Source organism: Tamandua tetradactyla, chromosome 5 (assembly GCF_023851605.1).
Source record: "Tamandua tetradactyla isolate mTamTet1 chromosome 5, mTamTet1.pri, whole genome shotgun sequence".
Lineage (NCBI taxonomy): Eukaryota > Metazoa > Chordata > Mammalia > Pilosa > Myrmecophagidae > Tamandua > Tamandua tetradactyla.
In genome coordinates this window covers 135,823,990-136,038,722 of record NC_135331.1, presented here as the reverse complement: position 1 = coordinate 136,038,722, position 214,733 = coordinate 135,823,990, and the positions used below count along the sequence as shown (strand labels likewise).

At 36.2% G+C, this 214,733-nt stretch overlaps 1 protein-coding gene, 1 long non-coding RNA gene and 1 pseudogene across 7 annotated transcripts; 1 reads left to right on the top strand and 2 right to left on the bottom strand.

Annotated features, from left to right (window-relative positions):
- Window positions 1–29,465: 29,465 nt before the first annotated feature.
- LOC143684887 (uncharacterized) lies at window positions 29,466–96,513 on the bottom strand. Of its 2 annotated transcripts, none has more exons than XR_013176236.1 (4): window positions 96,365–96,513; window positions 96,093–96,251; window positions 60,163–60,378; window positions 29,466–29,780 (listed from the first exon to the last, which is right to left on the bottom strand). It is a non-coding gene; the product is annotated as an uncharacterized LOC143684887 (long non-coding RNA). The 2 variants fall into 2 exon arrangements; XR_013176237.1 differs by having other exon boundaries at window positions 96,110–96,251.
- Window positions 96,514–96,590: 77 nt separating this feature from the next.
- LCA5 (lebercilin LCA5) lies at window positions 96,591–178,372 on the top strand. Of its 5 annotated transcripts, XM_077162297.1 has the most exons (9): window positions 96,591–96,772; window positions 116,707–116,871; window positions 125,619–125,990; window positions 130,358–130,887; window positions 164,303–164,440; window positions 165,218–165,311; window positions 166,024–166,166; window positions 168,308–168,440; window positions 170,643–178,372. In XM_077162297.1, exons 3-9 carry the CDS (start codon window positions 125,795–125,797, stop codon window positions 171,503–171,505), a joined length of 2,097 nt encoding a protein of 698 aa, XP_077018412.1. In that variant the 5' UTR covers window positions 96,591–96,772; window positions 116,707–116,871; window positions 125,619–125,794; the 3' UTR covers window positions 171,506–178,372. The 5 variants fall into 5 exon arrangements, with proteins under 5 accessions (XP_077018412.1, XP_077018411.1, XP_077018410.1 ...); XM_077162296.1 differs by lacking the exon at window positions 116,707–116,871; XM_077162295.1 differs by lacking the exon at window positions 116,707–116,871 and having other exon boundaries at window positions 96,591–96,816.
- LOC143684886 (acireductone dioxygenase pseudogene) lies at window positions 116,716–117,353 on the bottom strand (annotated as a pseudogene).
- Window positions 178,373–214,733: the final 36,361 nt, after the last annotated feature.

The window sequence follows — 214,733 nt, the reverse complement described above, 5'->3', positions numbered from 1 at the left end:
ACTAGACAGCCCCTTAATTTTTATTAATGAAGGAACTTGAGTCAGCCCAGAACTAATCTAAACTTTCTTACTAGACAAAGCTAGATAGATCTAACCAAACTTGGTCTGCCTGACATATGCAGAACCTTAAACTTTAACCTTTAAATGATCCATACCTCATTATAATATCAAAAAGCATGCTGTGGTAGTTAGATTCAGTTGTCAACTGGCCAGATGAAGGTACCTAGTTCTGTTGCTGTGGACATGAGCCAATGGCATGTGAACCTTATCTGTTGTTGATTACATCTGCAGTTAACTAGGAGGCATGCCTGCTGCAATGAATGATGTTTGATTTAATTGGCTGGTGCTTAAATGAGAAACTCCACAAGCACAGCCCAAGCAGCTCAGCATACCTCATCTTAACACTTGCAGCTCAGCCCAGGACTTTGGAGATGCAGAAAGAAATCACCCTGGGGAAAGTTGTTGGAACGCGCCTTCCCACATAAGAAACTCAGTTGCAAGTTAGCTACCTTTCCTCTGAAGAACTAACAAAATAAATCTCCTTTTATTAAAAGCCAATCCATCTCTGGTGTGTTGCATTCTAGCACCTAGCAAACTAGAACACATGCCCATCATCATTTTAAGGCCACTATTTTCTTAAATACATTCTGTGACTAGGCATGTAATCAGTCATGCATGCTCAATAGCTAGATCATCTCTGACTTCACCATCTTGAGCCATTATACTTATCCTAAAACCTGCCCATCTTCTGAAACTCAGAGTTACTACAGTTCAGGGAGACAAATTTTAGGTTCAAAGGCCATCTGTTCTCTTTGCTTCACATGACAATAAACTCTTTCTCCCTTTGTAACCTCAATGCCATGAACACCCCATGTTTAATCAGTAACACCCTTAGAGAGGAAGTTTGTTGCTGAAACATCCCAAGCTTTATTTCAAAGTCAAATTAAAATGATTTATGTATTACTCACTGGCATGGATGGCTTAGATGTTCCACTCATGTATTTCAGCAGCACTATAACAGGGAGCAGACTGTAGTAACTATCCTTATCAATGGAACAGTTCAAATTTTCTCACCCACTTATTACCAGATTCCTGATAATATTCTGGAAATTCCCCCAAGAAGGTTGGGGATAGAGGGAATAAAACCATCATGGGGAATAGTCAGAAATAATTGCAGGTTGCAGTTGGGAGAATCAAATTTAATAGACTACACGTCCCTGCTCTTTTCCATAGATAGTGAAGTCATAAAACCCAGTGGATTTGCTGATTATTGCTGCTATTTATTCAATCCTTCCTATGCCTGGCTCTTTACATAGAATTAATCCTCACAGAAAACAAGCAAGAGAGGCAGAATGAGCCATATTTTACAGATGAGGAGACTGGGGCTCTGGGTAGCTATGTGAGCTGTCCAAGGTTGCATAGCTAGTAAGTTGTTGAGCTATTACTGGAATCTGGATTTGCCCAACACTGGAGTATGTTACTGAATATTCTCTAGCTAGAGACCCAAATTATATACTATTGGTTAATTCAGGTCAACCAATTTAGCAACACTGTTAGTTATTGGAAGAGAGGAAAAGCTAACATTTAATAATGTCATGTTTTCATTTAATAAAGAAAACAGCAGCAACTTTCAATCCTTGAATGCCTTCTGTGTCAGGACCAGTGGTAGGCATCTCACATCCTTTATTTCATTTAAATCACAAAACAGTCCACTGAATTAATGTCCTCCTTTATGGCTGAGGACAGTAAGACTCAGAAAGGTTACCTACACTGTTTAACAGAGTTATTCAGAGATATGAGGTCCCACACAGGAAGATTGGGCTGTGGATAAAAGTCAAGGGCAAATGTAGAATCTAAAATCATTAAATCATAGACTATTTGAGCTGTAAGTGAAGTCAGGTGACCAAATCTAACTCCCCAACTGTTACATATGGGGAAACTTTGGGCCTTCCCCAAAATATCACACATTATCTAGTTAGTTATAAATCCAAGACTATAGGCTCAATTCAATGATTCAACTTTTATTTGATGTGCCAAGCATGGCTATATATCCTAACTCCCAGACACAGGCCATTTTCTGCCAGCACTTGTACGGAAGGCAAGACATACATAGTGATCATGGGCCAGAACATGATATTTAAATCATGGGAATGAACATAAGTAATGAGAAAAATTTTTTCAGCCTACCCTGAAGCCAGAGGAGGAGGAGCATCAGGTATAATTTGAACCTAAATGTGAATGTCAGAAATACCACACATTTGGAATGCCTTGTTTTGCAAGAAATGAAGTCCAAGCCTTTGAATTAGGTCCTCAATGAACCATACAATGATTTATTTTAATGCTGTAATAATAAGAATAATGAGAAGCATCTGTGTCTATAACCAAGGGCCACATTCATCAAGTTCATGACTGTTGAACTGCTGTGAGCATTCAGGAATATAAGAGCAGGCTCTACTGGGTACAAGGCAGGTGCAGGATGCAACTACCCTGCTGGCTTCAAGGGCACAGGACCTTCTCTGACTCTCAGCTGAAAACATGAATCCCCAAACACTTTATTGTGAGACTCTTTTGGCTTTAAACATTTGAACACAGTCAATAAACGCATGAATAAATATTTGAGAAAAGTGAGCCCTGATGAGTTAAGTTACTATCCAAGGTTATATAACTAATTAGTAGCAATCTTGAATTTGAAGCCTCCATTTAATATTCATTTTATACTCCCAATATGCCTCCTTGGAATCTTTCACCATGATAAAAAAGGGTAGTTGTAGTTTGCCTTCCTTTATTCCTGATTAAGAATGTCAGAAAAATGCATTGCAATAAAAGACTCACTACCCTCCCCTTCTATGTGGGACATGGCTCCCAGGAGTGTAAATCTCCCTGGCAACATGGGACATGATTCCCACAGATGAGCCTGGCCCTGGTATTGAGGGATTTAGAAAGCCTTCTTGACCAAAAGGGGGAACAGAAATGAAACAAAATAAAAATTCAGTGGCTGAGGGATTTCAAATAGAGTCAAGATGCCATTCTGGAGGTTATTCATATACCTTATATAGATATCCCTTTTTAATTTCTAGTATATTAGAATATCTAGAAGGAAATACCTGAAACTGTTGACCTGTAATCCAGTAGCCTTGTTTCTTAATGGTGGTTACATAACCACATAGCTTATATGGTGTGTCCATGTGATTGTAAAAGCCTTGTGACTGATACTCCCTTTATCCAGGATATAGGCAGATGAGTAAGAAAATAAAGATAAATAATAATAATAATAATAATGGGGAAAGTAAGGGGTATGGGATGTTTTGGGTATTCTTTTTTAATTTTAATTTTTTTGGAGTAATGAAAATATTCTAAAATTGATTCTGATAATGAATATACAACTGTATAGTAATACTGTGAGCCATTTATTGTATTCTTTGGATGATAATATGGTAAGTGAATAGATCTCAATAAAATTGCATTTAAAAATACTTTGTAATCCTTGAAGAAGCATATTTAAAGTTAGTGTATGGAAAAGCAGACACTATCTCAGGTACCATATCTCCAAAACTATAACTAGTTTACATAATATTTCTAAATTAAAATAAAATTCTCAAATTTGACTTTGAAATTGTGCTTTCCATGTACACAAGTGCAGTAATAATTCTGTTTGGTGGGATACAAGAGAAATGGGTCTTGAATGGCTTGCCTTCTTTGGTTAGATAAATGGATGATGAGCTTCTGGCCAGGCTCTGCTACCTCTGTGTCCACAAGTACATTTGCTGCATTAGTGGAAAGCAAGACTGTCTTTATAAAAAATAGGAGTCCAAGCTGAGACATGCCTGATTCAGTGTTTTGGAATTCTGAGTGCTAATGGGAGTATAGCCATATGACTGCTTGGATCAATATGACTATTGGATCAGCTGTGTATGAATGAGCCATAAATAATGGTCATAGAAATAAAGATCACATTAACTCAGAAGGTTCTGTTGACTTAGCTATGCTGCAGGGCTGGGAATAGATGAGCCTGACACACGAGAGAGCAGAACAATGAAGGAATCCCTTCTAATTGGGAGGGTCACCTGTCAGCAGAGAAAGGGCAGGGCTGGTGCAGGTCAGGACCGTGGGCCCAAAAAAGGCAGGGCACATTCTTGAATCAAAGCCAGGATCAGATACGGCCATTCCTCCTCTTCCTGTCAAACTTGTCTGGATGTGTCTAAACAATGTCCTTGGTGGGCAAACAGAGACTTTTCAAATAATATATGCATTCTGTGCTTTACGCATATTTTTCCTCTCATAAAATTTTCACTTTGGAGCCACTGTTATCTGATTACACTGCCTACTAGCACACCGCCCAGGGCGGGCCACAGTGGCTCAGCAGGCAGTCTCCCCTGTCCATGCTGGAGACCCAGATTTGATTCCCGGTGCCTGCCCATGCCAAATATATATATATATATATATATATATATATATATATATATATATATATATATATATCTCAAAGTCCAGTATCATTAATTGAAAAAGAATTTATCAGACTAGGGAAAATTCTGTTGCTTACCAATGAGGAGGGCCCTTTAGCAACAGCAGTACATGTACGTTTAGAGTAAATGATCAACTTGAATCTCCACCCTCCTTTTTTCCAGCCCTGATAGTAGGCAAATCGCTCAGATCACAGAGTTTTGTACCCTTACCCTCTCTAGCAATTTTGCAGGGTGTGGAAAAATTAGTCTCACCACCTTCTTTGCACAGGATTCTGCATTTCAGTGTTGTTTGGGGATAGTGTGCTCAAACCTTGCCAGGTATGAGATAATCACCTGGGTAACCTAAAATGAATGCGTGCTTCCAATGGTATCCTATATTTAATGAATCAATATTTGTGGTGAGGAAGTAGGGGAGGGGACCAGACAGCTGTAGTTTCAACAAGTATTCCAAATGGTTTGGGTCTACATCCTGGATGGGAAGCCAGCTTCCTAGGTTGAATTCTGACCCAAAAGGAAAGATTTTGTAGGATATAAGACAGATCTTTTTAAATTTTTTTTTTACTTTTTAACTCAGTTTTTTAAAAAGTAAAAACAGAATGATTCACAAACTGAATGGTCCATCCAGACTGGACAGTGTTTCACAGTAGCATGACATAGTTGTGTGTTCATCACCACAATTCATTTTAGCACATTTTCATTCTCTAATAAAATTCACATCCAAAAACAAAACATCCCATACCAGTGCCACCCGCCAACGTACCCCGCCTCATCATTGCCCTTTAACATTGTTGTGGTCCATTTGCCACTGTTGATGAAAGAATATTACTGTTAATATGGTCCGTAGTCTGCAGTCGCTGCATTTTCCCCTATACAAACTCTATTATTGACTCCTTGTAATTATGAACATATGTTTGTTCTAGTTCTGAAAGAACATTTTAATATTTGTACTATTATTCACAGTCATTGTCCACCACGGGGTTCACTGTGATATAGTCTCATGTTTCAGCCTCTGGCATTCCTTCTAGTGGCATACAGAACTCTAAATTTCCTCTTACAACCCCATTCACACCCATAATTCAGTGTCATTCATTATACTCACCATAATGTGTTACCATCACCTCTATCCATTTCTAAACATTTAAATTCAATCGAGTTAAAAATTCTGCACACATTAAGCATCTGTTCCATATTGTCTACCTCTTCTTTATGCAATTTTATTAAGATATACTCACATGCCATAAAATCATTGAAAATATTTAATAATTAATTCACAATATCATTATATAGTGGTATATTCATCACCATAATCAATTTTAGAACATTTTCATCACTCCAAAAAAAAATGAAAATAAAAATAAAAAAGAACACCCCAAACATCCCATATGCCTTATTTTTTAAATAATATTTATTTATTTACTTGTCTTTATTTTCATACTCTTCTGTCCATACACTAGATAAAGGGAGTGTCTAGCACAAGGTTTTTACAATACATGGATGAGACAGACTTTTGCCACTGAAGGATAATTGCTGTGGCAGGCACTCCAGAAAGTTTTATAAAACCGTTGCCATAATGCCCCAGTTGAGTGTACTCAGTTTGAATTTTCGTCCTTTTTGGCATAAGATCCTTTCATGCCACAGTCATGAAGACCTACCATGTGTCAAGCTCTTTGGGCAACACTGTGGGTTAAACAGGTTAAAATGTTACAGGAAGCCTAACATTTTGAATCTAGACTATGGAAAATGAGAGTCAAATATGGAATAAACAGATAATACTCTAGAGACTGAAAGAGCCAGGGGTATGATCCTCGATGAAGGTACTGTTGGTAACTATCCTCCTGGGAGGGTTGTTTAAGGGTCTGCTGGGGTTTCTTTTTCTCATGATTGATGAAAACCCCCAGGCTGTTGGGTATAGCATTTCCAATATACATGTCCACTCTGGAATAGGGCTAGAATTGGGCCGCATGGAAACATCTCCAGTCTCTGAGGGAAGAACTGAGAAAAGGTTGAATATCCAACAAGGCCATAGATTTGTAGCCCTCAAAAAGACCGTGGGTTTAGAGACTGGAAGGAGATGGTGATAATGAAGATAGAAAAAGAACTAACAAGAGCCAGGTATTCTGCCTTCTGCCTGGTGCACTGGGACACTGGCTTGTGCGGTTTTGCCAGTTGTGAATTTTGGGGCTAATATTCAGTCAGTGTTCTGCTTTCCATCCTCAGATCTGTCCATCACCTGCTGGGGTTTTTATACAAGCTCTAATGGAAAGCAAAGTTCCAGTGTTGTGGGTCTGAAGCTACAGAGAATTGGTAGAGGATAGGAAGCTCCAAGCTGCAGAAAAATTTAAGACTAGCTGAAACCAAGGGCACTGACCGAGACCACAATGAGTCTGGGATGAAACAAGGCCTGTGATTAAAAGGGCTTATTGTGAAACAGTTATTTACATTCTCATAAAACCAGTGATGGGAGGAGATGGTGAATAGGGTTCTAGTAGTACAGGAGACAGCAGAGTTCCTTTTAAAGGGCTGAAGAATTCTAAATATGTTCTGTAGAGGAGTGATTGTTTCTGTCTATTCTAATAAAGACAACCAGGGGAAAGAATGTTTATGTTTATCTCAAAACTGGAGCCCACAGTTTAATTTTGAAAACAATGGATGCCCAGACTGAAATAGTTTCCTTTGAAAAAGAATGCTGTGGTGGGGAACAGCATTACTTATACAATGTTACTATTAGCAGAACTTTCCAGTCTTATTTTAGTGTGTAAATAGATGACAAAAGTTGTTAATTTATGTAAACTAATCTGAAAAAGAAAATTGTTCTGAGCTTAAATGACAAAGAAATATGGTAGTAAAAAGAAGGAAGAATGTAGGTTTCTGATTTCTAAAAGGCCGGAGATCAAATTTCCTTGACACAGTAACCTGTGGCTTCTAAAGGGTCTCTTAGGCAGCCAGGCTGTTTTTCTGAGGTACCAGAGTCAATCGCAGTTATAGGTACCTGACAGCATTCAGAGTGATAAAAGAAATGTAGTGTAAGCGCAATAGTGACAACAGAAAGGTCTGAATTCTTCTAACAAATCTATCTAACTCCCAACATGAAGAAAATGGGTTTTCCAGACAACTGAGAATACAAAAGAAGGTAGTTAGAGGTCTAAGAAGATTTAGAAAAAGCAAACTGTATGCCTCATCATCCAAATTTAAAAATGTAATGTAGGAATAGTCCTGAGACTTCAGGTATACCCAGAGATCTAAGCAGAGCAGTCTTATCCTTTCCTTCAGCAGAAAAGGATACTTTGCAAACCTCACTTCAGATCAATAGCATGCTAGATGTTTTGTGAATGCCTTCTCAGCCAACCACTCGACTTGACCATCTCCCACTCTGGAAAAGCCCTTTTCCTTTGTAGTATCAGTCCCCCCAACCCGCAAAATCAGGCTTCGGAGTCCAAGCTAATAAAACTATAAAATTGCATTATATTATTGTTTATTATAAATTCAAAACCTCTGGATTCTTTCTACTGGGTATTTATATAATTAAGTAGATAATCCAATGTCCGGAGAGAAATAACGAAATAAAAATTTCCAGCCGGGTCATACTTGCAGATGAAATTTGCCTCCCTGTTTCTGTCATTTTGCCCTCAGACACTTGTTTTCACTTCCTGATTCACATAGTAAGAAAAAATTCTCTTTTTAATATGTTTAATTAAACAGACTATAATAACCACAAAATTTTCTTTGCAAAACTCGTGCTTTGACTCTCACACGTTGAACAACACAATACAGTTGCAAAGAGCAGTCAGTGGATAATAATGCTTGTTCAGCTGCTTAAATTCAATGACACAGGTTTCATATTAGTGCTTAAAATCAGAGTCTGGGTATTCAGTGGGTTAATTCCTACATTTTAAAATATGCTATGACTATTACAGATTAGCCACAACTTTGAGAATTCAGTGTAGTTTGGGGTAATATTCTGAAGAAATTTATGGTCTTCTTGATAGTTGCCCTAACAGTTCCTGATGTTGTCTCAAGGGCAGGGTGTAGGAAATTAAGCTAGAATGGAAGATTGGGACCAGATTATGGAGATATTCATAATAAAGAATCTAACAATTATTTTCTCTCACAATTCTGTGGGTTGCATAGGTGACTCTTCTGCTGCTCTCTGCTGGTGTCCCTCATGTGTCTTCATCCATGGTGGAGACTGGTTGGAGGCTGGGCTCAGCCGGGGCTGCAGCCATGGCACATTGCCTTTCCATCATGGGGCCTCTCCATGTGGCTAGCTTGGGCTTTGTTATACATGGTGGTCTCAAGACAGTGGTCTTAGAAAGAGCGCTTCAAGTTTCTGAAAACTTCTTAAAAGTTTTCAGCTTTTAAACTTATAAAAGCTTATAAAAACTATAAGCACTTTTAAACAGAAGTCATAAGACCTGGGTCACTTTTGCAACATTTTATTGGTAAAGCAAGTTACAAGTCCAGTTCAGATTCTAGAGGTGGAAAATAGACTCCACCTCTGGAACAAGAGGTTGCAAAGTGGTGTTATAAAAGGTGTGTGGGATGGATGATATTGGTACAGCCATCTTTGGAAACAATCTATCACACTCCACCCCCTGACTGAACAATTCACATTCCTCCCACATGCCAAGAACACTAATCACCACCTTCCTCCCTGACTCATCCTATTATAGCCTCTCCCCAAAGCTCAGAGCTACTCATCTCAACCACATGCAGATGCTGAGGATGAAGCTTCTTGCCTGCCTTGGGGTAGCTGCTCAGGTGTACCTTTTCTTGCTCTGGATGCCTGTGAACTGAAAAGGCAAGGTATCTGTCCCCCACACACCCAACACGCAGTGTTTAAACAAGGACAGGAAAACTGCAACAGACAAAATGATTACATACTGCGTGTAATGGACACCCTGAAGGAAACAGAAAGAGTCTAGTCAGTTTGGACCACAGATAGAGTGGTGAGTTACTGCCCTCAGGAAGATGGGTTTGGAGCCTGTGCAGTCACCTGGGGAGGGAGAATCATGAAATCACCACCATTTCCCGAGCACTAACTAGCGCCAAGCACTGTTTTGAGGACTCTCTACATATTTTCTCATCTAACCTTTACCACAAACCTGAGAAAAAAGAGAAAAACCTATTTGGCAGTTGAGGAAAACCCAGCCTAAGTCATGACAATTGACTCACCTAAAATGCTACATGGCTAAAAGTGATTGGAGGTGGGAAAGATAAAGACATCTTTGGACTTTCTAACTTGAATAGTAACCAGGATTGGTGTTTTAGTTTCTTAATGCTGCTGGAAATGCAATGTACCAGAAAGGGGTTGGCTTTTATAGAAGGAATTTATTAAATTACAAGTTTATGGTTCAAAAGGCCATAAAAATGTCCAAACTAGGGCATCCAGGTAAAGATACCTTGACTCAAGAAAGGCCCATCCAGGAAGGCATGTGGCTGGCATCTGTTGGTCCTTTGGCTTCTGGTTTCAAACAGCTTCCCCAGGGGCATTTTCTTTCTGCATCTCCAAACATCTCTTTCTGTATCAGCTCTGAAGCTTTTTCTAAGATGGTTCCTCTTAAAGGACTCCACTAAGCAGATTAAGACCCACATTGAATGGGTGGAGACACATTTCTAGGGAAACCACCTAATCAGAAGGTCCCACTGACAATTGTGTGGGTCACATCTTCATGGAAACAACTTAATCAAAAAGATCCCACCTAACAATGTTGAATCAGGATTAAAGAACATGGCTTTTCTGGGGACACAAAAGTTTCAAACTGACACAATAGGTAAAGCAGCACAAATAGGAGGTGGAAAACTTGAATCGATCATTCACAATGCGGATTTTGAAGATTCTGCAGGATATCCACAGTGAATTTCTTAGAGCTTAAGTACAGACTTGGAATGATTGATATTTGCGGGGCCATAACAGTAGTGTATCCAAGGACAGTGAGAAGATATCTGGGGATGAAATTCTGGCAGAACCCAGCATCCATCCAATTCTAATCATGATTGAAAGTCACTTATTTAAGGCCTGGTATTTATAATATAGCATGTTTGGGCCATGGGTAGGTGGGATGGTTCAGGACTGTTTTTTTTCTGCCAGTTATACAGCGATTCTTATCATAGTGCCTGTGAATGTTGTTCCTGTGCTAGGGAATGTGTATTCTTTGTGTGCTTCCACATTTGAGGAAACTTGGATTTATTTGTGGTCAATGGAGAGTCTCATTTCCTTGTAGAAAGTTATTCTTGCGTTTTAATCTATGTTTGGCTTAAGGTTGTAAATGTGGCTTTATATTTATAAATCATATGTAGCTATGGAAATGCACTGTATATGCAACTGAAAACATATAAATGTATTAACTGCTGTGACATTGCCTAATTATAAATGAAAGAAGAACAATAGCTTCTCCAGGACTGAAAATCAGGGCAGTACTTCAGATATTCTTCGATGCTCTCAATGAGGAATTGTATTTGAATCCTAGAGTGCTTCATGTGGAGGTAGATATAAAAGGCAGTTGTTTAGTGTCTCATTTTGATTTAGAGTCATCCTTTTTAAAGATAACAAAAACAACTGGTTTCATTGTTCAGTCCATTTTAATATTTAGCTGGTTATAGAACCCTTTGGGGTCACAGTACGTGAAAACACAGATGGTACAGTGCATTTCCATAGCAACAGCACTTAGCTTTGTTTTCTGCCTGTCAGCTTTTGTCAATATCATACTCCTTTTAAAGATTGTCTTACCCATCCTTCCTCCTTCCTTCCACCCTCCTTTCTCCCTCTCCCTCTCACTTCTTTCCCTTTTTTCCCATACCCTCTCACTTTTCCCTCTAACCCAAAAAAGAATAAAGACATCTGTATCCTATCATTTCCTCCTAGTTTTTCTATCTCTAATTTTTCAAACCTTAAATATGAGTCTGATTTATGATTTTTCCATCATAAACTACAGTTCCTACTTTCCTGTCTTTTAGGAAATCAAGAAGGTATGTGGGAAAAGCAATCATAAGGCTGAAAGTTAACAAAATGAGACTATTTTTTAAATCTTTTGTGCTCAGATATAATCACATTACAAAAAAAAAACCCAGTTGTTTTGTTATCTTTAATAAGGGTGACTCTAAATCAAAATGAGACACTAAACAACTGCCTTTTATATCTACCTCCTCATGAAGCACTCTAGGATTCAAATACAATTCCCCATTGAGAGCACTGAAGAATATCTGAAGTACCCTTAAGGTCTTGGGGAAGCAAATTCTGCTACTTCTTTAAGTAAATCTAATTTCCAGCCACCCTCAACATCAAAAGACTTTCTTGACTCTCTATGCCAAGGGTTTCATGCTTAGGCCTTGTTTCGTTTTGCTAAAGCTTCCAGAATGCAATTTACCAGAAATGGATTGGCTTTTACAAAGGGGATTTTTTTAGCTTACAAATTCAAAGTTCTAAGGCCATGGATATGTTCAAGTCAAGGTATCCAGAGGGAGAGACCTTCTCTGAGGAAAATATGCTGGTATCCAGGGTTTCTCTGTCACATGGGGAGTCACATGGTCATGTGTGTTGGTCCTTCTCTCCAAAATGTCTCTGGGCTTCTGTGGGTCCTTGCTTGTTTCTCCTGGGGTGTTTCTATCTCTGAGCACTCTCCAAAATGTCTCTGCCTTTTATCTTCTCATAAAAGACTCCAGCAAGGGGACTAAGGCCGATTCTGAGTGGGCTGGGTCACATCTGCATGGAAACAACCTAAGCAGAAGGTCCCACCCACAACAGGTCTGCACCCACAGGGATGGATTAAAAGAACGTGGGCTTTTCTAGGGTACATAACTGATTCAAACCAGCACACTCCTGTTTATTTAAAATATGGAGCCTGTGTTTCAATGTGCCCTTCTGTAACATGCTCAGCAGGAGCTCACACTTTGAGTATCTGTACCTTGTAACTGGGTCTTTCAAAGGAATACTCCAGGGCCCTATTCTCCCTTGAATCTTATCTCTGGGGAGAAACTCAAATTAATCTTCACTTTTTTATTTAAATGTCGCCATCTCAGGGAGGTCTTCTTGGCCCTTTATTTTAAAGTTGGTCTCCTTGGTTATTCTCTTAGTTTCCTGTACACTCCTCCAATTGTTATTTTATCCTTATTTGTTGGATTACTTTGTTTGTTATCTGATTGTCCCAATAGACTCTAAGCTTTATGAGAGAAGAGGTTGTTTTTGAAATGTTTGATATTTCCCAGTGTCTTATACAGGATTTGGCTCATTTTAGGTAATCAATAATTACTTTACATATGAATGAATAGTTCATTTTTTTGATAAATTCCTTTTAGAATTTGGTTGCAAAAAAACCTGTTTCTCTAACTTGAATTGTTGGTTTGCTTTTTGTTTTCCTTTTTACTTCTGCAGGTAGGGAGCTCAGAGCTTAAGTTAGTGCTCAGTGAGGGTGGCTGTATTTGCTACTGAGCAAAGCATATTCGTTTCTCTTCTTTTGAATAGTTTTTATTTCCATTTACAATTGTAGCTACCTTATTCTTTCATGTTTTAAATTTTAAACCACCTCAAATACTTATTGAAAGCAAGCAGCATACATAATAAGCAATGTAAATAAAAGCTCCTTCAAAGTAAAATGATTTTTCAGAAATCTCCCAGAGATAATCATGGGTATTTTGAAAGGTCACCTCTATTAAATATTGACATGAACAGTGACCAAAGCAATGTTAAACGGTAGAAAATTGAAAGGGCTTTCTTACTCTTTAACTATGTTACAAGATAGCAAGTGAGAATAAGTAAGCATTATATATAAAATTAAGTACATTAATTGGTAATATAGTTTAACTTTATTTTAACGGGTAAAATACACTTGACTTGCCAAAGGATTATTTTACTACTTAAAAATATATATATTTCTCTTGCAGACCCACTTACAATTCCTCCTCTCTGTGGCCTGTAGTGTTCCCTGCTGCTTTACGAGAGGGAAGAGAAACCTAAATAACAATCATGATACATGGATTTTATCACCTTGGATAAATAGTGTTGCCAGATGATCCTGGCTTGCAGATTCAAGACATGAAATCCTTCAATTGTCCCTGAGATTTGTTTGCAGCTGATGGAGGAGGAGGAGAGGGAGCTTTAGGAGGGACTCCTGAGACAGTTTTAAATATCTGTGGCCAGAAAAGAAAGCTGTGGTTAGGGAGCAAATCAATGACATCAGTGTCACCTGGAAAGATGGTACGACAAGTGAGGATTTATTAATAGAAAGGACAACTGGGAAAATGTCACACTTAGAAGCTAAATGATTAGTGACAAAAGAAACTGTGAATTCACCACAAATGAAAATAGGAAGTACTTTCCCCCAGCAGTGAGGCAGCCAGACGGCATCTACTTTCTGGGCTTATGAGGACAGGAATGGAAATAAGGAGGATCCATTTGGTTTCCTCCCCAGACGCTGGATTAGTGGGTGGAGAATGTGGAGGGTGGTTAGTGCAACTCAAGGATGGAGGGTCCAGTGGCCTCCTCTGTCCCTGTTCCTGATTCCCTGGAGCAGGGGGATACAGCAGGGGACAAACTGAAACTAATCTGGCTTCTGCCTACTGTTACTTTCTCTCCAGAGAGGGACAGAGTATCCTTCATTCCACACAGTCCCAGCCTGCACCCTAGGAAACAGACCAAGCCCCCATTTTGTCCACACTCATACTCTTTCCTCCCAAGAATCTGGACTCACAACTGGACTAATAATAGTGTGCACTGCTTTCTAGGAGCTTGAGGGAGTCAGATATTCACACTCATTCTCTGTGGGTTCTGTATATTCTAGATATAAGATAAATCATATAAGATACATGATTTGCAAACATTTTCTCCTATTCTGTGGGTTGTCTTTTCACTTTCTTGATGGTGTCCTTTGATGCACAAAAGTTTTCTATTTTGATGATGTCTAATTTATCTATTATTTATTTTGTCGCTTGTATTTTGGGTATCATATCTAAGAAACCATTGCCTAATCCAAGGTCACAAAGATTTCTGCCTATGTTTTTTTCTAAGAGGTTTATAGTTTTAGCTCATACATTAAAAACTCTGATCCATTTTTTTCAGCAAGTTTTATTCAGATATATTCACATACCATATAATCCAGAATATACAGTCAGTGTTTCAGTATCATCACCTAGTTGTACATTCATAATCACATTAAATTTTAAACCATTTCCATAGCCCCAAAAAGAAAAATAACAAATAGACATGAAAAAAGAAAACCCAAAACACCCCATACTTCTTCTGCTGCTTATTATTGACCCTTACTATTACTGTGGGACACTTGTCACTGCTGATGAAAGGATATTAAAATATTACTGTTAACTATAGTCCATAGCTTGCATAGCTACTTTTCCCCTCATACCAATCTATTATTAATTCCTTGAACAAGTGCCATACCTTTGTACTTAGTTCATGTAGGAACTTATTTATATTTATAGTGTTAATCTTAATCAACATCTATCTCAAGGTTCACCATGTTATACAATCCATACTTAAACCTCTAGCTCTTCTTCGGGTGACAAGCATGACTCTAAACAACCCTTTTCAGGCAAATTCACCTATAATCAGCACTATTACTTATAATCCCAATAAAGAGCTACCCTCACCTCTGTCCCTTTCTAAACATTTACGTTCACTCTTGTTAATTCTATACATAATAGGCAAATGTTCCCTGTTCTCTAGCTTTAATCTATCTCTTGGCAACTGTTTTAGTTTGCAAAGGCTGCTGGAATGCACTACACCAGAGATGGACTGGCTTTTATAAAGGGGATTTATTTAGTTACAAATTTACAGTTCTTTGGAGGAAAGGCAGCTAGCTTTCATTTGGATTTCTCTGTACATGGGAAGGCACACGGTGACGTCTACTGGCCCTCTCTCTTGCCTTCTGGGTTCAAACAGCTTTACCTGAAGCATTTCCTCTCTGCATCTTCAAATGTCTGGGTCTATGTCAGCTCTGAGCACTGAGCTGAGGTGTGACAAGCTGCTGAGCAGCCTCTCTCTCTACTGATCCTCTTTTTAAACCTCAAGCTAATTAAATTAAATGTCACTTATTGAGGAGGGCATTCCCCTTAGCCAGCCACAGATGTAATCAGCCATAGATGAAATTCACATGCTGATGATTTAAGTCCACAGCAACAGAACTGGGTACCATCACCTGGCCAAGTTGACACCTGAATCTAACTACTACCTATATCTATGTTTTATGAATATGAGTTTACATATTCTGGTTAGTTCATATTAGTGAAATCATATAATATCTGTCCCTTTGTGTCTGACTTCTTTCACTCAGCCTTATGTCCTCAAGATTCATTCATGTCTTTGCATACTTCAGGACATCAGTCTTTATTACTGTTGAGTAATATTTCATTGTATGTATATATCCATTCATCTGTTTATGGACACTTGGATTGTTTCCATTTTTTGGCAATTATGAATAATGCTGCTATGAACATCAGTGTTTAAATGTCTGTTCCTGTTCCCACTTTCAGATCTTCTGAGAATATACTAAGTAGTAGAATTCCCAGGTCATAAGGCAACTCAATATTTAGTTTTCTGATGAACTGCCAGATTGTCTTCCATAACAATTGTATCATCAGACATTCCCACCAGTGTAAATGTGTTCCTAATTCTCCGTATCCTTTCCAACACTTGTAGTTTCCCATTTATTTTATAGTGGCCAGTCTTATAGGTGTGAGATGATATCTCGTGGTTTTGATTTGCATTCCCTAATAGCTAATGAAGATGAACATCTTTTCATGTGCTTTTTAATAATTTGTATTTCTTTTTTGGAGAAATGTCTATTCATATCTTTTGCCCAACTTATATTTGGATTGTTTGTCTTTTTAATGTTGAGTTATAGGGTTTCTTTATATATTCTGGATATCAAAACATCATCAGATATGTGACTACCAAATATTTTCTCCCATTGAGATGGTTGCCTTTTCAGCCTTTTGACAAAGTTTTTTGAAGCACAGAAGTATTCAGTCTTGTGGAGTTCCCATTTATCTATTTTTTCTTTCATTGCCTGTGTTTTGAGTATAAGGTCTAAGAAGCTCCCTCCTATCACTATGTCTTGAAGATGTTTCCTTATATTTTCTTCTAGGAGTTTTATGGTACTGGCTCTTTTATTTACTTAGATTGATTGTGAGTTAATTTTTGCAAATGGTGTGAGGTAGTGATCCAACTTGATTATTTTACACATGGATATACAGTTGTTCCTGTACATTTGTTAAAGAGACTATTCTTTCTTTATTAAATTGTCTTATTGAAAGAAAATTGATCCAAAATTTGAGGATTATTTTTGGACTTTCAACTCTATTCTACTGATTTATTTATCTACCCTTATGCCAGTCCCATGCTGTCTTGATTGGTGTAGGCTGTGTAGTAAGTTTTGAAATCGAGAAGTGTAACTCTTCCAATTTCGTTCTTTTTACAAATTGTTTGGCTATTCTGGGTTCTTTGGATTTCCATATGAATTTTAGGATGAGCTTGTCAGTTCCTGCAAAAGTGCCAACTAGGATTTTGATAGGGATTGCATTGACTCTGTAGATCAATTTGGGGATTATTGTCATCTTAACAATGTTACGTCTTTTGATCCATGGACATGGAATGTATTTTCATTTATTTAGATCTCTACTTTCTTTCAACAAGCGTTCATAGTTTTCAGAATGTAGGCATTATGCATTTTTTGGTTAAATTTATTCTTAAGTATTTTATTCTTTTTGATGCTATCATACATGTAATTGTATTCTTAATCCCATTTTTGGCTTATTCATTGGTACTGCAGATATTCACAATTGATTTTTGTTAAGTGATCTTGTTTTCTGAAATTTCACGGAAGTTTTTGTTAGTATTTATTGTTTTTTATGTGACTCCTAAGGATTCTCTATATGATCAAGTCATCTGTAGATAGAAATAGTTTTACTTTTTTTCAACCAGGATACCTTTTATTTCATTTTCTTGCCTAATTGCCCTACCTCCAGTACAATGTTCAATAAAAGTGAGAAAAACAGACATCCTTACCTTCCTTGCTCCTGATCTTAAGGAAAAAACATCCAGTCTTTCACCATATATTTCACCAACTAACGGTCTGATGTTGGCTGGAGATTTTTCATAGGTACTCCTTATCAAGTTGAGGGAGTTACCTTCCATCTGTAATTTGTTGAGTGTTTTTGTCATGCCCTTCTCCATCACTTTTGCTGAATTTTGTCAAATGCTTTGCTGCATCTATGGAGAGGATCATGTGGCTTTAGTCCTTTATTCTATTGATAAGTTGTATTACATGAATAGATTTCCATATGTCAAGTCTGAGCATTATTAAACATTATTAAACATCATATAAACATATGAATATAAGCCATTTGTGTTTGCCCTTCTATGAATTACAATTCCTATCATTTGCCCTTTTCTACTAGGTTATTTTTCCTTTTACTTACTGATCTGTAAAAATTCTTGATATAGGTGGAATATCAAGTGTTGCAAATGTTTTCTCCCGGTTTGTGGTTTGTTTTTCCCTCTCTTCATGAGCTCTTTTAATGAATGGTAGCTTCTATACCTTAATGTTATAAAATTTCAAAATTTTTACTTTATGGTTTGTATTTTTGGAGACCTGTTTAAGAAATTTTTCTTTTCTAGAGATATTAAATATATTCTCCTAAATTGTCCTGTAAAATTTTTCCACTGACAGTTAGATATCTAATCCACTTGTATTCAAGTTTTATTTAAGGTGTGAGGTAGGACCAGAAGTCATATTTTTCCATATGGAAAAATTGTTTTGGACATAATTAAAGCAGCTCCTCAGATTGGCTCAGACATACTTTCTCCAGGGGACTGAGCTGATGGCGCTTGGTGAACTCTTTTTTTTTTTTTAACATGGGCAGGCACCGGGAATCAAACCCGGGTCCTCTGGCATGGCAGGCAAGCGTCCTTGCCTGCTGAGCCACCGTGGCCCACCCTTTTGGTGAATTCTTGATGCCACCACAGCTGCTAAAGCTACTACCTCATCTACCAGCACTGCCAGCTTTCTTGACCTTCCCAAAAGAGCATGTTCTAGCATTACCTCTACCTGTTGCTGTGGGAACATAAGTGGTTCTGGCACTCAGGCCCAACCCAAATGGACTCACAGAGTCTCCAGCTCCTGCTGCTGCCCACTCTGGAAGAAATCCAACACTACAAAAAGCATAAGATCATGGTAATGAATGACCAAGGGATGATCCAAAGAGTTCAAGTGGTACAGCCTGGGATTGTGGAGTGGTTAATGTCCTGTGAAGCACACTTTGACCTATGACGAACAGAAGTGACAGAGAACCAGCACATCAATTCTCCCATTCTCTCCCTAATAGACTGTTGTGAAGCATGATGCTTCTCAACAGCCTGTCTAGAAATCCAGCATGACTGAGCAGTTAGCAACCAGCTATATCTCTTTGTGAAGCTCAGCTAGTTCAGAAATCTATTGCTGTTTCTACTTCCCCTACCTTCCTTCCTTACTTCCCTTTATTACTTTTGCTGCCTTGAGATTAGACCTCCCAATAAAACATTAGCCTTTAAACTTGGCCTTAGGCTCTGTTTTCTCTGTGACCAGGTTTATTTTAGTCTGTCCTTCACTCACTGATTTGCAATGCCTACTGTATCATAAATCAAGTTTCTCTAAATGTACTGTTTCAGAACTGTAAATTTTGTTTCGTTGATCTGTCTTTCTTTCTCAATGACATCCTTTCTTCATTATTATAGCTTATCATAAATTCCGAAAATTTATTCATCTTCAGTTAATTGGGAGTCATAATATATTATAAATTTGATACTCACTTGCATTGAGTTCATTAATACTTTCCCCAGGATTTTTGCAGCTATATTCATAAGTGGAAGAGTTTGTGTGAGGTTGGAATTATATGTTCTTTAAATGTTTGATAGACTCCACCTATAATTTTTATGGGGGTTGGTATTTTTTTCAGGGAAAAACTTAAAATTCCTGACTGGATTTCTTTAATGGTTGTAGATTATTTCTTATTTGATTATACTTGAAGAAGTTTTGATGAGTTATATTTTTCAGTTTGAATAAGTCGTATTTTTCAAGTTTATTAGCACTAAGTTCACATTTTCCTTTTATTTTCCATTTAATCTATAAAGAATTTGTAGCTGTTTCTTTTCATTTTTAATTGTGCTTATTTGGAATGTTCTCTCTTTTTTTCCTTGTCTAGACTTTCTTGAAGTTTGCCAATTAGCATTTTCAAAGAACCAACTTTTAATGTTCTCAATCTTATCTAATGTATATTTTTCTATTTATTAATATCTTTTCTTATAATTATTATTTCCTTTTCTATTTTTTTGAGTTCATTCTATTCATATTTTTAACATCTTAAAATGGAGTCTTAGCTTATTAAGTTTCAACTTTTCTATTTGTAAGTATTTAAGGTTATAAATGTTCCTCTAAGAAATGTTGTTACATTTCACGATTTTGGTTATATATATATATTGGGGGGGGGCAGAGGGGGGTCTGTTCTAGTTTGCTAGCTGCTGGAATGTAATATACCAGAAACAGAATGGCTTTTAAAAAGAGGAATTTAATGAGTTGCTAGTTTACAGTTCTAAGGCCGAGAAAATGTCCCAGTTAAACAAGTCTATAGAAATGTCCAATCTAAGGCATCCAGGGAAAGATACCTTGATTCAAGAAGGCCGCTGAAGTTTAGGGTTTCTCTCTCATCTGAGAAGGCACATGGTGAACACAGTCATGGTTTCTCCCTCAGCTGGAAGGGTACATGGCAAGCACAGCATCCTGTGCTAGCTTTCTCTCCTGGCTTCCTATTTCATGAAGCTCCCTGGGAGGCATTTTCCTTATTCATCTTCGAAGTGCTGGCTGATAGACTCTCTGCTTTGTGGTGCTGCACCATTCTCTGCTCTCTCCGAATTTCCTTCCTTCTCCAAAATGTTTCCTTGTTTATAGGACTCCAGAAACTAATCAAGATCCACCCAAATGGGTAGAGACATATCTCCCCTAATCCAGCTTAACAACCACTCTTGATTGGGTTACGTCTCCACAGAGATGATCTAATTACAGTTTCAAACATGTAGTATTGAATAAGGATTATTCTGCCTTTCCAAAATGGGATTTTGATTAAAACATGGCTTTTCTAGGGGACATACATCCTTTCAAACCAGCACGGGGTAGGTACATGGTCCTGGAATTGAACCTGGCTCTCCTGCATGAAAGGTGAGCATTCTACCACTGAACAACCCATGCACCCAGTTTTGGTAATATTTTCTTTAATTATATAAGTCCAAATATTTTCTAAACTCTATTAAAATATTTTGATGAGCCAAAATTGCTTAGAAATGTTTTTATACATTTTATTGATATTTAATTTAATTGCATCAGAAGATGGTGGTTGTATAATACCAAGCCTTTGAAGTTCATGGAGGCAAGCCTTACAACCTAAAATATAGGCAATCATCAGAAATATTTTCTGTGTGTTTGAAAAGAATATGCATAGTTTAACTACTAAACTAGCCAATGTTCTCCATATGTTCATTAACTCAGGTTTCTAAATTTTGTTGCCCAGATTTTCTGTATCTTCACTGATTTCTTTTTTGTTTTCTATATAATAAGTTTAAAATAGTAACATCTTCCTGGTAAATTGAATCCTCTATGTTCATGTAGTGCTTTAGTTTGCTAAAGTTGCTGGAATGCAATATACTAGAAATGGGTTGGCTTTTACAATGGGGATTTATTAGTTTACAAATTTATAGTTTGAAGGCCATGAAAATGTCCCAATTAAGGCATCAACAGGATAATACCATCTCTGAAAAAAGACTGCTGGCATTCAGGGTTCCTATGTCAGATGGCAATGCCCATGGCAGGTGTATATGCTGGCCCTTTGCTCCTAGGTTTCATTGCTTTCAGCTCCTGGTTCCAGTGGTTTTCTCTCTGAGCTTCTGTGGGTCTCTCTTAGCATCTCTGGGGTTTTTCCCTCTAAGCTCCTGTAGTAGGTTGTCAACTGCCAGAATGCAACACACCAGAGACAGATTGGCTTTTAATAAAAGGGGATTTATTTCATTAGTTCTTCAGAGGAAAGGCAGCTAACTTTCATCTGAGGTTCTTTCTTACGTAGGAAGGCACAGGATGGTGTCTGCTGGCCTTCTCTCCTGGTCTCTGGGTTCCAACAACTTTCCCTGGGGTGATTTCTCTCTGCATCTCCAAAGGTCTGGGCTGAGCTGCGAGTGCTGAGATGAGGTATACTGAGCTGCTTAGGCTGTGCTATGTTGTGCTTTCTCATTTAAGCACCAGCCAATGAAGTCAAATGTCATTCATTGCAGCAGATACGTCTCCTACCCGACTGCAGATGCAAATCAGCAACAGATGAGGTTCATGTGCCATTGGCTCATGTCCACAGCAACAGAACTAGGCACCTTCACCTGGCCAAGTTGACTACTGAATCTAACTACCACAGCTCCCTTGGGGGCTTTTTCTGTAAGATCCCTCTGTGTCTTTCTCTCTGAGCTCTGGGCTTTTTCTCTGTGTCCTTTACCCTCTCATAAAGGCCTCTACCTTGAATTGGGGTGGGTCACATCTTCACAGAAACAACCTAATCAAAACATCCCACCTGTGATAGGTGTCTCACGGGAATGTGTCAAAAGAACATGGCCTTTTCTGAGGTGCCTAATAGCTTCAAACACATGGGACTCGATGCCCTGGAGTATTTTTCCTTAAAGTGTATTTTATCTGATATTACTATTACTATAATCTTTTTTTCCTAGGCTTTGTCTGGTGTATATTTTTTACATTTTGACACTCAATTTTTCTGTGTTCTAATGTTTTATATGTATCTTTTATAAATAGCAATTAACTGGATTCTTAAAAAATATCTGCTCTGTTTTCTAACTGGAGACATTATACTTTTTTTTTTTTTTTTAACATGGGCAGGCACTGGGAATCAAACCCGGGTCCTTGGGCATGGCAGGCAAGCACTCTTACCTGCTGAGCCACCATAGCCTGCCCTATACTTTTTAATATATATGTGTTTATACAACTAATGTATATTTGTTTTTATTGTGAAATATGACATACAAAAAAAGCAATAAATTTCAAAGTACATTTTAATAAGTAGTTATAGAACATATTTCAAAGTATGGTATGGTTACAGTTCTACAATTTCAGGTTTTCCCTTCTAGCTGCTCCAAGACTAAAAAGAAATATCAATAAAAGGATTCAGTAGTCATACTTATTTGTTAAATTCTAACTTCTCTGTTATTCCTCCTCCTCTCCTTTGATCCTTTTCCCACTCTTTAGGGAAATTGGGTTATGTGCACTCTAACTTTTTTCATCTTAAAAAGGGGCATTGACAATATGGAATAAGGAGATGGAATTGGTTGATATTCTTGGAGATACTTGTACCTCTGGGTTTCAGGACTTACTTCTTCTAGAAACCATCTGAAGGTTTTAGGTTACTGAAAAGTAAACTTGATGCGTGCAACTTTGGTATGATCTCAGATAGAGCCCTGGGTGTTGTTTAGAGTTAAGAGAAATGATGTTGGTTGGGATTTGGCAAACTGTGGCAATTAGCAATATCTAGCTGAAGCTTGTATAAAAATAGCCTCTGAATAGCCTCTCAATTCTATTTGAACTCTCTTAGACACTGATACCTTATTTCGTTACAATTCTTTTCCCCTTTTTGGTCAGGAAGGTATTATTGATCCTGCAGTGCCAGGGCCAGTCTCATCCCTGGGAGTCATGTCCCATGTTGCCAGGGAGACTCACAGACCTGGATGTCATGTCCCATGTAGGGGAGAAGGTAGTGCTTTTACTTGTAGAGTTGGGCTTAGAGAGACAGAGGCCACATCTGAGCAACAAAAGATGTCCTTTGGAAGTAACTTTTAAGTGTAATTATAGGTAGGGTTAGCATCTCCATCATAGAAATAAGTTTCATAAGAGCAAGCCTCAAGGTCAGGGGCTTGCAGAGAACCTCCTTTGATGCTCAGATGGGGCTTCTCTATCTAAGCCAACTCAGCAGATGAATTCACTGTCCTCTCCCACTACAAGGGACGTGACTCCCAGAGGTGTAAACTTCCTTGGCAATGTAGGACAGAAATCGTGGGAAGAGTTGGGACCCAGCTTCAAGGGATTGAGAAAGCCTTCTTGAGCAAAAGAGAGAAGAGAGAAATGAAACAAAGTAAAGTTTCTGTGGCTTAGAAATTTCAAAGTTGAGAGGCTATCCTGGAGGTTATTTTTATGCATTACATGCATATCCCTTTTTAGCTTATGGCGTATTGGAGTGGCTAGAGGGAAGTACCTGAAACTGTTGAGCTGTGTTCCAGTAGCCTTGATTTTTTAAGATGATCTCTTTTTCCATTTATTTAACAGTAGTTGTATGTTGCAGTGCTGACTTTCAGAGCTGCAAAACTCCAACTCTGAGTCTTAGGTGTCACACAGGTACCCCAAGTTCCAGGGGCATGCCATGTTATACACATATAGCACAACATCTCAGAATCTATAAATAATACTTAAAGCCCAGGAATAAATGTGGCTGCTGAAAAAACTTACAATCTAGGCTCCAATTTTCTTATAGTAGTCTCTAAAAGAGACCATACCATATTTGTCCTTTTGTTTATGGCTTATTTTGCACAACATAATGTCCTCAAGGTTCATTCATCTCGTTGCATGCCTCACAACTTTGTTCCTTTCTGTAGCTGCACAATATATTTGGTTTATTTTTACCATCTTGTTTTGTGTTTACTATTTTTCCTGGAATTTTATTCTCTTCTCTTTCCTACTATCCTTTTTTCATATTCCATTTCTCTCCCTCTACTTCTTGAAATGTTATACATTCAACATCTATTTTTCAGTGACTACCTTAGCCACTTTAACGTGCATTCTTAAAGTCTAAAACGATCAATCTTGTTCGAACCCAGCTCTTGAAGAGCTCAGATTGGCTTGGTCCCAAGGCCAAATAACATGCCAGGTAGAGAGTTAGGCATGGATTTTATTGGGATTTATGACTAGGAGAAGATCTTTCCTGGTGGCAGCCATCTGGAAAATGGAAGTCAGTTTTCTGCAAAAGGGCAGGGAGTGCAAGGTATAACTTATAAGGGTTTAAAACAAAGACATTCCATAGTGTGTGAGAACATTTTTGGCATGACATAGAAGTCTGGAGGTTGTTATCAGCAGTGATCATGGGAGGGAGTTTTAATGCTTTGTTTATGATATCATCTGTACATTCTTCTCCCCACCGCCACCCCGCCAGGAGGTCTTATGACCTTTAAATTCTGTCCTGGCCATTGTAGGTGACTATGTGCAGTAACTTATTCTCGTTATGAGGAAGGAGGCAATTAGCCCTGGACATTAGATATGCCCATTAATGTCCAGGGCTTTTCATGACTGCTGATATATTTGGTTTATTTTTACCATCTTGTTTTATGTTAACTATTTTTCTCTTTTCTTTCTTACTTTCCTTTTCCATATTCTATTTCTCTCCCTCTACTTTTTGAAATGCTATACATTAATATCTATTTCTAAGTGACTACCTTAGCCACTTTAACATGCATTCTTCAAGTCTTAAAACAATCAATATCTTTACTCTTCTACCTAACAATGAATGTTAGAAGTTTTATGGTCTGATTCTACTGTCTATTGTCTCTGCTGGCCCATCTTGATTTTGTTTGTGTAATGGTATAAAATAAATTATATCTTGTGCCTCATCATTTTGTCTAGCCATAAATTCTCTTTTGAGTGACCACCCCAGTCAGCCCTGCCCTGGGTGTAACCACACTGAGTAAGGCATACATCTCCATATGGTTTGGATGATAAGAGCCACCAACCTTGGTGTCTCCAAACCACCCTTGCTGCTTTTTCTCCCAACAGCCTCTTGCTACTTCTGCTTTTTGCACCCAATAGTTTGAAATTGTCCATTCCCAGTACTGGAGGAAAGCCCTGCCCCTCCTCTGGATCACAATAAAGGCAAGAGTCCAGCATCCACATGTTCTCCTTTCCCCATACACCCCCACCTCCCCTCCTCCTTTTATCTAATAATTGGCTTGGTCCCAAGGCCAAATAACATGCCAGGTAGAGCGTTAGGCATGGATTTTATTGGGATTTATGAATAGGAGAAGATCTTTCCTGGTGGCAGCCATCTGGAAAATGGAAGTCAGTTTTCTGCAAAAGGGCAGGGAGTGCAAGGTATAACTTATAAGGATTTAAAAAGGACATTAAAATGAATGTCTTTCCATTCATTCTTGGCTGGCTGGCTATCTGTGTTTAGGCCTCATCACTTGAAGAAATTCCACATCAACATCCAAAACAATTTGTATTTGGGATTATTGATTGTGATATGATTCATCTGTGCTGAATTCTTCGCGACTTCTGTTAAATGATTTGTGTTCGCTTCTGCCAGATACCTGGGGCACTATAAATTAGCACTATTTCAAATGAAATTTTCCAGTTGAGTTTCCTTAGGACAGTTTTCACTAATTATGATTGTAGGCCTACTTAAATATTATCTTAAAGTTTCTAATAATTAATAAACCTCTGGTCCCCCAACACCAAAATGGAAATTGACGGTGACTCCCTGCTCATCACTGGCTTGACTGCTGATTCATTCTTTCACTGAAGGATAATCCTTATGGGTTGCAGAGTTACGCAGGTGTCACCTTTTAGACTCCCCACCTGGAAAGGGTCCTAGGATTTATATTTTGCTGTCTTTCACCCTGCCTGCTGAAACTGTCAAACTAGAAGCTCAAGTTCTCCAGAGTTTGATAGAATCTCACTGGGCAAAATTTAACCTTGGTTATCTCCCCAGGGTTTCTGTTTTTACTTCATTTTCAGCCTCTGTGAGATCCTTTTTCCTTCACAAGAATAGCAATGCACTTTAAAAGACCAGTCTCATATTTTACCCAGCATTTTAATTATTTTAACTATGGAGTCATTTAGTGTATCTAATCTGATGTATTGCCTTGATGGAAGATACCATTTTCTTCTAAGTATGCATTAGTTACCAACATTTAAAAATAAGAGAATTTCCAAGACAAAATGGATTGTTCAGCATCTTTTGAAAAATCAAAATGTCCAGCAATACTGGACTCTCAATCCCCCATGGAGCTGAAGCTGAGTGGAGACTGATTTCCATTGACAGGGTTTATACTCTCCAATTTGTCACAGTACCAAACACTCTATTCTCTTACACCCAGCAGGTTTTGCTCATTTATCTGTCTGCAGGCATTTGTGTTTGTGATCCACACAATTGAGAGAGCAGTCTGGATCCTGACAACCTAGACTTAATTCTCAGCTCTGCCACTTACTAACTATTTAAACTCAAGGTAACTTCTTAACTCTTGGAATCTCAGTGTCGTTATCTCTAAAATGAAAATAGTAACAGTACCTATCTCAAAAGGTGGTAGTAAATTTTAAATGAGATTGTGCATGGCTTTCAATTCTAAGTTCCAACTTCCCCAGCCTCATTTCTACCCTCTCCCTTTCCTTTCATGCCCCAGAAAATTGGAAAAAAATCTTCCCATTTTTATCTTGATGTTTTATATTTATATATAGTGTCATCTCTGCCTGGAATACTGTCTCCCACTCTAGGCTAACATGTATTCACACCTCAAGCCTCAATTAATTCCTAGGGATACCTTTTATTTCTAAGATGAGGGTAAATTCTCTATAAGCTAGCATATTAACCTTATAATACTTATCACACTTGTAATTTCTTGTTTTGTATCTATTTCTCCTGCTAAGCTGAGAGCTTTTGGACAATAGGAATCCTAGCTTCCCTGTTCATTTTTATATTACTGAGACCTATCCTGGTCTGGCACAAAGTAGGCCCTCAATAAATATTTGTGAAATCGAGTCAGATAAATGGAAGCTGATATTCTCATGCTACTTTGCCACTACTGCTGTTCAAGTAGAACATCGGAATAAAACATCAGAATGGAACATCGTAATAAAGATACGGCCTCCTGGCATAAAAGGCCTCTTAAGGTGCGCGTTTTAGTGGCTATTTGAAGATCATTGAAGCCCAAGATTATGTTAGCTTTCTAGCATTTATAAGTTTTATCTTTCCTGTTAGAGAGACAGCTAAAGAAATGAAGTTGAACGAGTGGTGTTATCTTCTTCTCTGAAAGGCGGCACTTACAATGGCTGTGCATAAAAATATTTAGATGTAAAAATCCTATGATATGGGTAATGAATTTTATTCTTCTTAAATGTACATTTGAAAATCCTTTCATTATCATATAATAGTATCAGTTCAAGGATTAAACGCTGTTTTATTAGCAAAGTTTTTAGTTGTGCTGCTATTATGGATTTTGGTGACTGAGCTGTAACTCTGAGCAGTAGCTTTGCTGAAGTAAAGTTTACATACATTTACGTAAATAAGTTAATTATCCAGTCTTAACCAGCTCCTTTGGTGGGAAAAAGCTCAGAAGACAATTTGACTTAAAAGAAAGGCGCTTATAAAGAGAAAGTTATGGCAAGTATTTTGGCCATTTAAAAAGATATGAGAAATAACTTCACATTTTTGAAAATGAAAATTAACTGACATTACTGATGCATTGATAAATGAAGAAATATTTTGATTTTCATAAAATATTTCTTAATATGCTTGTTTTTTCTAGAATGTAGTTTAGTTCAGAATACACACAAGAAATACAAGCTGTCATGAGGTTCAAAAAGCATACCTGAGACTAAAATCTAAAACTAACTCTAGAATTCAATTAAATTAGAACACTGGGTTCTAATTCTAGTTTTAATATTGGCTTAATAATCATTAATATTAATATTCATTAAAATTAAACTATAAGGAAAAATAAAGCTAAAACTGATATTCAAACATTATAATTAGAAATACTGAGCTAATACTTAGAAATATTTTTTGAGGTATAAAACAAAAATTTTAAAGTTTACATAAAAACATTTGCATTAGATATCTCTGTATTAGAGTTTAAGTGCTTATATCTAAAAATTCTAAAGTATGCAAATGTTTCTTTCACACCATGAAAAAATAGTATTACATAGAGTTTCTTTCTTATTCTTTTGCACATATAATTCTGCTTTCCATAGTAAAACCACCAAATAGTATTGAACACAGCATGGCCATTTTAAGTTCTCTGAGGCCCCAAACACTTTCTCTGCAGAGTCAAATTAGCAAACATATCAAATGCATCCATTACACCCATTAACCATAATAAATTATTTTTTCTCTAAATTTTAAAAGGATAATGTTCTAGTTTGTTAGCTGCCAGAATGCAACACACCAAAGACATTAGCTTTCAATAAAAGGGGATTTATTTAGTTAATGTATAGTTAGTTCTCCAGAGGAAAGGCAGCTAACTTTCAACAGAGGTTCTTTCTTACATGGAAAGGCACAGGGTGATCTCTGCTGGTCTCTCTCCAGGCCTCTGGGTTCCAACATCTTTCCCTGGGGTGATTCCTTTCTGCATTTCCAAAGGCCTGGGCTGAGCTGCAAGTGCTGAGATGAGGTATGCTGAGCTGCTTGGGCTGTGCTACGTTGAGCTCTCTCATTTAAGCACAAACGAATTAAATCAAACATCACTCATTGCAGCAAGCATGCCTCCTAGCCGACTGCAGATGTAACCAGCAACAGATGAGGTTCACCTGCCATTGGCTCATGTCCACAGCAATAGAACTAGCAACCTTCACCTGGCCAAGTCGACAACTGAATCTAACTACCACAATCCACTTTGAATTAATTTTTGTGTAGAGTATAAGATAGGGGTTCTCTTTCATTCTCTTGGCTATTGATATCCAGTTCTTCCATACTTACTTATTGAAGAGTCTATTTGTTCCAGTTCAGAGGATTTGGGGGCCTTGTCAAAAATACGTTGACCATAGATTTGGTGGTCTATTTTTGCACTCTCCATTTAACATTTAGACACCGAGTCTAACTACCACAGATAGTAATAATTTTGCCTTTTAAATGATTTGTCTACAATCAGTACTATAGAATAAATGATTTCTTAGCCATCACTTGGGATTTCTTGCCAAGTGATAAAACATAGCCTCTGAATCTTATTTAAATATGATAAAACTCTTATGAATATTAAATTGATAAAATTGGCATACTGTTACATTTTGTAAGCATTTAACTAATCTTACATTAGTTTCTCTTTTGCAGTTTTTTTTTTTCCATTTTAGAATCAAGTGATGCTTTTTGAAGTTCTCAAACATTTCTGAACACCATGAGAAGTTCATTAGCCCTGGACACAGTATTATGTGACCCTAGAAACAAAGACTGGTAGCCAAGTATTTCAGTTTCCAAGAAATTCTGGTCCTGGTTCCATCCCAGTCATGATCCTGGGAAGTTCCTAGGTCCAATGTCACACTGTGGATGACAGGAAGGATGAATATAGTTACTTTATTAATTATTGTTCATAATACCTGCATGGAAGTAAAGCATAAGGACTTATCACTAGTAATTTTACATATTTTAAATTATTAATAAATGAAAATGTATAATTACTGCCCATTTATTTTCTATTTTGGGGTATTTTATTTTTTATAAAATAACTCTTTTTTTATTGGCAAATTTCAGGACCTCTTTCCTACAAAATGTGTTAAATTTGTTTTACTTTGTTGAGGTTAATGCATCTAGTAAAAATATATCATTTTTACAACTGACCCTCGTGAAATCATGATATGGTTTCTTGAACCCCAAGGGTGAGGTCCCAGGAGCACCATGAACTTTCATTAACATCTTCTGGAGTGACAGCTACAGGAGAGTAATTCTAGAACCTACCGTCACTTTACACCTTCAGGTCCTCTACTTCATTTCAGATATTCTCTACCTACTATTCCTATATTCTCTTTTTCTAAATATTTTTAAAGAATGTAACTCCTTTTATACTCAAAATTCTTGAGGTTTCAGAAAACATATAAAAAGAAATTTCTATTAATTGTAATTGTCCAGTAAACTCACATCACAGGAGGCTAACAAAAGAAACCCATGTTCAGATGGAGAACAAAGACTGATCAGAATGAAGAAAAAATGTCCAGATAAACAGTGATCCCCATCTCCAATTTTAATTTCAATTCCATTTAGGTAATTTACAAGTAATTTACCCAAGTTTTAGAGATATAATGTAAATGAATAAGACTATTTAGAAAGACAATATTTTTCTGACTTTCTAACAAGTTTGTCATTTGTCTTGAAAGTTATAACAGATTTTTACAATTTAAAACTCAGTTTACTATTAAAAACATGAAGAGTATAGTAGTATGCAAAATGTAAGGAATAGATATTAGGCTTTATGATTGAAAAATTAAATGCTCCCCAAAATTTAAGACATAATTGAGGGATTAATTCATGGAGACATTCATAGGCAAGTTGTCAGTCCAGTCACTACAGAGCCATTACAATGGAAAAAGGGATGAAAGAGTAGTGGCTGGGGAATCTAAACAGAGAAGAAACCAAAGTCAACCTGATTCTGCATCCCTTTTAAGGAGAGAGATCACATTAACTGGGCCACCAGGTGGATGCAGTCACATAACAAGGAAGTGTGGGTCAGCATTCTTTAAGAGCAATCAACAACTTTATTCAGGTTGTGCCCACCAATCAATCATCTGATCTAAACTTGTCTTCTCAAATAAGAACTTGACCTTCACTGCAATCTCCATTTGGTTAGAGAGGTTGGACAGCCAAAACTATCTCTCAGAGAATCCTTTTCACTTATGGTTCTGTATGCAAGTTAGGATTAAATCAAATGAGATTAACTCCTGCAAGATTTAAAGGGTAACGTGAATGACAGTTTTCTTCAGTGATGTCCCAGTGGACATTCTCTAGTTTCCTCAATATTGTGAGATTGTTGAGGAGACAACTTCTTGCTTTAGGCATTTCAGACATGATTCCTACAGACGTAGGAGCAACTCTCCTAATTGTCAGTTCTGAATATGTTCTGGGAGTCATTCAAGAAAACAGCCTAGAATCTGCTCCTTCAGCATGCCAGCAGTTTTTAACCAATCCATTTGTTTTGGTTATTGAAATTCCTTTCTCATTAGGTAAATGCATATAAAAACTACAATGAAATACCACTTCATGTGCTCTAGGATGGTTATAATTTTTAAAAGACAATAGCAAGTGTTAGCAAGGATACAGAGAATTTAGAATTGCAGACATTGCTGGTAGGATTGTGGGAATTATAAAACTGTGGAAGTTTCTCAAACTGTCAAACATAAAGTTATCATGTGTTCCAACAATTCCAGTCCTGGGTTATTAATACCCCAAAATAGAAAATATATGTCCACATAGAAATCTATGCATGAATGTTGATAGCAGTTTTATTTATAATAGCCCAAAAGTGGAAAAACCCGTGTTCATCAATTGATGAATGTATAAGCAAAATGTGTTATATCCATACACATTGGAATATCATTCAACCATAAAAATGAATGAAGTATTGATATGCCACAATAGGGATGAGACTGGAAATATGTCTTGAGATATAACTTGAGATATGTGAAGTGAAAATAACATGTTTCAAAAGGCCAACTTCTAAAAATTCCATTTATGTGAAATGTCCAGATGATAAATCCATAGCAACAGAAAGCAGGTGAATAGTTGTCAGGGCCTGCAGGGGAGGAAGAATAGAGAGTTGCTGCTAATGGATATGGGGTTTCTTTTTGCAATGATGAAAATATTCTGAAATTAGATGGTGGTGATATTTGCACAACTCCATGAATATACAAAAAATTACAGAACTGTATACTTTAAGTGGGTGAATTTATGTTATATAAATTATATTTTAACAAAACTCTATTAAAAATTATTTTCTTTTTAAAATATGTTGTGGTATGTTTCTGCACTGAACCTTGGCTGGAGATAAATGTTTCAAGGGACTTGACAGTGGATTTTCTCAATGTAAATAAACAAATCATCACTGATTTATATAGAAGTTGCTTATGAATTTAGTTTACATGAATAAGCCCCTCAGAGTCTGATCTCCTTTATAAATGGACTAAAATAATGTTCTATAATTGTAAAAGGCAAAGATCATAATATGGTTTCCCACAAAGGTGCTGCCAATCTGTAGTGTCCAATTGAAACACAACCCTATCCTTTACTATATGTTGAAAATGAATTACAGAGTTCTGAATTCAGCAATATGGTGGATAAAACAGTTTGAAAAACCTCCAGATATAACATCTAGAAATGTAGGATGAAATATAATTATCTTCCCCTAAATGTATATCTAATTTCAAAGGAAAATAAAGACAATCTCTAGAAGAAAGAAGACACTGAAAAGTAGTGCTCTAAGAGGGTGCTGATGCATTTTTTTGTTGCTGTGGGAGCATTTGTGAATTGACAGTTTTTCATGAGGCATGGACTATTAAATTGCTAAATCCTCTGTAAGAAGTTAGACTAGCAAAAAAATCTACTTTCAAACAAAGGGAGAAGAAATGAAAGAATAGTTCTCTGAGTGGGTTCTTGGTAGAAAAATAGGGTTCCCCAAGGTCCTCACATCATTGGCCTGCATTCATATGGGATCTAATTTATACTAACAGTTATACTACTTGAGAGGTACTAGAAATCCTAAGATCAAAATTAGTGTAAAATGTGACCATGGGTTAATAATTCCTCTAGGATGATTGGAAATGGGAAATGCAAAACATCCCTAGAGGCATATACCCTCAATTTAGACCCACAAAATTCCTTTTGAAAAAGCAATAGTAAATATAACTTCACAGAAAACAAGATGTGAGAGATCCTCAAGATATTCCTATATAATGGAAACTATAGAACATGGACTACTAAAAAGTTTATTCCAAATAATTAAATAAATGAAAATTGAATGAAAAAACATAAATAAGAACGAGAACATTCTTTTTAATAAAAAAAGAACCAAACAGGGAGTGTGAGGGTAGTTCAGTGGTAGAATTCTCACCTGCCACATGGGAGATCTGGGTTTAATTCCTAGCCCATGCACTTTTCAAACAAACAAACAAAGAAACCAACAAAAACAAACAAACAAAAATTCAGCAAATGGTGCTGCAATAATGGGATACTCACATGGAAAAAGAATGAAATGTGACCCACCATACAGCATACAAAAAACAAAAAAAAGGGTGGGCCACGGTGGCTCAGCAGGCAAGAATGCTTGTCTGCCATGCCAGAGGACCTGGGTTAGATTCCTGGTGCCTGTCCAGGTAAAAACAAAAAGGAAAAGAAAAAGAATGAGACAGCATTTCTAGATATGTGTATTATAGTCTTTAAAATTAAGAACTACTGTGGATAAATCACATTAAAAGATCAGTGAATGTCTAATGCAAAAATACTAACAATGTATATTTGAGGTTTATAACAAACACAAAATTTCAAAAATGACAGTAGAAAGGATGAGAGGGAGGAAATGGAAGCATATTCTTATAGGATTCTTATACTGTAAGTAAGTTGGTAAATTATCTGAAGGTAAGGTATATAAGTCAAAGATGTATACTGTAAATTTTAGGGCAGTCACTAAAAATTGAAAAAGAGGTAAAATTGAAAAGTCAAAAGAGTGCTGATAAAATGGTATCATAGTCATAATCAATTCAAAACAGAACAATTGATTATTCTGTTTTTCTCCCAGAAAAAGAAAACTAGGAACAGATGAGATAAATAGATAACAACTGTCAGGATGATAGATTTAACTAAAAACATTCAGTATTACATTAAATATAAATGAGCTAAATACACAATTAAAGCAGAAATTGTCAGATTAGGTAAAAGTAAGATCCAACTACTTGCTATCTAAAAAAAGAACATCACATTAGTTATAAAGACATAAATAAGTTAAAAGTACAATTATTTTTAAAAGATATAATATACATATTATAATCAAAGGATGATGGAGTATTTATTTAACATAAAAATAGACCTCAAGAATAAGGAATATTACCAAAGATGAAGAGGAATATACATAATAACAAAGGGGTCAATTAATCAAGAAGACATAACAATTTTAAATATGTATGTACCTAATAATAGATCTTTAAAATACGTTAAACCGATAGAACTGAAAGAGAGACAAATCTGCAATTACAGTTGTAGATTTTAGTATTTCTCTCTCAGAAATTGATAGCACAAGTACACAGAAAATCAGTAAAGATAAAGAAGACTTAAACAACACAATAAACCAACTTGACCCAATTAATATTTATTGCATAGTCCACCCAATAATGGAATAACACACAATCTTATCAAATGCACATAGAATATTTCCAAATATGGACCATATTTTGAGTCACAAAACAATCTAAAAAACTTAAAATGATTGAAATAGCCAAAGTATATTTGCTGACTACAATGGAATTGAACTAGAAATAGATAACAAAAAGATGTGAAAAAACTTCCAAAATTTATCAGTAAAATTCTAAATAACCTATGGATCAAAGGAGAAATCACAGAGAAAGCAGAAAACACTTTCAAATTGAAAAGAAAGGAAAGCCTGGCATGTCAAAAACTGTGGAATAGTGCTAAAATTGTGCTTAGAACAAATGTATAACATTAAATGATTCAAATGGAAAAAGAGAAATAAGTCAATAACCCAAGTTTCTCTCTTTAAAAACTAGAGAAGAGAAAACTAAAGCTAATGTAAGCAGAAGGAAGGAGTTTATATAGATAAGTGCAGAAATTAATGAAGTAGAAAAGAGAAAAGATAGAGAAAAGTCTAAAAAAAATCTAAAGATGGTTCTTTGATAACATTTTATAGAATTGTTAAATAACCAAATTAATCAAGATAAAAATGAATACGCAAATGAATAATTTCACAAATGTGAGAGGAGATAGCACTACAAATCTACAGACTTTAAAAGGATAACAAAGTAACACTTTGAAAATTTTATGCTGATAATTTTAATGACAGATGAAATGAATAAATCACTTGAAAGTTGCAAACTATCGAAGAGAAATAAGTGGCTGAATAGCCCTTTATATATTAAAGAAATAGAATTTGTAGTTTAAAATATGCCCCCTGCCATACACACACACAAATTTCCCGGGCCAGATGGTTTCACTGGTGAATTCCACCACACATTTAAGAAGAAAATAAAATAATACCAGTTCTACATAAACTCTTCCAGAAAATAGAAAAAGAGAGTGTAATTTCCCAATTCACTTTATAAAGCAATATTACCTGGACAGCAAAATCAAGCAAAGATTTTACTAGAAAATTAAAATACAAACCAATATCCCTTATGAACACAGTTGCAAAAATCCTTAAGAAAATATCAGCAAACTAAATCTAGCAATATATAAAGAGCATAATATATCATGAACAAGTAGAGTTTATGTCAGGAATGCAAAGTTGATTCAACATTTGAAGAGCACATACCTATATGATCAACTAATAGGCACAGAGAAAATGTTTAACAAAATTCAACATACAGTTATGATTTTTTTAAAAATCTCAGCAAACTAGGGACAAAAGGAAACTGGCCATTGCAATAAAGGGAATGAAAGGAAGTACAAGGCACACAGAACAGAAGAAAAAAATGAAGCTATCTTTGTTTATAGACAAGTTGAACATTTATATAAAAAATACCAAGGAATTTACAAAAAGCCTACAAGAATAAAAAAATGTTTAGTGAGGTCATAGGATACAAGGTTAACATAGGGAAATCAATTATATTTTTGTATACTACCTATGGAAATTGGAAATTAAAATTAAACATACAATAGTGTTTATAATTGCATCAGATAACATAAAATACTTAGGGAGATGTCTAACGAAATATGTGTAAGATGTATACTAAAGTCCCAAAATACTGAAGAGAGAAATTGAAGAAGAAATTAAACTGAGTGGAGAGAATTCTCATGTTTATAATGTCAACTCTTTCCAACAGGTTTTTAGGATTAAGCAATGGCAATCAAAATATCAGCAGGTGTATTTATTTATTTATTTATTTTTGGTAGAGACTGACAAGCTGATTCTGATATTTGTATTAAAATGTGAAAGACCTAGAAGAGTCATAACTATTTGGAGAAGGAAAAAAAAGTTTGGAGGATTATGCTACCTAATGTGAAAACTTGATGCAAAGCTACAATGAAGAAGTCAGTGTGATATCAGCAAAAGGATAAGTATCTAAATCAATGGAACAAAATATAAAGTCCAGAAACAAAACGTACACATAAACTGTCAGTTAATTCCAAGGCAATTCACAGGGACAGTACAATTTTTTCAACCAATAGGAAGGTAACTGGTAACAAACTGTGAAAAAAGGAAAGAAAAGAAAAAGAGAAAAATAAAGAAAAAAGAACCTCCACTCATATGCAAAAATTAACTCCAAAATGGATCAAATTCCTAAATGCATAAATCAAAATAATAGAACTAATGGGAAAACAGACTCTGATATATGCAATAACATTGATGAGTCTCAAAAGCATCATGCTAAGCAGTAGAAGCCAGAAAGAAACAAGAGACTGTGTACTGTTTGAGTTCTTTTATAGGAAATTCTAGAAAAGAAAATTCTAATCTACAGTGACAGAAAGCAGAAGCAAGGTTTAAGTGAGGAATGCTTGAGAAAGGGCACAAAGAAACCTTTGGGGGATTATAAAGATGTTCTGTGTCTTTCATTGTGTTGACTGGCTGCAAGGCAGATCTGCTACCTGGTTACTGGGAGATAAGAAAACTTAGGCCCAGATAAGTGAAGCAACTAGTCCAAAGACAACATGTGGACGATTAATCAGATGAGACTTGAGCATATCTTTTAAAAACTTATTTTACTCAGGTGAAATTCATGTGATTCAAATTAACCATTTTAAAGTGATCAATTCAGTGGCATTTTTTATATTCCCAATTTTGTGTAACTATTGCCTCTATCTAATTCAAAAATATGTTCATCACCCCAAAAGGAAACCTTGTAGCATTAAGCAGTTTCTCTCCCATACCCTCTTCCTCCCACATCTGGAAACTACTTAGATGCCTTCTGTCTGAATTTACCTATTCTGGATATTACATATAAATGGAATCATACAATATGAGACCTTTTGTGTCTTTTTTTTTTTCGCTTACAACATTTTTGACTTTCATCCACATTGTGTGTATGAATAGTTAATTCTTTTTTATAGCTGAAGAGTAGTCCATGTATGAGTCCAACACTGTTTGTTTGCCCACTCACCTGTTGATGGATATTTGGGTTGTTTATACCTTTGGCTGTTGTAAATGATGCTGCTATGAACACACATGTCTATGTATTCGTGTGGGTAACTCTTCAGTTCTTTCAGGTGTACACATAGGGGTAGAATCATTAGATCACAGAGTAATTCTTCGGCTTTTTTGGGGAGCTGCCCAAACTGTTTTCCAATTTTGTATTCCTACCAGTGGTATATGACGGTTTTGATTTCTTCATAACCTTGCCCAAACTGGTTGTTTTCCTTTTGTGTGTGTGTGTGTGTGAATACAGATCTTTGTCTTTCAGATTCAGTTCTCTTATCCTGGCAAGTTATAGAATGTTTCTTTTCTTTGTCAGTTGTTTGATTTTCATGATTATCTATTGTACCTAGCATATCCATGTTCATTAGATACTTTACTGATGTATTTTCTCTTGAAAGTGTGAATTTTCACAACAAAATATTGTTAAAAAATATTCTGGACTTTAATTGTGCTGGTGGTTTCATGGACATACACATTTTTCAAAACTTATGTCCACTTAAAAAGGGTACATTTTACTGTAAGTAAATTATACCTTAATAAAGTTGATTTAACAAAAAAAATGGAAAGCTTGAACTTATACACATAACAATATAAGCAGAATATAGAAGAACAAAAGTTCTTAAGATCATGCAGTGAAAGTAGAATATTGATTAGCCCAAGCGCTGACTTTTCAAGAACAAGAGAAGACAGAAGACAATCAGAGTGCTAAGAGGAAATGACTGCTAGCCTACCCTTGTATATCTGGCTAAATTACCGTATGAGGTTAATGGGGAAATGCAGACAATTTCAAACTAACAAAATCAAAGAGCTCTTATGGCCAACAATTACTCTTACCGATGCACTTCTGAAAAATAAACTGCAGGAAGAAGGAAATAGAGTTCACAGAATACAGTGAGAGGCAAAACGGAATGGTATTAGAAGAAAGCATTAAAATACAGTGTTCTAGTTTGCTAGCTGCCGGAATGCAATATACCAGAAATGGAATGGCTTTTAAAAGGGGGAATTTAATGCGTTGCTAGTTTACAAATCTAAGGCTGAGAAAATGTCCCAGTTAAAGCAAGTCTATAGAAATGTCCAATCTAAGGCATCCATCCAGGGAAAGATACCTTGGTTCAAGAAGGCCGATGAAGTTCAGGGTTTCTCTCTCAAGTGAGAAGGCACGTGGCGAACACAGTCAGGGCTTCTCTCTCAGCTGGAAGGACACATGGTGAACATGGCATTATCCGCTAGCTTTCTCTCCTGGCTTCCTGTTTCATGAAGTTCCCCGGGAGGCGTTTTCATTCTTCATCTCCAAATGTCACTGGCTCGTGGACTCTCTGCTTCGTGGTGCTGCAGCATTCTCTGCTGTCTCTGAATCTCTCATTCTCCAAAATCTTTCCTCTTTTATAGGACTCCACAAATTTATCAAGACCCACCCAAATGGGTGGAGACATGGCATCACTTAATCCAGTTTAACAAGCACTCTTGATTAAATCACATCTCCAGGGAGATGATCTGATTACAGTTTCAAACATACACTATTGAATAGGGATTATTCTGCCTTTATGAAATGGGATTTAGATTAAAACATGACTTTTCCAGGGGACATACATCCTTTCAAACCAGCATATATAGTTAAGCCTAAACAAAAAGTGACTGCATGAAGCAAGACTATTTTAAATGACCAAAGTGAGAAGGTTTTCTAAAAATATGTAATCACAATGAAGAACAAAAATAACATATATGATGATAGGCAGTTGGAGTCAACATATTCTAAGATCTTTCTAACATTTAGGCTTTAGGTTGTCATAGTGATTAACTGGCTTTGTTAGTAACCAGCAATGTTAAAAAAAAAAATAGAGGTAACTCTTAAAAAGGCAGAGCTATAATTTATAATTTACCTTGGACAAAAGGAACTTATAAATTCTTGACACATAAAAAAACAAACAAAAAATAAGCAGAGCAAATGCACAAAAGAAGATGGTGCAAACACATCCAAACATAGCAGTAATCACAGTGAATGTAAATGTACTAAACTCACCAGTTATTGACAGATATTTTTCAGATATTATAGAACAAAATATTAAATAAAAATCCAGCTATTTGAGAATTTCTGAAATAAAATGTAAAGGAACAGTAAAAAATGGAAGATGGAAAAAGATGTAACAAAAGAAAGCTGCTGTATTTATATTGACATCTAAAAAAGATCATTTTAATTTAAAAAGGCCTTGTTTATAGAGACACCATATAAGTTCTTATCCAAGGGGCATATGTAAAAGTGAAAGGGTACCATTAATTATTTTCCAAGACATCTAGTAAAAATCAGGTTTGTACTTGGTAAACCATAATTATTGGGAATAATTAGGCTCATTACATGACATGAGAAAGTATAATTCACAGGAAAATTTAAAGTTTCTAAATGAGTATGAACCTTTTTTTTGGTTTACAGAAAGAAAAATCTTGATAAAATCATGAGATGTTAACAAACTCGCTGATACAATATGGGAAATTTTAATATCACTCTTAGAAACTAATAAATAAGTCAGATGAACATTAATAAGACCTTCAAAGATTTCTAACTAACAAGATGATTAAAAAAACTGTATCTAATAGACATTGTAGTTGATTTAAGATGTCTGCAGTTCTTTGATGCTTTTCCTGCAGGGAACGGGGCTCTTTTTCCTTCCCTTTGAATACTTAGACCAATAGAGTACATTGAAGTAATAAGATGTGGATAGTTTGTTACATAATAATAGATAACCTAAGCACATATATATATATATATATATATATATATGTACAGAATCTTGTGTCTAATAGAGAATTAAAAATGAAATATTTGAATAAAATATCCAAGAATTGGGAAGGGAGAACAAAAAGCAGTGTTATTTGCAAATAATGATTTTCTACAAAGAAAACCCCAGAAAAATTAGAATTATCATTAGGAAAAATGAGTTGGTGATTTTCTTTTTTTTTTTTGCTTGGGCAGGCACCATGAATCAAACCCAGGTCTCTAGCATGGCAGGTGAGAACTCTGCCTACTGAGTCACTGTGGCACAGGCAAATCGGTGAATTTTAATGCACAAAAATTAATTGCACTCCTCTACTTCAATGACAATTTATTATACAATGTTTTTTGTTTGTTTGTTTTTTAATACTTTAGCCCATTCTTTACGTTCTTTATTTTTTGCATGGGGAGGCACGGGGTATATCTCCAGCATGGCAGGAGAGAATTTTGCCACCGAGCCACAAAATTAACATTTAGAATAAAAACAAGAATATATAAGGTGCTGAAAATTAACCAATAATTGTCCAGATTTTATGAAGAAAATTATAAATCTTTAATATTATACTTTAAAGAAGATCTAATAATAAACCATGTAGGTGGATATGAAGATTCAGAACAATTTTCCCCCAAATTTAGCACAATTACAATCAAAATGCCAATAAAGTTTTTCATCTCCTCCCTCGTTCTCTCCTTTTTTTGTCTCTTTGTGTGGAGGGTGGGGGAGGGGGCTTAACAAGCTGATCCTGTGAAGTAAAATGGAAGAGCAAAGGGCAAATGATTGCTAAGACATTGCTGGAAATTAAAAAATAGGGGCTCTTTCACACATTAAAGCATTATAAAGGTATTATGATTAAGGCAATGTGGTATTAGCAAAAGAAAAAGAGGTGACTATGGAAAGAGCATAGAACCCAGAAGCACAGCCGAGCACATATGGAATGGTGATATTTAATATCAGCGATGTTGCAGGTGAGTAATGAAAGGTAAACCAATCAATAGATGCTGCTGGGACAATGGGTAGCCATAGGGAGGAAAAGAAATTGAATTCCTACCTTATACTATACACAAAAAGCTAGATCAAGTGGAGCAAAGAACAAAATGACAAAACAAAACTTTCAAACTTTTAGAATAAAATTCAGACGTATATTTTTTACGACTTCAGGATTGGGAAAGATTTTTTAAAAGAAAATAGAAATTCAGCCCTTTCAGGCACAGACTGTGAATCAATTAGACTGAATTAAAACATAAAACTTCTGTTCACTAAAAACACTGTTTATTCACCAACTAGAGAAGATATTTGCAATGCATACTGCCAACAGAGATGTAGCACACAAAATATGTGTGTGTGTATATGTGTGTGTGTATATATATTTATACATAAATTGTACAAATCACTGTAAAAATCAAATAGCAATGGATATGAACAATCAATTTACAAAATAGGAAACGTGAAAAAATGGTCTCACTACTAATAAAGGAAATGTAAATGAAAACAAAAATGGCTGCTATATACCTGTGCCAGTTTGAAACTACTACATACCCCAGAAACGCCATGTCCTTTAATCCTCGTTCAATATTACTAGGTGGGATATATTTTATTGTTTCCATGGAGATGTGACCTACCCCATTGTGGATGGTAACTTTTGATCAAATGGTTTCCATGGAGATATGTCTCCACCCATTCAAGGTGGGGTTGCTTACTAGAGCCTTTTAAAAGGAATCATTTTGGAAAAAGCTCTCGATCAACCAGAGCCAACAGATTCCACATAGCCAGGGACCTTTGGAGATAAGGAAAAAAAAAAAACCCATGGGGGAGCTTCATGAAACTAGAAACCAAGAAAGAAACAAGGCAAACATTGCCATGTGTCCTCCCAGCTGACAGAGAAACCCCAAAATTCATCAACCTTTCTTGAGTGAAGGTAAACTCTTGTTGGTGTCTTAATTTGGACATTTTCATGACCTTAGAACTGTAAACTTGCAACTTAATAAATTCCCCTTTTTAAAAGCCATTCCATTTCTGGTATATCACATTCCACAAGCTTATTAACTAGAACAAAACCCATGAAACTGGCAAAAAAATGTATTCTGATGATACCAAGAAGTTGGAGCAGTAATGGTTGAAGCCATTGACCAATACAGATTTCAAGACGTAAAATATTTTACATTCCAATGTAAAATTATATGTTAGATAGCCTATCAAGTATTACAGAAGAACAATAATATAAATACGTAATAGCAATATTTGCTTCCACATTTGCACATTTCACTCAAGTTAAGAACCAGACTGCTTCTGGTTTCCCATGTCAACAAAGGAAATGCAACTGCACATTTTTCTGATCATAGCTTGTCTAAATTCAACAAGTATTACTTTGCCTTTTAATAGCACAACGAACACTTCCCATTATTTTCTCTGTTACCCTCCATATCCTTGTAAGGTAAGTGAAGGGAGGGAGTAAGGATGTCCTTCTATATTGCAGATGAGAAAATTTAAGGTGAATTTTGGATCTGTAGTTCTCAACATTTGCAACATATTGAAATCACATAGAAAGTTTTTTTAAAAATCCTGATGCCCAGGTCATATCCCAGACAAACACCAGCATTTTAGGGTATAGGACCCAACTTCTTTCATATATATGTGAGAGTGTATATTGATTCAACTACTTTGAAGAACACAAATTTACATATGTGCATGAGGCTGTCATCAGGTGTACTAATGAAAAACTGGGAATAAACTATGTGTTTATCAACACAAGAATGGAGAAATACATTTTAGTACAGTCATACAGTAGAAAAATGAATAACTACCAAATGCAATATGGTATCCTGGTTTGCATCCTGGAACAGAAAAAGGATATTAGAGGAAAAACTGGTGAAATCTGAATATAATCTATAGTTTAGTTAACTGGAACCTACTAACATTACTTTGTCAGTTTGTACCATGGTTGTGTGGGATGTTAATATTGGGACACAATGGGGAAAGAGTGAATGGGAGTTCACTTTACTATCTTTGCAACTTTTCTATATGTCTAAATATTCCAAAATAGAAAATTAGGAGTGAATAGAGCTACTTGTATCACTATTGATAGAGTTCACAATGTTGAGAAAATAGCACATTACAGAAGACACACTTGTTACCAAGTATATATATATATATAGAAACATTCAATATTAGGTCTTATTTAATGATACATACTTTAACACAATTATAAACATATATGCATGAATGATAAGCAGTAAATTCTGAATATTAATTACGTGTTGAAGGTAAGGGGATTGGCCTATGATTAGAATGGCTACTGACAGAGTTTAAATGCTATTTGCAATGTTTTCTTAAGTTGCGTGTTGGGTACTGTGCTGGTCTGAATCTGTGGTGGACCCCCGAAAAGCCATGCCCTTTGATCCTCATTCAATATTGCTGGGTGGGAGCATTTTGATTGTTTCTATGAAAATGTGACCCACCCAATTGTGGGTGATAACTTTTGATTAGATGATTTCTATGGAGGTGTGTCTCCACCCACTGAAAGTGGAGTAGCTTGCTGGAATCCTTTAAAAGAGGAAACATTTTGGAGAGAGCCCTTTTTGGTAGAGCCACAAGAAAGCCAGCAGACGCTGCCATGTTCACATTGTGCCCTTCCAGCTGAGAGAGAAATACTGAACATCGTCGGCCTTCTTGAACCAAAGTATCTTTCCCTGGATGCCTTAAATTGGACATTTCTATAGACTTGTTTTAATTGGGACATTTTCTCAGCCTTAGAATGGTAAACTAGCAACCTATTAAATTCTCCCTTTTAAAAGCCCTTCCATTTCTGGTATATTGCATTCTAGCAACTAGCAAATTAGAACAGGTACATATACAGATTTTCTAATGACATTCTCTCTTTTAATCATCTCAAACACTTGATAAGAAAATAGTTTGAAAGAAAGAAAGGAAGGAAGGGAGAGAGGGAGGAAGGAAGAAAGAAAGAGGAAAGCATTACTAAATACAAAAGAGTTAAAAATCCTTTTTCTAAATAGTTTGGAAGTCTCACTGAGAAATATTTTTGGCAATTCTGTAGTAATCTTAAGCATTGGGTTTTGAGGCACATTTAAGAAAACAGCCATCTGAATCAGAATCTCAGAAGAACTCACATAAAAGCTTTATTCCTGGGCCCGATGCCCCAAAATATTTCCATTCAGATAAGGACCCATGAATCTGTACTTTCGCTAGTTTGTCTGTATGTGTCTGATACCACAGAGTTAGGGTATACCTATTTATGCAAACTGATTTGGTTTATTTCAGCCACAAGTTGATTTCAAAAACTTCTTATTTATTTACATACAAATATACCTTATGTGTAAGTAAAATTACATGTGTATACAGATATGTATATATGTATGAATGTATTTAGGTGGCTGGAATTATTGTGTGGTCCCCACTGAGAGGTAAACTGATGAAGAGATTAGTTAGCTAGGTATCTATCCTATACAAGGTGTTAAACCTTTTTTGTAATGTGGACCTTTGTGGCAGTTTGGTGAAGCTTTGTATATCTTTTCAAAATAATGTATTTAAATGAATAAATAAATTGCATAGGACTTCAAAATGAAATATAGTTATAAATAATTTTAAAAATAAAGTTGTGATATAATGATATGCATTATTAAAGCAAGTTCTATTGCAAGTATAATATCTGCCGTAAGTTGAAAATGGTGATGAATGCAAATGATATTTGGAAATATTTGCAACAATTGTAATATCATATGAAAACATCTGTAATTTCTATTGGCAAGAAAATCACAGATACTACCTTATACCATTATGATTTGTTCACTACACTTATAGGTAAAGAGAATGCTAAATTTCAGTTAGAGGCTAGTGAAAATAACAGTTTATAGATCAGGGCTGGAACTAGGGTAAAACAAGTTTAAAGCAATCATTTTAGAAGCAAAATTGAAGAAGGCACCAAAAAGTACAGTAATAAAAAATATTTTAATGCTAAATTTTTTTTTAAATCCATGATGAACAAAATATCAAAATTTTAAACAAAAAGTAGATCAGTGTAGATATCCTGAATTCTAATCAGAGACCTAAAGGATGGTCCTCCCCAGATTAAGCAGCCCTGCATTATAGACAGGCATTCTCACTTGTCAATGGCGACAAATACCAGAAAAGGGGGGAGAGAGAGAGAGAGAAGAAAGAAAAGGAAAACAGAAAAAAAGTAATTTTGACTTCTTAAGGTTTCTGTGTATATAATCTAATAAAGATATCATTAAAAAAAAATGCTGGGGCGGGCATCGGTGGCTCAGCAGGCAGAGTTCTAGCCTGCCATGCTGAGATGCGGGTTCGATTCCCGGTGTCTGTCCATGCAAAAAAAGCTGGATATCTCTCTGACAATATGAGACATTTTTACCATGTGATAGAGTAAACAAGTGGTAGTTGCTTATAAGGAAGAAAGAGAGATGTTTAGAAAAGCGTGCTAACAGCTTAGGGACAGTTTTCTCTCACACACTTAGAAACCCTGCTGGAAACAAGAATACCTGCATTAATGGGCTCTCATTCTCTATTATGGAATTTGCCCTTAGGAGGGTGATTCTTAACACATATAACATATAATTTTATATTCAGCTGGATCTACAACAGTTTATCTTATAATACGCTGTGATTCCTCATGGAATTTTAGGAGGACTTGGATTTACTTTCAACTTGCTCTTCCACTTGTCCCCACCAATACTGAGGCTCCACCTAGGGCCCTTTTCTATAATTACATTCATACACATTAAAGCTAATAATCTCCTTTATGAGGAAATATGTAAAACAGTTATGCAAATAAAGGAGAGTGGTAGAATCTTTGTTCCCTCCACTTCCGTCCACTATCATGTGTCTAACATATAAAAAATACATTTGGTCACTCTCAGGAACTTCCAGTTAAAACAATAAGCCACCAGGCAATGAAGTGGTTAAAATCTTATCTCTGGCCTTGGAACACTGCCCTGCAGGAATGCAGCCAGGTAACCTGTGTAACAGGTGGTCCCAGCTCAGACTGGGGCTGTAAAGTGGAGAAACAATTACTTCCTTGTGCACCAAGAGAGGTGGGAGAGGTGTAAATCAGATAAGGACAGAGAAGGACCAAAGGGCAAGCCCAAAGAATTTGGTTGAGAAATTTAAAGCACAACGTTTAAGACCTAGATTGTTTCCTCTGCCTTTTATATTTCTGTCTATCTGGGTTTTTAGATCTTTTACTCATAATCCAACAGGCCATTTGCTTTTGACTCCCAATCTCTCCAGCAGTGAGTAATATAGAATAATTCGAGCTAGTGTCTCAGAGTGTTTTGACTCACACCTGCCATCTGTCTGTTTAGTCACCATGCAACCATCCTTCCCCTCAGTGCTGATTCCTATTTGATATAAGAATTGGCAGGCAACAGTTGTTGTGTTAGAAGATTGCTGGATTCCCAGTTTTCTTTTTTCTTGTGATGACTGCAGCTTTGGTGCATTAATATTTCAGATATTCACTTGGCTTTTTCTTGGAACTACCATATGCTCCTCAAGATAGTACAGGGAGAGTTGTAAAAAAGGAGGGGGCAAGGGGATGATATTTTAAAATGTTAGTTTAAAATTGTAGCCATGTGGACCATTACCACCAACACAAAGCAAAGTGGAAATCTCCCAATGTATTTATGTACAGAGCTAATATAAGTCATTCTAGCCCTTAATTTCAGCAAAACTACCATCCCTACCTTTTTCTGCGTATCCCCTTTGATTTTCCCATCTACAGGGTTTAGGTATAAATTCTCTATGAAGGAAGATAGAGCAGTGAGGAGTGAATTCTTTTTATAAACAGTCACTGGAACCATGTATACAAAGCAGACAGTGGGCTGAAGTGACGATTGTAGGTACTTAACCAGACAATTTAGGCAAATAAATATACTTTAGAATCTGGATACATACCAGAAGCACAGTCATTTAGCTAAATATCTATAGCATATGGTAACAAAAAATCATTTTGAATGATTTCATATATATAAAGAATATATAAAATGTATAAGAACAGTACAAATTTATAGAAGAAATAAAATGAACATGCTTGTATGATGGAAACCCAGGGCCTGGGCTCCCGGCTCCATATAGAGAGTAAATTGCTGCACGTATCTGCCTATGTGACCAGGACGGAAGTCAAAGATCAACTGACCTCCTCAGGGAGGAAAAAAAAATGTACAAATGGTATCGCAAACCACTTATCTTGTAAAGTATTAAAAGTCTTCTCCCCTGCTGTGTATGTTGATAACAAATCTCCTACCCCTGTGTCATGAGACCCTGCTGAAACTCTGTCCTCACACCCTATGGAATATCCTATGAAGTATCCTTGTCCTAACACTTACCTGCTGCCCCTTGCACTCCCACCTTTGTGGAGCACTTCCATTCTCCAGGCTGCTGCCACCAGAGACTCTCTCCTGTTTGTAAGTCCTAATAAAATTCATGTCTGACTGTGCCTGGCATGTCCTTTGGTCTTGTGGTTGCCCCAACCCAATCCCTCCAAGAGCTGGGTTGGAATATGTACCCACAACTTGCTTAAGAATGAAAACCCTAACATATATATTTTTTTCATTTTTTTTTATTTTTTATTTTTATTAATTAAAAAAAAATTTACTAACACAACATTTAGAAATCATTCCATTCTACATATGCAATCAGCAATTCTTAATATCATCACATAGATGTATGATCATCATTTCTTAGTACATTTGCATCAATTTAGAAAAAGAAATAGCAAGACAACAGAAAAAGAAATAAAATGATAATATAGAGAAAAAAATAAAAATAAAAAATAAAAAATATATATATAAAAAACCCAAACAAACAAACAAACAAAAAACTATAGCTCAGATGCAGCTTCACTCAGTGTTTTAACATAATTACATTACAATTAGGTGGTATTGTGCTGTCCATTTTTGAGTTTTTGTATCTAGTCCTGTTGCACAGTCTGTATCCCTTCAGCTCCAATTACCCATTATCTTACCCTATGTTCTAGTTTGCTAGCTGCTGGAATGCAACACACCAGAGACGGATTGGCTTTTAATAAAAGGGGATTTATTTTGTTGGTTCTTCAGAGGAAAGGCAGCTAACTTTCCACTGAGGCTCTTTTCTTACGTGGAAGGCACAGGATGGTCTCTGCTGGTCTTCTCTCCAGGCCCCTGGGTTCCAACAACTTTCCCCGGGCTGACTTCTTTCTGCATCTCCAAGGGCCTGGGCTGAGCTGCGAGTGCTGAGATGAGGAATGCTGAGCTGCTTAGACTGTGCTACATTGCGTTCTCTCATTTAAGCACAAGCCAATTAAGTTAAACGTCACTCATTGCAGCAGACACGCCTCCTAGCCGACTGCAGATGTAATTAGCAACAGATGAGATTCACCTACCATTGGCTCATGTCCACAGCAACAGAACTAGGTGCTTTCACCTGGCCAAGTTGACAACTAAATCTAACTACCACACCCTATTTCTCACTCCTGATGGTCTCTGTTACCAATGACATATTCCAAGTTTATTCTCTAATACCCTAACATATTTTGATGCCCCCTATGTGTACCCAACCCTATCATCACTAATCTTTTCACCTTACCCAACTCCTTGTTCCCTATTCTGAAAAAGATATTATTTTATTTATTTATTTTTTAAGATTCATGAATTAGTAAGCAAACTGCACATAGAAAGGAGCTCTATTGAGGGGAAGAAAAGGCAGGGCAAATATGGAAGTAAATGAGGAAATATCATGACTGGCAGATGTTAAGTTCCCATTTTACATGGGAGGGCGGTTCTTACAAAATGGGGAGTAGATATACATTGATTAGTACGGTATGATTGTCCATTCTGATAAGCTATTGCTGCTGGATCCAAACTTGGTTTATCATCAATGTTGCTTATCTGCAATTTTGTAGGGTATATTCCATTTTTCCATTTTGTCAGAAAGCTCTTACAGGTCAATTGTTTTTATTTTCTGGAAAATCATTTTCTCCCAGTAACACCGCAGTGCAAGTGACCATTTTATTTTACTTAAAGCTCGGTAAACTTTATCTTGATTTATGGATTTGCCATTCCTTTATTTTTCTTTGTAGTGCTTTTAAAAATATGTGTATCTGTAAATAATATGATGCTGGGGGTTTTCATGTGTTTGAATTTTATATAAATGAAACTGGAATCTATGTATTCTTCTATCATGTTCTTCTTCATTAACAAGATATTTGAGAGAGTCACTCAAGTGGATGCATGAAGCCATAGTCTGTTCATTTTCACTGCTGTATCTTAAGTATTGTATTATATGAATATACTACTATTTAGTCAGTCTCCTGTCAATGGTCCTTTGGGTTGTTTCCAGTTTTTTTCTATTAAAAACAGTGCTGAGATGAATATTTTAGTAGCCTGTGTCCTGTTGCACATATATGAGAGTTTCTCTAGTCAAGGTAAATAAATATCCAAGAGTGGAATTGCTGGGAATTAAGTGGGTATATTCAACGTTGCTAGAAAATGCCAAATAGTTCTCTAAAGGGCTGGACAGATTTACCCTCTCATTAGCAGTTTGCAAAGTTTCCTGCTGTTTCTCATACTCACTAATATGTCAATCTCAGACTTCAGAAATTTTGCCAATCTTATGGGTGTAAAGTGTTATTTCAGCCTTTTCCTGATTACTAGTAAAGTTGCACATCTTTTTATGTTTACTATTCATTAGTTTCTCTTCTTCAGTGAAATGCATACCCATGGTTTTTTTTTGCCTATTTTTCTCTTGGTTTACTTGTCTTTTATCTGGAATTCTTTGTGGGTTTTTTTTTTTTTTGTTTGTTTGTTTTGGCTTGTGTGTTTATGGAATGTTTGTAGGCTTCTTGATGTCAGGAATTTTGTCTTATCTCTTAACCCCAGGACCTAACACAGAGTCTGACCCATTATGGGTATCCTACTGATGCTAATTGGATGAGTGAATACATGAATATAGGAGCTCAATAGATATGCATTAATATTAAAGACCTCATAAGTCATATAGTTTCACCCCCTCATTTCTAAGAGTAAATTCTTTTTTCTTTTTCTTTTTGCAAACATTCCATCTTTCTGCTTCCCCAATTGACTTTAATCTCTAATCTGCTTTCTATTTCTGAGAATTTGCTAATTTCTAGTCATCTCATGTAAGTTATATCATACAATATTTTATCCTTATATGTGTTGCTTGTTTCATTGAGCATAAAGTTTTAAAGATTCTTCCATGTTGCAGCGTGTATCAACTTCATTTTTCCTTATGGCCAAATAATATTCCATTGAGTATATGCACCACAATTTGTTTATTCATTCATTTGTTGATGGACCTTTGGGTGATTTCCAGCTTTTGGCTATTGTGAATAATGCTGCTATAAACATTGGTGTATAAGTGTCTGTTTGCAACCCTGTTTTTACTCTCTCTGGTTGTGTTTTAGTCTTCTAGGCTGCTTAAAATAGATACCATGAAATGGGTTGGCTATTAACAACAGAAATTTATTAGCTAACAGTTTCCAAGCTGAGAAAAATATCCAAATTGAGTCTCAATGTTTTCTTCCCAAAGATCAGCTGCCAGCAATCCTTGGCTCCTCTGGCACACGGGAAGGCGTAAAGGTGGCACCTGCTGCTCTCTCCCTTCTCTTCCAGGTGTTGACACTTTCAGCTTCTTGCTTCTGTGGCTTTCTCTCTCTCTGCATTCATCCCGTTTATAAAGGAATCTAGTAAGAGGATTAAGACTCACCCCTGGGCCTCACCCTAACCAAAGTAATCTCATCAATAGTGGTCTGCTTACAATAAGTTTATACCCATAGGAATGGATTAGCTAAGAACACAATTTTCTGGGGTATATACAGTTCCACACCTCCGCAGAGGTGTATACCTAGAAATCGGATCACTGGGTCAAATGGTTAGTGTACATTTATCTTTTTGAAGAATCACCATATTGCTGTCAACATGGCTGCACCAGTTTACATCCCCATAAACACTAGAGTTCCAATATCTCTGCATTCTAACACTTATTATATTCCATCCTTTTAATAATAGTCATCCTTGTTGATGTGATGTAGTATCTCATTGTAGTTTTAATTTCCCTAATGACTAATAATGTTTAGCATATTTTCATGTGTTTGAGCTCTTTATATAGACATCATAACAAGCTTTTGTTCCTGTTCATACATTGGAGTACATCCTTCTGGTTTGTTGCTTGCTATGTCAGTTTTTATGCTGTCTTTCAATAAACAGCTGTTCTTGATTTTAATAGTGTTATTTATCTGTGTTTTATGAATTCTGCCTCATTTTTTTGTCCTATGTAGGATTTCTTAAGACAAAGGCTGAGAGGACAGTCTCCTATAATTTCTTAAGGAAAAGGTGTGAAGATAGTTTCCTATAGGTTGCAAAAATATGGGTCCATATAAAAATGAGTTGTCTAGGAATTCTTTCTTTCTTTATTTTTGGGTGCATGGTCGGGGAATCGAACCTAGGTCTCCTGCATGAAAGGTGAGCATTCTACCACTGAACCACCCGTGCACCCTTGTGTTGTTTCTTAAATTGCCCATTGCTTTTAAATGACTCTAGAATTCTGACTTCTGTTGGGCTTTGATATATGTGAGAGTCTCTCTCTGAGATCTCTATTTTCACTTCATTTGTCTATCCCTGCACCAATAACATACTGTCAAACTAGTGAAACTTCAAGTAATCTTGAAATTCTGGTGGATAAATTTTTTCCACCTCTGTATACACATTTCCTTTTTTTTTTTTTTTTTTTTTTGGCATGGGCAGGCTCCGGGAATCGGACCCGGGTCTCTGGCATGACAGGTGAGAACTCTGCCACTGAGCCACTGCTGCCCACCCCACATTTCTTTTTAAAGAATGTATTGGCTATTCTTTTTTCTTCTTGGCTATTCTTGGCCTTTTCACCTTTCATACATATTTTAGAATTAGCTTATCTAATTCCACAAAAGCAATTTTACAAACTTTTTACATGGATTTATTTTCTTTCATTATGATTTTTTTATAGCATAGACAGTCTACAGAAATAAATGCTATATCATCTTAAAGGATTGCTGAGAGGTTGAGAAAAAATTAACTCTAAAAAAGTTAATGAGATATCCTTTTGTTTAGAAATCATGAAATATCACAGCCTGTAAGAAAGCAGCCAAGATCAATTCATGGATATTCTATATATTCTATCCCAGCTAGGTCATTTAAAAGAAAATCAGGTCTGTCTTATGGAAATATAAGCTTTTCAATAAAATCAACGAATAAATATTTATTCATAAGCAATTATTATGTACAAGCCCTGTTACAGATACTGTAGAAAATATATAAATGGAGTAAGAAATTATTTCAATCTTCTAAGGATTTATAATTTTGTGGAGATAATTGATAAATTACAAACTTTACAGTTTTGACTATTGTAGAGTAACTTACTAAGTTCAGATAAAGGAGATAGTGTGGAATGAAAAAGAACTTCATAATATATATAGGTAGAAATTTTAAATGTGTAATAATAACAATGAGAAGAAGAAAGAGAAACAGAAGTCAAAGAAAAGGAAGAATGAGGTATAATACATAACAGACATTAAATAGATATTTATAAAATGAGCCACATCACTGGCTGGTTGGCAAAATAGAGACAGAAGGTGTATATGGTGGTCTTATGGAAAATTCATTTGGATAAATTAGATGGAGAGCAAAATGAATCATGGAGAAACTGATCCACAAGGTAGGTGATTGATCTAGTTTTTTGGCAGTGAAAGCCTGATAAAAATGTAATGACAACATGAAGACAGTATAATTTAAAAAAAAATATATATATATATATATATATTTATAAAGGAATCAGTGTAATTAGTGACAGATTAGGTCACTAAAAAGGAATTATTAATATCTAATAATTCATATCTTAAAATGAAATAAGAAAGGGAAGAGTCAAAGATTATTTCAAATTACTTCAAATGTTCTCACCTAGTTTATATAAAAAATGATTATGTTACTGATTCCTCAACCTGCTCCCACAAATAAAGAAGTTTAAAAGACTTTCTAGCAGATTTGAGGAGAATGCTAATACTTCTGTTCTGGACATGTTATGTTTGAAACAGTAGAAGAATATAAGCAATTGGAAGCATGAGATGAGAATATAGTTGAGATGACACCTAAGTTTTGAAAAGCTGACATTATAGTGGGATCTCTGCTTGAGAATTTAAGTATGGCTGCACTTGGATTGGGAGCATTTTCAATGTACCCAGAGGTCCAGCAGGGGCTGATGCTCAATTCAAGAGGTTTAATGGTTGAATTTCAGTTTCGTTCTAAGCCACAATTATTTGAGTGCCCACACATTCTGCCTCAGTGGTCCCTGTTCTCATGGAATCCAGAATCTGTAGGAACTGAGACGCTTGTGGGGAGTAAATCATTCTACGAAAGGAGAGTGTTGAACACAGGCTCTGTGATAAGTGGAGGGCATGCTATTCTTTCTTTTCCATCTATCCTCCTCCTGCATAAGAATTTCTTATATAATGGTCAGATCCCTAAACAGTGACTGGGCCATGTCTCCTAGAGATTGAAGTACTATGTAAAAATCTATAAATCTAGTGTTTCTCTTTCTTAGTGTTTTCTGGTGTGCTCTTTTTCCTTTTTTCTCACTCATGCTGTAGAATGGGAGGAAGCCCCGTTATCTTACTCTGTCGTCTTCCTATTTTCAGTTCATATTTCATGGAGCCAGCCAAGAGATGTTTAAGAACCTTATATTTATGGCTTGGACTTAAGGAAAGTTTCTCTCAGTGCTCCCAACCCTCCAATCCTTTTATATTTTGGACCTTCAACCATGTGCCCAAGACCATTTTATGTTAAGTTCTGTATTAAGAGTTTCAGGAACAACTCCAGTTAATGATAAAGTGATTCTTTACTCATTCTTAGCTTTGTCTCTGTCTCCCTTGGAAACATAGGGAGAAAAAAAATGCATGTAAATTGGAATAGAATACAGTCATTCTTGGATCTCCCCGCCAAATACCTTCCAAAAATATCTCAAACCCCTGATAATGATATGTATCAATATAGCCCAACAAAATGGGCTGTGGTCAGAAAGGGTATAAGTTCAAGAAAACATCATAGCTGCCATGTATGTTTTCTCCTTACAAACTCCAATAGCCTCCTTCTGGAGTACATGTGTATATATGAACATGTATGCACATGAGTGTGTGTGTATGTGTGTTGGGGAATAAAGGAATTTCAAAAGTAAATAAAGAACTTTTTTACCCAAATCTCTGTGAGACATTGTAAGTACAAGATGGCACGATGAAACTAAGGACAACATAGCACTCACCTCACTTAATACTAACTATAGGAAGGAGGAGGGAACAGGTAGGTGCTGAGCAGCAAGTTATACCAATCTGTATGGTTTAAATTGTGTCCCCTTCAAAAGATATGTTGAAGTCCTAGCCCACAGTATCTCAGAATATGACTTTTTTGGGGAGGTAGGGCCATTTCAATGGAATTAAACTAAAGTGCGGTCATAGTGGAGTGGGGTGGTCCCTTAATTATAAATGACTAGTGTCCTTATAAGAGCAAGAGGAGACATGAACACAAAGATGATCACGTGAACTTGTTGGCAGAGTTTGGCGTTAGGCTGCCTCAAGCCAAGAAACAGCAGGGATTATCCATAACCTCCAGAAGTTAGGAAGAGGCAAGGAAAGCTTCTCCTCTAAAGGGGGAGCATGGCTTTGCTGACACCTTGATTTCAGACTTTCAGCCTCCAAAACTGTAAGACAACAAACTTCTGTTGTTTTAAGCCCTGCAGTTGATGGTACTTTGTAGGAGCCTTAAGAAACTAAATCTAGATCTGGAAACAGATGCAGCAGGAAAAAGCACCAGCAGTGATAAATTGGACATCATTGCTGAAAATTAAAGCAATGAGATGGACATTAGCTATTGCCAGGTGGGAGTTGAGAGGACTATTTCATGAGTATAAGTGAGATGTTCCCTAGAGACTCTATAACTAGTTGGGAGAAATTTAGCGGGGGGGAAAGAATTTTGGGTCAGCCAAATTTGCACTATACCAGTGAATCTCAACTGGACGCAATACCAGACCCCCCAAGGATATGCGTAAATGTGTGCAGGCATTTTTACTTATCACAGTCACGGTGGGGCTCTACAGGCATTAAGTGGTTTGGGAACAGGGTAATAAGCTAATGCAGTTTTCAGAACAATCCCACACAAAGGAATTATTTTCCTGCCTAAAATGCTAATAATGCATCTATTGAGAGACCCTGCACTATAATATAGTAAATAATATGATTCATCATATTTCACTATGAGGTTGTGCTCTAATTCTTTAACTTTTCCAGCAATATTTAAGATACTTGATTAATTTTCTAGTAAAATATTATGATGAAAGTATTAAAAGATAAGGAATTTGCAAACTCAAGGAAATTGCAAACTAATATTGAATTTTTAAACATCTAGAAACTGAAGAAAATACATTACAGTTTTATCTCTATAAAGTTTCTTTTTCCAGGAATAAAGGTCACTGTACTCCTAATTATTACTGAATTCATGTTTTAAAGAGATATTTTCTCTTTTCCAAATCACAAGAGAATGGAGTTTACTGTGGAAATTTGGAGAACAAAGACCTTAAAAAGAAATTCTCTGATTTCTGGGAAGTTAACATATAAATAATTCCAAGAATAATGTTCCTTTCCTTTGTTTGAGGAAAAAGCAGCAATGAAAAACAAACAAAAAACCTTAGCAATTATCTTAACTAAATATATCCCTCCATTCATAAACAGACTTAATATTATATCTTCCCATTATTGGAAATTAATTTTTTCCTTGTTCTTTTGCCAGGGAAAAATTCCATTTCATTAATCTAAATGGAAATTCTCAGAATGAAGAGAGCAGAAAATCTTATCCAGAAAAAGAGGAAGACACTAAACCAGACACAGCAAGAGATGTACCAGGACAGAATTATGGATCAGATATCAAAGAGAGAGAGCCCACCTTCAACGGCAGATATTTCTGAGTCACCACAAAAGTGGAAAGCATATCCTAGCCCTTCATAAATAATGTATCATCCTATCTTGAGTATTAAAAGAATTCAGTCCTGTGAGACTCTTGTGTCTTTTTTGAAAATCATTATGAATGAAAATAAATATTTTCATATAAGTTATAAAAGTGATTGTAAATTGGAAGTCTCTCCTCATTGAAAGAATTTGGAGAACAGGAAAGAAAGAAAGGCAGTTTGGAAAGAATACTAGCTTTGAAACCAGATAGCTCAGGATCAAATCCTGGCTCTACTACTTGCAATGCAATTGGGCAAATTTCTTAGCTTTGGTTACTCATCTGTAATCTCAGAGCTGATGAGATAAGACATAATATATAGGAAGCACTTATAATTCTTGGCCCATTGTAGTAATTTAATAAATGGTAAAGATGATAAACACCTTATAAATTTTTAATGCACAGAAAACATCTTAGCTTCACTGAGAAATGCTTAGGTTCACTGAACTTGTGCTTCACTGAGAAATGCTTCCATGTGGGAAATTTAAGACCAGCAGGAAAAGAATTTATGGCAGCCAATGTGTAAATAACCTGCCACAGTCTGACCTCTGGCCATAATAATTCACATCTCTCTGACATGCAAAATACACTCACCTCTTGCCCCTAAAAGTCTCATCCCATTATGGCATCTGATTCACAAACCACGATCTGGTCATATAAATTAGGTCCAGGTGTCAATATTTGGAAAAAGCTACTTCTGTGTGATTCTTTGGGTGAGGCTTCTTTTGAACCAGAAACCAGTAAACTAAAAAATAATGAGCTATCTGTCTTCAACATACTCAGCATACAAAGGCACGATAGAGACAGGATAACCACAAAACACATTCCTACCTAAAAAAGGGAAGAATTGCAAGTATATGGAGTCATTGGTCCATAACGATTCTTAAATCCAGCTGAACAAACATTACCAGATGCCTCTACTCTGAAAGAAAAGACTATTTCTTGATCAGGACCTAGTTCTGCTCCCAGGAAGTGGCTCCCTGGTTCATTTTCTCTATGGCTCCATGGCCGGTTCTTGGTTCCACCAACTATAATGGTTCTCCTTTTTCATAGGAAATGAATGAACCATAATTCCTGCTAAGGGACTTTCTCAGTCTATTTCTTACTGATAAAAACTCGAGGTCCAGAGATCTTTTCTCAACTGGAGCAATCTCGGTCTCTTTTAATACAAGTTAGTACAAAGGACCTTAAAAATTTCATAGGTTTTCTGTGTATGGGATTATAGTCCTCTCCATTAGTCAAAACACACCCCCACATTCTTTTCAATAAAGTCTTCTCTCTACTTTAGATTTCTTATCAAGTTGCTCTGAAACAGTGCTGTTAAGAGAGTTGGAAATCATTTCACCTAGCTGACAGAATATGGTAGGCACCAACTTAAATTTTTCACATCCTTGATTTAACTTTCAAATTCAGGTCTCCTTTTATTTTGAGAAACATACATCCTGGGGAGAATGGAGATGAAAAACTGTTTCATTTTTCAACCCCATTCTCCTGGTACCAAAACCAGTTTCCTGGGCTGCTTAAGCAACTATCATGAAATGAGTTGGGTTAATCAATGGGAATTTATTAGCTCACGATATTGACGTTAGGAAAAATGTCCACATCAAGGCATTATCAAGGCAATATTTTCTCCCCCAAAGGCTGTGGCATTTGGGTTCTGGAGGCCAGTATCCTTGTCACATGGCAAGGCACATGGCAGTGTCTCCTGGTCTCCCCCTTCTCTTTCATTGATGTTCAATTTCTGGCTGATGCCTCTGTGGCTTTCTCCCTCTGTTTGAATTTCATTCCACTTGAAAAGGAATCCATTGGTAGGATTAAGACCCATTCTGATTGATGTAGACCACTGCTTAAATAACCTCATCAAAAGGTCCTACTTGCAATGGGCTCACACCCACAGGAATTAGTTAAGAGCATATTTTTCAGGAATACATACAGCTCCAAACCACCATTTTCCCCACCTTTGTTAATAGTTTTCTGGCTTCTGTTCCAATGCTTGCTAACAGCCTTTGTCCACTGATTATCCAGCTTCCATTTGCTGAGTGGTCCTAAAGCCACTGACACATACTTTGTTTTTTATTTTTTAAACATAACAACATACAAACACAAACATTCTTACCATATGATCATTCATTCTTGGTATATAATCAATAACTCACAATATCATCATATAGTTGTATATTCATCACCATGATCATTTCTTAGAACATTTGCAATTGTTCAATTTTTCAATTCAGAAAAAGCAATAAATAGAAAAAAGAAAAAAACTTGTACATACCATACCCCTTACCCCTCCCTCTCATTGACTGCTAGTATTTCCATCTATCCAATATATTTTAGCCTTTGTTTCCCCTATTTTGTTTCTATACCCCTTACCACTTCCTTTCATTGATCACTAGCATTTCAACCTACTAATTTAACATTTAATAATGTTTGTTCCTCTTATTATTTGTTTTTTATTGATTTTTAAATTTTTTTAAATATAAAAAAACATCAAATGCAAACATTCATAATTTTTTATCATTCCGTTCTACATATATAATCAGTAATTCACAATATCATCACATACTTGCATATTCATCATCATGACTATTTCTTGGAACATTTGCATCTATTCAGAAAAAGAAATAAAAAGAAAACAGAAAAAAATTCATACATACCATACCCCCCACACTTCCCCCTCACTGATCACCAGCATTTCATTCTGAATTTATTTTAACATTTGCTCCCCCTATTATTCATCTTTATTCCATATGTTTTACTCATCTGTTGATAAGTAGCTAAAAGGAGCAATTTCTTTATTTTTAATCCTAACGTTTTACTCATCTGTCCATACCATAGATAAAAGGAGCATCAGAAACAAAGTTTTCACAATCACACAGTCAGATTGTGAAAGCTGTATCATTATACAATCATCTTCAAGAAACATGGCTACTGGAACACAGCTCCACATTTTCGTGCACTTCCCTCCAGCCTCTCCAATATACCTTAACTAAAAAGGTGATATCTATATAATGTGTAAGAATAACCTCAAGGATAACCTCTAGACTCTGTTTGGAATCTCTCAGCCATTGACACTTTATTTTATCTCATTTCTCTCTTCCCTCTTTTGGTTGAGAAGGTTTTCTCAATCCCTTGATGCTGAGTCCCAGTTCATTCTAGGATTTCTGTCCCACTTTGCCAGGAAGGTTTGCACCCCCTAGAAGTCATGTCCCAAGTAGAGAGGGGGAGGGCAGTGAGTTTACTTGTCATATTGACTGAGAGAGACAGGCCACATCTGAGCAACAAAAGAGGTTCTCTGGGAGTGATTCTTAGGCCTAATTTTAAGTAGGCTTAGCCTATGCTTTGCAGGGATAGGTTTCATATGAACAAACCCCAAGATTGAGGACTCAGCCTATTGCTTTGGATGTCCCCACTGCTTGTCAGAATATCAGGAATTCTCCACATGGGAAGTTGAATTTTCCCCCTTTCTCACCATTCCCCCAAGGGAACTTTGCAATTACTTTTTTATTCACTGTTCAAATCTCTCTGAGATTTATTGGGGCATCACTCTGGACAAACCCACAAAATCTCATGCCCTACTCAAGGTTCCATGTACTTATGGTGTTCAGTTAAACTGTCCACCTAAGTTATATTAGGAAATGACACATGCTTTAGATATTTCTTATGGCAACAAACACCCAACTTATAGACACAAATATCTATATCAGTTCATTTTTCTTATAACAAACCACTCCAAAACATAGTGCCTTAAAAGCAAAATCATGTATTACCTCAAGTTTCTGTAGAATGGCAATTTTGGCTTGGCACATCTGGTAGTTTTTTCCTGAACTCACTCACATGGCCATAATACAGCTGGTGATTCACTTGGGTCTGGTTGGTTATGAACAGCATCATTCACATAGATGGGGATAGCTGGAGTGATAGAGGAAACTGGTTCATGTATCTCCAAGACGTTGCAAGCTGGCCTGGGATTCTTTACATGGTGGCTGAGTTCCAAAAGCAGTAAGAGAGAGTAAGACTCGATGTGTAACCACTTTTAAAGTCCATGCTTGTTATTATATTTGTTATTTTCTGATTGACAAAACAAGTCACTTGGCCAAGCCAAGGGGCAATATGGTGGTTGACTATCTGAGGGCAGTGAGGCAAATTCTGTAAACAATTCTGTAACAGGCATTCACACCTGCACTTGGTTTTAAAGGATACAAAGGAATTTTACAGAGAAACAAGTGGGAAGGAAGTTCATGCAAGAAGAGGGAGCATATTTAAAGCCACAGAGGAGTAACATCATAGCTTTTTTAATTTTTACGCTTCCTTTGACATTGTTGCCTTTCAACCCTGTTTATCTTAAATGTCAAATTTGAATTCCAATTAATTTACAACAGAAGAAATCTTTTAAAAATCACAGAAAATAGTTTAAAACCACAAATGTGTTGACCTAATTGACTTTCAGATTTCAAATTTTTCCCAATCTCTAAGTACAGGCATACCTCAGAGATACTATGGGTTCGGTTCCAGACTACTACAACAAAGCAAATATACAATAAAATGAGTCATACAATTTTTTTATATATAAATGTTATATTTATACTTTACTGCAGTAAAATATGCAATAGCATTATGTCTGGAAAAAATAATGTACAGACCTTAATTAAAATGTGACACAGAGACACAGCACATGCTGTTAGAACAATGGTGCTGATAAACTTGCTTGACACAAGGTTACCACAAATCTGTAACCAAGGAGTTAGGATTTAATGAATGATTATGACTGCTGAAACATTATATAAGTATTCTTTTTTCTTTCTGGTATATTAGAGTAGACAAAGGAAATACATGAAATCTCTGAACTGTAATCCAGCTACCTGATATCTGAGAATGATTGTAAAAGCTCTTATCTTATGCATGTCTGTTTTTTCAGTTTGGAAAAAATTTAAGGGCAAATACCCTAATGCTAGGGGAAGGAACTTGAGTTAGCAATTAATTGGTTCCAGCCCAGTTTCACTTCTTTCTATTTGTAAACTGTTTCTGCTGACACTTGCTATTGAAATGATAACTCACCCTTACTTTCTACTTACTCTTGCTATTGAAATTTTAATGACTTTATCTCCCTTTGTTAGAATCCATAAAAACCTTGTACCCCCTAGATTCAAAGACAGATTCTGGGGGCCAATAGGCCATTTGCTCTCCTGTTTCATGCCTAGCAATAAACTCTTTCTTTCTTTGAAACGCAGTGTCTCAGAAATTGGTTATTGAGTGCATCAGACAGAGAATTCATCACCTTTGTCCGGCATCAAAACTTCTATTTGAAAAATATGCAATATTTGCAAAACTCAATAAAGCAAAGCACAATGAAATATGCCTTTATAAAACAATTTCACAAGTTGACTCACTGCCATCTAAGAATAAAATGAATCATTGCTATTATTTCCATTCATTGACAACTCAGATTGGAGGGAAGATGGGAAGTACATGGAAAAAATGACTCTGTTGGCTATTCATTGGTTTTATAGTCATACCTTAGTACAAGGGGAACTCAAAACTAAGTAAAGTTTATCACAATGGTCAGTTTTATGCAGAAAACGGTTTAGACAGCAGTAGAACTATTATGGCACACACAACATTGTCATTTCAGTGACATCACACAATCCTTCATATCCTAATGTTCTCAGATTGAGCATATTGTCCAAATATGCTTCACATTTAGCTGCAGGGGCCACAAAAATTTGCTACAGATTTATTTTATGCCACTGCCAATGTGTCTCTTTTTTCAACATTTTATCTTTGTGACCTAGTTGATAAAAACTGTTGCTTAGACCAGTCATAACTCAACTTTGTGGCTTGGCTCTCTCATGACCTATGTGATATAATGAGGTTTTCAGAAGATTGACATACATTTCAAAATCAATGAATTACTAAGTATGCTCTTATACCTGGAATCTTGCAAAATTATTATTATTTTTGGCAAGGGCATGGGGAAATTAACCTTAGAGTATTAGAATTGAATTGGAGATTGGAAATACAGTTCAACCTTTCATTTTAGAGTTACCCAGAGAGCTAAAAGGACCTATTCTAAGTTGCTAAGTGAGTTAGTTGCATGGCTGACACCCAAGCCCAGTTGTATGAGTAAAATTAAGTTTAGCTTTCACACAAGATGGTGCAAGATGAGAAAAACTGAATTAACTAAACAAAGGGCTGCAAAATAACTCAAACTTGTCTTGCAGGTAGGGGAAGGAGAGGGCCTCTGAAGCAAGCCTAGAATTGGCACCTAATACTTATATAGGCAAAAACAAGTTTAAAACAAGTAATGGCCAGGGTAAGTGATGTAAAGCATAATTAAAAGCGAGAAACTTCAGCAGAAAATTTAAATTAGTTAGGTTATTCAGATAGGCTATAATCTCTGGGGAATCCAATCAATGGAGAAACAAGGTTGGGACCTGCATGCTAAACTCAGGGTATAAAATTTGCGGCATTCTATTGCTCGGCGTGCCAGCCACCACATTTTGTTTGTTTGCCATTTTTGCAAGATCATGAATAAATTATTTTCTTCTTCACAATCGGGTGAGCATTTATTCTCTTTCAGGTACAGCTTTCTTTCTAACACCAGCTGTTCTAGTTTGCTAGCTGCTTGAATGCAATATACCAGAATCAGAGTGGCTCTTAAAAAGGGGAATTTAATAAGTTGCTAGTTTATAGTTCTACACCTGAGAAAATGTCCAATTAAAGCAAGTCTGTAGAAATGTCCAATCAAAGGCATCCAGGGAAAGATACCTTGATTCAAGAAGGCCAGTAAAGTTCAGGGTTTCTTTCTCGGCTGGAAGGTCACATGTCGGACACAGGGTTTCTACCTCCTCTGGAAAGGCACATGGTGAACACGGTCAAGGTTCCTCTCTCATCTGAAAGGGCACGTGGTGAACATAACATCATCTGCTAGCTTCTTCTCTCCTGGCTTCCAGTTTCATGAAGCTCCCCGGGTGGCATTTTCCTTCTTCATCTCCGAAGGTTGCTGGCTTGTGGAATCTCTGCTTCATGGTGCTGCAGCATTATCTGCTCTCTCCAAATCTCTTTATCCAAAATGTTTCCTCTTTTATAAGACTCCAATAAACCAATCAAGACCCACCTATAGGGGTGGAAACATGTTGTCATCTAATCCAGATTAACAACCACTCTTGACTAAATCACATCATCCAGGGAGATGATCTGATCACAGTTTCAAACATACAGTATTGAATAGGGATTATTCTACCTTTATGAAATGGGATTTTGATGAAAATATGGCTTTTCTAGGGGGCATACCTCCTTTCAAACTAGCCCACCAGCCCACCTATCTTAGTGTGGTGCTCTTTCTACCACATCATGCTGCCTCTGATCAAAATAAAGTTTATGGTACAAATCATTCACCACTTCAAAACTATTTTAAAAAGCTATTTAAACATTGATACAGACCCAAGTTCTAGGTTCTAGAGAAAAGACAGTGAACAAGATATAGTGCCTCCTTAAGGCATTTAGCTCATATGCAGTTAAAATAATCACATAACTGATGATTTTGACATCATGTAAATTTTTGCCCATGTATTCACTCAGTCAACAAATATTTAATGAGCACCTAATATCAGCATTTTTCTAGGCACTAGGGAAATGTCAGTGGATCAGAAAATAATTCCTGCCTCCATGGAGCTTATATTATAGCACTTATTTTAAAATGCTTGTTTTTCTTTATAAATAAATAGATAAATATTACACACACATATGATATGGTATAATGCACAGGGCATTTTTTATAATCAGGAGATGTGAATTTAATCTTGATCTTGCCTCTAAGGAACTATATAATCCTAGAAAAGTTACATGACTTTTCTGGGCCTCAATTTATGACCATTAAAATAGAGGGCTGAACTAATCTTCACTGTTCAATATAGTAGCCACTAAGCCACATTAAAGTAAAGTTCCTTCATTAAAGTAAAAGCTAAAAAAAATAAAAACAAAACAAAAATAAAAGCTATTTTACAGGACTAATTATCTGGCGATATAATAATTTTGGCTAAAACTCTTTAGTCTTTTATTTTCCTTTCCATGTAAACTGAAGCTCTCCTCCAAGAATTTGCCTTCCAGGCAAAAGCAACAAAAAGACAACAAAGTGAGTGTAAAATACAGCTATTTTTTTAAAAAGGAAAATAAGTTATTGGAGAGGATTGCAGAGAAATAGGAACATTCACTCATTGCTGGTCACAGTATAAAATGGTGCAGACACTTTGGAAAACAGTTTGACTTCCTTAGAAAGCTAAGTACAGAACTGCCATATGATTCAATAGGGACTCGAATAGATATTTTCACACCAATGTTCATAGCGGCATTATTACCATTGCCAAAAGATGGAAGCAATCCAAGTGTCCATCAACTGATGAATGGGTAAACAAAATGTGGAATATACATACAACATGTTATTCAGCCATAAACAGGAATGAAGTTCTGATACATGTGACAACTTGGATGAACCTTGAAGACATCATGTTAGTTGAAATAAGCCAGACACAAAAGGACAAATATTGTATGATCTCACTGATTTGAAACAATTAGAATAAGCAAACTTATAGAGTCAGAATTTAGAGTATAGGTTACCAGGGGATGAGGTGGGACGTTGTGGTAGTTAGATTCAGTTGTCAACTTGGCCAGGTGAAGGCACCTAGTTCTGTTGCTGCAGACATGGGCCAATGGTACGTGAACCTCATCTGTTGCTGATTACATCTGCAGTTGGCTAAGAGGCGTGCCTGCTGCAATGAATGACGTTTGACTTAATAGGCTGGTGCTTAAATGAGAGAGCTCAACGTAGGACAGCCCAAGTAGCTCAGCATACCTCATCTCAGCACTCACAGCTCAGCTCAGGCCTTTAGAGATGCAGAAAGAAGTCACCCTGGGGAAAGCTGTTGGAACCCAGAGGCCTGGAGAGAAGGCCAGCAGAGATTACCCTGAGCCTTCCCACATAAGAAAGAACCTCAGATGAAAGTTAGCTGCCTTTCCTCTGAAGAACAAAATAAATCCCCTTTTATTAAAAGCCAATCCATCTCTGGTGTGTTGCATTCCAGCAGCTAGCAAACTAGAACAGACCTTTAGGCTTAAAATGTACAGAGTTTCTATTTGGAATGATGGAAATGTTTTAGTGACGGATGGAGGTGATGGTAGCTCAACATTATGAATGCAATCGACAGAACGGAAAAATCTATCTGAGGGTTAAAAGGGGGAATGTTAGATTGTATATATGGTAACAGAAGAAAAAAATTTTCTAATATGTTTAATTCTAAGGGGGAAAAAGAGGGATTGTTTGACATATAGGACACAAAGCAATACAGAAAGCAATCCCAAGAAGTAATCAGGCCTGGCAAATGAGAGTTGTCAAGCCAGGTTCTCTTTTATCTCTAATCCTCTCCCTAAATTTCTTAGTTTTTCCTTCCCAAAAGCTTCTACTTGTAGATTACTTTGACTTGTCATGGATTTGACCCTGGCCCCCTACTCAGAGCTTGAGAGCCCTGAACCATCTGTCTTTTAGTTTAAATTCTCTATTAGAGAGAATCTGATTAGCACAGCTTGGATCAAATATCCACACATGATCCAATTCAGATGAATAGTCAGGGTCATCCAGGCACACATGTGACTGCCTAGGCCCATTCCCTTGGGGTAATCTGGTGAGGGGAAATCTTATGGCAGGACATGAGGATGGGGAGGCTGTGGCAGCTACCTTTAGTAAACTACATTTTGCTTGATCCAACTCTGAAGTAGTAAAATCTTTATTGTAGTTTTTTTAGATGCACACTTGCTTTCAAGAATATAGCGTGACTTGAAACAATAGCTTCAAGCAATTCCAAATGTTGTTTGTAGTATTATAATTAGTAATACACCTTTTAATTATATAGCATGTTCACAAGCCTTTTTGTAATTTAAAAGCTTATGCTAGTCAATTGAGAACATGTGGTTGGTGATTATAATTTTTCCTATCTAACCAAATCTAACATGCATACAAAAAAGAGACACCCATCAAATGTTAGCCTGTCTGCATGTTCATGGCATGCTGAAATACAAATATTTTGGATATAGGGGCTAAATAAAATGTATTATTAAAATTTATGTGGCTACTTGAAAATTTTAAATTACACTTGTGGCTTGCATTATATTTCCGTTGGACAACACTGGCTTAGGCATTGTGAGTTGGGTTATTGTTCCTTGCAGTTTTAAAAATATGTTAACAGATAGACTCTCTGAACTAAAACATTTCAAATTCTCTTTTCCTCAGCAGTACCTGTCTTCTGCTTATTTCACACATCCCTAGCTACTTCTGATTTCTTCATCCAATTTGCCCATACATCCTCCTCCTTTTCTTGCATCTGCTATATGCTAATGTATTCTATTGATCAACCCTCATTTCTGATTTGCCCTTCCTTTACAGATCCAAAATACTTCTCTGCTATTTTTCAGAAAGTTGGTACCTGCTGAGTTGTTTTATTTCTACTTTCATTCTGGACCTTGGAAGGTAGAGTAACCTTTTATGTTCTTATTTTTATTTTTTGCAGGCGAGTGGTTAGATTTTGATTTGTTCTGTTTCATACTCCCCTTTCATCAGTTCTTAAACCAAATTGGTCTACCACTTAGAGTGTAATATTCCAGCAGCCTTAGTCTGTTACATTTTTCTGGACTAAATCCTTTTATTTTCTTTTAATCTGAAGTGATAATAAGTAATTTATTCATCAAATATATTTTTGGCACTTTGATGTGTCAAGACTGTGCTAGGTGTGCCAGATAACATGGTGACAGAGACAGACAAACCCTGCAGTGACAGCTCTAATAATATTCAATGCTACCAAATTAATAATTATTTCCATGGTGTGATAGATACATGGAGAGTCATCTTTGAAAAACCCCCATGAAAAAAGTTAAATTAAAAATTCCCAAAGTGTAATTAATATTTTAAAATGTCACCTTCTGTGTGAGACTAAAGCAAAAAATGTTTATTAGTTACAAAATTTATATTTTGACTAGTGCATTTCCTAATATAACTTATGTAGACAGTTTGAACGCCATAAGTACTTGGAATCTCAGGTAGGACACGAGATTTTGCTGGTTTGTTCAGAGTGATGCCCCGATGAATCCCAGAGTGACTCGATCAGTGAGTGGAAAAGTATCTGCAAAGCCCCCTTTGGGGAGTGGTGAGAACGGGGAGAATTTCAACTTCCCCAAGTTGAATTCTTGATATTCTCACAAGCAGTGTGGACAACCAAAGCTATAGGCAGAGCCCCCAGTCTTGGGGTTTGTTCATATGAAACTTACCCCCGCAAAGGATAGGTCAAGTCTACTTAAAATTAGGCCTAAGAGTCACCCCCAAGAGAGCCTCTTTTGTTGCTCAGATGTGGCCTCTCTCTCCAGCCAACTCAACGAGCAGTCTCACCACCCTACCCCTCTCTATGTGGGGCATGACTCCCAGGGGTGTGGACCTTCCTGGCAACGTGGGACAGAGATCTTGGAATGAATGGAGACTCAGCATCAAGGGATTGAGAAAAACCCTAGAATGAGCTGAGACTTAGCATCAAGGGATTGAGAAAACCTTCTCGACCAAAAGGGGGAAGAGTAAAATGAGACAAAGTGTCAATGGCTGAGAGATTCCAAACAGAGTCAAGAGGTTATCCTGGAGGTTATTCTTATGCATCAAGTAGATATCATCTTGTTATTCAAGAAGAGGCTGGAGGGAACTACCTGAAAATGTAGAGCTGTGTTCCAGTAGCCATGTTTCTTGAGGATGACTGAATAATGATACAGCTGTCACAATGTGACTGTGTGATTGTGAAACATTTGTGTCTGATGCTCCTTTTATCTACCTTGTCAACAAAGGAGTAGAACATATGGAATAAAAATAAATAATAGGGGGAACAAATGCTAAAATAAATTTAGTTTAAATGCTAGTGATCAATGAAAGCAAGGAGTAAGGGGTATGGTAGGTATAATCTTTTTTTCTTTCCTGTGTTCATTTTATTTCTTTTTCTATTGTCTTTTTATTTCTTTTTCTGAATTAATGCAAATGTTCTAAGAAATGATGAATATGCAACTAAGTGATGATACTGTGAATTACTGATTATGTATGTTGTTTTATTTTCTTTGTTTTTTTAATTAATAAATAAATTTTTTAAAAAATTCCCAAAGTGCCAAGAATACATCCTTTAAGTTCATCTCAATTTACCATCAGAATGTTTTGCTGAGTAACAGCTGTCTCACCCATTGGTCTGAAAGTCAATTTGGGATGCTCTCCTGGTACATTTTCTCTATTTCACAGAGAACAAATGTAGCATTCTATTTGTCCTAGGCCAACATCTGACTATGCTTACTTAAAGGATTCTTTGGTTTATAGACCCTCTAATAAACTGGGCACCCCCTTTTGAAAAATATTTTTAAAAATCACATTTGTATCATGTGTTTTATACAACCATAGAAAGCTGGGCTTGTGCCAGGATCTAGCTCTGTCTTTGTGTGTGCAACACCCTTAACAATCACCTACTTTATTCTGCAGCAGTTGACCCTAGTGCATTCAGAGAACCTGAGCCCAGGCTGTGCTCTCTTGGGATTCTATCCATCTCTGGAGCCCAGCTATCTGCAGCAGTTACAGCAGCAGACCCTGCACACGTCCCTTCACGTCCCTTCTAAAAAAATAGATTACAGATAGGTATAATTTTAATAAGAATTAAAATGTGACCAATGATAACAATTCTGTATTACTACAACTTTTCCCAAGTTTATTTATTCCTCACCTCCTTGCCAGCATGTGTCACTTATTCAAGCAAAACTGATTTAATTCTCATAGCAAAACACAGGAGATTCTTGTTTATGATGTTAATTTGCATTACATTTTCTTCCTTGATGGTTCAAAGGAAAACAATAGCCCGCTCAGATCTGACTGATCACAAGTCTTAAATCACTGAGATTCAAAATAGTAAACTGTAATGTACGTAATTGTCTCTCCATTCCAGCCTGATTGATTCCAAACTCACTGCAATCAGGGTAACTTTTCTCCTGTAAGCATTCTGGAGAAAGTTCTCCATGCCAAGTGAGACATACAAGTGAATAATTATCTCATAAAAAATTAAAATTTACTTAGGAAAAAGACATTCTGCGGACAGTTAATGTTTGCTGGCGGAAGCAAAGTTGTGTCCTAGCAAGCTAATCCACTACTAATTACAAAGTACTTTCCTCTAGTGCTCATTTAGTCCAAATGTAAATATTCCAAACATAATCACCCTTGGAAGGCTTTTGCTCAGTAATAGTTGCTATACTCTGAGAGCATTCCCAGTGGATTAGCTCCAGTTTTCTCATTTCTCTATTACTAATTCCTCATGATTTTTCTTCATGTTACAGCTGTTCTTTGACAACCTATGCTGAATGCTCTTTGTAGCTTAATAAGAATTTAAATCTTTATATTTTAAGAACAACTTAGAAAATTCAACATTTTCCTCACAATAACAAATTTCAATTTTTCTTGAAACAAACCACTCAAATTATAATGAATTACAAAGGCAAAAAAAAATAGATTACAGATAGGTATAATTTTAGTAAGACTTAAAATGTGACCAGTGATAACAATTCTGTATTACTACAACTTTTCCCAATCCTTTTATTTATCATCACTTACTTTTTGAATGGTCTATAAAAAATAAGCTGCAGATACTCTTCTAACATGATGACTAAAACAAAAAATTTTCATTTTTTTTTAATAAAAGCTTTTTGAAATATATATATTACCATTCTACTTGGGTAATGAATTTATAATTATGTATGTGGTTCAGGGCAGAAATGCAAATCAACAATTTTTATCATGTATGTTTTTCACAGAGGCAGAAAAATGTGACTTGTTATAAAAGTAAATATATTATTTTGGCATTTTCTAAAGTATTTTGAATTTTTTTTTAGTATAAAATTTAAACATGTACATGTAGAACACATATTTTAAAAGGAAATTTACCCCATATTCCATCATCCAAAGACAAAGAGTTAATGTTTTTGCACATATATTTACTTTTATACCCATCTTTTACAAAAATTATGATATGTTTATTTTCCCTCATAATTATGTGTTACAAACCTTTTAAACATGAACCAACATTTAATCATATGCCATAATACATTTAATTGCATTATCATTCATGATATCTTTAATTTTATTTTATAAACAATTTTTTGATAGCTGTATTTTTGAATATTAAGACTTTCATATTTAAGAATTTCTTCAAAGAAAATAATCCTAAAAGTGGAATTACTGAATTAAGGAATACAACAATTTAAGACTCTTGATATATTTATATATATCAAGGTGTAAACCAGGTTATACTCCCAGAGGGTCACAGGCCTGTTTTATAACAACTTTACCAGCATTCAGTATTTTCATTCTTCAAATATGAAATAATTGGAAAGATGAAAATAGAACCTAGAAAATAGAATCTAATGGTTTGGCTTTGAAATTTTTTAAAGATTTCTAATGGCAGACTTTTTCCACCTTTGTTAAAAACCTGTCTTACTTTCTCTTTGGGCAATTGTTCATAACGTTTGTTCTGTTTAATGGAGATTATGTATTTTCATTGGTCAAATTGTTATGATCTGTTAATAGTAAACTTTTGCTATATTTAATGTGTCTATTTTCTTCTATTATTTTGCTTGCCTTTTAAATGTGGTTCTCAAAAATTTTGGTGACTCCTTTCACTACATTTAATTTTAGAAAGTTTTTCTCCTTGTAGAGGTTTAATATTTACTCTAATTTTATTCTTACTTTTCATATTTAAAATTTTTACACTTAATTCTTAAATTCCCTGGATATGAGCTTGATAAAATGGTTTGAGGTACAGATTATAAACAAAGATGCCCACATCCATAACTTACCCCAGAATCAATTATTGAATAGTTCTATCTTTATTCTTTGATTTGGGAAGTTTTCTTTATCATATATATTTTTTATTTTTGCATTAGAACAAACTTTTTTTTTTAATTTTGGAGCACTATAATATTTTAACATTTGGCCTAGTAAGTCTTTCCTCATAATTATTATTTTTCTGTTTATTTAGCCTGTTTATTCTACTAACTATATTTTAAATTAAAATATGTTTTTTAGGATGTCAAATGAACCTACAAATCAGTTTGGGGTGACTTGCCTTTAAATTAGTCAGTTTTCCTTTCCAGGGACCGGTGTATTTATGGTTTTTCTTTATGTAATGGTCGCAGAAAGTGATTATTGTGAATGAAATATCTTGCCTTTTACATTTCCTATCTAGTGATTACCAGATACATAATAATATTGGTGATAATATTTATCTATAAGTGATGCTTATCTCTTATATTGTCTAGCTAGATATTGCTAGGTATATAATAATAAAACCTATAGTCATTGGCTTTTGGGTTTAACTAAGCAGTTATCTAATTTAATCTTCAAAACAACCTGGGGAGGTGGACATGGTTTCTATTTTATAAATAAGGAAACTAAGGCTTAGAGAGTTTGAACACCTTGCCCTGAATTCCACCTCCTGCATGAGGGAGCCAAGTTTCTCTGACCTTTTACTTCAAAGTCTCTGCTCTTAACCACACTACTCTGCAATATGAAAGCTATTGAATTTTATATTTTTACTTATATTCAGATTGAATTTTAGGATTTAGAGAAGAGTATATTTGAATTACAAATTTTAAATTAGCATTCTTTATTCCCTGTTGCAGATCACTCAGTAAATCCTCTATTGAATTTCAAAGGATACTACAGAAACAAGAACTCTCAAATGACTATCAGAAGAATTTTCCAAAAGAAGATTAGAAAAGCCCTATTAATATTTTTACATACATTATATCATTTTGCCCAATCTCTATGATTTAAAAGTTATGCTTCCTCTCCCCACCCCTCACTACTTTTAGAATATCTTATATAAAAAGTCTTCAAAAAACCTTTAGAAATCTTTTTTTATACATTAGAAAATCAAAACAATGATATAGTATCAATATACCTACTGGGATCAAGACAGAAAAAAGGAGAGGGAAAGACGTGTCATTTGCCTCTTCCAAGACCACTGAGAATTGTACTCATGAGTTGAGTTTCTCAACAACCCAGCCCAGGCGACTACATAATGACAAATGATCATTACAAAATGGAGGGTGACATATCAAATAAAAGCTTATGAATAATACTGTAGCATTTCTTCAGGATGAAGAAGAGTTCTTAAAAAATGGGACCAGACCATATAATTGCCTCAGCAAACTGTAGGTTATCAGAGATATGTAAAGGGAAAGGAAGGAAAATCGTTCTATCTTACAAAGATATGTCCTAAATATTGTTTGTTTTTATAAGATCAAATGATTATCTAACTAGGCAACAATGGTCATTCAGTTAGTTTTATCCACACGCGAATAGATTGTCAACCCTAGGATCTTTGGTATTAAGCTATTTTCTGTCCATGATAGTTGCAAGAGTTGCTCTCCTTGTTTTGCTGTATCGTGTTTGGATGCTTGTGCAAGTGATAAAAAAAACATACAAACCACTGACAAAACACAGGAAGAATGTTTGAATCCCTGCTGTTCACAGGGACCATAAACATGTTTTATTTTAATTAGGATTATGAGCTCTTTCTTTCACACTCAGCTCAACTGGAAATGCGTATATCTGATCTCAAGCTGAGGTTTTGTTGTGATTTTGAAAAGCTTTGTCAGAATTCAATCTTGCAAAGAATTTCTATGTGTAACAAAACATATAAACAACATCTTCCTTAATATTCTGCGTTTTTAAAAAATAAGAGTAAACATTGGGATCACGTACGATGTGGCAAACGACAGAGTGAAGCTGGAACTTTCTTCCTTGGCTTGCATTGGTGCCTTCTCCTGGTAATGATGCAACATAGAACTTTGTTGTTTCTTTCTGCATTTGGCTATACAAATTACATATATATGCTTCTCATAGGAAAAGTCCAGTAATAACTGGCAAAGCAATTTCCATACTAAAAATTGAATATTCTTTGGGAGATGGAATCTTTCCTGGTCCACCCCAATCACAATTAAATTCCTAAGGCAATAAAAGGGCTGATTCTAAACCATAGAGCATAGCATCCCATGCTTAGACTACCTGGAATCTGCACAACTGTTATCATTATGAAAAGCGTCTAACCTAGCTTGAGCATCAAATAACCAGTATAGCACACCCAGAGGTTTGTAGTGAAATAAAAAAGATAATGAAAGAGATGCTCCTGTGTTGACAGGTAGGGAAGTGTCCCAAACTGACCTTGGATTTTTCTAAGATTGTACTTTTCAAACTTGACTGTGTATATGAATGAAGATTTTCATTCAGTAGGTCTGAAGTGGGACCTAAGATTTTGAGTGATTTGAAGTGATGCTGATGTTGCTTCTTCAGGGACCCCATTTTGAGAAGCAAAACCTTGGCCAAAGCACCCAGTTGACTCTTAGATGGCCCACTGCAAAGGCTTCCTTAATATTGCAATAGCTACTCCTGCTCCATTATATATGAAAGAATTGGGGGGATGAGGCTTTGTAATTTTTCCATAGAACTTATACACAATTAAAAACGTCTTTACACCCTGCAATGGAAAAAGTCCATAAGAAGGACCAGTAAAAAAAACGTCCCTTAAAAAAACACTTCTTCAAATCTTGTAAGTCATTGCACAAAGATTCTCAAAATGACCTACATCTGGGTTTCCTGAAATGGTGGATATTTCTGAAGTAGCTCTTTCCCCATGAAAGGTTGGCATACTACCCTTTTGATGTTCAATTAGCACTACATCCTTACCCAGTGACTTTTGTAGAACTCCTTTGCTGGGTTTTGCATGAACATATTTGCTCTTCTGGGGCATTGGCAGAAATTGTATAAAAAAGAAGGCACAGAGACAGTTGTCATGGTTATGACACCAAAGTAAAACTAAGGCAGGTTTGCTGAACTCTAATAGTTGTGCCAGCACTGAGGCTGTTGTGCAGAGGTACCTCCTACAATAACCAGTTACTTTCTGTTAATATTCTGTACTAAACACACTATGTATGTGAGCACAATAGGCACCTCTCCAATGGCGACCATTCCACAGAAGAACTCAACAGCGTGCATGGCCCCTACTTCTTGAACAAATAAGAACAGCAGTCAGGTGAGATCGTGAAAGTTAATTCTATTGGCTCATGTCTGGATTGTGGTGGGCATGATTGTGGGTTCAGAACAAGGAAGATGTACCTCCAGGCAGCAGTATGTCCTAAGGGGGAGAGTATAATTTGTGATCTCTGCGGTGATTAGGTTTTCATGTGGTTGTGATAAACACAGAGGAAAAAAATGTATCTGAAGGTCATATAGAAAAATCCACAGATAAACTGGATTTTATTGGGGTGGGATGGGATAGGGGAATCCAGGAACATCTCAATGATCTCTAGTGGCTCTCCATGAAGGCCAAACTTTCCATTCCAGTGTACGGTCAGAATTTATTTCTTTATAGAGTCCTGCCTTCAGTTCTATCTTCTGCCCCCTCCTGTTAGCAGTAGCAACAAAGTCCAGCCTTTCTCTATAGCCTCTTGAATGCTCTCCTCTTCTGCTAACTATCTTTTTATGTTCCTTATTTTCATTTATAATGTTTTATAGCAAACGTGTTTGTATAATATTTTCTTCTCCTCCTCCCAAACTAAGGCTCACTTTTCAGTGATAACCTTTTTCATCAGTAGCCCACTTAATGTTTTTAAAGGATGTTTGTTTTTTCATTCGTTTAGGTCTTAGGTGACCCAGTTATCTCAACACTTCTTTAATTAATTACCCTGATGATTACCCCATCCTGAACTGACTTTTGCAAATATTACTGAAAGGTTTAGGAGGCGAAAGGGTGAGAAAGAAGGATCATAGACAAGAAAATTTAAAGTGTGTGTGTGTGGGGGTATTTCTGTGCTCCCGGGCAGAGACCACAGAATCCAAAATGGAAGGAGGTCAGTCAGCGCCTGGGTGATGGCATGGGCGGTTTTTAAACAAGGGGGTCAGATGACGTCTGGAAGGGGCGGGTCATCAGTTCCAGAAGTCAGGTGTCCGGAAGGGGTGGTTCCAGGAGCCATGTTGGAAGGGGTGACAGAGCCTCCGCTGCTCCAGTTGCAGTGCCCTCCGTTCCCCCGACCTAACAGTTACCTCTGAAGTTGGAATTGTTCTAGGCCTCCTTTATGATTGAGGATTCTTCTTATGTAGTTTTGGGCTGTAGTTTATCACCCCTCAGTTTCTTCCTTTTTTTTGGTCCTATCTAGTTTCTTCCAAAATTTTCTCAAACTTTTGTTCAACTGCTGTCTCTCCATTCCCTGCCCCTCTCCCTTAATTTTATGATTTTAATCTTTAAATAAAAATGTTTTCTATTTATTTAATGACTGCTCTGTTACTTCACTGAGACTTTGGGAGGCAAGGATTGAATACGTGTTTTCAATCTACCACTTGGCATCACTGAAACTAATTTCCCCCATATGGTCATTGTTTGGTTTCAGCCATATTGTTGTGAGCCTGATATCATACTAATTGGAATAATTAACTTAGCTCTTAATAAGAACAAAGGCGTGTGGTCACATTGATATTTGTTCAGATGTAAGAGACCTGAAGCTCCCTCTTCCCCTGTGTCTCTGTCTTCCGCTTTAGGCACTGCCTTCTTTCAGTGTTTCTCCTATTAGATCTATTCTTGCCCTAACCAGGTTCCTCTATAGTTCCCTTATCTGCAGTCTGCAAAAGGGAAGTTGTGCTGGTTTGAAACTGTTATGTACCCCAGAAAAGCCATGTTCTTCGAATTCATTCTTGTGGTGGCAAAACTGTTGTGAATGGGACTTTTTGACTAGGTTGTTTTCATGGAGATATAACCCACCTAATTCAAGGTGGGTCTTAATCCTTTACAGGAGTCCTTTATGAGAGCTCACAGAGAGGGAGAGAGATCAGAGACAGAGATGCCCTGGGAGGAACAAGAAAGGACACAGAACCCCAGAGACATTTTGGAGAGAAAAGCCAATAGACACCGCCATCTCATGTCACATGCCTTCTCATGTGACAGAGGAATCCCAAATGCCATTGGTCCTCCTTCAAAGTCAAGGTATCTTTCTCTGGATGCCTTAATTTGAACATTTTCATGGCCTTGTAGTTGTAAATCTGTAATCTAATAAATTCCCATTGTAAAAGCCAATCCATTTCTGATATATGGCATTCCAGCAGCTTTAGCAAACCAAAACAGAAGTTGAGGATCAATTGTATCCCATCCCTACTTAAAAAAAATATGAAAAATAAGTTACTTAATGCCTACCCTGTTTTGGGGCCCTGTTCTAAGTGCACGGCATATACCAGAGGATGAAGCAAAGCCAAAAAACCTCACCCTTGTAGTACTTATATTCGAAAAGGCAAGGACATGTTATATCCTGAAAGACTACAGGCGTCAGCAGTACACAAATTAACCAACAGTGAAAGGATCAAAACTTGTATAATGCTCTTACTGTAGTAAACACATTATCAAAACTCCTGTTTGCTTCCATTCCCAGAGTCTGCACATGCCTAAGAAGAAAACCTCCTGGCTGACCTACCAATACCGCAAATTGTCTTCTAATGAAATGTAGATAGTGAAACTTTCTTGTCCATAGGCTGGTAGATATTTAATAATGATCATAATAATCATTTGAAGGAACAATCATTTAAACATTTAAAGGAACAAATAGATAATATAATTCACGTCCTAAAATTTAACATAACACAACGTGTACAATTGAGTAATGGTTAAGTAGATTATGCCACATCTGTAAAATGGAAATATGAAACTATTATAAAATTAATTTATGAAGATTTTTTAAGCTGATGATAAAATTGTTATTATTAAGTGAAAAACCATGATTTAAAATTATGTATATATTTGATTCTACAGGTTAATCGAGTGGTAGCTAACAAAATATCCTTTTTTCCCAATCATTTCACCTGTGCTCTATTGAATTTGAGGTTCCTATCATTATAACATCTTGGACAGATTCCATAACATTCTAGAAAGTTTCAGTTTTTGAAATAATACAATTTTAAAACTTCAGTCTTGTTTCTGATTCTCTTTTCTTTCCCGCATGTGGTATGGATCATAGCTGTGAACATGATTGTTTAAAGTAGTTGGAATACTAGGATTGGCAGTACACCCATCTCTGGTGGAGGGAGAGGGAAGCCATCTAGCTTCTTACACGAATGGTCCACGGGTCAGAGGTGAGAGATGTCACTGGCCATGTTTTGGTTTGGCATGTTTGGGTCTGATGCCTGTGCTCTAGTAGATGAGATGGTTTTCAAGCAGGTTAAGTGTGGTTCCCTTGGACAATGCTCAGCTTTACCTAGGTTAGCAGCCCACCCTCTCACTTTCTTCTCTGGGTTGTACATATAACATGCAGTAGCCTCCTGGGCAGCTCTACAGCTCCTGCCTCTCTTCCAACTTCCTGCTTCTTCTTACAGAGCCATGAAACCTCTGAGATCCTATGCACGTCCTTTAAGGGTGTGGAAAATGAGGCTGGGGGCAGGTATCCTCATCTTACTTTCAGGCAACCTATATTTCCAAGACATACTGGCAGTGGTTTTCCTGGTGGACCTCACACCTTCAGAAATTTTTGGACTAGAAATGGAAATTGGTCTCTATGGATACCCCCAGGGAAATATGGAAAAGTCTTCCAAGAATTGTCTCAAATGCTTTATTCCAATGGCAGCACAAAGTTATAAAGGGGCTGCCAGTTAGGCAAGCCAGTCTCCTTTCTTCAAAGTACTTTGTGAATCCCTATAAATAATTATCTTGGATTTCCTCCCCTGTGAGCCACACCCATCCACTTGGTCTTGGGACAGTTAAACTTTTCACAAGAAAGTTTCTTTGCTCCTTTCCTGTACACAGATATCTCCTTTTGTGAAGTGACTGTGAAGAGGGGAGTTTGCTAGGATGGCTGTTGATAGTTGTAAGGTTGATTCTGCCACTTTTTTTTTTTTGTAAGGGCATGTACCAGGAATTGAAACTGGGTCTCCAACATGGCAGGCAAGAACGCTGCCTGCTGAGTCACCATGGCCCACCCGATTCTGCCACTTTTTAATAAGCTCTGGTAGAAGGTTTGGACCCTAATTAGTAATGGCTTTTAGCAAATGATCTAAACTGTGGCAATAGTCACAGTTCTGGGGCAGCAGGAAACACCCCCCACCCCCAACATTCCATTCAGTGCAAATCAGGAACAGGAAGGCTGGAATAATAATTTTTACTCCACTATTTGTATTGTTTAATTTGTATTACCTGAAAGAATCCTTCTTCTTAATCATCCAACTGTCATGTTTTCCCTAAATATCTTGGGTAATGTCAAAATATTAGGATTTATTGGCTTCTTTTTCCAATTACTAATTTCCAAGTAATTGGAAATTAGTAATTTCATGACAAAGGCATGAAATTGCTACCCTGTTCTCCCTACTCTGCTACCTGATCCTGATACCATGCTCTTGACCACATGCCTGTCCTGAACAGGCACTAAGAGCAGGAACTGGCCACCATGTCCTTGATAAAAAGATATTGTTCTAGTTTGCTAGCTGCCAGAATGCAATATATCAGAAACAGAACAGCTTTTAAAAAGGGAAATTTAATAAGTTGCTAGTTTACAGTTCTAAGGCCAAGATAATGTCCCAATTAAAGCAAGTCTATAGAAATGTCTAAACAAAGGTATCCAGGGAATGATACCTTGGTTTAAGAAGGCTGACGAAGTTCAGGGTTTCTCTCTCAAGTGAGAAGGCACATGGCAAACACAGTAATAGTTTCTCTCTCAGCTGGAAGGACACATGGTGAACCAGCGTCATCTGCTAGCTTTCTCTCCTGGATTCCTATTTCACGAAGCTCCCTGGGAGGCGTTTTCCTTCTTCATCTCCAAAGGTCACTGGCTTGTGGACTCTGCTTCTCATGGCTATGTCATTCTTCTCTGCTCTCTCCGAATCTCTTATTCTCCAAAATGTTTCTTCTTTTATAGGACTTCAGAAACTAATCAAGACCCACCCGAATGGGTGGAGACATGTTGGCACCTAATCCAGTTTAACAACCACTCTCGATTACATCACATCTCCAGGGAGATGATCTAATTACAGTTTCAAACAAAGAATGTTGAATAGGGATTAGAAGAAATGGCTGCCTTTACAAAATGGAATTAGGATTAAAACATGGCTTTTCTAGGGGACACACATCCTTTCAAACCAGCACAGACATAGAGTTCAGTGAGGTCACATACAGAGAGACATACTGTTTCTTGCTATCTCATATCTTACCTAAGCCTATAAAGTCAGATCCCTCATTTCTGGGTCAGGAATCTAACATGATGAACCTCACCTTTCCTGATACTCATCTACAATTTAGACTTGCCACAGATTCTGCTTTACATCTGAATTTTCAAACAGGGGATCCTGTGTATGTCAGCTTTACTAAACTCTGATGCCAGATTGTGGCACATCACTAGCTTTTGACTATGCTAATCCATTAAAACTTCTTTCACCAAGTATAACAACAGACTGTATATTTATTTATTTTTTCTTCATCTAGCTAAAGGAAATATTAAGGTGCCCATAACTGCCGAATTGTCAAATCAAATAGGTAATCTTTTTGTTGTTGTTGTTATTTTATTGGATTTCTTTATGGCCTTGAACACAGTTGACTATTCTTTTTCTCCATCATCTCTCTCTTTTTCCTTATTTTAAATGTTTTCATCAGGTTTTCTTCTCCCTGTCTTCAAGGACCAACAATCTCTCCTACTGCTCTGGATATATCTTCCTGGCCTATTTCATCAACCCATCTTCTTTCTTTCACCTTCACTAGTAATTAAGATTCTCTTTTGCTCAGTTTTCAGTTATTTGATATTTTCATATCAGTAGTAGTCTATCAGTAGTCTTGAAAGTGAAAACAACTGCCCTAGATGACCTCATCTAGGACAGACTACATAATTTGCGAGGCTCAATAAAAATGAAAATTTGGGACCTCTGTTCAAAAATTAAGAAAGATTTGAGGAAAGTGTTACTTCATACCATATCTCTAGACCACTCAAATAATTTCAAGTACCATTAGTGGTAAATGGCCAACATTTTGGGATAGCACTGCTTTGTAAATGTTTTACAGTTTTTGTCATATTTTCCCTTGCATTGTGCAGGTCCTCCGTGCTTTACTTGGTCCAAGAAAAGTTACTTATATTTATGTAATGAGAAGGAACTTTAAATAATATCTTTTATCATTTCCTTCTTTTTGAAATTTTATTTCTGAAATTATTTTCCTATTGATTTAATAATAAACAAAATTTAGGAGCTGAGATCAAAGAAATTTATTTGAATTTAACCAGACAAATACAGGGTTAAAAAAGAAATAGAAAAGTAAGCATTTAAATTTCTTTAGTAATCCAAGATTTCATGATCTGAAAGTATTGGGGAAAAACCACCTGAGTAATAAAGCATTCACTATTTGAATGGATTAAATTTTAAATCACTGCAAAGCAGCTTAGTTTGCATCCATCACCATGGATACAAAAGGACAGCTGAAGTGCAGGCATGTGATATGAGAGGCAAGCCCGAACAGGTCCACAGGAAAGCCGCAGCGTATACCATAAAGGACAAGAAAGGCAGCTAAGGGAGGCGAGGAATAGGCAGAGGGAAGTGGGTCACTGTTAAGATGATGAGTCAGAAGTTCAGTTGGGAGGAGTAAATACGGGGAGACAGGAGACCATTGGAGAAGCTTTAGGACTTCAGCAGTTGCTTACGCCGACCTTTTAATACCTTCTTAGCCAGAAATAGAACCCAGAGGGCAGCTGAGAGAGAGTGTTTCAGATCATTCCGTATTCAAACAGCAGTTTCCATAGCTTCTACTTTCTCTCTATTCTATGCTCAGGCTTTATTTTTAATAATGTCCAAAGGCTCACCTAATATTAAAAATCGATCTCCACAGTAGCTGAAGACTCCAAAAAACAGCTTGAAAGAGATCAAAAGAACCACTACCCTCTAAACAATAGGATATCATAATTGTAGAGAAAAACAAATGATATTTTAGCTATTAATTTTTTATGCATTAACAGATAGTTTCTAATTTCTAATTATGCTTATTATTTTTTAATCAAAAAACATTTTTATTAGAGAAGCTGAGGGTTTAGAAAAATCCTGCCTAAAATACAGGATTCTCATATACCACCCCTCCACCAACACTTGCATTTGTTGGAGATTTTGTTATAGTTGATGATAGCATTTTTCTTATAATTCTGTTTTTTTTTTAACAGGAGTTACATTTGTTACAGTTGATGAAATATTATTAAAGTAGTATTACAACTATTGCCCATAGTTTACACAGGGGTATTTTCCCCATATTCCTGAAAATTTCTAATTACGTTTATTTTTTTGAGGGGTGGCGGTGCATGGTCCTGGAATCAAACCTGAGTCTGCTGCGTGGAAGGTGAGCATTCTACCACTGAGCTACCTGTGCACCCTAGGTTTAATTTTAATTTGTTCGTAAATTAAACTTTTGTTTCCTATCAAAAGGCAGTGTATCTGGTGTCCAGTTGCTGTGTGGTATATAAAGACCAGAGTTCAGAAACCCTGGGTTCAGAGGTGTGCTGGTAAAGTTTTAACAAGCAGCTCTTCCAGGAAAGTCCAGATTTGTAACACTTGTTGATGTCCATGGTGTAAATATTCTCAGCTTGGCTGCTTTTAAGCTATTAGACAGCGGCATGTGAATGGGCTTGCAAAATTTCTGAAAATGTAAGAATCACTGTCGTGAGCCAGTAGGAGAGGACTCCAGCACATCACTGATGGGGCTTTATCTTAGTTGCGACACAAACTTGCAGTGAGCCATTGAATACTTCACTGGGCCTGTTTTCTCATTTGCTGAAGGACGGGAACTGGACTCAATCTTTGAGCGTTGAAATAAGGCATCAGGTTGCCTTAGGCATTTGAGAGAGGAATCTTGGAAGGAATTAATGGAACAGTATATGTGGGAGGTCCCAACTCCTTGCATCCACTTCAACTTTGCAGAGAAGTTCTGATTTTAATGATCATAGAATATTTTGGTACTATATGAAGAGACGGGTGTATTACTAAGGAAAAAAAATTTGGGAAAACTACTTGAACAACTGAACTAAAAGGCCCCCTTCCAATGATAATTACCGATGGTTCTACCAAATTAAAAATGGGAGTCAAACACCAGCATCCCAAAGCCTGTTGTCAGTACGATCATACTTTCTCTTTCTTAAATCTTAAACTAAATCCTGGTTGAAGGAGGCAATCGTGCTGGAGTGAAATTGTATCCAAAGAATCAAAAACTTTTTTAAAATGAGGATTTTAAAGATGATTTACTCCTAGGGTTTCAATTATGCCCGAAGAGTATTATAAAGGCCCCTCAGAGGATGCCTCAGAAAATGTATGTGTGTGCATGTGTGTAGCTTAAAGAGGCTGTGTCCAGTTGTGCTTCGTGCCCTGCCCACTGTGACGCTCCCTTCAACAAAGAAGCAGTCCTGCTTCCCATGTTTTAAATATGAAATTCTTCAGGTTTTCATCTGAAGAAAAGGTGCTGCTGTGGGGGTAGGTAGGGAGTAAAAAGAACTAACTGATCTATGCCATGTGCTTCATTTAACAAACCCAGACACCAAGTTTTAAAGAAGAGGAATACCTTGTCCACTATTCCACAGCTATATGTGGCAGAGTCATTTCTGGAATCAAAGTCTCCAGATTTCCAGACCAATGTTACTTTCCTTTTCAGAAGCTGGCTAACTGGAGTCGCTACTTCCTTATGTTTCTCTGGGTACATAATGTAACCCTGTGCTTTTCAGTTAGGTAGGCACAAGCTACATGTGACTACAGAACACTTGAAAGGTGACTGGTCTAAATTGAAATGTGTTCTAAGTGTAAAATATTCACTGGTTGCTTTTTTTAAATTAATTTTTAATTTTTTTTTAAATACCAAAAAATACCAAACAAACGCAACCATTCTTAACTTTTGATCATTCCGTTCTACATGTATAATCAGTAATTCATCACATAGTTGCATATTCGTCATCCTGGTCATTTCTTGGAACATTCACTGGGTTTTGAAGTCTTATTACAAAATAAAGAATATGAAATATCTACCTCATTCGTAATTTTAAAATTATATGTTATATGTTCAGATGACAAAAATTTGCTATATTGTACTAAATAAAATGTATTATAAAATTAATTTCACCTATTCTATTTTTACTTATTTTAATATGAATACTAGAAAGTTTAAAATTAAATATGTGCCACAGGAGGCTAAGTACAAGGTTGCCATATGATCCTGCAACCCCGTTATTAGATATATACTTGGAAGGACTGAAAGCAGGGACATGAATAGACTATTGCATACTGCTGTTCACGGCAGCAGGATTCACAATTTGCAATGGATGGAAGGGGCCAGAAGGTACATCATCTGAAGAATGGTAAGATACCTGTGGGGTGTGTATATATATATATATAAAATGGAATATTGAGCAGCTGCAAGAACAAATTAAGTTGTCAGGCATGCAACTAGATGCATGGACATTGGGGACAGTATATTGAGTGAAATAAGCCAGAAATGAAAAGATAGACATTATAATGCCTCACTAATATGGACTAACTATAATATGCAAACTCTGGGAATTAAATCTGAGAACATAGGTTATCAAGGGAAAACTTATTACAAAGATACTTAAATTGTAAGCTCTTACAGAAGTCATATCTATTTCTGAGATGTAACAGTTATTTTTAAATTCTGAGATATTGAGCTTTTTGTGTATAACCTAGTCATTCCCTAGAACACTGGGTATCTGTGTGACACCTGGGACTCAGAGCTAGAGTTCTGCAGCTATGAAAGTCAGTATTACCCTATACAGCAACTGTTTAAAAAGCTGAAAAAGAGATCAGACTTCAATAAGAGATATGAATGAAGCAGATCTAGTTAGGACTAAAGCAAATCAGATTATAGGGTAAAGGATGATATTAACTGTATTTTAAAACTTCAACTTCTGTTTGAGAACAAAGGAAGAGATATTTATTGGTGAAAAATTTATATTTTTGATGGCTCAATATCTAATTTAACTTGTATGGTCAAGTTTATTCGAACACCATGATTATATGGAAACTTGAATAGGGAGTGAGATCTTGTTGGTTTGTACAGGTTAGTGTAGCTCCCCAATGCATCCCAGGGTAATTGGGACAGAGAATAAAAATGTATTTGTGAAGCCACCTTGAGGCACTGGGGATGATATGGAAATATTAAACAATTCCCAGTATTCTTGCAAGCATTGGGGACTACCAATTTAATAGGTCAAACCCTCTGATCTTGGGCCCTGCCTTCATGAAACTTATTCCTGTAAAGGATAAGCAAGACTACTTATAAATATGTCCTAGAGTTACCTCCAGAGAACCTCTTTTGTTGCTCAGATGTGGCCTCTCTCACTAAGCCAACTCAGCAGGTGAATTCACTGCCTTTGACCCTACATAGGCCATGACTCCCAAGGGTATAAAGCTCCCTGGTAACATGGGACATGACTCCTGGGGATGAGCCTAGTTTGAGAAAGTCTTCTGGACCAAAAGGGGAATAGAATTAAGCAAAGTTTCAGTGGTCATTCTGGAGGTTATTCTTAGGCATTATACAGATATCCCTTTTTAGTTTTTAGTGTATTTGAATAGGTAGAAGGAAATACCTGAAACTGTTGGACTGTAATCCAGTAACCTTGATTTTTGAAGATTATTGTATAACCATATAGCTTTTACAATGTGAAAGTGTGATTGTGAAAACTTCTTGGCCGACATTTCCTTTATCCAGTGTATGGACAGATGAGTAAAAGAATAAAACAATAAAACAATAAATAAATAATAGGGGATATGCTGGTTTGAAACTGGTATGTACCCCAGAAAAGGCATGTTCTTCTACTCCAATCTTGTGGGTACAGACCTGTTGGGGGTGCCACCTTTTGATTAGGTTGTTTTCATGGAGATGTGACCCACCCAATTCAAGTTGGGTCTTAATCATTTTACTGGAGTCCTCTATGAAGTAAATAAAAGGCAGAAAACAAAGATCTCAGAGCTGACACAGAGAGCAGAGAGATGAAACCAAGTGAAGAATGCTTGATGGACCCACAGGAGCTGAGAGAGCCATTCTGAAACCAACCCAGGTGAGAACGGCCAGCAGACATCGCCATGTGCCTTCCCATGTGACAGAGAAACACCAGAAACAATCGACTTTTCTCGAGTGAAGTAATCCTCTTTTTGATGCCTTAATATGGACCTTTTCATGGGCCTAGAAGTTTAAATTTGTAACCTAATAAATCCCCTTTGTAAAAGCCAATCCATTTCTGGGTATATTGCATTCCAGCAGCATTAGCAAACAGAAACAGGGAGGTTAAGGGTTACAGGATGTTTTGAGTGTTCTTTTGTTTTTTTTTTTTGGAGTAGTGAAAATGTTCAAAAATTGATTGTGGCAATGAATGCACAGTTATATGATGATAACATGAACCACTGATTTTTACTTTGGATGATTTTATGGTATGTGAATATATCTCAATAAAATTGCATTAAAAAACAAAAGCAAACAAAAAATTACATATGTGGTTAACATTATATTTGTATTAGACAGCTCTGACCTAACCTCAACATCAGTTTTCTTGTGCACTAAAATCAAATGAGGTAGTCTTTGTGAAAGTGCTCTGCAGAATGCTAAACAACTATTAAACTATATTCCAAGACTATTTTGAAGACTGTTTGGTCACCAACTGAATTAGCTGCCCCTAGCTAAAAGTGGAAGAGTTCTGTGAAAGTTTTTCTTATGCTACTGTCTATATAATTTTTGGTAGTTAAGGTAATAGTGTAGGCTAAAAATACTGTAAAAGATGTCTTTATTCAGTTTCCTCATTTTTATTCTGTGGTGCTCTGACTCCATTAACTCACTAACTTCAGCACTGGGCCTTATAGATTAAAGATGCTATTTACATGCAGTAAGGACCTGTTTGAGGTGTAGACCTGAGAAAATTCCTGGGAAAGAACTCTTCTAGGGGAAGAGGAGCCAAGCCCAGAAAGAGCTGTCAGAGAAGGCAGTGTCTCTGACTATAGCACACTCACTGTTCCATCCCAAGTTTGCATGCATCATAGGGCAAGAGAAATGAAAGTGCTCCCATCATAAACATCTAGGCATAACAAGTAGCACTTATTGTGACCCAGATAGCAGAGAGTAACACTTCAGGGCATTCCACCTTCACCCCCTAAACTTGGCTCTAAACCACTACACCAGTCAGGATCCTGTCAGGAAAACAGAAACCACACTCAGTACGAACAGAGGTCATTTAATACAGGGAATTGGTCACAGGTACTGAAAGACTACGGCAAAAAGGGAACACTGAGGCAGCCAACATATTTGTAAGCTGCTATTACCTGTATGGCTAAGGGAACAAAAGAGAAGTATGGGTCACCAGAACCCAAGACCTCAGAGAAAGGACCCCACAGGGCTGGTACCTGGACCTGTAGAGGGAAGCTATAGGAATCTAGTACTGGGAGTAGCAAAAGACCTGTTAGGCTACAGCCAGCTAATGCTAGTGGAGTAACACTGATAGGAACAGAAACATTAAGGAAGAAGACTCTCACCAATTCTGACCTCCACCTGATAATGACCCAACTAGCAAGGGAATTTGAGAAATGTAGTTTGCAGAGACATAGCCACAACATGAAAGAACAGAATATAGAAGGATAGGCTGGATTCTGAGGAGCAATAGGCATTTAACTGGCACAACTCCCATTCAACCTTGGAGCACTGTCTTAACTGATGGGACTCAGAGAATCAGTGACAACCACCAGTGAGAACTGCTGTGCTCTGGATACCAGTGGTTAGATTGTTACCCAACAAAGCATTGGTCCTGCCTAGCAGAAACTTCCAGTGGAGGCACATATGTTTGTGAATAAGTCTCAGACACTCTCTGAGAAGTGCCATAAATTTTTTGTGGGGAAGTCTTTTGGGGATGGAAGAACTATAAAGTAGAGGGGGTCAAATGAAAGCAAAATTTGGTTGATTTTATCTGTATCTAGAAATGTGTGAAGGCTGAGGAAATAAGAATTGCAAGGGTTTTGCTTAAATGAAATTAAAAAAAAATAAGCACATCAGACTGGTCTATCAGCCTGGTTGAATAAAATTATCATTATCACTGTTGTGGACTTCTATTAGTCTTACCCAGTATTATTTCTTGAGTAACCGCATTCCAGTTTTCCTTTGAAGAACTACCTCTTCTAGATCCTGGCCCATGATATTCAAGTGACTTGATTATACCCCTTCCTACTCTCCCACCCCAAGCAACCACCTGTCCACAGTAACTGGTTCACGTTCAGGTATGGGTGGTCAGAGTCAAAGCCAGAATTTCTGTGAGACCACTCAGAAAGAGATATTCTCTTTTCAATGGGGTTGCTAGGTAAGTAGAATTGATGTATAGAGCTTTGGTGGCCATAGCTGGCAGGGAAAGTCTGCCTGAAATAAGTCCAACACAGAGTAAAGTACAACCAATTGATCAAGAGATGGCAAAATTTTAATGACATCAAGCACTGGGACTTAATTTTTGGAGCTAGATCTACTTCTAGATTTTTCAGTCATATAAGGCAAGATATTATCTTTTTTTCCTAAACCATTTTTCAAATCTGGGTAAAGTTTACATACAGCGAAAAGCTCTTAAGTGAATATTTTGATTCATCTTGATAAAGGAAACAACTTTTAAACTACCATCTCAGTCAAGATATAGAATATTTCCATCATACCAAAAATCCTTTATATTCATTTCCAGTCAATCCCCTTCCCCATCCTCAAGTCAATAACAGTTCTGATAGTTACCACTATAGGATAGTCTTGCCTGTTTTTTAACTATTTATCAATAGAACTATACAGAATATATCCTTTCGTGTCTAGCTTCTTTAGCTCGACACCATGTCTTTGAAATTCATTCATATAGATCTGTGTATCAGTAGTAAATTCTATTGTTGACTAGCATCATGTTGTAAGGCATACTCTTCTCTTTCATGTGTTCTCATGTTGACAGATATTTGGGTTGTTTCTTATTTTGCCTAATATGAATACACATGCTAGAAATATTTTTATTATGTTTTATTTCTCCTGTGTAAATATCTAGGAGTGAAATTACTGGGTCATATGAGAAATGCATGTTAACTTCATAAGAAACTGTCAGCAGCATATTCATCTGGATGCCCCATAGATAATTCAACCATAGTCCCAAAACTACTTACAACTGTTTTTACTTCACACTTGTACTTCTATATTGGTGACGGGTGGTAGGTGTCTTAGCTAGGAATTTGGGAATCAATCTAGGCTCCTTCCTCTCTCATCACTCTTCTACATACAGTGACCCACTTTTGTAAATGCCATTTATGCTGGTTTGAAATTGCTGTGTACCCCAGAAAAGCCTTGTTCTTCTAATCCTAATTCAGTATTTTAAGGTAGAAACTTTGATTGGATTGTTTCCATGGAGATGTGACACAACCAGTTGTGGGTGTGACCTTTTGAGTAGATGGAGATTAGAGTGCATGGAGATGGAGATTGGACTTTACCCATTCAAAGTGGGTCTTGACTAGTTTATGGGAGTCCTTTAACAGGGGAAACAGTAATAATTTCAGAGCTGGCACAGACAGAGATGCTTAGAGATGTAGAAAGAAAATGCTCCTGGGGAAGCCATTCAAAACTAGAAGCCAAAGGACCAGCAAATGCCAGCCATGTGTCTTCCTGGTTGATAGATGTGTTCCAGACCCATCAGCCTTTCTTGAATTAAGGTATCTTTCCTTAGGTGCCTTAGTTTGGATATTTTTATAGCCTTAGAACTGTAAACTTGAAACTTAATACGCTCCATTTCTGATATATTGCATTCCAGCAGCATTTCGCACACCATACAGATTTTGGTATCAGAGAAATGGGGTGCAGCAGCTGGACCACATTAGAACAGCTTTTAAATGGGTAAGGGGAAGATTTTGGAAGAATTGTGAGGAATTTGATAGAGAAGGTCTAAATTCCTTGAACAGATTGTTGGTAGAAATGTTAACTCTATATATACCTCTGATGATGTTTTAGACAGAAATGATGAACGTGTTGTTGCAAACTGGAAGGAAGGTGACTGTTTTGTCAAGTGTTTTCAAGTGACAGAAAATCTGGCAAAAGTAAGTGCTGTGTACTGGATGGAAGGCAGAATTTGAGAGTGATGAACTTGGATATTCAGCAGAAGAGATTTCCAAACTAAATGTGGAAACTGCAGCCTGGCTTCTTCTTGCAACTCATAGTGAAATGCAACAGGAAAGGGATAAGTTGAGAACTAAACTCTTGCATACAAAGAAATAAAAAATTGATGGTCTGGGAAATTCTGGGCTTCCAGAAAATGAGACCCCAGAGAATAGTGCTCCTCATGAGGATTTAACAAAACATAGAACCAGTCTGCCATTTCAGGAAAAGTGAGGATTGGAAATGGAGAAATCTAGTGTTTTGTGGAAAGTCATATTGTCTGATAGTTTTGATCCCTGTGAGCTACATGGAAAATCAACAAATTTTTGGTGAGATCTATATATTTGGACCCACTGCAGGGACAGAAATGGAACAGACTGAAGGAAGAATGACTTCAAAGGCAGAATCATGGAAGCTAAGGTCAAAGCCAAGAAATCTCAGGCCAGGAGACAGAAAGGACAGCTGACTTACCCATCCATGTGGAAGGGGTGAATTTGCCTGGAAGGGAGTGTTTGCTGCCTCAGGTCTTGGAGAGGGTAAAGCAAATTCCTCAGGGATTGGGGGTGGCCTGGCAATTATCCCACTGTTCTGAGGGGGTTGAGCATGTGCCCCCAAATGGCAGAAAGCCGAGTTGCTGCCCCGATGTTTGGAGAGGGTGGAGCTGGGAATAAGGTGGGCTTCCCAATGAACGTCACTGTTGCAATCCTCACCCCAGCATTTGTAGAGAACAGGGCCACATCAGAAGCCCTTAGAGAGGATGGGATTACCATGCTCTGGAATCCAGAGGATGAAAACACAATTCTATAAATGATTCTCAGAATTTGAAATCCAAAGGAGTTTGCCCTGCAGGTTTTCAGAACTGTTTTGGTCCAGTGACTCCTGTTTACCTTTCAATTTCTCCCTATGGCAATGGGAACATGTATCCTATGACTGTCACTCCTTTGATAATTGGAAGCAGATAACTTTTTTTGAATTTCACAGGACTACAGCCAGAAGGTAATACTGCCTGAGGACAGACCATACTGTAACTGACTTTGAAAAGATTTTGTACCATTTCTAATTTTGTATTGCATTTGCATTGTTACTGAAATGGTGGGGGCTTTTGAGAAATTGTGATGGAATGAATATATTTTATATATGGGAAGAACATGTCTTTTGGGTGTACAAAGGGTGGAATGTGCTAGTTTGAAATTGTTATGTACATTAGAAGAAGCTTGTTCTTCTAATTCTGATTTAGTATTTTAGGGTGGAAACTTTGATTAGATTGCTCCCATGGAGATGTGACACACCCAGTTGTGGGTGCAACCTTTTGAGTAGACTGAGGTGGACTCCGTCCATTCCAGGTAGGTCTTGACTAGTTTACTGGAGTCCAATGAAAGGGTAAACATTTTGGAGACGCTCAGACACTTGAAGAACAGTAGTTGCTTCACAGCATGCAGTAAGAAAACACCTCTGGGAAACTGTTTGAAACCAGAAGACAAAGGATTAGCAGACACCAGTCATGTGTCTTCTCAGTTGACAGAGGTGTTCCAGATCCATCAGCTTTTCTTCAGGAGAGGTATCTTTCCCTGGATGCCTTAGAACTGTAAACTTGTAACTTAACAAATTCCCTTTTTAAAAGCCATTCCATTTCTGGTATATTGCATTCTAGCAACATTTAGCAAACCAATATAACATCTCATATAGATAACACCTATCCATTTTCTTTCTCTTCTATGATTCTTTCTATGACATAGTGCAGTCATTTTCAAACTTTAAACATTTTGAGCCATATAAAAATCAGATTATGACAAGTATAAAAATAACTGAAACAAAATTTCATAAAATAACACTTATTCCTACTGTACACAATACACTCTGATATTTTCTATTTTACTCAACATATAATTTTAAAAAGGTGGTTATATACCATGAGTTGATTTCATGATTCATAAATGAGTCAAAACCAGAGTTTGAAAAGTACATGGTTAAAAGCTCAGTTCCAGGAATCAGACAACAGTTTAAATTCCTAGTCTTTTATATCCTGATTATAACCATGGGCAAAGTACTCAGCCTATTTAAGCCCAGTCTTCTCCTGTAATAAACAAATAATAATAATAATAATACTATATTATAGAGTTATAGTTAGGATTAAAATGGGTTATAGTAAGGATTAAAATGAGTAATGTAAAACTCTGAGTTCAGGGCCAGGAATAGAAGTTACTCAGGACTTTCTTATTTTTTTGGCTATTATTGGTCTCTTTCAGTTTTAAATTTCTAGCTGATCCTTCTATTTCAAGTCTTACCCTGCATGGTGCCACTACTGTAATCTTTGTAAAATGAAGAGCGCAGATGAAATCATGTCAGTCCTACATTCTAAAATTCATTTGTCACTCCTTATTGCTTTGGGGATTAAATGTAAATTTTTTAAAAAGATAGTTAAGCATTTGGCCTTGTGTCCTTCCCAGCCACATCTCTGTCCACTACTTCTCCCAGAGAACTCCTCACCATGTCTTCCTTTATCTCATCTTATCAAATTTGTCCAACATCTCCAGTGCCTGCGTATATACTGATATTTTCTATTTTCTATATATTTCCCACTTCTCTTCTGTTTAGTGCTTATGTAACATAAACTCCAACTCAAATGTTACTTTCTGGGCCACCAGGCTGGAAAAGCATGCCTGAGCCCTCAGGCTGAGTTAAAATCTCCTAAGTCCTCTTAGCACCCTATATATACCTTTATAATCATCCTCACTACACAGTCCGTGGAATCAGGGTTTGACTAATCTTTTAAGTCACTGAGCTGCTGGAGGACAGGGACTCTTTTTTCATCTCTGTATTCCTCAAGGGTAACTAATAAAGTACTTGATATGTATTTACTGAATGAATGCAGCTTTCTAACTGAGACATTTCCATTTCCAGTGTTTGAATCTGGAAATTCACCCCAGAAAAGACTATGTTCTTTTAATACATTCTTGTGGTCGCAAACTTATTGTGGGTAGGAACTTTCGGTTAGGCTATTTCAATTGAGGTGTGACCCAGACCATTGAAAATGGGTCTTAATTCTTTCCTGGAGTCCTTGTGTAAAAAAAAAAAAAAAAAAAAGACAGTAAAAGCAAGAGAGCTTAAAGAGAAATGTCCTGGGAATAACAAGCAAGGACCCACAGGAGCTGAGAGAGAAAGCCACTGAAACCAAAATCCAGGAGAGAAGGATCAGCAGACATCGCCATGTGTCTTCATGTGTGACAGAGGAACCCTGCATGCCAGCAGCCTTTCCTCAGAGAAGGAATCTTCCTCTTGATACATTAATTTGAAAATTTTCATGGCCTTAAACTAAATTTTAAGTTAATAAATCCCAATCTATTTCTGGTATACTGCATTCTGGCAGCTTTAGCAAATGGAGATACTGGGAATTCTGCTATACCATTTCCCATTTGCACTAGAAAATGAACTATTTTAATATGCTAAAACACCAAACTAATAAAAACACTTTTATTCTTTACCTAGCATATTTATTGTCAACTAAAAATGTTGTTACTGATTTTAACAGAACCTCCTATAGATTATTTCCAGTGGAAAATAGGCAACTGTCCAAAAAAAAAGTTACACTGACCTATTCCCTTTCAAATCTAACAATGTAACTGCAAACAAAACTACTATGGTTTCTATCACTGAAATTTGATCTTTGGGTCAATATACTTAAAGATGTAATTGCGGAGTAACAAAATCTGAAAACGTGCATTAAAAACTAGCTTAAACAAACTTTTCATTTTGTTCTTTTTATGTAAAATAAAAATAAAACTTCCCCAATTCAAATAAGCTCCGTGAAACACACACCAATTATGAAACAAGAAAAATACCAGTAAACATCACAATTGTTTCATTCCTTTCTCCAACATAATTATTAATTTGTAAATTTCATCAAGTGATCAAAATAGATATACTCTCTAGCTAAAGAGAGCACTAATCAAAGGTTGCCAGATTTCTGGTCTGCAAAGGCAAACAACACCACAATCAGATTAGGCTAAATTTGCTTTCATAAGAGTAGAATATTTTTGTGTTTTCAATTTTACTGCTGTTTACACCCAGCTCAAGTTTTCCTAATACATTTAATTTCTTTTAGACATCAGGCCTATTCGACACTGTTTAAAATTTAATGTTGGGGATGCAAGGGTAGTTCAGTGGTAGAATTCTTGCCTGCCATGCGGGAGACCCGGGTTCAATTTCTGGCCTATACACTTCCCCAAAAACAAACAAGCAAGCAAAACAAACAAATAAAAATTCAACAAATGGTGCTGCAATAATGAGATATTTACATGAAAAAATAATGAAATGTAACCCTGCCATACAGCATACGAAAAAACATAATGTTATATCCTGGCAACCAATTATTTACCAGGAATCTATTAACACATTTAAAAGTTTCTAGCAATATGCATACCAAGAAGTTATACTACAATTGTTAGTTTTTTTGTTATTTATCACATTCCTAGAAAAGATATAAAATTGCGACAGTGCTGTTTTTGAGGGGATGGGATTAAAAGGACAACTGAGCTAAGGATGATCATACTTGTGCCGCCCAAGATATCATTACTTGTAGTATGCATTTCCCTTTTAAATTATGGCAATTGTAATTTCTGAACTGTCTGCAGGTGTGAAGTTTAACTATTCTATTAATTTTTATGAAACGTCTAGCAAATCATGCAAACTCTTTGCTCTAATCTCCTCTTTAGAGGGGAAACATTTGTAGGAAGATTTTAGTTAATTATTGCCTGCACCACCACTAGATACTATTAAATAAGGAAACCAAATCTTGCAGAATATGGATATTTAGTTAGCAAGATAACAAATCTGGAGATTAGAGTATAGGAATATTAAAAATGAAACTCTGAAGTGCCAAATAATCATTAGTGGAATGTATTTCATAAATATAATCTTTAAAAACAAGAAGCATATTTCTTGTTAAATATAATTTAACATAATTTAATTTAACATAATTATAATTTAACAAATATAATTTAAGTGGCAGAAAGATAAAAAAGTGGTTTTGTTAGTTTTGTTTCCTTTTTCTTGAAAAAAGATTTCACAAAATATATAGTACCTAGTGAAATGAAATGGCAAATGCTATAAAATCTTAGAAAATGCTAGTCCTATCAAAAATGATTCTAACAAAACCATGTAAAACTATATAAACACTTGAAATTGTGACCTCATATTTTGGGCTAATCCTTTAAAAATTATTCAGTAAACTAGTTTTTACTTCTGGTTTTATTTTCAAGGTCAAATAAATTGATAATCACTGCTCTTAATATGATAGGGTGAATACAATTACACACTGCAAGAATCTTGAAAATACATTAGATACGATTAGAAAGTGTTTTGGAGACTCTTGACCTTTTAATTAGTTTCTTGCATATCAACAAGGGTATTAATCTGAAAGTGAAACACATTAAAGCCATTAAATCTGAAATGGTGAAATTTGGAAATTAGCAGACCTAGGCTTGAATCTTGCATTACTACTTACTACTTTAGCATCTTGCGATAAATATTTTAACCTCTCTGAATCTGTTTCCTCAAGTATAAACAACGGATAACAATAGCTGGCACATTTTGAGTGCTAAATAAACATTAATTTCATCTTCAACTGTCCTTGAGTGCCAGCAATCCCAATTTGACTCTGGAGAAATGCTTGTTTTTCCTCATATATACACGTTTCTTGACTCTTTCTATCATCTTCCTCTAAAAAGTAATCTACCGATGTGTTTATTAAACTACATAGTGCTTTCTCTAATGGAGTTAACCAGTGAGCACATTTTTCATTAAATGGGATTTTAATGAAAAATCTTACGTGCAGAGACAGATGAACAAATTGGTGAAAAATTATTTCAGTGCAGTTCTAGGGGTTACTCATCTTAATTTATTTTCACTAACACGAAAACATTGTGCATACAGAAAATTCCATTTAATTACAATATTGTTTAGTGGATGAATTTGTAACTTGAAGTAAAATATACTGACAGGACAAAATGAAAATATTAGCAACAGTGCAAAGTTGGGGAAAAAAGGTCAAACAGGAACTTCATATTTCATGTTCAGAAGATTGGTTGGAATGCATTTGTCTGTAAAAATCTGATTCTTTGCAGAATGGATGTAAAACTCTGTTCTTGAGAAATTGGCAATAATGAGAACAGCGGAGAACGGTGTTAAATCATTTTGGTGATGAGAAGGTTCAGAGACTCTTGAAATAACCCTCATCAGTGAGAGGATTTTTCTTTTTACCTTCTCGCCTCCCTGCAATTAATGTCAATTAATGCAGATCAGTTTTTAAATGTATCTTATTTTTTTACAATGGATCTCAATTCGTTTCGTACTGGCATGTACCACGGAATGCTTCCTTAAAAAAAACAGCGTACAAATGCGTTCCAACTATACCATTCCATCCAAACACTGGCCATTCAACACCCGTTCCAAAACCTAAAAATCACCTTTAAGCCAAACTCACGTCGCAGTCGTGATTCATGAAGGCCAGGGCTGCGAGGTAAGAGCGTTAGCGCCTCGAACCCAGAAGTTTCAGCGATGAGAACGAGAAGCAACGAGTTATTTGTATTTTATAATATGAAACCAAGTTATTTCCAAAAGGGATCCTAAACAAAAAAAAAAAAGAGAGCTTTGTTTCAATTAAGGAACGGCGAAATTCTACAGTTCATCTCATGAGCCCCCTTTCCCCACCGCCCGTGTCCTTCTCCCTCCTCCGCACAAAGACCGAATTTCTCCGCTACCGCGCAGCGTTCGGCACAGCTAGAAGGAGCCCGGAACGCTCGGGCGACTCCCCTACTCCAGGCCGTCGCTACAGCTAGAGCGGGCGACCAATGGCCGCGTCCACCCTCACTCGTTGTCCCGCCTCCTTGTTCTACAGAAGCCAATAGAAAGAGCCATCTGGTGACTGGGGCCAATCGGAGCCGGAGGTGAGGCGTCACTGGCTGCGGTCCCCCGCAGTGCAGTCTGGACCTCCGCCTCTGTTACCTTGGAGCTGAAGCCGCCGCCCCCGCCTCTGCTCTAGCTCTGCGCTCAAACTTCCCGCACCCGGCACCCTAGGCCCCGGCTCGGCAGCCTCCGCTGGAGTCAATCACTCTCACTTTGACTGTCAGACATCAAGACCCTGGCTGTGAGTTCCGCCTGGGAAGGGACTGGAAGGAGGCGGGACGTCGGGTAGGCTCTGGTAAGGGGCCGGGTCGGGTTCGGGGTGGGATTTGGAGTGGGCGTGGAGACCGTAGGGAAGTTGAGGGTTCGAGGGGAGGCTGGGACTGGAGCGTGGGGAAGATGGCTATAGGATGTTCGTGGATGGTGGGCCGTGCAAATTGGGTATTAAAGCTGGGAGGATGAGGAGGATCAAAGGATTAGGATTGGGGTGGGGTGGATCTGGGGTCGGGGTCTAGAAGAAGGAGCAGAGGGAGAAGAGAGTCTTAGGAAAGTAAGTCAAGATCCCGGAAACAGTGGGAGGGCCCACGGGAGGGGAGGCTGACCGACAGGTGGAGGATTGGGAAGTTAGGAGGAACCAGGAAAGGGTTGGTGGTTTCTTGGACCCGCGAAGTGAAATAAGGGAACGCAGGGCAGGTGGATTATAGAAGGGATTCGAAATTATTAGAATTATTAGTAGAGGACTTTGGCTACTGGAGTTGGGAGAAGAGGGACAGGGCTAAGAAGGGGAAGGGGGCTGAGGTTTTTAGCTCTGGAATAATAGCAGGCAATTAAGATTGTGATTAGAGTGGAAAGGCACATGTGTCCAGGCTGAGAATTTTTTACAGACCATTAGGGTTAGGATGAGAAGAAGAAAGATGATCTGCAAAAAAAATGAGTCTCCTTGGCATAGGTGAGTTGGAGTTGGTGCTTGAATACTTGGTGTTTTACCTTGGGAGGGCCAAAGGACAGTGTTTAATATAGTGAAGAATCTACCTTAGTTTAAATTCCCCCACCCCCTCCCCCATTTTTTTTTCCTAGTCCGGATCACCTTACTTTAAATTTCTCCTTTGTTCACTTTATGGTCTTGGACAGATTACTCATTACTTAACCTAGCGTCGTTTTTCTTTCCTTTCGGGAACTGGAATAGTAAATTTATTGTTATGGGGATTAGTTTCGAGATGTTCATATATGTACTAGGGGAGATAAATGGGGGGAAAAGGATGGTTTTGTTAAAGTGAATTTGTTTTTAGGATTTGGATTGTGTGAGGTAGGCATTTGGCTGCGTTTAAGTGTTCTGAATGGAGATAAAATTAAATTAACTGGTGTTTTCTTTTTAAATTTTTGGAGTCTTGGACCTCTGAAAATCTGTAGAAAGTTTTGGCTTCTCTCTCTAGGGAGGTCTGTTTAGACACATGCATATGCTTGTGCCATCGTTTATCTTCAGAATAAGAACTCTGGCTCGAATATCTCTCTGAGATCAAAAGTTATCACTTAAGTGGGTTTTTTTTTAAGATAAGAGGTCTCTACATGCAGTCTGGAAAAACGTAAAACTGAAAAACATTTTTCTCCTTTCTTAAGGAAACATGGTTATCATTGTAATCTATAATTCTCCCAGTTGTAGTTTCACATTTGAATTTTATATTACTAGTTTAAATATTTCTCTTTGGGATTTGACTACTTGTTGACATGTATGTTTACCCAAACATGTAATAGGAAATAAGAGTTTATTTTGATTCTCTAAGTTGATAAAGTATTTCAAATATCAAAAAGTAATTGGTGACTGTTTTAGTTTTCTAGTTGCTAAAATAAATACCATAACCTTGGGTTGACTTAACAACAGGAATTTATTGGTTCATGATTTCTGAAACTAGAAGGCTTACTTCCTTCAGAGGTCCTTATCTTCTGGTTTTAGGCAGTCTTTGGGGTTCCTGCACATGGTTGCATCTTCTCCTTTCTCTGTTGGGTTCTGTTGACTTCCAGTTTCTTGCTTCTTCCCTTGGCTTCCCTTTTTCCTTTCCAATTACCTTTCTTATAAGGATGTTATAAGCACAGTTTGGGCACACCTTAACTAATAACATGTTCAGATGTCCTGTTTACAAATGGGTTCATACCTACAGGACCAGGGATTGGGACCTGAACATGCCATTTGTGAGAGACATGACTCAGTTCCCAACAGTGACCTTGGAAAAGAGATTTTTATTTTTGTCTTGTGGGACCATAATTCCATAAGACACAGTATAAGCCCATTGCAATACAGATGCTACCCTCTTGGTTATTCTCCTACTCTCCTGCCAGTCATTCTTTTTTTTTTTTTTTTAACATATAATCATAGGCCTTTATTTCTGTGCATGTATGTGCATATATACATGTTTTAAAGCAGTTTAATTCACACACCATATAATCCATCCAAAGTGCACAATCAGTGGTTCTCAGTATAGTCATAGAGTTGTCGTTTATCACCATAAAAGTCCTTTGAAGCACAAAAGTATCCAATTTTGAAATACCATTTATCTTTTTTCTGTCATTGCTTATGCTTTGGGTGTAAAGTCTAAGAAACCATTGCCTACTGCAAGATCTTGAAGATGCTTCCCTACATTTTCTTCTTGGAGTTTTATGATCCTAGCACTTATATTTAGGTCTTTGATCCATTTGGAATGATTTTTTGTATAAGGTGTGAGATAGGGGTCCTCTTTCATTCTTTTAGATATAGATATCCAGTGCTCCCAGCACCATTTGTTGAAGAGACTGTTCTGTCCCAACTGACAGATTTATCAAAAATCAATTGATTATAGATGTGAGGGTCTATTTCTAAACTTTTAGTTTAGTTCCATTCATCAATATGTTCATCTTTTTGCCATTAGTATGTTTTGACCACAATAGCTTTGTAATATGCCATAAAGTTGGTGTGAGTTCTCCAACTTCATTCTTCTTTTTCAAGATGTTTTTGACAATTTAGGACCCCTTACTCTTCCAGATAAATTTGATAATTGGCTTTTCCATTACTGCAAAGTAGGTTGTTGGAATTTTGATTGGGATTGCTTTGAACCTATAAATCAATTTGGGTAGAATTGACATCTTAATGTTTAGTCTTCCAATCCATGAAGATGGAATGTCCTTCCATTTATTTAGGTCTAATTTGATTTAGCAATATTTTGTAGATTTCTATGTACAAATAGTTTATTTCCTTGGTTAAATTTATCCTTAGATATTTGATTAGTTTAGTTGCTATTGTAAATTGAATTTTTTTCTTAATTTCCTCCTTAGATTGCTCATTACTAGTGTATAGAAACTCTTAATTTTTACATTGATCTTGTTTTTCTGATCTTGTATTTCACCGCTTTGCTGAAATGTTTATCAGCTCTAGAAGTATTGTTGTAGTTTTTTTTGGACTCTAAATATAGGATCCTGTCGTCTGCAAATAATAAAAGTTTTATTTCTTCTTTTCCAATTTGGATGCCTAACTGCTCTAGCTAGAACTTCATAGACATGTTGGATAACAGTGGTGACAGTGGGTGTCCTTGTCTCGTCCCTGATCTTAGAGGAAAACTTTCAGTCTTTCACCATTGATATGATGTTAGCTCTGGGTTTTTCATATATGACTTTTATCATGTTGAGGAAATTTCCTTCTATTTCTGTCTTTTGAAGTGTTGTTATCAAGAAACAATGCTGGTGTCAAATGGCTCTTCTGTGTCAAGATGATGAGTTGTTTTTTTCCCTTCAATTTGTTAATGTGGTGTATTTTATCAATTGATTTTCTTGTTGAACCACCCTTGAATTCCTGGGATAAAACCTGCTTGAGAATAGTGTATAATTCTTTCAATGTACTGTTGCATTCAATTTTCTACTCTTTGGTTGGGAATTTTCTCTATATTCATCAGAGAGATTGGTCTGCAATTTTCTTTTCTTGTGTTATCTTTATTTGGCTTTGGTGTGAGGGTGATGCTGGTCTCATAGAATGCATTAGGGAGTGTTCCCTCCTCTTCAGTTTGGAAGGATTTGAACAGAATTGGAATTAAGTCTTGTAATGTTTGGTAGAATTCCCCTGTGAAGCCATCTGGTCCTGGGCATTTCTTTGTTGGTAGGCTTTTGATGGTTGATTCAATCTCTTTACTTGTGATTGGTTTGTTGAGGTCTTCTATTTCTTTCAGAGTAAGTGTAGGTTGCTCAAGGGTTTCTAGGAAATTGTCTATTTCATCTAAGTTGTCTAATTTGTTGGCATATAGTTGTTCATAGTATCCCCTGATGATCTTTTTAATTGTGTGGATCAGTAGTAATGTTTCCCCTCTCTTTTTATTTTATTTGTTTAAATCTTCTCTGTTTTTTTCATTGTCAGTCTAGTTAATGATTTGTCAATTTTATTGATTTTCCCAAAGAACCAACTTTTGGTTTTGTTGATTCACGCTGTTATTAATTTTTTTTTTTGTTCTCAATTTCATGTATTTCTGCTCTAATTTTTGTTATTTCCTTCTGCTTGCTTTGAGACTAGTTTGCTGTTCTTTTCCTGGTTCCCCTAGGTGTGCAGTTAGGTCTTGATTTTAGCTCTTCTTTTTTTAAGGTAGATGTTTAGGGCTATCATATTTCCCACTCAGCATTGCCTTCACTGTATCCCATAAGTTTTGATATGTTGTGTTCTTGTTTTCATTCATTTTGAGATATTTACTGATTTTTCTTGCAGTTTATTCTTTTACCCACTGATTGTTTACAAGTGTTTTTATGCTCCATATATTTGTGAATTTTCCAATTCTCTATCTGTTGAGTTCTAGCTTCATCCCATTATGATCAGAGAAAGTGCTTTGTAGAATTTCAGTCTTTTTAGATTTATTCTGTGACCAAACAAATGATCTTTTCTGGAGAATGATCCATGCACCCTTAAGAAGAATGGATATCTGCTATTTTAGGATACAACGTTCTGTATATGTCTGTTAAGTCTAGTTTATTTATTATGTTATTCAAGTTATCTTTTCCCTTAATGATCCTCTCTCTAGATGTTCTGTCTGTTGATGGGTATAGTGATTGAAGTCTCCACTTATTGTTGTAGAGATATCTGTTTCTCCCTTTATTTTTGTGAGTATTTGCCTCATTTATTTTGTGGCCCCATGGTTTGGCACATCAATATTTATGATTGCTATTTTCTCCTTGGTGGATTGCCCCTTTTTTTAAAAAAAATAAATGATGTTATTCTTTGACTTTTATAACAGTTTTGCAATAAAATTCTATCTTGTCTGATACCTATATAGGTATCCCAGGTCATTTTTTTTTGTTGTTGGGGAGAGGGTTACTGTTTGCCTGGAGTATCTTTTTCCAGCCTTTTACTTTCAACCTATATGTGTCCTTGAGTCTAAAGTTAATCTCTTGAAGAAAGCATATAGATGGATCAATTTTTTTAATCCATTTTGCCAATCTATATCTTTTGATTGGGGTGTTTAATTCATTAACATTCCTTGTTATTAGTAAAGAGGCAGTAGTTCAACCATTTTGTCCTTTGGATTTCATGTCATATTGTATTTTTTGTCTCTCCACTTCCCTTTTAATTACCTTTACTAATACTCTTTATTTCTATACTCTCCTCCAAGCCTCTTTCTCCTGTGTTTTCTTTTCAGCCTGTAGAACTCCTCTTAGTATTTCTTGTGGAGCAGGTCTCTTGTTAATGAATTTTTTCAGTTTTAGTTTATCTGTGAATATTCTAAACTGTCCCTCATTTTTGAAGGTTAGTTTTGCTGTATAAATAATTCTTGCTGACAGTTTTTCTCTTTTAGTATCTTAAATATGTAATAACACTGCCTCCATGGTTTCTGGTGAAAAATTAGTACTTAGTCTTATTGAGCTTCCCTTGAATGTGAGGGATCACTTTGGCTGCTTTCAGAATTCTCTCTTGATCTTTGGCATTTGACATTCTGATTAGTATCTCTCTTGGAGTAGGTCTATTTAGATTTATTCTGTTTGGAGTATCTTGTGCTTCTTGGACATATATATTTATGACTTTCATAAGAGTTGAGAAATTTTCTACCATTATTTGCTCAAATATTCTCTCTTCCCTTTTCCCTTCTCTTGTTCTTCTGGGATATCCATGACACACATGGTTGTGTGCATTGTCTCAAATCCCTGAGACTCTGCTCAATGTTTTCCATTATCTTCTCTCTCTGTTATTCTGACTGTAAAGCTTTGGTGCCCTACCATCTAGCTTGCTGGTATTTCCTTTGCCTGTTCAAATCTGCTGGTGTATGCCTCTATTTTTAATCTCATGTCTATTATACCTTCATTCCCATAAATTCTGTTATTTTTTCTTTGCCTGCTTTCAAATTTTTCTTTATGCTCACCCAGTGTTTCCTTAATATCCTTTATCTCTTTAACTGTATTTTCTTCTATCTCCTTGAATTGGGTTAGGAGATTTGTTTGAATATCTTTGATTAGGTTTTCTAAAATCTGTGCTCCTCTGACTTTTTAATTCTTTAGTGTGGGCCCTGTTTCTTAGTATGGCTTGTAATTTGTTGCTGATGTTTAGGCATCTGATTACCTTGATATGTTTACTCTGAAAGTCAATTTCTGACTGTTGCTTAGGGTTTTATTGTAGGTTGGCTCAGCATTAAAGGCTCTTCTTCATCATTTGGCTCAACTTATTCTAGATGTTGAGAATAGTTCAGTACAGGGCCAGGGATCCATGGAGAGCAGTTCCAAAAAGCCTTGGCAAGAGAGTCAGGAAAGACACCAAAAAAGCCTTTTTTTCCTCCCCCTCCCTGAAGCTGCGCTTTCCTAGTGTGCCCAGCAATTGGTGCTTTTTGACAAACCTTTCCCTGGTACCCTAAGGAGGAGTGCAGTTTTTCAGCCTCCACCAGGTAATATTGAAATGATGGCTGTGCGGATCCCTCTTCTGTGTAGGTTAAAACTGCAATGCAGAGCTGGTATCCAGCAGTCAAAACTCACTGATTAGAAGCCACAGTCAGCACTTGAACATGTCCCTGCCCTGTTCCCAGGAGGGAGACTTTCATGCCTCTCCCCTTCCATAGCAGCCAGCTACTGACTGTATCTGGGGGCTGGGTGCCAGCCATCACTGCAGGAGTGATTCACTCACTGTTTTTGCTGCATCTTCTTAGTCTTCCTGTCCTTCTCTTTCCTGGATGCTGTATAATGCTCCCTGGTTTCTGGAGCCCCAGAACCATTAATTCACAGTTTCTCCCTGTCCGCTAGCTGTTTTTAGGAGCAGTGTGTCCTATAGCTCCATATTCCACCATCTTCCCTGGAAGCCATTCCTAATATCCTTTGTAAGATCCTCTTTCTCTGCTCATCATTTAAATATTTTTTTTTTTTCTTATAATTCAGTCTTCAGCCTTCTCTTTTCAGTCTGTGTTCTTTGCTTGGCTGAGTTTATCCTCTCCCTTTGCTTCTATTATCTATATTTTATTAACGCGTTCCCAATTTTTAAATCTCTGTCCTAGAGTTCTTGAGTTAGCTCAAAATTTATCTTGCTAATGTTTGGTATTTCCATACAGATTTTATACAAGCATACAAAACTCTGTCTAATATTGAACCTATCAGCTTTCCCCACCAAAACTATCCTGTTGAATTGTACCAAGTCACCCATTTGTACCACCCCAAACTTTGGAATTCATCCAGGTTCTTTTTTTCCTATTACATCCCACACATACTCTGTCACCAAGTCCAGTTTATTTTACTTGACAAACATTTCTGGAATCAATTCTACATTTTATATCTCTAATTACACTACCTTAGTTTAAATATGTCACCTTTCATCTGGTACTAAGACAAACTGATCCTACTCTGGCCTTATTGCTCTCCAATTCTTGTATAGGAGATGAACCTTTATAAATGTAAGATCTGATTATTTTAATCTTGCTGAAGGCCCTGTTTGTTTCCGACGATCTTTTTTTTTATTTTTTAACTTTTTAAATTGTATATTATAGTATATATGTAAAGCAAAGAAAGAAAAGAAGTGATGATTTTCAGAGCACTCTTCAACAGATCCCAGAGTCTGTTGGTGGGCTACCATACCATCCTCTCAGATTTTTCCTTCTAGTTGCTCTGAAACATAGGAGGCTAGAAAGAATAAATATTTTTTTTATCATCATAATCGACTGTTTTCTTTTCTCTGAAAAATAACACATATACAAAAAAGCAATAAATTTCAAAGCACAATACAACAATTAGTTGTAGAACAGATTTTAGAGTTTAGTTCAGGTTACGGTTCCACAATTTTAGGTTTTTACTTCTAGCTGCTGTAAGATACTGGAGACAAAAAGAAACCTCAATCCAGTGATTCAGCAGTCATATTAGTTTGTTAAACCCTACCTTCTCTGTATAACTCCACCATCACCCTTTATCTTTCTGTCCCACTCTTTAGTAGTATTTGGAATATGGCCGTTCTAACTTTTTCACATTGGAAGAGCATCTCAATAATATGAGGTAGGGAGATAGAACTAGCTGATGTTCTGGAGAGGCTGACCTCTCTAGGTTTCAGAGCTTACCTGGTCCATGGACCCATCTGGAGGTTGTAGGTTTCTGGAAAGTTACCCTAGTGCATAAAACCTTTGAAGAATCTTATATATTGTCCTAGGTGTTCTTTAGGGCACCTAGAATAGTTTTGGTTGGGGTTTGGCAAGTTATGATACGTAGCAATGTCTAACTGAAGTTTGCATGAGAGTGACCTCCAGAGTATCCTCTTGACCCTATTTGAACTCTCTCAGCCACTGATACTTTATTAGTTACACTTTTTTTCTCCCTTTTGGTCAGGATGAAATTGTTGATCCCACGGTGCCAGGGCCGGATTCATACCCTGGGAGTCATATCTCATGACTCACCAGGGAAACCTTCACCCTGGATGTCATGTTCCATGTAGGGGGTGGGCAATGATTTCACTTACAGAGTTGGGCTTATAAAGAGGGAGGCCACATCTGAGCAACAAAAGAGGTCCTCCAGAAGTAACTCTTAGGCATACCTGTAGGTAAGCTAAGCGTCTCCACTACCTACATAAGTTCATAAGAGCAAGCTCAAGATCAAGGGCTTGACTTGTTGATTTGGGTGTCCCTGATGGTTGACTCAGTATTAGGGGATTCCCTGATGCCATTGACCTTTTCACTGTGCCATAAAGATGCTTCTTTTATTGGTCTCTTCCAGCTGACACAATCTCACATTTCATTGTGTTATTGCTACTTCCAACCACTGCAATCATTATAAACCAAAGTTGTCCAATTGAAACATAATGTGAGTCATATACATAATTAAAAATTTTCCAGTAGTCACATAAAAAAAAAGGTGAAACTAATTTTATAATCTATTTTATTTTACCCAGTATAACCTGTTTTATTTCAACAAGTAATCAATATGAAAAAGGTTATTAAAAAGATAATTTTATGTTCTTTGTATATGTACTGTTTTTAAAATCCCGCATGTATTTTACACTTATAGTATCTCTCGTTTCTAACTAGCTTCATTTCAAGTGCTTGATAGCCACTGTACTAAACAACACAGTTATAAACTATTTGCAGTTTGACAATATGCCATTTCATACCTTTTACCTTTGCTGCTGCTTCTTACTGAAAGACTTTTTCCTCAACAGCTACTCTCATTTACTAATCTTACCTACTACTTCTCCGAAAATAAACAAGCATATCAAACCTTAGACCCTCAAAAGCACAAGCAAATACTTGTGCTTAATTTCTGCTAATTCTCTAACAACCAATTTAGGCATTATCTCCTCTGGAAGCTTTCTCAAACTCCCTTTCATCCACTTCTGATCTTATTTAGCTTCTTCTACTTAGTTTTATCAATATTAATCATATTTTGTTGCATAATCTGTCCATTCTTGTCTGGGAGCTTCTTTTTCTTTTTCTTTTTTTGCCTTTTTGTTTCCGGTTTATTTTACTCAATATGTTTTCATATGTATCAGGACTTCATTCCTTTTTTTAAAAAAGCTTCATTGTAAAATGTAACATTATTACAAAGCAAAGAAAGAAAATAGCAATAATTTTCAAAGCATACTTCAAGTAGTTATAGAACAGATCTCAGAGTTTGTCATGGATACTGGAAGAAATATTAATATAGTGATTCAGCAGTCATACTCATTTTTCAAATTCTGTTTTCTCTATTATGCCTCCTCCTTTTCCTCTGATCCCTCTTCCAATCTATAGGAATCTTTGGGCAATGCCCTTCTGACTTTTTCATGTTGAGAAGGCGTGTCAACACTAAAGATTAGGGGGATGTAATCAATCGTTAATCTTAAAGAGGCTGGTACTTCTGGGTTTCAGAATTTATTTGACCTTGGAACCTTCCAGGAATTATAGAACAAGAAAGCAAACTTAGTGCATGAAACCTTTATAAAATCTCAGTTCGAGCCCTAGGTGTTCTTAAGAGTCAACAGGAGTGATATTGGTTGGGGTTTAGCAAACCCTGGCAATTAGTACCAGCTAACTGAAAGTTACATAAGAATAGTTCCAGAATACTCTCTTGACTCTATTTGATCTGTCCTAGCCACTGTTGCCTTATTTTATTACATTTCTTTTCCCACTTTTAGTCCGGAAGGCATTGTCGATCTCATGGTGCCAGGACAATACTCATCCCTGGGAGTCACACCCCACGTTCTCAGGGAGATTTTCACCCTTGAATGTTACATCCCATGTAGTGGAGAGGGTAATGATTTTCCTTGCTGAGTTAAACTTAAAGAGAGGTCACATCTGAACAACAAAGAGTCTTCCTGGAAGCAACCCTTAGACCTCGTTATCGGTACTCTTAGCTTGTCTGCTGCAGAAGTAAATTTGGTAAGGACAAGCCTCAAAACCGAGGGCTTGGCCTGTTTTCTTGGGAGGACTTCATTCCTTTTTATGGTTAAATAATATCCATTGTGCGTATATTTGTTTATGTGCTCATCTGTTGATGGACATTTGTGTTGCTTCCTCTTTTGGCTGTTGTGAATAATGCTCCCATGAACATTAGAGTTCAAATATCTGTCCATGTCTCTGCTTTCAGTTCTTTTGAATATATATCAGGAAGTAGGATTGTCAGGTCGTATGGTTATTCTATGTTCAACTTTCTGAGCAACCACCAAGTGGATTTTCACAGTGGCTGTACCATTTTACAATCCCACCAACAGTGTTTAAGTATTCCTATTTCTCTGCATCCTCGCTGAGGTTGTTGTTTTCTTTTTTTTTTTTAATAGCCATCTATATTATCTAGGGTTCTCTAGAGAAACAGAATCAGCAGGAGATATCTGTAAATATAAATTTATAAAAGAGTCTCATGCAACCATGGGGATGTAAGAGTCCAAGATATGTAGGGCAGGCTGTTAGCTGGCAGCTTTAGTGAAGGTTCTCAACAAAAGGAAGAGGGACTGTCTCTCCTGAATCCTCCTTAAAAGCCTTCCAGTGATTGGATTAAGCATCATTCATTGCAGAAGGGACACCCCTTAGCTAATTGCAAATGCAATCAGCTGTGGATGCAGCCAACATTGGTCATGATTTAAGTCCATGAAATGTCCTCAGAGCAACAGATAGTCCAGCACTTGCCTGACCAACCAGGCACCATCATCTGGCCAAGTTGATACATGAACCTGACCATCACACCATCCTAGTGAATGTGAAATGGTATCTCAGTGTGATTTAAAAATTTTTTTTTATTGTATAATGTAACATATATACAAACCAAAGAATGAAAAAAAGCAATGATTTCAAAGCACTCTTCAACAATTAGTTACAAAACAGACCTCAGAGTTTGCCAGTTGATCATCTCAGATTTTTCCTTCTTTCTGCTCCTTCTGTATATAGGAGGCTAGAAGGAATATATATATATTTTATCATCACAATCGACTTTTTTTTCTGAAAAATAACATATATACAAAAAAGCAATAAATTTCAAAGCATAGCACCACAATTAGTTGTAGAAAGATTTCAGAGTTTGGTATGGGTTACATGTCTACAATTTTAGGTTTTTATTTCTAGCTGCTCTAAAAATACTGAAGACTAAAAGAAATATCAATGTAATGATTCAACAATCATACTCATTTGTTAAATCCTTCCTTCTCTGTATAACTCCACTTTCACCTTTGATCTTTCTCCCAGTCTTTAGGAATATTTGGGCTATGCCCATTCTAACTTTTTCAGGTTGAAAGGGGCTGTTGATAACATGGGATAGGGGGCTGGAACTAGCTGATGTCCTGGAGAGGCTAACCCCTCTAGGTTTCAGGACTTATATGGTCCAGGGACCCATCTGGAGGTTGTAGGTTTCTGGAAAATTACCCTAGTACATGGAACCTTTGTAGAATCTTATATATCACACTACCTGTTCTTTAGGATTGGATTGGCTGGAATGGCTTTGGTTGGGGTTGGGGGTTGACAAGTTATGGTAGATAGCAATGTCTATCAATGTGATTTTTTTTTTTTGTATGCTGTATGGAGGGAGTCACATTTCATTCTTTTTCCATGTGAGTATCCCATTAGTGCAGCACCATATGTTGAATTTTTGTTGTTTGTTTGTTTGTTTTTTCCTTTGTTTTGCTTGTTTGTTTTTGGGAAGTCCATGGGCCAGGAATCGAACCCATGTCTCCCACATGGCAGGTGAAAATTCTATTGCTGAACTACCCTTGCATTCCCTATCACTTCCAGTTTTTTTAAAAAATATTTTTATTTAGAAATCTTCATACACATACAGTCCATACATCTTATACAATCAGTGGCTCACAATATCATCACATGGTTGTGTATTTATTACCATGATCATTTTTAGAATATTTGCATCCTCCAGAAAAAGAAATAAAAAGAAAAAGGTAAAAACGTATATATTCCATACCCCTTGCCCCCTCCCTCATTGACCACTAGTATTTCAATCTACCCAATTTATTTTACCCCTTATTCCTCCTAATATATATATATATATATTTATATATATAAAAGAAATATCAATGTAATGATTCAACAGTCATACTCATTTGTTAAACCCTACCTTCTCTGTATAATTCCATCACCTTTGATCTTTCTCCCAGTCTTTAGGAATAATATCCTACATGGACAGGCTCCTGGAATCGAACCCTGGTCTCCGGCATGGCAGGTGTAAATTCTGCCACTGAGCCACCATTGTACTGCTGTATTTATATATTTTTTATCCATATTTGTTTACTCATCTGTCCATACCTTGGATATAAGGAGCATCAGGCACAAGGTTTTCACAATCACACAGTCACATTGTAAAAGCTATATTGTTACATAGTCATCTTCAAGAATCAAGGCTACTGAAACACAGCTCAACAGTTTCAGGTGCATCCGTCCATCCACTCCAATACACTATAAACTGAAAAGGGATACCTATATAATGCATAAGAGAAACCTCCAGGTTAACCTCTCCACTCTGTTTGAAATCTCTCAGCCACTGAAACTTTATTTTGGGCTGGGAGCTTCTTAAAAGTAGGGGATCAGTTGAGTATTATTCTTTTTCTGTCTCCAGCTCTATCCATAGTCCATTTAAAAGGTATTCAATAAATGGCTTATAAATGAATGAATGGTGAATGAACATCCTGTGATGTTATTTGACTGACATCAAAATAAACCCTAGGGATATATACTGTAGTTGTTAAGATGCTTTAATTTAACCTAGTACTTTAAAATACTGTGTTAAAAAAGCTGATTTATGTGATTTGATTGAGGGTCTAGGAAACTGTATTAGTTAGGGTTCTCCAGATAAACAGAATCAACAGGAAATATTTGTAAATATAAAATTTATGGAAGTGTCCCACGTAACCATGGGAATGTAGAGCCCAAAATCTGTTGGACAGGCTGTGAAGCTGACGATTCCAATGGGCGGTCTGAACGAACACCACAGAAGAGGCTCGCCAGCCAAAGCAGGAAGAGAGACTGTCTCCTCTGAATCCTCCTTAAAAGGCTTCCAGTGATTAGATTAAGCATCACTCATTGCAAAAGACACTCTCCTTAGCTGATCACAAATGGAATCAGTTGTGAATGCAGCCGACGTGATCATGATTTTAATTCTATGAAATGTCCTCATAGCAACAGACAGGCCAGCACTTGCCCAACCAAACAGGTTCAAGTTTACACATGAACCTGACCATGACAGAAACCATACTTTAAAAATCTAAACATGGTTTGATTTTTAAACAAAAGTAGGTGTTGTACAAAAAAATATAGTAGTATAAGGAAATGTTGAGGGATATCCTGGAACACTTAAATTGAGAAGTGGAAAAACTACTTTGTTCTATTTGTTTCTTAAGTTTTTCCTTTATTGGAAGGAAGTACTTGCAGTTCTAATGCAGCTGTATGTTTTTTACCTTTATCTCATCTGTAGTTATTTATCATCCTTTTGGGAGGGAAAGATCTTATTCGTATTTTTCTCTTTTAGTTTATTTTCATTTTACTTGCCTACTTGCCTAGTATTTGGGCTCTTTCCCAACAGCAGTGATAATCAGGGAGCAAAGTTTTATACAAAAAACCTGAGCAGTGGGAAACATTAAGAAGTTAATAGTTCCTTGATTTTAGATGTTTTTCTCTTAAAACTAAGAGCTTTTCTTAAATTCACATGAATTGAAGATGATCATTATATCTACACTGAACTAATAATCTCTATTTACTTTCTGATTCATTTGAAACTGGACTTATACAGAAACTATTCTGGTACTGAAAAATCTTTTAGCTAATCATTTTTCTGATCTGTTATGTGCATCTTATACAGCTTGAGACTTTTTTTTTAAGGGACGTAATTTTACATGACAAATGGCAAGCATTAGATTTGAAAGTTTTCTGACATCTCCATAGTAGCATTCTTTGTCATTTTTAGAAAATAAGCAGTTCTTAGAAATTTAAATAGGACTAAACTTAAAATTTTTCTTCTTTGCTTTTAACTAGCTAATTCTTTATCATTGAGGGACCTAATTTATAGCCAGGAAAATTTAACTGATTCATCCTCAGTCACAAAGAATTTGTTTAAATTAGTTGGAGAAGTTCAGTAAGGTTGATTTGTAAAGATTTGGAAACAGATAACATAATACTGTGTGATGGTAGTGCAATATTCTAAGTGTAATTAACAAAGCTAAAGGTGAGTATGGTTGAAAGAGGAAAGCTAGAGTTGTGTGCTTCACCAGAGGGAATGCTAGAGGATAAAAACTGGAACTGTGTAACTTAGTGAAACCTAGAGTGAACAATGAAGGTGGTTAATTGTATAAATATAAGAAAGTTCTCACATGTACTAGAACAAACGTATGTCACTATTACAAGGTGTTAATAATAGGATGGTATATGGGAAAAATGCAGTTAATGTAAATTAAGGTTTATAATTAATGGTAACCTTGTAATATTCTTGCATTAATTGTAACAAAGACACTATACCAAAGCTAAATGTCAATAAGGGGGATACAAGAAGTATGGAATTTTTTTCTTTGGATGAAATGAGAATGTTCTCATGTTGAGTGTAGTAGTGAATGCATTACTATGATTATATCAGGAGCCATTGATTGTACACTTAGGATGGATTGTATGGTGTGTGAATAAAACAGTTTAAAAATAATAGGGGGCAATCAGGGTATGATATGTTTTGAGTTTTCTGTTTTCTTTTTATTTCTATTTTTTGGAGTAATGAAAATGTTCTAAAATTGATTGTGGTGATGAATGTACAGAGTATGTGATGATACTCTGAGCCATGTACTTTGGATGGATTCTATGGTATGTGGCTATATCTCAGTAAAATTATGTTAAAAATAAATTAGTTGGAGAACAAATATGGATTATAGATCTTCAGTGTTCCATCCGATAATCTAGATAACATTTTTCTTTTAAGAAAGACAGTAATTTTACTTACTACTTATTAATACTACGAATAGTTTATAGTAGTCAAATAGAAATTATTGATCCAACTGCAGGTGAAACTTTTTTCATTTGAAGACCCATTAGATAATTTAAGTTGTAGAGTTAACTCAGAAAACATTCCAGCTTATGATATAATGATCCTGAGCATAACTTTTAGATTTGCTCACTTTCCCTACTCTTAGGAATTTTAGAGATTTAATTAAGTCTTAAGCAATTATTTTGAAAGAGGAAAGATTTAACATTGCCTTCTAAATGGAAGTTTAAAGAGTGAAATTATTCTATTTGGAATAGTATAATAGAATAATCGTTTGCTCCACCAGTATTTAATGAAAGGTGTTGCAATTAGTGTGGTAAAATAGACAGACAGGTCTCTGTTCTTAGAAGTCTTATATTCTAGTAGGAGGAGAAAGACAATAAATGTAAGATTATTTTCAATAGTAACAAGATCTGTGGTGAAAATAAAACAACAATAGAGAATGGGCTCTTTTTTAACTTTTTAAAATTGTATTATATATATATACAAAGCAAAGAAAGAAAAAGAGCAATAATTTTCAAAGCATTCTTCAATAGGTAGTTATAGAACAGATCCCAGAGTTTGTCATGGGCTACCATACCATCATCTCAGATTTTTCCTTCTAGCTACTCCAGAACTTTTGAGGCTAGAAGGAATATATATTATTTTATCATCACAATTGACTTTTTTGTGAAAAATAACATATATGTTAAAAAAAAAGCAATAAACTTCAAAGCACAGCACAACAGTTGTAGAGTAGATTTCAAAGTTTGGTATGGATTACAGGTCCACAATTTTAGGTTTTTACTTCTAGCTGTTCTAAGATACTGAAAATTAAAAGAAATATCAATATAATGATGCAGCAACCCTACTCTTTTGCTAAACCCTGCCTTCTCTCTATAACTCCACCATCTCCTTTGATCCCTCTCCCACCTTTTAGCGGTATTTGGGCTATGCCCTGAGAATGGGCTTATTTTAATAGGATTGTTGAGGGGGCATCTTTGAGAAACTCACTTTTGTGCTGTGAATGGGATGAAGAGAAGGGGCAACCTTTGTGAAGTTCTAGGGGAAGGGCCTTTTAGATAGAGAGTGCAGCAAGTATAAAGACTGTGAGTTGGAAGTGCGCTTGGCATGTTGGAGACACGAAAGAAGGCCATTTTGACCAAACCAGCATATATGGGAAAGAGTTGCATGAGATAAAGATGGAGAGGTAGGCAGAGGAATTATTTCCTTTCAGAATTTGCAGACCTAGTTAAGGATACTTATGTGTGTGGGAAGCCATTGAAGGGTGTTCTCTGATCTCTGCTTTAAGTAACTCTCTCTGGCTGCTGTGTGAAGAACCAACTGTAGAGAAGGAAGAATGAAAGCAGAGATTATCAGGAGGCTGTTCCATAAATCCAAGTGATAGCTTTAAGTAAGGTGGTAGCAGTGGAAATGGTAAGAAATATTCATATTTGGGATATATTTTGGAGCTAAAACTACCTAGTTTTACAGCTGGTTTAGAGGTGAAATTGGGGGAAAGAAGGAATCTAAGATGGTTCCTAGATTTGGGGCATGAGTAATTTAGTAGAAAGAGGTACCATTTATTGAGATCAGGTAGAAGGGAAAGAGTAGAGGTGACAAGGTGGTGGATCATGATTTCAGTTTTGGATATAAGTGTGAGATGATTTTTTGGTGTTAAAATGGAGTTGTCAACTAGTAAGGTAGATATATGAATCTGATATTCAGATTAAATGAAGACTAAATGAGATCACCTGTGGAGGGAGTGTAGATGAAAAAGAGTTGGCCAAGGTGTGGTGCCTTGTGTCTCCCAACATTTAGAGATCAGGTAGAGGAGGCAGATTCAACAAAGTTGAAGTAGATGGATATGGAATCTAAGTAAGAAAGAGGATGTTTTAGGATAGAGGAAATGGTTGGTTCTGTCAAATGATGCTGTGATGTCAAGTATGAATAGTACTGAGAATTGACTGTTGGCAAGATGAAGGCCTTTGTTAATCTTGACAAAAATTATTTGAGTGGAATGGGAGAATCAAAGTCTGGCTGTTGTGGGTTAAAAATGATATGGTTGGAAGGGAAGTGGAGATAGCATTCCAGGTTATTCTTCAAAAAACGTTTATTGGAAAAGTGGAGTAGAGAAACTGTGTTCTATATGCAATAGGAGATGGAGTAAAAAAAAAAAAGCTTTAGGGAAGTCTTTGTGTATATTAATAGGAATAAACCTGTAGAGAGGGCACAGTTGCAGGAGCACAGTCTTTTGAGTTGGAAAGAGGGTATGGGAAATGTTCTCGTTTGCAGGCTGCTGGAATGTGATATACCAGAAATGGAACAGCTTTTAAAAAAGAGAATTTATTAAGTTGCAAGTTTATATGTTCTAAGGCTATGAAAATGTCCAAATTAAAGCAAGACTATAGAAATGTCCAATGTAAGGCATCCAGGGAAAGATGCCTTGGTTTAAGAAGGCTGATGCTGTTCAGGGTTTCTCTTGCAACTGGAAAGGCACATGGTGAGCATGGTGTCATCTGCTAGCTTTCTCTTCAGGCTTCTTGTTTTCTGAAGCTCCCCTGGGGGCTTTTTCCTTTTTCATCTCCAGAGATTTCTGGCAGTGTGGGCTCCCTTGGCTCTGGTGCCGGTAAAGCTTTTTCCAAAATGGTTCTTTCTTAAAGGACTCCTGTAAGCAACCCCACATTGAATGGGTGGAGGCACATCTCATGGAAACCATCTAATCAAAAGTTACCTCCCACAATTGATGTGGGCCACATCTCCATGGAAACAATAAAAATGCTCCCGCCCAGTAATATTGAATGAGGATTAAAGAACATGGCTTTTCTGGGGTGCACAACAGATTCAAGCTGGCACAGGAAAGAAGACAAGAAGAAATACTTCCATTTTAGCAGGAGAGAGCCAGAGATCATGGGATAGATGTAGATGGAGGTGGCTTCAAAGATGAGGCAGTGTTCATCTGATTAGAAAGAAGTTGAACTACTAGATGATTCCCTAGATCCCTTCCAGTGTTAAATTGTTGTGAGTTTATAAAGCTATAGAACTTTATTTTTTATTTTTTAAAATTTTTATAAAGAGAAATAATAGTTATAAGAAAAAGTTATTGTTTAATAGTTGATTTAACTCATCTATATCTGTCTCTTTTTTCTACCTCTTTTTAATTAATTCTTAGAAATGAACAAGTTTCATTTATAATAACCATTTATAAATGAAGCTATTTTTAAAAAACCAAAAATTAGTAGATATACTCTTAATCAAATTATTGAGATAAATAGTATTTGACAGAAGAAAGTCCTGGGATATTAATGTAATTATCATGCTGCCTGCGTACATTTTATTTCTAAAATTCAGAAAGAGGTTACTTCAATGTCTAAAACTTGAGTTTTCTCTGTTCAATGGGAAGATTAATGTGGAGGTGATGAAAGATTAATTTTTAAATGAAGATTTGTGGGTTTTTTCCTATGATGATAACGAAGTAAGCATAATTGTATCACAGAACTGTTAAGTAGAAAAACAATGCACTAGTTTTCTTGTTACAATTCAAAGGTTTGATTGTGAAAGAGATATATAGTAAAGCACATTTAACCTAGAAATCCTAAATTGGAAAAATACTAATATTTGTATGCATTAAAAATGTTATATATACATTTATATTATGTATGTCATACATGTAACATGTATTGTATAAATTGTATAATTAAATTATATAATTACATTATCATAAGAAGAAGCTAAACAAGAGTGATTTTTAACAAACCAGGCAAAAATACCATATACACCTGAATATTAAATAAATGCAAGCCAAAAGCATTCAGTTGAGTCAATTGTTTTTTTCTGAATAGGAAAGTGGTGTAAACTACACTCTACTAAGAGTGTAGCCATAATAGGAGGGGCTTTCCCCAATTCCATTGCCTGACCCAAGTATAAAATTTAGGGGAAATTTTATAAATTTTATAAATTTATAAAGCAGGCGTAGCACTGACTGATATCTGGTTTAAAGTCTTAAGAATCATATCCAGGTAAAATATGCTAAGTAGTTACATTTTGAGAGATTAAACTTTCATTTGGGTTAAGGTTGAATGCATGGACTAATGCAGGGCTAGAGAACCACTGTTTTTTTTAATTAGTACAAGAAAATGAAAGCAAAAATTAGTTTTATTGTTATTTTCATTAAAAAATACTCTGACCAAGTAATCTTACATAGGAAAAGACAGTCTAGCCTCGATTCTACAAGATAAAGGCAAAAAGAAAGTGACTTATTTTCTGCTCAGTTATCATGTTTAGAACTGTCACAAGTAATGTATTAGTTTCCAGGGAGCATCACTATGCTGTCTGAGTCAAAAACTTCACATATTGTACTCGAGCATCAAGATGTTCAACTGGCCGGTTGTATGCTGTCCACACTGGATCTCCAGAAAACAGCCACATCGCCTACACATAGTTCTTTTCATCCAGGTGAAGCGGTGATAAATTCCAGCAGTAAGTGTTACCATGTTTCCCTTTTCCATAAAAATCTGGATCCACTTGTCCTCTTTATCCTTTACATTTAAATAACCACTTCCTTCCAAAATGTATCGAACTTCATCATCCAAATGTATATGTTCTTCAGAAAATATTTTAATCTTTCCTTCATAATTTGGTAATTTATCTTTGCTTATGGTTATTATGTCCATCCACAAGTAGTTTCTGTCTTTTTGGGTCTTTTCTAATTCTGGATGATTCTCATATTTGTTGGCATCCAGCTTCCAGTAAATGACCCTGAGTTGACGTAGCTGCTTCGGGTCAGCCAGGTGGCTGGGCCCTAGTTGGTAGGGCTTCCTCTGGTCCTTGGAGGACTCGTCCATATACCACGCCTCCACCATCCTTACAGCGGGTCTGCGGGAGGCAGTGGGTCTCAGTGAAGTATGAGGTGTGTCCGCTGTCTGGCAGGAGCAGCTCTTCATTTCTTTTGGGTCTCATTTTTCATATCTTTTCTTTAACTTGCTTGATTATTGTTTGAGGTATTTTTCTGACAGCAGTGTCAGCCAAGCAGCAGTGCTTCTACAGGGATTGAGGACTAATATTTTTAAGTGAACTTTCCTACGTGTCTATGTTCCCATTCGCAAAGAAAGTTTAGAATTTGGATTACTCATTTCCTAAGGAATACTTATTCATTAAATGTCATTAAGAATTGTAACATGAGATATTTTAGTATATTTAGGTTACAAATATTTCTTGTCTTCAGAAAAGAGCCTGAATAATCAGAACTTTGGTAAAGATGACAAGAAAATATTCTCTAGATTAACACACAAAAAACAGTAGTTATTCCATTTACCAGCAATGAGCAGTTCAGAAAGGTAATCAGGGGAACAGTTCCATTTACATTAGCAAATAAAATAATAGAATATCTAGGAATAAATTCCCAAGGATGTAAAGGAATAGTACATGGAAAACTACAGAGTACTGCTGTAAATAATTAAAGAAGACCTAAATAAATGTAAAGACATACCTTGTTCATGGATTGGAAGACATAGTATCGGTAAGATGTCAATAATACCCAAAGCAATTTACAGATTTAATACTATCTCCATCAAAATTCCAATGGTTTTCTGTGCAGAAACAGGAAAGTTAATCATCAAATTCACATGAAAAAGCAAGAGGCAGTGAATAGCCAAATTATCTTGAAAACAACAAGTTGGAAGACTCACACTTCCTGATTTCAAACTTACTAAAAACTTATTACCAAACAGTGTGGTATAGGCACAAGGACAAACATATAGACCACTGGAATTGAATAGAATTAATAAATAAACCTACACATTGATGGCCAGTTGATTTTTATAAGAGTTCTCAGTCCATTCAGTGGTTAAAGAATAGGCTCTTGAACAAATAGTGCTGAGAAAACTGGATATCCACATGCAAAAGAATGAAGGTAGACCTCTACCTCACACTGTATAAAAAAATCCACTCGACCCTGGCAGCATGGGACATGACTCCCAGGGATGAGCCTGGCCCTGGCACCATGGAATCAACAATGCCTTCCTGACCAAAAGAACCTCAGTCAAAAGTTAGCTGCCTTTCCTCTGAAGAACTAATGAAATAATTCCCCTTTAATTAAAAGCCGGTCTGTCTCTGGTGTGTTGCATACCAGCAGCTAGCAAACTAGAACAATAGCTATTTTACCAGCAGCACTAAGTATTAGAAGACAGTGAAGTTCTGAGGGAAAATGACTTAACCTAGTGTGCCAATTTGAAATGGTGTGTACCCCAGAAAAGTCGTATTCTTTAACCCTGTTTCAATACTGCTGGGTGGGATCTTTTTGATTAAGTTGTTTACATGGAAATGCGTTGTCACCCATTCATGGTGGGTCACTTACTAAAGTCCTGTAAGGGAACCATTTTGAAAAAAGCCACAGAACTGACAGCCAGAAACGTTCAGAGATTAAGAAAGAAAATGTCCTTGGGGAAGCTTTTGAAACAAGAAAGCAAAGACCCCAGCAGATGCCAGCCATGTGCCTACCCAGCTGACAGAGGTATTCTGAACCCATTGGCTTTCCTTGAGTCATGGTATCTGTGCTGGTTTGAAAGGATGTATGTCCCCTACAAAAGCCATGTTTTAATCAAAATCCCATTTCATAAAGGCAGAATAATCCCTGTTCAATACTGTATGTTTGAAACTGTAATCAGATCATCTCCTTGGAGATGTGATTTAATCAAGAGGGGTTGTTAAGCTGGATTAGGTGACAACACGTCTCTACCTATTTGGGTGGTCTTGATAAGTTTCTGAAGTCCTATAAAAGAGGAAACATTTTGGAGAATGAAAGAGATTCAGAGAGAGCAGAGAATGCTGCAGCACCATGGAGCAGAGTCCATCAGCCAGTGCTTTGGAGATGAAGAAGGAAAATGCCTCCGGGGAGCTTCATGAAACAGAAAGCCAGGAGATAAAGCTAGCACATGATACTGTGCTTGCCATATGCCCTTCCAGCCGAGAGAGAAGACTTGACTGTTTTCGCCATGTACCTTCTCACTTGAGAGAGAAACCCTGAACTTCATCGGCCTTCTTGAACCAGGGTGTCTTTCCCTGAATGCCTTTGATTGGACATATCCATAGACTCGTTTTAATTGGGACATTTTTTTGGCCTTAGAACTGTAAATTAGAAACTTATTAAATTCCCCTTTTTAAAAGCCATTCTGTTTCTGTTATATTGCATTCTGGCAGCTAGCAAACTATAACAGTATCTTTCCCTGGATGCCTTAGTTTCAACATTTTGTAGCCTTAGAACTGTAAACTTGCAGCTTAATAAATTCCCTTTAAAAAAATCATTCCATTTTTGGTACATTGCATTCCAGCAGTTTAGCAATCCAGCACAGATTTTTGGTACCAGAGAAGCGGGGTGCTGCTACAGTTTGCAAATACCAAACATGTTGGAATGGATTTTTAAATGGTTAAGGGGAAAATTCTGAAAGAGTTTTGCAGAGCTTTGTAGAGAAGGCCTAAAAAGCTTTGAAGAGGCTGTTGGTAGATATGTGGGCTCTGAAGGTATTTCTGATGAGGTTTTAGACAGAAATGATGCATGTGTTATTGAAAACTGAAAGGAAGGTGATCCTTGTTTTAAAGTGGCAGAGAATTTAGCCAAATTGTGTCCTGATTTTGCATGCAAATTAGAATTTAAAAGTTGTGAGCTGTGGTACTTAGCTGAAGTTTCCAAACTATATGTGGAAAATGCAGCCTGTCTTCTCCTTGCAGGTCATAGTGAAATGTGATAGGAGAGATATAAGCTGAGGACTGAGCTCTTGGGTCCAACGAAACCAGAAATTGTTGGCCTTTGGGCTTCCAGAAAGAGATACCCAGTGAATTGGGCCCCATGTGGGGATTTAACCAAACATGGAAGCAGTCAGACATTACAGGACAAGCAAGAATTGGAGATGGACTTACCCAGAAATCATTTGTGGGAAATCCTATTGTCTGATGGTTATGATCCCTGCATACTACATAGAAAACCAACAAGTGTTGTGGGATCTGTAAAAATGGAACCACTGCCAGTCTGGACTAACAGGCACAGAAAAGGAACAGATTGAAGGAAAAATAACTTCAAAGGCATGGGTGTTAAGGTCTGAAGCCAGGAAACCTTAGGCCAGGTGAGCAGACCCATCCCTGCACTTGAAGGGGGAGAGTTTGTCCCAGAAGCAGAGACTGGGCCTTCCACCACTATGCTCAGGAAGAATTTTACCACCTCAGGCCTTGGAGAGGGTGAAGTGCATAAACCGGGAATCGGGGGAAGCCTGGCTGCCATCTTGTTGTTCTAGAGGGGTTGAGCATGTGCCCCAGAGATGGCAGAAGTCCCAGATGCTGCCCTGAAGCTTGGAGAGGTTAGGGCAGAGAGAAGGTGGTCCTCCCAATGCATCCCAGTGTTACAACTCTCATCCCAGCCTTTGGGAGAGAACTGGGTCACTATATGGGCCCTTGGAAAGGGTGGGACTGCCACTTTCTAAAGCCCTGAGGATAAATGACTCTCAGACCTTGAAATTCAGTGGAATTTGCCCTGCAGGTTTTTTGCAACTGTTTGGGTCTGGTGACCCGTGTTCCTTCCAGTTTCTTCCCGTGGAAATGGAAACATTTTTACTATCACTGTCCCTCATTTGTTTGTTGGCAGTAAGTTAACCTCTTCTGAGTTTCATAGGTCAACAGCCAGAGGAGAATTTTATCTTAGGATAGACCATGCCTTAGCTGACTTTGATGAGATTTTGTACTGTTTTTGACTTGTATTTGTGCTGTACTGAAATGATTAAGGCTTTGTGGTATTTTAATGGAATGAATGTATTTTGCTTTTGGAAAGAACATGCCTTTGGAGGCCCAGAGGGTGGAATGTGCCAGTTTGAGATGATTGTGTACCCCAGAAAAGTCATGTTTTTTTATCCCATTTCAATATTGCTGGGTGGGATCTTTTTGATTAAGTTGTTTCTATGTAGATGTGACCCACCCATTTGTGGGTGGGACCTTTTGATTAAGTGGTTTCCATGGAGATGTGTCTCTGTGCATTCAAGATGGGTCACTTACTAAATTTCTTTATGAGGAAACCATTTTGGATAAAGCCACAGAGCTGATACAGCTGAAGACATTTGGAGATGAAAGAATGAAAATGTCCCGGAGAAGCTGTTTGAAATGAGAAGCCAAAGACCCTAGCAGATGCCAGCCCTGTGCCTTTCTACCTGACAGAGGTGTTCCAGACCCATTACCTTCCTTGAGTCAAGGTATCTGTCCCAGGATGCCTTAGTTTGGACATTTTTATAGCCTTAAAACTTTAAACCTGCAACTTAATAAATTCCCTTTGTATACACCATTCCATTTCTGGTATATTGTATTCTGGCAGATTTAGCAAACCAACACAGCTAGAATTTAGAACCTTTGAAAACTATCAAGTGTGAAGACAAATTAAAGACCTCTCAGGCATGCAAGGACCCTAGAGTATTTACCTCCCAACCTATATACTCTTTCTGAAGACTTTGTGTAAGGATATGGACCAGCAAAATTATGGTAGAAACCAGTAATTATCATGATATGTGCTACAAGAAAGGGTGACACTAAGGAGTCCAATAAAAGCAATTCCAGAATGATAGTGGTGCAACAGGTCCAGAAAGCAGTTGGTTTAAATTGAAATAGAAAATCATTGATTTCCAAGAAAAGTGTCTTTAAGAGGAAGAATAAAATGAATTGCAGGATATAGCTAGAACAAGTAAAAAGCCTGTATATATTAGTGATAGAAGAAACATGTTTTTCCCTCTCAATAAAAAGAAATTAGAAATTTTAAGGGAAAAAAAAAACCCTGCACAAGTAGCATGCAGTAGAATGTTACAACCATCTAAAATGAAGTATGAGTTAAATCCTAATGCTTCATAGTCTAATTCAGTTAGCAATTCAATTAGTAATATAAGCATAAAAGTAAAAGACAATTAAAAAATGTTTGTTTCCAGGGAGCATGAGTTGGAAGATGAGTTAGAGGATATTTCCTTTTTTTCTTTTTCACTATGTGAATATGTTATTTTGTTGACGTGCGGGCAGGGATTAGTGTGTGTTTGTGTGGTTGGCCATATGCAGTTAGTGACAAGTGAATTTGTTTTTGTGAATTCTTCCTCTTTGCCACGAAAATTGACAGTTGTGAATGGAATATGTCATAGGAAGTTAATTCTAATACATGCATGTTAGTTAACAAATTATCTTTGTTTATACCATATAATGAACTGAATTTTTTTTTTAATTTTAATTTTTGTATTGTATTGTTCTATGGCTCCCCCCACCCCCCACCCACCTGGTAACTTATATATAACATAGAATTTCCCATTTTACCCACTTTCAAATATACAATTCAGAGATATTTATTACATTCACAAAGTTGTGCCTCCATCATTTTCTTCATCCATTGTCAAAAGTTTTCCATCATCCAAGCAGAAACTCAATATCCTCCTCACTGGCTGATTAAACATTAACTCCCCATTCCCCACTCTCATGTGGACCCTGGTAACCTGTATTCTGGTTTTTGATTTTATGAATTTGCATATTCTGTTCATTTCATATTAGTGAGATCATAAAAGTTATGTCCTTTTATATTTTACTCAGCATGATGTCTGTAAGGTTCATCCATATTGTAGCATGTAGCAATACTTCGTTATTTTTATGGTTGATTAATATTACATTGTATTTATATACCACATTTTGCTCATCTGTTCATCTTTTGATGGGCACTTGTGTTGTATCCACCTGTTTGCAATTGTGAATGCTACTGTGAACATCAGTATGCGAATATCTGTTTGAGCCTCCGCTTTCATTTATTTTGAGTATATACCTAGAAATGGAATTACTGAGCCGTATGGTAATTCTGCACTTATCTGGAGAACAGCCAAACTTTTCCACAGCGACTTTTCCATTTTCCATTCCCATCAACAATGTACAAGGGTTTGCATTTCTCCACATCCTCTCCAACACTTGTTATTTTCTGTTTTTTAAGTAATAGCCATTCTAGATGGTGTGAAATATTCTCATTGTGGTTTTTATTTGCATTTTCCTGATGGCTAATGCTGTTGGTCCTCTTTTCATGGGAGTATTAGCCATTTGTATATCTTCTTTGGAGAATGTCTATTCAAGTCTTTTACCCATTTAAAAAAATATTTTTATTGAGATATCTTCACATGCATACAGTCCATCCAAAGTATGTAACCAGCGGCACACAATATCATCACGTAATTGTGAATTCATCACCTTGATCATTTTTAGGACATTTCCATCACTCCAGAAAAAGAAATAAAAAGAAAAAAACAAACTCATACATCCCATACCCCTTACTCTTCCCTCTCTTGACCACTAATATTGCAATCTACTCAATTTTTTTTTTTACCCCTTATCTCCCCACCCTTATTTATTTATTTTTGTCCTTATTCTTTTACCCATCTGTCCATATCCTGGATAAAAGGAGCATCAGATGCAAGGTTTTCACAATCACACAATCACATTGTAAAATATCTAGTTACACAGTTGTCTTCAGGAATCAAGACTACTGGAACACAGCTCAGCAGTTTCAGATACTTCCCTCTAGCCATTCCAGTACCTCATAAACTAAAAAGGGATATTTATGTGATGCATGAGAATAACCTCCAGGATAACCTCTCAACTCTGAAATCTGTCAACCATCAAAAATTTATTTTTTCTAATTTCTTTTTTCCCCATTTTGATAAGAAGACTTTCTCAATCTCATGATACCAGGTCCAAGCTCATCCTAGAAGTCAAGTCCCATGTTGCCAGGGAAATTTACACCTGGGAGTCATGTCCCACATAGGGGATTTTACCCATTTTTAAGTTGAGTTGTTTCTCTTTTGTTGTTTTCTTTATATGTGCTGGATGTTAAACCCTTATCAAATATATGGTTTCCAAATATTTTCTCCTCTTCTGTAGGTTTGTCTTTTTTGCTTTCTTGATAAAGTCCTTTGATACGCAAAAGTTTTCAAATTGCTCCATATTGGAGAGTACAAATTATAAAGCATTTGCATCCTCAGTGAGAGTCTATTAGACAGCCTATCCTTAGCAACATTTTTTTTTAAGGTCACTCTAGCCTGCAGAGCAATAGATAGAGGCAGTTCTTGTTTAACAGCTTCAAAGTACTTTGTGTGGATCTTTATAGTTTATGCAGCCAGTTCCTTATTGATGGGCACTTTGATTGTTTCTCATCTTTTACTACCATAGTAGTGCTGCAATGAATAGATTTATGGGTATGTCTTTTCATTATCATAGGCATTTTTCCTTGTTAACACCAACTTTTTGTAAATATCTCCAGTGGCTGCATGATACTATGCTGTATGGACTTAAAATACTATTGTTAATTGTTTCTCAATAACTCAATGTTTAAGGTGCTTCCACTGTTCTGTTTTTTATTTGCAGTGCATTAAACATAGTTGTGCCTAACTTTTCCCCTTTTTTGTGTTATTTTCTTGGTCGCTAGGATGCTAATTATTGGATCAAAGGCTAAAAGCATAAAACATTCATATATTTTACAACTTTTCTCCAAAAAGATTTTATGAATCTGTTTCTGAAAGCACCTTTTGCAGCATTTTGTGCTATTTTGAAAAATCTGATGATATATGATAGGTTCAAAAAAGTATCTGAGGTTGAATGTTTTTGTGTACCTATCATTTGAATCACCTGCTTTGGTTGGATCTCATCATGCATTTGTCCAGTTAACTTGTGACCCTTCATTTTTCTTATGGGTGTGGTATGAGTGATGTATTTGCATGTTAAGTATGATAGCCATTTTTCAGTCATGTTTGCCAGGAGTTTTTGTCAAATACTTTTAATTTGATTGATTTTTAACATGCTTTAGTTTGACATTTTTATCAGTCAATTTTAGTTATTTTTCTTTATTCTTATTAATGGGTTTGTCCTTTATTATCCCTCCAATTAAAAAAAAAGCAACTAGAGTTTTGATCATTATTGACCTGGTGAAAATCAGCATTATTATAAATCTTAAGATTCAAAGAAGTCAAATTCAATTAATATTTATCATTTATTGAGAAACATTTATATGTCAGGCACTTTACATGGTATTTTATTTAACAACACTATGATAAAATCTGTCATTTCTCCATTACTGTAAATAACTATGTAAAAATACATATATATTAAAGTGCAGCCTCTCTTTTAAAATGAAAGCAATATATGATTTTGCTATATGGTGAGTCTTCTTCCCCCTTCCTTAATTGTAGGAGAAGAAGTATATCTTGTGGTTGCCAAAGTGAATGTTGGACTGCTGGATATGTGGAGAAAACAAATTGCAAATCACCAGAATCTGAAGACTATAAAAATATGCTTCAGTGTTGTCATGGACTCTTCTGGAGAAAAAAATGTGAAATTATGTGAATAGAGACATTTTTTCAGAACGATGGGGGAAAGAGCAATAAGTCCAGATACTGATGAAGAAAAAAATTCAGGCAAACACCATTATTATGAGTCATCTGATTTTAGAACTACACCACAATCTTCTGGCCGGTCTTCATTGGCCAATCCCTCTTCACCTACAACTGTTAAGGGAAAAAATCCTAAAGGACAGATTTTAGATAGCCAAGTACATCATCAAGGTAAGTATTCTTTTGAAGAGTATCATGGTCTTAGAAGACTCATTTTGAGGGCTTAAGAAAAGCTTGTATGAATGAAATTCTATTAATAAACTGTTACATACTTGGAAATGAATCGGGTGTATTGTTTATAAATTTATTTAAATACTGTTTATGGTGCTATGTTATAGCCTGTATTATATTTGAAGTCATAGTGTATACATAAGAAAGCAACACTGTTAAAGCTTCTCATTTTGTTTTCTCTCTTTCTAAATAATGCTTGTCCTGGGATTTCTGAGATACTGTAAAGACAAAGTCACAAAACATTTGTACCTTTCTGTATCTTCATTTTAAAAAAAGGGTGACGTGATTGATATGAAGTGGTTAAGGGACATTTTTATGACTGAGTAAAATTACTTTCCCTAGGTAATATAGTACTTATTGTAAAATGCAAAAGCCCAAATTAAACATAGGAGTGGAATTTGAGACTTGGGATATCTAATCTAATTTATTTCCTACCAAGCCCTGTTATGATGGAAGCGTTTAATCATTGGAAATAATTTTTATCATTAATATGTTCCTGGTCTGGAATTAGGTATTAATACACATTTGACTGTGTGGTGTTCTATAAATCTCTTCCTCACTGGTCAAGGAAACCCCAATAATGACAGTGTTTCATACCAAGACAAAGTGTTAATAATAGGGTGGGATATGGAAATCCTGTATTTTATGCATGATTGTTTTGTAAATCTACAATTTCTCTAATACAGAAAAAAAGAAATGGCAAGAAAACTCCCATGTTCTTAGTAAATAAACATGTAAGGGCCACAAAAAATAGCCATAGAAAAATAAGGTAATTGAGGTTATTATAGTATGCATTAATAAATGCAGCATAGTTATAATGGCAGGGGCTTAAGAATGATGGGAATTTAAATTGCAAGTAGGGAGGAGGTAAAATTGGGGGCTGAAAAGGAAAGCAGGGCTAGGCCATGAAATACCTTGCATCCCATGCTAGTATACTGACTACTGTCTTTCATGGGGAGTAGTTAGCCATTGAAAAGATTTAAGCAAAAACATAATTAGATTTGTCTTTATAATTTTTTTACCTTGAAAAGTAATACTTGCTCATTAAAAACCTACAATGAATATGTATACATTTTCATGCCTCTCTATCCCCATCTATCTCCCCAGGTATGTGTCCATATACCTAATTAACAAGTAGGTGCCTTTTCTTTTAAAAGTACAATGCTACAGGTTTTTTGGTCTCTTGCTCAAAATCTCTCTTAGTGAATGCCTCCTTTTCTAATTTTGTTGTTGAGAACATGATCTGATATTAAAATTTGCTCTACAATTGAAAATAGACAGACAGACTTTAAGGGTTGAACCTTAGAAAATCCCTATTTATTCCCAAGAAATAATTTATATACCTAGGGTATTATTCGTAGGAATATTTTAATTTTCCCTCTTTTCCCAGAAGCAATTTAGGAGACTATCCAATTAGAGTCAGAACTTCTTAAGCCTTACCTTAGTTCATAAGATAATTGAGAATAATCTGTGAAAAATAATTGTAGCATCACCCAGAAAGATTTCTTTTATTGTCTTCAGTCTTATTTGTACTGTTTCCTGAATTAAAATTTGTGGTAATTTGCCTTCAACCAAGTGACAGGACCAAATTGGTACCTTTCCTTAAATAGTAAATTTCTCTAGGTTTAAGTTGTAGTCACAGTGTAGATTAAACTAGGGAAAGAACAAGTGTGATTAAAACTGTATCTTGAATGCTTGAATTTGCATACTGATATGTTCAATAGTATAAGCTTCTTTCCCCCTCCTTTCTAATTTTATGCATATTTTATTTATTGATAAAATTAATAAAATCTATAGAATATGTATAAAATATAATGATAATTTGATTATATATTTGCATATTACACATTTAATCCATTCCATTTTGAAAGTAAAAGAAATATATCTTGATTTTGTGGTAGATGCAGTTTTTTACTATACATTTTTAAAATAAGTTAAATTTTACTTTTAACTTTTAACACCTGAAGGAAGGAAAGCAGTATTTTCCACCTACTCTTGGGGGAGAGGAAGATGCATGACAGTCAGTCATCTTTCTTTTTCTCAATTCTGTTAGCACCATATTTTATCTTGATAATTTTTTAAATGAAAATTAATCAAAAGATGGGAAATATTTTTGAGTTTTGGGTAAGTGCACTATTTTTGGGGGGTACTTGGGCTTGGAATCGAACCTGGGTCTCCCACATGGCAGGCGAAAATTCTACCACTGAACTACCCATGCACCCCTAAGTGTATTATTAATGATCAGTTTTTAGTCATACTAATAGAATATGCTAAAAATAAAAGTTCAGATTTTTAAAATATTAAAAAATTGGTTGTGGAAGCCCTTTTGCATCTGATTAAATTGTTGAACTAAAATAGTAATGGAAAATTGTGATCTTGAGTCTTATGTAGGCTTTAACTTTTTGAAATAAAATTAGTTGCTATTTATATGGAATTTTATTTTCTGAGCAGTGCAATCTTATACATAAAAATCGGAGATTTGAAACAATTAACATTCTTCTTTATGAATAATCACTTTTATGTGTAGAGTTTAAGTCAGTCCAAGAGCTGAATAAATATTCCAAAACAGTATGTATATATGTGTGTGTGTATACCAAAACTTTGTTAACTCAGAATGTCAGGAAAGAAAATTGGAATGATGGACTCTCCAGATTTTAAGATTACAATCTACAATCATTGCTATCCGATGGAAATATAATGCAAGTCACAAATGCAAGCCACACATATAATTTCAGTTTTCTAATAATGACATTTTAAGAAAAAATAGGTGAAATTAATTTTAATAATAAATTTAACTCAACATATTCAAAATATTATCATTTCTATAATAGTCAATATAAAACTTTGTGAGCTATTTTATCTTCTCTGCATTCTTTTTTTTTTATACTAAATGTTTGAATTCCAGTGTGTATTTTATACTTGCAGCACATCTCAATTTGGAGTAGCTACTTTTCAAATTTCTTAATAGCCACATGTGGCTAGTGGCTGTTGTCTTGGACCATGTAGTTTCAAAGTTGTGATTAGGTATTCTCTAATTTCTTTTTATTACCAGTTCCTTTTATGTATTCAAGCATGGAATCTTAACTGAATGCACATTCAAAACAGCTTTTGTAAAGTCTTCCATCCTTTAAAGGGACTTTATAATATGAAATTGTAAATTTTTTTTAATGCATGTTTTACATAATGGAATCAGAATATCCATAGCTGGGAAAATTTTATCCCCTACTTTTTCTTCATATTCTTTATTCTGGAATGCATTTCCTCCTTGAAAAAAGGCACTCACCTTGAAGATTTTTCTAGTTGTGGTAGACTTCCAGATGCCTCTTTTAAAGGGCAGGTGCTCTATATATAGAAATTTAAAATTAATGAACTTTTAGTAAAAATAATATTGTTCATAATTTTAGAAATGTGATTTAACATATATATTTTAAAGATTTATATTCTTATATTATTAGGTTGTGATTTTTTTTCTATCTGTCTTGTTCTCCACTTATGTCAAACACTTTTAATTTGAATGAATAGTCACAAAAGCAATCTCCTGAGAAGGCATTTAGAATTTTATCTATACCACTAAAGTCCATTTTCATTCACTGATAAATGGATGTAAGCTATTATTACTAACAGAAAATGTTTTTCCAGCACTTCCTGTTTTTACATACATACTTTACTTAACCCTCACGATGACCTAGTTATGTAGGTGCTGTTTTCCCCATTTTGGAGGCAGGGAAAACAGCCATAGAAAGACTTACTTGATTTGCCCAAAAAGTTATTAAGTGGCAAATCTGAGTGCTAAACTCATATCGTCTCACTATATAGTATGTTGTCATCTTGTTAACCCAAATACAGAATGAGTTGCAATGAACAAAAAACACATTTCCACATTTCAAATAATCATCCTAAATATCTTAGCCAAATACCTTAAATTGAATTCATTAAATTCAGTTTAATTAAGTTTTTATTAATGCCCCCATGTTTGAATTCTGGCTAGCCATCTTCTATATAAAGTTAAAAATGGTTAAACCTAATTGCTTCTTTAAAGCAATGTATAATAATTCCATATAAACTATTTGGTTATCATTTTTGTTGGAGTGGAACTCTTGACCTTCTTTAAAAGGTAGCAAACCTTTCTTAATAGAAACATTATAAAAAAGAACTTTGAATAAAAGCTGTTATTTGACTAAATACTGTAAAATTCTTTCCTGAGGAGGAAAATGACTAAAGAATGCTAAGAATCCACTTGTGTTATGATGAATAAATACTACATTTGGTACAGATTTCTCTTTGCGTTATTACTGTTTCTTTTTTAGCCCCTAGGAAACCAAGCCCTAAAGGTCTACCAAACAGAAGGAGAATCCAAGTGGGATATCGTTCCCAGAGCCTCAATAGGGAGCCACTTCGGAAAGACACTGATCTTGTTACAAAACCGGTTCTTTCTGCAAGACTGCTAAAAATCAATGAGTTGCAGAATGAAGTCACTGAACTCCAGGTCAAGTTAGTTGAGCTGCTAAAAGAAAATAAAACTTTGAAAAGGCTTCAGTACAGACAGGAGAAAGCCTTGAATAAGTTTGAAGATACAGAAAATGAAATCTCACAACTTATTGCTCGACATAATAATGAGATTACAGCACTCAAAGAACGCTTAAGAAAATCTCAAGAGAAAGAACGGGCAACTGAGAAAAGGGTGAAAGATACAGAAGGTGAACTATTTAGGACAAAATTTTCCTTACAGAAACTGAAAAAGATCTCTGAAGCTAGACACCTACCTGAACGAGATGATTTGGCAAAGAAACTAGTCTCAGCAGAGTTAAAATTAGATGACACTGAGAAAAGAATTAAGGTAATAGTTCTACAACTTGTAATTGCACTGTCATCTATTGTTTCTTATTGGGCATTTAATGTGCTCTGTTTAAGCTCCTTATTGCAGTTGGCATTTGCTTGGAAATTAAGGTTATTTTTAGTATTATCTCTGTAACTGAGAAATTTAAGGTGTATATTTAAGAGTAAGATGCAAGGGTTTGTGTATATTAATGGGCCACGTGTTGATGTATGAATGCTTAACTTAATGGATCTTAGGCATTTTTGGAAAATATTCTATTTGATTATTTGATTTTTTTCTCTAAAATTGAATGAAAATGATACTATAATTGCCATAGTGTCTATTTGGGGGCCATTCTGTGAAAAACGCCACATGATGTTGTTTTTTTTCTTTCTTTTTTTTATTTCTTTGCATGATTGTGAATGACTAAATTAGTTATGATGTATTTGGGGGGCGGAGTGTGTCCCAGTCCCCAAAATAAGAACCCTTATGAGGAATGGGTGAATGACTAGTTTGAAAATATAATAGGTTTTTTAAAAATATATGTAGTTTTTGAGATGGAGAAAGGTAAAGACCACTACCCCGACTGTTTCATAGAGAATTCATAGTAGATGCCACCTGCTATGTATGTCAAACAGAATCCCTAATCAGCTTCTAATGCTTAGAATTGACAAGTAGTTTTGAAAACAAAAGTAGAGAAAAAAGTATAGGAATAATGCCTGCTGTGAGAGCTCTCTGAACAAGGGAAGCTCAGAACTATAAATAAATCTCGGTTTTCTGCAGTGTATTAATCGTTTTTCTTTTTTAACTTTTTTATTGTATAGTATAACATATATATAAAGCAAAGAAATAAAAAAGCAATAGTTTTCAAAGTACTCTTCGACAAATAGTTACAGGACAGATCCCAGAATTTGTCGTGGGCTACCATATAATCCCCTCATATTTTTCCTTCTAGCTGCTCCAGAATATAGGCGGCTAGAGGGCTTAAATATTTTTTAATACTTTAATTTGTGATGACAATTGACCTTTTTCCTTCTTTTTTTTTTTTTGTGAAAATACCTTATGTACAAAAAAGCTATAAATTTCAAAGCACAGCACCACAATTAGTTGTAGAACATATTTCTGAGTTTGACATGGGTTATAATTTCACAATATTAGGTTTTTACTCTTAGCTGCTCTAAAATACTGGAGACTAAAAGAGATATCAATTTAATGATTCAGCATTCGTATTCATTTGTTAAATCCTATCTTCTCAGTATAACTCCACCATCACCTTTGATCTTTCCATCCTTCTCTTTAGGGGTGTTTGGGCTATGGCGATTCTAAATTTTTCATATTGGAAGAGTCTGTCACTAGTATGGGGTAGGAAGATGGAACTATCTGACGCTCTGGAGAGGCTGGGCTAGGTTTCAGAACTTACCTGGACCAGGGACCCATTTGGAGGTTGTAGGTTTCTGGAAAGTTAACTCTAGTGCATGGAACCTATGTGGAATCTTACATATTGCCCTAGGTTTTCTTTAGAATTGCCTGAAATGGTCCCTTTTGGGGGTTGGCAGGTTATGATAGGCAGCAAAGTCTACCTGAAGCTTGCATGAGAACAACCCCCAGAGTAACCTCTCGACTCTAGCTGGGCTTAGAGAGAGGCCACATCTTAGCAACAAAGAGGTCCTCCGAAAGTAACTCTTAGGCATGTCTATAGGTAGTCTAAGCTTCTCCGTAATTAAATTGTCTTAAGACATGGTATGTTATAGCACTTCTTAATCTGTATGGTATCCCATGCCCAAAATATCAATGCCAGGCCCAGGACTGTTGCTTATTAAATACAGTGCCCGTCAGTGGCCACAAAAAGTGCATAATTTGTTCTCCAGAGTTTGCAATCTTCAGTTCATTGCATGGAAGATATCCTATGACCTCAGTAATGATCAACTCAAGCTTGAAAACAAACATTTTTGGAGGCATTTTTTTAAGGACCGTGTATCCGAGTGGAACTGGGGTGGGAATTGGAAGCAGTAATCATCATGAACAACAAATAAGTGACATTTTCATTATTTTTAAAGAGCAGTTTATAATGTGCCATACAATATCTTTTAAAATTAGAAACAGAGAACTAGATGCTAATTAATAATTATGGTAAATATATGTCTATGTGTGTGTGTAATGTGGAACTGTAACACATATACACAAATATTTTCACACATATTCTGCAGTTGTCTGTTACAGCCCATTAGGAGGAGGATTGGTGGAGTAGGGAGCAGGTAGAAAGAAAGGGAGGGAAAAAGGAATAAATCTGTGTAGATTCTGAGTTGTAGGTGGAAGTAAATTATACAGCTGCTTTGTTGGGAACATAATAATCAGTTATAAGCCTATGAAATACTTGTTAATGACAGTTTGGCATTTGTTTGGAAGTTGACAGTTTGGCATTTGTTTGGAAGTTAAAGTGTTTTCAAGTCTTTTTATTTTCACATTTCATTAAAAATATTTTTTTAACTTTTTGTTTTAAGATAATTGTCAATTCACATGTGATTCTAAGAAAATAATAGGGAAAGATCCCATATACCTTTCACTCAGTTTTCCCCAATGGTAATATATTGCATAACTATAATACAGTGTCACAACCAGGAAATTGATATTAACAGTCTGTCAGTCTTACTCAGATTTTACCAGTTTTCCTTGCACTCACTTGTGTGTGTATGTGTATTTAATTCTATGCAGTTTTACACCTGTGTGATTCATGTGACCACCACCCAAGATACAGAACAGTTCCATCACAAGGATCCCTTGTGTTAAACCTTATATTATCACAGCTATGTCCCTGCTTTTCCCTTCTCTAGCCCCTATTAACCACTAATATGTTCTCTAGCTCTATAATTTTGTCATTTTAAAAATGTCATATAAATGGAATCATAGAGTATTTAACCTTTTGAGATTGGCAAATTAAAACTCCTTTCCTTGAGCTCCTTTATGAACCAGTAGTTTGTTCGTTTTTATTCCTGAGTAGTACTGCATGGTATGGATGTACCACAGTTTGTTATGATCCATCTTGTTGAAGGACATTTGGTTGATTTTGTTCACTAGTGAAGCTTCTGTGACCAATCATGTACAGATTTTTGTGTGAATATAAATTTTCATTTGTCTGGGATGTATGCCTAAGAGTGGAATTGCTGGGTAGTATTTAAGCGTGTTTGGTTTTGTAGGAAACTGCCATTTTTTTTTCCAGAGTAGATGTACCATTTTGTATTCCCACCAGAAATATACGGATAATCAGTTTCTTCTCATCCTTGATATTTGGTATTATCACTAGTTTTTGTTTTAGCCATTTGATTGGTGTGTAGCACTATCTTATTGTGGTTTTAATTTGCATTTTAATAATAGCTAGTGATGTTGAGCACCTTGTCATGTTCTTATTTTCCGTCTGTAGAACAGACAGATTAGTCTGTTCATGTCTTTTGCCCGTTTTATAATTGGATTGCTTGTGCTTTTACTGTGGTTTTTTAGTTAGTTTATATTTTAAAGACAAGCCCATTGAAATATGTCACAGAGTCTTTCACAGAGAAAACATTTTTAATTTTGATATCATCCAATTTATTAAGTTTCCCTTTTATGGATTGTGGTTTGGTGCTAAATTCTTTGCTTACCGCTAGGCTACAGAGATTTTCTCCAATGTGTTTTTTTTCCTCCCAGAAGTTTTATGTTTTCATTTAAGTCCATGATTCATTTTGAGTTAACTTTTAACTTTCATAAAAAATATGAGGTTTAGGTAAAGATTCTTCTTTTTTTTTTTAACCTATGGATGTCCAGTTTCTCCAGCTATCCTTCCTCCATTGAATTCCCTTTGCATCTTATGAAAAATCACATACATTTTCGTGAGTCTTTTTCTGGATTCTCTTTCTTTGTTCCATTGTTTATGTGTCTATCACTTTGCTAAGGTGATCCTCTCTTCATAAAAGCCTTTATAATAAGCCTTAACATCCGGTGGTATGATTCCTCCCATTGTATTCTTTGTTTCCAAAATTTTAGCTGATTTTGAACTCTAGGTCCTATGCCTTTCCATATAGATTTTAGAATAAGATTGTCTGTGTCTACAAAAACCTTGCTGGGATTTTGATAGGAAGTCCATCAAATCAATTTATAGAGAATTGGCATCTTTATATGGGGAATCTTTCAAATCTTGAATACAGTAAATCTCTCCATTTATTTAGGTCATCTTTGGTTTCTTTTATCATCATTTTGTATATAGAAAATTTTGTAAATTTTGGAATATAGATCTGTACGTGTTTTGTTAGATTGATACCTAAGTATTTCATTTTCTTTGGAGCAATTGTAAACAGTCTAAATTCTATCTGGCTTAGAAATTGCTTTCAAACTTTTATTTTCTAATTTCCAAGCTTATCTTTCTTGTAACGATTATTTTAAAAAGGGGTTATGAATGTTTTATGCATATGAAGGTGTGACTTGGTTTTAGAAATATATTCTCATCGGTAGGACTGTTGGTATTGACAACACTATGGCTCAAAGTTTGGTAGGAGATCCAAGCTGCTTCATTTCTGCTGTGATTGAAATTATGTTGGAGTCACCATTTAATATGTTATGAACCTTTTCCTCTCAAATCAATAATCTCACTTCAGCTGTCACACCATACTAGTTCTTTTCTGAATGGAATAGCCTCTGCAACCCACCTGAGAATAATTGTTCTCTACTTTTTCAGTTTACCTTTTCATATTTCTAAAAGCCTTTGACTTTTTTTTATTAATTAAAAAAATAACAACAAACAAAACAATAAGATATCATTTACATATATAATCAGTAATTCTTAATATCATCACATAGTTGCATATTCATCATTTCTTAGAACATTTGCATCGATTTAGAAAAAGAAATAAAAAGACAGAAGAAAAAGAAATAAAACGATAATAGAGAAAAAAAGTTATACATACCATACCCCTTACCCCTTGCTTTCATTTACCACTAGCATTTCAAACTAAATTTATTTTAACATTTATTCCCCCTATTATTTATTTTTATTCCATATGTTCTACTCCTTTGTTGATATGGTAGATAAAAGGAGCATCACACACGAGGTTTTCACATTCACAGAGTCACATTGTGAAAGCTATATCATTGTTCAATCATCATCAAGAAACATGGCTACTGGAACACAGCTCTGCATTTTCAGGCAGTTCCCTCCAGCCTCTCCACTACATCTTGAACAACAAGGTGATATCTACTTAATGTGTAAGAATAACCTCCAGGGTAACCTCTCGACTCTGTTTGGAATCTCTCAGCCATTGACACTTAGTCTCATTTCACTCTTCCCCCTTTTGGTCGAGAAGGTTCTCTCACTTGATGTTAATTTTAATTCTCAGCTCATTCTAGGGTAAAAGCCTTTGACTTTTGACCCATTATAATAATTATATCTTTCATAATCTTGATAACCAAACCAGAATTTGAGATATTTACTATTGAAATTCTTATTTAGTGTGAAATTAAGCATTTGCTTTTTCCCTCATTCAGAGATCAAATTTTACTTCATCCAATATTATGTTCTTCTTTTTTCTTCTATCTCAGTAGATTATAATCACCACCACTGATTGGTTAAGGGAGTGATCTAGGAACTTGATTGTGCTTTTGTAAATTAACCATTTTTCAAATTAACTAAAACTCAGGAAAATCATGGATATCACTCGAAATTTGCAGTGGAATCCAAGTGGTGCTGTGTTCTAGTTCTGTGCTATTTTTTCCTGAGGATGGCTATTTGAATGGTGCTGGTGTATTTTCTTTTGAAGCAGCTTTTTGTTTTGTTTTAAGAGCCTGTTCTTAAGATGGAACTTGTGCTAGGCAGATTTGTTTATAGCTTGTCACATTTCAGAAAAGATTTCAGGCCACAACACTTATTTCCTTTGTTATTTACATTTCTTTCTTATGAAGAAGAAAATCCTTCAAGGCTACCTATAACTAGTTGAGCTGTGAAAACTTCCTCCCAGTTGTCTTAACATCAGTCTGTAAATTGGGTGGGGGCTCATTTTGCTAGTTGATGAAAGAGACAGAATACACAGAATCTCACTAATTTAGGATTGCTGTAGGTTAGAAAAGAATACGTAGTTAGGGAAACAACAACCAAATGTGTAAGTGGAGACAACCACCTGTGACAGTTGTCTTTCCCCTTTTAGAAATCAACCTACTTTGTGCAATATGGTCTCCTCTGGTCCCGGGCCTTATAATGGTAATTGAGAACTACTTGATATGGTTAAGTGCTCTGCACAAAGAGGCAGTCATCTAAATCAGACCACATATTTACTTCCTTATTTGGGGGGGGGCGGTGGTTATACCTTTAGTTTGGCTTTTACTTCAATAAATTTATTGAATACAGTCCTATAAAAATAGCAGCTCCATTTAAATATATTTATTTAATATTTATAATTATGCATATTATTAAGAATTAATATTTAACTAAATTGCAACATATGAACAAACCAGCTTTTACAGCAAAAGAACATTCTGAGTTATATAATGTAGCAGTTTTCAAACTTTTAAATCTTAAGGCATCTTAATAATCTTAGGAATTCTTGAGGATCCCCCGCCCCTCCAACAGATTCTGTTTCTGTGGATATATCTATTGGTATTCCCCACATTGTAAATTAAATTTGAGAATCTTAAAAAATACTTATTAATATATTAGAAGCCAAAAGTCACTATACCTTATCATAAATAAAATCTTTTTATGAAAATAACTGTATTTTCCAAAGCAAAAAAAAAAAAACAATCAGAACAGAAGTGACATTGTTTTATATATTCAGAAATTTCTTTTAATGTCTGGCTTAATAGAAAACGTGTTTCCATGTTCAATCTGTTTCAGTATATTGTTTTGGTTAATAAATATGAACAAAATTCAGCCTCGCACTATTGTGTACAGTAGTTAGAAAATGGGAGAAAATTTTAATATTCTTTTCAGCTAACTGTATATTCTTCTTTGATACACCAAGATTTAAGTGGTATTTCTTAAAGGTTAATTCCAATGCGGAATCTGAAACCATATCAATGAACTTTTTGTTCTCTAGTGAAATAAAATCCACTGGTCTTTTTTGTCCTTTGAAATATATGTTACCCATGCATGGTTTTGTAACATCATGCATTGGTCATTTGGAAAGTATTGGCTTATCAAGTTTTGTAGATTTTTCATATGTTGACACATTTCCTTATACAATATATTATAGAACCTTCAGAAAACTCCACTCTACACTCATGAGACAATAAGAGTGAAAACGACAAATAATATGTCTTATTGTATTATTGTAAAATATTGCAGATCCCCAAAGTGTCTCAGGGTCCTTTTTGGATCCCCATGCCACTCTTTGAAAATCACTGATTTAATATAACCAGTTCCTTAGTTAGCAATTTCATTAGCGATTCCCCAGTATGCAGTTTCTTATAGTGACTAGCAAATTGCACTATTGCTTGCTGAGCCTGGGACTGGCCTCTAAGGGACTGAAGATTAGATACCAGTTTTATCCCAAACTCTCATAAAAAAAGACTTGAAAGACTTATAGTTAGGGTTGCTGTCCTGCCAAGGATGCAGTAGCAGGTTAATCATATCAATCAACAGTATGCCATAAAGCAAATACGAATTGTTATCATTATTAGAATCTGTAATCATTAAATGGAAAATTATCTCCTAAGTTTTATGGAAAGGCAATAAATGTAATAGCATACACAGATTATTAAAAGAACTCCAGTAAACTGTAATATATATATATATGCAGTGCATAAAAAATCCAACTCTTATTTTAATATTGAATTGGCACAGAGAGAATTACCTTATCTGAAAAACAATGAAAATATTAACAAAAGTTTCTCTTGCCACTTTAGAAATTCTCAAGATTTGGGGAAATGATTTGAGTAGCCTCAGTATCTTGGAGCTGTCAGAGGAAGTTTGGATAGACTTCTTTTTCTCTTGACAGATTTTCCTGTAAGAAATTGGCATTCCAATTCCCTTGATTATAGAGCTGCCCTCAAGTAGGTATTTAAGTGTTTCTCATTGATAAATATGATATTGACCCCCCACCCCACTGTAAGCCATTTTCAAAAGTAAGCATTAATTCAGCATTATCTTCCCTTTAGCCTTAGTTTATTCAGAACTAGAATTAAGCTTTCTCATATTGGACCGAGTAATGTGACTGGAAATTAATTAGTGGTGATAAGTCCCCTTTACTTGAACTTTTCCAATACCTTACTTTTAGTGGCTAAAAGGTACCTGCTCTAAAAGGTTTTCTGCCTTTTCACCCTTCAGAAGCACATATCCAGAAGCCCTGCCTTTGCCTCACCTACGTAATCTGTTTTATTTCTAACAAATAGGACAGAATAATAATCTCAAACTAGGAGATCAGCTCTGAGCAGCTCTCTTAACTCTGTGCAGCTCTCTTACCTACCAGGTTTCAGTTGCTTCACCTGAGAAATTCAATTGAAAAACTTTTGAGGCCCCTTTCAGTTCTGAATCTGGTGAATCTTAATTCATACTTTTAAGCCTTTTATGTACCCAAAGTGTTCTTAGCACAGTAGACCATATTTGTTTCCCAAAATGTTAAGTCCTCTCTCAGGCCTATTATTCAATATTGGAGAGATGAAAGAGTCCTAGTGTTGACAAAGGGAACTGCTTATAAAGTAAAATCTCATTCATTTAGATCCTACTAATTTTTAATGTATAATTAAAAATTATACATTAAAATTAATGTATAAATTAAATTTATAATTAAATTTTAATTTAAAATTTAAATTTATAATTAAATTTTAATGAAATTTATAATTAAATTTTATGAGTAAAATTTTATAATGTGTAAATTAAAATTATACATTATAATTAATGTATAATCCAAACAGTTGGCTAGATTTTATTTATTTTACACACACACATTACCATTTCTTGAGGGAAAAGATTCACAGTGAAATTTAGGAGATCTGTGATTGAAGGATAAAATTTAAAACCATTTCAGAAAATAAATTTTGCAAGGTCCTTAGAAACTGCCCATTTAGATAGAATAATCATTAAAGTGAGTTTTAATACTTAAAATAATAATTTTTCTATTAAAAAGTTGGGGTACACAGGTAGTTCTCGCCTGCCATGCCAGAGACCTGGGTTGATTGTTGGCCCATGCACCCCCACCAAAAAAAAAAACTGTTGTGAACAAACTTCCTTATCTTATACATATCGCATATCTGCCTCTCTGTGTATATATAAATGCATATATGTAGGGGGACACAAAAAAATTAAAAGAAAAAAGTAATACAAGCACCGAAAAATTAAAGTAATACACTTGCCCTTCTATGTTATACTCATAGACCCCTTCCAGGAAGCTACCACTGTTAAGAAATTTTCGGAGCATGCATACACACACACATGTGTGTGTGTATATATATATATGTGTGTGTGTGTGTGTGTGTCCTCTTTTTTTTAACCCTCTAACCACAAAAGAGGTGCTTGGTATCTTTCTTACCCCATTGAGAAGCATATTTTGGCACTCTACATATCATTGTATAGGTGTATTAATGAGTATATTTCTATGTATGTATATATGTATATTCTCACACATAAAATCTGCCTTCTTTTTAAAGGCTGCACATTATTCCAGTTTGTAGATATAATATATTGACCTCTTCCCTTACTAATATTGGTTTCTTGTTTTGGGGTAGTATAAAAGATGCATGGCATTGAGCTTTGCATATATACACAGGTATCCCTAGAAGTAGAAGTCCCTGGCTCAGTAAAATATTTTTTAAAAGTCATTTTTTGGCTATTCGTTAATATGAAGTTTCTAAAGAATGCTGCTGAATAATAGTTTTCTTTGGAGTAACTAAAGTTAAATTCTATTTTTAATGAGAAGTGTACCATCCTCTTCATTTTTTTTGGAAGAGTTTGAGCAGGACTGGTGTTACTTCTTGGAACGGTTAGTAAAATTCACCAGCAAAGTCATCTAGTCTTGGGCTTTTATTTGTAAGGAGGTTTTTAGTTGCTGATTCAATCTCTTGCTATTGATCTGTTGAGATCTTTTATTTCTTCTTGAGTCAGTGTAGGTAGTTTGTGTGCTTTAAGAAATTTGTCCGCTTCGTCTAGGTTATCTAATTTGTTGGCATATAGTTGTTTATATTTTAATCCATTTTATTTTTGTGCGGTTAATAGTAATCTCTCCACCTTTCATTTCTGATTTTAGTTATATGTTTCCTCTTTTTTCTTTGTCAGTCTAGGTAGGGTTTGTTGATTTTTTTGTTCTTTTCAAAGAACCAACTTTTATTTTTGTTGATTCTCTGTGTTTTTTTTCCTTAATTCTTGATTTCATTTTTCTCCGCTCTAATCTTTGTTATTTCCTTCCTTCTGCTTGCTTTGGTTTTCATTTACTCTTCCCTATCTAGATCCTCCAGTTTTGAGGTTAGATGTCTGATTTGAGATCTTTTATTTTAATTAGTATAAAGATTTAGAGCTCTATATTTCCCTCTCTACACTGCCTTTGCTGCATCCCATAACTTTGGGATTTTTTTTTTTTCTCATTTTCATTTACCTCAAGATGTTTCCTAATTTTCCTTGTGATTTCTTCTTTGACCCATTGGTTATTTAAGAGTGCATTGTTTAATTTCTGAATTTTCCATTTTTCCCTCTGTTATGATTAGTAACTTCATTCCATTGTGGCTGGAGAAGACCCATTGTATGATTTCAATATTTTTAAATTTGTTGAGACTTGTTTGTAACTTTACATATGATCTATCCTGTAGAATGATTCATGTGCACTAGAGAAAGATGTTTATTCTGTTGCTTTTGTGTGAAGTGTTCTGTGTATGTCTGTGTTAGTTTGAAAGTGTTTTGTACCCCATGTTCTTTAATCCTGATTCAACATTGTAGAGTGGAAACCTTTGATTAGATTTTTTTCATAGAAATTCACCCACTTAATTGTGGGTGTGTCCTTTGATTAGATTACTCCATGGAGATGTGGCACACCCAATTGTGGGTATGGCCTTTTGATTAGCTGAGATGTGGCTCTGCCTATTCAAGTTGGGTCTTGATTAGTTTACTCTAGTCCTTTATAAGGGGAGACATTTTGGAGAAAACACAGTTGCTTCAGAGCCAACAGAGATGCAGACATTTGGAGATGCTTGAAATGCTGATAGAGAGTCCAGATGCCTAGACATGAAGGTTTGGAGATGCAGAAACCTGAAGACATTGCCATGTGCCTTTCTGTGAGATGCTAAGCAAGCCAGAACCCAGAGTTGAGTCCTGGAGCAGCTAAGTGAAGGCTCACAGATACTTAGAGAAGAAACCACTGGCATCAGAAGCTAGAAGCAGTAGAACCGGAACAAGGACCAGCAGATAACAGCCACATGCCTCCCCATGTCACATACATTGGCATTTCCTGAGTCAAGGTATCTTTTTCTGGATGCCTTAGTTTGTACATTTTTATGCCCTTAGAATGTGAACTTGTAACTTAATAAATTCGTTTTTTAAAAGCCATTCCATTTCTGGTATATTGCATTCCAGCAGTTTTAGCAAACCAAAACATGGTTATTTGGTCTAGTTGGTTTAGAGTATCAATCAAATCTTCTATTTCCTTGTTGATATTCTGTCTAGATGTTCTATCCATTATTAAACATCCCCTACTATTAATGTAGAATCATCTATTTTTCCCTTCAAATCTGTCAATATTTGCTTCCTATATTTAGGGACTCTGCCATTAGGTGCATATATATTTATAACTGTTAAGATTTCTTGTTGAATTGACCCCTTTAGCAGTGTATGTTGACCTTTTTGTCCCTCTTGTTTTGTCTTAAAGTCCATATTATCTGATAATATTTTAGTTACCCCAGCTCTTTAGTTACTACTTGCTCGGTAAATTTTTTTTCATCTTTTCACTTTCATTCTAACTGTGTCTTTGAGCTTTTGGTAAGTCTTTTGTATGCAGCTTATATTTGGGCTATATTTTTTAATGCATTCTGCCAATCTCTGCCTTTTGACTGGGGAGTTTAATCCATTTACATTTAAAGTATCTACTGAATAGTACAGGACTTTCTTCTGCCATTTTGCTACATCATATTTGTAGGTCTCAAATCTTTTTTGTCCCTTGATTATTTTGTTAATGCCTACTTTCATATTAACTTTTTTTTTTTAGTATTGTGCCATTTTGGGTCCCCTCTTATTTCTTTCCATATATGTTTTTCTTATTTTTTTCGTGATTACCATAGGGATACAATTAAACACCCTAAATCTATAACATTCATGTTTGATTTGATAACAACTTAAGAAGCATACACTTACCATGTTCCTGTACCCCTCTACCCTCCCACTTATTTCTTGTTCTTGTTATAAATTGTCTTTATACATTGTATTTTCCAAATTATGGATTTATCATTACTATTTATGCATTTGCATTTTTGAACCAGTAAGAAGTAAAAAGTGGAGTTACCTACCAAAAAATACAATATAGTAGTACTGGCATTTACAGTTACACATTTGATTACCTTTACTTGAGGTCTTTATTTCTTTCTGTTGCTTTGATTCACCAAATAATGTCCCTTCCTTTCAGTCTGAAGTACTTCCTTTAGCATTGCCTGTAGGGCAGGTCTAGTGGTGATCAAACTCCCTCAGCATTTGTTTATCTGGAAATGTTCTAATTACTCCCTCATTTTTGAAAGATAGTATTACTGGATTTAAAATTCTTGATTGGAAATTGTTTTTTCTCATCCACTTGCCTTCTTGTCTATATGGTTTCTGATGAGAAATCAGTACTTAATCTTATTGAGATTCCCTTGCTTTTCTCATGAAGTTTTTAGAACTTTCTCCTAGTACTTTGTATTTGGCAATTTGACTACTGTGTGTCTGGGCATACTTTTCTTAACATTTGTCCTGTTTGGTATTTGGTGGGCTTCTTGGATGTGCATATTCACATCTTTTGCTAAGTTCAGAAAGTTTTCTTTGATTATTTCTTCTGCCCTGTTCTCTCTTCTCTTTGGTAATTCCTTCTGCCACATTCTTTCTTCTTCTTCTGGAATTCCCATCAGTTGCACTTGATGGTGTCCCATTGTTCTGGTCTTTTAGGCTATTTTCTACTTTTTCTAATTTTTTTGTTTGTTTACTTTCTGTTCCTTAACCTAACTCATTTCAGTGGTCTTGTCTTGACTTTGTTGATTCTTCCTTCTGCCAGCACCAGTTTACTACTGAAACCTGTGCTGGTTTGAAAGGATTTATGTACCCTAGAAAAGCCATGTTTTAATCCTAATCCCATTTTGTAAAGGCAGCCATTTCTTCTAATCCCTATTCAGTACTGTATGTTGGAGACTTTAATTAGATTATCTCCATGGAAATGTAACTCCATCAAGTGTGGGTATTAAGCTAGATTAGGTGGAGATGTGTCTTTACCCATTCCAGGTATATTTCTCTGGATGCCTTAGATTGAACATTTCTATAGACTTGCTTTAATTGGGACATTTTCTTAGCCTTAGAACTGTAAACTAGCAATTTATTTAATTCCCCTTTTTAAAGCTATTCCATTTCTGGTATCGTACATTCTGGCAGCTAGCAAACTAGAACAAAACCCTATAGAGAATTATTCATTTCAGTTATTGTAGTCTTCAGTAGTTCTCTGTGGTGGTTTGAATCTGTATGTACCCCAGAAAAACATCTTCTTAAATCTAATCCATTCTGAAGGTATGAGCCCATTGTAAGTAGGACATTTTGATGAGGTTATTTCAGTTAAGGTATGGCTAAACTCAATCAGCATGGGTCTTAAGCCTAATACTGTAGTCCTTTATAAGCGGAATGACATTCATACAGGGTGAGAGAAAGCCACAGGAAGCGAGAAGCTGAATAACAATGGAACCTGAAAGAGACGGGAGAGACTAGAAGAGGCTGCCATGTGCTTTGCCATGTTGCAAGCTAAGTACAGAGAATCACCAGCAGCCAGCCCATAACGCCACAGTTTTCAGGAAGAAAGCATCACCTTGTTGACACCTTAGGTTGGACTTTTTCTCAGCTTCAGACCATGAGCGAATAAACCTGACCCATTTTGTGGTATTTTGCCTGAACAGCCTAGGAAACTAAAATATTCTCATTGGTTCCTTTTAAAATTTTCTTTCTCCTTATCGAGATTCTCATATTCTTCATTCATTGTTTTCCTGATATCATGTAGTTCTTTCTCTGTATTTTCCTTCTCGTTCTTGAACATGTTTTTTTTTTATTCAATATAACAACAAACACAAACATTCTTACCATATGATCATTCCATTCTTGATGTATAATCAATAACTCACAATGTCTCATAGTTGTATATTCATCATCATAATCATTTCTTAGAACATTTTCATCAATTCAAAAAAATAAACAGGAAAAAATTCATACATGCCATACCATACCCCTTACCCTCCCTTTCATTGATCACTAGCATTTCAATCTACTAAATTTATTTTAACATTTGTTCCCCCTATTATTTATTTATTTTTAATCCATATGTTTTACTTGTCTGCTTGAACATATTTTTAAAGTCTTTGGTATATCCAGTCTGGTCTTCTTCATTGATGTTTTCTGGATTTTTATCCTCTTTCTTTGATGGGCCCTCATCTGTTGTTTTGTTGTCTTGTAATCTTTTGTTGCACACTGTACATTTTAATGCTTTAACATGTTAACTCTAGGATTTAGTCCCATCGCTGTTTTTTTCACTTTATATACAGCTGGTATATTGATAGAGATTTCCTTGAGTGCCAGGCACCAACAAAAACAACAAACAAATGCAGAACCACCTTTCACAGTCTTTACAAATTGGCTTTGCACTGGCCTTTGCTTTCCTTCAGAGTTCAGTCCTGTTCTAGTTTGCTAGCTGCCAGAATGCAATATATCAGAAACAGAATGGCTTTTAAAATGAGGAATTTAATAAGTTGCTAGAAATGTCCCAATTAAAACAAGTCTATAGAAATGGCCAATCTAAGGCATCCAGGGAAGGATACTTTGGTTTAAGAAGGCTGATGAAGTTCATGGTTTCTCTCTCAAGTGGAAAGGCACATGGCAAACATGGTCAGGGTTTCTCTCTTGGCTGGAAGGGTACATGGTGAACACGGTGTCGTCTGCTAGCTGGAGCTCCCCAGGAGGCATTTTCCTTCTTCATCTCCAAAACTTGCTAGCTGGTGGACTCTCTGCTTCGTAGTGCTGTAGTGTTCTCTGCTCTCTCTGAATCTCCCCCATTCTCCAAAATGTTTCCTCTTTTATGGGATTCCAATAAATTAATCAAGACCCACCCAAATGGGTAGAGACACGTCTCCACCTAATCCACTTTAACAACCACTCTTGAGTCTTATCTTCAGGGAGATAATCTTATTAAAGTTTAAGACATACAGTAGTGAATAGGGATTAGAAGAAACAGCTGCCTTTACAAAATGGGATTAGGATTAAAACATGGCTTTTCTAGGGTACACACATCCTTTCAAACCACCAGGAGCCCTCTTATCAAAAAGGTCAGCCTGAGATGAATGAGAAGTGCAGAGTCCTTCCTCTCTTTTCTGAACTGTATCTTATCCCAGACTTGAGACTCTTAGTGGCCTTAGAATCCCCCACCCCACCCCCAGATTTACAGGAATTTGAATGTCCCCCTCTACTCTCTATGAAATAGATTTTCTCCTACTATTGTAAACTTAAAGCAGGTAAGCCTTTGCCCTAGGTTGTTGTTCTAATAGTTTCTTATGTTTTTTAGTGGTCTCAAGCTGCTTTTGCCTGTAATGCAAATTACAGGAGAGAGGAGGTGACTGGAGAAGAGTTTCCTAGTTCAGGGTTTCCCAGGCAGAAGAAGGCTAGAGAACCCAATGAAAGTGCAGGCCAACTCCACACTGCACTGGGAAGGTTGTGAGAGAAGGGCCAGAAAGTGTGTCAGGCTTTTGATGCTGTGTTTCCTTGCTTTGGCACTTGCCCAGTTAATGCAGCCCTTTTCATAGTTTTGAGGAAACGTGTTATCTTAAAGTCTCTTCTGCTGCTTTGGCCTGAGTTGCCTTGGAACAGTATCTGTCCACAGAGAAGGGCCAAGCCCCTCAGCTAACTAAAGTAGCTGATCAAAATCAGTGAGCAAATCCCAGATCTTGGGGAAGTTGGTCTTTTATATCCCACCCTGGCACCAGCAAGCTATAGCAGGAGCCACGGTTGAGGAACCTATTGCTGCCTGCTACAAGACTGGGGGATGGGCTATGGTTGCTGCTGCCAGGAGAGTACAGTTCACCAGTATTTATCATAATTTACCAGTCTGTTTCTCCCCACTTGCCCCTGGAAGTTGCATAGTGTTCCACTAGACTCCAGATTTTCAAAATAGTTCGTTCAGATGGTTCCTGATTGTTTTAAAGCTGTTTTGGTAGAGAGACTGATTTCTGAAATTCCTACTCTGCTATCTTTCCACAATCTTCTCCTCTGTCCATGTTTCCTTAGCCTTTTTAAATCTTGAGCATTTTCATATTTTCATTGCCTTTTGGATTCACAGTTTTGAAGAATACATTTTCATTTAATAAAACATTATTAATTTTGCATATTTCTGATGTTTCATTGTGATTGATTCATCCTTGGCCAGAGTACTGAATAGAAAATATTTTCTTCTCCACATATTGAATTTGGAGATAATTTTATGTTCATTTAACCTTCATTAGTGATGTTGATTCTTTTTTTTTCATCATGGAGTTACGTATTCTTCACCATGATCATTTTTAGAACATATGGATCATCCCAGAAAAAGAAATGAAAAGAAAAAAACAAAACAAAACTATGAATCCCATACCTCTTACCCCTCCCTCTCATTGACCCACAATATTTCAATCTACCCAATATTTACCCATTATCTCCCCCTATTGTTTATTTTTTATCCATATTTTTTTTAACCTAACTGTCCATACGCTGGATAAAAGGAATATGAGACATAAGGTTTTCACAATCAGAGTCACATTATAAAAGCTGTATAGTTATGCAGTCTTCTTCAAGAATCAAGGCTTTTGGAACACAGTTCTACAGTTTCAGGTACTTCCCTGTAGCCACTCTAATGCACCATAAACTAAAAAGTGATGTCTATACAATATGTAAGAATAACCTCTCGACTCTGTTTGAAATCTCTCAGCCACTGAGACTTGATTTGTCTCATTTCTCTCCTTCCCTTTTTTGTCAAGAAGGCTTTCTTATTCCCATGATGTCAGGTTCTGACTCATCCCTAGGAGTCAGGTCCCACGTTGCCAGAGAGATTTATACCCCTGGGAGTCATGCCCCATGTAGTAGGGGAGGGCAGTGAGTTCCCTGCCAAGTTCGCTTAGAGAAAGAGGCCACATCTGAGCAACAAAAGAAGTTCTCTGGGGGTGACTCTTAGGCATAATTATCAGTAGGCTTAGTTTCTCTTTTGCAGGAATAAGCTGCATAGGGGCAGATCCCAAGACTGGAGGCTCAGACTGTTGAATTGTTTGTCCTACCTGCTTGCAAGAATATAGGAATTCCCCAGATGGGGAATTTGAATATTTCCTTCTTTCTCCCCAGTCCCCCAAGGGGAATTTGCAAACATATTTTTATTTTCTGCCCAAATTACTCTGGAATATATCAGGGTATCACATTAGCCTGTACAAAAGATCTCTTACCCTATTCAACATTCCATGTAGTTGTGGTGTTCAAGTAAACTGATCCTACAAGTTAAATTAGATAATGTGCTAACCAAAATATAAATGTAGCACCAAATAAACATCTCTTCCTTTAGTCATGCCCAGAAGTTTGAAAATAAGGGCCATATCATCCTTTACCCATTTTTCTAATTTATGTTAGTCTAACCAAGTCAGCTTCATTAATATCCCTAGATGAAGTCTGATCACTTTTTCAGCTTTTTTACTTTTGCTGAATGGGGTAATGCTGATTTTCATAGTTTCAATACTCTTAATTCTGAGTTTCAGGTGACTTATAAATACCTGAAGTTTCAGGGAATGAACAGGTTATAAACAAATAACTCAGTACTTCTGAATTTAGAAATATCAGTTACAGCTCCCAAATATATGTGACTGCTGTAAGAGCTTACAATTTAGGAAACTTTACAATAGGCCCAAACCTAATAACCCATGCTCTTGACTTCAATTCTCTGAGTTTGTATTATTATAGTTAGTCTTATGAGTGAGGCATGATAACATTTGTCTTTTTGTTTCTGACATTTCATTCAATCTACTGTCCTTAAAATTCATTCATCTAGTTGTATGCTTCATAACTTCATTCTTTCTTGCAACTGCTCAGTTGTCTATTGTATGTAAACACTGTAGTTCCCCCTTCCATTCCTCAGGCCATGTGCTGGTTTGAAAGGATGTACGTCCCCTAGAAAAGCCATGTTTTAATCTAAATTACATTTCATAAAGACAGAATAATCCCTATTCAATACTGGATGTTTGAAACTGTAATCAGATCATCTCCCTGGAGATGTGATTTAATCAAGAGGGGTTGTTAAACTGGATTAGGTGATGACATGGCTCCACCCATTTGGGTGGATCTTGATAAGTTTCTGGAGTCTTATAAAAGAAGAAACATTTTGGAGAATGAAGGAGATTCAGAGAGAGCAGAGCAGAATCACAGCCACGAGAAGCAGAGTCTACCAGCCAGTGACCTCTGGAAATGAAGAAGGAAAATGCCTTCTGGGGAGCTTCGTGAAGGGAAACCAGGAGAGAAAGCGAGCAGATGACACAGTGTTCACCACATGCTTTTCCAGGTGAGAGAGAAACCCTGACCTTGTTTGCCATGTGCCTTCTCACCTGAGAGAGAAATCCTGAACTTCATTGGCCTTCTTAAACTGAGGTATCTTTCCCTGGATGCCTTTGATTGGACATTTCTATAGACTTGTTTTAATTGGGACATTTTCTTGGCCTTAGAACTGTAAAGTAGCACCTTATTAAATTCCCCTTTTTAACAGCCATTCCGTTTCTGATATATTACATTCTGGCAGCTAGGCCACTTCCTTCCATTGCGAATCATGAGCACTGCTGCCATAAACACCAGTGTGCAAATGTTCGTTCATGTCCCCACTCTCAGTTCCTCCAGATATATACCTAACAATGGGGTTGCAAGATCATACGGCAACTCACCCCTAGCCTCCTTTGGAACCACTACACTGCCCTCCAGAGGTGCTGCACCTCTCAGCTTCCCTACCAACAGTAAATAGGTACATTTCTTTTTCCACATTTTTCTCTAGCACTTGTTTCTCTGGTGATGTTAATTTTTATCCCTTGGCCAAAGTGTTACTTGATTTCTCCTTGGGGATTTCAGTAGTAATAGATCAGTTTTTTAGTTAATTTCCTCATTCCACATTGGTAATATAAATTTAGATGTCATGCCTGTAAATGACATAGAGCTGGAGTTTTTATTGCTCACAGGAACTTTTTCTTATACCTAGAACTCAGGAAAGAAGGCAGTCCTCTTTTCTAGTCCTTGACATATCATAGCTGGAGTGTTTTAGTCCTCTTCTCTCAGATAAGAATTGTTTTAGTTTAATACTGTCAGAAATGCAATATACCAGAAATGTGTTGGTTTTTATAAAGGGAATTTATTGAGTTACAAGTTTACAGTTCTAAGGCCATAAAAATGTCCAAGCTAGGGCATCCAGAGAGAGATACCTTGGATTCAAGAAAAGTTTCTCTGGGAGGGCATGTGGCTGGCAACTGCTGGTCCTTCGGCTTCTGGTTTCAAAATCTTCCCTGGGGATGTTTTCTTTCTGCATCTCTAAATGTCTCTGTGTCAGCTCTAAGCTTTTTCCAAAATGTTTACCTCTTAAAGGACTCTAAGGATTTAATTACCCACTGTGATTTCACCTAAGCCCAAGACATATCACAGTTCCCTGGTAGGGCTAGACCCCTAGCTTTCAGCCTCTGGAGTTTAATTTATATTTAGGTCATGTTCTTGTGGGCTGTTATTGGTCCACAGCGATTTGCATTTCTCACTTCCATTTCTAGCACAAGAATCTCTGCCTTTCTTTTAGAATTGGTTATTTCTGTTCCTGTTATCACTTTATTTTATCTAACATTTCTATTTTTGTATGACCCAGTATACCTTAGCTCAGTTCCACATGATGCATAAATGTTGATGCTCTCTTTTTTTTTTTAATACTTGTGTTGGCTTCATAATCATAATTTTGAGATAATGCTGTAAAGAATGTATTTATAACATTTCCCTCATTAATTAGGAAATGGAATTATTAGGCCAAGTGTAAGGATGTTAAAATTGAATTTGTATTTTATAAACTGTACATTTGAAACAAAGTGTTGTATTTGTAGGTATTTTATTTGCCTACTTGCTGTTCATAGAATTAAAAAATACCTTGCAATAACTGCCTATTACACGCTTACCATTGATAAGTTATCAGGGTATAAATCCTTTTTAAGTCTCTTGATGTATGCCATCAAATTGCTTTCGAAACAGGTGAGTAATGATAGATAGATAGACAGGTTTTTTGTGTTTTTTTTTTTTTACCTAGTTATTTGTCCATGATTGCCAGTACTTGGTATTATTTATTTTTAACATTTGCTAACTTGGTAGATAATGTTTATTTTCTAATTGTTATTTTAATTTTCATTTATATTCTTAATGGTATGCATTAAGAATCTCATGGTCTGAAGTCAGAGGCCATTCTAAAAATTTCATGTTGGAAAGGGCTGTCAATAATTTGGGGTAGGGAGATGGAACTAACTGATCTTCGGGAGAGGCTGAACTCTCTAGGTTTCAAGACTTATCTGGTCCAGGGACCTATTTGGAGGTTGTAGGTTTCTGAAAAGTTAAGGGGTACTAGACTTTCTTATTTTTTATTATTTTTTTAAACTTACTTTATTGTATAGTGTAACATATATACAAAGCAAAGAAATAAACAAGCAATAGTTTTCAAAGCACTCTTCACCAAGTAGTTACAGGACAGATCCCAGAGTTTGTCATGGGCTACCATATGATCCTCTCATATTTTTATTTCCAACTGCTCCAGAATATAGGAAGCTAGAGGTTTTAAATATTTTTTTATCATCACAATCGACTTTTTTCCTTCTTTTTTTGTAAAAAAATAACATATATACAAAAAAGCTACAAATTTCAAAGCATAAGTTGTAGAACATATTTCAGAGATTGACATGGGCTACAATTTCACAATTTTAGGTTTTTACTTCTAGCTGCTCTGAAATATTGAAGACTAGAAGAGATATCAATTTAATGATTCAGCATTCATATTCATTTGTTAAATCCTGTCTTTGTATAACTCCACCATCATCTTTGATTTTTCCATCCCTCTCTTTAGGGGTATTTGGGCTATGGCAATTCTAAATTTTTCATATTGGAAGCATCTGTCACTAGTATAGGGTAGGGCGATGAAACTATCTGATGCTCTGTAGAGGCTGAGCTGGGTTTCAGAACATGTCTGGACCAGAGACCCATCTGGAGGTTGTAGGTCTCTGGAAAGTTACTCTAGTGCGTGGAACCTATGTGGAATCTTTTATATTTGCCCTAAGTGTTTTTTAGGATTGGCTGGAATGGTCCTGGTTCAGGGTTGGCAGGTTTTGATAGTTAGCAGGGTCTACTGAAGCTTCTCTGCTGCCTACATAAGCCTCATAAGAATAAGCCTAATAATGATCAACTTCATGGCCTATTGATTTGGGTGTCCCTAAAGTTTGACACAGTATCAGGGGATTCCCTGATGGCAAGGTTTAATCATTCTGGATTTTTCTCCCCTCCCTCAGGGGACCTTTGCCAGTACTTTTTGATTATCTGCTTAATATACTGTAGGATGTATCCAGGCATTATAATCTATACAGAATTAAGAAACGACTTTCTTATTCAGGGCTCCCTGTATTTCAGTTGTTCAAATGAGCTATACAGATAGGCTGAATTAGATTATGTACTGCATAAAATTTCAGTTCCAGACAAAATAAACCTTTCTTCTAATGGTTTCTAAGGGTATATATGGTTCTAAAATATAGACACTGTCTTCTTTACCCCTATGTTCTGAATTACTTTAACCCCAACCTGTTCGGCTTCATTCTTATCTCTAAATATCAGATTATATATAAAAACAGCCTCTCAAAATCCAGAAATAATAATCACCACTCCAGACTTAATGTATCTGCTCTAAAAGCTTGCAATATAGTCCCCTGTTTTCTTAGAAGCATTTGCTATAGATGACCATACCATTTTTGTTCTTTTGTTTCTGTCTTATTTTATCTCACCAAATGTCCCACATATTCATTTACATCATTGCATGCCTCATTACTTTGTTCCTTTTTGTAGCAGCACAATCTTCATTCATAAGTATACACCATTGTTTGCCAATCTACTTCTCCATCAGTGCATCATTCAGCCACGTGCATTCATTGTTCATCATGGACCCAAAGTCCACAGTCCATCATCCTTCTTAATTTTAGATAATTTCATCCTTCCCAAGAGAAGGAAAACCAATAAACACACCTTCACCAAGTAGGAAATCTAAACTTCCTCTTAACTCTTGTCCCTCCCACCATTATTTAGCTTGGCTGTTTCTGTGGTAGTGCTGGTAGTTTCCTTTTGAACACAGCTCATAGCAGGCAATAACAGTTTTCCCCCTGTACCCGGGACTTAAGCACTCTTTATACATGAGTGATGTCTTTTAAGTAATTCTTGCAAGAATTCATATTTCTTGTGTTAATCAGTGGGACACATAGGTCTATACAACCCCTTTCAATCTTGTTCATCTTCAATATGGTAATATTGCTTGCAGAACCACTAGAGAACCACCTTCAATCCTATCTATTCCCTTACAGTGGAGTTCAACCTCATTAGCTAAAGGTTCACCCATCTCTAGCTGCTGTGTATCTGTAAGTCCCCTATATTTTTATTTTAAGCCTCTGATTATACCTTTATGCTCATCATAAAAGTGGAATCATACGGTATCTATCCTTTTGTGTCTGGTTAACTTCACTCAGCAATGTGTCCTCAAGGCTCATCCATCTTTTCCTGTGCTTCAGGACATCATTTTGTCTTACTGCTGCATAATAATCCATCACATGTGTTCTAGTTTGCTAGCTGCCGGAATGCAACACACCAGAGATGGATTGGCTTTTAATAAAAGGGGATTTATTTTGTTAGTTCTTCAGAGGAAAGGTAGCTAACTTTCAACTGAGGTTCTTTCTTACATGGGAAGGCGCAGGATGGTCTCTGCTGGCCTTCTCTTCAGGCCCCTGGGTTCCAACAGCTTTCCCCAGGGTGACTTCTTTCTGCATCTCCAAAGGCCTGGGCTGAGCTGCGAGTACTGAGATGAGGAATGCCGAGCTGCTTGGGCTGTGCTATGTTGCGCTCTCTCGTTTAAGCACCAGCCAATGAAGTTAAACGTCATTCATTGCAGCAGGCACGCCTCCTAATCGACTGCAGATCTAGCAACAGATAAGGTTCATGTACCATTGGCTCATGTCCACAGCAACAGAACTATGTGCCTTCACCTGGCCAAGTTGACAACTGAATCTAGCTACCACAGCATGTATATACCACATTTTGTTGATCCACTCGTTTGTTGATGGGCATTTGGTTTGTTTCCATCTTTTGGCAATTGTCAATAATGGTTCTCTGAACATCGGTATGCAAATGTCTGTTTGTGTTGTTGCTTTCAGCTCTTCTGGGTATATACCAAGTAGGGCTATTGTTAGGTCATAGGGCAACTCAATATTTAGTTTCCTAAGGAACCGCCAAACAGTCTTCCATAGTGGCTGCACCATGATACATTCCCACTAGCAGTGCATAAGTGTCCCAGTTTCTCCACATCCTCTCCAACATTTATAGTTTCCTATTTGTTTAATAATAGCCATTCTGTAGGTGTGAGGTGATATCTCATTGTTGTCTTCATCTGCATTTCCCTTATAGCCAGTGAAAATGAACACATCTTCATGTGCTTTTGAGCCATCTGTATTTGCTCTTCAGAAAAATGCCTATTCATATCTTTAGCCCATTTTATAATTGGGTTGCTTGGTCTTTTGTTGTTGAGTTATATGATTTCTTTGTATATACAGTATATCAAACCTTTATCTGATATGTGATTTCCAAATTTTTTTCCCATTGGGTTGGCTGCCTCTTCACCTTTTGACAAAGTCTTTTGAAGTGCACAGGATTTGATTTTGAGGAGTTCCCATTTATCTATTTTTTCTTTTGTTGCTTGTGCTCTGGGTGTAAAGTCTAGGAAGGTACCTCCTATTACTGCTTCTTGAAGATGTTTCCCTACATTTTATTCTAGAAAATTTATGGTGCTATTTCATCTATTTAGGTGTTTGACCCACTATGAGTTAATTTTTGCATAGGGTTTAAGATAGGGGTCCTCTTTCGTTCTTTTGGCTATTGTTATCCAGTTCTTCCATGCCCAATTATTGAAAAGACTATTTTGTTGCTGTTCAGAGGATTTGGGGGCCTTGTCAAAAATCAGTTGACCATAGATTTGGTGGTTTATTTCTGCACTCTCAATTCAATTCCATTGATCAATGCTTCTATCTTTGTGGCAGTTACCATGCTGTTTTGACCACTATGGCTTTATAATAAGTTTTAAAGTTAGGGAGTATGAATCTTTCTACTTTGTTCTTCTTTTCTAGGATGCTTTTAGCTATTTGGGATCTATTTGGTAATTAACGCTTCCGAATCTTCAAAGTAGGTTGTTGAAATTTTGATTTGTACTGTGTTGAATCTGTATATCAATTTGGGGAGAATTGACATCTTAACTATATTTAGATTTCCTGTCCATGAGCAGGGAACATCTTTCCACTTATTTAAAATTTCCTTTGATTTCTTTTAACAATGTCATGTCATTTTCTATGTGCAAGTCCTTTATATCCCTTGTTAAATTCATTCCTAAGCACCTGATTCTTTTAGTTGCTATTTTGTATGGAATTTATTCCTTAACTGACTCCTCAGTTAGGTCATTGCTTGTGTATAGAAATGTTACTGTTTTTTTTTTTTAGAATAGCCTGTAGAATGAACTCTCAGCTCTGAAATCCCTCAGCCATTGAAGCTTTATTTTGTTTCATTTCTCTTCCCCCTTTTGGTCAAGAATCTTTCTAAATCCCATGATGCTAGAGCCAGGCTCATCTCTAGGAGTCATGTCCCACATTTCCAGGGAGATTAAACTGCTGGGAGTGTCACCTTCAGAGTTGGCTTAGAGAAAGAAGCCACAACGGTGCAAAAAAAGAGGTTCTCTTAGGCAAAAGAGGTGACTCTTAGGCATAATCATAAGTAGGCTTAAATTTATCTTTGCAGGAATAAGTTTCATGAGGGCAAGCCCCAAGATCAAAGTCCTGTCCCATCAACTTGGCAGTCCCCAATGCTTGTAGAAGTTTCATATCTTCCCCAGGTGGGGAAGTTGCATATTGCCACTTTTTTTTTCAGTTCTTTAAGGGAACTTTGCAAATACTTTTTTGTCTTCTGTCCAGATTACTCTGGGGTATATTGGGGCATCACACTAACCTAAACAAACTAACAAACTCACTCCCTATTCAAGAGTCTATGTGATTATGGTAATTTGAATAAGCTGATTATACAAGTTAAATTAGATATTGTGCTACCAAAAATATAAATTTTTCATCAAATACACATATCTTTCTTTGGCCTCACACAGAAGTTGAAGTTTTAATATTTATTCAATATTACTCCTTACCCTTTATTCTGCTTTGCCTTAGTCCTAACAAGATCATCTTCATTCGTATCTCTAATTGAAGTCTGATCACTTTTTCAGTGCTTTTAACAGGTGCTGTACGATCTCCCTCACTTTTGAAAGACACTTTTGCTGGATATATTATTCTCGGTTGGCATTTTCTCTTCCATTGTCTTTATTATATCATAGCTCTGTCTCTTACCTCCATGGTTTCTGCTGTGAAATCAGCACTTAATCTTATTGATCTTCATTTGTATGCAATCAGTCGCTTTTCTCTTGCTGGTTTCAAAATTCTCTCTTTGTCTTTGGCATTTGATAATTTGGTTAGTATGTGTTTTGGAGTAGCCTACTTGGATCTGTTTTGTTTGGAGTACAATGTGCTTCTTGTAGCTCTAAGTCTATGTCTTTCATAAGGATTGAGAAATTTCCTGTGATTATTTCCTCCATGATTCTTTCTGTTCCCTTTTTCCCCTTTTCCCTTCTCTTCTACTTCTGGGACAACCATAACAACATATATTTGTGCACTTCATGTTGTTATTCAATTCCCTGAGGACCTGCTCATATTTTTCCCATTCTTTTCCCTATTTGTTATTTTATGTGTAGGATTTCAGATATCCTGTCCTCTAGTTCACTAATCCTTTCTTCTGCCTTTTAAAATCTGCTCTTGTATGCCCCCATTGTGTTTTCCATATCTTTTATTGTGCCTTTCATTCTTACAAAATCTGCCTCTTTTTATTTTTTGCTATTTGTTTTTGTAAGCTTTTGAGTTCTTCTGTATGGTCACCCAGTGTCTTTTTTATATCCTTCATCTCTTTTGCCACATTTCCCTTCAACTCACTGAACTGATTTAGAAGATTTATTTGAACATTTTTTAACTAGTTGTTTCAACTCCTGTGCTCATTTACAGTGTTGGTTTCTTCCTTTGAGCCATATCTTCATGTTTCCTAGACTCATGACTTTTTTGCTGGTGTCTAGGCATCTGTTTTTCGTGCTTAATTTATTCTAGAGGTTGTTTTCTCTCTTTTGTGTAGGGTTTTCTTGTTGTTTAGCTTTGTTTTCTTTCTGTTCTTTGATATTCTCTTTAGTTTATTCTAGACCTCTAGCATAGAGTCTGTTTAATTGATTGGTATTCTTCAGCTCTTATTTTTCTGGTTTTTGCCCTGCCTTATATAGAAGTGTTGGGTTTTTTTTTTATTTTTTTTTGTTTTTTAGATTTCCCTTTTTGTCTGTGTGCGACAGTTTCACCCCCAGAATAAAGCTCTCTCTTCCCTCTTCCTCCTTATGGAATGTTCATTTTTCTTCCCTCTTCCTCCTTATGCAATGCTTATTTTACTTTGCTTTTTTTTTTTTTTTTTTTTTGCCTCTATATGTTTTGAACACTCCTTTCTTTACCTCTAGCAACTTTTACCTGGAGGTCTGGCTCTGGGATGAAGATCTCCCCAAATAGGATCAAATCCCAATCAGATTTTCCCAGACCAGGAAGGCCCAGGACTCATAAAGAGGGTACAATCAGTATGAAGTTTCCCTGTGGATGATACCTAGTAGGGTGTCAGTCTTTCCATGATGCTTAATTTTGTGCTTTTCCTGTTCTGTCCCAGAAATGGCACTTGTCAGCCTGCTGCTCCCCAGTGGTGGAAATTGGTAGTGAACCTTTATTCTCAGCAGATCCCTGTCCCTGCCAGGGGCATGGTTGAGACAGAGGCTGGGACTGAAAGCAGGCTTAAACTGTTTCTGTCCTCCAGCTCCTAGGGTCTGAATTATCTAAATAACATTCACAGCGTGTGTTAGGCCTTGCCCTACCCCCCTCTTTTTCTGAGGAGGGCAGCCAGTCTTTAGCCTTCTGTTCTCTGCTGGAAAAGTTACAGTTCTGTCCAGCAGCCCCCCTTTGCCCCCTGCTGGAAAGATGTTTGAGATAGCGCAGGTCTCTACTTTTGGTAGGTTGAAATTGATGATGATATTCAGCCCCAGGGGTCTAAATTCTCTGAGTGAGAGTCTCTACTTGTGCTAGGCTCTGCCTCCCTTTTCTTGGGGAAGATATGCTCTTTAGGGAACTATCTTGTTCACCTGATTAGCTTCTTTGTCTCTATCAATCCTTAATTCTTCCCTTTCCTGGGGCAGTACTGAAAACACAGAATGCCTACTGCTTTTCTTTAATAGATCCTCCCACCCCCACCCCCATAAAAAAGAAAAGAAAGAAAGAAAAGGGAAAAAAATCCTTTTCAGAGCTGGTCCCCAATCCTCCCAGTTCACCAATTGTGAGTCAGAGTTGGTACCCAGCTCTATGGGCCACTTTTCTTAGGGCATAGCCCTTTTCCTAAGCTCAGCCAACTCTGAAAGCCTCTGCTCTTTTTTCACCAGCTCCATCTCCTTGCTGCTGGGGAGAGACCTCCCAGTTTCTTCTGTGTTTGCCTTGTAATTTTATCTGTACTCAGAGCTTGTATTCAGCAGTTCAAATTTGTTAATCAAATTAGCAGTTAGAAGTTGGATAAGCTCTCCTTCCCTTATTCCTAGTAGAGAGGGTTTGTGTTACCACCAGTGGGGAGACTCACAGCATGGAAGAATTTACTTACATGCAGAAATGTTACTGATTTCTGCACATTAATTTTATATCCTGCTACCTTGCTGAATTGTTGTTAGCTCAAGTAACTTTGCTGTAGATTTCTCAGGGTCTTCCAAGTATAGTATCATATCATCTGCAAATAAAGAGAGTTTTACTTCTTCCTTTCCAATTTGGATGCCTTTTATTTCTTTGTCCTGCCTGGTTGCTCTGGCTATAACATCTAGCACCACGTTGAATAATAGAGGTGACAAAGCTTTCAGTCTCTCTCCATTGAATACGATGCTGGCTATTGGTTTTTCATATATTCCCTTTATCATATCTGAGGTAGTTACCTATGATTCCTATCTTTTGGAATGTTTTTATGTGAAAAGGATACTGAATTTTGTCGAATGCTTTTTTGGCATCAGTCGAGATGATCATGTGATTTTTCCCTTTCGATTTGTTCATGTGCTGTATTACATTAATTGATTTTCTTGTGTCGAACCACACTTGCATTCCTGGTATAAACTCCACTTGGTCTTGGTGTATAATTCTTTTAACGTGCTGTTGGATTCGATTTGCTAATATTTTACTGAGGATTTTTGCATCTATGTTCATTAGGGAGATTGGTCTGTAGTTTTCCTTTCCTATAGCATCTTTACCTGGTTTTGGCATTAAAATGACATTAGCTTCTTAAAATTAGTTAGGTAGAGTTCTTTTTTCCTCAATTTTGTGGAAAAGTTTAAGCAGGGTTGGTGTTAGTTCTTTATGGAATGTTTCATAAAATTCCCCTGTGAAGCCATCTGGCCCTGGGCTCTTCTTTGAAGGAAGGTTTTTGATGACTGAGTGAATGTCTATACTTGTGATTGGTTTGTTGAGGTCTTCTATTTCTTCTTAAGTCAGTGTAGCTTGTTTTTGCACCTCCAGGAATTTGTCCATTTCATCTAAGTTCTCTAGTTTGTTGGTGTATAGTTGTTCATAGTATCCTCTTATGATTTCTTTTATTTCTTCAGGGTCTGTGGTAATGCACCCCTTCTCATTTCTGATTTTGTTTATTTGTATTCTCTCTCTTTTTTTGTTTGTTAGTCTTGGTAATGGCCCATCAATTTTATTGATTTTCTCAAAGAACCAACTTTTGATTTTATTGATTCTTTCTATTGTTCTTTTGTTCTCCCATTCATTTATCTCTGCTTTAGTCTTTGTTATTTCTCTTGTTCTGTTTGCTTTGGGGTTAGTTTGCTGTTCTTTCTCAAGTTCCTCCAGGTATGCTGTTAAGTCCTTGATTTTTGCTCTTTCTTGTTTTTTGATATAGGAATTTAGGGTAATAAATTTCCTTCTCAGCACAGCCTTTGCTGCGTCCCATAAGTTCTTATGAGTTTGTATTCTCATTTTCATTCATCACCAGATACCTACTGATTTCTCTAGCAGTTTCTTCTTGACCCACTGGTTGTTTAAGAGGTGTTATTTAATCACCATATATTTGTTAATGTTCTTGTTCTCTGGTGTATTGACATCTAGCTTCATCCCATTGTGATCAGAGAAAGTGCTTTGAATAATTTCAGTATTTTTAAATTCATAAAGACCTCTTTTGTGCCCCAGAACATGATCTATCCTGGAAAATGTTCCATGAGCACTAGAGAAGAATGTATATCCTTGAGCTTTGGGGTACAATGACCTATATATGTCTGTTAGGTCTAATTCATTCATCAAGTCATTTAACATCTCTATTTCCTTGTTGATCTCCTGTCTGTTTGTTCTGTCTATAGAGGAGAGTGGTGTATTGAAGTATCCTGCAATTATTTTTGAAACATCTGTCGCATCGTTCAGTTTTGCCAATGTCTGTCTCATGTACTTTGGAGCTCCTTGATTGGGAGCATAAACATTTATGATTGTTGTATCTTCTTGGCGAATTGATGCTTTAATTAGCATATAGTGTCTTTATTTTTCTCTTACGATATTTTTACATTTTAAGTATTTTGTCCGATATTAGTATAGCTTACTCTACTCCTGCTTTCTTTTGGTTACAACTTGCGTGGGAAATTTATTTCCATCCTTTTACTTTCAGGCTATTTGTATCCTTGTGTATAAGATGAGTCTCTTGTAAGCAATATATAGCTGGATTATGTTTCTTAATCCATTCTGCAAATCTGTATGTTTTAATTCGTAAATTTAGTCCATTAACATTCAGAGTTGTTACTGAAAAGACGTTTCTTGATTCCATCATCTTATCTTTTTAATTTTATTTTTCAGATCTATGTATTCTTTTCCCTCTTTCTCTTTGTATTCTTTAAATTACCCTTAGTGGTACTCTTCAATTCTGTGCCCTCCTCCAGACCTCCCTCTCCTGTCTTTTTTTTTTCAGCTGACAGAATTCCTTTTAGTATTTCTTGTAGGGCTGGTCTCTTATTGAAAAATTCTTTCAGGACTTCTTTGTCAGTGAAAACTTTAATCCCTCCCTCAATTTTGAAGGACACTTTGGCTAGGTACAGAATTCTTGGTTGGAAGTCTTTCTATTTCAGGATCTGCTAGTTGTGTAGTCTGAACCCAGTCTTATTTGGTTTCCCTTGTATGTGGTAGATTGTTTCTTTCTTTCCACTTTCATGATTTTCTGCTTCTCTTCAACATTTGACAGACTGATTAGTATGTGCCTTGGGGCAGGCCTATTTGGATTTATTCTGTTTATAGTTCATTGGGCTTCTTTGATTTGTATGTTTATGTCCTTTATGAGGGTTGGAAAGTTTTCCCCCATTATATTCTCAGCTACTCTTCCTAGCCCTTTATTCCTCTCTTCTCCTTCTGGGCCACCAATGATTCTTATATTTGTACACTTTGTTTTGTTTATCATATCTGGGAGTTCCAATTCCATTTTTTCCATCTTTTCTGCCATTTGCTGTTTTGAATCTTTGATGTCAATTAATCCTGTCCTCTATATCACTTAGTCTTTCTTCTGTGTCTTCAAATCCAGCGTTGTGTGCCTCTAGTATGTTTTTTATTTGGTCAACAGAATCTTTAATCTCTAATGTCTGTTATTTTTCTATTTATTCTTTCAAATTCCTCTTTATACTCTTCTACTGTTTTCTTGATCTCCTTTATGTCATTTGCTTCCCCACTTTTTTAATTAAGTACAGTTGTATGAACATCTTTGATTAGTTCTTCCACTGTCTGTATCTCCTCTGGTGTTTTAATTTGGTCATTAGGCAGGGCTATATCTGTCTGCTTTGTGATATGCTTCGTGACCTTCTTTTGTCTTCATGGCATGTAAATATCTTGATTGGTTTACTTTAGGAATTGATTTCTTTCAGTAATCTAAGGCCTTTTGTTCACGGAATGGTTGTACAACACGGAGTAGGACACATACGGTGATTTGTTTCAGGGCAGGTATAGGTGCAGGTTGGGGATGTTACACTGATGCTTGTTAACGTGGGTGCTCAGCGGCCAGGGAGGATGTAGCTGTGGAGGTGTACTGGTCTGGGGGGCCTTAACCCATGTGCGCACTGTTCTAAGGTACACGGCGCTTTGTGCACATGCATAGAGCTGTGGCAGCAGGTTGGCATTATGCCTTCGTGGTGTGGGGGCAGAAGTGACCCAGATGCTCAGGTCAGCACTCTCTCAGACTTAGGAAGTGAGGCTGAGGGGTGTGCACATGCGTGGTTACAGGATGGTGTAAAGTGTAGTTCCCAGAGCTGAATGACATAATTGGGGGCCCATACGCATGCACAGGCCTGGGAGTGCCATAAACAGTTGGGCTGAGCTCAGGGAGGGTGGGGTGAGGCTGTGGGACACTATGGGTGGGGGTGGGGGTAGCCTAGGTATGGAGGTTAGTGCCCACAGTGTTTATGCACTGGCAACAGCCTGGTGGAAACAGAGAGGGGATGGCAGTGCTCAGTAGGGTTGCAGAGGATGTGGGTTGGGCTGCACTTGGGTTGGGAGTGTGCGGCAGGTTCATGCACTGAGGGCTGGTGGGGTGGGGGCGCCTGGAGCACCGGGAAAGGAAGCAGGTGACGGGATTCAGGTGCATGGGGTTTGGGTTGAGTCACCGGTCACGGGGCTATACTGATAAGGGTAGTGCGCCCAACAAATGTGGCCTGGCTTTCTTCCTAATCCCTCGCTCCCATCTGTGCACTCCTGTGGACTTTTGTGGGGCTCAGGCTTTCTGCCTCTTAGTTCCTTGGCTTCGGCAACCAGGGCTGCCACATGTGGTGCAGAAGGCTCTCCCTGGTCAGCTGCATTCCCGAATCACCGCTTCAGTTGCCCTCCTGTTCCTTTTCTAACTTTTCCCAGGATTTTAGACTTTTGAAGAGAATGAAAATTGTTTCAAGCTTTCCAGAGGCATTTTTGGAATGCCTTTGAAAAGCCTTAAAATTTTGCAGATATTCTAAACATTTACCCTGTTCAGAAATAAAAGGTACACTCAAGGTCGTGTAGACTACAGTGTTGTTGACCATAGGAAAATCTGGAATCACCGTAATGTTTAATAGCAAAATTTGCTTAAATAAATTATTTTACATATACAAAATAGAGTATAATCTCATTTAAAAATTGTGGTGTTAAAGTATAAATATATAAACGTTTCAAACTATATATACCAAAATATTGGTAGTGATTGTCACAAGATAAGGGGATTATAACTGCTTTTTATTTGTTATTTTTATTTATTTTCATTTTGTCGTACTTTATTACATTTGTAATAACATTTTTTTCTATATAAAGTTTTTTTATCCAGAAATTAGGAATGGTATATTGAAATTTAAGTTATTTCAAAAGAAAATATGTTAATTTATATTCTTTCATAAATGTCCTGGAACTTTTTGAAGATAAGGAAAATGGCTATTGTTTTTATCTAGAAAGACTTTAAGAGGTACTCTTTGTGCCTTGAATAATGCTGTGTAATTTTAGTTGACTTAGTATCTAATTACTTGCCCAAGCACAGATTTCCTAAAGACTTGTTTCTCTTTGTGTCCTTTGGCTGTCTTTTTTCTCAATTTAAATCACTATCCATTTATGCTTCAGGGAAATGCTTACGAATGTATTTACAAATCATTGTGAAAAACAAGGAAAGGAATAATAGATTAGGTACCTTATTAAATTGGTGGTAAATCAATTCCCCAGCTTATTTTATGTTCACAAACATTAAGTTCAGCCTGATTTGCATGCCTTGTATAGTATCACTACAAACATCATTTTGACACTGCTAATTGCAGTGTTTTACTACTGTATTATTTCTAAGTACTGTTTTAAAAATCTGTTTATAAATACGTCATAGGAGCTATCAAAAAACCTTGAATTGAGTACAAACAGTTTCCAACGACAGTTGCTTGCTGAGAGGAAGAGGGCATGTGAAGCTCATGATGAAAATAAAGTCCTTCAAAAGGAGCTACAACAACTATATCACAAATTAAAGGTAAGTGCTTTTATTAAATTATTTTATTTTTCCCAGTATTTTAAAGCAGTAACTGTTACTGTTCATACTTGTAAGTTGGTATGCTATAATTTACAAAATTCTAATATTATCTTTGGCATTTAGAAGGAAAAAGTTTGTTATAGACCACTATAACATATGCCAAAAGTGAAATATTCTTGGTAATATTAGGAATGAAGTAAATGAAATAAAGGTTTAAATCCGGAAGAAAATTAGGGCAAATAGAATTTTTCTGCTTTGTGTGGTTAACAATCTAATATTCTTTCCCAGATGACCCCATGGTAGTTTATTTTTAACGTTATTTCAAATAACGTCCTCTGTGTTTAGGGAAGGCATTCAAATTATTTATGTTAGAGCAGGTGTTCTTAACTCTGTGTAGAGATCATTCATGGGTTGAAATTTTGCATAAAATTGAATGTTTAAGAGATGCCACCTAAATTCTTTGTCCCTGTGGCTAAGCCTGAAAGACAGTCAAGACAATACCATCTCTATCAAGTAAGAGTGGATAGAAAATGGACTTTGCCTTATTTGCTTTTATTTTCTACCAGGACATATTGAACATTTCAGGGAGACTTATTGCTTTATCCCAACCTAAGTGTATGAGAGGAATTCCTTTTGTAGTTTGGTAGTTATGAAGGGAATCTGAGCCAGGTATATTTCAATTTGGGAAGGAAAGTACAAGTTGACCTGGTGAGGGTTTTGTTTTATTTTAAACTGAGAACCTTCATCCTTAGTTAATTGTATTGGGTTTATTTTCAGGAAAAGGAGAGAGAACTTGATATAAAAAACATATATTCTAATCGTTTGCCAAAGTCTTCAAAGAAAGAAAAAGACCTTACACCAAAAAAAAATGGTAAGTAGCTACTATTGAAGGTAAAGAATTGTAGTTATTTATAATAATTGACTCTGAAGTAGAAGGAAAGAAAAAGAACCTTATTGAACTAAATGTAAATTAAATATATTTTTGTACCATGTAAATTTACTTATAGTTGATTTTCAGAAATCCTTTCATACTTTATCAGTTTTTTCTCCTGAGGACAGGTCATTAAAATTATGTCATGTATATCTTTGATGTTTTCTTATTTAAATTTTTTTTAACTTTTGTGAAAAATTGTAAACATACCCCAAAATAGAATAGTATAATTAACCTTTATGTATGTATAATGAAGCTTTAACAATTTTACATTTTTCCAATTTATTTTATCTATTTTGCCTACTTTAAAAAAATGTTTTAAAGCAAATCCCACATATTTCATTTCACTCATAAATACTTTGATAATGTTATTCATGTCTTTATTTTTAGCAAAAATATAACTTCCCTCTCGTGTGAATTGTAAAGATTTTAAAGCAGCCTTGTAGTTTAATAGAATTTACAGTCAGAATTATCCCCAAATCACAAAATTGTCAATAAATCCTAGAAATTAAAGTAGTAATAGTGAGCATTCATTGAACAGAGCACAATATGCATTATCTCCTTTAGATGCTAAATATCTACCAGTTGAATTCCATATTTCTTAGCATTATTCAAAGTAATTAGATAAGTTCTTTTATAATTTTCATGGTAGCTGCATGCCAGAGTGATTTTATAGACCAGTGTACGAAAGGAGTACAAACCAGTGAAGACTTCGAGCTGGGAGGATTTCCTATAATGCCACAAACTGTTATGTGTTATGAAAACAAACGGAAAGAACCTGAACAACTTACTTTGGTGAGTTTAGCATTATGATTAGGTACCAAATTCTAGGTTTGAAGTTAAAAAACTTGACATTAACCTTTTTGAGATTTCAGCTATGCAGCTAGTACTACATCTGTGTGAATGTATAACTAGCCTTTTAAAGTAAAAGAAATATCTTCTATGAGTTTTATTAAATTTCTTTGAATTGAGTCTTTTAGTTCATATTTCAGAAACTTTGATTATACCTTTGGAGTTGGAGGTAAGAGAGGAGCAGAATTTACCTTCTAAGTTTCTTATCTTTTATGTTCACAGATAGTCCTGAAAAATCTTCATAGCTTTTATGTTTAATAGCAAATTATAGTAGTTTTCAAATGATTTGTTAGAATTTGACTACACCTAACTTCTTTAGCCTCCTGTGTAGAAGAATTTTACAATTTAGCTGAATCTGAGTATACTGTTCAAATTAGAGTGGATTTTAGGAGATCCATGTTGGTCCTTTATTTAAAAGGGCTTACGTACTAAATCATGTGTTCCTTTTCTCTAAGTGGATTTTATCTTTAGAGTTTAAGTTTAAACTCCGAAGACAATAAAATGCAAGGGTTCTAGCATATTTCATAATATGTCTTATTTTTTGTGCCTTGTGTTTCCTAGTGATGCTAAAATCTCTTCTTGTGCTGTAAAACAGAAAAGATTTTGTTCCTCTCTGTACTCTAGTTTTTTATTTGTTTATTTTGTTTTTATTTTACAATTAAGACAGGTTAGCTGAGTCTGCTAAATGTTTCTCCCTATATTTGTGCTATCAAGACTGGATCATTTCAATTTGTCTCTTGGAACATGGTAAAGTGCGGGATAAAAATTGAAAAGTCAGTCTTAACTTTAAAAGGATGAAAAGTTTTCATCCTAATATTATATGACTTAGCTGGAAGAGCAACAATTTGATATAGTGAAGAGTTGCACCTTGGAGTCATACCGCCTTTTAATTAGATTAAATAAACCAGAAATGCTGGTTCTAGCATTTTAGTTTTGTGACTTCTTGGAGCCTCAATTTCCTCATCTATAAAATGGGGGGTAGGGGAGTGGGTTACCTTTTAGGATGTGGTAAGGGATTAATCGGGTTTATAAAGTTTGAGATTGAACCTGCTACTTAAAGGACCTCAGAAAATGGTGACTATTTGAATTAAGGTACAGGCTAAATTGCTATTGCAAAGAGACTCAGAATACAATGGCTCAAGCAAGGTACAAGTTTCTTTCTCTCAAACTAGACTGAAGGTCAGTAGGAAGTCCAGGATAGGTAGACAGCTTTGTTCCATGGTAGTCACCCTCTGTCTTATTGCTCTGTAGTCCTGCTCTGTATGGTTAAGAGTGATTCACCACTTTTGTGGAAAGGGGGAATAAGGAAAGGGAAGGCAAGTAGCTTTCATTTTTGTAAATGTAGTTAGGAATTACATACGTACTTCCATTCACATCCCATTGGTCCTGTTTGGCTGCAAGGGAATTAGCAAATGTAGTATCCAGCTGAGCAGTCCTATGCTTTCCTTCAGGGGACTCTATTACTTAAAGGAAGAAGGGGAAAATGGATACTAGAGTACAATCACATCTTTCCTAATAATAGCTTACTATTATTTTACTTTTATTAAGAAAAATTAAACATACATGTGTGTGCACACACATATTTACATCAATAACACTTTTATTTGATTTAAATATTGTAAAATTTATCAGTTGGAGGCTTTGGGCCTAATACAAACTTGAAAGATTCATGGCTGTTGTTACCGTTCAACCCATCTAACTTGGCCACCATAGTTGGCTAATAGCCTTTCCTGGTTAATGGAATTAAACAGATTTTGTTAAAAAAATGTACAAAGGAATGATACTTTTTAAATTTGTCTTTTCAGGATTTTATGACAGGCATTAACTTTACTTTCATTATATTTGTTCTGATCTGTCTTACAAATACTTCTTTAAAATTTTAGTTAAAGTAAGAAATCATCCTATGTGTTTTTGAAGCGTCTTTCAAAGGATGATGACTTGTGATTTACTGACTTACTAGACTGAAAATTTGCTTTAATTTCTAACTTAGTTGGTAATGATACATCGGAAAATAAGTTTATGATATTTAAATAGCTTTTTCCCCTTTCCTACATGTGAATTTGCATTTTAAAAATGTATAATAGAATCTGAAATCCCAAGAGAGAGATGATCATGAAGAAGCAGAAATTCTAAACCCAATTTTGGAAAGAGAAGAAAAATTCATAAAAGATCAAGGATTCCGTCTTGTAAAACAGGAGGTTGAGAATCTGGAGAATGGTAAGAAAAAGTTTGTTTAAGCAAGTGATGAGTTGGCATCCCTGGAAAAGGGTTGGCTTTTCCTCATATTTTCTTTGACCTTATTAACTGGTTATACAAAAGAAGAAAAGATTGATAGAGTGATAGGGGATAGTATAATAGGAATCACAAAAATTTGAATGAAATTATTAAGGAAAGAGAAAATTAAAGATTGTAAGTTAGTTGCTATAGGGGGTTAAGGAATAAGAATATTTAGAAAATTTAGATAGAGTGGAATTCAGGTGAAGGGGGATAAAACATTCTTTTATGTTAAATAAAAGCTTGATGAAGAAATTTCTGGAAGATAACTGTCTTTATTGACTTGGCCAACAAAGAACTTATGTAGTTCTGAATATATTCCTAAGATTTTTCTTTAGCTGTAGTATGTACAGTTAATTTTGTAACATGTTCAACCATTACTTTGCAAGTTTGGTGAACCAAGTCACTTAGTTTGAGATACTGGAAATAAATTCAGGAATAAATTCATTTCCAACAGGATAAAATGTCTTGAAGGTATAAGGGAAGATGATCCCAGTCTTAAATCTATTGAATTTGTCCTATTAATTCTAAGTAGCTGTTTTTTTTTTTCTTGAGCTGGTGTTAATGGAACATAAAATCATGATCTAATTGTTGCTTAAATTAGTATGTATATATTTTAACAATATAACTGTTGAAATTGAAGTTATGTTTATATCACTGTTAACTAATGCCTAATGTGATATGCTTTCACATGATAAACTGTAGAATAGAAAATTAGGCATTATGGTTAATTCCAAGTAATTGGAAAAGGAGCAATAAACAGAGGACTACCATGTTTTGTTTTGTTTTTCTTTCATTCGACTGGTTTTTTTTTTCCTGGAATCTAGATGGGATGATCTTTCATATCAATGGGAATATATATCCTTTATTAAAGTTACCAAATTTGTAGTATTCTTGCTTATATTAATATTTAAAATTTCTCATAAGGAAATAATTTTAAAATTATAGAAAAATGTCAAGAATAGCCCAAAACTATTTAAGAATAAGTTGTGGATGAACCTTGAAGACATTATATTGAATGAAATAAGCAAGACACAAAGGGACAAATATTGTATGCTCTTACTGATTTGAAATAATTAGAATAAGCAAACTCATACAGTCAGAATACAGAATATAGTTTACCAGGGAATGGGGTGGGGATAGGGAATGGGAAATTAAGGCTTAAATGTCCAAGGTTCCTATTTGGAATGATGGAACTGTTTTGGTAATAGATGGTAACACAACATTGTGAATGTAATTAACTGCACTGAAATATATACCTAAATGTAATTAAAAGGGGAAATGTTAGATTGTATATATAGTAACGAATGAAAAAAAAAATTTAAGTCCATGGGGCTATACTACATAAGCAGTGAACCCTAAGTTAAACCATGGACCTTAGTTACTAGTACAATTATAAAAATATGCTATCATCAATTGTACCAAATATTCCACACCCATTCAAGGTATTAATAATTGAGTGATATATGGAAATCCTGTATTTTGTCATGATTGTTTTGTAAACCCACAAAAAATTGGTCTAATAAAGGGGGAAGAAAGAGTAAGTTATACCTCTCATACCCCATATTCTTAAATATTTTCATATATATTTCCCTAAAACAAGGTACTCTGTTCTGTAACTCCAATATAGTTATCAACTTTAACAAATTTAACTTTGATGCACGTTTATCTAGTGTACTGTCCATATTACAGTGAATGTTCCTCATTTGAGAATCATCTGAAGTTTTCTCTTAATTAGGTTCAGGTTATACATTTTCTATCAGAATAATACATAAGTGATATTGTTTCCTTCTCAGGACATGATATCCAGAAATTTAATTTATTTTTTAAGGGTCCATCTACCCTACCACCCACCACTCAGTGTACAGCTCTATTTTAGGTATTAAAATAGAGAACTTTCTTCCTTGATCCTATCTTGAAGAACAATTTTTTAAATAAATGTAGAAATATAGATGTAATATACATTAAATATGTCCTATTATAATCCCAGAATAACAGGAATAAAAATGAAATTTGTGGTGTTCAACCCCATAGTACTTACAATGTCCAAACTAGATAAAATCTGTTTATAAAAGTAGTTCGACTTTTCCTATTTAAAAACATTGACTGCTATAAAATCCCATTTTAATATTTGATTTTGTACAGAATGGGAAAAAGAAGACCTTGTTAAAAAGCAAAAAGAAAATACATTTTTACTGGAAAGACAAGAAAAACCAGAGTTGGAAACTGGAAGATACCAAATGGAAATGTACCAAACTCAAAATATTGATAAATTGGAAGAAGAGGAAGAAGAAAGACTGAAGAGAGAAATGCTACTTGCCAAACTGAATGAAATCAATAGAGAATTCCAAGATTCTCAGAATCTCAGATGCCCTCCTCTTCCATTGCTACCTGATTTGCCATTAAAACTGGGCTCCCCAGAGAAAAGCCTTAAAACATACATGTTCTCTGAATCCACAGAGAGATTATTTAATGGGCATCAATTGCAAGACATCGGTTTTTTAACTACAAAAGGAGAGGGTCAGAATCCAAGAGATATTAGAAGCCCAGCCTCTCCAAGTGAGTTTGCATTTGGTAGCTATGTGCCTTCATTTGCAAAAACATCTGGGAAATCAAATCCCTTTACCCAAAAAAGTGGCCTTTTGGATTTCCAAAGAAATAATTTGGAGAAACTTAGTAAAGACAATGTAGATTCAATTATAAGAAAAGAGAAAAAAGCTAATCTGATGGAACAGCTATTTGGTACCAGTGGCAGCAGCACCATTTCCTCTAAAAGCAGTGACCCAAATTCACTGGCTGCCAGCAGAGGAGACTTTGACCCTCTAAATTTTTTCCCTGGAGATAAAAACAGCAGGGGTAAAGAACAAGGTGAAGATGAGGACTTTTTCCTTAGTGAAGGAAGAAGTTTTAATTCAAATAAACATCGATTAAAATCTGCAAACAATAGACAAGCAGTAAAAGCAGTTGATTCTGTGGAAGATGAAATTGAAGAAGTAGCACTCAGATGACTGACAAGATTATATATTTTTTTCAATTGTAAATATTAAAGTATTTTAATACAGTATTTATTATAAACATTTAAACTTTTTAATGTTACTATATCCTTATTAAGGAATGATTTTTACTAGCTGACTACAGTGCAGATTTAAAAAGGCAGATCATATCCATACCACATAGCTAGTTTGCCAAGAATTAATAAGGAGGCTTCTTTGAATGAAACCAGAAATAGAATGGTATGTTAGTTGGATTTAACTTTTGCTTTCAAATATGTTTTTACCTCTTAAGCCATCTCTGTGGGAAGCTTTACTCCATTAGAGGTCATATTCATTTCCTAGTTTTATCCTTATTTATATTTTGGGGACATATCCTTACTGAGCTAAGTAAAGACTTAACAGAAATTAAGGGTGGTAGACTGTCTTGGGAAGTGCAGCTCCCAAGTGGTAGAGAACTAGTGCTACTTAGAAGCCCTATTCTTTGTGGCTAGGTATGTAGGAGTCCCTGTCTTGTCTGGTAAGTCAGGGTACTCTTAAGTAGGAGCAGTGACAACATTGAAATTTCCTGTAACTTTGAAGGTACTCACATTTAAATTCTACTTATTTCTTAATCACAAGTCTCATTAAATCAGTGACCTACAACTGTGGTAGCTTATTTGGTTGAATTCAGAAGACATTTGTCTGTTTGCATGGACAATTCCTGAGTTATGGCTCCAGGAGGCTTGGGTACAGTGTAATTAGTAATTTTCTTCTTGTTCTCCTACACTATATCTAAATGAGTAGGTATGAAATTTTATGCGAAGTATAAGAAATAGACAAAATTTCATCCCAGTATAGAAAGATTTTCAACTCAATTATGTTTCCAGAGTAATATAATTTGGAAGTTTAAATATGTATGTTTTAAGATTCAAACTTTCTCTCAAACCAAGGGGACAATAGTGTAATACTGTTGGACTAAAGGACTAATTTTAAAGCAATCTTGGATAAAAGTTGTTTACAGATAGGGGTTTCTGCTTTGCTAGTAGGTTGGATGGTTTTTTATCATAATACATTGATCTTTTTTTGGCTCTTTGTAGTTCACTTCAGCTATAAAAGGGTTGATGACTTTGGATTATGTTGTGTATTATTAGTCTTTGAAAAGCAGTAACACACCACCGAAAAAAGCACAGGTAAAATGAAGAGAGGTGTAAATAGTATGTCAGGGGAAGAATGAAAAATTTAGATGGGCACTTATTTTAAAGTGAGCTTCTATTTTCAGGATTTTTTTTTTTTTACTGCATATTTGCTTATAGTTTGGTTTCTGATGCCAAGCATATGTTCTGATAAGGAGACTGGAGTTCTGTTTTATCTTAAATTTTTATAAATGCTTATTATTGAACACCATTTCATAACTATTTGGTAAGACTTACCTGGTAGGGTCTCTAATTAAAAAATGTTATAACCTATCTTCTAAAATTGTGTTCCTGTCATTTATTGAGAACAGAATCCTTCCAAAGTGCTGAACTATATTAAATAAGTTTTCTTAATAAAGAAATTTTTATGTCTGATATCAATAAGCATTTAGTAATTTACAAATCATTCTAATGTATGTAAAACATGATATTGATTGTAATGCAGTTATTGATAAAAATGTAATTATTATGTACTATTAATTTTGTTCATAGTTGCTAATTTTTCTGCCAAAAGTATTCTGATTTTTAGCTTATTCTGTTTTAAAGGATTTTTTTTTAAACTTTTTAAAAAGTGAAGGTTTATAGTCAGGTCATTTAAAATAATCCCTTGCTTTTTTCAACCTGATGATTTCTGATCTCTTTAATTAGAAGCAATAAGACAAAATTATTAAAATTAAACCTAAAATTAAGTTATAGACTTAGAAGCATTATGGTGTTAAGCATTAAAATTAGAGATTAATATGTATAGTTTTTTTTTTATAAACAAAACCTTAGAGAATGAATCACTGTTTTCCTAAACATCACGTTAAATTTATATGTACTCAGAATTCTTATTAATAAAAATTTAAAATATATTATGGCTCTTTATTTGAATGACACCTTAGGTTACTTGAAAAATGGTTAATGGAAACAGGAATCACAGGGTTAAATTTCTGTTTTGTTTTGTTTATTTTATTTAATTTCATTATTTACCTTTTTTTTTTTTTTTGCCTGTCCAGTATTTTTAGTTGAAGTAGAATTTTGGTTTAATTTGCCCTAAAGAAGGTCAGAAAGTATGCTAGTCACATCAGATAATTACAGTTTTTATTAATCCTGTCATCCTTGTGGCATACATTTCTCATAATAATAATCAATAAAAAGATGGAGGTAAGGAGGATTAAGTTGAATTATGAAATAAAAACAAACTTATTTCATGGCTGACTTGCTATTTTCTTTTTTTATTTAATGCTTCTCCCCATCTCATTTTCAGACATATTAAACTTCTGTATCCCTATTTGGGTGTTAGTTGGGAAAAACATGGAAATCTCACCATTGAAGGAGTGGCATATATAGTGGCAATATAGAATTTTAGGATTAAAGAAGATAAATAAATTGTCAAAGGACCTGCCTTTTATAGCTTTTTACCTAACACACATTAAATGCCTGTTTTATATTATTTGAAAGGGCACTCATTTTATTAAAGCATGTTTATTTATTCCTTAAGTATTGAGTGCTTCCTGGGTGTGGGATGCCTTGCATTGCAGTGGGTGCCAGGAGAGCGGGTGAGGAAGACAGAGCTGGCCACTGTCCGTATGGAGGTGGCATCAAAAGGTTGATGAAATGCATAGTAGAGGTGAACTTCACGTGGTCCCATACCAGTCTTTCCACCCACTCCCTATGTATCCTTGGACTACAGCTTCAAAGTTGTTACTGGGTCTTATAATATTTCTTAAGGTTGTTATAAGAAATAAATCACATAGTTAGGGTTAATGCTCAGCAGAGTATCTGGCATATTATAAGTACCCAGTAAACATGGGCAGTTATCATCATAGCAAATTATGACTTTCTTTCAGGGAATAAAAAAAATTTAGAGTATAGGTACATCTATATAGTACACTGACACTATACTTTGCACGAGATACAAGTAGAAAAACTTTCTAAAACTAATTAGCTATCACAAAACATCTGTTCTAAATACATTATACCTCTTAAGTCTGTACTTAGAACTTTCCTTACTTTATTCAGCATTAAATATGCAGTAAGCTTGATGAGCTTATTTCCTAATCCACAGAAGAGTACAAAAACTAAACTTTGGAAAGCTCTTCTGAAGACAGGTTCAGTACTATCAGGAGAGGAGAGAGTTGAGGGTTTCAGAGCAAAGAGAAAACAAATCCAGAAAGTATATGATTTCATGATTGTGTAATGTAACGGTTTGTATTCCAGTTTTCCCACAATATCCATGTATATCCTTGGATATATTGCAAAACCTCTCTTACCTCTGTTTCCTTCTCTATGAGACAGGGCTAATATAATACATGAAAAATGATCAGAACTGTAAGCGCTCATTTTAGCTGCTGTTGTTTAAAAAAGATAATTAGAATAGGAGAAAAGTGATATTTGTTGAATGCCAACCATGGTACTTGGTAATTGTAATGTACTTTAGCTTATTTTATTCTTCACAAAGCTTTTTCCAAGTAGATTTTTTTTTGCTACCATTTTACAGTTGAAATTACAATATATTGTAATATATAGGTGACATTATGACTAGGTAATAGATTGCATTCAATAATCTCAATTCAAGAAGTTCAGACAAAATATTTTAGAAAGTATTTATATGAGCACTCTAAATTGTAACAGAAACTTGAATAGAGCTAGCTTAAGCAAAATAAAGAAATTATTTTTGGCACAAATCTGGAAAGCTCCAGGAAGAATGATTGGCTCTGGTGGTTCAAATGATATCATTAGAACTTATTCTGTTGGATTCTTAGCCCTGCCAGGCCTTATTTTCAGATGAACCTTACATTTGGTAACAATATTGCAATGGCAGCCTTAAATCCACAATATCCCATCAGCTGGCAATCTCAAAGAAAAAGAAAGTCTTTCCTATGGTACTGGGGGAAGTCCAACTGGCCCAGTATGTGTTATGTGCCCACCTATAGTGCTGGTGGCATTATGCAAGAGAAGGATGGACTCCCTACTCTCTCCATGGAATAAACAGGATTTCTGTGGAATTGGAAAAGTGTGGTCCTCTGATGAAGAAATTTGGGGCATTCAAAAAGACACTTTTACTGTATTTTCCAATCACTAAAATTTAGTTTTAAGAGACTCTTCATGGAATAAGTAAGGGTTAGTTACTTAATCAACAACCCTATTGTCTGTAACAAATAAAATATGATTACAGTCCTCTAGGTTGCACTATGAAATCATTGGTTATGGAAGGGTGAGCTATTTTAGTAGGTAAAATGAGTATGAAAGATGTTTAGACTAAACTTTAGAATCCATAGAAAAGGCTGAGATCTAGATACGTATTTTCCCATACTAAATGTACATTTGTGAATATATATCCACCTATATAAGTGAACACATTCTATCTCAATCTAAAAACAAAACAAAAATTAGAAATGGGCAGTCAGGGTGGACTGCAACGAACACTGGCAATGTGATGGATTGGAGTTTGCCACTTAAAAATTACAACCTTGGTCAAATAATTTAACTTTCTTAAGACTCCTCAGAAGTAAAATGGGGCTGATCATGTAAGTTTGTTGTGGTTAAATGACAGGATGTATTTTTGAGAGAATAGAGTAATAGGAGAGAAGCCATAGAGCATTACCTATTCAGCATTTTTTTTTTAATTTGTGTATTAACACCCTAAGCATTTTTTTACAACAGAAGCTTGTCAGTATAGAATTTTAAAAGCTAAATGTGTATTAGCTTATCCCATAATTTGCCATGTTTGATTGAGGTGGACTTTGCTTTTTATAGACCCAGGCAAAGATTACAATCTTTTCCATAGAAAGTGCTTTAAGGGCTGCTGTTGTGAATGAGTAGCCTGTGAGAGAAGCAGTCACTTTTACAAACTTTTACACAAAGTTTTGCTTCACTGGCCACTTTCATGAAGGAGTAATAGATACAAATCAGGAACCCACACTGTGGGTTTGAGGCAGTTCATTAGAATTCAGGATGAAGCCTCTGGGCCAGTAGAGCTGCAGGGGAAGGGGGTTCCCTGAATAGCAAGGCCAAAGGGACAGCCTTTCTTCTCTCTTTAACTGACCTGAATATCAAATTTCAAAATTCCTGTCCCAGTTGATCTTGACCCTGGTTAGGATACTTTTCACATAATTTGTAATAGTATATTATGGATTTCAGATTTCCTATTAACCCAAGAGTTACCATACCCAGGCAGCAATCGTGGATACTGAAAACTTCAGAATACACCTAGCAAAAAAGGTTTATTGAAGTTTTTTTTTTCTTGCATTAGGACTTCACTCCAAATCTTAAATTTAACTTCAATATTTGTACTAATCTGTGTGACATCTGTAAGATTTACTCTCCTTAAGCACTTAACAGAGGCACCCCTTCAAATAACCAATGCAAATGTGCATGCTCTTTGTCTGAAATACTTTTCAGCAGAGAACAGAATCAATTGAACCAAAGAATGTAGGTCAGGAAAATCTGTTAATGTTATTGCTTCAAACATTATCAATGGTATCCACAACATAGAATAATGGGCACCATGACTCTGAAGTCTAGTTTTGTAATAAATGTCATGTACTTACTAGTCCTAGACAGGAAATGGTAGCTTTTCCCTGGACAATACCCGTTTTCCTCTTGAAGAACAGATCCAGCATTATTTAAATAGACAATTTTGCTTTAGACTCCAGGCAGCAATTCTCAAAGTGAACCCCCACTCCCAAAGCTGTAACTGTAGCGTCTCTTGGAAACTTGTTAGAAATGCAATTTTTCAGGCACCACCCCAAACCTATTTCTGGGAAGTTGGCCCAGGAATCTGTACATTAACAAGCCCTGGCTTGTTAAATTCACTTATATAATGTGGATAAATATATATTCTGAGGCAGATTAAGTTTGAGAACCACTACTATAAAGTAACACTAGTGAGGAGGTGGGGGTGTACCTTTATACACAGAAATGCATACCTGTAGGGTGTGCATATTCAAATCAGTCATTTAGGATTTGAGGTCACAGTGTGCAGGTATAGTTTTGGGTTCACCTTTGCCTCCTCACACTGCACACTGGAGCAGAAAGGTCTTTTTTTTTTTTAATAGCTACCATTAGTTATGGTTTGTGGCTGTCAGTACTCTATGGTTAATAAGTCAGAGGATTAGAACTGTTCAAGAAAGGGGAATGCTAATGGAACAACCATCCCCCAAAAGATTGGGTAATTCATATGTCATCACTCCATCAGAGCCTGTAATCCCCAAGCTTTCAGAAAAACTTTCAAAACATTATCCTTAAAGCATTTGCTCAAGAAAAACTATTCAATGTGGTGCAAATTTCATGTCCTTTGTGAGCAGCATTTTGTTGTAACAGTTTCTTAAAATTGCTTAAATGAGGAGTAAATTAGAAATTTCAACCTTTCGAAAGTCTGAGAAAATGTGTGTGTATATGTGTACATGTATTTAATAGTTCAGGAGGTTGTTTTGTGCTTAAGATTTAAGAAATATTAAAATTATGTAAAGGAAATTAACCTATATATATAGGAAATAGTTTTTAAAAAAGACAGCTATTCACCTCTGTTAATTTCTACTGTGTCCACTCCTTAGCAGTTTTAAATATATATATACAAGGATTCCTTTATACATCCAAAGGAGTAGGTAATGTTTTCATGAGTCTGGATTTTGCTTGCTATGCAAAATCTTCTTATGTCTTTCTCTAGCTTCCTTAATTTATGTCTATTTCGGAAAAAAAAATTAACCTAGGGCAGACCTGTTTCTGTTTAATCTGTTTATATGGTACCAAGTATTAGGCCATGTAAAAGAGTGGTAGGGATGATGGGATGGAGAATGGATGGCTGGAAGAGGTGGTGGTGATGAAAATAGGAATCTCCAAATGTGGACTAAAGAAAACATATTTTTCCAGGGCTCAGATCCCATCAAATGCATCACCACTAGCAAATGTACTTTGGGAAGAGCCAATAAAAATGTCATGGGGCTACAAGTATGAATATATCTGTAAAGCTGCTATTAGCCTAATGTAATTTTGGCTTTGGGACTAACAATATCTTAGAGTAATTAATATATTGGTTCTGACACCCCCTTGGAATCATAATATACCAATTTTCATGCTTTTCTGCTCATAAATAAACATGTTCCGGAGTGGAGAGTTCTCATTTTAGTAATGAAATTCTTCCCTTACTCCCATTCACCAACTGAACTCTTTCAGCTGTGGTTTAATTTCTGTTTCTGTTTTTAAGTATCTTTTTGATTAACTGAGAAGTTTGATCGAGACCAGCAGCATCATTAAATCAGTGTACATTGTCATTTGGGTCTTTCCTTAGCTAGTGAGGGGTTGCTAGGATACTCTTTTAAAGCTACAATTCTCTTGATTAATTGCAAAAACCTGATTGCTCAAGTTACATTTTTATTAATTCATAAAAATACAAGTCAGGATTACATTTAAATTTATAGCAGGATGAGTGCTGTATATCTTTGAAGCCTTGTAGAAATATGTTTAGGTATACTTACAAAGAATGTGCTTTGAATAACAATTTAATGGATGAATATTAGTCATTTTTATTTTAGGAATAGCATACCTTTGTGCTGCTCAATGTATATGAATTTAAAGCTGAAAAAATTCTGAATTTTAAATCGCCACTAGAAAATAACATCTCCATTGTGCCTGTGGTCTCCAAGAAATCCTGTTGTGATTGTTATGATTTGCTATTTATTGGTGTATTTAATTCCAAAATTTCATATACAATGCGATCATTTTCCCTGATCTTGAAATGCAAGTCTGAAACTTGGTCATTGCTATTTTCTATATAAAAAATATGCCCAACAGATATATTACAAGGTTTCTAGAGTTATAGGTTCAGTATATGCTACCGCTTGAATTTGTTGTTTGTAAATAGTGTTTTATCTTAGAGAACAAAATTAAGAAATTATATAATTTTGGCATCAGATTTTGTTTTATATGTTATCTTAACAAGGGTTCTTAGAGGAAACTTAGCATTATTTTGAAAAAATTAATCCAGAAGCTTAAAGGAAGAACAGAACTCATCCTTAATACTTTGATGTGATACGGACAGTTGTTTCAGAGGTTAGTGAACTGCTAAATGGCTTCAACCAGATGGCATTCGTCTAACACTTGTTTTATGGCTACTAATAGTCTGAAATAACTGTCTGGATCTACTCAGTGTCCATCATACAGTCATCTATTCATTTATCCATTGAACAAGTGTTTATTAAGCTTCTATTATATATGATAAAATTTACTAGATGTTATAAAAAGATGGTAACATGACATAAGATTTTGATGGCAAAATGATATAAGATTTTCATTTTAGAAATCACTGCTGTGCTAATGCGGCAGATTAATTGAACAATTCAGGAATTACAAATAAGAAATAATGAAAGAGTCAGTGGGTATATACTGTGGATGAATTATAGAGTTATTTATGAGAAAGAATTGATAGCACTTGGTAATCAAATGGATGTGGAAAGGGGAGAAAGAGGCCCTCAGCAGCTGAGGTGGGTGACAGTCATGCTAACTGAGATAGTGATTCTGAGAAAAGCAATTTGGGAAGGTGGGGGATGGAATGAGTACTTCTATTTTAAACATGTTGAATTTGCTGTGGAATGACCATAATGACATATCCAGCAGACAGAATGAAGATCTCCATCAGTGATACCAATTTGGTATTCAGTCACACATGTAAAATTTGTAACCATGGGTCTGCACAATGTCACTCAGTGTGTAAAAACTGTGAACAGGAACAAGTCAGTAAGAGCAAAGAAATGGTCATGTCAAACAGCTTCCCCTTTGGAAAACTGGAGTTACCCTAAATATCATTTCTCACTTTTAATTCTGACTGTTATGAACACCTGAACTGTACAATTAATGAAGTCTTCAGGTGTTTCTCTGTGCTTTCCTCTCTTCAAATTCTTTGAGGTAAGAAATAAATCCTTTTTTTTTTTTAAAAAAAAAAAGGAGAGATTATCAGTTCTTGAATATTTTTAGAAAGAAGAGGAATTCTCTCATTTTCAAAAGACTTTAATCCTCAATTGTTTGTCTCGGCTAAAGTTTCCGAAAGTATTAAAGACATTTTCAATTGTTTATTGCTACAGAAGAAAAAGTTCATTGAGGAAATAGACAATACAGATAGGCGAAAGAACATAAAATTCATCTCTAGGTCTACCACTTGTTTATATGCCACTTTCATTATATTATGTTTGTTTCTGGACTGTGTATTCTATTAAGCTGATGTCTTTTTCTGCATCTGTACTGTGTCTTTTTGTTGTATCATTTAAAAAAAATTTTATTAATAAAGCTAATCAACATACAACATGAACATTCTTAATGTATGAACATTCCATACTTGGTGTGCAATCAGTGGCTCACAATATCATCACATAGTTGTATATTCATCACCATGATAATTTCTTAGAACACTTACATCATTCCAGAAAAAGAAATAAAAAGAAAAAAGAGCAAACTCATACCTACCATCCCCCTTACCCTCCCTCTCAATGACCACTAGTGTTTCCCTCTGCCCAATTTAACATTTGTTCCCCCATTATTTGTTTATTTTTAATCCATACTTTTTACTCATCTGTCCATACTGTAGATAAAAGGAGCATCAGAACAAGGTTTTCACAATCACACAGTCACTTTGTGAAAGCTTTATCATTATACAATCATTTTAAAGAAACATGGCTACTGGTACACAGCTCTACAGTTTTAGGCACTTCCTTCTAGCCGCTCTAATACGCCTTAAACTAAAAAGGTGTTACCTATATAACGCATAAGAATAGCCTCCAGAATAACCTCTCAACTCTATTTAGAATTTCTCAGTCAGTGACACTTTATTTTGTCTCATTTCTCTCTCTCCCCCTTTCACTTGAGAAGGTTTTCTCAATCTCTTGATGCTGAGTCCCAGCTCATTCTAGGATTTCTGCCCCACGTTGCCAGGGAGGTTTTACACCCCTGGGAGTCATGTCCCATGTAGAGACAGGGAGGGCAGTGAATTTGCTTGCCATGTTGGCTGAGACAGAGGCCACAGCTGAGCAACAAAAGAGGGTCTCTGGGTTGACTCTGAGGCCTAATTGTAAGTAAGCTTAGCCTATCCTTTGCAGGGATAAGTTTCATGTGAACAAACCCCAAGATTAAGGGTTCAGCCTATTGATTTTGTTGTCCTCACTGCTTGTGAGAATATCAGGCCTTCTTCAAATAGGGAAGTTGAATTTTCCCTCTTTCCTCCCCGCACACATATGAAACTGCATGTACAAAGTCATTCAATAAAGGCTTGCTTGCAATAGCATAAGACTGAAGCATCCCAAATGCCCATCAACTGGAAAATTAACTCTGATATATCTGTAATAGAATACCATGAAGTTATAAAAAAAAAAATTCCCCCAAGGGGACTTGGCAAATACTTCTTTATTCACTGTTCAAATCACTCTGGGATTTATCGGGGCATCACTCTGGACAAACCTACAAAATCTCATGCCCTACTCAAGGTTCCATGTACTTACAGTGTTCAATTAAACTGTCCATATAAGTTATATTAGGAGATGTTGCATCATTTTTAAAATGAAATATTTTGTTTTGTTTTGTTTTACATGGGCAGGCACTGGGAACCGAACTTGGGTCTCCAGCATGGCAGGTGAAAACTCTGCCACTGAACCACTGTTGCCTGCCCAAAATTAAATATTTTGGCTAAGTATATATTCCATGGTTCAAAAATCAGTGTTATAAAATATGTATACAGTGAATTCTTGCTCCCATCCCTGTCCCTAATTGAATCAGTTACACATGCATGCATGCGTATAATTTACCTCTTTATTGGCTGTATATTGGTTTCTGGAGAACCTTCCAGAATTTGTACAAACACAAGCAATATAAATTTCATTCTTCCCATTTTGTATGCAAAAGTTAGCATATGCTATACACTGTTGTTTACCTTGATTTTTTTCCTTAATATATTTCTCAATGATTTTATATCATTACATAAAAGTCTCTTCCATTTTTTTTATAACTTCATGGTATTCTATTACAGATATATCAGAGTTAATTTACCAGTTGATGGGCATTTGGGATGCTTCAGTCTTTTGCTATTGCAAGCAAGCCTTCATTAAATGACTTTGTACATGCAGTTTCATATATGTGTGGGTATATCTGTAAGACAAGTTCCAAGAAGTGGAATTGATAGATCAAAGGTGTATCACTTGTTATTTTAACAAATACTACCAAATTGTTGTCAATGGTTTTAACTAGTTGATACAATAATCAACAGTGTAAGTACTGGTTTTGCCCATCTAATAGACATCTCAATGTAGTTTTCATTTGCATTTCCCTTATTAAGATTGAGTTTAAGAGCCTGTGATAGGTTGAATTGTGTACCCCCCCCCCCCAAAAAATGTTCTTAATTCCATTCCTGAGGCTATAAACCCACTATAAATAGGTCCTTTTGAAGGTGTTATTTTTAGTTAAGGGTGATCAGTTGAATCAGGATGAGTATTAATTCTATTACTGAAGGACTTATAGAGAAAGAATTGCAGGGAGAAGCCAGAAGTCAGTGGGAATCTGGAATAGAAAAGAGAGGACATTGCTATGTGACAGGAAAGTCAAAGAATTCCAAGAATTGCCAGCAGCCAGCCACAGCGCACCAATTCCTGGAAGAAGCAAATCTTCCAGCCTCTGAAACTGTGAGTCAATGAATTTCCCTTGTTTGTGCCAACTCATTGTGTGGTATTTGTCATAGTAGCCAGGAAACTAATACAGAGCCATTTGTACCTCTGAACATCTGTTCATATACTTTCTCCCTTTTTCTATTGTTATTTATTGACTTTATTTCTAGGATTGATTTATATATTAGAGAAATTAACCCTTTATCTGTGACATGACTTGGAAATTTTTTCCCCAATGTAATTGTCCCTTGCTTTTTGATTTTGTTTATTGTGAGGTTTGTTTTTCACCATGTATTCTGTACTTTTATGTAAAATTTATTAGTCATTTCTTTTGAATCATGATTAGAAAGACCTCTCTCACTCTAGGGTTATAAAATGATTAACCCTTATTTTCATATAACAATTTTTGTAGTTTCCTTTTCTATGATAGTTATTCTCATATATGCTGTGAGATATGGTTCCAACTTTATTTTTTTCCAAATGCCTATCCTATTGTCCTAATGCTGATTGTTAAACAAAGTCCATCTTTGACTTTGATTTGAAATTACGCCTTTGTTACATACTAAGTTAATAAATGTATCTGTTTCTTGAATTTCTAGTTTATGAGTTTGTTGATTCATGTGCCAATATCACACTGTTTTACCATTTTTTTTTATTTTTGCATTGGCAGGCACCGGGAATTAAACCCGGGTCTCTGGCATGGCAGGTGAAAATTCTGCTGAGCCACTGTTGCACCACCCTAATATCACACTGTTTTAAAAACTATAAAATATATTTTACTAGCTAGAGGCATTAGACCCTTCACCTCATTTACTCATTTCATGTTTTTCAGAGTTTTCCATGTATGTGTTTGGGTTTTTTGCCTTTATAAACTTTAAAATAATTTAGTTTAGTTATAAAATTTATTTTTGGTATTTTTATTAAAATTAAATTGATATTAAATTGATGCTTTATTGTGTTTGGTCTACTTATCTAAAAATAGAGTGTGTCATTTTATTTGTTTGATGTTTCTATATCCTCCAGTAATGATTTAAAAGTTTTTTCTGTTGATTTTCGTTATTTTTGGTATATCCTACACATTTCTTTTTTTTTAATATTATTCCCAGATTTTTTATCTTTTGTTGTAAACGTGGCCTTTTCTTTTATCATATGTTTTTTTCTGATTACGATTTGTATATCTAAAGCTGTTCTTTTGAGTTTTCCAAGTATATAATCATATTGATAATGATACTTTTATCTCGTTTTTCTCCTGGCTAATTACAGTGGCTCCTACCTTACCAGAGTTTTCTATTTGGCGGGGGGGGGGGGGGGGGGGGGGAGGGGGAGGGGGCTGCATGGTCCAAGAACTGAATTTAGCAGCGTTTTATATAATAATGCGATAGTGGACAAATTGTCTGTACAAAATTTTAGTGGGGATGCTTCTATTGTTTCCCCTTAAGAATGAGTCTAATTTGGGAGCTGAGATAGATTTATTTTATCATGTTTAGTAAATATAAATCTAAAAAATCTTTTCCCATTTTACTTCAATATTTTTATCAATGGTTGTTCACCTTTTTTTTTCAAATGCTTTCTTTGTGGCTATAGGTTGGATTTTATGATTGTTTAGGTCTACTAATCTGACTGATTATATTAGTAGAGTGTGTGTCTGCCCATTTCTCCCTCTAAGTTCTATGTAATTTCTACTTTATAAAATTTACAGGAGTGTTATTGGTGCATAAAAGAAATTCATAGTCATACCCTCCCTGTGAATTGTGCTTTTTAGCTTTAAGAAGTCCTTATTTGTATCTGTGTTTTAATGCTTTTTTGGTCTGAATTCTATCTTTTCTAAGATTAAGATCCTGATCCTTTTTACCTTGGGGTTGGGGGAAAGGAGGCATTTGCCTGGTATTTTTTTTAACCTTTCAGGTTCACTTTGTTGTAGATGTGTCTGTTACGTAAAGCACAGAGTTGGGAACTGTTTTTTGATCCCATCTGAAAATCTGTCTTTTAATGTGTAAAATAAATAACTTTACATTTGTTGATATTCAGATAAATTTGGTGTTTGTTCCTTAGTCCTCTATTTGAATAGTATCTATCCAACAACTAAAAAGTAGCGTGATTCTTTTCCTAATCAGTTTTCCTCCAACAAAACTTTTTGTTTGATAATGTTATCTTTCTTATTCCTTACCTTTATATTGTTAAATACGATCATATTTCTACTGCTTGGTTTGTCAGCTTTGAATCATATCCATTAATCTAAACTACCACAGATGAGGTAATGTTCTTCCTGTAGCTTCTAATCTTTTCCCCCTCTTTTCCAAGTTTTATTAGTTTGCTCATTTCTATAGTATCAGAATTTAAACATTTACATTCTGTGCTGATACTTAACCAGTATTTACTTCAGTCTTAATTTTATAGTTAAATGTATTAAGTGTTCCTATAAGCAGTCCTTTGGCAATAATGTTCCCAGTCATCTTTCAATTACCTGAAGTTTGTCCCACTACACTGGGGTTCTTGCCAACTAAATTGTGAATTGGGCTCCAGATCCCACCCTTAGTATCTGCTCTCTAGGAGCACTCCTGAATTACCTTATGCTTCTGGGAAGGGGAAAGGTTAGCCTGAGATGAAAGCTTGTGTACAGGTAGTTTATTTGGGAAGTGATCCCTGGAAGCAAGAGTGAGGAACCAGCAAACGTAAAAAAAGAGAAAGGAGAGAAATCCAGCACGTGTATGCACTATTAAGTTGATCAACATTGTTGGCAAATTGTCCTTGACCCCACAGGGACATTCTGAGAATTATACAGCATGTGTCTTAAAATTGTATCCACACAGGACAAAGGGGAGAAGTGTTTCTCCCTTGGCTTCCATCCCTCTTTGGTTGAAGGACTTAACTTCCCTGTACTTCCTGGTTGAGAACCCATGAGTGTTGAGATGGCTCAGCAGGAACAGAGGTGTTCCATTCTGCCCGCCACAGACTGTGACTGATGACCAAGGCTCTGAAGGCAGACTGCTTCTGACACTAAATTGTACTGAGAGTATGTTCTTGCTCTTGATCCAGAAGCCACTGTCAACAGCAAAGTACACTGAGAGCCATTTTTCCTGAATTCGGAAAATGCTGGGAGAAGGCTGTGCGTTTCCCACCATACACTGGAGTCAGGGCAGCCAGACAAATGAGCTCTAGAATTCCTGCCCAGCATGTACCATGCTGTGAAGGTGATAGACTCCTTTAAAGTATGTCTTTGGCACATTCTTTAAAATAGCTTTTTAGGTAGAAAGAATGAATTGTAGGAAGGAGGTCTTTTGTATAATCTCCTGCTCTAGAAATTTAAAGCAATCTATACTTTCTGGGATCTGTATTTGCTAAGAGTCATTTGGAATGATCATCTAAATAAACATTTAAAGGTCCTTTTAACTCTAGGCTATGAAGTTCAAAATGTATCCTGGAAAGCCTGTGAATCGACATCGTAGTAGACTGAGTCAACAGCTTCCAGAAGCTACTCTTGAAATCCTACTGCTGTGATGGCACACCTTTTAGTTTTGGTCTTATTTTGAGGAACCTATTAAAAATGCCTCTGCCATAATTTTCAGAATTTTTTCAGAATAATGTGTCACATCTCATTAAGATGGTGCAATGCTATCACCTTGCTCTGCTAACCACAGTTATCTCTGCTGAAATGTGCTATTTAACCCTAATTGTCCCAGAAGCTGGGGAACAGCTTTGCTGACTGCAGCAGAATCATCATAACAAATTTTAAATTTCCATTAATATTTTAACCTAATATATCTTCAAGTATTTCAACATTCCAATCAATAAGTAGAAAAATGGGTATTCGAAAATTAATTTTCCCACATAATGCTACTCATTCTCCATGAGATTTTTTTCCTTGCTCTGCTACTATAATAGTAGCTTTGCCTCCCTTTCAAGGTTATTGTGAGGCTTGGGTAAAGTAATATATTTGCACGTGCAGTGAAAGCTGTTGAGCACGCTGCAGGTGTTATGGGCCAAGTGCCAACCCATGATCTTTTTTGATAAAACTGAATCTGAACTCTGAAGAGAAAGTCTTAAAAATGAACTCAGTGCTCTGTAATATAGTTTTGGTAATAGAAGAAATGAAATATTTTAACTTCATTTTCAGCCATCTCATTATGACAATAATAAAACTGCTGCAGCAATCCACATTTGGGATTAATGACCATCTATACTTATTGACCTTTTATGTCTCTAAGGCAGATATTAATCTTCAAGACTTTTCCTGCTTCTAATCAATAATAGCAATATAAGGTTTTCCCCAACATTTCTTGTAATGTTATCAGGCAATTGGTGGTTATGTCTCTGCACATCATACAAAATAGATAGAGGGGAAAATGTAAGACTAAGCCATGGAATTAGATGGACAAATAAAAATCCATAAATGTGTCATACCAGTTTTCCTTTTAATTCTCATGTCTTTCAGCCAGACTACACTGCCCATCATTTTCTAATCTGACTGATTTGGCTGTCTTCCCAAGATACAGGTTTTCAGAGTTGGTTCTGGACAAATAGTTGTTTCCTTCATTCCTTTTCTTTCTTAGTATTTAATTCTACACATTTTTTTTTCAATATAGTAACTTTCCTAGACACTTACTTGGACCTATCTCTGAGCTTCCTGCCTCTCAGAATCCAGGATGTCCAACCCCCTACCCAGGAACCATTGTCTCTGCCCTTTCTAGGAACTTTCCACAAAGATGGTGTCAGAAGTTCACAGTGAGCAGAAGCAATGAGGGCTGAAGAATGGTGTTTTTGCTCCTCAAGCCAGCCCAGAATTGGTGCTGGCAGCTACTCATGACACTTATGACTAGTGCTGGCCTGAATTCTTTTTATAACTTTGAATTCAATCCATATTATGAATCACAATTAAGTGGAATTTTGGCAGAATAAATACTGAATTAAACTTGGATATTTAATGTACCTCACATGGATTTCCTTTAGAGGGCACTATTGATTCTCTGAAACCATGGAAACCTTTCTTTGTATTTCCTTGGTAAAGTTGGCCAATTTTGAAATCATATTGGGTTTCAAATCTACTCATATAGTAGAAAGCTAATACTCATTACCAGTCCTTACTTTGAGGAAATTGTCCATGTACAGAAAAATTCAGAGGGTAAGCCAGAATGCTGTTTTTTTATGACAAGTCATGAATACAACATGTATGTTCTATATTTGGAAACTGGTTTATTTGCTTTTGAAAATCCTCCAAATGGGAATTTCCTTTATTAAATTGGTGCAAATTTTAAATTAAACTATTCAGTCTTTTTTGTTTTGGAAAAAAATTAGTTCTTCTTTGGAAACTAGTGTCTCATTCTAGAAATAGATCATTATTAACACATTTGTGTTAAACATGTATAACACAATACATGTTTATGGTATTTTCCTTCAGACATTCATAAAGGTCTGGAAATATTTTACTAAACTTTGTTCATCAGTTTTCTTGTGTTTCATAGACTGTCAATTCATAGAATTTTGATAAACACCACAGGAAAAATATTCTTTCTTTTTTCATCTAAAATTAACAGAAGTAGAAATTTGTGACTTGTTCATTTCAGGCTTTATCTAATTCCAAAATAATGGAAACTATTACGGAACTCAGAAACATAATTTTTCAGATGTACGTATATCCAAACCACCATTTACCAGGGTTTGCTTAGTTTTCCTATCATAAGGTACTCTTCCAGTACATGTGCCTTACAATTTCTTACTAAATTTCCAATATTTAGGTTATTAGTGAGTAGTAGTCTCATGAGTGTTTTATAAATAAACAAGCTACAAATAAAAAGGTCATCAACCAAGGATGGGTAATAAAAGAATATATTTTTGTTGTCTAATATTTAAATATTAGACAATGAAGTGTAATATTAGATAGTTATCTAATTTAAATATAAATTCTCAGACCAGCTTTCAAGACTCTTCACAGAATAGCTCCAGACTGCCAACCTAGTCTCAATTTCCTCTACAAGTAATCTAAGACCCAAGCAAACGGCGCCACAAGCTATCATCTGGACTTTTGTGCTCTCTCATAATTCCTTCCACCTGGCATGCATTCTTCTCCCCAACTGTCCTTCCCAAACACAAACATAAAAGTCCAGCCCATCCTTCAAGCAGCATTTTGAATACCACTAACTCAGCTGAATCCCTTTAGAAGTGATCTTCCCATCCTGTAAATTTACATAGCTCACTGAATACAATTTCTTTTATCAATTTTATCTTGTATTCCAGTGTGGTTTGACTGTTTATTCCATCACTCTTTCTTTCTTTTCTTTTCTTTTTTTTTTTTAACAAACTTTGGAACTGTAATGCTTTTATTACCAGAATGTACAAAAACTGATCCTTTTATAATTCTGCGATAACTCCCACAGAGTTTCTAAACAACTCATCTTTCGGATTTCTATAACATACTTTTCAGAATATATGTGATTTTTTCAATCTTTCTGTTTATTTTTTAAATTTTTTAAATTGTATAACATAACATATATACAAAGCAAAGAATTAAAAAAGCAATAGTTTTCAAAGCATTCTTCGACAAGTAATTACAGGACAGATCCCAGAGTTTGTCATGGGCTACCATACCATCATCTCAGATTTTTCCTTCTAGTTGCTCCGTAACATTGGAGGCTAGAAGAAATAAGTTTTTTGTTTTTTTTTTATCGCAGTCGATTTTTTTCTTTTTCGTTAAAAATAACATATATACAAAAAGGCAATAAATTTCAAAACATAGCACAATTAGTTGTGTAACAGATTTCAGAGTTTGGTATGGGTTTCAATTTTCCTATGGTAGGTTTTTATTTCTAGCTGCTCTAAGATACTGGAGACTGAAAGAAATATCAATATATTGATTCAGCAATCATACTCATTTCTTAAACCCTACCTTCTCTGTGTAACTCCACCATAATCTTTGATCTTTCTCCTACTTTTAGGGGTATTAGGGCTATGTCCATTCTAACTTCTTCATGTTGGAAGGGGCTGTCAATAAGATGGGGTCGTTGGATGGAACTAGCTGATGTTCTGTAGAGGCTGGCCTTTCTAGGTTTCAGGACTTATTTGGTCCATGGACCTATCTGAAGGTTATAGGTTTCTGGAAAGTTATCCTAGTGCCATAGAACCTTTGTAGAATCTTATATATTGCCCTAGGTGTTCTTTAGGATGGGTTGGAATGGTTTTGGTTGGGGGTTGGTAAGTTATAATAGGTAGCAATGTCTAACTGAAGCTGGTGTAAGAGTGACCTCCAAAGTAGCCTCTCGACTCTACTTGAACTCTCTTAGCCACTGATACCTTATTTCTTACACATCTTTTCCCCCTTTCGGTCAAGATGGCATTGTTGATCTCACACTGCCAGGGAGACTTTCACCCCTGGATATCATGTCCTACATAGGGGGGCAGGCAGTGATTTTACTTGCAGAGTTGGGCTTAGAGAGAGTAAGGCCACATCTGAGCAATGAAAGAGGTCCTCCAGAAGTAACTCTTACACGTACCTATAGGTAGGCTAAGCTTCTCTGCTACACACATAAGCTTTACAATAGCAAGTCTCAAGATCAAGGGCTTGCCCTATTGATTTGGGTGTACCTAATGTTTGACATAGTATCAGGAGTTTCCCCAGTGGTAAAGTTTAATAGTTCCATATTTTTTCTCCCATCCCTCAAGGGACTTTGCCAATACTTTTTGATTGTCTTTTTTTTTTTTTTTTTTAATATATTCTAGGATGTATCCAGGCATTACATTAACCTATACAGGATTATAGGCCCTCATTCTTATCCTGGCTCCCTGTGTTTCAGTTGTTTAAGTGAGCTATCCAGACAGGTTGAGTTAGATTATGTGCTACAGATAATTTAGGTTCCAGACAAAATAAACCTTTCTTCCCTTGGCCTCAAAAAGTAGGTGAGTTTCTACAATATAGACAATGTCTTCCTTACCCCTGTGTTCTGAATTACCTCAATCCCGACCTGATTGGCTTCATTCTTATCTCTAAATACCAGGTTTTACATATATAAAACATCCTCTCAAACTCCAAAAATAATAATTACCACTCCAAACTAAATGTGACTGCTGTAAGAGTTTACAATCTAGGTCCCTGTTTAGAAAAAATGTGATTTTGTTGTTGTTTTTCTTAATACAATGAAGTCTTTAGCTTTATCATTCAGACCTAATAAAAAGGAATGATTACGTTCAACAGCAGATAAACAAAAGAGCACTGAACTCTACCAATGCACTGAAACCATATTCTGTTAGAATAGTCATAGGACCTCATTAAACACACCCTTGAATAAGTAATTAAGCCTCCAATTTCTAAATAATAGGAATTTTTAAATGTTTTTATAACTCCCATCACTTTTTCTGAATTACCAGCTTTTTAGAGTTTGCTTTGGAATTTGTCTCAAGTCCTAGTGCCCAACATATGGTAAAGGCTCAATATGTTTTTTGGGTTTTTTTTAAATGAATCATGTTAAACTGAGGCATTATTGTCACTTGTCAAATGAGGGGTATTGAAAACTGAAACTTTGATAGTGGTGGAAATACAGGGGTGAGGATAAATGCCACAGACATTAAAAGAGGAATGAAAGAACTTATCAATTGATTGGATGTAGAAAGCAAGCACTCTGCCACTTTTATACTCCCTATCCTGTTTTATTTTTAATCATTGCACCTTATTTATCTGATATAATACAATACGTAGTCCTTCACTAAGGTGAAGCTTTGTACAGGCAAGAAATTTATTTAGGCCATCACTATGTTCCTGGCGCATAGAATTGATGAAGGCAGATGTTAGGTGCTCAATAGGTATTTGGTTAGTAAATGAATGAATTGATAAAAATTCAAAGGGGACAACAAAGTGCCCTGTGAGAAGGACAACATCATCATCAACAGTTTACTAAACATAGGAGAAAGAATAAGTTTAGGGAAAGGATGATTTCTTTTAGTTAGAGATACATAGATGAACATCCAATTAGAGATGCTGAAGAAGCAATTTAGAGTGGCATTATAACTTGAAGAAAAAAGTAAAATATGTAGATCAAGGGTTCATGACTTAAGCTGTGATTTCTGAAGTCTTGAGATTAGATGGCATTTTTAAGGGGAGAGTGTAGGGAAGTCTGCCCCAGCTACATCACTGGGGAGCACCTCTGTTGAGGATCAGGACCAGGAGTCCAAGAATGAGTAGGAACTTGCCAGAGAAGTAAGAAGAGAACTAGAAAAATTCTGTGCCCTTTTCTTGATTGACCTCTCTGCTCTATTTGATAATATTAAGCCACCTTGAATTTCTCTTCTCTTTTGGTTTTAACATTTTTTACTGGCCCTTCCTCTCATTCCACACTAAATACTGTAGATTTGTATTTCTTAAAAATCTCTTGCATTTATTCTATCATTGTTTTAGTTTGCTAATGCTGCTGGAATGCAAAATACCAGAAATGGGTTGGCTTTTATAAAGGAAATTTATTAACTTACAAGTTTACTGTTTTAAGGCCATTAAAATGTCCTAACTAAGACATCCAGATAAAGGACCTTGGCTGATGGCATTTGGAACACCTCTGTGAACTGGGAGGACACATGGCGACATCTGCTGGCTTTCTCTCCCTGCTTCTGGTTTCAAACTGCATTCCCAGGGGTGTTTTATTTCTGCATCTCCAAATATGTCTCTATCTGTGTCAGCTCTGAGCTTTTTCCAAAATGGTTCCCTCTTAAAGGACTCCAGCAAATGGATTAAGAGCCACCTTAAATGTGTGGAGATACATCTCCATAGAAGCCACCTAATCAAAAGGCCCCACCCTAAACAATAATTCGGCCCCCACAAGATTGGATTAGGAAAAGGAACATGGCTTTCTGGAGTACATAACAGTTTCAAACCAGCACATCATCTTCACACCCATCATCATAGTTGTAGTTCAGAAATTGTATCATATTTACTGAGCTATTTAGCATACTCCTTACTGGGCCTGTAGCTTCTGGTCAACTGCCTACCTAGTTTATCTTCACCACTTCACCAGAGTGATCTTTCCAAAATTTAAATCTATTCATGTCACTCCTTGGCTCAGAATTCTACAGTGGTTGCCCATGATCCACATTGCATTGTCCAAACCTTGGATTGAGCTGGCCTCAATCTTTTTGAACACCTTTGTCTCATGCTCCTCCTCCCAGACTCTGCACACCCACAACCATATCAAGCCACTTGTAGTTCCTTGATTGCACTATGCTGTTACCTGTTCCTTTGTCACTTTCCAATGGACAAATCCTTACTTTTCATTGAAAGTAAACCAAGGGCAGTGCAATGGTGGCTCAGTGGCAGAATTCTCACCTGCCATGCTGGAGACCTTTACAATTCCCAGAGCCTGCCCATAAAAAAAAAAAAAAAAAAGTAAACCAAGCATTGCCTTGTTGTGAAGCTTTCCTGATTCTCAACAGATTTAGATGCTTCCTTCTCTCACATGACTTCTTATGGCTCTCACCTGCTATTCCACTGGCTCCCTCCCACTAGCCTATATACTCCTCAAGGGCAAGAGGTGAATTTTTTTAATATTTGCATTCTCAGCATCTATCCTAGTGCTTGCTGTGAAATACGTTTTCAGTAAATATTAGTTGAATAAATGCATACAAACGGAGGTGAGAGGTTCACGGAGGAGGATATGGTGATGATCAAAGCAGTTGAAACTGGCCAATGATATTTGTACCAGTCTGTTGAGAAATGCCTCTTCAAGGGAGCAGATTCAGTAGAATGGTTGAAGTAGAAGCAAGAACCAAAAGTCATGGCATGTAGGTAGGCTATGCTTTCAATAATTGTAGTAAGGGAAGCTAATATAGCTTAATGGTGTAGCAAGTTTGGGGAGACTGATTTTTATTTTATCTTTGTTTTTTCTTTTGAGTGGGGAAGAATGAGCATAAGCAAGAGGATCCAATAAAAGGGAGCTTTTAGCACAGAAAAGTCCCATAGTAAGGAGGAGATGGACTCAAAGGCACGTGGTGAAGTGGACCTTGTGATGATCTAACCAATATCCAGTTCCCATCTCATGATAACTGTCCTAAATTTCAAGTATTTGTACCTACTAAGCCAGGGCCACCAGCTAAGAATAACTTCAGGAAGCATGGCTCCTATTGCATTTTACGTGAAAGACATAAAGTGCAGTCCCAGAATTGAAATCCATGTTAATGGTGCCTTCTGGAACTGTGCAATTGGGCAGTGCTACCAATATGTACCAGGGAAAGTTGATTCCATCCTGTTTCTAGAAATAGATATGGAGCTCTGGGGTGCAAGCCTAAAAAAGGTAGTATGAATCTATCACCTAACCATAGTTATTTGGCCATCTAATTAAGATATATGAGGCTTTTGAAAAAGCAACTCTTTTGCTCTTCTTTGAGAAGTTCTGATGTAACCTTGGTTTTCTTCTTAAATGTGAACAAGAAAGCATGTGGCCCTGGAGGTGCTACAGCCATCTTGTAATCATAAGCGGCTTTAGCTGAAAGCAGAAATTGATATCAACAGGGGAAGAGAAGAGAATACAATTAAATTCCTCATGGCATCGTTAAGCTGCTGAAGCCTGCTCTTCCTCTGGTCAGACACATGAACCTATAATCTGTATTTATTGTTTAAGCCAGTAACTGATACAAATGGAGCTGGAATAGCCTCAGAAAAAGAATATATACTCTTCTTTTGTGACAGAATGTGAAGATGCAGAGATAGTTAAAAATAGAAAAAGATTAGGAAATTTTTTTTAAATTTTGCTAACATCTATTTGCGTATTTTCAATGTATCGATGTCTCTAATACTTTATACTTTATTTCACATATCCTAACAACAGTCCTATGAGAGTTATCACTCCCATTTTATATATGAATAAACTGAGGTTCTAAGAAATTAAGCGATGGACTGGGTCACCTGGTAGTAAGTAGTAAAACTCGTAAATGGGTAGAATGTGAATCTATGCCCAAGAGACTTTGCCATTTCTGTTTTTAGCCATCAGCTTAGACTATAGTGGTCTTCCCAGGACAGTAGGGTGCATGCTCTGCTGCAGAATGTGTGTGGAGTGGGGAATAAGGAAATCCGTCAGGAGAGTGGAGAAAGCAGGGATTCAATTTTGAGATAAATGAAAGGATTGCTGAGCAAGAGAGAGATTCTGGAAATAGTAAATCTGTGTTCCATGTATTTTTTTGAAAAGTATAACAAGGAAAATTTGTAAACTGCCCCATGACAATATACCAACTTATCATCATATCAAGACTATTGAACTGAGGAAGACCTGAAAGGTTGAGTTAAACTCCCTCACCTTGTAAATGTGGAAACTGAGCTCCAGGGAGGACACTCACAACAGCTGGAACCTCTGACGTCCACAGCCTCGCCAGTTCTCCCAAGAGCTTGGCTCTCCATTCTGAATTTTTTTGGGAGCCATGTTCTAAGTAAATAGGTTAGAAATGGATGACATCTGCAGGGGTGACTGTAACAGGCAGCCATCCAACCTGGTACTGTGTTTATAGACTCCCACCTAGTTTGTCAATGGTATGTAAATACTAATACCAGGCACTTCATACTTTTACTATACCTTCTTTCTCCCAGAAGAATCTCTTTAGCTTTTGCCTTTATAGACTTTTTAATGTGCTGGTGGTAAGAATATCACTGAACTCAAATACAGGAAATTCAGGGCCAAGTTCCTCCCTAGCCACTAACTATGCCTGTAGGTAGAGGTGACTTCTCTCTTTCCTCAGTCATGCGTATCTTGCTTATCCTAGAGTTTTAGTAAATGAGTGAAAGAAGGGGCATCCAATGAAATAATGTATGATACTGCTCTCTGTAAAAAAAAGTATTTGTGACATGAGGGACTTGTAGAACTTGAAACCAAGGCAACTTCTACTCCTCATCCTTTACAAAATGCTTTTCAGAGATGGGTAGAGGTAGAGAAGGCTTAGTTAGCAATATGGGGAGGACAAAACTGCAAACAAAAAAAAAAGGTAACATTGTTGGGCAGAGTTAACATTCAAAATGACTTTGATAGACTTGGATATAGGGTAAAACAAATAATACATAACTTAGTAAGGATTAATATAAAGGCTGGAAGCTGAATCACAAAGTATTATAGCTGTGATAAAGCCTGCTTTGGATTTGAAAAATTAACAGAATAAATCCAGTTTAGGGCAGATGGACCTTAATAGTTTCTCATGTGGAAATTCTGTGAAAGCATTTTAGTTGACTTAGTGTTAGTATGAACCTCAGCTCTTGCTGCATAGAGGTCAAGGGAGCAAATAAGCCCATTGGATTCTGGCCACCCTAACCATACCTGGAACATGGGGCCTATTCTGGAAGACCCAAAGCACAAGAGTCATCCAGGGGCTGACAGCTGAAGGGCCTGCAGAAAAATATGGCCAGTATGTGGTAGGAGTCAGGAGACCACAAAGAAAGACTGAATGAACTAGGGATGTTAAACTGAAGAAAAGATTTAAGAACTAACTGGAAATTCTTTAAATAGTTGAAGAGCAATCATATGTAGGAACTGGAGTTATTCCACATTTTCCCCAACAGCAGAGATAAGACCACCTAGTGGAAGCTATGGGGAGGCAGACACAGCTTCCATTTAGGAAAGAACTCCCAAATATTTGGATCCTTCTGTAAATGGAGTGAATTATCTGAATTAGTGAGCAATCATCACCAAAAGTATTCAGGTATCATCTGTGAAAGATAAGGTAAGAGAGATTCCAAGATTAGATGAGAACTTGAATTAAATGATCTCAAAACCCCTTCAAGATTGAATACTGTATGATCCTCCAAATCATGTCTAATTCATACAGAGGGAATCACTAGTATATTGACATAAATAACCTTCCAGTGTCTTTAGTGTACATTTTACATATTTTTAACTTTAAAAAATGAGCAAATACTATTTTATATATATACTATTTATATGTATACTATTTTATATGATCAAATACTATTTATATGTATACTATTTTATAATCTGATTTTTTCACTTAACATATAGTAAACATTTTTCTATAGTCATTAAATAATATTTTACAACCTGGCTTTATAGACCACATCATGGGGACACTCCATAATTATGCAATTTGCCCCCTATTGTCTGACACTTACCTGTCTCCAAATTTTTAATGATTGTAAATAACCATGCAATAAATGTTCATATCTTCTCTTGTGCAAAAATGAACTCATCTTTAAGGAGAAGAGGTTTCATGTATACATCAAACAAACCAAAAATCAAACCAGAAAAGAGAAATAATTTGCTCTTGACATTTTAAAAGCATCTATTTTCCTTATAATTTTACATAGCCTTGAAACACTTTAAAGCAGGAGTTCTTGCTTTTAAATCTTCTGTATGGCAAGTTACACACCATTCATTTATGTGTGTGTGTGTTTCCATTTATAAAATTGTTCCCTCATGTTAAAATTACCCTAGAGTGCAAGTACAATATATAAAACATGTAATTAGATTAAATAAAGCAGAACACTAGTTTGGTAGCATAATCAATGTTAATGACAATAAGGAAATATAACAGTGACTTTTGAAAATGCATAAGAAAACCCTAAGTTAGTTTTAAAAATATAGGATGTGAAGTATTTCAAATTAGAGTTCAACATAATAAGTAATACATGACCACATTAGATACAAATAAAAATTACTTTTAAATAATGCTGTTTATTGATGGGGAAGATGGCAAAATAGGATAGGCTGAGTTCACTCCTTCTCCATGGGACAACTAAAGAAGTGACAAAAAAATGACTGGGACTGCGGTTCCATGGTGTGAGTGACCAGAGAGGGTCTTCTACACCGTACAGGGAGGTCTGGATGAAAAAGTGAAGAAATTAGGATGTAGAGAATTGGGTGTGTATGCTTAGTTATGACTCCACCTGGGGCAGGTGGCAGTGCACAGGAAAGAGTGGGTTGTGAGGGAATGGGGCCAGCCCCCACAGCTAGGTTGGGAGATCTTCCATCTCAGCTTCCCAGCTGGGAGCTCCCCATGAGGAACCTGGAAACCAACAGAGTCTGCCTGCATACTGAGACCTTCCAGCCAGTGCACCCTGACCCCTGAGACAGTCCACTATGGGTGCCTGGTTTGGGGCAGAGACTGGGGAACCCTCCTTTTTGGAGGAGGGGGAGATGCAGGGTAGAGATGGTCTGACAATTGGCTAGTAAAGGAGATTCATTGGGTCCCATTACCACTTCCCTTTCCCATGGAGTCCTGGAGCCCTCAGATTTGCACAGGTGAAGAGGCATAGCCAAGGAAGCAAGCTGAGTTGTTACCACATCACCAGTCACTTCTGGTTTGGGTGAGGGCAGGAGCAGTTGAAATACTTAGTCTCACAGCCCTAGGTTTCAAGTGGGAGCCTGGAGAACATCAAATCCATCAGGCCCACAAGTGGATTCTCCACCAAGGTGCACACTGCCCATTCCCCAGCTCCAGAGTTGGCAGCTTTCAGCACACGCCAAGACCAGCAGCCTTGGCTGGAATTGCACTGGCTCTCCATCCTGTTCAGCTGGCTGCAGCAGCTAGAGAGAGTGGGTCTGAGGAGAAGAGGTGGCCCAATAGCACCATCTGTTGGGAAGGTGCAGAAAGTGCAGTGTGGCAAAATGCCTATCTGCCTAGCTTTCAATAGGTCTTCAAGTAGAGTTGCAACTCCTGCACGAGATCCAGGCCTTGTTGTTGGGGAATTATTACTGACAAACCAAGAGCAAAAGAAGACCTTCAGTGCAAACACAAGCAAATACAAAACCTTAGATGAGTGAGAGAAATCAAATTTCAAAATAATCTTATCAAGATAATCAAATGCCTCAAAGCCTACAGAAAATCGTAAAGTACATGAAGATAGCAGACAGATATGGCTCATCCAAATGACCAAATTAAAACACTGGAAGAGACACAGAATTTGGAATAACTAATCAAGGACATTCATGTAAATCTTCTAAATAAATTCAGTGGCTAACAACATTAAGGATATCAAGAAAACTCTAAGAGTATAGAGAAGAATTTGAAACAATAAATGGGAAACTAGTGGATCTCACAGAGATGAAAGATACCATAGCTCAGATTAAAAATATACTAGAGACACAACATATTTGAAGAGGTAGAAGAAAGAATAAGCAAACAAGAGGACAGGACAAGTGAATTTGAATGCACAAAAGAATAAATACCAAAAAAGATGGAAAAATTGGAATTGGATCTCAGGGAAACAATGGACAACATGAAGTGCACAGATATAAGGATCATCAGTGTCCTAGAAGGAGAAAAGAAGAGCAAAGGGCTAGGAAGATTAGTAAAGGATATAATGGGGGAAAACTGCCCAACCCTTATAAAAGATATAAATATGCAAATGAAAGAATCCCAACGAACCCCAAATAGACCCACTCCAAAACAAATACTAATCAGACTCTCATATTCTAAAGAGAAGCAGAAAGTCCTAAAAGCTTAAACAGAAAAGTGATTCACTGCATACAAGGAAGCTACATAAAACTAAGTTTGGATTACTCAACAGCCACCATGGAGGTAAGAAGGCAGGGTATGATATTTTTAATATTCAGAAGAAGAAAGACTTCCAGCCAAGAATTCTTTTTTCCAGCAAAGTTGTCTTTCCAAAGTGAGGGAAAGATTAAAATTTTCACAGACAAATACTGAGAGCATTTGTTAACAACAGACCTGCCCTACATGAAATACTAAAGGGCATCTTGTTGGCTGAAAAAAACAAAAGAGAGAGAGAGAGAGAGAGATCTGGAAGAGGGCACAGAATTGAAGAGTATCAGTAAGAGTAACTTAAAGGCTTAAAGAAAAAAAGAACTATATAGATCTGACAAATAAAACCAAAGGACAAGATAGTAGACTCAAGAACTGCCTTTACAACAATAACTTTGAATGTTAATGGACTAAATTCACCAATTTAAAAGATACAGATTGGCAGAATGGATTAAAAAATATGATCTGTGTATATGTACTCATCTTAGACCAAGGATGCAAATAGATGGAAAGTGAAAGGAAGGAAAAAGATATTCCATGCAAGCTGTAATCAAAAGAAAGCAGAAGTAGCTAACTAATATCAATCAAAATAGACTTTAAACATAAAGATGTCATAAGAGACAAGGAAGGACATTACATAAACAGGACAATTCACCAAGAAGAAATAACAATCATAAATGTTTATGCTCCCAAACAAGGATATCCAAAATACATGAGGCAAACATTGACAAAACTGAAAGAAGCAATAGACGTTTCAACAATAATAGTAAGAGACTTCAATACACTACTCTTCTCTATAGATAGAACAACCAGACTGAGAATCAATAAGGAAATAGAGAACCTAAACAATGTGATAAATGAATTAAAACCAACAGACATATATAGATCATAACATCCCAAAACACCAGGATATACATTCTTCTTTCATGCTTATGGAACATTATCCAGGGTAGATCATATGCTGGGACACAAAACAGGTCTTAAAAATTTTTCAAAAATTAAAATTATTCAAAGCACTTTCTCTGGCAGAATAGAATGAAGCTGGAAATCAATAACCACCAAAGAACCAGCACTTTCACAAATAAATGGAGATAGAAATTGAGAAATATTTGGAGATGAATGAAAATGATATTGGATCATTTAAGGGATGTAGCAAAGCCAGGGCTGAGAGGGAAATTTATTGCCCTAAATGCCTATATTAAAAATGAAGAAAGAGCAAAAATTGAGAATTTAATGGCTCACCTGGAGGAACCAGAGAAAGAACAGTAAACTAACCCAAAAGCAAATAGAAGAAGAGAAATAACAAAGACTAAAGCAGAAATAAATAAATTAAAGAACAACAACAACAAAAAAAAAACAATAGAAAGAATCAGTAATATCAAAAGTTGGTTCTTTTGGGAAAATCAATAAAATCAATGGATTCCTGGCTAGGCTAACAAAGGAAAAAAGAGAGAGGATGCAAATAAAATCAGAAATGAGAGGGGGGACACTGAGCTTTTTTGCTGCAAAAAGCTTTATTGTTCACACTTGGTTCAAGGCTTGTTAGAGGGTGGCAGGGCAGCTGGTTAAAGAGAGCCTCCTGGCTGGAGGGAGGGGCTCAGGCAGAAGCCTGGATGCCAGGGGAATGCAGAGGGGCGCCCCATAAAGGCCTCTGGGCTCTGGAGGCTCCTAGTTGTCATGCTTGAGGGTGAGCCTTTCAAAGAGATACTCACCCAGCCCGGCCTGCGGGCTGGCCAGCCTGCAGAGGTTGGTCAGGTGGTCGCCCATCTTCTTGATGAGTTTCACCTCCTCATCTAGGAAATGGTTCTCCAGGAAGTCACAGAGATGAGGGTCCGAGTTGGCAGAACCCAGGGCATGCAGTTCCAAAAGGGCCTGGTTCAGGCTCTTCTCGAGAACCAGGGCAGCTTCCATGGCATCCAGGGTCATGCCCCACTCATCACAACAGGGTACTATGAACAACTATACACCAACAAAGTAGATAACTTAGATGAAATGACAAATTCCTAGAAACATACAAACAACTTACAATGACTCGAGAAGAAATAGAAAATTTCAATAAGCCAATCACAAGTAAATAAATTTAATCAGTCATCAAAAATCTCCCTACAAAGAAAAGCCCATGGCCAGGTAACTTCACAAGGGAATTTTACCAAATATTCCAAAAAGAGCTAACCAATCATGCTCAAACTCTTCCAAAAAATTGAGAAAAAAGGAACACTGCCTAACTCAATTTATGAAGCTAACACCCCTCTAATAAAAAAAAAACAGATAAAGATTGGGAATGAGATAAGGATGCCCACGGTCACCACTATCAGTCAACATTGTGTGAAGCTCTAGCTAGAGAAATAAGGCAAGAAAAAGAAATAAAAGACATCCAAATCAGAAAGGAAGTTTTCCTTTCATTATTTTCAGATGATGTAACACTAAACTTGGAAAATCCTGAGAAATCTATGACAAAGATACTTGAGCTAATAGACAAATTCAGCAAAGTGGCAGGATACAAGATTAATGTATCAGTAATGTTTCTATACAGAAGTGAGAATCTAATTGAGGATACACTTAAGGAAAAAATTCTTTTCAAAACTGCCACTAAAAGAATTAAGTACTTAGGAATAAACTTAAGCAGGGATGTAAAGAACCTGTATACAGAAAACTACAAAACATTGCTAAAAGAAATCAAAGAAGATTTAAATAAATGGAAAGATATTCCATGCTCATGGATAGGAAGATTAAATGTTGTTAAGATGTCAATTCTACCCAAATTAATCTACAGATTCTAAGCAATCCCAATCAAAATTCCAATGACCTATTTTGAAAACTTAGAAATGCTAGTTATCAAATTTATTTTAGAAGGGAAAGAGATTCAGATAGCCAAAAATATTCTAAAAGAGAAGAACGAAGTGGGAGGACTAACACTTTCTGATTTTAAACCTTATTATAAAGCCACAGTGGTCAGAATAGCATGGTACTGGCACATAGATAGATATATTGATCAATGGAATCTAATTAAGAGTGAAAAAATAGAGCACCAAATCTATGGTAAATTGACCTTCAACAAGGCCCCCAAATCTACTGAACTGGGACAGAATAGTCTTTTCAATAAATGGGCCCAGGAGAACGGGATAGCAATAGCTAAAAGAATGAAAAAGGACACCTACCTTATGCCCTATACAAAAATTAACTCAAAATGGAGCAAAGACCTAAATATAAGAGCCAGTACCATAAAACTCCTGGGAGAAAATATAGGGAAACATCTTCAAGACCTAATAATAAGAGGTAGCTTCTTAAACTTTATACCCAAAGCATAAGCAATGAAAGAAAAAATAGATAAATAGAAACTTCTCAAAATCAAGTGCTTCTGTACCTCAAAGAACTTTGTCAAAAAAGTAAAGAGGCAGCCAACTTGATGGGAGAAAATATTTGGAAACCACATATCGGATAAGGGTTTGATATCCAGTATGTATATATTCCTATATATATAGAAATCATATAGCTTAACAACAAAAGAACAAAAAACCCAATTATAAAATGAACAAAATATCTGAATAGACATTTTTCCAAAGAGCAAATACAAATGGCTGAAAATCACATGAAGAGATGTTAGATGTTCACTTTCATTACCTATGTGGGAAATTCAAATCCAAACTACAGTGAGATATCATCTCACACCTATAAGAATGGCTGCTATTAAACAAAGAGGCAACTACAAATGTTGAAGAGGATGTGGAAAAATTGGAACACTTATGCACTGCTTGTGGGAACGTATAGTGGTACAGCTGTTGTGGAAGACAGTTTCTCAGTTCCTCAGAAAACTAAATTTTTATTTAGTTTTATTACCTAGCAATACCAGTACTTGGTATATACCCAAAAGAGCTGAAAGCAGTGACACAAACATACATTTGCATACCAATGTTCATAACATACATTTGCATACCAATGTTCATAGCGGTATTATTCACAATTGCCAAAAGATGGAAACAATCCAAGTACCCATCAACAGACAAGTAGCTAAACAAAATGTGGTATATACATACAATGGAATATTATGTAGCAGTAAGATGAAATGAGGTCCTGAAGCATATGACAACATGGATGAATCTTGAGGACATAATGCTGAGTGAAGTAAGCCAAACACAAAAGAATAGATTCTGTACGATTTCGCTATTATGACCCTGGTAAAGGTAAACTCAGAGTCTTATAATGTAGAATTTAGGGGACCTAGAGATACATAGAAGCTAGAGATAGGTGAATGTTTACCTAATGAGGTTGAGCTTAAATGAATAGGAATGGACAGAAGGAATGGTAGTTCATTAATGGTTTTTAAGTATTAAAAATGCTTAGTTTTTCCATGAACCACTTCAAAGATATGAATCTTGTACAAAGAGTCAATAATAGAGGGATATGGGGGAAAACTACTATCACATGCTATGGCCTATATTTAACAGCATGACATCACCAATACCACAGCAGCAATACTTGGGGTAAATAATTTAGGGGGAGGGACAAGAGTTAAGGGGAGTTTGGGATTTTCTCTTTGGTGAGGGTGTGTTTATCTGTTATTTTTTCTCATTGGAGCAATGAAAATTGTCTAAAATTGAGAGTGATAGATGATTGTACAACTAAGTGAGGATACTGTGAGACATGGCTTGTTTATTTTGGATATTATTCATGATGCCCAATGGATGGAGGTGGCTGAAGGATGCAATGACTGAGAAGCAGAAAGGTAAACTGTGGTGTATATATATATATGAAGGAATGTTGTGCAACTACAGAAAGGAATGAAGTAATAAGGCATGCAATGAGGTGAATGAAACTTGAGGATATTATGTTGTGCAAAATAAGCCAGAAACTAAAGGAGAAATATTGTGTGGTCTCTTTCAGAAAACACTCCTCAGAAAACTGGGGCCTAGATTGTAAGCTCTTAAAGCAGTTACATTTATTCCTGAGCTTTACATATTATTTCTAGATTCTGAGATGCTGTGCTATATGTGTATAACCTGGTATTTCCCTGGAACTTTGAGTACCTGTGTGAGACCTAAGACCCAGAGCTGGAGTTCTGCAGGTCTAAAAGTCAGCATTGCTACACACAACTGTTAAATAAACCTAAAAAGAAATCAGGCTTCAATTAGAGATAAGAATGAACCTGATCTGGTTGGGACTAAGGTAGATCTGAATACAGGGTAAAGGATGACAGTGTCTATATTTTAGAAGTTCACCTACTATATGAGACCAAAGGAAGAGAGCTCTATTTTGTCTGAAACCAAAATTTTCTGTAGCACACAATCTAACTCATCCTGTCTGGATAGTTCATTTAAACAACCCAAAAACATGGAGCCCAGAATTAGGGCTTACAATTCAGTATAGCTTAATACCTGGATATATCCCAGAGTATGATGAGCAGATAATTAAAGAGTATTGGTAAAGTCCCTTGAGGGAAGGGAGAAAAAATAAGAAACTATTAAACTTTCCCACCCAGGAAACCCCTGAAACTCTCTCAAACACTCCAGATTCCCAAGTTAATAGGCCAAACCCCAGATCTTGAGGCTTGCTCTTATGAAATTTATTTCTGTAAAAGCCTACCTATAATTATGCCTGAGTTACTTCCAGAGAAACTCTTTTGTTGCTCAGATGTCACTTCTCTCCCTCTTAACCCAACGTCACAAGGAAAATCTTTATTTTCCCACCTACATGGGACATAATAGCTAAGGGTGTGAGTCTCCCTGGCATAGGGGACATGACTCCCAGAAATGAGCCTGGCCCTGGCACCATGGGATTGACAATGCCTTCCTAACCAAAAGGGGGAAACAAAATGTAACAAGATAAGTTATCAGTGGCTGAGTGTTCAAAAAGAATCAAGAGGCTATTCTGGAAGCTACTCTTATGCAGTCTTCAGCTAGATATTGCTAACTGCCAAGGTTTGCCAAACTGCAACCAATATCCTGCTAACACTAAAGAACACCCAGGGCTCTATATGAGATCCTACCAAAGCTGCATGCACCAAGTTTACTTTTCAGAAACCTAATACGTTCAGATCGTTCCTAGGCCAGATAAGTCCTGAAACCCAGAGGTGCCACTCTCTCTAAGAACATCAACCAGTTTCATCCCCCATCCCATATTGTCAACCCCCCTTTTCAACATGAAAAAAGTTAGATTGTGCATAACCCAAATATCCCTAAAGATTGGGAGAAAGAGGAGTTATAACAGAGAAGTTAGGATTTGACAAACAGGTGTGACTACTGAATCATAATATTTATATTTCTTTTTAGTCTCCAGTGTCTTGGAGCAGCCAGAGGGAAAAACCTGACATTATGGAACTGTAACACATACCATACTTTGAAATCTATTTTATATAACTAGCTGTTAAAATGTACTTCGAAAAGAAAAAGAAAAAAGAAAAATGTACTTTGAAATTTATTGCTTTTTTGTATATGTTATATTTCACAATAAAAAAAATTTTAATGCTTTTTACTTTCCCTATCTGTTTTATTGCACAATTCTGAGATAAGTATACTGAAAGCAAAACAATAAGTCAAGGCATTTTTGGATCCAAGATAAAAAAGTAGGTGTGACTGGAAGATGGCGGCTTAGTAAGACACGCGGATCTTAGTTTCTTCTCCAGGACACCTACTAGAGGAGTAGAAACGATACAGAAAGCGCCCAAAGCCACAACAGAGATAAAAAAGACAGCATACCCCATCCTGGAATGGCTGGCTGGCTGAGAGAAGCAGCTCGGGTGAGATCGCCGAGGCGCGCGGGCCTTACCGGGCGGGGTGGCAAGCGGCCGGAGTTACTCCCTTTCCCCTTCCCAGGCCGGCTGGGAGAATTGGAGAGGTGGTCCCCTGAAACCAAGGCGACTGGCGCCCACACCACGCGCAGCCCCCGGACCAACTGAGAGAATTGGATCAGAAACCCCCAGGTCACGGAGAACGGTGACCCCGCGACTCCCGGGGAACGTGCACTCTCTCGGGCGGGCCGCTGCCGCTGGCGCCCTCCCGCCACGCTTGTTGCCCAGGGCCGACTAGGAAATTCGGACGGGCTCTTTCCCTGGCTGCGGCGACCAGCAACCCTCCCTGCGTTCGGACCCCGGCCGGCTCAAGCCGTTTCGGCTAGCAAACCCCCAGGACGGCGAGAGTTTTCCAAAGTTTAAGGTCCCACAGCACCTTTTACTGGTGGGACCCGCAGACAAATGTGTGCCACGAGCGCCACCTACTGGGCAGGATAAGAAAAACAGATCCCAGAGATTTCACAGAAAAATATTACAACCTTGCTGGGTCCAACACCAAGAGAAATCTGAATAAATGCCCAGACGCCAGCAGCAGAAGATAACTGTCCACGCTCAAAAGATTGAGAATATGGCTCAGTCAAAGGAACAAACCAATAGCTCAAATGAGACACAAGAGCTGAGACAACTAATGCTGAATATACGAACAGAAATGGAAAACCTCTTCAAAAATGAAATCGATAAATTGAGGGAGGACATGAAGAGGACATGGGCTGAACATAAAGAAGAAATAGAAAAACTGAAAAAACAAATCGCAGAACTTATGGAAGTGAAGGATAAAGTAGCAAACATAGAAAAAATAATGGATAGCTACAATGATAGATTTAAAGAGACAGAAGATAGAATTAGTGATTTGGAGGATGGAACATCTGAATTCCAAAAAGAAACAGAAACTATAGGGAAAAGAATGGAAAAATTTGAACAGGGTATCAGGGAACTCAAGGACAATATGAACCACACAAATATACGTGTTGTGGGTGTCCCAGAAGGAGAAGAGAAGGGAAAAGGAGGAGAAAAACTAATGGAAGAAATTATCACTGAAAATTTCCCAACTCTTATGAAAGACCTAAAATTACAGATCCAAGAAGTGCAGCGCACCCCAAAGAGATTAGACCCAAATAGGCGTTCTCCAAGACACTTACTAGTTAGAATGTCAGAGGTCAAAGAGAAAGAGAAGATCTTGAAAGCAGCAAGAGAAAAACAATCCATTACATACAAGGGAAACCCAATAAGACTTTGTGTAGATTTCTCAGCAGAAACCATGGAAGCTAGAAGACAGTGGGATGATATATTTAAAATACTAAAAGAGAAAAACTGCCAACCAAGACTCCTATATCCAGCAAAATTATCCTTCAAAAATGAGGGAGAAATTAAAACATTCTCAGACAAAAAGTCACTGAAAGAATTTGTGACCAAGAGACCAGCTCTGCAAGAAATACTAAAGGGAGCACTAGAGTCAGATACAAAAAGACAGAAGAGAGAGATATGGAAAAGAGTGTAGAAAGAAGGAAAATCAGATATGATATATATAATACAAAAGGCAAAATGTTAGAGGAAAATATTATCCAAACAGTAATAACACTAAATGTCAATGGACTGAATTCCCCAATCAAAAGACATAGATTGGCAGAATGGATTAAAAAACAGGATCCTTCTATATGCAGTCTACAGGAAACACATCTTAGACCCAAAGATAAACATAGGTTGAAAGTGAAAGGTTGGGAAAAGATATTTCATGCAAATAACAACCAGAAAAGAGCAGGAGTGGCTATACTAATATCCAACAAATTAGACTTCAAATGTAAAACAGTTAAAAGAGACAAAGAAGGACACTATATACTAATAAAAGGAACAATTAAACAAGAAGACATAACAATCATAAATATTTACGCACCGAATCAGAATGCCCCAAAATACGTGAGGAATATACTGCAAACACTGAAAAGGGAAATAGACTCATATACCATAATAGTTGGAGACTTCAACTCACCACTCTCATCAAGGGACAGAACATCTAGACAGAGGATCAACAAAGAAATAGAGAATCTGAATATTACTATAAATGAACTAGACTTAATAGACATTTATAGGACATTACATCCCACAACAGCAGGATACACCTTTTTCTCAAGTGCTCATGGATCATTCTCAAAGATAGACCATATGCTGGGTCACAAAGCAAGTCTTAACAAATTTAAAAAGATTGAAATCTTACACAACACTTTCTCGGACCACAAAGGAATGATGTTGGAAATCAATAATAGGCAGAGTGCCAGAAAATTCACAAATACGTGGAGGCTCAACAACACACTCCTAAACAACGACTGGGTCAAAGAAGAAATTGCAAGAGAAATTAGCAAATACCTCGAGGCGAATGAAAATGAAAACACAACATATCAAAACTTATGGGACGCAGCAAAGGCAGTGCTAAGAGGGAAATTTATTGCTCTAAATGCCTATATCAGAAAAGAAGAAAAGGCAAAAATTCAGGAATTAACTATCCATTTGGAAGAACTGGAGAAAGAACAGCAAGCTAACCCCAAAGCAAGCAAAAGGAAAGAAATAACAAAGATTAGAGCACAAATAAATGAAATTGAAAACATGAAAACAATAGAGAAAATCAATAAGGCCAGAAGTTTGTTCTATGAGAAAATCAATAAGATTGATGGGCCCTTAGCAAGATTGACAAAAAGAAGAAGAGAGAGGATGCAAATAAATAAGATCAGAAATGGAAGAGGAGACATAACTACTGACCTCACAGAAATAAAGGAGGTAATAACAGGATACTATGAACAACTTTACGCTAATAAATACAACAATTTAGAGGAAATGGACGGGTTCCTGGAAAGACATGAACAACCAACTTTGACTCAAGAAGACATAGATGACCTCAACAAACCAATCACAAGTAAAGAAATTGAATTAGTCATTCAAAAGCTTCCTAAAAAGAAAAGTCCAGGACCAGATGGCTTCACATGTGAATTCTACCAAACGTTCCAGAAAGAATTAGTACCAATTCTCTTCAAACTCTTCAAAAAAATCGAAGTGGAGGGAAAACTACCTAATTCATTCTATGAAGCCAACATCACCCTCATACCCAAACCAGGCAAAGATATTACAAAAAAAGAAAACTACAGACCAATCTCTCTAATGAATACAGATGCAAAAATCCTCAATAAAATTCTAGCAAATCGTATCCAACAACACATTAAAAGAATTATACATCATGACCAAGTAGGATTCATCCCAGGTATGCAAGGATGGTTCAACATAAGAAAATCAATTAATGTAATACACCATATCAACAAATCAAAGCAGAAAAATCACATGATCATCTCAATTGATGCAGAGAAGGCATTCGACAAGATTCAACATCCTTTCCTGTTGAAAACACTTCAAAAGATAGGAATACAAGGGAACTTCCTTAAAATGATAGAGGGAATATATGAAAAACCCACAGCTAATATCATCCTCAATGGGGAAAAATTGAAAACTTTCCCCCTAAGATCAGGAACAAGACAAGGATGTCCACTATCACCACTATTATTCAACATTGTGTTGGAGGTTCTAGCCAGAGCAATTAGACAAGAAAAAGAAATACAAGGCATCAAAATTGGAAAGGAAGAAGTAAAACTATCACTGTTTGCAGATGATATGATAAACCTGGAAAAATCCACAACAAAACTACTAGAGCTAATAAATGAGTACAGCAAAGTAGCAGGTTACAAGATCAACATTCAAAAATCTGTAGCATTTCTATACACTAGTAATGAACAAGCTGAGGGGGAAATCAAGAAACGAATCCCATTTACAATTGCAACTAAAAGAATAAAATACCTAGGAATAAATTTAACTAAAGAGACAAAAAACCTATATAAAGAAAACTACAAAAAACTGCTAAAAGAAATCACAGAAGACCTAAATAGATGGAAGGGCATACCGTGTTCATGGATTGGAAGACTAAATATAGTTAAGATGTCAATCCTACCTAAATTGATTTACAGATTCAATGCAATACCAATCAAAATCCCAACAACTTATTTTTCAGAAATAGAAAAACCAATAAGCAAATTTATCTGGAAGGGCAGGGTGCCCCGAATTGCTGAAAACATCTTGAGGAAAAAAAACGAAGCTGGAGGTCTCGCGCTGCCTGACTTGAAGGCATATTATGAAGCCACAGTGGTCAAAACAGCATGGTATTGGCATAAAGATAGATATATCGACCAATGGAATCGAATAGAGTGCTCAGATATAGATCCTCTCATCTATGGACATTTGATCTTTGATAAGGCAGTCAAGCCAACTCACCTGGGACAGAGCAGTCTCTTCAATAAATGGTGCCTAGAGAACTGGATATCCATATGCAAAAGAATGAAAGAAGACCCATCTCTCACACCCTATACAAAAGTTAACTCAAAATGGATCAAAGATCTAAACATTAGGTCTAAGACCATAAAACAGTTAGAGGAAAATGTTGGGAGATATCTTATGGATCTTACAACTGGAGGCGGTTTTATGGACCTTAAACCTAAAGCAAGAGCACTGAAGAAGGAAATTAATAAATGGGAACTCCTCAAAATTAAACACTTTTGTGCATCAAAGAACTTCATCAAGAAAGTAGAAAGACAGCCTTCACAATGGGAGACAATATTTGGAAATGACATATCAGATAAAGGTCTAGTATCCAGAATTTATAAAGAGATTGTTCATCTCAACAACAAAAAGACAGCCAACCCAATTACAAAATGGGAAAAAGACTTGAACAGACACCTCTCAGAAGAGGAAATACGGATGGCCAAGAGGCACATGAAGAGATGCTCAATGTCCCTGGCCATTAGAGAAATGCAAATCAAAACCACAATGAGATATCATCTCACACCCACCAGAATGGCCATTATCAACAAAACAGAAAATGACAAGTGCTGGAGAGGATGCGGAGAAAGAGGCACACTTATCCACTGTTGGTGGGAATGTCAAAGGGTGCAACCACTGTGGAAGGCAGTTTGGCGGTTCCTCAAAAAGCTGAATATAGAATTGCCATACGACCCAGCAATACCATTGCTAGGTATCTACTCAAAGGACTTAAGGGCAAAGACACAAACGGACATTTGCACACCAATGTTTATAGCAGCATTATTTACAATTGCAAAGAGATGGAAACAGCCAAAATCTCCATCAACAGAAGAGTGGCTAAACAAACTGTGGTATATACATACGATGGAATATTATGCAGCTTTAAGACAAGATAAACTTATGAACCATGTAATAACATGGATGGACCTAGAGAATATTATGCTGAGTGAATCCAGCCAAAAACTAAAGGACAAATACTGTATGGTCCCACTGATGTGAACGGACATTCGAGAATAAACTTGAAATATGTCATTGGTAACAGAGTTCAGCAGGAGTTAGAAACAGGGTAAGACAATGGGTAATTGAAGCTGAAGGGATACAGACTGTGCAACAGGACTAGATACAAAAACTCAAAAATGGACAGCACAATAATACCTAATTGTAAAGTAATCATGTTAAAACACTGAATGAAGCTGCATCTGAGCTATAGGTTTTTGTTTTGTTTTGTTTTGTTTTGATTTTACTATTATTACTTTTATTTTTTTTTCTATATTAACATTCTATATCTTTTTCGATTATGTTGCTAGTTCTTCTAAACCAATGCAAATGTACTAAGAAATGATGATCATGCATCTATGTGATGATGTTAAGAATTAATGATTGCATGTGTAGAATGGTATGATCTCTAAATGTTGGGTTAATTTCTTTTTTTCCGTTAATTAAAAAAAAAAAAAAAAAAGAGAAGGGATAATTGGAGATGAAGGGATACAGACTGTACAACGGGACTGGATATAAAAACTCAGAAATGGACAGCACAATACTACCCAATTGTAATGCAATTATGTTAAAACACTGAATGAAGCTGCATGTGAGGTATAGGTTTTTTGTTTTTGTTTTTTTTGTTTTTTTTTCTTTCTATTATTGTTTTAATTCTTATTCTGTTGTCTTTTTATTTCTTTTTCTAAATCGATGCAAATGTACTAAGAAATGATGAATACGCAACTATGTGATGTTATTAAGAATTACTGATTGTACATGTAGATTGGAATGATTTCTAATTGTTTTGTTAATTCTTTTTTTAATTAATAAAAAAAAAGAAATAAACAACTAAAATGCAAAAAAAAAAAAAAAAAAAAAGTAGGTGTGGGTGGGTATGAGCACATTTGGAAAGGTCACCTTTTGCAGCCAATGATTGTTTTTATCAGTTCTACCATCTTTTATTTTTGTACCTTATGATTTAGTTAGACAAATACTTATGAAAATGTTGTATTTGCAAATAAAGCCCTTTGGCATCATAATGTAAGATAAGGTCAAAGCTGGGTCCAATTTATTTTTTCTAAAGAATTTTTTTTTTAATTTAAGATAGGGAACCCTTATAGAAATCTCTAAAGATGATTTGGGAAGACTGAAGATGAGCTATGACTTGAGATGGTGAACCCTCTAGGGATAAAACATTTCCCCATTTTCCTAGAAGGCTTTCTTTGGCTAAGCATTCATTAGGGAAAAGGCTTGTCAAGAAAGGAATCTCAAAAAAAGGCCAAAAGCAGCCTGAAAGAGAAGGAGGGGGAATTTAAAAGGAACTGTTCTCAGATGCTGAGGGAGCTTGCCTATATCCCAGAATCATTTTCTTTGGGGTAATTTGATATTTTTTAGAAATGTTATCATTTGAGGATGTATGGCCCAAGAATAAACCTTCAGTATGCTCCATGCATAGTGAACAGAGGTAGTCCCCATGTCACCATGGAAATCAGACTTTTAGACTTTGATTTCTGTGGTTACTTGTATTTATTGTGTTCTTCCAAGTTGAAGAGGAAACTGTCCTTGCAAATAACATTCTTCAGGGATCTGACACCATGAAAGTTTCCCAGTATGCTCTGTGGAATTCGTCAGGCCAAGGATGAAGAGATACTGCTGACCTTGTTCCGATTTCTTAGGGCCCATCAATGTTGAGAAGATTGCCTTTCAGGCCTTTCATGCATTGTTTTTACCTTAAAAGTTTGGGAAAGGAAGGAGGAAAGAACAGAAAGAGCAGGAATTGAGATGGAGGAGAAAAAGGGACAAAATGAAGAACAGAAGCTATTGCCTCAGTTGGTAGTAAAGAATTCATCTTACCCAAGCAGAGGTCTGCTTTTTGCCCTCAACTCCTGGGAGGTGATCACAAAGCCCTTGAGATGTCATGCCTGATAAGAGTGTCTTTATTTCCCTGGGAGAATTGGACACACTGGGTAGTCTAACACTGTGATTTAGAGCCGAGACTCAGAGCCACTTGATATTAGCTCGACCTCTGGAGGGACTGGAGACTGAAGTCAGCCACATGGAAAACCAACCAGATCTATAGTTGGACAGAGCCCTACTAAGACTCTGGACACAGGTTCTGCACACAACCAGCTTTATCCTCACACCTGGACTACTAGAGGCAGTACAAGAGTGTCTGGGACTTCACGTGCTCTAGATTAATATTTCTGGATTTGAGCTTTCTGTATTACAAAAGTACAAAATGGTTGAAACATAATTTCTTTCAGTTTTCTGAATGTATTCTTAGCTCTTTTTTTTCCTTTTCATTATATAGATTTAAGAAATAAAATGAAAATGTAGATTTATACTCAATGATGCCAAAATATAGAAAATACAAACCACTTAGAACTATCACAGCATTTCCTTGATTTTTCATGATATATCCTTGGCTTCCTGCCATAAAATGCACAGCCCTGTTCCTAAGTCTCAGGTAGCACTGGTGATGTTAGAGACTAGCCAATTGCAGTCCAGAGGATGCACTATCACTCCAAACAGACATTGGTGCAAAACATTCTGGAGAGATTATAATGGTAGATTTATAACATGGACAGTCACTTAAAGATCCTTTTGAAATAAGATCATGTCTGGCTTGCTTCTAGTTCCAATTCCTTAATAGATGATTTTGTACCATATCTGTGAAATGAAAAATCATAACATGTCATGTCCTGCCTTTAATAGAATGTTTACAGATTTTCCCCACTGCCCTTCATCTCAATATAGACAAGGAGGAGAGACACCTAAAACGGAAGAGATCTTTGCCTTAGATCTACTGGGAGTTCTGATTGGTAGCCTCACCCTTGCATGCAGGAAAACCCTAGTTCTTCAGCACTGGGGAAGATGCTTTAACAGAG

Excerpts from the sequence above, each read along its gene's own strand:
- LCA5 (XM_077162296.1), top strand. The coding sequence starts at position 125,795 with ATGGGGGAAAGAGCAATAAGTCCAGATACTGATGAAGAAAAAAATTCA. Across the intron at positions 130,888-164,302 it reads ACACTGAGAAAAGAATTAAG|GAGCTATCAAAAAACCTTGA; the intron begins GTAATAGTTCTA and ends AATACGTCATAG. Across the intron at positions 166,167-168,307 it reads AACCTGAACAACTTACTTTG|AATCTGAAATCCCAAGAGAG; the intron begins GTGAGTTTAGCA and ends AATGTATAATAG.